We start from the raw sequence: 288,358 nt of genomic DNA on the forward strand, positions 1-288,358 counted from the left end.
TCTCACACACACACTCTCTCACACACTCACACACTCTCTCTCTCTCACTCACACACACACACACACACACACACACACACACACACACACACACACACACACTCTCTCTCTCTCTCTCTCTCTCTCTTTCCCTCTCTCACACATGCTCTCTCTCTCTCTCTAACACACACACACACACACTCAGAAATATTGCTAAGATAAGAAATTTAATGTCACTACGTGATGCGGAAAAACTAGTTCATGCTTTCGTTACCTCCAGGTTGGATTATTATAATGCCTTACTGTCTGGATGTTCCAATAAGTGCATAAACAAGCTCCAGTTAGTTCAAAATGCAGCAGCAAGAGTCCTTACTAGAACTAGAAAATATGACCACATCACCCCTGTCTTATCTACACTTCACTGGCTCCCAATCAAATTTCATATTGATTATAAAATACTACTATTGACCTTTAAAGCACTAAATGGTCTCGCACCACAGTGCCTGAGTGAACTTCTGGTCCTCTATGACCCTCCACGCCTACTTAGATCAAAAGGTGCAGGCTATCTGCTGGTACCTCATATAGTGAAGGCTACATCAGGGGGCAGAGCCTTTTCTTACAAAGCCCCACAGTTATGGAACAGCCTTCCAAGTAGTGTTCGGGAATCAGACACAGTCTCAGTGTTTAAGTCTCGGCTGAAAACATATCTGTTTAGTCAAGCCTTTTGTTAATGGTGTTTATGAGGTAAAGGAGTAGATCTACAGTAGAGGGTCCTCAGACATAGAGTGCTTTGGTAAACTGGGATGTATGGATGCTGTCAATCCCCACTCGCTTGCTCACTCGAGTTTGTTGACGGTGTAGTGGCTGCTGCTTTGTGTCCCGGGGCTCCCTCATGCCTGTGTTACCTTCTGGCTCTCCCCTTTTAGTTATGCTGTCATAGTTAGCTGCCGGAGTCCCTGCTTGTACTCAGTGCAATATGTATACTGTTCCTACTTATTCAGGTGACACTGGGCATACCTAACAACCTGTGTTTTCTCTCCCCCCCAAAAAAAAAAAAAAAACCTGTCCCTCTGAGTTACATGTCAGTCCTGGGATCGAGATGCTGACCTCTTCTGCTCCTCAGACCTGCCTGATCCATCCTGATGCCCTGTGTCTGGTTGGAGTCTCATCGCATCGCTCCTGTGGAGGACGGCCCCATGAGGACAGTTGAAAGTTGCACTTGGAAGACGCTCTGGACTCTTGCAGTAATGCTTTTATGGCTGAGGACTACAGTTGACTTGCTAACTTTAGGACTGCAGTTGTCCTGAACAGTTTTGCACTCAAGTTTCCATCAATGAAGAGTTTATAACATCAATGAAACTGAATTAATGTTAAAACTGTTAATGTTATAGTCATGTTGTCTGTTCTTGCCTAAATGAGGATGGGTTCCCTTTTGAGTCTGGTTCCTCTCGAGGTTTCTTCCTCATGTCGTCTGAGGGAGTTTTTCCTTGCCACCGTCGCCACAGGCTTGCTCATTGGGGATAGATTAGGGATAAAATTAGCTCATGTTTTAAGTCGTTCAAATTCTGTAAAGCTGCTTTGCGACAATGTTTATTGTTAAAAGCACTATACAAATAAACTTGACTTGACACACTCTCACACACACACTCTCACGCTCTCTCTCTCTCTCTCTCTCACACACACACTCTCACGCTCTCTCACACACACACACTCTCACACACACACACTCTCTCACACACACACTCACTCTCACACACACACACTCTCTCACGCTCTCTCTCTCTCTCTCACACACACACTCTCACACACACACACTCTCTCACATGCACTCTCTCTCTCACACACACACTCACTCTCACACACTCTCTCACACATGCACTCTCTCTCTCTCTCACACACACACACACACACACTCTCTCTCTCACACACACACGTTCTCTGTCTTGCTCTCTGAAACGCGCGTGCTCCTCTCTCTCTCCCTCCCTCTCTCTCTCTGTGTGATGAGTTTGTCGGTGTTGCAGCTGTGATGTGTTGACAGTATGAGATTCGCCTCGTTTATGTGTCTGTGTATTATTAGGAGTTTGTTGTTTTTAACCCCACTGTGGGGAACTTTCTGTAAACCCGGCCAACTCTGAGCTCTTCCGGCACAGAGGCGCGCGCAGCTCACTCCAAGCGCTCGGACCCCGGAGCGGCTCCAGTCTCTCTCCATCTCTCTCCCTATACTCTCTCTCCATCTCTCTCCATATACTCTCCCCATCTCTCTCCATATACTCTCTCTCCGTCTCTCTCCATATACTCTCTCTCCATCTCTCTCCATATACTCTCTCTCCATCTCTCTCCATATACTCTCCCCATCTCTCTCCATATACTCTCTCTCCGTCTCTCTCCATATACTCTCTCTCCGTCTCTCCCTATACTCTCTCTCTCCATCTCTCTCCCTATACTCTCTCTCCATCTCTCTCCATATACTCTCTCTCCGTCTCTCTCTCTCTCTCTCTCTCCATCTCTCTCCCTATACTCTCTCTCCATCTCTCTCCCTATACTCTCTCTCCATCTCTCTCCATATACTCTCTCTCCGTCTCTCCCTATACTCTCTCTCTCCATCTCTCTCCCTATACTCTCTCTCCGTCTTTCTCTCTCCATCTCTCTCCAGTCTCTCTCCCGCTCCACTCTCTCTCTCCCTCTTTCCGTCTTTCTCTCTCCAGTCTCTCTTTCCGTCTCTCTCTCTCTCTCTCTCTCTCTCCGTCTCTCTCTCTCCAGTCGGTGCCGTGATTATATCCGAGCGGAACATATATATGATCCGGGATTCGATTAGAGCTCTCCGGTAAAGGCGCAGATGGACCTGACGGGCTTCTACTTCATGCAGCTGCTGTTCTCAGGTGAGCGACTCCAGCGCTTCTCTCACTATAACGGCGAGGGCAAGAAAGTCCAGCTCAGCTCCTCTCTCTCTCACACACACACACACAGGAGAGTTGGTGGTGTTTACTCATGTGATGGCGAGCTGCACCACAAATGTTAATATCAGCACAAATATCCTCTCGCAAATGAGATTTAAACGTGCCACAGAGATTAAGGGGCTAATTTATTAGTAAACAAGTTTTGTGACAGACAGACAGACACACAGACAGACAGACAGACTGCCTGTACATGGATCACTCAATGACAATAATAATCATGAGTTTAGATAGATAGATAGATAGATAGATAGATAGATAGATAGATAGATAGATTATAACAGCAATAATAATAATAATAATAATAATTTTAGTTGATGGACAGATAGCTATAACAGATAGATAGAGTCGACCATAGAATTATTGGCACCCTTAATGATTTCTGATCTGATTATAGCCTATAGGGAAGAAGTTTTGTGACACGGCTTTGTGTTACAAATGATTGATATATAGATAGAAGGGGTGAATAATCATAACATAATCAACAACAAAAACAACAATAATAATATTTTTAGTTGATGGACAGATAGCTATAATAGTTAGATAGAGACAATCACAGAATTATTGGCACCCTTAATGATTTCTGTTCTTATTATAGCCTATAGGAAGGAAGTTTTGTGTCACAGCTTTGTTAGATCGATAGATAGATAGATAGATAGATAGATAGATAGATAGATAGATAGATAGATAGATAGAAGGGGTGAATAATCATAACAACATAATAATCAGCACCAACAGCACCACCACCACCACCACTAATAATAATAATAATAATAATAATAAGGTGCATTGATGAAATGACTACATAGATATATTTGACTCCAGAATTATTGGCACCCAATGAATTCCATATTCAGTGTGTAATGTATTGTGGTTATGCACACAGAGATACTCTGTAGTTTTCACACATATTTCAGCACAGCTTTTTTTTTTTTTGTTCCCAGAACAAGTCTCTTTAGCAGTGCATTTTGTTCCACCACAGTTGATTTTCTGTGATGTATAACATGGCTGGAGACACGTGTCGAGACTTGAACCCTCCTCCATGTAGAACATCACAAGCTCATTTATATTCTTGGGTTTGTGCATGTTCACTCCACAGCATTTCGCTAGAGTTAATTGAAAATGAGCACCCGAGATGGTCATTGCAAAGCATTGATTTGGTGTTCCTGTGTTGATTTCAGTGCATGTTTGGGCTCATTTTCTTGTTGAAAGATGTGTGGTGGTATTCATCTCCTCACAGAAATAAGAAGGGTTTTGGGGGAAAACATCAGTATGATGACATCAGTCCTAACAAGAGCCCCTGTCCACAAAGTATACAAAATAGCTTCAGAGCATTGTGATATTTTGCAATAAGCTTGTCATTGTTTATTTTTTATTTTTTGGGTAATTGTGCTGTTTCTGGCAATCTTCAAGACTTTTGCAACTTCTTATTATGGTACTATTGTGTTTAAGGGTATTTTTAATGACCGGTGTATTTTCTTAAATATTAATTTACCAAACGTATGCAGGTCAAACACCACCTGTTATTCTTATGTTGAAGGCTGTTTAGTTTTTCAATCAATCAATCAATCAATCAATCAATCAATCAATCAATCAATCAATCAATCAATCAATCAATCAGTAATTAATTTTCTATTATGCTTATTCTTTGTGGGTCATGGTGTAGCTGGAGCCAGTCCCAGCTGACATTAGGTGAGAGGTGGGGTTCATGCTGGACAAATTGCCAGTCTATCGCAGGACTAACACAGAGCGACGGACAAACATTCACACTTACACAATGTAGAATAGCCAATTGACCTAATCAACCAATCTTTAGACTGTAGGAGGAAACCAGAGCACCCAGATGAAACCCATGCAGACACGAGGAGAACATGCACACTCCCACAGAAAGGCCCCGTCGACCAGCAGGTTCGAACCCAGAACCCAGATTTTACATATGCAACCTCATATTTAATGGAAGGTAAAAATGTTTTTTATGGACACTGAGAAAAATGATGTTAACCCAGGGTGACAGTGTGTTTGCATTTATTTAAAATAATACTAAAATTACAAAAATGCTAAAAAAAAATATGACTTTGGTTTTAATTAATTTAGTCACACATGTCTATAATAAAAAGTACTAACACTTAGAAATTGTATGAAAAGTTTACTTTCTATAATTTTGCCATTTCTTTGTAAGGGTGCTAATAATTTTGTATATCTTTTAAATGACATTATTCTAGTTTTTCTTTTTCTCTTTCAATTCTTTTAGCCTCTCTGATTTACTAGCAAATTCATTAACTAGTTCAATGACAGTAATAGTAATACTAATAATGAGTCAAGACAAATAGATAGATAGATAGATAGATAGATAGATAGATAGATAGATAGATAGATAGATAGATAGATAGATAGATAGATAGATAGTTGTTGAAGTTAGTGAAAAGTTTGTCTTTGGCTTCCCCATACATAGATGCCATAAAAAACATATTAAAACCATACATCACATTTTATAGCAAATCAGGAGTCAAGCAGCAAAACAATAGTGTCCTCAGTATTCAAATATCTTACCTATAGCTATTTAACACCTGGACAATGTGGTGAACAAAGAGACTTTTATATATGTCCCTTCTGGTCCTTGGAATGCAAAAATGTTATCCAGATGGGAGCGGCTCAATCTCCAAGGGGCTGAGTGGAATCTTAAAGAATGCACATTGCTTCCCTGTGCATATTAACAAACAAACAAACAAACAAACACTCAGCTGTTTCTGATCATCTTTATTATAAGGGGAAACTTTGTCACTGTGGTAATAATGTCCAAAAATAGATCATGGATATACCCTTGAGTAGATAGTGGATGTCCAATAAACACATTTGCTCATATATTAGACAAAGTGAGTGTTAATTGGGTAAGGGTACAGTGTCTTGCAAAAGTATTCATCCCCCTTGGTGTTTGTCCTGCTTTGTTGCATTCCAAGCTGGAATTAAAATTGATTTTTGGGGGGTTGGCCAAATTTGATTTACGCAACATGCCTACCACTTTAAAGGTGCAGTTTTTTTATTTTTATTGTGATACAAATGATAATTAAGATGAAAAAACAGAAATCTGGACTGTGCATAGGTATTCACCCCCAAGTGTCACATGATCTGTCACATGATGTCTGTATAAATCAACCTGTTCTGGAAGGACCCTGACTCTGCAACACTACTAAGCAAGCAACATGAGAGCCAAGGAGCCTCCAAACAGGTCAGAGACAAAGTTGTAGAGAAGTATAGATCAGGGTTGGGTTATAAAAAATATCCCAAACTTTGAATATCCCAGGGAGCTCAATTAAATCCATTATAGCAAAATGGAAAGAATACGGCACCATTAAATCCATTATAGCAAAATGGAAAGAATATGGCACCACTACAAACCTGACAAGAGAAGGCCGCCCACCAAAACTCACAGACCGGGCAAGGAGGGCATTAATCTGAGCGCAAAAAAATACACCAAAGATAACACTGAAGGAGCTGCAAAGATCCACAGCTTTAAGCTGTACACTCCACAGAGTGTGGCTTTATGGAAGAGTGGCCAGAAAAAAAGCCATTGCTCAAAGAAGAAAAAAAGAAAACACGTTTGGAGTTTGACCAACAGCATGTGGCAGACTCCCTAAACACATGGAAGAAGGTTCTCTGGTCAGATGAAACTAAAATTGCACTTTTTGGCCATCATGGGAAATGCCATGTGTGACGCAAACCCAACAACCTGAGAACACCATTCCTACAGTGAAGCATGGTGGTGGCAGCATCATGCTGTGGGGATATTTTTCATCTGCAGGAATGGGAAAGCTGGTCAGGACTGAAGGAAAGATGGATGGCACTAAATACAGGGCAATTCTGGAGGAAAACCTGTTTGAGTCAGCCAGAGGTTTGAGACTGGGATGAAGGTTCACGTTCCAGCAGAACAACGACCCAAAACATACTGCTAAAGCTACACTGGAGTGGTTTAAAGGGAAACATTTAAATGCCTTGGAATGGCCTAGTCAAAGTCCAGACCTCAAGCCAACTGAGAACCTGAAGATTGCTATACACCAACGCAACCCATCTAACTTGAAGGAGTTGGAGCAGTTTTGCCTTGAGGAATGGGCAAAAATCCCAGTGGCTAGATGTGCTAAGCTAATAGAGACATACACCAAGAGACTTGCGACTATAATTGCAGCAAAAGGTGGCTCTACAAAATATTGACTTTGGGTGTGTGTGAATACCTATGCACGCTCCAGATTTCTGTTTTTTGATCTTAATTATTGTTTGTGTCACAATAAAAAAAATGCACCTTTAAAGTGTAAATCAAATGGTGCTAACCCCCCAAAAATCCATTTTAATTCTAGCTTGTAGTGCAACTAAACAGGACAAACCCCAAGGGGGGTAAATACTTTTGCAAAACACTGTATGTCTAATCAGATTTTAGTCTTTTGGCTTTTTAGGTAGTGCTACTCGGTTTTGTTCACATTCATCAATCTATATATTTATGATAATCCAGTTGTTCAGAAAAATCTTTGTCCTATAGAGCTTTTAAATTTACACATAAGGAAACTCAGTAATGTGAACCATGGACATTTTAAATCACAACTAGCAAAGAGTTACTGCTTGACTTGTGAGATTGTGTACAATATTCCATTGTTTTATTGTTCCCCTTAACTATCACAGTATCGCAGTGGCTTTGGAAGGGTGTAGTCTGTGGTGATGCTTAAGAAGCAAAAAAAGGGGACGTGGCCAGACATATGTAACACAGTGTAATTCTGTGAACATGTTACATCATCCATCCATCATCCATCCATCCATCCATCCATCCATCCATCCATCCATCCATCCATCCATCCATTATCTGTAGCCGCTTATCCTGTTCTACAGGGTCACAGGCAAGCTGGAGCCTATCCCAGCTGACTATGGGCGAGAGGCGGGGTACACCCTGGACAAGTCGCCAGGTCATCACAGGGCTGACACATAGACACAGACAACCATTCACACTCACATTCACACCTACGGTCAATTTAGAGTCACCAGTTAACCTAACCTGCATGTCTTTGGACTGTGGGGGAAACCGGAGCACCCGGAGGAAACCCACGCGGACACGGGGAGAACATGCAAACTTCACACAGAAAGGCCCTCGCCGGCCGCTGGGCTCGAACCCAGAACCTTCTTGCTGTGAGGCGACAGTGCTAACCACTACACCACCGTGCCGCCCCCATGTTACATCATTACAGTTAAAAAAAAAAAAAGTTTACAAGTTGGCTGCAATTTTTCATTTAGTCTGTTTTTGTTTTGATTATTTAGCGATTAACAAGGTCTGGAGTGCTTGCAAAATGAAAAGTGGGACTAGCTAATAACCTGATGAGTTATTAGCCCTAACTTAGCTCATTATAACATTCTAATAATCTCATTGTCTCTAGCTGCTTTATCCTGTTCTACAGGGTCGCAGGCAAGCTGGAGCCTATCCCAGCTGACTACGGGCGAAAGGCGGGGTACACCCTGGACAAGTTGCCAGGTCATCACAGGGCTGACACATAGACACAGACAACCATTCACACTCACATTCACACCTACGGTCAATTAAGGCCCTGTCCACACGGCAACGGATTCAGGTGACTCCGATACAATTGCTTATCGTTTAGGCCTGGCGTCCACACGGCACCGGCGTTTTGGGTGCCCAAAACGCAATCTTTTTGAGAACGGGTTCCAGAGTGGAAAGATCTGGCAACGTTGCCGTTGTGAAGTCGTCTGGATGAGTAGAACGGATTTGTTTACGATGACGTCACAACCACATGACTGTGAGTGCTTCACGCCGGGTAGAAGTGTAACGAACTCGATGCGAGTTGCCAACAAATCCTATAACTTGGCTCATGAAATGCGCTTACAAAATATTTTCACTGTGAATATTTATTGTGTAATGGTGCAAAGTGAGAGAGAGAGAGTGAGAGACTCTGCCCTTAGGGCAGAGTCAATCCCGCCAGCAAAAATAGGGAAAAAAAGGAGCGATCTCACCTCTTCAGATGTTGGTTTAACTCCTACAATACATTCCTCAAAAAGGGCGTAGAAGAGCAAATTAATCCATCAACGTGTAGCATTCAATTTATTCTGGACCATTAAAGACGCCGCCTTCCGCGTAGAATCATACGTCATCCTCGCTGCCATATTGGATAGGTCAAAGCGGAGAATAAAGATTCATGTGCTGCGTTTAACTGTACCAACAGGTTTACCGTCCAAACGAGATCACATGGGATTACCTTTCACAGGTGAGACTGGAAAAATACTTTTCATTGTATTTGGTCATTATAATGTAATTTTACCAGGGCTTTGAACCAGAATTTTTTTCCTATTGGTTCGTTCCGAACAGAAACGGAATTTTAACGTTTCCGGTTTTGGGTTCCACCATTAAATAGACGTTCCCGAACCGGTTAGAACAAAAAAATTTCGTTCCCGGAACGGTTAATTACGTTCCCTGACAGCGGTTTAACAAATGGCTATAAAGTTATGTCTCTGTCTCATCCAGCTTAAGCCAAATGTAGGCTAATTCTATTACAACCTTCATTAAATAAGACAAGCAATAATTCAAAACAATTATTATTTCAAATGTTGGCGATTTGGATTCTCAGTATGTCTTCCCATCTACACAAACAGAAAAAGTACCAAAAATGAAAGAGAATTCGTTTAGTGTGTTACCAAAGGCTAGTCAGGCCCTATAGAGGGCTACCGCATGACGTCACCGCGCTGCGAGATTTTGTTAGGCGCCATATTGGAAGACCAAGTACACATCTATGCAAGTACATACATACATAAAACAAACTACACCTGAAGTGTAGCCAGGGCCGGTTCTGCCCTAATCTGGACCCGGGTGCAACATCGCGCAACGGGGAGAACATGCAAACTTCACACAGAAAGGCCCTCGCCGGCCGCTGGGCTCGAACCCAGAACCTTCTTGCTGTGAGGCGACAGCGCTAACCACTACACCACTGTGCCACCCCATTCTAATAATAATAATAATAATAATAATAAAATTTAAGTAGCCCTGATATACAACACATGGCTTCATTTTCTCCAGTTTAATCCCCCGTTCACATTTTGCAAGTGAAGACATTCACAGCTTTATTTGTGTGGCAGCACGGACAAGGAAAGCTGAGACGCACCAGAGACAGATGTTTTGTTGCTCTGCTCTGAAGTCAGACAGCAGGTTATTAAGGTTTGTACAGGGTACCAAAACGGCTAAAAAGGATACATATCACAAAATACAACACAGTTGATGTTTTTGTCGATCTTAAAGCTGCAGTCAGCATGTTTTCTGACAGACGTTTAAGTCGTCTTGATAGCTATTGTGATAGCTGGAATCTCTTGGTGATTCACTGATGCTATCATCCAAACTTACTTCAATACTCTGTCCAGTGTTGTGTATATGGGCCATTTTCAAAAAATTGTACCAATTATGGTAAAGAAATGAAAAAAAATTGTCACTCTTTCTTTCTATAAATGTACAAAAAGATTGCCTATTGATTAAAATCAAGTCCTACTAATCAGCAAAGCTAGATTCCTATTATTTTTATAAAAAAAATAAATTTTTCTGAAATTGTGGCTTTCTTTACCATTACCATACCAAAAAAGCTTTTATTATATTTCATCTGGTACACAATGACTTAAAATATTTTAAATTCAATTCTATTTGCCTAGAGAAAAACAGACATTTATGCATGATTTTCTCTTTACCGTTACCAAAGTTTCTTTACTGTTACTAGGAATGGTAACGGTAAAGAAAGTATATGGTAACGGTAAAGAGGTGTCTCATTCTCTTACAACACAGCATGGCCGTTATGCTTTCAAATAATTGCTCATATTTCATCACTTGAACTTAATCAACAACTACAAATAGTTTCTATTTGATCACTGATGTCTATAAGATGATATGTGCATCACGGTAAAGAAAGTATATTTGTGTGACATGAGTAATTAATGAAATGTTTTGCTCACCTTTTAGCCTCCACTGCCTCAAAAAAATTCAAAATGGAGTCCCAACATCCTGGCACTTCAGGATGTCGAACAGCTCCCTCTTTAGCAAGCACTAGGAACTAATTATTTTCAAAAATGTTTTTGGGTAACGGTAAAGAAACTAAAGTAACACAATATTTTTTGAATTTATAAAAAAAAAATCAGATAATGTACTCAATACTTTTGTTTAAACACCTAATTAGTTATTTTTGTGAAAAATAAAATTTACTCCTGAGTAAGTTCAAGAATGTAAGATATATTTATGAATAATTAGTTTTTGCATTGGTAACGGTAAAGAAAAATTCTAACATAAATCACTCTTATTTTTCTTATTAAATAAGATAAAAACTTCAGTATGAAAATTTAGAGAGGTTTTTATTGTCTATGCAGTTATGTGAATCATTTTTCAATTAAACCCCTCTGTTCTGATGAGAAACTGAAAAATAAGTGAAGACTTCTTCTTTACCGTAATAGGTACATTCTTTTGAAAATGGCCCATATACTGTAGGTGACGCTGTCAAGTTTAAATGCTTATTTATTCCAATTGCATATATGAATTTAGTGAACATTTTAAGATTATTGACTTGAAAGAAAGCAAATCTATAAATGAAGACAAATAAGATGTGCTGTTCTGATAGAACAAAAGTAATGGCGCCCTATAAATGGAGGAAGTGTTAATTGTGTCTATGACAGCTGACGCAGTGCACTGGCTCAGCTGGTTTATAGTAAGATTTAGTTCACATCATGCTTAAGAGGCACTCTTTCACTCTTGGTAGTGAAAAGTAATCATTTTGTCGTTCTCTCTGTCAGATCTCTGTGATTTTTAGTTTTTATAGCCTTTTGTGGGCATCACTGAATATGAATGAGTAGCGCCGTGAATGTGCTTGCTGATTTACAGGTCATTTGCATTTATCAACATGCAAACAAAACACAGGTACAATGAAAACAACTTTTAAATCTGGTGGGAATTTTTAGTTTGAGTTGGTCGATGAAAACACACACCTTTCCACATATCTTTACTAAATTATTGATAAATGAGGCCCATCTACTTCTAGAGTGATCCAAAGACTGACCTGTATAATCTGAATTGAATGGGTATGTGATTTAGGTGTGTGTGTGTGTGTGTGTGTGTTCACATTCAGTGGGGGTTTTGGAGAATGTATAGACTATAGTAATTGTGTGTGCACACAGTTGGGGCCTATAGACCTGTATGGCTTATCAAGGTACTGCAAAGCCTCCAGTAATTGCATCCTAACATTAACATAATTTGTGATTTAAAATATGCAGAAAAAGCCTTGGAGCATTTTGTTCTCAAATGTATTTAATTAATTAATTAATTTCATGGAGCCAGGGTCATTTAATTAAAGACTACTGAATGATAAAGAATAAATAAACTATAAAAAGAATAAATGATATTCATTAAAAAAAACTATAGTCGACTTTCATGACCATGTTACTGTTGACAATAAAAATCCTATAATGCACACAAATCCTTGTAAAATCTTATCTAAAACCCACCATGCTCTAAGACTGAACCTGATTGTTGACCTTTACCAGATTTTACATGACACCTCAGGAGATTACACTTTATTTCCATCATCAAACTCAGACTGTCCATTTGCCAGCAGCGACTGATTTGAACTGCAATTAATCAGCATGCTCTGAAATAATACAAAGGCAAATCAGCTGGAAACAAATTTTGAAATAGATGTTGGAGAAATCAACCAAGAAGTATAACAATGGCCGAAGCATGACGATCTGATTATCTGCTCTAAAGGCCATTTCTTTGTGGGAAAACTCTCTCTCTCTTTAATTTCTCACATTTTTTTTTTACATCTGAATTCACACAATCACCTTTCATTCTTTTGTTACCTGTATGGAAAACTATCCTCTATGCATTCTGTGACAGGATAGATTTTTAGATAAGATAACCTTTAATTATACCCATCTACTACAAAACTATATAAGTTAGAGCATTTAAAAAAAAAAATACCAAAGCACTGTTGAATTCCCGGGCGGCATGGTGGTGTAGTGGTTAGCACTGTCGCCTCACAGTAAGAAGGTCCTGGGTTAGCGGCCGGTGAGGGCCTTTCTGTGTGGAGTTTGCATGTTCTCTGCGTTAGTTTCCTCCGGGTGCTCCGGTTTCCCCCACAGTCCAGAGACACGCAAGTTAGGTTAATTAGTGGCTCTAAATTGACCGTAGGTGTGAATGTGAGTGTGAATGGTTGTTTGTCTCTGTGTGTCAGCCCTGCAATGACCTGGCGACTTGTCCAGGGTGTACCCCCCTCTCGCCCATAGTCAACTGGGATAAGCTCCAGCTTGGCTGCGACCCTGCACAGGATAAATGGCTACAGATAATGGATGGATGTTGAATTCCCAAATCAGATTGGTAAGAGTTTTCTATAATGGCAGCTCTGACAGTTGTTCATCCATCCTCTATAACCATTTATCCTGTGCAGGGTCGCGGGCAAGCTGGAACCTATCTCAGCTGACTATGGGTGAGATTCAAACAGTCAATCTGGTGACTTGTACACCCTGGACAAGTTGCCAGGTTATCGCAGGGCTGACACATAGAGACAAACAACCATTCACACTCACATTCACACCTACAGCTAATTTAGAGCCACCAATTAACCTAACCTGTATGTCTTTGGACTGTGGGGGAATTCGGAGCACCTGAAGGAAACCCATGCGGACACGGGGAGAACATGCAAACTCCACACAGAAAGGCCCCTGTCGGTCACTGGACTCAAACTCAGAACCTTCTTGCTGTGAGGCGACAGTGCTAACCAGTACACCACCTCTGACAGTTGTGCTGGTTATAATAAGTCAAGTGAAGTCCCTTTATTTCTACAACACATTTAAAAACAACAGGAGTTGACCCAAAGCGCTTTACAGTTGAAGAAAATGCAATTCAATAAATAAAAGGCAAAAATAAAAAATGGAAGGTGAGACTAAAGATATAAAACCAAATAGAATCAGAAAAAAATCAAACAAAAGATTGTAAAATCGATCATGAAATCGTAAGATCAACTCAGAAAATCAAAATAGCATATAAAACCAATAAAATCATAAAATTAATCTGCAGTATGATCTCATCTCATCTCATTATCTCTAGCCGCTTTATCCTGTTCTACAGGGTCGCAGGCAAGCTGGAGCCTATCCCAGCTGACTACGGGCGAAAGGCGGGGTACACCCTGGACAAGTCGCCAGGTCATCACAGGGCTGACACATAGACACAGACAACCATTCACACCTACGGTCAATTTAGAGTCACCAGTTAACCTAACCTGCATGTCTTTGGACTGTGGGGGAAACCGGAGCACCCGGAGGAAACCCACGCGGACACGGGGAGAACATGCAAATTCCTCACAGAAAGGCCCTCGCCGGCCACGGGGCTCGAACCCGGACCTTCTTGCTGTGAGGCGACAGCGCTAACCACTACACCACCGTGTCGCCTAAATAAGAAATAATAAATAAATTATACACAGTTTAAAAACACAAACTAAAATTATGGTTAAGAGTGAACTTAACAAAAAAAAAAACCTTGGAGGAACCTCAGACTGAATTAAAAGCAAGAGAAAAAAGATGGGTCTTTAAGTAAACTTCAGTCGAGAAAAAAAAACGAGAGTATGTTGATAGAATGACTGTTTATAGCTGTTATAAAGTACCATAATAAGAACTAATGTAGACTTTTCACAACATGAAACATCACTATAAATGTATAAAAGTATGATACGTCATTTATTGATCAACTTAAAAGTATAATCATTAGCAAATCACTGTCGTCTAAGAAGAATACAACACTTCAGAATGTGCTGTTGTAGGAAAATAATCAACATCAGAGACACTGATTGTTTTTCTATAACTTCATGCCCTAATTATTTCTTTCTTTATATGATATTTAATATGGAACAGTTATGACAGTATGGAAAAAATGAAGAGATCTACTTAATCAAGAACCTTTATATGTTCATGGTGGTACATTTACTGTATTTCTGTGAGCATGAGCCAAGTCAAGTGAAATGTATTCATATAACACATTTAAAAACAACATTCACTGAAGAAACTGCTGTACAGGGGTAGCTAAGTCAAGGATATGACGCTTTAACCTTGGACTGCCCAACAAGATAATGCTCAAGCCCCGCTGTTTTGCTTTTTCTACCTCAGGTTCTGAACTTCACCTGAATGTAGCCTGTTGTCTGGAGCGTCTCTAAGTGCATATGTAGTCAGTGAATCCGTGCATGGAGGAAAGATCATTTTAAATGCATTCTTCATCCTTAACAACATCGATAGAGACTCAGTATAATTAGCCTTGCAAGTTGATGCTGAGGCAGGAAGTATTAAACACAGGAATGCCAATAACTGTGAATCTGTGTAATATATCTTAGTAGTGAATTATTCATTTCCACTGTCTTATTCGCTCCTTATTTTCATTAATGGTATAAATAAAAAATGGTTCTTATAATATCCTAGGCTTCCTGCTATGGTCTGAAATTGCACCCCTGAGTAAGGTATGTCCCTCAGCAGTGATGCAAAGATTTTGTGAAGTGTTTGGTCATGGTTCTTTCGTGAATCTCAATGAAGGCACAAAAAGGATTTCCTTGGATAGGTTTCAAACACCGATGTGAATTTGCTCGTCATTGTGTGAGATGAAAATCCACAAATCTCTGCATGTCACTGGGGTATTAAGTTGTACTCATGTACAAGTTCAACATTTACATTTTATCTTAACATGGCAGACATCCTTGGTTCTGATATTTATCAGTTTGTCAAGTGCATTCGATCGATATATATATATATATATATATATATATATATATATATATATATATATATATATAATCGATAGTATGGCTGGTATAGACCTTGGACCACTCAGTTCAATGACATTTGCAATCAATCCTGAACTCAGTACTAAATGGGTTGAACTAAACAGAGAAAACCAAAGAAAGAGCTTATGTGAAGCTCGTTTTCGCTCAGCCCAGCTTGAGCGGTTGGATTAAAGTTAATGCCTACCTAATATAGGATTTAATTCAATTTGTCTTGAGGTAATTCCATTGTCAGTAGAGAAGACAGACAGGCAGCCACTTCCCCTCCAATTAGCTGAGCCAGGAGTCGATTTGTGCTCAAGGAACCTGTGAAGTAGAAACTCTATCAATGTCCATTATCCAAAGGAATGACTGTCACATGTTAATTCGGACTTTGTTATTTCATTATTGTTATTGACATCAGAACTACGCTAACATTGATTGCTTTTTCCAGCTTCTTACAGCAGTGTAGCCTGCAGCGTATATCACACTGTAATTGATAGTTCATTAGTAAGAGGAAGAGTCACCGTTGGATGACAATTAGGAAAGTGTGAGTTCTTGCTGTAGGATAAATGCATTCATTTAAAAACAACAAACAACAACAAAAAGCAGACCATGTTTGACTGTGACTTCTAATACTTATTTACTCTTCCTGAAATATGTCGTAGATGACAAGATTTAGTACAGTAGTACATAACAGTTATTTATTTAGAAAGTTTTTGCTGTAGCATATACAGCACCAATCAAAGGTTTGAACACACCTAGTCATTTTCTGTATTTTGACTACTAACCCCATTTCCAGGAACAAAAATGAGATATTTTCAAAAAGGCAATAAAAACAAGAAAATGTGATTTGTTAATTCATGTGAACCTTTATTTAACTGACAAAAATACAAAGAAAATATTTTCAGTAGTTTTACTGACCAACTGAATTGTTTTTTGTAAATATAAATGAAGTTAGAATTCGATGCCTGCAGCACACTCAAAAAAAAAAAAAGAAGTCGGGGCATTATTACGATTGTATTACATCAGCGTTTCTCAACCTTTTTTCAGTCATGGCACCCTTCAGAAGTATGCAAATTCTCAAAGCACCCCCATATAAAATATACGCAATCACACTGACCATATGCTGACCCTGGCAGTGACGTTGTGACATGGGAAAGGGGGCCGTGAGACAAATTTTGATGATGCATGAGGCGGCGATGATCTGCAGTAGTGTAACTATCGTTTTTTGGGATTTTAATTCATTTTATTTATTTCAATGTTAGAATATATAATTTTTTAATGGCACCCCTAATGAAGCCAGACGGCACCCCAGGGTGCCGCGGCACCCCGGTTGAGATAGGCTGTATTACATTACCTTTCCTTTTAATAACACTTTTAAATAGTATGGGCTCTGACGATACTAATTGCTGCAGTTTTGCTATTGGAATTTTTGTCCATTCTTGCTTGATACAAGACTTCAACAGTCCGTGGTCACCGTTATCTGATTCTCCTTTTCATGATGCGCCATGCATTCTCAATAGGACACAGATCTGAACTGGTAGCAGGCCAATCAAGCACACGCACTCTATGTCTATGAAGCCACACTGTTGTAGCCTGTGCAGAATGAGGCCTGGCATTGTCCTGCTGAAATAAGCATGGACTTCCTGGGAAGAGACGTTGCCTTGATGAATATGTCTCTCTAAAATCCAAATATATGCCCCAATATATCAATGGTACCTTCACACACATGCAACTCACCCATGATGTGGGTACTGATGCACACCCATACCATCAGAGATGCTGGATTTTGCACCTTTCTCTGATAACAAACTGGATGGCCATGCTCACCTTTGGCACTGAGAACTTGACATCCAGTTTTCCCGAAAACAAGCTGAAATGTGGACTCATCTGACTAGAGCACATGTTTCCACTGTCTTTTGGTACATCTGAGATGAGTTCGGGTAAAAAAAAAATCAGCGGCATTTCTGCATGGAATTGATGAATGGCTTCCTCCTTGTGCAATATAGTTTCAGGTTGCATTTCTGGATGCAGCAGTGGACTGTGTTAAAGGAGAACTGAAGTCATTTTTAAACTTGCTTTATTTCTTAATTAACGTGTTATTCAATTACATTTTCGGTTTTAGTAACCTTATATTGTGACTCGTATTGGCAACTAATTGCAATTAAATATTATACTTATCGGCCTATTCGGTTTTTAGCCATGTTGAATTTAGTTCGTTTGGTCCACGGCAGGCGTTGCTTATCCGCACGATTTCGAGACTTGTGCGAGACTTCAAACGTGAAGTGTCAGCCAGGTGTCAGTGCCGTCATTTTGAAAATTGTTTACATACCGTACATTTATTCCACCAAATGAACTATTTCCAAAGAAAATGCTGCACAAAAACGAGTTTAAATGATGATTACTGCCTACTTTTTTCAAACTTTCCTGATTGCTATCAAAACAAACAAAACTTCCGGCTTGATTGCATCAGCATTCGAAGGAGGGTGCGCGCGTCTTTTAACAACGTTGGCAGATGTTGGTCACTTTGATTTCCGCTGTACATTTTACTTCCATCCTACGATGTCTTGCACAGATCTCAACGAATCTCGTTTACCGCCATTGCTTTGACATATGGACTGATATATTACAGAGCATATTTCAAACACTCATAACTTGCTATAGCAGTGACAAAATAGCCATCCAAAATGCATTCCTATATTTAATAAAATGAGATAAATAGAATTTTGATGATAAAAAATTTGCCTTCCGTTCTCCTTTAAGTGACAACAGTTTTCTAAAAGTACTCCCGAGCCCATGTGGCTATATTTGCCACATTAGCATGATGGTTTCTCAGGCAGTGCTGTTTGAGGGCTCGAAGGTCATGCACATTCAGCAGTGGTTTCCGACCTCACCCTTTACGCACTGAGATGTCTCCAAATTCCCTGAATCTTTCCACAATATTATGTGATCTTGAAAGACCTAAAATCTAACATTGAGAAATGTTCTTTTTGAATTGAATAAGAATTATCTCATGAAGTTTGGCCCAAAGGAGTGAGCCACAACACATCCTTACTTGCAAAGACTGAGCCTTTGGTGCTGCTCCTTTTATACCCGATCATGTTACCAATTAACCTGCTTATTGTGGAATCTTCCAAAATGGTGTTACTTGAATATCCTATGAACTTTTTATCTTATTTTGCCTCTGTCCTAACTTTTTTTTTGAGTGTATTGCAGGCATCAGATTCTAACTTCATTTATATTTACAAAATACAATTAAGTTGGTCAGGAAATCTTTTCTTTGTATTTTTGTTAGTTAAATAAAGGTTCACATGAATTAACACATCAGAGATTTTTGTTTTCATTGCATTTTGGAAAATATCCCAACTTTTCTGAAAATGGGGTTTGTATTTTCTACATTATAGAACAATACTGAAGACATCAAAACTATGAAATAACATATGGAACATATATGGAATTAAATGGTAAATAAAAAATGTGAAAAAATAAAACGTGTTTCATATTTTAAATTCTTCAAAGTACCCAGCGTTTACTGTGATGACACTTTGCACACTATTGGCATTATCTTAAAGCATATACGCAAAGCCATGGCCTCACTTTTGTTTATAAATGCCTTAAGACCTCAAGAATGGCACAGGAATAGTTTTAAGCATCAACGATAAATCTAATATAGTAATTTCTATGATTAAAGTAATTCATACAGGTAGCGGTCTGAGTGAATGACCTTGAGATCCGTGACGTCACAGCAGGAAGTCTATCAGTCTCACCACCATTTGCGCTATACTAAAACACGGAGCTGACTGCAACTCCGATCCTCCATTTTGAGCTAATTTATTGCCATGCCACGTAGATGTGTTGCTGCACCCGCCAGCAACTTGACAGAAGGTGGGTTTACGTTGCATTCATGGCCAAAGAATGTTCAGACTGCAAAGATTTGGACGCGTTTTGCGAGAAGTTCACGGGCACATTGGGTGCCTCTGAAGTGGTCTCTCCTCTGCTCTGCACACTTTACTGAAGACTCGTACGAAACCTCTGATCTGTTGAGGGGCGTTGGCTATAAGCCCGTATTGAAAGAGGGTGCAGTACCAACAATTAAAGAAAAAGAAAACTACAAGAAAAGGAAAGTTATTAATTAATTAATTAATTAATTAATTAATTTAAAAAGCAAAGTTCAGTTGCACGAGTCCTCCCGGAGTGAACTAAGGGCTGTTGCTAAAACCCGGGATGGAACAGGACGTGACATATCGCTCGGTCGGTGACCTCCATGCGGTTGTTGCTAAAACTGGTGACGTCCCGTTCCGTACCAGCTTCATGAGGTAGTCACCTGGAATGCTTTTCAGTTAACGGATGTGCCTCATCAAAAGTTAATTAGTGAACAAGTTTCTTGCCTTCTTAATGCGTTTGCGATCAAACAGGAAATAGGAAATAATAAAAATGCAGTAAATAGCTCTATTCTGTAACTGTATAACTGTAGTAATCCATATTATGTCAAAAACTGCTCAACTAAGTCAAGAGAAATGGCATCCATCATTACATTATGACATGAAGTGTCTTTTAATTAATAAAAATAAAGAAAAAAACATTGAATTAGAAGGTGTGTCCAAACATTTGGCTGGTACTGTTTGTCCAGTAACCGATTTATGTTATATATTTACAAACTTATGCAGACTAAAATGAACAGATTAGGTTAAAAATGTAGGGGTAGGTGGGGCTTCTTTCAGTTTAATTGGAATGAAATCTTTAAATGTGACTTTTCCTTTTCACTTTTAGAGGTAACGAAATTGTAAAATGATAGAACTTTACTTCTATTTGAGACACAAACATATTTCAGTTCAGGAAAATCTATAGTTTTAATAACTGGATGTACACTATATGGCCAAAAGTTTGTGAACATCTGACCATTTCACCCATGTGGAGCCTTCTCCAAACTGTTACCACAAAGGTTGTATAGAACACACAATTGTACAGAATGTCTTTGGATGCTGTAGCATTACAATTTCCCTTTACTGGAACTAAGGCTATGTTTACATTAGACCGTATCTGTCTCGTTTTCTTCGCGGATGCACTGTCTGTTTACATTAAACCCCCTGGAAACGCCAGGAAACGGGAATCCGCCAGCGTCCACGTATTCAATCCAGATCGTGTCAGCTCCGGTGCTGTGTAAACATTCAGAATACACGAATACGCTGTGCTGAGCTCTAGCTGGCATCTCATTGGACAACGTCACTGTGACATCCACCTTCCTGATTCGCTGGCATTGGTCATGTGACGCGACTGCTGAAAAACGGCGCGGACTTCCGCCTTGTATCACCTTTCATTAAAGAGTATAAAAGTATGAAAATACTGCAAATACTGATGCAAATACTGCCCATTGTGTAGTTATGATTGTCTTTAGGCTTGCTATCCTTCCACTTGCAAGTAGTAAGTGATATGCGCTGGGATCACACACACAGCGGCTCAGTCCTGAATCGTGGCTTGTTCACTTCACTCGCGTGCTCTGTGAGCTGCGCAGGGCCGGAGTGCGCACCCTCCAGAGGGCACTCGCTGTTCAGAGCGGAGTGATTTGGAGCGCAGGATGCCTGCGGAGCCGAGCGTATCCGTGTATTAGGCTTGCCATCCTTCTACTTGCAAGTGGTGAGCCTTGCGCGGCTTGCCATCCTTCTACTTGCAAGTGGTGAGCCTTGCGCATGCCTTAAATGCACTGGGATCATGTTACGCGCCGTCTAAAGTCATGTGATTAGCGTATCCGCGTATTGGCATTGCTGTGTGCACGGCTAACGGTTTTAGTGTAAACGCGAATCGTTTTAAGAACGTTAATCTGATGATCCGCTGATTCGACGTAATGTAAACGTAGCCTAAGAGGCCCGAACCTGTTCCAGCATGACAGTGCCCCTGTGCACAAAGTGAGCTCCATAAAGACATGGTTTGCTAAGGTTGGAGTCGAAGAACTCAAGTGTCCTGAACAGATCCTGACCTCAATCCCACTGAACACATTTGGGATGAACTGGAACACCAACTGCACCCCAGACTTCCTCACACAACATTAGTGCCTGATATCACGAAAGTTCTTATGGCCGAATAAGCACAAATCCCCACAAGCACTCCCCAGAATCTAGTGGAAAGCCTTCCCAGATGAGTGGATGCTATTAAAACAGCAAAGAAGGGGAATTAATCTGAAATGGGATGTTCAGAAGCATGTATGAGTGTAATGGTCAGGTGACCACAAACATTTGGCCATATAGTGTCGCAGAAAATGTCAGAAATTTGACAATGCGAAGGGTTTTTCCAGACTGCCACACATTTATTAACTTTATATTTTTGACAGTCTTTTAATATAGTTGTATGCTCAGTGTTGGTAAATAGCTCTATACAGTGTCTTGCAAAAGTATTCATTCCCCTTGGTGTTTATCCTGGTTTTTTTTACATTACAAGCTGGAATTAAAATGGATTTTTGGAGGGTTAGCACCATTTGACTTACACAACATGCCTACCACATTAAAGGTGCATTTTTTTATTGTGACACAAACAGTAATTATGATGAAAAAAACAGAAATCTGGAGTGTGCATAGGTATTCACCCCCTTTCGTATGAAACCCCTAAATAAGAGCTGCTCCAACCAATTCACTTCATAAGTCACACAATTAGTTGAGTAAGAGCCACCTGTGTGCAATTAAAGTGTCACATGATCTGTCACATGATGTCTGTATAAATCAACCTGTTCTGGAAGGACCCCGACTCTGCAACACTACTAAGCAAGCAACATGAAAACCAAGGAGCCTCCAAACAGGTCAGAGACAAAGTTGTTCAGAAGTATAGATCAGGGTTGGGTGATAAAAAATATCCCAAACTTTGAATATCCCAGGGAGCACCATTAAATCCATTATAGCAAAATGGAAAGAATATGGCACCACTACAAACCTGACAAGAGAAGGCCGCCCACCAAAACTCACAGACCGGGCAAGGAGGGCATTAATCAGAGATGCAACAAAGACACCAAAGATACATACATGTCAACCTATACGGAATGTCTGTATTTTATATGGATTTGATTCAATAAACGTAGTATACGGGCGTACAAATAAAGTTATACGGATTCTTTAAAAAAACCTTCAATATTTATTTAGAGCTATAATCAATTCCCACGATGATAAAAGAGCGCATAACATTTACAAACGTACTGTACACCACAGAAAGCACAAACAGCCAGTAAGGAGTCTTATGAAATCACGCGTTATCTTGTGGTAGCGAGACTTCGTTCCACTTTTGATCATGCGCACACCGCATTGCGAGAATCCCGCCAACCGGGAAGTAACATTTTGTTTGAAACGCGTACTTCCACCTGAGCGACTTTCACTAGCGACTGAAAAGATTCTGAATGGGCACTCCGGCAAGATCAACACAGACACTTGCTGTGACATGCAGCCTAGTGAGGTATTGGTGCAGAATGCTAAAAAAAGCTGTCATGGAGTACAATTCAGAACATTAGAGTGACACTTTGTGTTTTTGTCAAACATTGGAGCTTTGTATTCATTCTGAGAGTTTATTGTTATTAATATTGAATAAAAAGTAACTTGGATATATCATTGATAATTATCATTTAAATTTTAGGTAAATTATTTTAATTTGCATCTTATAAGGATTTTATAATGGAAATACGGATTTTGGAGGTTGGTTATACAGGTTTGATTGACCAAAGGTTGACATGTATGAAGATAACACTGAAAAAGCTGCAAAGATCCACAGCGGAGATGGGAGTATCTGTCCATAGGACCGCTTTAAGCCGTACACTCCACAGAGTGGGGCTTTATGGAAGAGTGGCCAGAAAAAAGTCATTACTTAAGAAAACACGTTTGGAGTTTGCCCAACAGCATGTGGCAGACTCCCTAGACACATGGAAGAAGATTCTCTGGTCAAATGAGACTAAAGTTGAACTTTTTGGCCATCATGGGAAACCCCATGTGTGGCACAAACCCAACACCCTGAGAACACCATTCCTACAGTGAAGCATGCTGGTGGCAGCATCATGCTGTGGGGATGTTTTTCATCTGCAGGGACAGGAAAGCTGGTCAGGACTGAAAGAAAGATGGATGGCACTAAATATAGGGCAATTCTGGAGGAAAACCTGTTTGAGTCAGCCAGAGGTTTGAGACTGGGATGAAGGTTCATGTTTCAGCAGGACAATGATCCTAAACATACTGCTAAAGCTACACTGGAGTGGTTTAAAGGGAAACATTTAAATGTCTTGGAATGGCCTAATCAAAGCCCAGATCTCAGTCCAGCTGAGAATCTGTGGCATAACTTGAAGACTGCTGTACACCAATGCAACCCATCTAACTTAAAGGAGTTGGAGCAGTTTTACCTTAAGGAATGGGCAAAAATCCCAGTGGCTAGATGTGCTAAGCTAAAGGCCCGGTCCCACTGCACTTACGGATGCAAGGAGGATGTAAAACGTAAAAAAATCTTTGCCATCCGTTGGAAAACGCTATGCATCCGTTGTGTACTCATTGCATACGTGCTTCATACGCTCTATCCATCGAGCATCCGTCCACTGTGATTTCATCCGCGCAAAAAGTTTTGAGCTGCACAAAACTTTTAGAACGGATGAACTTTCCGCCGTGTACGATGTAAATCCGCGACATATACGAGCAACAAACGTTCTATGTCCGTTATCATCCGTTAAACGTCTGCTGTATCCTCTCTGCATCCTCTGGGCATCCTCGCAACTCACATCCGCTGCAGCTGAAAACGGAAAGAGGGAGGAAAGATAAGGTACATGAAACGTCTATTCATCGTTAGTAGCACGGAAATAGAAAGGATGTAAGCGTATGCATCTCGTATATAAAGTATTCAAAACGGACAAAGCGTTTATATCGGGGATGTATCTCGTATATTTAGGATGTCTGGAGTATGTCTAGAGTATGTAGAAGGACACCTAGCGGACAATCGATATTTTGTATAAAAAGGGGGAGAAAATCATCTAGTAGTAGAGATGTATCGATGTAGCCGCCAGCACGTCTTTCCGCTTTATGCTGACGGCGTGCGTGCTGCATCCCTTTATTTCCGCGGAGCAGACGCAATTCATACCCCCCGCATGCGCAGTGAACGGTCTGCATCCGATATACATCCGCGCAACATCCCCTTTGTTTCCGTTAGGCGTACGTGATGCATTCCCTTCATCTGCTATGCATCCGCTCTTTCTGCTATGCGTCATCTTCTCAGTTATCACCGGTAACCCCTTCGGAGCGGTCATCCACTTCCATCCGCTTTCATCCGCTAGGCTTCCTATGAACATGCGTTTAACATCCCCGCTATATACTACCCACGTCCGTTCTTTTCCGTTCTGTTTTCGCAAATTTTCGCCAATTTTGTCCATTTCTGGAGCGGATGAAAACGGATAGAGCCACCCCCGAAATTTTGCTCGTCCGCTGTGTCCTTTTTGCATACGTTTTGTGTCCATCGGCCAGTGGGACTGGGCCTTAATAGAGACATACCCCAAGAGACTTGCAGCCGTAATTGCAGCAAAAGATGGCTCTAAAGAGTGTTGACTTTGGGGGCGTGAATACCTATGAAAACCCTAGATTTCTGTTTTTTGATCTTCATTATTGTTTGTGTCATGATTAAAAAAAAACAAAAAAAAACAATTTGCACCTTTAAAGTGTTAGGCATGTTGTGTAAGTCAAATGGTGCTAACGCTCCAAAAATCATTTTAATTCCAGCTTGTAATGCGACAAAACAGAACAAACACCAGGGGGAATGAATACTTTTGCAAGACACTGCCTGTTCATTATACTTCTGTTATGATTATAAATGCGCTGAAATGTAATGATGTATACTTAACATGTACAAGGGTTGTAAGCAGCTGTCTAGCTGTACTCAAAAATTGGAAATGTAGTCTGCATTTGAGTTGAGTTTTTCTCACCCAATACAGCATTTCCACAGTGGTTACACACCAGATCCGTGCTAGAGAATTCACAGCTGGGAAACACAGTCCGTTCATTGATTTTATCTGCATGACAAATGTGCAGTGGAACTCATCATGACAGACCTCCAAACACCACATGATATAAAACTAAATGCACTCACGTAAAGTGGGCCTTTCTTGGTTTCTAATTATTTGTCAACCTGCTATAGTTCATCATAGTCACACCATGGGCATTTCATCTTAAACAGCTAGTCTAACTTTAAGATGAATGTGAGTGTGTTGAATATTAATGGTACCCTCTGCAAGGATATGACATGATCCTTGGCGAGATCCAGGGACCCTTTTTTCCCCCCATCAAATGAGTGATAAGAAGACAATCCCTTTTTTCCCCCCATCAAATGAGTGATAAGAAGACAATCCCAGGTGAGATTTATGACAAAAGAATAAAAGGATTTTGCAGAAATTTCTCTTTCATTGATGGCCTAGCAGGACTTATCTGTATTATTAAAAAATCTTGGAATCAAAGTGAGAGAACGGGTCGTTGTCTTTTATAATACGACTATAAAGGAGTCATTGTCCTCACATTTTCTACAGTGGATGGTGGATTGAGATCGGTATCTGCAGCTTAGAGCAATAGTGAGACAGATAGACAGAGGAAGAGAGAACAGTGTCGGTGAGTGTTTTCTGGCTCTTTCTGGAAGGAAAGTGAAACAGAGATCATTAATAATGAAGGGTGTATTAGATGTGACGTTCTTCAAATGGCACATCTATTAGAGTCTGTTGGGAAACTATAACATGGATAAGCTATCCACATGGATCAAAGCTTAGAACCTATGAATGTAAAACATTTATTATGCACAATATAGGTTATCATTATGTTGTCATTTTTGAGCTGTATCGTTTTTTCTTCCCTTTTTCTTTATGGGATTAATTGTGCTTGAAAAATAGACTCACGTAGCATCATGAATCTTGATTTATTTATTTGTGTGTGTGTGCGTGCGTGCTTAACTTTCAGAGTTCACTTTTGATTGAGACCGGGGAACTGATGTATCTTAACGGTGGGGAGTACGTTCAGATGTAATAGAATTTGATCGTATTGTTTGCACTGACAGAGAGGTGTATTAAAAACCGTAGGGAACTGATGCGCACTAACGTGTACTGCGTAGCTCACAAGGGTCTTTAAAAATGTTCCTGATGTTTAATTATAGATGCCTTAAACCTTGCTGTTGAGCAGGCTCTTTGCCATCCAACTAATGCCAGTCAGTTTGATGGCTTTGACCTTTCATCCTGACATTATTCAGTACTGCACACAATCATCTGCCTACAATATTAAACTATAATAGCTCCAAACAGTACATAATGTAGGGACTTAGATGGAGTCACAGTTGAGAAACCTAAGAGGCCTTGGCCAGGATTAATCTTGGTGACAGGTCATTTAAAATGTTCGCTGTGCAGCGGACTGGAAATTACAGCTACAGACTGAAACGGTGCTTTCAAAAGTGCCGGCATTTGGTTGGGATGAAAGCCAGGCCTTTTCCCAGTAGTTGAGAAGTACAGGGGATGCCTTCAGGATTTGAAAGCTGTGGTGTCCTTGGAGAGCAAAAAAGAGGTCCATTAATTGATTGACTGCTGATAGTTTAAAAAAAAAAACAATAAAAAAAGCGTCTGTATGTGCAAGCTGGTAAATAATGTGTGATGTCTGGGATAACCTTTCAAAAAGTGGCATTTTTATATTTTTGAATATTACAAAGTTCTGAAAGCTATTTTTCCTGAGCTGAGATATGTTTCTCTTTTGCACGTACAGCATCTCGACCATAGTTCGAGCAGTTTATAATCTGGTTACCTCCCAGAAGGGAAAAGGGAGAAAATCCCATTTAAAGATTTCAGTCCAGTTCCACTAATTGACACCAACACAGTTATTAATATACAATAAATACAATACTGTTTATTCTATTCACCAGGGACGGATCCAGACCGATGCAACTGATGCATGTGCCTCGGTCAGAAATATATGTGCACCACTTGGCATTGATCATGGGGCGTTTTTTTACTTTACCGCTAGCTGGCTACATGGGCTATAGCCACGCTCAACCAGCAGACCAGTTGTTCAGGATCTGACCACCTGTGGTAAGCAGCGATGCTTACCTGTACTAATTACCTGTATTCTCACAATGCTTTGTATAGCATGACCTGAGACAAAGAATCTAGGTCAAACCAATAAAATGCTCCAGAAAGAGGTCGAAATTCAAAATTCGCTGCTAATAATGGGCGGCGTCACGGTTGTAGTGAGCCATGCCTGGGCTGTTTCGAAAGTTCTCAGGAAGAGAGAGAGAGATGCCTGTAATGTTTGGCAGGGCGAGGACTTTCGGTGGCCGAATTATGAATTTTTAAATCCCTGCGTGCGTGCGTGGCTGGAGCCAGGTCTCATATTAAAGTTTTTGGGGTGAATAGTGGGCCGCACCGCAGTTGTAGCTGCCCTCTTCGGAAAGGGCTCGGCGTGCTCTATGCCCCCGTGAAAATCCAGAGCTATCTGGTAAAATTAGCAAAAATTTTTCTGCAAATGTGCATCTGTCAGATTCTTTGGCTGGCTCCGTCCCTGATTCACATTCACTGGATATGAGCAATCGCATGCTCTGATTGGCTACTCTACTACTAGGATATTAGCTCATATACCATGAGTAGAGAAAAACAAAATGGCGGAGTGTGTTGCTGAACCAACCGAGGATGAAATAAAAACTCTACTCGAAAACAAAACCTCAAAAAATACAAAAAAGCAACAAAATATGGAATAAAAAAGTATTTGATGGTAAGAATGTTTTTTTTCAAGAATTATTATTATGGCATTTTTCACAAATCGCTACTGTCATTTCGCCGGTTTGTTTACATTCTAAGCGGAAATGATTTTGTCGGGCGTTTTGTATAAAGTTTTTATTGATTGAATTTTCTAAAAATAAAAACGCTCTGTTTCTCAAAATCCAGTGAATGTGGATAGAATAAAACAGTTATAACACTCAATCTTATCGTACATGGCTTATAGCAGGGCTTTTCAAAGTGTGGGGCGCGCCCCCCCTAGGGGGCGCCAGAGTTCTTCAGGGGGGGCGCAATGTGAGAGACAAAATGGATCGATTTTTAGTACCTAAAGCTACAGGGAGTGAGGAGACAGCCAAGCAAAAAAACAGAGCCTCCAGGATGTTGCGATTTGCAACTTCAGCACAAATTCAACCAATCCCTGCGAATTCAGGGCGGTGTTGCAATTATATCCAATCACCGCAACTTTCCCACAAATTTGACCAATCGTTGGCGTCGTCTTGAGGTGACATCGACAAACTACCTTCCGCCTTACTTCCGGATGTCTATGTTCAAGAGAAGCAGCATGCGCGCAGTGTTGCCAGATTGGCGGTTTCAAGTGCATTTTGGCGGGTTTTGAATATATTTTGGACTGGAAAACGTCAGCAGTATCTGGCAACATTGCATGATATGCGAGTCGGTGTTTATATAGGCTTAAATTCTGTTACTGAAAGTATGCTATGTTTACAGTGAAGGACTGTGTGCACTTTATTTTTTTTTTTACTTAAAGAAATTAATGGATGCCAACATTTTTGCCAAAATGGTATTTTATTTTCCATTGTTTAGACAGCTTCAGCATCATACTGTGAGATTCTGTTCAAATTGTTTTTTTTTTCTTCTATGAAGCCTGAGCCATTTATTTTATTAGTTTATAATTATTGTTTAATTTAGTCTTCAGGAGAGACTGCCTGTACACAGTACTAGTATTAATAGTTTTTTTTTCTTACATGAAAGCTGAGGCATTTATATTATATTTTAAGGTAACTTCATGTTGTGCTGTGAGGTTCTCTGCACTTTAACTTTTGCACCAACAGGTGCATTTGGATAAGTAAAGCCTATTTTTCTGCATTTTTGTAGTCCTGGTAATCTTTTATATTGGTAAAGTTGTTTATAGGACCATTTCTCAGTGTCTTTGTTTTTTTAATCAATAGTTTTCACTAATAACTTAATATTTAACATATCACTCAATTTTAATCACAAAAAGAGAAAATCGCAACAATTTCTCGCAACTTTCACTTCCTCCCGCAATGTAATCGCAATAAAAACCTAAACACCGCAACTTTCATCGCAATTTTTTTGGAAACCCCTGCAACATCAGACATTTTAGCCCACAACAATCACAAAAAAGGCCCGCGGAATCCTGGGGGACTGGAAAAAGAAGGAAGTATGACCACGATTATTTAAAGTTTGGATTTTCATGGACTGGATCTGAAGATGCTCCACTGCCACAGTGTGTCTGCCAAGAGGTGCTAGCTAACGATGCTATGAGATGTTTAAAATGTGTAAAACAAGATGTTTTAAAAAGCACAGATGTTTAAAATGTGAAAAAGAAAAAAATAATGTGTACAACAACCTTTTTTTTTTAAAATACGAATGGAACATTAAGTATAGCAACAACATAAATTGTAAGGGGGGGCGCTGTTGTTTATTTGCTCTCCGAGGGGGGGCTGACTCTCCCACACTTTGAAAACCCCTGGCTTATAGCTAACTCGGTGCTACGCGCCTCATCGGCTATCAGCTCATGTACAACTCGAGTTTGTGGAATAACTGTTAAATGTAATAAATACAATAGATGCATAATAAATACGACCATTTATAGAAGCCTTTATTCATATTCTACACACTAACAGGATATTCAGAAACCCTGCCCATCCAGTAGTCATTCGATGTTTAATAATAATAATAATAATAATAATAATAATAATAATAATAATAATATCCTTTATCCTTCATTTAAAAGAAGGTAAATACAGTTTATAGATTATCACAACTTATTATAATATTGATTTTCCAGGACATATTTTAAGTCCTCTATAACTCAGATGCCATCTCTATATTTTTTCCTTGGTTGAATACTAAAACAAACACCTGTCCTACTCTACACAGCACCTCATCTGTTTATGAAAAGCTTTAGTGACACATTATCAAAAATTAGAAGGAGAATGACTGATCACTTCGATCATCAGCATCATCCACATCAGTCTCACTCGTCTCTGCTGCTGAAGCAAATGTCAGTCATGACATATGACAGACTGGAGACTGGATACCTGCTGTTGCTCTTCACATGACTGATAATTGTTTGTCTTTTACATCCATGCCAAAATAATCACCAATTATCTCAGTGAGTGTTGTTCTGTTGGCTAAAGTTCCCATTTAAAAAAAAAAAAATTGGCATTCAAACATAAGTTGTCAGTTGCCATCTCCACAGCGTGAGCAATGGTGCGTGTACATCATGCGTAATTTTACAGCTGGTATTTATACACATGTATCTAGCAAGCTAGCAATTAAAACATCTTTAAAGGCAGACGGCATGTTTTTACAGTGACATTGGTTAAACCGTTTGCTTATCGAGACAAGATTAGACAGGATAAAAAGAATAAACATTTCTACAACATAGATACATTTCTCTTTTCTTAAAGCAGAGGTATCAAATTATGTTGTAGGCACACAATTTTGGCTAAGTTTTTGACACTTTGGACAAAAAACACAATTCCACAGTATGTGTTAGCATGATGAACGATTATATATTTCCTCACAATCCTTTAGGCGCTGTTTCACAATCATGGTTGTCTTTTTGAATAACACCAACTAACTCCTGCAACTCGATCCAGTATATACAGTATATGCCGGAGTTTCTTCAGCCTTATTTTACAGGGACACACTTATAGCCCGACCTACAGCGCTAATGTCTATTATAAGTTCTTAAAAATGCATTTGTAAGAATCAAATGTGGCTCAGTTTTGACCTTGTGGTCATTTAATATAATTAATGTAATAATAATATTATTACACTTAGATTTTACTGGTTAAATTCAGAATTGCATTTTTTTTAGCACTAGCTAGTTTTTACTTTGGGATGTATACAGTACTTTCATTCATAATAGAAAGATATTTAAGTGGAAGTTATTATTATTATTATTATTATTATTATTATTATTATTATTATTTTGTAAACTCAGTGCCTCTGACAGGATCCTTTGTCCATCAAAAATGAAATCACTCGCCATATGATGAGGTTGTAAATAATTTTTGAAAAAAAATATTTGTCTCTTTTGGAGCAGAATACTCTGTTGTTGCTCAGTAAAAAAAAAGGACTTGAAACAGATGCGAGACACGTTTGCAGCGGAGCTTCACATGTGGTTGAAATGTGAGTTTGTCAAAACGTGTCCTCTCCGGAAAACCACAAGGATTGTCATCACTTCAGTTGTTGTTACATGCAGTTACCACCATGTACAAACATCGCTGCATAGTACTTGAAAACGTATACGTAAAATCACATCCATTTCAACAGGTTTTCACTTTGTATCCCTTACTCTTGTGGACTATAAGAAAGTGGGTCAGTTTTAGAAATACACTATTGTGGCAGTGAGGGCGTGGTCAAGCGTCGGCTGTGAAGGGCGAGGAGTCAGGTTGAACCAGCAGGTAATGTGTGATGAGGTATACCTGTGTCTAATTACCGCCTGTCTATTAAAGGTAGACTACCTTTCAGATTTTTCAAGTGTAGGTCATAAAAATAATTTTCCCTGACACCGAATTATTTTTGTTTAGTGAACCGAACGCTACTGAATTCAAATCACAGACTTCCAATTTTATTAGGTGTTTTTAAATAGAGCAATTAATGACTTTAGAGCCATGTGGCCCTAAATTCTCTGTTATTTTTTCCTGCTTCACCATGACCCAATTCAAGATACTACAACCCCGATTCCAAAAAAGTTGGGACAAAATACAAATTGTAAATAAAAACGAAATACAATGATGTGGAAGTTTCAAAATTCCATATTTTATTCAGAATAGAACATAGATGACATATCAAATGTTTAAACTGAGAAAATGTATCATTTAAAGAGAAAAATTAGGTGATTTTAAATTTCATGACAACAACACATCTCAAAAAAGTTGGGACAAGGCCATGTTTACCACTGTGAGACATCCCCTTTTCTCTTTACAACAGTCTGTAAACGTCTGGGGACTGAGGAGACAAGTTGCTCAAGTTTAGGGATAGGAATGTTAACCCATTCTTGTCTAATGTAGGATTCTAGTTGCTCAACTGTCTTAGGTCTTTTTTGTCGTATCTTCTGTTTTATGATGCGCCAAATGTTTTCTATGGGTGAAAGATCTGGACTGCAGGCTGGCCAGTTCAGTACCCGGACCCTTCTTCTACGCAGCCATGATGCTGTAATTGATGCAGTATGTGGTTTGGCATTGTCATGTTGGAAAATGCAAGGTCTTCCCTGAAAGAGACGTCGTCTGGATGGGAGCATATGTTGCTCTAGAACCTGGATATACCTTTCAGCATTGATGGTGTCTTTCCAGATGTGTAAGCTGCCCATGCCACACGCACTAATGCAACCCCATACCATCAGAGATGCAGGCTTCTGAACTGAGCGGTGATAACAACTTGGGTCGTCCTTCTCTTTAGTCCGAACGACACGGCATCCCTGATTTCCATAAAGAACTTCAAATTTTGATTCGTCTGACCACAGAACAGTTTTCCACTTTGCCACAGTCCATTTTAAATGAGCCTTGGCCCAGAGAAGACGTCTGCGCTTCTGGATCATGTTTAGATACGGCTTCTTCTTTGAACTATAGAGTTTTAGCTGGCAACGGCGGATGGCACGGTGAATTGTGTTCACAGATGATGTTCTCTGGAAATATTCCTGAGCCCATTTTGTGATTTCCAATACAGAAGCATGCCTGTATGTGATGCAGTGCCGTCTAAGGGCCCGAAGATCACGGGGACCCAGTATGGTTTTCCGGCCTTGACCCTTATGCACAGAGATTCTTCCAGATTCTCTGAATCTTTTGATGATATTATGCACTGTAGATTATGATATATTCAAACTCTTTGCAATTTTACACTGTCGAACTCCTTTCTGATATTGCTCCACTATTTGTTGGCGGAGAATTAGGGGGATTGGCGATTCTCTTCCCATCTTTACTTCTGAGAGCCGCTGCCACTCCAAGATGCTCTTTTTATACCCAGTCATGTTAATGACCTATTGCCAATTGACCTAATGAGTTGCAATTTGGTTCTCCAGCTGTTCCTTTTTTGTATCTTTAACTTTTCCAGCCTCTTATTGCCCCGTCCCAACTTTTTTGAGATGTGTTGCTGAGCATGAAATTTCAAATGAGCCAATATTTGGCATGAAATTTCAAAATGTCTCACTTTCGACATTTGATATGTTGTCTATGTTCTATTGTGAATACAATATCAGTTTTTGAGATTTGTAAATTATTGCATTCCATTTTTATTTACAATTTGTACTTTGTCCCAACTTTTTTGGAATCGGGGTTGTATATCATGCATCATGTGGTGGGCTTTCCCTGTTTTTGCAAGGCACTGTGGGGTACAAGTTTGAAGCCGGAGAGAAAAATGGAAGACGTGAGTGTGCGAATGAAACGTGAAAGACCGACTGCAGTAACAGAAAGTGAAAAGAAAAGACGTTATGTTACGGTATATACGAAGCAAAGGAAACACAGGACCAAACTAATAAATATTAGCAGTCAGCGAACACCTTGGTGTGATCAGCTGTTTGTTTAGTGACAGAATGATGTAACTATCAGTGTACAGTCAAAGGTAAACCTGTAGATGGCAGTAATGCAACACTGGATGCCAGCTGCCGTAAAACCCAAAAGAAGAAGAAAAAGAAGCAGGTAAACCTGCGCATGCACACATGGACTTCCTCTGTCTGCTTGATTGCGTGAAGCGAGCGATTTCATGCACATTATTTGCTCGGGAATCCTCTCAAATTAAATAACTTCCCAGTAGGGCTGCACGATATATCGTAAAAAAACTGCGATCTCGGTTCACACCTACATGCGATTCACTTTTTGATTAGAGACGATTCTTCTGTTTTTTTCTCATCACGAGCCGCGTCACACTTTAGTTTCCCTCTGTGCTCCCGTAAAGTCCACTGTAGTTGCTTTCTCCCTCAACCATTCCTAAATGCACCTGCACGTCATGTGGTTGCGCGTAGCAGCAGGCTTTCTCCCTAAACCAATCATGAATGGACCTGCACGTCACGTGATTCAGCAGCAAGCAAGGCAGAAAGAGGTACTTGTTTTTTCGAAACACAGCAGCATGAGTGAGTGAAGAGATATGCGAAGTCTGCATGAGGAAAATGGAGGATGATGAAAACCCAGGTGTTAGCGAAGAGAGCCAGGCAAGTCGTCCAACACAGTTTGGCAAGGAAATATTTAAGCATTCCCGCCACAAGCTCACCCTCTGAGCGGCTGTTCAGTACAGGGGGGGACATCGTGACTTGTCTCCGGTCATCACTGAAGCCTCAAAATGTTGACAGACTTGTGTTCTTGGCAAAGAATCTTTGAGCCAATTATGCAGGGCCATGTCCAGGTCCATATTCAGCCCTTTGTGCTTTATGTTAAAAATCACATACATTTTTTGCACTTAACGAATGGCCAACTTAATAGTTCTGAATAGTTTTTTCCCCCTTTTGTCAGAATTGTTGGTTATGGTTCAGTCAGTGGGTCTTCTCTGTTTTTATTACAGTGTTCTGGCTAACACAACGTGTGTAAATGCCTGTTGTAGGTGAACTTCCTAGAGTTCATTGCAGTTCATTTTAGAAGTAATTGGGTCTTCTCTGCGTTTTTTATTTTATTTTATTTTTTATTTTATTGGTGTTCTGGCTAACAGAATGTGTTCATCTGTTCTAGGTGAACTTCATGGAGGTTATAGCCATGGACATTGTGCACATTGCACATAACTGCCTTGACCGTATTAGTCGTGCTGTATTTTACTTTAAATATTTTTGGTATGCAGATTGAATAGTAAATTGATTTTGAATTTGAGATTTGAGTTGAATAAAGATTTAAGTTTGTTTAAAAAAAAAATCGTGCAGAGAATCGTGATATCAATTCTTATCAAGAAAATCGTGATACACATTTTTCCAGAATCGTGCAGCCCTACTTCCCAGCCACAGAACGACCTGATATTTTGTGAGATATTACAGAAATAAACATATATCACAATAACCAAATTTCAGAGGGAACTAAATTTCAGCGATTTTATGAAATCAAAAGGCCGTCTTGCTTTAACATCTGCCTCTGTATGTCTTTCAGACAGCCAGGAATGAGAGAGAGAGCTGTGTTCCCCAGCGTGTGTGCTGTCTGTGTGTGCGTGTGTATAGTTTAGCAGTCACTGAAAAGTGTGGTTAAAAATAAAAGAGCCCATCTTGAATTGCAGCATCTGGCTCCGGTTCCTCATTTCCAGCCTTCAAAGTTGATACACTGGTGCTGAAACCTGGGAGCTGTGCCTCTTTGCAATATCTGAGCATGCAGTGTTGCGAAGGCGCGCTTCTGCGTTATCTCCCAGGTCAGGATTCTGAAAGAAATCCTGACTGATCAAGGCACTACTTTTATGTCCCTGCGTAAATTGTACGAATTATTGGGATTAAACTGATTTGTACTAGTGTTTATCATCTGCAAACGGATGGGCTGTTTGAACGATTTAACCAAACACGTGCTGGAAAACACAGCTCTCTCTCTCTCTCGTTCCTGACTCTCTGAAAAACACACAGAGACACACATTAATAGACAGCCAGTAATTAGACACAGGTGTACCTCGTCACACATTACCTGCTGGTTCAACCTGACTCCTCGCCGTTCACAGCTGACGCTCGACGACACCCTCGATGCCGCAACTATCCTTGACTTGCAAGTGATGTCAAAGCCAAATAGAAACCCGGATGTCGACCATGTTGGTGGAGATACAAATGCGGGGTCAAGCGACATTCCATACAAAACATAGTCACGCGTGTGCAACTCTCTGCTTTTCCACTGCTTTAAGCGTTCTTTTAGCTCTGCCATATCTTTGTGCTGTATTTAATTGTGGTCACAACAGTACTCGTGACCGTAGCACGTTCCGATTTTTTAGAATTCCGTCCGTGATCCGGAAAGAGGGCGAGGAAACTCTGAGGCTTAGTACGGAGAGTAGACGAGCACAGCTGAACAACATCGGCAGGGCTGATCTAACAGGGACTAAAACCAAAACAGCTCATGTTTGCAGTAATCATTTTATCTCATGTGAGATTCAAAAGCTTTCTCGATAATATCATGGAAGAATTTTATTTCGTGTTGCCAGAATTTTGCTATAAAATGAGCGTTCTCTTGTCATTGTTCACTTGGTCGTTGTTATAATTTTAACACGTGTATTACCATTTCGCTTCTAGGAGCGCCAGCAAAATGATATCCAGACTGGGCACCTACTAGAACACGGGCTATGTTTCGTCCAAGGTTGGACTGGATTCTTCGGCAGCCAAACCAGATAGAATGATAGACTGCGATATCTGGGTACTCGATGGTCGGTAGAAGCGTCTTATATTCTGAAAAGTCTGACTTTTTTAAATAATATGGCTCCAAACCACACATACCGTATCTGTCTTTTCTTTGTATCAAATCTTCACTCGAGTATTCAAATCGTGGTAATACTGAGAAAAACAGCATTGTTTACAGACACGCTTTCAGCAGCTGCCGTCCTAGTTGCTTTGTACATATATCCACCATCATGGCGGACGCTCATGACGTAGGACATTTTGATACGTGGTTGCAAGTCATCTATATTGTCTTCTCACCACAAGTAACACGCCCAGTATATGACCTGTAGCTCTGAAATTCTGTGCAGTTACGTAATTTCCATCTCAAAAGTCATTTCTGGCAGCAGAGAAACACAAAAATCTGAGGTTTGATTTTTGGGCTATTGTGGACCTGGAAAGCATACCTGATTACAAAACGAGGATATTTGGGATTATGCATCATTCCAAGGATCATGTTTTTCAAGGTGGTGAAAAAGTAGACTTTTATGTCGTAAATCCTGAACGTTGCCTGTAATGAACCCTTGTCTGTGAAGTTTACAGTAAATGGCAGGACCTCGGGGTATTTAAGCTCTTAAATTAGGTGTCAGACTAGAAGCAGTCAGTTTCACTGTCAGATGTACTCAGGGGTCAGTCTTCACTTCAGCTGCCTATTTTCGCACTCAGTCAGCCAGGGTTTGGGCCGTTGGTCGACTCTTTGGCTTTTTGCTGCCCTTTTGAAGAGTTACTATTTCCCAGAATCATCCTGACGCATCTTCTTGCTCTATCAACTCATGCTGGAGCTGATCACCAGTTCATCTTTAACTAAGTTATTCAGGATAACGATGTTGTATTTTTCACCTGTTTGTTAAAGAAACAGAGTCATGTCTGATAGAAAGCACTTTCCTCTCTCGTTATTTTCGAGTGAAAGAGTGTGTGCGTGGAAACAAACTCTAACGGTGATATGAAATGACTGAGCATAAGAGCGTGAGAGTGAGTGTGAATGAGAGGCACGGAGAGAAAATAAACTAATAGAAAACACTAAGTGGATGCCACTAGTAAAGCAGTGATGGATGCGCCTGTCTGATTTCATTGTGCTTACAGCACGGCGTGTATGACATCCAGGATAAACGAGCTCCTCACACTGAACAGGTATTATATCTGTACGATATGCACATATTATTTCTGTTGGTTTTTTTTTTTCATTTTTTTATCATCATCACTTCCTTTAATACATACCAATACAGGTTCAATATCTTTGGCATTTAATTACAGCCGCCTATTCAAATGTTTGCTCATATTCTCAGGAAGGTAAATTTCACAGCACTTGCAGAATCAAATGCTGTTTTATCAGCCGGTGCAGGCTGCAGGATATATACACGGCCGTATGTGTTGCTAGCGGATTAAGCCGAGTGAAGGCTAAAGTCTGAGACTGAAGCTGTTTCTTCACTTTTATGGATGGACTTTTAATGAAACAAATCAATAAAGCCAGTCGTCCCCTGTGATAAACTCTGCCTGGAAATGCTTTAGTCTCAGTGGTTTTTGACAGCTGAGCCGACCTCTGGGACTCCCATACCCTTGGAGAGCCTGAAAATTGGTCCTACTAACATAATTTAACTCCTATAACCCATGGCAGCAAAATATCTCTCAACACAGAAAAACAAAACATCTACATAATCAATGTGTACATAGGAAGTAGACTTGTATCTTGTTGTTTTTCTTATTCAGTACAGCTTTATTTATTTCCAAAAGAAAGGCAGAATTAGTGTACAATTTCCCACCAATGCCGAGAAAAAACAAAATGTTTAATATTATATTCATGTATAGGGGAGAGCGGGGTAAGATGAGCCACTTTTTACATTTTTCATCATAACTACATGTTAAAGCCATTTTTGCTTCCAGTCTACACACCATACCAAATTTCAAAGTGTACTGTTACTATCTGAGCAAAACATAATTGATAAGCTCTTATGGTTAGAGTGATATTACCTCTTGAAAAAAAAATGTCAAGTGGCTCAACTTACCCCATGCACGGGGTAAGATGAGCCACTGTGTGGGGTAAATTGAGCCAACACAAAACATGTTAGGTTAACAAAGTAAACAACTTTTATTATTAGAAATGCAATCAGTGAATCAAGTCAAGTCAATCAAGTGGGGGATAGGGCCGTTGCATAGAGAAGGGGGGATGAAGAGAGAGGTGATAGAACGAGATGGGATAGGGAGGGATAGATAGATGGATAGAGAGAGAGATATGCGTAGATAGATAGAAAGAGGGATGGTTAGAGAGGGAATGAGAGATATACTATATTATAGAAATTACTAAAACAGTAGAACAGTGCCAAAAAATCTTATTTCTTTCAGTAGGTTAAAACATTGCTAAAACATGCAGCAATCATTCCATCAATCATTTCAGCATTATTCAATGTTCCAAGCGTTCAAATTGCAAGGGAACACCATTTGCCTCTCCCTCCGTGCTGTCCCACCAACAGTAAAGGGGCGGGGCAATTTTTTCACAATATCCTGTCTTGACAGGACAGCCTCATCTTTCTCTTTGAAGACAAAGGTTGGCTTTCTTGCAGAGCCATGGCATGACCGGCTTCTTTTGAGAAATCTTGCCTCTATTTCGAAGACATCCAATTTGATTATCTGGCCAATGAAGAAATGCACTTTCTTCTTCCCCGTGAATTTTGCCACAACATAATCCCCCACATCTAACAACTGGTCTTCCTCATCTGATGTCATATATATATGTTGTTGTCATATATGACCAGTAAATGTGAAAACTTAAGTGTCATCCATATTGGGTAAGCTCAGCCACCAATGGGGTAAGTTGAGCCAGTGGCTCAACTTGCCCCACATCTAATGGCTCGTCTTACCCCGTGGCCACCATTTTGTAGAAAAATACTAATAAAGGGGATTAGGCTAATCAAAATTATTTTTATTAGCATTCATATCATAGCTTAGAAAGCCACTAACTTAACCCTAATGTGTCTAAATATTATTCTACTTTTGTCTTCTCTAAATCATCTTCACTGTGGACAAACATGGAATTGACTTAGAAAGCACAAAAACACATTTTTATAAATATCCCCCTCACCTAGTTTGACATGTGGTGCTCCTCTCCACAAGTGTAAGTAAATGGTCCCGCCCCCCTTTGAATGTGGTCACATGGTCACATTTGTTTACTGTTTCTTAGAAACAGGGGGTGGCTCATCTTACCCTCTGGCTCATCTTACCCCGCTCTCCCCTAATATTAATTTATTCAGAGCAATCACGCGCTCTGATTGGATATTCTACTACTAGGCTATCCGCTAATACTGTATTGCTGGGTTTCACGTGACGTCACATCCGCCTCATGAGTTATTCAAAACTTTAGCTGGTGGTCTACCAAAGCTCAGTTGACAAAGTGTTTGTACGGAGAAGGTTCATTGCTCGCATGAAAAATGCCTTACGCTTGCATTGTTTTAGGTTGTTCGAATTGATCAAACCATGAAACTGATAAAAGCTTCTTCATGAGTCCCTGTGAACTAATAAAAAGGGTGTACGAACACAGGATTTCACAAAAAGATGTAGAGAAAGGTGGCTTTTGAACCTCTCACTGAAATCGAAGGGAGCCGAGTCGAAGCATGCTCGAGTTTGCAGTGATCACTTCATGAAATGTTTGTATTTCCCTCTCAGCTATGGCCTTAGTGTTTTCCAAGTACGTTTCTTGCTGTGTGTCGTTATTTTACGGTACTTTTTTTAGTCACAAAGTGCTAAAGTCCCCAGCTGTTTCTTTGTTTACTCCTCACAAAGTCCATATGCATGAAGGTCGCGACAAAATTGTTACCCAGTCATACAGTTACAATGCGCTGTGATCACTTCTCCATCTTGTTTAACTAAGATCCAGGTCTTTAAAGGGGTTTCTGATGATCTTTGTGAATGATTTACCTGAGAGATAAGAGTAAACAAGTGAGAATCAAGCCAACTGTTGTTTGTTTACACTTCAACTTGCAGCGCTTCGTTGTAAAGACGCGAAAGAAAAGCTTAAAAAAGATACTTACACAGGCAAAAACAATACAGGATTCATTTGGCAGCAACTTGATACCGAGGTCCTTTACCCAGCCACATACAAAAAAGCTGTAAGCCTCCATACTCTTCCACGCTTTCATCTGTTTTGCGGTGTAGAAGGACGTCTGCAACATCAGATAGTTCGAGATGTCGGGGAACTCGACTGAAGGGTAGTTTTCAAGATCGTATGGCAAATCCTTCTTTCCCAGACTGTAGGGGTCGATTCCATTGCACATAGCGATCTTCTGAATATATCTAAAGTGAGCAGTGGCTTTTATAGATTACGAGCGTACTCTGATACATTATCGCTAGTTGTTTGCACTACGGCAGCCGTTTAGACCACCAGCTATTTCACTTACGGTAAAGCCGCTAAGAAATGTCACATGACTGAAACCCAACAATACCGTGAGTAGAGAAAAACAAAATGGCGGAGCATGTTGCTGAACCAACCAAGGACGAAATAAAAAGTCTACTCGAAAACAAAACTGCACAAAATAAAGTGCAATAAAATATGGAATAAAAGTATTTGATGGTAAGAACGTACCTTTTTTATTTTTCAAGAATTATTATTATAGCATTTTTCACCAATTGCTCCTGTCATTTCACTGGTTTGTTTACATTCTAAGTGAAAATGATTTTGTCGGACATTTTGTATGAAGTTTTCATTTACCAAATTTGCAAAAAATAAAAATAAAAATGCTCTCTTTCTCAAAATCCAGTGAATGTGGATAGAATAAAACTGTTATTCCACTCAATCTCATTGCACGTGGCTTATAGCCAACTCAATTTCATGGAATAACTTAAATATGTATTAAATGTATGATACGCAAGAAGTTCATAAGGTACACATATCTCATACCTCTTACACTGGCAGATTTGCCATAAAAATATACACTCAGTGACTACTGAACGCCTTCCCATTTATGCGGGTCTGTAATCAGCCAATCATGGAGCAGCAGCACAATGTGGAAAATTATAGAGAGACACAATTTTAACAGCTTTAGTTAAGGTTCACGTCAAACATCAGAATGAGGAAAGTGTGATCTCTGTGACTTCATACCAGATGGACTGGTTTGAGTATTTTTGAAACTGCTAAACTCCTGCGATTTTCACACTCAACAGTCTTTCAAGTTTATACAGAATGGTGCAAAAAACAAAAAGCATCCAGTGAGAGGCATTCTGAGGGCCGAAATGACTTCTTGATGAGAAAGGTCAGACTGACAGGAAGTCTACAGTAACTCCAATAACAACTGGAGTTGTTATTAGAGTTACTGTACTGTACCTTTTTGTTGTGTACTCACAACTGATGTGAGCAAAAAAGCATCACAGAACACATGACATGCCAGAATGCAGAACACGTTGACGAGCAGCAACAGCAGAAGACCACATCAGGTTCCACTTGTCAGTCAAGTACAAGAATCTGACTCTACAAGGGGTTAAGGTTCACTGAACTGAACAGTAGAAGATTGGACAAAGACCAGGTGATGTTTTTCCAATCTGTCCCTAGTGGACTCGGATTCCAGTTTTTATCTGCCAGGAATATGTACGTTTTACATAATACATTACAGTGCAGCACAAAAACTGATATACAAGGTTTTTCAAAAAATTTGATATTATTTGAGATGTATAAATATCCTAGAAACTACATAGTCTAGGTAAATGAAACTGAACAAGCTTAATCTCATCTCATCTCATTATCTGTAGCCGCTTTATCCTGTTCTACAGGGTCGCAGGCAAGCTGGAGCCTATCCCAGCTGACTACGGGCGAAAGGCGGGGTACACCCTGGACAAGTCGCCAGGTCATCACAGGGCTGACACATAGACACAGACAGCCATTCACACTCACATTCACACCTACGCTCAATTTAGAGTCACCAGTTAACCTAACCTGCATGTCTTTGGACTGTGGGGGAAAACGGAGCACCCGGAGGAAACCCACGCGGACACGGGGAGAACATGCAAACTCCACACAGAAAGGCCCTCGCCGGCCACGGGGCTCGAACCTGGACCTTCTTGCTGTGAGGCGACAGAGCTAACCACTACACCACCGTGCCGCCTGAACAAGCTTAATGTTCAGCAATATTAGATTTATTCTTCAAAATTTGAATGAGAAATTCAAAGGTATGTGGATTCCATTAACGATTTTTGTGCCATGTCCAAATCTGCATTGCAGTACATGGTCAAGTAATCTTTATCATGAATAGTTTTGAATATATGTTATGGAAATGAACATTGCTCTTAGAAGTCAAAATCTATTTTTAATGTAAAAATTTGAAAAATACTTTCTTTTTTCAAAACTCCAAAATAGCAAAACACCAGTACACATGTTGCTTGATATGTATACAAAGTTTCATGAAGATATCTTCAGTAGTTTTAAAGATATGGCCTGGAAACGAAAATGTGACTGGACGGACAGCCGGCCGGAACCCATTTCTATATCCTCTGCCAAACTTTGTTTGGGCGGGGGATAAATATCCTATGGAAGTATATAAAAAGGAGTTATGATCAAAACCTAATAAGAAAACTATTTACAAATGTTATCATCAAACTTACCAGAACTAGGTGTGCAGCCAACTCTTAAAATAATGCAGCTTTAAGTTACGTTTAAAAATGGATACTGATAGAGACTTGAACATTGCCTCAGGGAGTGAGATCCAGGCAGAGACCCCTCTAGAAAGAAAGGAGCTCTGTGCCTTGGCAGTACGACACTTGGGGATATTCAGATTGTTCATGGTGGTGTAGTGGTTAGCACTGTTGCCTCACAGCAAGAAGGTTCTGGGTTCGAGCCCAGTGGCTGACAGGGGCCTTTCTGTGTGGAGTTTGCATGTTCTCGCTGTGTCTGTGTGGGTTTCCTCCGGTGCTCTGGTTTCCTCCACAGTCCAAAGACATGCAGGTTAGGCTAATTGGTGGCTCTAAAATTGACTGTGAGTGTGAATGGTTGTTTGTCTCTATGTGTCAGCCCTCTGACTTGTCCAAGGTGTACCCTGCTTCTCACCCATCGTCAGCTGGGAGAGGCTCCAGCTTGCCTGCCACCCTGCACGGGATAAGTGGTTATGGATAATGGATGGATGAACAGATTGTTACTATTCCTAGTATTATGCTGATGTATACTGGAGCATTTCCAGAACAAGCTAGTAAGATAATTGGGGCAAGATTATTCATGCATTTATACATAAGTACAGTGTCTCTTATGGTTAATAAATTAGACACATGCAAAAGCTTCAGTTCCTTATGAATCGGTGTTACCGTATGTGATCATATTTGCATTGCCCAAATAGAAATTGGACAGCAAAATTCTGGACTAGCTGTAATTGATGAACATTTGAATTGCTTGTACCTGAGCAGACAGTAGAACAGTTAAAAAAGCTTAGTAAAAATATAAGCGTTAAAGGAGAACTGAAGTCATTTTTAAACTTGCTTTATTTCTTAATTAACGTGTTATTCAATTATATTTTCAGTTTTAGTAACCTGATATTGTGACTCGTATTGGCAACTAATTGCAATTAAATATTATACTTATCGGCCTATTCGGTTTTTAGCCATGTTGAATTTAGTTCATTTGGTCCATGGCAGGCGTCACTTATACACGTGATCTTCACGCGACTTGTGCGAGACTTTGAAACGTGAAGCGTCAGCCAGGTGTCAGTGCCGCCATTTTGAAAATTTTTCCGAACGAAATATTGCACAAAAACGAGTTTAAAGGACAATTACTGTCTACTTTTTTCAAACTTTACTGATTGCTATCAAAACAAACAAAACTTCCGGCTTGATTACCTCAGCATTCGAAAGAGGGCGCGTGCGTCTTTTGACAATGTTGGCAGATGTTGGTCACTTTGATTTCCGCTGTACGTTTTACTTCCGTCGTATGATGTCTCGCACAGGTCTCAACGAATCTCGTTAACGGCCATTGCTTTGATATACGGACTGAGATATTACAGAGCATATTTCAAACACTCATAACTTGCTATAGCAGTGACCCTATCAAATATGCATTCCTATATTTACTAAAATGAGTTAAATCGAATTTTGGTAATAAAAAATTTGCCTTTAGTTCTCCTTTAATGACTGTAAAGAGTGTCTGTCAGTCAAAAAGGTGACGGATCCAACTTATCCTTACTAGTTTGCTTATTAGATCTGCAGCTAGAGTCCTGATATGTTCGTCGGACAACAAGTTTTTATCAACTATCACGCCGAGGTCTCTGACTGAGTGAATGATGGGTAGCTCCTTCCCCAGGAACGTAATGGGTAGGATAGGCAACTGACTGAACATCTTGCTTGATCCAAACACACAGAACTTGTTCTTGTCAGATCAGACATGATGAAAAGAGGATGGCTACATAAAGTCACCCCTCTTACAGATGAAAGTTTTCACTTGTTTTCCATAGCCATAGCCTGTCATACTTTTGAGGTAAATTTAGTTGCCACTGATTAGGCTAGGTAATTGGACTTCCATGACTTCCATAACATAGAATTAGGCAAGCATTGGAGTTTTCACTTTCCTGGCAGGCTAGCTAATGAATTTATGATTCCTCCACCTGATAAATTTCGAGACACAAACTGACACAAACCACTAAAAACAACCTAAAACTGAACACAATCATTACCTCAGAGAGAAAAAAAAACCATCATCACATACTCAACATTTAAAGTTGTACACGATAATGTGAGCAAACGACACAAACTGGCACACTTCACTGCTAAGTACAAACAAATTCTAGCTTTGTAGCTCATGTTAACTTCCTGTATAGATTTTGGATGTTTAGTTAGCTAGGTAAAGCTACCATGACAAAGCTAACTAGGTACCTATGTAACATCAGTAATACCCTGATAACAATGTATACGTTTAGTATGTCTCTATTTTTTCTGAACGCTATTAGCGAAATATTTAAAAGTTGATGTCGTTGAACAATATACAAAATGCAGAGGCTATGCTCGACAATATTGCTTTATTATTAGCTCATCCGGGCGGCACGGTGGTGTAGTGGTTAGCACTGTCGCCTCACAGCAAGAAGGTCCTGGGTTCGAGCCCCGGGGCTGGCGAGGGCCTTTCTGTGTGGAGTTTGCATGTTCTCCCCGTGTCCGCATGGGTTTCCTCCGGGTGCTCCGGTTTTCCCCACAGTCCAAAGACATGCAGGTTAGGTTAACTGGTGACTCTAAATTGACCATAGGTGTGAATGTGAGTGTGAATGGTTGTCTGTGTCTATGTGTCAGCCCTGTGATGACCTGGCGACTTGTCCAGGGTGTACCCCGCCTTTCGCCCGTAGTCAGCTGGGATAGGCTCCAGCTTGCCTGCGACCCTGTAGAAGGATAAAGCGGCTAGAGATAATGAGATGAGATGAGATTAGCTCATCCAGCTGACAGGTGACAAACTCATGCCATCATGTGTTGTCTGTCCATCATCCGGCGTCGTCCACATTTCATGAAAATTGATTTTTCTCTTTCAATTCTTCGCCGATTTTCATTCTTTTTGGCAGGAAGGTAGGTATGTCTGGGGTGCATATAGCTTCTACACAAATTTGCATAATTGCAATTAATAATGAAGATATGGCGTAATTAAGCCCTAACGAGCAGTTTCCGCACAAATCGCTTCTTCGCCCTCAATTCTTCGCCGATTTTTATTCTTTCTGGCATGAAGGTAGGGGTACCTAGAGTGCATATAACTTCTACCCATATTTGCTTAATTACAATTATTCATGAAGTTATGGACTAATTAAGCCTTAATGAGCAGCTCAACAAAAATCGCTTCTTCTCGGTCAATTCCTCGCCATTTTGGATTGTTTCTGGCAAATAGGTTGGCATTTCTAGGGTATATGTCACTTCTATATATAGCTTGTAGATAGTGTATATAGCTTGCAAAATTTATTGCGCAAGGTGGCCCACTTTACATTGTTCCTTCTGGAGTAGACGGGCCGGAGTGAGCTACCCCCTCATTGACAGTCTTCTTCTTCTTCTTAAATATGAGCTTCGTTATCAGTGTTTTAACCACAAACATCTTTGTAATATCTTCAAAATCTGGACACACAATGATTTTTTTTAAAGCTATATGGCTAAAAGATTAGCTGGCCTTGAATGACCCCCAAACTGACATCGGTTATTACATCACATCACATCACATCACATCGACCTCTAATGATGAGAATGAATAATAAAAGCATAACTGTGACGTTTCTTTAAAACCTCAAAGGCACTTTTCATATCATGATGCAATTCAGTGGGGGCGAGTGACACTCCAGTCTAATTCATGCTCAGCTGAAATGTTAAAATTAGTAAAGATGAGATGATGGTGAAACAAGGGTTTGGGGTGCAAGCTGATTTTCCAGTGTACCAAGAAACAAACCATTACCGGAGCAGTAGACAGGAACCGGCTGGAGGGCACCTGTCTCACGGAGGCACTGTGGATTTACAGCTGCTGCTCTGCTGGAGAGAGCCTGCCACCTCTTGTGATTAATTATTGCATGCAGTAGCAAAAAGAAGTGCACTACTTGCTAATGCAATGCACACAGTGCTTGTTTTCAATTCCCACTTATTTAATTTTATGACATCTGTGAGTGAATATTTATTTGCCATTTCCTTATCCTGGCTGTGTCCTTGAGGACTTTCTATCAAAGCCAATTAATACATTCTCACAAGCCGTAGTGAGACAGCAGTTTGTCTTAAAACACACACAATGTGCTATGAGACAGTATTAATATGAAATATATAGCAAACATACCGCTGAGTGGAAAAGTTTGCATACCCTTATGGGAAAAAAAAGGAAGACAAAGTTGCAGATGTTTCTTAATTATGACAAGTAACAAGAGTAATCAAATAGTGTATGTTAAGGTATAAATAGAAACAACAACAACAACAATGGTCTCAGTTTAAATGTCTGCATTTTCCTGTATAGACTTTCTTGAATAAGTTGTATTTTGCATCATATGAGCAGCATTTGAATCCTCTCAGTAGTAGTATTCGCACCACAGCCAGCCCCCCCCGAACATTGTTTTATATCGCTGTTCTAACTCTACCAGATTGCTTGGCAAATCTTCACCATTCTTCTTGACATATCCGTTATAACCTGCCAGATGTCTTCTGTCTTTGGAAGAACAGGAGATTCATGACAAGACTTCCTTTCTCAAAATATTTTTTTCTGTTGGGTTTGCATTATGCATCAGATTCTTCTCTTCTTTGAGAACATAGCTCGATATCGTTACTTGTTATATCACTTTGAAATTGTGCATCTTTATAGCTGAAATTGAAATGGAGAGGTACTGTATAGTTTTGTCTGGGGACATGGTGTTCATTTATTTATTTGTTTGTTTGTTTGTTTGTTTGTTTATTACTTGAAAATGAAAATAGAAAACCATGAAACACAATAAAACAGGATATATATTTTTAAAGTCTACAGTGGTGCTTGAAAGTTTGTGAACCCTTTAGAATTTTCTATATTTCTGCATAAATATGACCTAAAACATCATCAGATTTTCACACAAGTACTAAAAGTAGATAAAGAGAACCCAGTTAAATAAATGAGACAAAAATATTATACTTGGTCATTTATTTATTGAGGAAAATGATCCAATATTACATATCTGTGAGTGGCAAAAGTATGTGAACCTTTGCTTTCAGTATCTGGCATGACCCCCTTGTGCAGCAATAGCTGCAACTGAATGTTTCCGGTAACTGTTGATCAGTCCTGCACACCGGCTTGGAGGAATTTTAGACCATTCCTCCGTACAGAACAACTTCAACTCTGGGATGTTGGTGGGTTTCCTCACATGAACTGCTCGCTTCAGGTCCTTCCACAACATTTCGATGGGATTAAGGTCAGGACTTTGACTTGGCCATTCCAAAGCATTAACTTTATTCTTCTTTAACCATTCTTTGGTAGAATGACTTGTGTGCTTAGGGTCATTGTCTTGTTGCATGACCCACCTTCTCTTGAGATTCAGTTCATGGACAGATGTCCTGACATTTTCCTTTAGAATTCACTGGTATAATTCAGAATTCATTGTTCCATCAATGATGGTAAGCCGTCCTGGCCCAGATGCAGCAAAACAGACCCAGATCATGATACTACCACCACCATGTTTCACAGATGGGATAAGGTTCTAATGCTGGAATGCTGTGTTTTCTTTTCTCCAAACATAACGCTTCTCATTTAAACCAAAAAGTTCTATTTTGGTCTCATCCGTCCACAAAACACTTTTCCTGAGCAGCAGTGTTCTTTTTGGAGAGCAGTGGCTTTCTCCTTGCAACCCTGCCATGCACACCATTGTTGTTTAGTGTTCTCCTGATGATGGACTCATGAACATTAACATTATCCAATGTGAGAGAGGCCTTCAGTTGCTTAGAAGTTACCCTGGGGTCCTTTGTGACCTTGCCAACTATTACACGCCTTGCTCTTGGAGTGATCTTTGTTGGTTGACCACTCCTGGGGAGGGTAACAATAGTCTTGAATTTCCTCCATTTGTACACAATCTGTCTGACTGTGGATTGGTGGAGTCCAAACTCTTTAGAGATGGTTTTGTAACCTTTTCCAGCCTGAATAGCATCAACAATGCTTTTTCTGAGGTCCTCAGAAATCTCCTTTTTTCGTGCCATGATACACTTCCACAAACATGTGTTGTGAAGATCAGACTTTGATAGATCCCTGTTCTTTAAATAAAACAGGGTGCCCACTCACACCTGATTTTCATCCCATTGATTGAAAACACCTGACTCTAATTTCACCTTCAAATTAACTGCTAATCCTAGAGATTCACATACTTTTGCTACTCACAGATATATAATATTGGATCATTTTCCTCAATAAATAAATGACCAAGGATAATATTTTTTTATCTCATTTGTTTAACTGGGTACTCTTTATCTACTTTTAGGCCTTGTGTGAAAATCTGATGTTTTAAGTCATATTTATGCAGAAATATAGACAATTCTAAAGGGTTCACAAACTTTCAAGCACCACTGTAAGTCTAGAAATCAAATATTCCTTCATTTCATTTTATCACCTATCCATTATGGGTCAGGGGTGAGCTGGAGCCAATCCCACTGACATTGGGCGAGAGGCGGGGTACACCCAGGCTGGGTTGCCAGTCTATCACGGGGCAAACTCAGAGAGACAGACAGCCATTCACACTCACATTCACAACTATGGGCAGTTTACAGGAGGTACTTAACCTAATCTGCATGCCTCTGGAGCACCTAGAGGAAACCCACACAGGCACCAGGAGAACATGCTTTCTCCAAACAGAAAGGCCCTGGACGAGTGGCAGGTTTGAACTGTTTGCTGTGAGGTGACAGTGCAACCACCGCACCACCGTGCAGCCCAAATCAAATATTCATGAATCCAAATTTGAAAACTTCCCTCTGCAGCATACTTTTGCCTAAACAGAGTGCACCTGGAAATACTCCAGGCTATTTTACATCCTGTTTCTCTGGTTGGATGTGTACTCTGGAACCTTCTTCTGTTTTTTTTTTCTTTTTTAATCAAGGATAGCATAAAGATAGGATCAGTATGTACAGAAATTCATTCGGGGTAATTAACATGTTCTTAAATTGCATCATCTGGAAAATACTACTGAATTTCTTCAGCCCAAGTGTTATCTTTCTTTATCTATTTCTCTCATGTTGTATTTAAAAAGCATGCATATTTTTTAGCAGTACATCAGGGACTACCAGTAGTCTTTCATCTAACCTTTTGCTATTACTAGCTACCTAGTAATTGCTGATACACATCAGGTACATTCAAGATTATTCATTTATTATACCCCCCGCAAACAAAGTGTGTGTGTGGGGGGGAATAGGAATCACCCTGTCCATCCATCTGTCCGTCTGTCCATGTGTCTTGTAAGCACAACTCCTTCTAAATGGTTTGATGGATTTTCATGAAACTTTACACACTTGCAGTGTACCACCTGAAGATGTGCATGAAGGAAAACAGTCCCCGTCTGATGTTTCAAAGGGGAGATAATTCAACTTATTCCCTTACATATGGCAATATATGATGACAGGCCCATAAGCGGGGGGGGGGGGGGGGAGTGGTATTCTATTGCTGGGTTTCACGTGACATCACATCCACCTCATTAGTTATTCAAAACTTTAGCTGGTGGTCTACCAAAGCTCAGTTGACAAAGCGTTTGTACGGAGAAGGTGCATTGCTCGCATAAAAAAATACCTTACGCTTGTGTTGTTTTAGGTTGTTTGAATCAATCAGACCGTGAAACTGATCAAAATTTCTTCATGAGTCCCCATGAACTAATAAAAAAGGGTGAATGAACACAGGATTTCACAAAAAGATGTCAAGAAAGGTGGCTTTTGAACCTCTCACTGAAATCAAAGGGAACCGAGTCGAAGCATGCTCGAGTTTGCAGCTATGTCCTTCGTGTTTTCCAAGTACTTTTCTAGCTGTGTGTTGTTATTTTACTGTACTTTTTTTAGTCACGAAGCGCTAAAGTCCCCAGCTGTTTCTTTGTTTCCTACTCGAGTCATACAAAGTCCATATGCATGAAGGTTGTGACAAAATTTTTACCGAGTCATACAGTTACAATGCGCCATGATCACTTCTCCGTCTTGTTTAACTAAGATCCAGGTCTTTAAAGGGGTTTCTGATGATCTTTGTGAATGATTTACCTGAGAGATAAGAGCCAACACAAGTGAGAATCAAGCCAACTGTTGTTTGTTTACACTTCAACTTACAGCGCTTCGTTGTACAATTTCCCACCAATGCCGAGAAAAAACAAAATGTTTAATATTATGTTCATGTATAATATTAATTTATTCAGAGCAATTGATTGGATTGGATATTCTACTACTAGGCTATCCAATAATATTGCTGGGTTTCATGTGACGTCACATCCGCCTCATTAGTTATTCAAAACTTTAGCTGATGGTCTACCAAAGCTCAGTTGACAAAGCGTTTGTACGGAGAAGGTTCATTGCTCGCATGAAAAATGCCGTATGTTTGCATTGTTTTAGGTTGTTCGAATTGATCAAACCATGAAACTGATAAAAGTTTATTCATGAGTCCCTGTGAACTAATAAAAAGGGTGAACGAACACAGGATTTCACAAAAAGATGTAGAGAAAGGTGGCTTTTGACCCTCTCACTGAAATTGAAGGGAGCCGAGTCGAAACATGCTCGAGTTTGCAGTGATCACTTCGTGAAAGGTTTGTATCTCCCTCTCAGCTATGTCCTTAGTGTTTTCCAAGTACGTTTCTTGCTGTGTGTCGTTAAAGTCAGGGCTTTGAACCAGAATTTTTACCCTATTGGTTCGTTCCGAACAGAAACGGAATTTTAACGTTTCCGGTTTTGGGTTCCACCATTAAATAGACGTTCCCGAACCGGTTAGAACAAAAAAATTTCGTTCCCGGAACGGTTAATTACGTTCCCTGTCAGCAGTTTAACAAATGGCTATAAAGTTATGTCTCTGTCTCATCCAGCTTAAGCCAAATGTAGGCTAATTCTATTACAACCTTCATTAAATAAGACAAGAAATAATTCAAAACAATTATTATTTCAAATGTTGGCGATTTGGATTCTCAGTATGTCTTCCCATCTACACAAACAGAAAAAGTGCCAAAAATGAAAGATAATTCGTTTAGTGTGTTACCAAAGGCTAGTCTAAGGTTGTTATCGCCGGGGTGGTTGTCAATGTTTTGCCTTCTCAGCCTATAAAATGCCGTCAGAGGCTTAGCGCAAAATATAGCCTCTGACAACCAAAGTCCAGTTCCTGGCCTTCACGTGGCTGAACTGTTAAAAACCAACAGGAGAAGGGGCGCAAGGCGGGTCACTGGCGCCTTAAAACCAGTTGTTCCTGTTCCTTTAGAGTTTAATGTCATCTACTCATCTCCTATAACGCCTAATTTCTAGATAACCCTTAGAACCCAGTTCCTGGTTGCTGTAGATCCAGGTTGGTGGTAGGAAGGGCATCCAGCCGTAAAAATTTTGCTTCAATTCAAGTCATGGAGGTTCACAGTAGTAGTTTAGAAGTAGACGGGACTCCTGGATGTACCAGGAGTGTCGTGAACGGTAGGGTGGGTGTTATGCGTGGGCAACACCAGATCGACATCCTGCGACCACGCAAGAAACGCAAGAAATGTCAGAAATTTCGACTTGCGACTTTGGATAGTGAGTGAGTCTAGTCAGGCCCTATAGAGGGCTACCGCATGACGTCACCGCGCCGCGAGATTTTGTTAGGCGCCATATTGGAAGAGCAAGTACACATCTATGCAAATACATACATACATAAAACAAACTACACCTGAAATGTAGCCAGGGCCGGTTCTGCCCTAATCTGGACCCGGGTGCAACATCGCGCAACCCCCCCCAAAAAAAAAAAAAAAAAACACCAGTCTAAACCAGTCTAAATCAGGACAACCATCACATAACTATAACTATAAACATTTTATATCAACTATTTTAACTAAATGGGCTATAATAAATAAGCCTGCAGGCAGCCACGGCGGGCTGCCTCAGAAAAGTAACCATTCAATGACACAACTGAAAGCCTGCAGCCACGGCGGGCTGCCTTAAAAAGTAACCATTTGTCCTACCTTAAAACTCGTTTTGCATTTTCTGCCTCCTTTTTTGTATTTTCAACCCTCCGTTTATTTTCTTTCCTTTTCTGAAAACCCGATTTGTGTCCAGACATTTTGTTCTGCTACCAACGAACTAACTCGTCAGGTCTTGTCTCTCGAGTCCGCGATGATTCCCGTGGGAAGGGCAACAACTGATACATTTTTACAAACAGCCAATAGGGAGGTTGCATCGTTCAGGCTCTTCTTTGCTCAGACACTCAGTAATGCACTTACTCACTTATTATCACGTGGAGACGTGCTAGTAGTCCACCTTCCCGCTCTCTCCATTCAGTCAGCGAACGTCACACAGGAAGTGAACCCCAGCGGGTCATAGAAACTTGTAGGCTACGGAAACTCTGAGGAACGAAATAAAAACCGGTATTAACCGGTTACCATTATTTTTAATAAGCGTTTCTGTTCCGGAACATAAAAAATAATAAAGTTTCTGGTTTCGTTTCTGTTCCATGTGAAATAGAAAAAGTTCCCGGTTTTCGTTTTCGTTCCTTGAACCGGTTCAAAGCCCTGGCTAAAGTCCCCATCTGTTTCTTTGTTTACTCCTCACAAAGTCCATATGCATGAAGGTCGCGACAAATCAGTCATACAGTTACAATGCGCCGTGATCACTTCTCTGTCTTGTTTAACTAAGATCCAGGTCTTTAAAGGGGTTTCTGATGATCTTTGTGAATGATTTACCTGAGAGATAAGAGCCAACACAAGTGAGAATCAAGCCAACTGTTGTTTGTTTACACTTCAACTTGCAGCACTTCGTTGTAAAGACGCAAAAGAAAAGCTTAAAAAAATACTTACACGGGCAAAAACAATACAGGATTCATTCGGCGGCGACTTGATACCGAGGTCCTTTACCCAGCCACATACAAAAAAGTTGTAAGCCTCCATACTCTTTCACTCTTTCATCTGTTTTGCGGTGTAGAAGGATGTCTGTAACACCAGATAGTTCGAGATGTCGGGGAACTCGACTGAAGGGTAGTTTTCGAGATTGTGTAACAAGTCCTTTTTTCCCCAGACTGTAGGGGTCGATTCCATTGCACATAGCGATCTTCTGAATATATCTAAAGTGAGCAGTGGCTTCTAGATTACAAGCATACTCCGATAAGTTATTGCTAGCTCTTTGCACTACGGCAGCTGTTTAGACCACCAGCTATTTCACTTCTGGTAAAACCGCTAAGAAAAGTCACGTGACTGAAACCCAGCAATAGTGAGTTTACTCACAGTTCTAGTTTTATCCTTAAAATTATTCTGAAATGATGAAAAACAAGTGAAGGAAAAATATGAGAGCTTTTTGTAATATTTATTCCTTTAAAACCAAAAATGTTTTTGTTTCCTGTGTTCATTAAAAATGAATACAAATACAACATACATGACCAATTTCTGTTTTTCAACTCGAACGTATTGAATATATTCTATTTCATTGTCAGTTTTTCTATTATTGAGTGGCTCCAAACCCAGCAGCAGGTATTTAATTTTTTTTTTAAGCTCTAATGATCTAACACACAATGTGCTCAGTGCTATCTTATTAGTAAGTAAATGTACTGCTGAATGTGAAATTCATCATTTGGGCCTCTAACTCTCGCTTGGCTTGTTAGAGCCATGTGAATTGAATGGAGGGAATGTCAGTAAGCATTTGACAGCTTCCTGTGAAGAGTGCTTAAAAAGGCAAGGCCCCGTGCCAAGTACCTTCCCCTGGAGAGAGATCACTCTATGTTAGGCATGTTTACGCTCCTTCTCAAACAACGTCAAGGGGAATTAGCCCAGGTCTGAAGTTAAACATCTGAATAAAAGCGTGCATCTTAAAGGAACACCAGCCTTGCTGACCTTCATGGTAATTAACATTGAACAGCATTCACTACTGATACATTAATAACCACAATCGTGAGAACATGAATGTTACATTAGACTTTCATTAGATTGTCCCTGAAGTCTGTCCCAGCTTCCATGCTCATCAGCTGGGTAATTGGTTGTTAATTAGCATAATTATAGTGTATATAAGGGCTGATAAACACTAATCAGGGGTGTGTTTACTGTTGAGTACCCACAGAATTTCTGTACCTGAGTACTTTAACCTATCAGGGTGTGAATTTGGCATTGGTCTTCTTCCCAGTGGCGCACTTGCTTGTAAATATTTGTAGCCAGGGTTCTGTATCTATTGACTGGAGCAATTCTTTCCATACGTTCAGTTCATGTTTGTCTTTTTACACTAATTTCCACCTGGGAGTCTGAAGGTTAACATGCTTTGCTTGAGATAAGCGAAGCCAACAACTTCATCTACTCAGAGCAGCTGGACATGCTTCAAGGAAAGCCCATCCATCCATCCATCCATCCATCCATTATCTGTAGCTGCTTATCCTGTCCTACAGGGTCACAGGCGAGCTGGAGCCTATCCCAGCTGACTATGGGCGAGAGGCGAAGTACACCCTGGACAAGTCGCCAGGTCATCACAGGGCTGACACAAAGAGACAAACAACCATTCACACTCACATTCACACCTATGTAATTTAGAGTCACCAGTTAACCTAACCTGCATGTCTTTGGACTGTGGGGAAACCGGAGCACCCGGAGGAAACCCATACGGACATGGGGAGAACATGCAAACTCCACACAGAAAGGCCCTCGTCGGCCGCTGGGCTCGAACCCAGAACCTTGCTGTGCGGCGACAGTGCTTACCACTACACCACCGTGCCACCCCTACAAGGAAAGCATTAAAGAAAAAAAAAATCAGTGACTTGCATACTTTATAATCTTTATAATTTACAGTGACATTCAAATATCTGTGGGCAGCACGGTGGTGTAGTGGTTAGCGCTGTCGCCTCACAGCAAGAAGGTCCTGGGTTCGAGCCCCGGGGCCGGAGAGGGCCTTTCTGTGTGGAGTTTGCATGTTCTCCCTGTGTCCGCGTGGGTTTCCTCCGGGTGCTCCGGTTTCCCCCAAAGACATGCAGGTTAGGTTAACTGGTGACTCTAAATTGACCGTGAGTGTGAATGGTTGTCTGTGTCTATGTGTCAGCCCTGTGATGACCTGGTGACTTGTCCAGGGTGTACCCCGCCTTTCGCCCGTAGTCAGCTGGGATAGGCTCCAGCTTGCCTGCGACCCTGTAGAAGGATAAAGCGGCTCGAGATAATAAGATGAGATTCAAATATCTTTCATCAACATGTCAGTCTTTTTTTTTAACTTTTAAACACATGCCATGCCAAAATGCCATTAAACTATCTGCTGCTAGTACTATGAATGAATGGGATTAAGCCCTTGCCTCCTCTCACAAGTCTCTGCTATACCTTGGAACAACTGCACATATATCTGCATTACATTATAGAATTCTGAGTCCATCATCTGTTGTCTTCACTATTTCTATGATGGATTTCTCATTAATATGACATTGAATATCATTGCAAAATGGTGAGTTAGACAAGAAGCTCTTGCCCTTTTTTTCTTAACAGCTGGGACTGTCATCAATTATATGGGAGCACTGAATTTTTTTTTTTACTCCTCTTACATACCACTGTGCTAGCGATGTACCCCGTGACATCAGAGAAGTGCAAAAGTTATCATAGACATAACAAAAAATAGCACCAACCAACAAATTAGCACCTGACTTGCAAAGCACATCACACATATTTCAATACAAACATAATTATGTTTTTTTTTTCTTTCATGGTGGAGTTTTCCAGCCCTTTACTGTGTACATGTGTGCATGAACTACAGCGCCTTGCAAAAGTAATCATCCCCCTTGGTGTTTGTCCTGTTTTGTCGCATTACAAGCTGGAATTAAAATGGATTTTGGGGGCTTAGCACCATTTGATTTACACAACATGCCTAACACTTTAGAGGTGCAAATTGTTGTTTTATTGTGACACAAACAATAATTAAGATGAAAAAACAGAAATCTGGAGTGTGCGTAGGTATTCACCCCCCAGTCAATACTGTATAGAGCCACCTTTTGCTGAAGTTACAGCTGCAAGTCTCTTGGGGTATGTCTCTATTAGCTTAGCACATCTAGCCACTGGGATTTTTACCCATTTCTCAAGGCAAAACTGCTCCAACTCCTTCAAGTTAGATGGGTTGCGTTGGTATACAGCAATCTTCAAGTTATGCCACAAATTCTCAATTGGATTGAGGTCTGGACTTTGACTAGGCCATTCCAAGATATTTAAATGTTTCCCTTTAAACCACCCCAGTGTAGCTTTAGCAGTATGTTTAGGGTCATTGTCCCATGGAATATGAATCTTCGTCCCAGTCTCAAACCTCTGGCCGACTCAAACAGGTTTTCCTCCAGAATTGCCCTGTATTTAGTGGCATCCATCTTTCCTTTAGTCCTGACCAGCTTTCCTGTCCCTGCAGATGAAAAACATCCCCACAGCATGATGCTGCCACCAGCATGCTTCACTGTAGGAATGGTGTTCTCAGGGTGTTGGATTTGTGCCCCACATAGCATTTCCCATGATGGCCAAAAAGTGCAATTTTGGTCTCATTTGACCAGAGAATCTTCTTCCATGTGTTTGGGGAGTCTGCCACATGCTGTTAGGCAAACTCCAAACATGTTTTCTTAAGCAATGACTTTTTTCTGGCCACGCTTCCATAAAGCCCTGCTCTGTGGAGTATATGGCTTAAAGTGGTCCTTTGGACAGATATTCCCATCTCCGCTGTGGATCGTTGCAGCTCCTTCAGTGTTATCTTTGGTGTCTTTGTTGCATCTCTGATTAATGCCCTCCTTGCCCAGTCTGTGAGTTTTGGTGGGCGGCCTTCTCTTGTCAGGTTTGTAGTGGTGCCATATTCTTTCCATTTTGCTATAATGGATTTAATGGCGCTCCCTGGGATATTCAAAGTTTGGGATATTTTTTATAACCCAACCCTGATCTATACTTCTCCACAACTTTGTCTCTGACCTGTTTGGAGTGCTCCTTGGTTTCCATGTTGCTTACTTAGTAGCGGAGCACCATACCTAAGAAAAAATGGTAAACCCATCGAGTCGATTTTTTGTGGTTTGTCCGTGTACGTGTACATGTACCACCACTCATACACACTGTCTAGTGGTCATTACCAGTCATACACACCGCCTAGGGCGGCACGGTGGTGTAGTGGTTAGCGCTGTTGCCTCACAGCAAGAAGGTCCTGGGTTCGAGCCCCGGGGTCGGCGAGGGCCTTTCTGTGCGGAGTTTGCATGTTCTCCCCGTGTCCGCGTGGGTTTCCTCCGGGTGCTCCGGTTTCCCCCACAGTCCAAAGACATGCAGGTTAGGTTAGAGCAATTCCAGCGTTATGGACGTGACACTTGAACTCAAAATGGCAACAAATGACCCAGTGCATGTTTTATTGTCTCCCAGTATTTAAACAGGTGTTGCATATTTTAAGGCTGTACCATACTGGAGAAGTGATAGAACAAGAACAATTCCCATAGTACATCTAGGGAATGCCAGAAAATGCCAATAAAAGATGCGTTATGGATGTGACAGAAAAAGTATCACTTTTCTTGGGTGACTGTACATTTTTATCAAACTCTGTGAAATTGTAAACCTAATGTCGAAATGGAGATATCCATTTGATAGAGGGGTCCAAGGTGAATATTAAAAAATCTTTGTTTAAAATATTTTGTATTTCATGCAGAGTTTCGGAAGGAAAAGTCAGCGTTATGGATGTGACGAAATTCCGTTACGGATGTGACGCGTCTGAAATAGACATGGCATATGTTTAGAAAATAAGCAATTTAACCACCATAACCCTTTGAAAAACTCTCTAAATATCAGCTAAAACTATCAAAGTTCTTAAATAATATTTAGGATGGCTATTGTTTTGCTGTTTTGTGGATTTTAGCATACATTTCTGTGGCTTGTGGCAATAATATAGAATTGTACATGATCAAAGTTGATTTTAGCTTGGGGTTTACATTATAAGAAAGAAAGACTGACAGTGACACATTAGGTTGGTTACAAATTGGTTCAACTTATTCACATCTGTAAAATACAGGCCTAGGTGATATCTCTGAGTGGTTTTGATGTATTACATGTTGCTTTATTTTTGCATGGTGAGGTTGACATTTACATGGAATTGCCCGTTAACTGGTGACTCTAAATTGAGCGTAGGTGTGAATGTGAGTGTGAATGGTTGTCTGTGTCTATGTGTCAGCCCTGTGATGACCTGGCGACTTGTCCAGGGTGTACCCCGCCTTTCGCCCGTAGTCAGCTGGGATAGGCTCCAGCTTGCCTGCGACCCTGTAGAAGGATAAAGCGGCTAGAGATAATGAGATGAGATGAGATGAGACACACCGCCTAGTGGTCAGTATTGGTAATTACCAGTCATACACACCGCCTAGTGGCCAGTGTTCGTAATTACCAGTCATACACACTGTCTCGTGGCCAGTGTTCCTAATTACCAGTCATACACACTGCCTAGTGGCCAGTGTTCATAATTACCAGTCATACACACCGCCTAGTGGTCAGTATTAGTAATTACCAGTCATACACACCGCCTAGTGGTCAGTGTTAGTAATTACCAGTCATACACACCGCCTAGTGGCCAGTGTTAGTAATTACCAGTCATACACACCGCCTAGTGGTCAGTATTAGTAATTACCAGTCATACACACCGCCTAGTGGCCAGTGTTAGTAATTACCAGCCATACACACTGCCTAGTGGCCAGTGCTAGCCAGTAAAGAAATAAAACAAAAGAGACTGGCTATGATATAAGAAAATTCCACTACCCAGAAACAGATGGGAGCTCCGCTTTTAGGCAGTGCCTAAATCTATATATTAGTGTTCCAGAGTCCAGGTCCTTCCAGAACAGATTGAGTTAAACAGACATCATTTGACAGATCATGTGACACTTTGATTGCACACAGGTGGATCTTAATCAACTTATTATGTGACTTATGATTGGAGTGGAATACACTCCCCACCCATCCTTTTTTCAGTCTGACTTGATATTTTACCAGCAGGTGAGTTTCCTGGAGAAATGCCACATCACATCTTAAGTACTTAAGATGATTAAATATCCTGCCTCTTTTAACAGGCCCATTTGGGCCCTTCACATTCCAACTAATGAATCGTATAGCGGCCATCTTCGCATCAATACCATTCACCATGTTTAACGAAATAAAGTAAAATGAGAAAAGGGAGGTAAGTAATAAAAAAAAATCCCAAACTTTGAATATCCCAGGGAGCACCATTAAATCCATTATAGCAAAATGGAAAAAAGGTAAAACAATGGTCATGTTAGAGTGCACAGTTTGGTTAATTTCTTCTCTTAAGCTAACAAAGGCAAGTAAATGATGCAAAAACATGGTGGTGTCCCTTTCCCTAACCCTATCCAAGAACAAAAACAAAACTAGAACTAAGCTTATACTTGTTGCTCTCTCTGAGGCAAGCTGCAGGCTAAACACCGTTTCAAATAACTTCTGGTAACACATTTTCTCAATACTTCTGCCCATGAAGGCTCTCAGTTCCTGTGATAAGCTATATTAAAATTTCTTAACACCAAAGTGGAAACAAAAATGAGATGGTTGAGCAGCACAATAACTATCAAACAAGTGGGCACACATATGTACGAAAACATACATAACCTTAACTTTAAAAGGCAGCAAAAATGGTTTGTATAGAGAAAAAAACCCATATATAATTCAGTATAATAATTGTTAGTCCGGCAATAACGACACTGAATGTCCATTCTTTGGGTCCACAGACCATATGTTGACATCTATGACGAAAATGTGAACTTACACGTCGTTGAGCTCTGATGATTAATCAAGTCCAAACCGTGACATATAGCCCTATTCTTTACCGAATCTCTGATCAAAGAACATTTGGGTTTCATCAGGTGAGTCGAAGGTGATCACGTCGTCTCCACACATCACTCGCAGTTGGGCTGGGTAGAGCAGGTGGAACCTAACGTTTTTCTGATACAAGGCTCGCTTGATGGCATTAAACGCGGCTCTCTTTTTAGCGAGTGTTGTGCTAACATCCTGATAGAGCCTAATAATGGCACCTTGGTATTTGATCTCGTGAGTCCTGGCCCAGCGCAGTGCAGCTTCTTTCTGTTGGAACCTGGAGAAGCAGACCAGGAGTGTGTGGGGGGATGATCTCTGGCCGGCTCTAGAGGTCGGGGTTCGGTGGGCTCTCTCCAGTGCAGGCGGCGTGGAAAAAACATTGGGGCCCATCGTTTCCATCAAAACATCCAACATGAACTTTAGGGGATCTTTGCCATCTTCACTGCCTTTGGGGATGTTCAATATGTGGAGATTAAATCTCCGTGAGCAGTTCTCGAGGTCGTCGCACCGGTCCAGCAGTGACTGGTTCTGGCTCTGGAGCGTCCTAATGGCGGACTCCGCTACTGTTAGCCGTTCAAAATTATCACCAGCTACAGACTCGATGGAGGTGAGATGCTTGTGGAATGAGGTCACTGTTGACTGTAGTGAGTCCAGTGACTCTTGTATTGGTTTAATGGCATCTTGAATCAGGGTGGAAACATCTTCCTTGAGTGAGGTTCTCTGTTTAGCGAACTCAGTAGACAGTTGATCCATAGCCACCACCGCCGCTGCAGGTTTTTCGGGTGATACAGGAGCTCTTGCTGGTGTCGGAGGGTTGTTGTTAGCAAAGGATGCTAGCTTAACCGCAGCGCGTGTGGCCGGAGTTTGTACGTCAACTGGTTTTGTGTGTTTAGACATACTCAACGCTGAACAATTAGTTGAACTAACTTCAGCAGTTAAAACTATGTCGAAATTCGTGCAGAAAATTTGTGCAAAAAGGTTGGGTTACAAAAAGTGAACCGGGAGCCTTCATACTGTACGTATGTGCATCCTCTCCCTACATGTCACAACCGGAAGTCTCCTAATTATGTGACTTATGAAGTGAATTGTTTGGACCACCTCTTATTTAGGGGTTTCATACGAAAGAAGGTGAATACCTATACACAGTCCTGGTTTCTGGTTTTTTTTCATCTTAATTATTGTTTGTGTGGTGGCACGGTGGTTTAGTGGTTAGCGCTGTCGCCTCACAGCAAGAAGGTCCGGGTTTGAGCCCCGTGGCTGGCGAGGGCCTTTCTGTGTGGAGTTTGCATGTTCTGCCCATGTCCGCATGGGTTTCCTCCGGGTGCTCCGGTTTCCCCCACAGTCCAAAGACATGCAGGTTAGGTTAACTGGTGACTCTAAATTGACTGTAGGTGTGAATGTGAGTGTGAATGGTTGTCTGTGTCTATGTGTCAGCCCTGTGATGACCTGGCGACTTGTCCAGGGTGTACCCCGCCTTTCGCCCGTAGTCAGCTGGGATAGGCTCCAGCTCGCCTGCGACCCTGTAGAACAGGATAAAAGCGGCTAGAGATAATGAGATGAGATGAATGAAGTTGTAGGCATGTTGTATCAGTCAAATGGTGCTAACCCCCCAGAAAAAATCCATTTTAATTCCAGCTTATGATGCAAAACAGGACAAACACCAAGGGGATGAATACTTTTTCAAGACACTGTGACTAAAATGGCTAGATGACTGGGTCTGAGCATCTCCAAAATGGCACATCTTGTGGGGTGTTCCTGGTATGCAGTGGTTAGTACCTACCAAAAGTGGTCCAAGGAAGGACAACCGATGAACCGGCGACAGGGTCATGGGTGTCGAAGGCTCACTGATTCGCACGGGGCACTAAGGCTAGTCCATATGGTCCAATCCCACAGAAGAGCTACTCTAGCACAAACTGCTGAAAAAGTTAATGCGGACACCTTCCTGTTTTAGCCAGCATTAACTTTTTCGGCAGTTTGTGCTATAGTAGCTCTTCTGTGGGATTGGACCATATGGGCACCATGCGAATCTATGAGCCTTCAACACCCTTGACCCTGTTACCGGTTCACTGGTTGTCCTTCCTTGGACCACTTTTGGTAGGTACTAACCACTGCATACCAGGAACACCCCACAAGATGTTCACAAGAAGACATTTTGGAGATGCTCAGACCCAGTCATCTAGCCATCACAATTTGGCCCTTGTCAAAGTCACTCAGATCCTTACGCTTGCCCATTTTTCCTGCTTCCAACTCATCAACTTTGAGAACTGACTGTTCTCGTGCTGCCTAAGGCTGCTGGGCCATAGAAGGTTCACGCTGCACGCTGCATGCTGCACGCTACACGCTACACGTTCACGTGAAGAACCGGACCCTGGGCCATTAAACTTCATGCTTGGATGTTCACGTGTTGCGTCTGTTCTACTTTGACCGAGTAACCAACAATACGGACTCTTCGGATGACGACGATTGCCTCATTCTGCTTTTACTGAGACAGAGGAAGAGAAAAAGGAACAGAATTTGGAGCCGAGAACACTTCCTTCTGAGAGAAACCCGTGGTGAATTTCACCGAACATTCTATAATCTGCTTGACAATCCCGATGAAGAACTATTTTTCAATTATACCATTCAATTATATTTTTTCTGAAGTTTTCCCCTGAAAGTTATCTCCCTAGACCCGTTCTGATTGGCTGGCGCGGCGGTGACCGCATGCATTGACTGGAATTTCCATCTTCACGCCTAGAAAAAAGTGTGCATGTTCATTTCACGCTTCACGCGTGAAGTGTGCAGCGTGCAGCGTGCAACGTGAACGCCGTTCTATGGCCCAGAGCAAGTCATGCTACGTTTGTCCACTTTTCTTTACACGCGTGTAGCGTGTAGTGTGCAGCATGCAGCGTGCAGCGTGAACCTTCTATGGCCCAGCTGCCTAATATATCCCACCCCTTGACAGGTGCCATTGTAATGAGACAATCAATGTAATTCACTTCACCTGTCAGTGGTCATAATGTTATGACTGATCAGTGTATACTCTTTGAATAAAGGCTTCATCCTTTACAAACCTATTCTCTTAGGGGGAAAAAAAAGAGTAAATCCTGAAAGATTCTTTGGCTTGTCTCCCCAGTGGGCCCATAAGATTCTATACAGAACCCTACAACAAACAGATTTCCTCTGAGGAAATAGTTTCATGTAAAACTCCTTCAGGAAACTACACTATTATAATACACTAAGTTAAATCGAAGCCCTTAAAGGATCTTCAGCTTGTCCCTGTAGGGGATTCCAGTAAGGTTCTATAATAACATCATAATAAATGGGTTTCTTTTCAGAGAGGATAATAAATTAGACTTTTTTAGGAAACAACACTCTTTAAAAAGGTGAAATGTACAATACAACCCCAAGTGGGTCTTTAGGATGGTATATCTAGAGAAACACATGATGATTCTATTTAAAAACCTGCAACAACTTGAGCAGTCAGCTAAGTACAACAGATAAAAAGATGGAGAAAGGGGTAGTACCAGAATATGTGTGAGGATAGAAGTGAGCTAGATTTGTAACTAGATCAACACAGTCAACTATCTAACCTCATCTCATCTCATCTCATCTCATGATCTCTAGCCGCTTTATCCTGTTCTACAGGGTTGCAGGGAAGCTGGAGCCTATCCCAGCTGACTACGGGCGAAAGGCGGGGTACACCCTGGACAAGTCACCAGGTTATCGCAGGGCTGACACAGAGACAAACAATCATTCACACTCACATTCACACCTACGGTCAATTTAGAGTCACCAGTTAATCTAACCTGCATGTCTTTGGACTGTGGGGGAAACCGGAGCACCCGGAGGAAACCCACGCGGACACGGGGAGAACATGCAAACTCCACACAGAAAGGCCACGGGGCTCGAACCCAGACCTTCTTGCTGTGAGGCGACAGCACTAACCACTACACCACCGTGCCGCCCTACAGGTATATTATATATATAAACAGGTAATAAACTAGCCAAGACTTAATTTTGAGTCCTTTTCTTATACTGCATTAGCATAATTTTTGTGCAGAAATGCAAACAAATTGACCGAGAAGTCACATTAGACCATGACATTATACTATAGTCTAGTATAGCATACACTTGTACACCTCGGCTGTGCTCATGGAAAATGACATCATGCACGATGGAGTTATGGCGGCCTCCCGGACAAAAACTCGTCTCGTTTATTTTCATCACTTTTGTGGTTATATCCTTAAGAACAAATTCAACATGCAGCTTTTTTTTTTTTATAAAGTACTGACATAAAGACCGACTTTTAGCTCAATTTGTTTATTTGTGAGATATTTTCTTTAAAATTTGAAGGTGTGCTTAATATGTTCAGTTTGTTTGGTACAACACTGGCTTTATGACACTGTTACTTATAGTCGTTGAACATTTTTTTCATGCCTAACATTTAGTGTATGATGCATTTGCGTATAGTATGAGTGTTAAAAAGTCAGTTGGCTGGGATACATGCCTATAGCATGGATGAGTAAAATTGACTGTACTTGGCTCATTGCATCATGAAAGCACTGCTGTTTTTCCCCTCTAAGAAGACTTTGTTTTATCTCTTTATGGGCCTTACATTTTCCTCTTTTCACTTCTGCTTATGGAGCGTAGCATATCCTTTTCGTCATTTAGAGGCTCTTGTTTCTATCTTTAGCAGGCTATAATTCATGCTGACTGGTTATTGGTTGACTTTGCTGCATTTTGTTTGGTCTGTTATTTTTCAGCTTCCCTGAATGTGTTTGGTATTTGTAGCATGTTGTAGAAAAGGGTACAGGCTGCATCCTTTTATACTCCTCCAGGCTGGGATTCGGCCATACGTGTATTGTGACCAACTAAATCATTGTTATAAGTACTAGCGTGGAATGCATCTATTGCCAGAAGCAATAGCCCAGGCAACAACAATTGCTTTCTAATAAATATTTTATGCTGTATGATGGACTAGAGTTGCATCCAGGCTGTAATCCTGCCTTTTCCCAGAATTCCAAGGACAGGCTTCAGATCTAACGCAACACTGACAAGGAAAGTGGTTAGTGAAGATGAATGAATGCTCTGCTACCTAGATTTTTTTTTTTTTTTACTTTGCCTCCCTAATTATAGTACTCTTATAGGACTTTGTACTCTAGTAATCAAAGGTTTGGATGCACTATGAGCGGCATGGAAGGACTTCGTTCAATAATTATTATTGATGACTATTTTAGAATAATAACAAGAAGACAGAGTCATCTATATCCCCTCCCTATATACCAACTATATACCAAGTTTCAAGATATTATTTGTCACATTTTTCAAGTTCTGCTGTAGGAAACCAACCCTACCTCTTTACACTGACCTCAGCAGCCCATGGCATAAGTCCACCAGAACTTTGGTCCAGGTGAGATAAAAATTTAAATTTCTCACATTTCTTAGTATCAAAAGGCACATATACATTACTTAATTAACACATGTACCAACCTTCAAGACCATACCACACATAGTTTTCAAGTTCTGTTCAGGAAACAAAACCTACCCCTAAGACTAACCTGAGAGACTAAGCCTGAAATTGTTTCCATGGAAACATGAAAAATTAAAATTTCTCACATTTCCTAGGATCAAAAGGCACATCTACATCACCTTGTTAACATGTATACCAAGTTTCAAATCTGTATCATGAATAGTTTTGGATATATGCTACGGAAATGAACATTGCTCTTAGAAATCAAAATCTATTTTTCATGTAAAAATTTGAAAAATACTTTTTTTTCAAAACTCCAAAATAGCAAAAGGCACCAGTACACATGTTGCTTGATATGTATACAAAGTTTCATGAAGATATCTTCAGTAGTGGGCGGCACGGTGGTGTAGTGGTTAGCGCTGTCGCCTCACAGCAAGAAGGTCTGGGTTCGAGCCCCGTGGCCGGCAAGGGCCTTTCTGTGTGGAGTTTGCATGTTCTCCCCATGTCCGTGTGGGTTTCCTCTGGGTGCTCCGGTTTCCCCCACAGTCCAAAGACATGCAGGTTAGGTTAACTGGTGACTCTAAATTGACCATAGGTGTGAGTGTGAATGGTTGTCTGTGTCAGCCCTGTGATGACCTGGCGACTTGTCCAGGGTGTACCCCGCCTTTCGCCCGTAGTCAGCTGGGATAGGCTCCAGCTTGCCTGCGACCCTGTAGAACAGGATAAAGCGGCTAGAGATAATGAGATGAGATGAGATCTTCAGTAGTTTTAAAGATATGTCCCAGAAACGAAAACATGACCGGATGGACAGCCAGACAGACGGAACATGTTTCTACAGTGGTGCTTGAATGTTAGTGAGCTCTTTAGAATTTTCTATATTTCTGCATAAATATGACCTAAAACACCATCAGATTTTCACACAAGTCCTAAAAGTAGATGAAGAGAACCCAGTTAAACAAATGAGACAAAGATTATATACTTGGCCATTTATTTATTGAGGAAAATGATCCAATATTACATATCTGTGAGTGGCAAAAGTATGTGAACCTCTAGGATTAGCAGTTAATTTGAAGGTGAAATTAGAGTCAGGTGTTTTCAATCAATGGGATGAAAATCAGGTGTGAGTGGGCACCGTTTTATTTAAAGAACAGGGATCTATCAAAGTCTGATCTTCACAACATGTTTTGGAAGTGTATCATGGCACAAACACAGGAGATTTCTGAGGACCTCAGAAAAAGCGTTGTTGATGCTCATCAGGCTGGAAAAGGTTACAAAACCATCTCTAAAGAGTTTGGACTTCACCAATCCACAGTCAGACAGATTGTGTACAAATGGAGGAAATTCAAAACCATTGTTACCCTCACCAGGAGTGGTCGACCAACAAAGATCATTCCAAGAGCAAGGCGTGTAATAGTCGGCAAGGTCACAAAGGACCCCAGGGTAACTTCTAAGCAACTGAAGGCCTCTCTCACATTAGCTAATGCTAATGTTCATTAGTCCACCATCAAGAGAACACTGAACAACAATGGTGTGCATGGCAGGGTTGCAAGGAGAAAGTCACTGCTCTCCAAAAAGAACATTGCTACTCATCTGCAGTTTGCTAAAAATCACGTGGACAAGCCAGAAGGCTATTGGAAAAATGTTTTGTGGACGGAAGAGACCAAAATAGAACTTTTTGGTTTAAATGAGAAGCGTTATATTTGGAGAAAGGAAAACACTGCATTTCAGCATAAGAACCTTATCCCATCTGTGAAACATGGTGGTGGTAGTATCATGGTTTGGGCCTGTTTTGCTGCATCTGGGCCAGGATGGCTTGCCATCATTGATGGAACAATGAATTCTGAATTATACCAGCGAATTCTAAAGGAAAATTTCAGGACATTTGTCCATAAACTGAATCTCAAGAGAAGGTGGGTCATGCAGGAAGACAATGACCCTAAGCACACAAATTGTTCTACCAAAGAATGGTTAAAGAAGAATAAAGTTAATGTTATGGAATGGCCAAGTCAGAGTCTTGACCTGAATCCAATCGAAATGTTGTGGAAGGACCTGAAGCGAGCAGTTCATGTGAGGAAACCCACCAACATCCCAGAGTTGAAGCTGTTCTGTACAGAGGAATGGGCTAAAATTCCTCCAAGCCGGTGTGCAGGACTGATCAACAGTTACCGGAAACGTTTAGTTGCAGTTATTGCTGCACAAGGGGGTCACACCAGATACTGAAAGCAAAGGTTCACCTACTTTTGCCACTCACAGATATGGAATATTGGATAATTTTCCTCAATAAATAAATGACCAAGTATAATATTTTTGTCTCCTTTGTTTAACTGTTCTCTTTATCTACTTTTAGGACTTGTGTGAAAATCCGACGATGTTTTAGGTCATATTTATGCAGAAATATAGAAAATTCTAAAGGGTTCACAAACTTTCAAGCACCACTGTATATCCCACGCCAAACTTTGTTTGGGCGGGGGATAATTATAAAATGAGACCGTCAATGACGGCATATCTCACTCCAGCCCCGTCTAGTCCAGAAGGAATGATCTAAATTGGGCCATCATGCGCAATAAATGTTGTAAGCTATATACACTATATACAAGCTATATATAGAAGCGATATACACCCGAGGAATACCGACCTATTTGCCAGAAAGAATCCAAAACGATGAGGAATTGACCGAAAAGAAGCGATTTTTGTTGAACTGCTTATTAAGACTTAATTAGTCCATAACTTCATGAATAATTGTAATAAAGCAAATTTGGGAATAAGTTATACGCACCCTAGGTTTCCCTACCTTCATGCCAGAAATGAAGAATTGAGAGGAGTGATTTGTGTGGAAACTGCTCGTTAGGGCTTAATTACTCCATATCTTCATTATTAATTGCAATTATGCAAATTTGGGTAGAAGCTATATGCACCCCAGGCAGACCTAGCTTCCTGCCAAAAAGAATAAAAATCAGTGAAGAATTGAGAGAGGAGAAGCCATTTTCGTGAAAAGTGGATGACGCCGGATGGACGACGGACGATGGACAGGCGATAGACAACATATAATGGCATAAGCTCATCACCTGTTGGCCGGATGAGCTAATAATTATGAAGACATTACCACTTTGGAATTGTGCAATGACCAAGAAAAGTATTAAACAAACAACTAATTAAATACATTTGGATTCAGAAATTACTTCACCCATGGACATTAACTTCACTAATAAAATTTGAAACGAATTTCAACCATAAGCTTTCATCAAAATGTCTTTACGGCAATAAAAATATATCTAGTGTGTCCAAACATCTGGCTGGTAGTATACATTAACAATGCATTCAGTCATACATCCATATACTTGTCAGCCGTTTTAATTATAGAAGCTGTTTTTGAAAATTACTGATGCACCTTCAAGTTGAAAGAGATTCAACTATTTTTTAAATAACTTTTTTTCAGTGATATGAAATGTTTCTGAAACCACATCTCTTGCTTCTTGGTATAATGAGTCTGTGTGTCCTTAGTTTCCCTGGACTCAGTTCCCAGTGTGACTGCATAGTCGACTGTGATTTAGCAAATATCTGTGTACAACTTGCAAACATCAGTGGTGGCCTATCACATTTCAGCAGGTCATAGTAAGCACAGAAGTCAAACAAATAGCAATTAATGAAAACACTCCAGCGTGACCAATCCTGGTCTCTTTTAACAGCAAATCTATATCCGAATCTTGAAGACCGTAGCAGTTTGATGTATTTACTTTCTTTTTTAATGGACTAATGAGACTGGTTTGTTCATTTACCTACCATCTAAAAACCAATTGCTGACACTCAGTGTGGTAATTATCTGTGCAGAAAATGCATGATTGCCTAAATGAAGACCAAATAATGTTTTGGTCCTTTTAATTCTCACAGTCAGTGTTTTGTCTTTGCTTTCAGAAGGACCAGCGTGACAGTTTTTCCACTAAATGCTCTTGCCCATCAGAAATAAAGAAATCATTATTAATGGATTCTGTTAACATTTGCTATCGTGTGTGTGTGCTTTCGGTGTTTCAAAATGTTCATTTTTTTTTTAAGGCAAAGTTTGAAGCTATTAGAGCAATACTTGAAAAGATTAAATACAGGAAGCCTTGCGTGAAATAAGAATTACTATATACTACATATGACAGTTATGTCACTTTTAGAAATTTAGCTACCAGAGAAATCGTGAGGGTTTCTCTTGACGTCTGTCACGTCTCCTCTGGTAAACTCCACAGAACTACTCCATAATGGGAAACAAGTGGTAGAACACAATAATAACAAGTGTTGCCAGGCAAAACAAACCTTGCCCGGTAGCACTTATGATGAATATGAAGGAAGATATCACAAAAAAACGCTTTTGACCTTTTTGGTAACCTTGGCCTTGATTTTGACCTTGTGTGTGAATAGACTTGGCCAATAAATATGGTTCTGATTCTGTTTCTCTGCTGCTCTTAGCCAATCAGAGCACACTGTACTGCTTACTGCTGTCAGCCAATTAGAACACACCGTACTGTATGATTGTTACACTCTTACATTTTTACAGCACGATGACATAGTGGCTACCACCTCTATATGAAGCAGTAGTCACAAAAACCTTGACCTTGACCGGATGACCCCCAAAATGTTGGAGGTTCTATTTGAGACCAATGCCCATCTATTCTGAAAGTTTCATGAAGATTGGTCCAGCTGTTTTCCCATAACATCATTAACAAAAAAACTAACAGACAAACAAAGAAACCTGACCGAAAACAATACCTCGCCCCCTAGCGAACTCCATCCCGGGGCGAGGTAATTAGATAGCTACATTAGTGAACTTGACACAATCAGGGTTGCAGTGATTTTTGTTTCACTTTGAAAAAGTGCTTCTCTCCGGCTCTAGATAAAGTATGTTGCATTGTCTTCACTATACCTGAATCCATTATTGTCAGTGATGGGAAGGACAGGAAATGATAGTGGCTGATCATCAAGAACAATCCTTCCATCCATCCATCCATCCATCCATCGTGGCATATCACTACAGTGACGCGGCCACTCTGACAGCTTCAGCCATCAAAGTGTCTAAGGAACATTACAGTAGTGGTTTCCCCATTGCCTTCTACTGGATTATTATAGTGGTTTTCTCCTATCGATCATTCACACATGCACTCACACCTATGGACAATTTAGAGTAGCCAGTTAACCTGGCTGTAGGTCTTTGGACTATGGGGGAAACCAGAGCACCCAAAGGAAACCCATGCAGACAACATACAAACTCCACAGAGAAAGGCCCCTGTCAGCCACTGGGTCCAAACCCAGAACCTTCTTGCTGTGAAGCAACAGTGCTAACCACTTGCACCACCATGTCACCATCAAGAACAATACACCCCTGATATTTCCACTCACCTAGCTAGCTTTTGCGCCAGAGTTTGTTGCTTTTTGGTTGGGTTTTATGTTTAAGAGGTTTTATTAGGGTACATGTATTATAGGAAGAAAATAAAAGTATCAAGTATCCTCTTGATACTTTTGCAGAGCACAGCTTGCAGTCTGTTGTCTGAAACCTCTAAAATAGGGATGTATCAATACTGATGTTGATATTGGGTATCTATCTAATTCCATGCTTATAAAATAGTATGTAACTCAAAGGGCACACGGTAAAGTGTATGCCTCTGCCAAGCCGCAAGTTATCAAAATCAAATAACTTGAACCTAATGCCGCTTTTCCACTACAAACGCGTCTGAGCCGTGCCGTGCCGAGTCGAGCTGAGTCGAGCTGAGCGGGGCTGTTGGAGTTGCATTTCGACTACAACCGCGCTGAACCGTGCTGGCTGGAAGTGGGTGGACACATTGGGTGGAGTTAGTGAAAGTGGGTGGACGTCACGTGATGTCGTTAAGCAGCGCAAACAGTGACATCAGTGACAGTGGCGGAACAAGTCAGAGCCGGGCCGGGGGCGGGGCAAATGACCGGGCCCTTTATTAAAGCTTATCATAACATCATTTTAGGCTACAAAATGTCCGCAACTGCGGTGTTTACCAATTTCAACACTACCGGGTGCAACTATATGTTATTTAGTACATCAAGTCCTTCAAACGAACATGTAACTCAGAAACAAAAAACATTAGGATACTGTACATGGCTCATAATAAAACATCAATAGCCTATACTGCGCACATTATTTGAAGGGTATACGAATGAGCGCTCAGAGTGGTGACAGGAAGAGTCAGAAAATAAAGGAGGGCGGTGCAAACCTCACTGAATGCACTGTGTTTACCAATTTCAACACTACGGGGTGCAACTATGTTATTTTGTACATTAAGTCCTTCAAACGAACATGTAACTCAGAAACAAAAAAACATTAGGCGACATACTGTACATGGCTCATAATAAAACATCAATAGCCTACTGCGCGCATTATTTGAAGGGCATACGACGAGCCTTGCGCTCCGCAAACTCGTCCACGATGCTCTGTATGTCACTGATTCAGTGATCTTTTAAGCGGTAGTCTCACGACCCGGATAGTAAACAATAAACATGGAGGACATGGAGTCGTTAGTGTTGCTGGTCTTGGTGCTGTGGCTTGTTGTCACCGACAACGCCAACAGATACTGGCAAGAGCGTATAGATGAGGCGAGGCGCATAAGGCTTCAGAAATTCTCGTAATTCGTAATTCTTCTCCTTCCGGGTTTGCGGTGTTTACAGATCCCAGCGCGCTCGCGGGGCGTGTGTGGGCATGTGAGGACACGCCTCCTCACCAATCAGTGCACAGGGGAGTGTCTGCTCACGCCCCCAACCTCACTCGGCACGGCTTGGCTCGCTTCAGCCCCACTCCAAAACGGTGCGAGTTTTAGGGGCTAAGCAGGGCTGAAACGAGCTGAGTCGTGCTGGTTTTTGGTAGTCGAAACGCGAGCCGTGTCGGGCTGAAGTGAGCTGAAGCGAGCTGAAGTGAGCTGAAAAAGGGTAGTGGAAAAGGGCCATAAGATAATATTAAAGCTGTCCACCAAATTTCATCCAGATTTGTTCATTACTTTTTGTGCTGCGTTGTGAACAGACAAAAGAAAATCCTGGATCCACATATTGATTTGCATCAAAATCTAATCAATTGGTTCTTGGTCCATGGCTCACCTTTCCTCAAAATTTCATCAAAATCCCTTCAATACCTTCTGAGTTATTTTGGGAACAAACAAACAAACAAACAAATGGAGGCAAAAACAAAAATATAAAAATATAGAAAACATAAACTGTAAAAAACAGTGTGTAAGATATTAAATGCCATGATACCACAATCAGATACGATGTGATTCTATGTGACTATGTGATTGCAATTATTAATCAAAATACATCTAGATCATTATTACCTGTTAATATCCTTCTTTAGCATGGCAATGTACGCTAGGCTTACACTGCATAATATCGTATCACACTGCACCAATATTGGACTGAAAGCATTTTTATGACTATTATTAGCTATGAGTAAATGAACACAGTGTTGGACAGATATCCAGTATTATTCTATCCACATTCACTGGATATGAGCAATTGTGTGCTCTGATTGGCTACTCTACTACTAGGATATCAGCTCATATACCATGAGTAGAGAAAAACAAAATGTTGGCTTTATCAAGTATTTAAAAGAAACACAAATAGCCATAAACATATAGTTTTTTCCCCAATATCTCCTGTTCCACACTCCAGCCCAGTCAGTGCCAGTAATGCACCTTTAAGTTGGTTTGCCAATCACCAAAAAACCCTAAAAAAGAAGAACAACAAAATGGCATAGCGTGTTGCTGAGCCAACCGAGGATAAAATAAAAACTCTACTCGAAAACAAAACCCCAAAAAATACAAAAAAAAGCAACAAAATATGGAATAAAAGTATTTGATGGTAAGAACATATCTTTTTTTATTTTTCAAGAATTATTATTACAGCATTTTTCACAAATTGCTCCTGTCATTTCGCCGGTTTGTTTACATTCTAAGCGGAAATTATTTTGTCGGAAGTTTTGCATAAAGTTTTTATTTATCTAATTTGCAAAAAATAAAAATGCTCTGTTTCTCAAAATCCAGTGAATGTGGATAGAATAAAACAGTTATTCCACTCAATCTCATTGTACACGGCTTATAGCCAACTTGGTGCTACATGCCTCGTCGGCTATCAGCTCATGTACGACTCAACTTCGTGGAATAACTGTTATCTTTAGAGCTGTGTAAAGTTAGAGAGAAGCAGAGAGTTTACAGAACACCTACACTGAAAGTATGGAGGAGGAATTTTAAAATTTTATCTCAAACTCTGTACCAACTGTAGCGGTAGAGGAACACTAGCAGCACCATATGTTTCAACACATTTATATATGTTTTTGTTGATTCAGATGAATAGGCTACAGCTGTTGGATGCTACCTTCCTATGCAGGAGTGCAGAGGCATAGCTGTCCCGTGCCATGCAATGCTTACACTTCAACATAGATTTGCTTGGGTCAAAGAGCAACATATGGTATGTGGTTGCTACCACAACCCACAGTCTTTATAGTTGTCCCTGTGAAAACTGGAGATGCAGGTTTGTTTTTTATTCAAACTTTTAAGACCTGTAACTAGATAAGAAGGGTGGCACGGTGGTGCAGTGGTTCGCACTGTCATTTCACAGCAAGCAGGTTCTAGGTTCGAGCCTCACAGCTGACAGGGACCTTTCTGTGTGGAGTTTGCATGTTCTCCCCATGTCTGCATGGGTTTGCTCTGGTTTCCCCAAAGTCATGTGGTTAGGTTAACTAGCTACTCTAAATTGCCCATAGGTGTGAACTGTTGAAAGGAAAAAAAAATCCCTCTATAATAATCCATTAGAAGGCAACATAAAAGCACTACTGTAATCCTTCCTTTGAAACTTTTATGGCTGGAAGAAAAGCCATCAGAGCAGCCATGCCACTGTAGTGATGTCGATAAGAATTTTAGACAGAGATGAGACTTTAGAAATGCACAACTTGTATGCAGGCGTCTATACACATACACAGATTGGGCTGAGCAAACAACAACAGTCTGTTAAAACAAACTAGACACAGATGATGCTGATAATAAAAGTGTGTGTTTGAGCTTGAGCCAGTGAGGATTCTGCGACAAGGATAAGTCCATTGTCTCCTCCAGCATGGAGACCTTCTGGCCAGCACAGCCATGCTTCCTAAAAAGTGACAAACTGTTTCTATTAGAGTCCTGTCTCTCTGGGAGCATCCAATTCTTAAATAAAGGCCAGGGGTTGGAGGTGACACGAGAGCTGGAGCGGGAGAGTACAGACAGGGGGTCATATTTTATTTGGCTGCTACTAGCTCACAAGCAAGACAGGATGATAATGCCTGCCTTTCTGCCTCACACACCAACCATTTATCCACCAATGGATTTTTCCATTAGGCAAGAGAAAAGGAACAAAAATTCCCATTAAGAATATAGAGCAATGGCAGCTCATTTACCAGTGACATTTGTGCAGAGCTATAAGCACCCTGGAAACCTCATTAAAGTACAGGCTACGAGATATGTTAAAATATGCTTTGAGGTGTTTTAATATGAGAGCTTAGTGAATTTTACTAGCTACTCTGGTTAAATTTTATGAGCATATTTCATATTTCATAAGTAAACTTTGTGTTATTTGAAATTAACTGTCTCTCTAAATCATTCCCATATGCCAAGAAATACCATAACTACTGAAATGAATCCATTAGCCCCAGACCTCAATTATTCAGTCAGTAAATACATGTCCATCCATCCTTCCGTCCATCGCTTGATTCATCCATCTGCCCATTCATCCATCCAGTCATCTATCCATTTGTCTGTCCATCCATCCATCCATCCATCCATCTCTTTATCTGTTCATCCATTCAACTAGATATTCATCCATCTAGCCATCTATTTATGCATTTGGTCATCTCTCCAACATCACCCATTTGTCCATTAATTTATCCATCCATTCATCAGTTCTTCTGCACACCAATTTATCCATCCATCCATCCATCCATCCATCCATCCATTACTTCATTCATCCATCTGTCCATTTGCCTGTCCCACTATCCATCCATCCATCTGTCCATCCATTAAACTAGCTATTCATCCATCCAGCCAGCCATCTATTTAAGTATTTATTCATCTCTCCATCACCCATTTTTTCATTCATTTATCCATTCATTCATCAGTTTTTCTGCACACCAATTTATCCATCCATCCATCCATCCATCCATCCATCCATCCATCCATTACTTCATTCATCCATCTGTCCATTTGCCTGTCCCACTATCCATCCATCCATCTGTCCATCCATTAAACTAGCTATTCATCCATCCAGCCAGCCATCTATTTAAGTATTTATTCATCTCTCCATCACCCATTTTTTCATTCATTTATCCATTCATTCATCAGTTTTTCTGCACACCAATTTATCCATCCATCCATCCATCCATCCATCCATCCATCCATCCATTACTTCATTCATCCATCTGTCCATTCATCCATCCATTTGTCTGCCCCACCATCCATCCATCCATCCATCCATCCATCCATCCATCCATCCATCCATCCATGTATTATCTGTCCATCCATTAAACTAGCTATTCATCCATCCAGCCATCCATCTATTTAAGCATTTGTTCATCTCTCCAGCATTACCCATTTGTTCATTCATTTATTTATTCATTCATTCATCAATTCCTCTGCACACCAATTTATCCGTCCATTCATTTATTCATTCATTCATTACTTCATTCATCCATGTCCATTCATCCATCCAGTCATCTATCCATTTGTCTGTCCCATTATCCATCCATCCATGCATCCATCCATTACTCCATCCATCTATTTATCTTTCCATCCATTCAACTAGCTATCCATCCATTCACCTATTTATGCATTTGTTTATCTCTCCAACATCACCCATTTGTTCATTCATTTATCTATCCATTCATCAATTCCTCTGCACACCAATTTATTCATCCATCCAGACAGCCATGCATACATTCATTCATCCAATTCAACAGTTAATCAAGATTTGGCTTGTATTTTTACATGATACCATACAGTACATTTTTATTTGAGTGATTAATAATAATTTATGCAACAGGTTCTAAAACCGAGTTCTGTCTCAATGCACATGAAAGTCACCATGAGCTTTTTCTCTCAATGATCCTGAAGTCTGGTTTTATACTGAACACTGTCATGAGCTGGGAGGCTGCCAGACTTCACTTGCAAAATAGAGTGATACTTACACATATGTTCTGTTTGCCGATTTACATGGTTATTATCTTCACAAGGAGCACTGCAGCTGGCTTTTTATCATGGGGAATGTGACACTTGTATGACATACTTCAGGAAAAGCAGGAGAAAGTGAGCATGAACATTGTGAAGATATACTTTAAATCTCTCTCTCTCTCTCTCTCTCTCTCTCTCTCTCTCTCTCTCTCTCTCTCTCACACACACACACACACACACACACACACACACACACACACACACACACGTGGAGACTGTCCTTACAGTGACCTTCATCAATCAATTCAAAGCAGATCTCAGAATGAGCTGGGTGAGTGGGCGACAAAGTAATGAGAGCAGATTCAAAAGAATGCTCTACCTCCAGGTACTATTCAATTATCCTTCATCTCTTTCTTTGGTGCAAAACAAACCCCAGTCTTTGTTTGAAACGATTCTGCTAAACAATTTGTCAGACGGCTGAATGAGTGTTTTCAGATGTTTTACTGCAACCTTGACAAAAATGTAGTGTTTTAGTCCATTTGTGTCATAATCAAACCTTTTGAGATGATGATTATAGCCTTAGTAATAATGAGACTTGGCATTCTTAATTGTGTTCATCTAGACTGACTGACCAGTGAGTGCAGTTTGAAAGTTGGCAGTCTGGCCTTTCTGGCTTTCCAAAAAGAACAGCTTGCCATGTGCATGTGGAATAGGTTATGACAGGAAATACAGGTATTGCCCTTCACAAACTCCTCATCATGTGTTTACAGCAGTGGGATGTGAACTTCAAAGGACAGAGATTTCTAAAGTCTTTGCAAACAAATTAAAGAAGAAGCATAAAGGAATTCAGATAAAGGAATGTGAATCATGGAAGTTATTCTTTGGTTTTTTAAATGGTTCATTAGATGGAATAATTGGAACAGGCTACCTGTCCCAAGTTTTCAGATGACTGGTACTGCTTCTTCTATAGCATTTCTATTCTGTGCAAAAGTCTTAGGCACATGCAAAGAAATGCTGTAGAGCAAAGATGGCTTCAAAATCATGAAATTAAACATTTCTAAATAAAAAAAATACTGTAAATAGCAGTAAACAGTAATAAATGATACAAAGTCAGAACTTGGTGTGATGAACCTTTGCTTTTAAAAATAGTAGTCGAAGGCACAATAGGAGCTGTAGGTTTTACGGAGCATCTTGCAGAACCAGATGCAGCTTTTCTGGACACTTTGTCACACTTGCGTCTTATTTTTGCAGCAAAACTCAACAAGTTGTTTTTTTTTTTGGTCTAAAAAGTGGCCTCTTATGTAATATGCTGCTTTCTACTGACATACATACATTTTTCTGTAGCATTTAATTTTATACTGATAAACTAATGCTTGGAAGTCTAATTTTTTTGTATTGGCTTGATAATGTACAAGCTGTAAAAAAAAAAAATCTATAACAATGTTTGCACTAAAAAAAGGGTGACTTTTTCACAGTATATGAAACAACCTATCCATCCATCCATTATCTGTAGCCGCTTATCCTATGCAGGGTCGTGGGCAAGCTGGAGCCTATCCCAGCTGACTATAGGCGAGAGGCAGGGTACACCCTGGACAAGTCACTAGATCATCACAGGGCTGACACATTGACACAAACAACCATTCACACTCACATTCACACCTACGGTCAATTTAGAGCCACTAATTAGTCTAACCTGCATGTCTTTGGACTGTGGGGGAAACCGGAGCACCCGGAGGAAACCCACGCAGACACGGAGAGAACATGCAAACTCCACACAGAAAGGCCCCTATTGGCCGCCGGGCTCGAACCCAAGACCTTCTTGCTGTGAGGCATCAGTGCTAACCACTGCACCACCTGAAACAATTTATTAAATCATTAATTACAGTAACCTTATATGTTGACCTTATACTCTGACCACAGATTATCAGTTTTAGATCTTTAAAAACACAAAACGAACAAACAAAAACACTTACAAGTATTTCATTGGACTGAATCAAGTACATACAAAAATACTGTCGAAGAACCGACAAATAATTAAAGAAAATAGTTCAGTAACTTTAGTTGTCAACATTAACTAGTTTGACTTCTAGAGCAGATTCTGTATCGAGGCTTAACCAATCACTTGCATATATGTACATTATGTAGCTGAAATCAGGTGACTAGTTACAAGGCGAGAGCTATTAAGTCAGAAAAGGGAGACTTCCTGGACTTTTTTTTATTTTTATTAGCCCTCTCTGGTCTGATTAGTGAACTGGCGAAATGTTAGTCATGCTAGTTGCTTATCCAGCATACTTTATTTAATAATAATGATTTCCAAAGACATCTATGATTTTTACTTTATAATTAAACGAGACCGTCAATGATGGCGTAGCTCACTCCGGCTCTGTCTAGTCCAGAAGGAACGATCTAAAGTGGGTCACCTTGCACAATAAATGTTGCAACCTATATTCACTATATACAAGCTATATGTAGAAATGATATACATACACCCTAGGAATACCGTCCTATTTGCCAGAAAGAATCCAAAATGGTGAGGAATTGACCAAGAAGAAGCGATTTTTGTTGAACTGATCATTAAAGCTTAATTATTCCATAACTTCATGAATAATTGTAATTCAGCAAATCTGAGTAGAAGTTATATGCACCCTAGGTACCCCATCTTCATGCCAGAAAGAATCAAAATCGGTGAAGAATTGAGAGAGAAGAAGCAATTTGTGTAGAAACTGCTCATTAGGGCTTAATTACTCCATATCTTCATTATTAATTACAATTATGCAAATTTGGGTAGAAGCCGTATGCAACCCAGGCAGACCTACCTTCCTGCCAAAAAGAATAAAAATCAGTGAAGAATTGAGAGAGAAGAAGCGATTTTCATGAAACGTGGATGACGCCGGACGGACGCCGGACAATACATGATGGCATAAGCTCATCACCTATCGGCCGGATGAGCTAATAATGAAAAAAAAACCAAGTATTTATTAGTCAGTTATTTGTATCTTCATCAACAACCCGAGTCCAGTTATTCTTGTTGTTATAATCAAATTCATACAGGTCTTTGCAGTCTGGGTTTGTCTTAAATTCATCCAGGATCCCACAGTCCCAGATATGCTGATTGGGTCAGTATGATTGAGAACCAGTGCAGCCACACCTGGTCATCCAGATGTGTGCTGTTAATTCATCGCCAGTTGCTGATGTGTGGGCAGAGGATGTCTGGATACAAACCAGACTGGTGCAAAAATGATTCCAGTGCAAGTTTGTCTACCTTGAAGGCAGGACAGCATGACCCACTCAAATTCCAATCCCACGTGCAGTGTTAGGACTTTAGAAACTAGCAATATGAGATTGTGGGATGTTGGATAGTAATTTAGGACATACACACTAACTCATCTTGACCCAGCTGATGGAGAAGGCCTAGATGAACTCCTTAAATCCATCATCAGCTTGACTTATAAGCTTCAATGACATGACGAAGGTTCTAATAATGGAAAACTTTGAGATCTGATTTGAAATAAAAGGTCACATACAGAACTGTGCAAAAGTCTTTGACACCCTAATTTTTTTTTCCATACAAACTTTGTTATAGATTTCTATTTTATGACTTCTACATTATCAAGTCAGTACAAAAACAGTTTAGAGTTCCAAACGTTCATTTTCCAGCGCAAAGTTAAACGTTACAGAAAAAAAATGTTTGTATTTGAGCAGCATATTACGCAAGAGATCACTTTTCAGATTAAAAAAGAAAACATAATGAAGGCTGCTGGGTTTTGGTGTAAAATTAAGAAGCAAGTGTGACGGTCAAAGTGTCCAGAAGAACTGTGGCTGGTTCTGCAAGATGCTCAGTAAAACCTACAGCTCATTTCCTTACAAAACTGCACTCATTGTACCTGAGACTACTATTTATTTTTTTAAACAAAGGGTCGTCTCACACCAAATATTGACTTTGTTTCATTTATTATGGCTTATTGATTACTGTTTATAGTATTTTTTATGCTTGGCTCACACATTGGCGTTTCAGCTTTGTATATGTACGGCATATCAGGATACGTGGCAATAAGAAAGGAACGTCACAGCATCGCCAGCTTATGTAGCTAATACTTTAGGATGCGTAACATGATCTCCTTGTACGCCAGGGTGTGGCGTATTTTTAAGTCCGCACTTAAAAATCCGTAGTACGTACGTAGCAGCTTTGATATGTCACACATATGTCATGTTTATGCCATAAAAATGAAAGCTACGCAGCAGTGATGCAGCAGGAACGTTACTCAAACATCTATTACACTGTGTGAACGCTTTAGTTGACATGTGTCTGATGAAGGTGGCTCTGGGGCTGGCTGGGTGGATGCGGCTGATGTGTTCCCTCTTGCCTTGCCCTTTTTGGGTCCTGACTTCTTCGCTGGCATAATGCTTTCTTGACTGTGATGAATGACAATGAACGCAGCATGGGGCCCCCTTTTATACCCACCTGTGAATGCTGCAGATATGCCGCAGGTATCCAGCAGCAACGTCACATGTAAGAATGAAACGCCATGCCAACAAAAGCAATGAAACAGTTACGCCGTGGCAACGCATCATACGCCATGCATATGCCTCAGTACACCATAACTTTATGGCCCTTGAACCCCATACAAACCCCAGATACGCCATAGAATCGCCATAGAAACATCACACATATGCCGTGTACATCACAGGACTTTAATTTTGGACAAAATACGCCTCATTTATTGGCGTTTGATCCACACGCTGCTTACGTGGCAAGATACGAGATGGTGTGATAGTAGCCTTAATGTCGAAACATTTCATTTTGTTATTTTAAGCCATTTTTGGTCTACAATATTTCTTTACATGTGCCTAAGACTTTTGCACAGCACTGTAGGTCCTATAGACTGTTATCAGTGCAAGAATACTCAATTATTGTTCAGCATATTGATTCGCTTGGCTTTACATCACTGAGGCAGTAAGTTTAAGATTTTCTGAATGTGGAAGTCTAGGGTTTTCTTTTGTTATTTCTCTAGTTTTCTCAAGTGACCCTGATGTTTTTTACCTTAATGTGACACAGATCTGATGTTTTCGGAGCTTTGTGGGTAAAAAAATCTGATCTTTTGAAATCAGATTTGAGTTACTTTCATATGTGGATATGTAAATCGGATATGTATCCAATTCATGGCCAGACAACATGACTGAGAACAGTCAGGTCGGAATTCATGTGTTTTTTTTGCCTATACTCATGTGCTGAGCTCTGTCTTCATCATCCAGCACTGGCAGAACAGCAAACGAACAATGGAGGAGATCTACAATAGCTGCGAAAACAGCAAAAGCTAGCCATCTGGCTTTTTTTCACCTTCTTGACCTGATCATGTACAACTGACAAACTGTTTGCGGTCCTCCAGAACAAAATGTGATGCATACCTTGGCTACTGGGACGTCCATTTCGTCAGTTTTAATACCATGAGTCATCTCACAAATATGTTTTTTGTTGTTGGTGATGCAGATGACTCATGCAAAACCCTATCAATGTGTGCATACATGCCGTTTCAGAGGAAAGATGCATTCGCATTACAGTTAGATCCAGGTCACTTGTAATTATGAATGCGTACCTTCAAGATCGGCAAATCCGATCTGAGCAAAAAATTAGAATTGAACAATGAGGCTTGTAATGTGAATGTAGCCATTCATTTTGTCCTGAAATTCCAAACACAAACTTTTTTTTCACTTTTTCACCCCACTTGCCCATCCTTTCTCATATATTGTTGTAAGAGAATTATAACTCGCTCTCTTTTGCCATTATTTTCTCAGGTGTCTGGTGATCTTATCTTTACATTTTGAATTAGGAATGCTCAAGGCAGTGATAATGTAATAACCTATCACCTCCTCTCTCTCTCTCCCTCTCTCTCTCCTCACACATCATGCTTGTTTTCTCATAGCCATAAATAACCCAATACCTCATACCTGGAATACTCCTGATCCAATAAATCACGTACATGGTCAACTTTTTCATGAACAGCCATAGCCTTCTGGAGCCTTAACCCCATATTTATATCACTGATTCGATCAATAAGATCTTAAAATAGAGTAGAAATTTATTTTTATATTGTTCCTTACTAAACAGACTCACAAAGCAGCTTGAAACTTCAACTTAATCTCTTAGACTAACATTAGAAAGCACAAACTCAATGGGATGGATCTTAAAGGTCTCACTGCATCGTTTTTTCATTAATTGTGCGGTGGTCTCTAGTATGAATGAATGCCCTGTGAGCTGGTTTTGGTGAAAAAAATGCTGTGGTTCTCCTGTTTCAGGCTGTTCTAGTTTGGTGGAGGAGTGGGTGGTGGGAGAACGACAGGATTTCAGCTCTTACTCATTAATATTCATGACATGTAAACGTGTTACCTCTGATTGGCTAACAGCAATCAGTAAACGTGTTACCTCTGATTGGCTAACAGCACTGTGACGCTACCTCCAGTGGGTCAGAACAAGCGGATGTGGGTGTCTTTGTAAAAACTGTTTTGATTGGTTATTATGGTCTCGACATCAATGTTTTGACCAATAACAATGTAGATAACACGAATTTTACATCACATTTAATGAGATGTAAATGAGACTAAAGATGGCGACTTACAAATAATGTGTAAACATCATTGGAGTTAATAAAGTTTGAACAGCATGAAGGAACATACCCCAACCCCCCGAAATTAATAAAAAAAATTCTCAACGGATTTGGCATAATATAAAAAGGTGGGTGGTAAAAGAGAGCAACTGGACTTGCTTGAAGATTCTTGAAGACGTTTCACCTCTCATCCGAAAGGCTTCTTCAGTTCTGTCTGACTAGTAGGGAGTATCAGGTATTTATCCTCTCATGGATGAAAAGCTCATCTAAGGTGTTGTTGAGTCATCCTGTTGGTGTGGGTCATTGGGGGCTGGATGTGAACGGCCTCGAGAGTCGTTAGGGTGATCAATGGATTGCCCGTTAAGGTGATCAATGGAATGCTGATTCTCTCTGTCCTCTTGTGAGTCACTGAAAACAGCTGGGTTTTGGTGTGCATTCAGGCCCTGTCCACACGGCAACGGATTCAGGTGACTCCGATACAATTGCTTATCATTTAGGCCTGGCGTCCACACGGCACCGGCGTTTTGGGTGCCCAAAACACAATCTTTTTGAGAACGGGTTCCAGAGTGGAAAGATCTGGCAACGTTGCCATTGTGAAGTCGTCTGGATGAGTAGAACGGATTTGTTTACGATGACGTCACAACCACATGACTGTGAGTGCTTCATGCCGGGTAGAAGTGTAACGAACTCGATGCGAGTTGTCAACAAATCCTATAACTTGGTTCATGAAACACGCTTACAAAATATTTTCACCGTGAATATTTATTGTGTAATGGTGCAAAGTGAGAGAGAGAGAGAGAGAGAGAGACTCTGCCCTTAGGGCAGAGTCAATCCCGCCAGCAAAAATAGGGAAAAAAAGGAGCGATCTCACCTCTTCAGATGTTGGTTTAAGTCCGACAATACATTCCTCAAAAAGGGCGTAGAAGAGCAAATTAATCCATCACCGTGTAGCATTCAATTTATTCTGGACCATTAAAGACGCCGCCTTCCGCGTAGAATCATACGTCATCCTCGCCGCCATATTGGATAGGTTAAAGCGGAGAATAAAGATTCCTGTGCTGCATTTAACTGTACCAACAGGTTTACCGTCCAAATGAGATCACATGGGATTACCTTTCACAGGTGAGAAACAACAAATTAATCCATCAACTTGTAGCATTAAATTTATTCCGGACCATTAAAGACGCCGCCTTCCGCGTAGAATCATACGTCATCCTCTCCGCCATATTGGATAGGTCAAAGTGGAGAATAAAGATTAGCTGCGTTTAACTGTACCAACAGGTTTGCCATCCAAACGAGATCACATGGGATTACCTTTCACAGGTGAGACTGGAAAAATACTTTTCATTGTATTTGGTCATTATAATGTAATTTTACGAACAGATTTTCCTGACTTTGTGGCTAATATGAAGTCTCACGCATAATAGTTTATGCGCATGCGTCCTTACTTCTTCTATTGTTCTGGTGTCTCCGAAGGGACCGTCTTACAGCGCCCCTAGAGGTGTGGCATGTGTATTGCATCGTTTTCAGCAAGCATTGTGTTGCCATATGGACCTGATATTTTACTGATCGTTGCCCATTTGGACGCGATATATTTTTAAATAACATCTCGTTGCCGTTGTCGTGTGGATGTAGCCTCAGTTGTCTGGGAAGTGTGCCAAGGACTGCATTGTAGGTGGCTGATAAATGATGTCTTAGACCCCCACCTCTGTTCAGTGATGGCCGTTTCAGATTGACAAAAATGGCTTCTTTAACTCCTCGCTCATACCAACGATCCTCTCTGGCTAAAATGCGTACGTTGCAATCCTGAAATGAGTGTCCTTTGTTGTTAAGATGAAGGTAGACAGCAGAGTCCTGGCCTGAGGAACTGGCTGTCCTGTGTTGAGCCATACGCCTGTGAAGCGGTTGTTTTATTTCCCCAATATACAAGTCTGTGCATTCCTCACTGCACTGAATTGCATACACTACATTGTCCTGTTTGTGTCTGGCTATTCTGTCCTTAGGGTGGACCAGTTTCTGCTTCAGGGTGTTACTGGGTCTGAAATGTACCAGAATGTTGTGTTTGTAGAAGATCCTCCTGAGTTTCTTAGATAGACCAGAAATGTAGGGAATGACAATGTTCTTGCGTTTGTTCCTGTTATCCTCCTTGTCCGTTATGTTCCTTTTTCTGCTCTTGAAGAAAGACCAGTTGGGATACCCGCAGTTCTGAAGTGCTTTCTTGATGTGATTCTGCTCCTTCTCTTTTCCCTCTACCATTGTAGGGATGTTCTGAGCCCTGTGTTGCAAGGTTCTAATGACCCCCAATTTGTGTTCCAGTGGGTGGTGAGAGTCAAAGAGTAGGTACTGGTCTGTGTGTGTGGGTTTCCGGTAGACCTCGATGCTAAGACTTCTGTCTTGTCTAATGTGTATATCACAATCCAAGATGGCTAGATTATTCCCACTGACGTCCTCCCGACTGAAATTGATGTTGATATCCACTGCATTGATGTGCTTAGAGAAGGCTTCCACTTCATGGGTTTTGATTTTAACCCAGGTGTCATCCACATATCTGAACCAGTGGCTGGGAGCAACTCCTGAAAAAGTGGTCAAAGCTTTATGTTCCACTTCCTCCATGTAAAGATTGGCCACAATAGGGGACACCAGTGAGCCCATGGCACATCCATGCTTCTGTCTGTAGAAACTTTCATTAAACTGGAAATAAGTGGTAGTCAGGCAGAGGTCAAGCAGGGTGCAAATCTGGTCCATGGTGAGGTTCGTTCTATCCAGTAAGGTGTTGTCTTGAAGGAGTCGTTTTCTAACAGATTCGACTGCTTCTGTGGTGGGAATGCAGGTGAAAAGAGAAGTGACATCATAAGAAATCATGGTTTCATCTAAGTCTAGTTTGAGGTCTGCAACTTTAGTAGCAAAATCTTGGGAGTTTTTGACGTGATGTAGCGTATTCCCAACAAGAGGAGCCAGGATGGTGGCTAGGTGTTTGGCAATGTTATAGGTGACAGAGTTTATACTGCTGATGATAGGTCTGAGTGGAGCTCCTTCCTTGTGAATCTTGGGGAGTCCATATATGAGAGGAACGGCTTCCCCAGGGTACAATCTGTAGTACAGAGATCAGTTGATGGCTTGGTCCTTTTCTAGTTGTTGCAGGCAGCTAACAACTTTCTTTTTGTAACAACTGGTGGGGTCCCGCCTTAAGGTTTCATAGGTGGTTGTTTCGCTGAGGAGACTGGTCATCTTTGAGTGGTGCCAGTTCCTCAGGCCAGGACTCTGCTGTCTACCTTCATCTTAACAACAAAGGACACTCATTTCAGGATTGCAACGTACGCATTTTAGCCAGAGAGGATCGCTGGTATGAGCGAGGAGTTAAAGAAGCCATTTTTGTCAACCTGGAATGGCCATCACTGCAGTCCTTGGCACACTTCCCAGACAACTGAATGCACACCAAAACCCAGCTGTTTTCAGTGACTCACAAGAGGACAGAGAGAATCAGCATTCCATTGATCACCTTAACGGGCAATCCATTGATCACCCTAACGACTCTCGAGGCCATTCACATCCAGTCCCCAATGACCCACACCAACAGGATGACTCAACGACACCTTAGATGAGCTTTTCATCCATGAGAGGATAAATACCTGATACTCCCTACTAGTCAGACAGAACTGAAGAAGCCTTTCGGATGAGAGGTGAAACGTCTTCAAGAATCTTCAAGCAAGTCCAGTTGCTCTCTTTTACCACCCACAGTTACTATGACCTGGATGACTGAGAATCTTCACAGACAATATAAAAAGGTCGTGTTTTACTCAGAAAAAGCGGAAATCCGCCAAAAAGCGGAAAACTCTCATCCCTGCCTAGCTTGTGACCATGTCATGCATGCTAACGTGGAGAATATGAACATGCTATTTTGTAACAAAAACCTTCGGACAAAAAGTTCATGTTTTACTTACAGCTTGTGAGCTGGTGGTCGATTGTCTTGACGGTACAGATCCAGGTATTAAAAACAACCTCGAAGCAAAACCACTACTGAAGGCACCGAAGTTTGAAAAGTCACTGTGGTTGAAATGATCAGAACACAGTACTATCGTTGCATTATACTTCGCTGGTGGTGTTCCAAAGATAAATTCCAACCATTTCTTCTTCACCTCTTCTATCTTGCAACGTTGCTCCGCTTAGGTTTTGTTTCTGTCGGTGGCTCCAGCCTGACTTTGGATGCTCGTAACTCGGGCAGGGGAGGTCCCAGCCTCCCCAAACTTGGCAGCCAGAGACCGCTCCCCTCTCCCCAACGAACCAGCACTGCCAGGGCGGGCTAGCCCCGCGCCTCGGGATGTAATTTGCCCCGAGGCGAGCCGCGGCGCTCCGCTTAGGTTTCGTTTCTATCGGCGGCTCCAGCCCGACTTTGAACGCTCGTAACTCGCGCAGGGGAGGTCCCAGCCTCCCCAAACATGCAACGTTGATGTGTTACTGCCACAAATAACACAGGCACGAACTTGTTCAGCCATGTTTTCAACTTGCTGTTAGGTCCTCTTCGTTAGCTACTGACGAGATGGGCTCTGCTATCTCTCCTTGCGCTGAAATCCAAACTTTCTTCCCATGGGCGGTCGCAAGCCAAGGTGGGCGAGGCCATGAATACTAATTTTTGAAGTGAGGTAAGTTCGTATGGCTTTTTCAGACTCGCTTGTTTTTCCGACTATTTTCTTTCATAAGCTAATACAGGGAATGGGAGTAGAATTACATTTTCACATGCAGCATGCATATGCAATTCAGAGTGAACTATGATATTTCAAAAAGAGCCAGTATTAAATGTTTTTGTTGGAAGGGCACCTTTAAAGCCCGGCGCACATGGGTGACTTCTCGCCACAAGCATATTGCGATTTTTGGATGCAAGTTTCCTCTCTTGGGTAGCTGCATGTGTGTGTTATCTGCGACCAGTGGAGGGGGATGCAAGTCACATGGAAATCATGTGACTACTTCGCGGGAGGGGATTGGCTTAACCTTTGGAGGTGATCGCTTCGTTATTGCAAAGACACGCACATGCGACGATATCTCTGCAACAAGTCAGTGACTGGCGATTTTTTGTCCCAGAATATCAAGCATGTTTGATACCTTCGATCTGTCACAAGCAACAAAAAATCGCTGTTGCAAATATCCGCACATGAAACAATTTTTCACTTGCATCAATAAGTTGCACGACCAAGCGACGGAAAATCACCTGTGTGCGCCGGGCTTAAAGTGCATATCACAGGTAAATTCAGGAACAAGATCAATGTAGTTCTCCTATTTTATATTAAACTTTGGTCAAATATCTGTCACATTTTGCATTTTGTGGAATTTTTTATCTTGCGCAATACCAGAAAAATTCAGTTGAAATCAAGCCATTTGAGGCGAATTGGTCCGCCTCTGAAAAAATTTGGCATTTGAATTTCCCGGCAAACATTGATTTTCGCCTGTGATGACCTGGCGACTTGTCCAGGGTGTACCCCGCCTTTCGCCCATAGTCAGCTGGGATAGGCTCCAGCTTGCCTGCGACCCTGTAGAAGGATAAAGCGGCTAGAGATAATGAGATGAGATGAACATTGATTTTCGTGACATCGCATGCAGGACACCACCTTCTGAATCCTATGTCAGCGCTGGTTTGTTTATGAGAAAACGACCTGGTGTTTTTCTGCAAATTTCTTCAACGTTATCGCGTAATTATTAAAATGGTTAACAGATGTATCGTAGGAGGGTGTAGCAACACCAATCTTGATGGGATTAGTACTCATCGTTTTCCAAAAGACCAAACAATGAGAGAGAAATGGGAGCACTTGGTCTACACAGGCTGTGCACTGAAACCATGCAAAGCTCGCACAGCCTGCTGGCGCTTCCGCAGGTAATGTCACGAATCTGGCTCCAGACTCCCTTGGGATTTTTCCAGACACGTTTTGTTATTTTTTTCTGCTGTAGACAGATGGCCTTGTGCAAAATTATCCTTCTGGATGAGTGTGTAAAGGGACATATTTCATATAAATAAAACAAAATTGGTACAGGATATGCACTTTAAGAGAGAGGAACCAAGGCTTATCAGTGTGTGCCCATCCTCCTTTATACAGCACATTGAGCTATTTTTATTTCACATGATGTAGGGATTCTGGTTTTTATGGTGTATAAGTTAATGGCGAGGTAACTTTGCATGTGAGATAGGAGCAGGATCTCAGGATGGAAGGAGGAGCTTGTAGACCTTGTAGACTGTAGGATTGAAAGAGGAATTTTTACAGTGCTCATCAAATTGATTGGCACCCCATGTAAACATGAGTAAAAAGGGTTAGAAAAATCCACCTTTTGGTGAAACCGCTTCATCTCACACTGAAAAATGAGAAAAATCCAATCTTTAATTGAAATTAATTTATTCAGAGAAAAACAAATCCCTCACAAAGAAATAATCTTAAAAAAAGGCCACTATTATTAGCACCCCTGCATTTACTGTAATACTTTGTACAATCTCCCTTTGCCAGTAAATCAGCACGGAGTCTCTCCGATAACATTTTATAAGGTCGGAGATACAGAGCAGGGCACCTGAGACCGTTCCTCTTTACACAATCTCTCCAGGTCATCCAGGGTCCTTGACCCTCTCTTGTGCTCTTTCCTCTTCAGCTCAGCCCACAGGTTTTCAATGGGGTTCAGGTCAGGGAACTAAGATAGCCAGGGCAGAAGCTTGAGTCTGTGGCAGGTAAACATTTTTGTGTAGATTTGGACATATGCTTCAGATCATTGTCCTGCTGGAAGATCCACTGACGACCCAGTTTTAGTTTCCTGTCAGATATTGCATGCTGTCAAATTAAATGAATGAAACCCACTAGAAGGAAATAGAATACATGTTTTATTCCATCAAAAAAAGTGTCCTGTATGTATAATAATAAAATAATATTGGCTGGCATTGAGTGGTCTATCAGATATATTCCATTCAGCTAGCATGATATTGAATGAGTTGATGATGAGTTCAATATCATGCTAGGTGAATGGAATATATCTGATACACCATGAAAAAAAGCCAGCCAATAATATTATTATACATACTCTCTTCATATCAGCATTCTCAAAGGCCAGCACTAGCTTACCCGCAACTCGGTGCTGTTAGCGTGGCAGTCCAGTTACTTTCCAGCTGGTGTAGCAGTAGATACATTAGATAGAACTTTATTGATCCCTTTGGGTGGGTTCCCTCAGGGAAATAAAAAAATTAGTGAAGGCCAGTGCTATCTTACCTGCAACTTGGTGCTGTTAGCGCGGCAGTCCAGTTACCTTCCAGCCAGCATAGCAGTAGTGTTAGTGAAGGCTGATGTTATCTTACCTGCAACTCGGTGCTGTTAGCATGGCAGTCCAGTTACTTTCCAGCCGGCGTAGCAGTAGCGTTAGCGAAGGCCGATGCTATCTTACCCGCGACTTGGTGCTGTTAGTGCGGCAGTCCAGTTAGCTTCTAGCTGGTATAGTGTTAGCACAGGCTAATGCTAGTGCAGTCAAGCCAATTATTATTTATTATTATTATTATTATTATTATTATTATTATTATTATTTTCCTTGTGTAATTTACTTAGTTACTTTTAAAATCAACATTGACAACTACACAAAACAGAGTGACCTGGCAGCCAAAATTCTCTCAAAATCTTCTGCTTTTAACAACGCAAACCTCGCGGCCATGTTTGTTTATGAACTGGCACAGTCACTTACTAGTGTGGAAGTTTTACATCTCTGATGTGTCCCTTTTCCAATTTTTTGATGTCTTTTGGTATGTTTTTCTCTTGTAAATATGCATGAAGAATATCTAATGAAGTTTTGGTAGCCTTTCGGTTGTTCAGTGCGTCTTTAGATTCAGTTTTCAGTTTATTTATTTAGTGCTTAAACCTAGCACTGGATTAGCCTCGTAATCATCTCTCTTTCCCGGCCGACAAAGAAATGATTGTGCACATGTGCAGCAGAAACGTTTTGTCATTGGATCTTTGCATGAGCTCCGATGTGTGACGTTGTGTTGTCTTGACAACGTGCAATATTATAACAATATTGCACGCTCATTCTCCATTGCGGAGAGTGGCATAATACATGCAGGATAAGTGATATGATAATATTACATGCCATCAATAAACCCACTAAAAGAGAATAGAATACATGTTTTTATTCCATGGAAAAAGTGTTCTGTATGTACTGGTACAACCCCGATTCCAAAAAAGTTGGGACAAAGTACAAATTGTAAATAAAAACGGAATGCAATAATTTACAAATCTCAGAAACTGATATTGTATTCACAATAGAACATAGACAACATATCAAATGTCGAAAGTGAGATATTTTGAAATTTCATGCCAAATATTGGCTCATTTGAAATTTCATGACAGCAACACATCTCAAAAAAGTTGGGACAGGGGCAATAAGAGGCTGGAAAAGTTAAAGGTACAAAAAAGGAACAGCTGGAGGACCAAATTGCAACTCATTAGGTCAATTGGCAATAGGTCATTAACATGACTGGGTATAAAAAGAGCATCTTGGAGTGGCAGCAGCTCTCAGAAGTAAAGATGGGAAGAGGATCACCAATCCCCCTAATTCTGCGCCGACAAATAGTGGAGCAATATCGGAAAGGAGTTCGACAGTGTAAAATTGCAAAGAGTTTGAACATATCATCATCTACAGTGCATAATATCATCAAAAGATTCAGAGAATCTGGAAGAATCTCTGTGCGTAAGGGTCAAGGCCGGAAAACCATACTGGGTGCCCGTGATCTTCGGGCCCTTAGACGGCACTGCATCACATACAGGCATGCTTCTGTATTGGAAATCACAAAATGGGCTCAGGAATATTTCCAGAGAACATTATCTGTGAACACAATTCACCGTGCCATCCGCCGTTGCCAGCTAAAACTCTATAGTTCAAAGAAGAAGCCGTATCTAAACATGATCCAGAAGCGCAGACGTCTTCTCTGGGCCAAGGTTCATTTAAAATGGACTGTGGCAAAGTGGAAAACTGTTCTGTGGTCAGACGAATCAAAATTTGAAGTTCTTTATGGAAATCAGGGACGCCGTGTCATTCGGACAAAAGAGGAGAAGGATGACCCAAGTTGTTATCAGCGCTCAGTTCAGAAGCCTGCATCTCTGATGGTATGGGGTTGTATTAGTGCGTGTGGCATGGGCAGCTTACACATCTGGAAAGACACCATCGATGCTGAAAGGTATATCCAGGTTCTAGAGCAACATATGCTCCCATCCAGAGGACGTCTCTTTCAGGGAAGACCTTGCATTTTCCAACATGACAATGCCAAACCACATACTGCATCAATTACAGCAGCATGGCTGCGTAGAAGAAGGGTCCGGGTACTGAACTGGCCAGCCTGCAGTCCAGATCTTTCACCCATAGAAAACATTTGGCGCATCATAAAACGGAAGATACAACAAAAAAGACCTAAGACAGTTGAGCAACTAGAATCCTACATTAGACAAGAATGGGTTAACATTCCTATCCCTAAACTTGAACAACTTGTCTCCTCAGTCCCCAGACGTTTACAGACTGTTGTAAAGAGAAAAGGGGATGTCTCACAGTGGTAAACATGGCCTTGTCCCAACTTTTTTGAGATGTGCTGTTGTCATGAAATTTTAAATCACCTAATTTTTCACTTTAAATGATACATTTTCTCAGTTTAAACATTTGATATGTCATCTATGTTCTTTTCTGAATAAAATATGGAATTTTGAAACTTCCACATCATTGCATTCCGTTTTTATTTACAATTTGTACTTTGTCCCAACTTTTTTGGAATCGGGGTTGTGGCTGAACAACAACAAAAAAAAACTGTTGACAATCATGATCTAATGCTTTTCCTACAAGAAAGAAAGAAAGAAAGAAAGAAAGAAAGAAAGAAAGAAAGAAAGAACACTTTCAAGAAGACAGCTTTCGTTTCTTTTAACATATTAAAAGGGCCTTAATGGGTTTGTGTGATAAAATCAGGTGGTGGCAGATTCAGCATTCACTCTGATGGCCTATCGCACTCACCCTCAACATCAACTTACAAAAGCAAGTTATCTCCAGATATGTACTGAGTGACAGCAGGGCAGCAGCAGTGTCTGTTGCTTCAGAAGAGTAGCAATTAACTTATCAGCATATTGCCCTTCACTGTGTGTGAGAATGAGAAGCAGCATGACTCATGCGCTTGCTGCCAAACAAAGCGACACATCATTAGCGTCAGATAGTTTTAATGAGTAACTGTGCGGGTTGGAGGCAAACTTTACGCAGAGGGTATTTTCAGAATGATGCGAATGTGTGAAGCATGAGAATCCATTAGCTACTTTACAAACAGGTCATAAGCCAAGTCATTACTATAAAATAATGCAGCAACGCAAATAGCAAGCATGAACATCAAACACAGGTAGTTCATATCACAGAAAATTCTACCAATTAGACAGGTACAGTTATGGTCAGAAGTTTACATACAGTGACATGAATGTCATCTTGGATATGAATCTCATGGCAATATTTGGGCTTTCAGTGTTTTCTCTGAACTGTTCTTTTTCTGTGGCAGAATGATTGTACAGCATACATCTTTAATTAAACAAAAGAAAACACTTGAATTTGGTGCACAAGTTTTAATTTTCTTTGGGTTTTCTGAAATCAACACAGGGTCAAAAATATACATACAGCACACCTAATATTTAGGTAAAATGTCTCTTCACAAGATTCACCTTGACATTTTTGTTTACCATGAACAAGCTTCTGGCAGAATTCTGGTTGGATATTTCACGACTCTTCATGGTAGAAGTGGTAGAGTTCTATTAATTTTTTTTTCTTGGCATGGACTTGACTTATAAGCACGGTACATATATTTTCAATCGGGTTGAAGTCAGGACTTGTTTTAAACTTCATGTTAGCCTGCTTTATCCTCTACAACCAGCTCTGATGTGTGTTTGGGTTAATTGTCCTGTTGTAACTCACAAGTCCCAAGTCGTGTTCAAGTTTCTGATGGTTTACGCTGAAGAATTCTGAGGTAGTCCTCCTTTTTCATCATTCCATCCACTTTGTGCAATGAACCAGTTCCATTGGCAGCAAAACAGCCCCAGAGCATGATCCTACCACCACCACCAGCTGGTACAGTGTCCCTCTGTACATGGTGGTCATTGTGGCCAAACAACTCAATCTTTGTCTCATCAGACCATACAGCTATCCTCCAGAAGGCTTTTTCTTTGTCTGTGTGGTCAGTTTCAAACTTTAGTTAAGCTTGAAGGTGTCAATTTTGGTGCAGGGGTTATTTCTTGGATAGCAGCCTCTTAGTCCATGGTGATCTGAACTGTAGACAGTGATCCATCAGCTTCCAGTCCATGGCAGGGCTGTGCCATGGTGGTTCCCAGGTTGTTCCTGACCATCCAAACCAATTTCCTTTCAGCTGAGGGTGACAGTTTGGGTTTTCTTGAAGCAAAGTGGCTTGGCAAAGTGACTACACCTCACTATAACTTGGATATAATTGTTTGAACTGATCTTGGAATTTGCAGTTGTTTAGAAATGGCTCCAAGAGACATTCTGGAGTTGTGTATATCTGCGATCCTCTTTCTCAGATCTGTACTGAGCTCCTTGGACTTTCCCATTTTACTGTGTGTTGGTCAATCCAATGAATGCTGTAAACAAACCCATTTTATGAAGGCACAGAGAAGCTACCAGCTGTAGTTAATCATAATCACTAACAGGAAGTTATTAAGAGACTTCGGCCTTGGTAAGATAAGAGGCATTTTGGAAGTTTCAGCACCTCTGAATTGATAATCTAAGTAAGCATATGTACATTTTTGACCCTGTATGTATAATTTTGACCCTGTGTTGATTTCAGAAAACCCAAAGAAAATTAATACGTGTGCACCAAATTCTAGTGTTTTTTTTATTAAAGATGTATGCTTACAATCATTCTGCCACAGAAAAAGAACAGTTCAAAGAAATTACTGAAAGCCCAAATATTGCCATGAGATTCATATCCAAGATGGCATTCATGTCACTGTATGTAAACGTCTGACCACATCTGCATGTATTACTACTACGAACTAAACTACACGTGGCAACAGGATTTGCCTCTTTATACAAAATGTCTGGCATGCACTACATGGGCAGACCTGTAACTACTGTCAATATGATTGCATCGCTGCTAGCCATATGCCCCAGTGGGTCATATCCTGATGAAAGGGGTCAGCCCTGTCATGATAAATGATGAACATGAGAACATTATCCATCACAGAGGTCTCCTAGGGTAGCCTGGTGATCTGCCACATTTGGATTACTTGCATTCTTCAGAGTTTATCACAACTCTTCACAGCCAAAGGTCAAGCAGATAATCAGGAATCAGAGAAGCTGCCAGACCTCAACAGTGGACACACAGAGTAGTTTAATAATGTAGTTTAGAAGGTTTGGTACTGTATGATGTTTACTTTCAAGTTGGTTGGTCCAGATAGCTGCTGGTGTCTCAGGGACCACTTGTGACTGCAGGCTCATTGGTTATCTTCTTTTAGTTTTGTGCTGCACTAGTTAGGCCTTTCAAAACATTAAAAGAAACTATGCATATGTCAGTATAGCTTCGTTTCTCAGACTTCTCCTATTCTGAGTGCCACACTGCTTCTATTCTGAAGTTCTATAAAGATAGCATAAGGTTTACGTCAAGTTTCCCTAGGTAACATGGGAAACATTTGATTGATTTTTTAAATATAATAAATTATAATATGAACAAATATAAGCCAAATACTCAGCATGTGCATTAAATGTTCATACTATCAAGGAGTGAAATGAAAGCAACAATGACTGACAACTTAATGAACAAGTCTGCACTGACTAATTAGTAAAATTCAGAACTAGGATCCAAAGCAAGTTCTGATATTTATGAAGACCAGACTTCAATAAACATTTTTCATTCAATAAGATTCATCATTATACAACCCCTATTCCAAAAAAGTTGGGACAAAGTACAAATTGTAAATAAAAACGGAATGCAATGATGTGGAAGTTTCAAAATTCCATATTTTATTCAGAATAGAACATAGATGACATATCAAATGTTTAAAGTGAGAAAATGTATCATTTAAAGAGAAAAATTAGGTGATTTAAAATTTCATGACAGCAACACATCTCAAAAAAGTTGGGACAAGGCCATGTTTACCACTGTGAGACATCCCCTTTTCTCTTTACAACAGTCTGTAAACGTCTGGGGACTGAGGAGACAAGTTGCTCAAGTTTAGGGATAGGAATGTTAACCCATTCTTGTCTAATGTAGGATTCTAGTTGCTCAACTGTCTTAGGTCTTTTTTGTCGTATCTTCCGTTTTATGATGCGCCAAATGTTTTCTATGGGTGAAAGATCTGGACTGCAGGCTGGCCAGTTCAGTACCCGGGCCCTTCTTCTACGCAGCCATGATGCTGTAATTGATGCAGTATGTGGTTTGCATTGTCATGTTGGAAAATGCAAGGTCTTCCCTGAAAGAGACGTCATCTGGATGGGAGCATATGTTGCTCTAGAACCTGGATATACCTTTCAGCATTGATGGTGTCTTTCCAGATGTGTAAGCTGCCCATGTCACACGCACTAATGCAACCCCATACCATCAGAGATGCAGGCTTCTGAACTGAGCGCTGATAACAACTTGGGTCGTCCTTCTCCTCTTTAGTCCGAATGACACGGCGTCCCTGATTTCCATAAAGAACTTCAAATTTTGATTCGTCTGACCACAGAACAGTTTTCCACAGTCCATTTTAAATGAGCCTTGGCCCAGAGAAGACGCCTGCGCTTCTGGATCATGTTTAGATACGGCTTCTTCTTTGAACTATAGAGTTTTAGTTGGCAACGGCGGATGGCACGGTGAATTGTGTTCACAGATAATGTTCTCTGGAAATATTCCTGAGCCCATTTTGTGGTTTCCAATACAGAAGCATGCCTGTATGTGATGCAGTGCCATCTAAGGGCCCGAAGATCACGGGCACCCAGTATGGTTTTCCGGCCTTGACCCTTACACACAGAGATTCTTCCAGATTCTCTGAATCCTGATGATATTATGCACTGTAGATGATGATATGTTCAAACTCTTTGCAATTTTACACTGTCGAACATCTTTCTGATATTGCTCCACTATTTGTCGGCGCAGAATTAGGGGGATTGGCGATCCTCTTCCCATCTTTACTTCTGAGAGCCGCTGCCACTCCAAGATGCTCTTTTTATACCCAGTCATGTTAATGACCTATTGCCAATTGACCTAATGAGTTGCAATTTGGTCCTCCAGCTGTTCCTTTTTTGTACCTTTAACTTTTCCAGCCTCTTATTGCCCCTGTCCCAACTTTTTTGAGATGTGTTGCTGTCATGAAATTTCAAATGAGCCAATATTTGGCATGAAATTTCAAAATGTCTCACTTTCGACATTTGATCTGTTGTCTATGTTCTATTGTGAATACAATATCAGTTTTTGAGATTTGTAAATTATTGCATTCCGTTTTTATTTACAATTTGTACTTTGTCCCAACTTTCTTGGAATCGGGGTTGTAAATTATGAGCATGTTTTTGTCATAGTGTCAGAATGATCAGAATGGCTTCAACCACAATTATATGTGGACTAGATATTTCTTGGTTGACTGCATTTCTTGTGTGTATAATGTGTGCTTGAGCGATAGCTTCTCTTATCAAAAAGAAGTATACTTCAAGTTAATTTTATTAAGTATACTTACAGTGGTGCTTGAAAGTATGTGAACCCTTTAGAATTTTCTATATTTCTGCATAAATATGACCTAAAACATCATCAGATTTTCACACAAGTCCTAAAAGTAGATAAAGAGAACCCAGTTAAACAAATGAGACAAAAATATTATACTTGGTCATTTATTTATTGAGGAAAATGATCCAATATTACATATCTGTGAGTGGCAAAAGTATGTGAACCTTTGCTTTCAGTATCTGGTGTGACCCCCTTGTGCAGCAATAACTGCAACTAAACGTTTCCGGTAACTGTTGATCAGTCCTGCACACCGGCTTGGAGGAATTTTAGCCCATTCCTCCGTACAGAACAGCTTCAACTCTGGGATGTTGGTGGGTTTCCTCACATGAACTGCACACTTCAGGTCCTTCCACAACATTTCAATTGGATTAAAGTCAGGACTTTGACTTGGCCATTCCAAAACATGAACTTTATTCTTCTTTAACCATTCTTTGGTAGAATGACTTGTGTGCTTAGGGTTGTTGTCTTGATGCATGACCCACCTTCTCTTGAGATTCAGTTCATGGACAGATATCCTGATATTTTCCTTTAGAATTTGCCGGTATAATTCAGAATTCATTGTTCCATCAATGATGGCAAGCCGTCCTGGCCCAGATGCAGCAAAACAGGCCCAAACCATGATACTACCACCACTATGTTTCATAGATGGGATAACGTTCTTATGCTGGAATGCAGTGTTTTCCTTTCTCCAAACATAACGCTTCTCATTTAAACCAAAACATTCTATTTTGGTCTCATCCATCCATAAAACATTTTTCCAGTAGCCTTCTGGCTTGTCTACATGATCTTTAGCAAACTGCAGATGAGCAGCAATGTTCTTTTTGGAGAGCAGTGGCTTTCTCCTTGCAACCCTGCCATACACACCATTGTTGTTCAGTGTTCTCCTGATGGTGGACTCATGAACATTAACATTAGCCAATGTGAGAGAGGCCTTCAGTTGCTTAGAAGTTACCCTGGGGTCTTTTGTGATCTCGCCGGCTATTACACACCTTGCTCTTGGAGTGATCTTTGTTGGTCGACCACTCCTGGGGAGGGTAACAATGGTCTTGAATTTCCTCCGTTTATACACAATCTGTCTGACTGCAGATTGGTGGAGTCCAGACTCTTTAGAGATGGTTTTGTAACCTTTTCCAGCCTGATGAGCATCAACAACGCTTTTTCTGAGGTCCTCAGAAATCTCCTTTGTTCGTGCCATGATACACTTCCACAAACATGTGTTGTGAAGATCAGACTTTGATAGATCCCTATTCTTTAAATAAAACAGGGTGCCCACTCACACCTGATTGTCATCCCATTGATTGAAAACAGCTGACTCTAATTTCACCTTCAAATTAACTGCTAATCCTAGAGGTTCACATACTTTTGCCACCCACAGATATGTAATATTGGATCATTTTCCTCAGTAAATAAATGACCAAGTATAATATTTTTGTCTCATTTGTTTAACTGGGTTCTCTTAATCTACTTTTAGGACTTGTGTGAAAATCTGATGATGTTTTAGGTCATATTTATGCAGAAATATAGACAATTCTAAAGGGTTCACAAACTTTCAAGCACCACTGTAAGTAAAATTAAAGTATATTTCCTTAAAGGAGATACACAGAACCATGGCCTCACTTTTTGTTATAAATGCCTTGAGACCTCAAGAATGGCATAGGAATAGTTTTAAGCATTAACAATAAATCTAATATCGTAATTTTTATGATTAAAGTGATTCATATAGGTAGGGGTCTGAGTGAATGACCTTGACATTCGTAACGTCACAGCAGGAAGTCTATTGGTCTCATCACCATTTGCGCTATACTAAAAGACAGAGCTGACTGCAACTCCGATCCTCCATTTTGAGCTAATTTATCGCCATGCCACATAGATGTGTTGCTGGCAGGTGCAGTAACAGGACAGAAGGTGGATTTCCGTTGCATTCATGGCCCAAGAATATTCAAACTGCAAAGATTTGGACGCGTTTTGCAAGAAGTTCACGGACACATTGGGCGCCTACGAAGTGGTCTTTCCTCTGCTCTGCACATTTTACTAAAGATTTATACGAGACCTCTGATCTGTTGAGAAGCATTGGCTATAAGCCCGTATTGAAAGAGGGTGTAGTACCAACAATTAAACGAAAAGAAAACTACAAGAAAAGGAAAGTAAGTTCAGTTGCACCAGTTCTCCCAGAGTGTGAGCCGAGGGTTGTTGCTAAAACCTGGGACGGAACGGGACATATTATTGCTTGGGCAGTGACCTCCCTGTGGTTGTTGCTATAACCGGTGATGTCCCGTTCTGTCCCGTGTTTTAGTAATTGCCTGAGCCAAGCAGTAATGGCGGAGTACTCAGTATGGAGAAAATGGAGAATGAGTGGAGCAGCCGTCTGATTTCTGTGCTGGATACGCTTGCCTCAGCAGCAATATCTCGCCCTTACATGGAAGAAGCGAATGAACAGAGAACTGAACGAACAACTGAAAGTCAGATTGTTTCAAAGCAATCGGCCACAAGAAGCGAGAACACAGACGGGTAAGATGCGACCCTCATTTGGATACAAAACAACAAAAACAACAACACTCGTTTTTTACCTGCATTTAGATTAATACATGTAACTTGTATTGTGTATTTAAGTTACTGGTATAAGATTATTTAATTTGCTTCAGAATGTGATTGTCTCAGTTCATCTGATTATTTAATTAGCCTTTTATGTTTTATCAGTGAAAATGCATGCATGTACATGTATGTTGCATAAATTATAACACCTATCCTGTTTTAATGAGAGTCAACCCACAATCAATGAAATCAAATCAGTCTTAGTTGAGCAAGTCGGTAACGGTATTTCTTACTTTCACCATAAATTTTTATTTATATGACTTTGGTCTATAGCTGTAAAAGGCCTCGGCCTTAAAACCGGTTATCGCAATGACATCACGCACTCGGGCCTGGCTGGCTCAGTGGGGCAGCTCGAATGCCAACTTTGCAGTCAATTCTAACTCTCAAAAATATATATTTTTTATTCCCATTTATGCAGCATACAAGAGTCAAGGATGGAGATACTATCCACTCAGAAATTTATTTAAAAATAAAGGTTCTGCGTATCTCCTTTAAGTATACTTTTGTGTACCAAGTATACTGATATCAATGTACTTACAGTATACTTGTAAGTAAACTAATCTAATACTTCTTGGGAATAAATTAGCACACTTTTAGTTTATAAAAAGTATACTTTAAGTCTAAGAGAAGTAAACTCTGAGTATACAACTAGTATTTTTTATTTTGTACTGCAAGTAAACCACAAGTAAACTTATATACTAATAGTTGTAATAGTTCTATACTTGTAGTCCACTCTTTAGTTTACAAAAGCGTACTTCATCGTATACTGGAAATATATTATGAGTTTACTTGTTTTATACTTCAAGTCCACTTTTTAGTTTACTCAAGTATACTTTGTAGTATACTGGAAATATACTATTGGTTTACTCGTTACACACTTTTAGTCCACTTTTTAGTTTATAAAAGTATACTTTATAGCATATTGGAAATATACTATTAGTTACTGGTTATATACATCTAGTCCACTTTTTAGTTTTGAAGTATACTGCAATTACCCTTCTAGGTATACTATTAGTTTTCTAGCCCGAACCCTTACCTCATGCACACTACCAGTAGACAACTTAAGTGTTTTGCACCCTATGTTACAATGAACTTATAAAGATAAGAATTCACAAAATAACAACAGATACTCAGGATTAAGAACATATTCATTTTCTTTAAAAATCAAAATTGAAGCAACATTGTATTAAATGCCAAAGTATAAAAACATGGCAATGACCACTGAAACTGACATCCAAGCTCTAAAGAAAATTCAAAAATTCAGATGTATTTCAGTGATGGCGTATAATGACAGCCAGTATGCTTCAAGTCTGTCACAATGTTCTCACCTTTGTTTTCAAATTTGTTGGCAAATAAAATAAGAGAAATGTTTATCTGTCTCTTTGTGGGTTAATAACACTATGTACATAAAATATAAGTTTAAGTTCCAACATTGTTTACTCTTAAGCTATTCCACCCCAGTGCTGACCACAAACTTATGGTACATGTAGGTTTAAAAGATGGCATTTAAAACATGCTGCCGTTTATCACAAAGAAGCAAATATGTGTGAAAAAGAAGTATTTTATCAGCTACTGTCAAAAGGATAAGCACAACTACAGGGCAAGTACACTTAACATAAGGCACAAATATTTTAATACTTTATTACACTTTTGTTAAGTATATCTTGACCAAAAGTATAAGTATAAGCTTAATATACTTAGACCTTTCTATATACTTTTCAGTATAAGCCAAGTATACTTATCTCATCTCATTATCTCTAGCCGCTTTATCCTGTTCTACAGGGTCGGAGGCAAGCTGGAGCCTATCCCAGCTGACTACAGGCAAAAGGCGGGGTACACCCTGGACAAGTCGCCAGGTCATCACAGGGCTGACACATAGACACAGACTCACATTCACACCTACGGTCAATTTAGAGTCACCAGTTAACTTAACCTGCATGTCTTTGGACTGTGGGGGAAACCGGAGCACCCGGAGGAAACCCATGTGGACACGAGGAGAACATGCAAACTCCACACAGAAAGGTCCTTGCCGGCCACAGGGCTCGAACCCGGATCTTCTTGCTGTGAGGCGACAGCGCTAACCACTACACCACCATGCCGCCCTAGATATACTTATGTATAACTTTATTAAATATATCTCTGATAAGTAAATAAAAAGTAAACTGAAAGCATACTCTCTTATTTTTAGTTTAAAAGAAGTATACTAGAAGCACACTTGAATAAATTTCTTCTTTGTAAGGGTTGCCATATTTTGCACTTTAATCAATTCCACTTCCTAATACTTAGTTGGATCTCGATGTATTTATACAGATGCTGCTCGAATCTGGCCACAAAGCACTTCAGCTTTGCAGAGAGCAGATGTTTTTGTAATGTAAACCCCATCCACATTTCCTGTATTCATCGTGGTTTATGTAAGCTGACAGTATAGATACAGACTCTGTCCTTCTGAAACAGTGTCTTGTTCTATCTTCCTACATTATTTATGTATTCATTTATTTATTTTTTGAGGATATGTGGCTGGGATACATGCTTAGCTACTACCTAATAGTTTGGCTAAATAGCTGGAATGTAGCCTTTTGTTTTCTAAGGTGCCGAATTGCTTGTGGCTAATTGTGAACTTGCTGCATGTCTGTGCCTTTGTGTGTGTGTGTGGCTCTTCCAGGTCAATAAATAATAAAATGTGCTATGCCTTAAGATGGTAGCTGCTCAGAAGACTATGCCTGTGATTGCTGTCCTCCTCTTTTTATTGCGAATAGGGAATTTGGCAACTTGCCACAGGCTCTCGGCTTGCATCGATGCAATCTTTTCTGAACCCTACTGTTTCGTCAGAGCCTCTGAGGTGACCTGCAGTACATGTGAACTTGGATGCTCACCTCTGTCAAAATGTCCAGTCATAAATAATTCCAACAGACCGCATTGATTTTTTTAGACTTGGTTTAACACATATTACTCCATTCCACATTGACTTAGCTTTAAACGAGTTGGAAATGTAAGTATTACTGGAATATCCCTGGGATTTTATTCCCATCTAAATCCGTCACGTCAGTAATTTTTATGGACTGTGCAATCACATGTCTGGAAAGATTATGCTGTATTTTACCTTCTATAAAATGGCTTTGGGTGATATATATCCCATCCTATTTCTATGTTAGTAAAAAGTCACTCCAGTAAGTGCTCTCTTTTATTATCTCCCACTCAAACCAAAACGAAACCAAGCACTGACTGAGTATTAAAGCAGAATAATAAAATATAGACATTTAAAATGTCTTCCAGGAGGATTTAGAAAAGTTCCTAGAATAGTTATAGCCTACCAAAGGGGAACCGTCAGGGCCTTCTAGGCCTTCAGAGAAGGCCCAAACATATCAGCATTTCAAATATTATATTTAATTTCTTTAATTTCTTTCATAATTTCATTATAATTATTCTCTTCTAATTCTAATTTGGCCTCATTTTCTACCAAATTTGCTTCAGAAATTAAAGCGTTACTGTCCTGTCCTGAAAACATTAAAATAGTTATCCAAGGAGATTTTTTTGTTTGTTGTGTCTAGGCTGAGAAGAGTCTAGAGCTGGCTCACTCATTGGCTGGGACTTCATTATCAGGACAGAAGGCCATGGCAGTGTATGTTTAAGTAAGAAGTGACAGATGAATTTTGATTTATAGTGACAGGGACCAAAAATTTATCGCCCTAGGCCTTCTTGAAGGTCAACGCAAGCTTAACCGCTAGTTGGCACCGTCAGCGCAGCAGTGAAGTCACCTTCCAGCTGGTGTAGCGTTCATCAGTAGTGTTAGCGAATGCTAATAAAGCGGTCAATCCAGTGCTATGGAGAGCAAGTAGCACAGACTAACGACCGAGAAACTAAGATTTCTGTCTCCAGACTCTTCTTCCATGCACGCTCGCTACAGTATTTTTCACTCAGACTTAAGTATTCATTTCCCTGTGTAATTTACTGAGTTACTTTTAAAATCAACATCAACAACTACACACAATGGAGCAACCTGGAAGCCTGATACTAATCCCTTGCAAAATCCTTTGGCCCTGTTGCTTTTTTGCTGTCTGGCTAAGGTTTGGCTGAGCTCATGTCCCAGCTCTAAGCATAATGGTTAGCCTGCATACATGTTATGGCCCTGAGACCTACTCATGATCAAGTGTCACATGTGCAGATGTGTGTAACAAGCGTTACATTACAAAACAATGACATCTAAGCAAGTGTAAATATCTTAAATATGAGCAAGACTATCGAATATTTATTATTGACTCATGGATTAGCTTTTTCTAGAAATAAATGCTTAAAGTAAGAAAAAATAGAACTAATAGAACAATTCATGCTATTAAAAAGTCAAGGTTTATTAATCATGTATGTGGTTTATGGTAATCTCATCATCAGAAATATTGGATGGATTTGAGTATTCAAGATATATTAATTTGCTAAGATGTCAGTTTTTTGCACTATATATAATTAAAAAAAACCCCTCAGTTTGTATTAAAATGAGATGTACTGTATGTCGTTTATATGGGTATTTTTTCATGTGGTGAGCATGTGTACATTATGAAGACACTCTCATTTCTGTCATTTACAGAGGTTTCTTACCCAAAGCAAATCAATCAGAATTACTGTAGATGTCCTCTAACAGACATACACTCACCAGCCACTTTATTAGGAACACCATACACCTATCTAATCAGCCAATCCCTTGACAGCGGCACAGTGCATAAAATCATGGAGATCAATAGCTTCAGTTAACGTTCACAATGTTCAAATATCAGAATGGGGAAAATTGTGATCTCAAAGTGTGACTTTCACTGTGGCATGGGTGTTGGTTTGAGCCAGATGGACTGATTTGAGTATTTCAGAAAGTGCTGATCTCCTGGGGTTTTCACACACAACAGTCTCTAGAGTTTACACAGAATGGTGCAGAAAACAAAAAACATTGACTGAGCGACAGTTCTGTGGGTGGAAACAGATTGGTTCGAGCTGCCAGGAAGGATATAGTAACTCATATAATCACTCTTTACAACTATGGTGAGCAGAAAAGCATCTCAACAGCAGAAGCCCACAGTGGGTTCCACTCCTGCCAACCAAGAACAGGAATCTTAGAATCAAGAACAAGTTCCTGTTAAAGTGGCCGGTGAATGTATATCATTAAAACGTATCCCATCCGAATCAGACTTTATTCTGAGTTGCAATATATTTTCAGATGCTGTCTTGATTGTGATGTATTCTGTTGTTCACTTTAACCTGCCCCACATTCCCAAGCAACACTATGAAGCAATATGTGCAGGTATTTGTAAATGTGCACTGAAGCTTCCTTTCTGAGCTGCCATGAAGCCTATCAGATTGAGGATGCCCTTAAGGAAATCACAGGTTATACCAGACGGTGTTTCATACAGAAATGTTTGTCTTTGCGTCACTCCCCAGTGGCGAGCAGGCTGTGCATTTGTTATGAGGAGCTGCATGCCCGCATGCCTCCGTGAAAGATTATAGACGCGACATGCTTCTACCTTTAGTGACGGTTACTGATAAATCACAATAAATAGCAATCTGCGTGGAATAAACAGCAATTCGTGAGCAGATTGTGTGGATTCAGGGAAGCCAGGGTGTTCTTTGCATAGTGGCAGATCCATTAACCCATGTTTTAGTGTGATGTGCGATGATGATATTCATACAGTGTGTGAGTTGATACTTTTTGACAGCAGAATTCATGACCATTGTAGATTGTTTACCACTGATACCCTGACTCACAAAGGAGCCAGTCTTTCAGAATGGAGACTTGAGTTGGTTTTCCGCTTCATAGTTCATGAAGGGAATCATTCCTGTGTGCACAGCTTTGAACAAAACACCTGGCTTCATAACAAGGGACAAAAACATTATTAGTTTTGCATTTCGCTTTCTTGCTTAACATTCATGAGGCACTGTTGACACTGGCTTACATCCTGTTTGGTTGGGCATACTTTTTGAATATTAGATGCATTCCATGAGAAATATTTTGGTTTTAGATTCTGGGCCTGGATATGCATTTCATATTTTTTTTCTCTCTTCTGTTACAAACCCAAAGGCATACAGAATCAGAGACCATCTAAAGTAGTTGCAAGTGGAGGCTGATTGTTTTAATGATATCTCAGAGGGCAAGCCAGGTGGGTGGAAATAAAGTAAAACTTTCTCAGTGTGTGGAACAGCTGATAAAATATCCATTATTTTTCATCCTTAAACTGAGGAAGAGGAAAAGAAGGACACATTTCCCCTGACACTGACTTTTGCAAATAACTTTTCTATCAAAACATTGTACAAGCAAACCTGTCTTTGCTTTGGGCTATATCTGTAGTGTACAAAGTGTTTGATGTCTTACATACAGATTAGTCGAGCTGGGATTAGTACATTTTGGAAACAAAGCGAAATGTTTTTTTCTGTGTCAAATTTCCGAGAGCAATCTATTTGCCTTTGAAGTCAGTAAGTAGTTTTTTTGTGCCAAAATGGCTAATTGTGTCTAGGCTGCCTGAAACTTCATTTCACTTTCTCAGAGTTTTCCAACTTGCTTTTTGGCTCATCTCCAATTTAATGTTAAAATCTGAGCCTGAAGCCCGTGACATTTTTACTTTTTTTTTTGACCGATAGAATCAAAGAACATGAACGCAACTAGCATTGTGACTGAATATGTAAAATAAAAGTAAGTGTTCAAAGGTAAGTAAAAAAAGACACCTGTAATGTCCATCTGCCTTCCATCTGTTCGTTGTATGAAATAAATTATTATTAGGTATTAATTCCCCATCGATTTGATACAATGAAGACTTTAGGAATGTAGCTGGCTTGAAGCAACAGTATACCGTGATGTTAGTATTGCAAAGTTCCATCTGGGTTAAGGATGAATAAGAGATAAATCCTTATAGTATTCAGGTCACAGTTTCTGAAGTTTGCATGATACTGAAACTCACAACCCAAACTCTTCCAATAACTATGTACATTATTCATTCTTATCACTAGTTTTTACTTTTTAATCCTTTTATTACCTTTGAAAGTTTTACCAGAAGCACAAACCAAAGTGCTCGAAATGCAGCCTTTTGTTTTTTAAGTGTATAATCATAGGCTGTTCTTGCACTTGCATTTTTTTTTACCAGCTCCAAAGCCATTTGGCCTGAGAGCTCTGTACATTTCGTGACATCTCAAAGCTGTTTTTGATTCTGGGAGCAGAGACACAATCCTTCATCCTCTTGAAAATGGTGGCCTATGGTTCCCTTAAACAGAACATGGTTGCCATCCACATCAGGTGTGGAAGCTATCCGCTCTCAGCTCTGCATGCCAAGTAATGTGATTACAAGACAGATACCACCCGGTGAGGGTGAAGGCTAACACATGCTTCATTTGAGAGACGTGAAACCAGCCAACCAGATCTTTCTGAACTCATGATACACCACAGGGCAGCATAACACATTCAGAAAAAAGTGCTATTGTGTCCTCTTCTGCATACCGGAACTCAGAGATGAACAGAATTGGCTTGTTGTTGATGTTCTGATTGACAGGGAAAAGATTAATGCCATCCATTACACCAAGAGAGCACAGACAGTTTTACTCTTTTCACTCCAGCCACGGATGGTGTATGGCATCATGGGACTTCAAACTCATCTTTGGAAAACAGGGTGTTGCCATTTCATGGTGAGAGCGCTTACATTTAAAGCATCATAAAAACGTGTACCTGGATGACTGAGTATCTTCACAGATATACATCTTATACCAGCTTGCATGGCTAAAGCTCTTCTGATACACGAACAGTTCATTATTTGTAGGTATTCTTGCGTAGTCACGTGCCATGCATATAAATGATCTTTGCCACTGTTCTTTGCCACTTGAGTGTTAGTTCCCTAAGAAAAATAATTTGAAAAAGCAAACCTAGAGCCTATTGTTTTGCAAACCTGTGTGCAAAATATGGACTTAAGCAATTGAGCCATGGTTTGAGAGGAATTCTGTGTGTACACAAACCTGTACCTGTACATTACGAGCCCCTCTGACAAACAAGCCCAGAGTCAGTCCTGGGTGCCAACTCAAGTATTTGCATCAAGTGAGCAAACAGCAAAAAGAACTCATAAGAATTCTCAATTTAACTTAAAAAAAAGAGTGAACTCTCATAGAAAAAGGTTCTTCAATGGTTTTCTGTCTAGTTTGGGGTTCTTAACTTCCTAAAGTGGCTCGACTTATCCTCGATAAGCTGAACATTCCATGAGAACCCATAGTCTGAGGAAAAAAGGTGCTTCCAGGGTTCAAGGACAAGGGTTTCCTAAAGTGGTTTTACTTGAAACCATCTCTGATAGCTACAGTGTCCTCTACGATTATTAGTCCCCTTGTAAAGATTCATAAAAAGGATTTGAAAAATCTACCTTTTAGTGAAGTAGCTTCATCTCACACTGAAAAAATGAGAAAAATCCAACCTTTTAATAAATCAATTCAGAGAAAACCAAATCCCTCATTAAGAAATAATTATGTTCAACAAAAACACATGTGCCACCATTATTGGCACCCCTGGACTTTATAGTGAACCCAATGTGACTGAAGCATGTTTCCCGTTTAAATTGTACATTTTTGAGTTGATCGGAGTGTGTAGGAAATTTCAAGCTGTAATCCATGACTTCCTGATTAACTGGGGGACAAATATGAGGTGACAAAGAGGCCAAATTCACTTAGTCATCCATCAACATGGGAAAGATAAGAGAACACACAAACCAAATGAGGGAGAAGTGTGTTGACTTTCATAAGTCAGGGAATGGTTATTAAAAAAATAGTTACTCAACTGAAAATAACCATTTCTACTGTTGGGGCAAGAATAAAAAAAAGTGGACACCAACTAGAACTGTTACAAACTTGAAAAGAAGAGGACTCGAGTTTATTTTGCCCCCACGTACAGTGAGGAGGAGGGTCAGAGAGGCAAAAAATCCCCAAGGATCACTATTGGTGAATTACAAGAAAAAGTAAAATCTTGGGGTTTCCAAATCTCTAAACCCCCCCATCTGTCATGCTCCGCCCCAAACTTCCACTCCGGAGATTTATTATCTCCCAGTTCAGCACTAATCCGGATCCGGGATGGGACTTTCATCTTGCCGGCATTCACTTCCTGGTTTGCTGTGCTGTGTATTAAAAGGCCGTTCTCAAAAGGGGACCTCGCTTGAATGTCTCATTGGTTTTTCACGTTGTCTCTGCGCCATTATTGCTTCTTAGATTTTTGCTCTCTGTTTTGCCTGTTTCTTGTCACAGTTTTTTGCACTACGTTTTTGTCTTTTTTCATGTTTGTTGTGTTATGTTTTTGTCTCAAGTTTTTTGTCTGGACTATTTTTTATGCTAGCGTTTTTTGTCCTTGCCTGCCTAATTTTTTTTTGTCCCTAGTTTTTTTCTGGATTATTTTTGGTTTATTTTTTACTCCTATTAAATCTTTTTTTATTATTGGATTTACTGGTCTGTGTTCTGCTCTTGGATCCTACTCACCACATCTCCCCACCCTTAACAGTACATTCTGGCCAACATGGATCCAGCAGAACTGAACCATCTGAGAATGGCTATGCAGCAGCAAGGAGCCCTCCTCGGGACCCACCAACAGGAACTCAACCAGATCACCCAGAACCTGGCCACCCTGTCCAACTCACTCAACCTTCTAGCCACACAACTCCAGCACTCCCAAGCTGTGTCTACCCCTGCCCAGCCGCCTCCTTCACCTCCCGCCACCGCCGCTCGCCATGAACTGAGACTTCCTTCGCCTCAGCCCTACAGCGGGGAACCAGGTACCTGCAGATCTTTTCTGTCTCAGTGTTCACTGATCTTGGAGCTACAACCTATGGCTTTCTCCACAAAACGCTCCCGGGTAGCTTATGTCATCACGTTCCTCACTGGTAAGGCCGGGGAATGGGGAACAGCGGTCTGGCACGCCGATGCGTCCTTTTATTCCAGCTTCAAGGAGTTCTCTGAGGAAATGAGGCGAACATTCGACCACTCTCTGTCCGGTCGCGAAGCGGCTAGGGAGCTCATGGAGCTGCGGCAGAGGCCCCGATCTACCTCGGACTATGCCATCGAGTTTTGGACGTTGGTGGCATCATGCGACTGGAACGAGAGTTCCCAAGTTGATGCGTTCCTACATGGCTTGTCTGGCATCATCAAGGATGAAATGGTATCTCAGAAACTGCCGTCGGACCTCGCCACTCTCATGGACCTCACCAATTGTATCGACGCTCAGGTCCTACAATGGAGGAGAGAGAAGAGCCGCCTCAGCTTCAACTTCTCTCCACTTCCCGCCTCGTCCGTTGAACCCATGCAGATAGATCGGTTATGGGTGTCAGCCGAGGAACGACTGTGCTGGTGGAACATGGGGGCCTGCTTCTACTGCGGTCAGCAAGGACCCATCTGCCAAGCCTGCCTGATAAAAAGGACGAGCCCACCAGTTAATCAAGGGGCCCTGGTGGGCAATGCCTGGAACCAGTCCCCTGCTGACCAACCGTTGCTCCCCGTTATCACGCACAACAACCAGCATCACCATCTTCAGGCACTCGTCGACTCTGGGGCGGACAGGAACCTGCTCCGCCACCACCAAGGATCTCAGAATCCCGTTACTCGCCCTCGAGGTCCCTCTCATCGTCCTGACACTCAATGGCACTGGCTTGACCACCATCACTCACCTCACCACTCCACTCACCCTAAGGATTTCAGGCAATCACTCCGAAATGATACAACTTCACGTCATGAACAACCCTCACGTTCCCGTTATTCTTGGACTACCCTGGTTGATGCAGCACAACCCCCACTTAAACTGGACTGACCACACCATCTTAAGCTGGAGTCCTTCCTGCCTGGCCTCCTGCCTGAACTCCACCCTGCCTCCCACCAAACCACCACAGCCCTCAGCCAGTGAGTTTCCCTACCTCTCTCACGTGCCTCCAGAATATTTGGACCTCAAACCAGTTTTTAGTAAAACCCGAGCAGTGTCCCTCCCTCCTCACAGGCCTTATGATTGTGGGAGCTACCTCCTGCCCAGGACGGTGCCACCCAAGGGACGTCTCTACTCTCTCTCACCCGCCCAACGACAGGCCATGGAAAAGTACATTACGTACATCACGGAGTCACTGGCAGCTGGGATCATCAGCCTTTCCTCCTCTCCAGCAGGGGCAGGGCTCTTCATCAAAAAGGACAAGTCACTCCGTCCCTGCATTGACTGTCGAGGTCTCAATGCCATCATGGTCAAGAACTGCTACCCACTACCGCTCATGACCACAGCCTTTGAACTACTCCAGGGAGCTAAGGTGTTTACTAAACTGGACTTGCGCAATGCCTATTACCTAGTTAGGATCAGGGAAGGGGATGAGTGGGAGATGGCCTTCAACACCACCACAGGCCACTATGAGTACCTCATAGTCCCTTTCGGCCTGACTAACACGCCCACGGTATTCCAGGTGTTAGTTAACGAAGTCTTGAGAGACTTTCTTAACACCTTTGTCTTCGTTTACCTGGACAACATCTTGATTTTCTCTCGCTCCCTGGAGGAACATCGGGGTCACGTCCAGCAGGTTCTTTAATGCCTGCTAGAGAACAAGCTGTTAATTAAGGCGGAGAAGAGCGAGTTCCACCAAGGCTCTGTCTCATTCCTAGGGTTCATCATCTCTACAGCAAAAATCCAGATGGACCCCCTCAAGCTGGAGGCAGTCGCTGACTGGCCCACCCCATCTTCGAGACAAGAGTTCCAGCGCTTCCTGGGGTTTGCCAACTTCTACAGGTGCTTCATCTGCGACTTCAGCATGGTGGCCGGACCTCTCTCAGCCCTGACCTCAACCAAAACCAAGTTCAAGTGGGGGGAGGAAGCAGATAAAGCCTTTACCAGGCTCAAGCACAGGTTTACCACAGCACCCATTCTCACCATACCCAATCCAACCAAGCAGTTTATTGTTGAGGTCGATGCTTCCGAGTCAGGGGTCAGAGCTATACTGTCCCAGAGGGCCAGTGACGACAAGGTCCACCCATGCTCCTTCTCCCACCGGTTATCCCCAGCCGAATGGAATTACAACATCGGTGACTGGGAACTACTGGCTGTTAAACTAGCCTTGGAGGAGTGGAGGCACTGGCTCAAAGGGTCGGAGCTCCGCTTCCTAGTCTGGACCGACCATAAGAATCTGGAGTACCTCAAGTCCGCCAAATGCCTTAATTCCTGTCAAGCCCGTTGGTCTCTCTTCTTCTCCTGGTTCAACTTCATGCTCTCCTACCACCCAGGCTCCAAGAACAGCAAACCCAACACCCTGTCCAGGATGCTCTCTTCCCACCAAGAGGAATCCAAGCTGCCCGAGACCATCCTTCCTCCATGCTGCCTGGTGGGAGCAACCATTCTAGAGGTTGAGACACTCGTGCAGAAGGCCTTGGAGCAGGACCCCAGTGAAGGTAACCCCAACAACACTCCTCCTAACCATCTGTTTGTTCCCTGTCCTGTGCAAACCCAGGTGCTGCAGTAGGGTCATGGCTCCAAGCTGGCCTGTCATCTGGGAGCTGCCCAAACCCTGGCACTCATCCAGCAGCGCTTTTGGTGGCCATCCATCAAGGATGATGTCCAGGAGTTCGTGGCAGCCTGCAACACATGCTTCCGGAACAAGACAGCCAATTGACCCCCTGCCGGCTTGCTAAGGCCCCTCCCGACTCCACATCAACCTTAGTTTCACACTGCCCTGGACTTTGTCACAGGACTCCCCAACTCAGGTGGCAACACATGCATCCTCACTGTCATTGACCGTTTTTCTAAGATGGTCCATTTCATTCCTCTGCCCAAGCTCCTCTCAGCCAAAGAGACCACAGAACTACTCGTCCACCACGTTGTCCGCCTACATGACCAACATTGTTTCTGACCGGGGTCCTCAGTTCACTGCACAGTTCTGGAGAGCCTTCTGCAAACTCATCAGGGCCACCTGTAGTCTCTCCTCAGGCTTCCGCCCACAGACCAACGGCCAGGCAGAATGGGCGAACCTGGCTTTGGAGGTTGCACTCAGGTGCATGGCATCCAGGGATGCCAGTTCTTGGAGAAAGTACCTACCCTGGATCGAATATGCCCATAACATTCTCCCTTCCTCTGCCACAGGCCTCTCTCCGTTCCAGTGCTCACTAGATTACCAACCACCACTGTTCCCCAGCCAAGAGGAGGAGGTCACTGTACCCTCCTCCCAGATTTTTATACGCCACTGCAGGAGGACGTGGGGATTGGCCCAGAGAAGACTCATTTGCTCCAAGAGGCAGGCTGACAAACGTCGCTCCAAGGCACCGACCTACCGAGTAGGTCAACGAGTTATGCTCTCCACCTGCCACTTAGGACCATCTCTCGCAAGCTAGCACCCAGGTCCCTTGGACCCTTCCTCATCAAGAAGGTAATCAACCCATGTTCTGTTAGACTGGCATTACCACTCACCATGTGACATGTTCACCCCATCTTTCATGTATCTCAGCTTAAACCTCTGGTCTCCAGTCCTTTGTTTTTCAGCCTTGTGATAACCTGGTGACTTGTTCAGGATGTACCCCGCCTCTCACCCATAGTCAGCTGGGATAGGCTCCAGCTTGCCTGCGACCCTGTAGAACAGGATAAGTGGCTACAGATAATGGATGGATGGATTTGTTTTTCTCAGAATAAATTTAGTTCAATTAAAGGTTGGATTTTTCTCATTTTTTCATTGAAGCGACTTCACCAAAAGGTGGATTGTCTTCTAACCATTTTTAGTAATCTTTACAAGGGGTGGCAATAATCTGTACAATAAATATTCCCTTTTAAGGTTTTAGAATATCAGAAGTTCTAGTGTGGAAAACTGATGAACTTTTTGTCCTTGTCTCTTGACTTCCTGAAGAGGATCTACTGAAATCACAATGTTGCAGCATCTTTGGAAAATCTGAGCAGAAAAAAGGTTCTTCCAGAGGGCCACATCAAAGGACCCTAGTGACTTCTCTAACCATTTTTCTCTCATTGCGTTTTCTAAGAGTGTTTCAATTCTATGAGATTATGGATGACTTGTGTCGAAGTGTTGAACCATCACATCATTGCATCGCAGTACTGTTGACGTGGCTCTGTGGACTCATGTTATTTTCATTAAATTCTGATCTTTCCATCAGCATGATACAAAAGGATTCTGAATTCATCTGACAATGAAATGCTTTTACAGTCTTAAATTATTTCATGCCTGACTTGGTCTTCTGCAGTTTTGTCTTTGAGGCAGTTTTTTTTTTCACTCCACTGATCCACAAGTTTTTTTGTGTAGACAGGGTTTTTGTCTTTTCATCTCCAGTGTCTATAGTTCATTGTTTTTTGGCTTTTTGTGTAATTCTAGACGAACCCTTGAAATGATTATGTGAAAGATTTGGGAGATGCAAACTTAATGACCAAACTCATTAAGGATGGAAAAAGGTCACCAGTTCGATTTCCTGGACCAGCAGGAATGGCTGAAGTGCCCTTGGGCAAGGCACCTAACCCCCAACTGCTCCCTGGGCTGCTCTGGGTATGTTGTACATTGCTCTAGATAAGAGCATCTGCTAAATGCCAGTAATGCAATGTTGGGTCCATTTTGTCCAACTCTGAATTGAAAACAAACTAACTGATGCTAGAAATGCTTGTCAACTTTATCTTTGCCACACACACCGCTATGATTACACAGTGTGACATCCCTGTCTAGTTTTGAGCTCCAATGGGCTAATATACTCTAGCCCATTTTGGTGACATTTCTGTAAGACATCACCAGTAGGAATGTTAGGCCCTGGTCATGTGACAACTCGTGATGGGTTTGCGAATACTTGATGAAAAATTGCTAGCATTGCCACTAATCGTGTGATGCATGGCGAATGTTCACTGAGCTTCACGAGTTGTTTTTTGGTGTTTCCACCTCATGAGTGACCAAAAACTTTGTGAAAAGTTTCAATGCGTGCATTGAAATTTGGTGGCGATGTTTTCGCCAGCAAACAAAGTGGTGAATATTCAGATGTGTTTGGGAATACTTCCCAAAACTCGGGGAACCTTCGCCAAGCCTCTTGAGTTGTATTTGTCACAAATCCATATCCCTGATGCTCGCAGGAGCCTCATCAACACAGTGGCTCAGCAGAGCCTAATCTTTGCTGAGACATGAAAATTGTGTTTCCATTCGGAGATCATTCGCTGAGGTTCGTAATTGGTTGGGCAAAGGGTTCATGAATATTCAGCAAATGTTTGGTTAGACGACGCATTTGTGATCACTGATTGGTTAGCGCTGATGTCACGCATTGTTGAAATCTGTTGAGCAAGGCATCTGTGATCATTCTCCTGCCAGATGCCGATACATACAAAACCCTTAAGCACGCCTCCTTAGAAAAATGCTAGGTCTCTTAGAAAGAAGTGACCACAACTTTTAGCTCACCTGTGTGAAGTACACATCACCATCCATCACTATCAAAAATGCCTCATTTTCATCGATAGCCCACTGCAAAGCATCGTGAGCCATAGTGTGACCATAGCTGTATGGATTCAGTCGCAGGTGTAATGAACATGAACAAAGTAGATTATTTACTCTATCATTATTTTTCTTCTAAAATATGTTTGGAGGAGAAACTGAAAGTTGAGAGACTGAACACACATTGTCTCATCAAAGTACAAATTACACAAAAGGATAGATGGGGAAAAATTATATATATGGGCAATTCCATGTAAATGTCAACCTCACCATGCAAAAATAAAGCAACATGTAATACATCAAAACCACTCCCAGAGATCTCACCCAGGCCTGTATTTTACAGATGTGAATAAGTTGAACCAGTTTGTAACCAACCTAATATGTCACTGTCAGTCTTTCTTTCTTATAATTTAAAACCCAAGCTAAAATCAACTTTGATCATGTGCAATTCTATATTATTGCCACAAGCCACAGAAATGTATGCTAAAATCCACAAAACAGCAAAACAATAGCCATCCTAAATATTATTTAAGAACTTTGATAGTTTTAGCTGATATTTAGAGAGTTTTTCAAAGGGTTATGGTGGTTAAATTGCTGATTTTCTAAACATATGCCATGTCTATTTCAGACGCGTCACATCCATAACGGAATTTCATCACATCCATAACGCTGACTTTTCCTTCCGAAACTCTGCATGAAATACAAAATATTTTAAACAAAGATTTTTTAATATTCACCTTGGACCCCTCTATCAAATGGATATCTCCATTTCGACATTAGGTTTACAATTTCACAGAGTTTGATAAAAATGTACAGTCACCCAAGAAAAGTGATACTTTTTCTGTCACATCCATAACGCATCTTTTATTGGCATTTTCTGGCATGCCCTAGATGTACTATGGGAATTGTTCTTGTTCTATCACTTCTCCAGTATGGTACAGCCTTAAAATATGCAACACCTGTTTAAATACTGGGAGACAATAAAACATGCACTGGGTCATTTGTTGCCATTTTGAGTTCAAGTGTCACGTCCATAACGCTGGAATTGCTCATATATTTTACTTTTTTTTTTTGCATTTACCTAACACTCAATGTTTCTTTTGTCATGTTTAATAAGAATAAAATATAGTATCTTGCTTTATCTGGCCTCCACTGTGGACATTTTTTTTTTATTACAATTCAAATGCTTTTGTACAATTGATTTACATATAAAATAACTACATCATGAAGAATTAAAGCCCCTCCTTCACAGATGAGTGAAAATATTGAATAAATTTCCTCTTTTTGATTGCTTGGGTTAAAAATGCCAAATTATGATGACTGAATTGATTATTCACTTAAATATGAATAATATGATACCCAAAATGTATTTGATATGGCGAAATAGGACACAATGGAAAAATCAAGAACACAACGGAAAGATGAGAATAACGGCAGTGGTAAAAGAACAGCGACTGTACCAGCTGAAGGTCACATGGGTCTCTGCTGCGGCGTGTGAGCAACGGGACATCACTACCGCACTGGATGGAGTGCGAGGCGGGGCAAAATGACTGGCTGTAGATTCTATCAAAAGTTTGATCTAAATTGACCATGGTTGCAAAATATTGGCCAAAAATATGCAAACACTACGAAATATGAAAGCAAGATGAAAAATAAACATTCTATTGCCTTATACTGCAAGACTAAAACAAAAACTGTCAAAACTCACCTTTTCAGTGATAACGTCCGAACAGATCACCCGCGTAACAGAAAGACCGCAAATGGAAGCACGATCAACTTCTAATTGTTGGAGTGGAAAATTCCATTCTACACGTGCAAATTGTTAATGTGTGTCCTTCCCCGCACACAAATAACATGCTACGGTAAAAAATAGACCACAACTCATTTTATAGCCCAGAAATTCATACAAGACCAGCTACCATTGTAACATATTCTGTAAGAAACATATTCTATACCTAACTTTCAGCTTTCGTTTTAAAAAACAAAATAGCAGATTTATAACTAAATTTTTATATGGTGTAGTGATTTTAAGTTACTACTTTTGGTGAGGTAGTGACCTTGACCTTGAGGCTTTCCGTTTAGAACAAAACACAATCATATTGGTTTTGGGTATGTGGAAAATGGAGTTACAACGGTGATGAAATATTCTGCATGATGTTTATTACGGTTATGATTATTCTGTGAGCGCACCAATCCTTAGGTGTATAAAGTTACAACTTAAAATACAATTAGTGATAACTGTAGACTTTTCAGTGGACTACAACCTCTTTAAGGGAGTGCGATGTAGTCAACCGTTTATCATCTCCCAGATCAAGCCGCCATTTTTCCACAAATTTGCAGAATTTTTGCTAAATTCTGAATATTCACATCAAAGATTTAGTTTTATTTGTATTATTTCTTTCATCATTTTATTTCAAATTAAAACCAACATCACCATTCAAAACCGTATAGTTTATTGACTGAGTATATTTAGTGGGGTACCCCCACAGTACCCAGTTTCTGAGACAGACCCATATATATGTGTGTGTGTGTGTGTGTGTGTGTGTGTGTGTGTGTGTGTGTGCAGTACAGTGCAAAAGTCTAAGGTACATGTAAAGAAATGTTGTCGACCAAAAATGGCTTAAAAAATAATGAAATGAAATGTTTCAACATTAAAAATACTTTAAACAGCAATAAGCCATAATAAATGAAACAAAGTCGATATTTGGTGTGAGATGACCCTTTGCTTAAAAAAAATAGTAGTCTCAGGTACAATGAGTGCAGTTTTATAAGGAAATGAGCTGTAGGTTTTACTGAGCATCTTACAGAACCAGCCACAGTTCTTCTGGACACTTTGTCACACTCGCTGCTTAATTTTGTACCAAAACCCAGTAGCCTTCATTATGTTTTCTTTTTTTAATCTGAAAAGTGCTCTCTTGTGTAATATGCTGCTCAGATACAAACATTCTTTTTTCTGTAACATTTAATTTTGTGCTGGAAAACAAATGTTTGGACTCTAAACTGTTTTTGTACTGACTTGATAATGTAGAAGTCATAAAATAGAAATATATAACAAAGTTTGTATGGAAAAAAAATAGGGTGCCTAAGACTTTTGCATAGTACTGTATATTATTCACTCCCCCCCCCCCCCCCCCCAAAAAAAAAAAAAAAGAAAAAAAAACATTAATTACCACCAGCTGCCACTAAACTTAACTTATTGAAGAGTGTACTTAATTGCTGGGTTTCAGTCACATGACTTTTCTTAGCGGTTTTACCGGAAGTGAAATAACTGGTGGTCTAAACAGCTGCTGTAGTGCAAACAACTAGCGATAACTTATCAGAGTATGCTTGTAATCTAGAAGCCACTGCTCACTTTAGATATTTTCCGAAGATTGCTATGTGCAATAGAATCGACCCCTACAGTCTGGGAAAGAAGGATTTGTCATACGATCTCGAAAACTACCCTTCAGTCGAGTTTCCCGACATCTCGAACTATCTGGTGTTACAGACGTCCTTCTACACCGCAAAACAGATGAAAGCGTGGAAGAGTATGGAGGCTTACAACTTTTTTGTATGTGTCTGGGTAAAGGACCTCGGTATCAAGTCGCTGCCAAATGAATCCTGTATTGTTTTTGCCTGTGTAAGTAGGTTTTTTTTAAGCTTTTCATTCGCATCTTTACAACGAAGTGCTGCAAGTTGAAGTGTAAACAAACAACAGTTGGCTTGATTCTCACTTGTGTTGGCTCTTATCTCTCAGGTAAATCATTCACAAAGATCATCAGAAACCCCTTTAAAGACCTGGATCTTAGTTAAACAAGATGGAGAAGTGATCACGGCACATTGTAACTGTATGGCTGGGGAAGAATTTAGTCGCGACCTTCATGTATATGGACTTTGTGAGGAGTAAACATAGAAACAGCTGGGGACTTTAGCGCTTCGTGACGAAAAAAAGTACCGTAAAATAACAACACATACAGGTAGCAAGAAAAGTACTTGGAAAACACTAAGGACATAGCTGAGAGGGAGATACAAACCTTTCACCAAGTGATCACTGCAAACTTGAGCATGCTTCAACTTGGCTCCCTTCAATATCAGTGAGAGGTTCAAAAGTCACCTTTCTCGACATCTTTTTGTGAAATCCTGTGTTCGTTCACCCTTTTTTATTCGTTCATGGGGAATCCTGAAGAAACTTTTATCAGTTTCATGGTTTGATTGATCTGAACAACCTAAAACAATGCAAGCATAAGGCATTTTTCATGCGAGCAATGCACCTTCTCCGTACAAACGCTTTGTCAACTGAGCTTTGGTAGACCACCAGCTAAAGTTCTGAATAGCTAATGAGGCAGATGTGACGTCACATGAAACCCAGCACTAAACTGATTTTATCACTATTCTATTCTAATGACTTTGTAAAAATATTTTCAGTGCATATTTTGTATTAATCCATTTTCTAAGCTTTTAAAATAAAGTTATCAAGCAACAAACTGCATTCACTTTTATTCCATAATTTCTTCACCATAACACACACACACACATGGCCACACTACTTAAAGATTCTGGTCAGGCTTTGGTTTCGAAAGAAGTGTAAATCTTTGCAGCATTATAAAGCAGGGTGCAGTAGATCAAGTCCTGCAAACAGTAAAATAAGAAACATGAGATTAGCTACTTGCTGAAGATAATAAATCTGCCACCAGTCACTGTAGAGCAACATCACTGTATTTCCCTTGCAGGAATTTTTCTATGGAGGTATAAAGGCATTTTGCTGGTGTCATCCTAGCAGAGTTCATTAACTTTCATATCCAGCCTGATCCTTTCCAAAGTGGGCTATGAAGCCCATGCATTTGGGTAACTGATCAACTAATCGGTGCTTGATTTATGTGCTAGGATAAGCAAGGATTTAACACAGGCTCAGAAGGCATTGATTACTGACATGGCTAATTGGCTAAACCCACCGGTCTACTGAGACAGGCTTATTGGAGATGTCAAATCAGGCACTTCATTTGCATTCATGATGTACAGCGTCCATTCTGGCTCCTGCCAATGCAGCATAAACTGACATGAATTGCAGTGGAGATGGGGCTGAGGTTTCAGTCTGCCTTCTCAATCTTTGGACTGACCATCTGTCCTTGCTAGAGGTTTGCTAATCAGAGGCAAGGGTAAATTTATAATTGCTCATCCAGATGTTCAAGAGAGATAGGAAAACACACACACACATGTTTTTTTGGATATCTTGGTACACTTGGTGAAAAACAGTGAACAAAGCCAGCAGCAGCACAGACTTGTCATTTGCCCAGCAGTGAAAGATGTGAAAGATGTCTTTCTCTTTTTCCTCATCTTCACTTTATTTCTCAAAATGAATTGCATTAGGCGGCACGGTGGTGTAGCGGTTAGCGCTGTCGCCTCACAGCAAGAAGGTCCTGGGTTCGAGCCCCGGGGCCGGCGAGGGCCTTTCTGTGCGGAGTTTGCATGTTCTCCCCGTGTCCGCGTGGGTTTCCTCCGGGTGCTCCGGTTTCCCCCACAGTCCAAAGACATGCAGGTTAGGTTAACTGGTGACTCTAAATTGACCGTAGGTGTGAATGTGAGTGTGAATGGTTGTCTGTGTCTATGTGTCAGCCCTGTGATGACCTGGCGACTTGTCCAGGGTGTACCCCGCCTTTCGCCCGTAGTCAGCTGGGATAGGCTCCAGCTTGCCTGCGACCCTGTAGAAGGATAAAGCGGCTAGAGATAATGAATGAATGAATGAATGAATGAATTGCATTAAAGGGTGCCAAGAGGACTTTTGCTGATTTGAAGTAAAAATCTTTAACATTAAGACACCCACATAGTCTTGAAAATTGCGCCATTTATCCAACCACAGATTCCGTGACTTTTTGCAGCTTCTGATCTGCAACACAGTTGGTAGTTTGAGATCAATACAATTCTAATAGAGAAAGTTTTCATGGCAGATTTCATGACTAAGCTAAAAGCATTTCTGGGTCTGTTTAATTATGCTGCAACAACATATGCAAATTTAAAGAGCTCTCATGCAGAAGGGCTGTGATTGACATGCTTCTGTTGGTGGAAGGGAAAATAGATAACAGCACGATATGAACGCTCTGGCTTTTTTTTTTTGCCTGGTTTATTTTTTGACATGTTTATCCACTGACATCAAGCTTGTTTATGTAAGATGACCATGGGCATCATGAAATCGTCTGAACAGTCCACAATGCAGTCTAGTGACAAATTCAGCCCAGGCATTACTCGATCAGGGAGCTGACTCATAGGGGATATTAGATAAAGTCGACAATGTTACAGAAAGCTGATTACAATATAAAAATGTATTATATTGTATTATACAATATATTCTGCCAATCAAGCATTTTTTGAGTGCTTGCTGTTCCTTAGGTTTTATTCCAGTTTAATCACTATTATTTCCACAGACCAAATAAAATGAAACAGGATTAAAAAAAAATATGGACATTAAACAAGGGAAAGTAAATTTTTGTAGAACTTATTAACCTCCTGATAGGCCTTGAAATGAGTGCTTTATTAAAAACAACTTTCGCATCCCTAATATCTAGCCACTCCTGAACCAGAGACAATGTTAGAAGCGTCTTACCTGGGCTCAGGAGTGAAAGAACTGGACTGTTGCTCAGTGGTCCAAAGTCTTCTTTTCAGATGAAAGTAAATTTTGCAGTTCATTTGGAAATCAAGGTCCGAGAGTCTGGAGGAAGAGTGGAGAGACAGAATCCAAGGTGTTTGAAGTCCACTGAGCAACAGTCCAGTTCTTTCTCTCTTTAGCTCAGGTAAGACACTTCTGATGTCTCTGGTTCAGGAGAGGCTTGATATTAGGAATGTGACAGTTGTAACTCCTTTCCTGAAGATGTCTGTGTGTGTGATGGCTCTTGATACACTGACAGCAGTCTCAGTCCACTTCTTGTGAAGCTCTCCCAAGTTCCTGAATTGACTTTTCTTGACAATCCTGTCAAGGCTGCGGTCATCCCTTTTGCTGGTGCAGCTTTTCCAGGCAGCCTTTTCAGCAATGACCTTCTGTGGCTTTTTGTGGAGGGTATCGATGATCATCTTCTGGACAACTGTCAAGTCAGTAGTCTTCCCCATGATTGTGGTTGCGTATACTGAACTAGACCAAGAGATACACGGCATTTATGGCGTTTTACTCAAACTCTAAGTTAAATATTCTAATAATTTGAGACACTGAATTTCTGATTTCCATGAACTGTAAGCCATAATCATCAAAATTAAAACAAAAATGCCTTGAAATATTTCACATTATGTGTAATGAATATAGAATGTATGAAGAATTTTTGAATTAAATTATGACAAAATGAACTTTTTCGCGGTATTCCAATATTTTCAGATGCAAAAAAATATATATATAAACATGGTTGTGTGAAGATATGAAATTTATCTTCAAGCGGTGAATCTATTCACGAGTGAGTGAATGTAATGTTCTTTTTGGAAGAAGAAGAAGAAGCCTTTATTTGTTACATGCACACTCAAGTACAATGAAATACATCCTCTGTATTTAACCCATCCGAAGCAGTGAACACACACATGCACACACACACATGCAAGCAATGAGCCCACACACATACCCACAGCAGTGGGCAGCTATGCTACAGAGCCTGGGGAGCAGTTGGGGGTTAGGTTCAGCCCAAGGCTACACCATGTTAACCTAACCGCATGTCTTTGGACTGTGGGGGAAACCGGAGCACCCGGAGGAGACCCATGCAGACACGGGGAGAACATGCAAACTCCACACAGAAAGGCCCCTATCGGTCATTGGGCTTGAACCCAGAACCTTCTTGCTGTGAGGCGACAGTGCTAACCACTATACCACTATGCCGCCCATATTATATGGACACATCCAAAAAAAAAAAAACCCCACAAAACAAACTGCAACTCCATCAAAAGAATTTTAATGATGAACCGGTTCACCATTTTGACAACATGCATCCAGTCAGCAGGAAAACACTGAGTGTGACATCATCGGAGTGAAATATTGGAAAATATGTCACTCAGATCTGGGATGTTTTTCATATGAAAAATGCGAGATAAACTATATATCTTCAAGCCAATGTGTGATTTTGTTTTTGTTATATAGATAGATTTACAAAAAAGTCCCCAAATTTATCAAAGCAATTCATCAATTTCTTGATGAGTGACGTATCGAGATTTGTCACGGTTTTGAATCCCCATGTCCCCGATATAGCTCGTATGAAAAATACGAGTGGTGTATTTCCCAGTAAAACACTCGTCTCTCTCTCTCTCTCTCTCTCTCTCTGACATATCATGTCAAATTTGATGAAGATCAGTTGAGAAATGGTGATGTTAACCCAATACAAACAAAAATCCAAACATCCACCACCCAGGGGCCCACCGGCGACCCCCGGGACCCAAATATGAAATTTCTGAGTTCTGCTAAATCTCCTGTGCCTACGTGCCAAGTTTAATGAACATCTGTCGAGAGTTTGTGTTGATAAATGTAATGTGAAAGGCATTGAGGGAGAGGGTGGTTGGATGTTGTGCCCCCCAGGGACCTCCCTGGGGGCTGTACATGAATTTTGTTTATATCTGCAAAATTCTGGGTCATCCCTGGACCTACTTGCCAAATTTGGTGAAAATCCGTCAACAAATGGCAACGTTAGGTCAAGACAAGCAAACAAACTTGCTATCTATCTATCTATCTATCTATCTATCTATCTATCTATCTATCTATCTATCTATCTATCTATCTATATGAGTGATTCCACGCTTATGGGTACTGAAATGGGGACATGAACTTATTTTTAAAAATTCACCTAAAACCATTTCTTTTTTTACCATCAGGTCACAAAACATGTAATCTTTAATGAATGATATGTTAAAAGATAACTTTAATTTTCTGAGACGTAATAAAAACATATTTATATGCCAAAGTCAGAACGTAACAGAAGTGTTGTGGACATGTATATTCTCAATTTTAACAATGTAGAATTACTTTTTGAAACATAGGAAGGTGATGTTTTAGCAAATATAATTAATAAACGTGTAGTAGAATAAACATACACATTCTTTCAATAAGATTAACATGGTATATAGCTAGATTGTAATTAATTTGTAACAGACGCGAGATGGACAATCGTAACAGAAGTAATGTAACAGACATCATTTTGGAATTCATAGGCTTGACTTTGGCATATAAATATGTTTTTATTACATCTCAGAAAATTAAAGTTATCTTTTAACATATCATTCATTAAAGATTACATGTTTTGTGACCTGATGGTAAAAAAAGAAATGGTTTTAGGTGAATTTTTAAAAATAAGTTCATGTCCCCATTTCAGTACCCATAAGCGTGGAATCACACACATTATTTTTTATATATATATATATATATATATAGAGAGAGAGAGAGAGAGAGGGGCGGCACGGTGGTGTAGTGGTTAGCGCTGTCGCCTCACAGCAAGAAGGTCCTGGGTTCGAGCCCCGTGGCTGGTGAGGGCCTTTCTGTGCGGAGTTTGCATGTTCTCCCCGTGTCCGCGTGGGTTCCCTCCGGGTGCTCTGGTTTCCCCCACAGTCCAAAGACATGCAGGTTAGGTTAACTGGTGACTCTAAATTGACCGTAGGTGTGAATGTGAGTGTGAATGGTTGTCTGTGTCTATGTGTCAGCCCTGTGATGACCTGGCGACTTGTCCAGGGTGTACCCCGCCTTTCGCCCGTAGTCAGCTGGGATAGGCTCCAGCTTGCCTGCGACCCTGTAGAAGGATAAAGCGGCTAGAGATAATGAGATGAGATATATATATAAAAAACACTTGTGACTTGTGTTGTATTTTTTCAGTTCAGACACATTCATTGTGGTAGTGTTTCAAGAACCTCAGAGAATGTCACGGCATTTATTATTAACATTTATTTCTGACCGAAAGTTGCTTTAATTCTTTGCCAGTATCTTGCATCAAGAACAGGAGAGTCAAACCACTCTGTAAAGTCTTCCCTAGCACATCCCAAAGACTAAAGGTTAAGGTCAGCACTCTATGGTCACCAATTCATGTGTGAAAATGATTCCTCCCTGTACCACTCTTTCACAATTTGAGCCCAAAGTTTTGCTGGTCTAACTAGCAAACAGCTAGTTAAAGCTATATGAAAGGAAGTAAAGAATCATAGAATGATAGTGTGGCAGCGGGGGCGTGGTCAAGTGCCGGTCTGTGACAGGAGGGCGGAGTAAGGGAAGGTAAGTGGCAGAATCCCTACACCTGATGGCAATTAACCTGTGTTTGTGTGTCTTCCCAGTGACAGCGCCCTATTTAGGGAGGGAGAGCAGAGAGCAGAGGAGCTCTTCCCGGAACCAGATGCCGAGTGTGTGTGTGTCTGTAAAATTTAAAACATAGTTGTTAGACTGAAAAGTGTGACAATAAAACGGTGTATCAACCTGATCTCTGTCCTGCCATCCTCTGTGCTCCACTCATTCATATCGAACTGCTACAGTGGTGCTGAAACCCGGACGTCATACTGGAGCACCGGCCGATCAGCCCCATGGAGTCCTCCCCGTTCGCCGACCTGGTCCACGCCCTCGCCACGGCCCAGCAAAGCCAGCACCAGGCGCTCGTCACCCTCCGAAAGGAACAAGAGCGACGCTTCGAGGCCCTGGTGCTGGCCCAGCAAGAAGACCGAGAGGTGTTCCGGCACCTCCTCGCGTCGGCGGGGTCCACCAGCGCTCCTACCACGGGCCCATCTCCCCTCACTGTCACCAAGATGGGCCCGCAGGATGACCCCGAGGCTTTCATCACGCTCTTCGAGCAAGTCGCAGAAGCCTCGGAGTGGCCGATAGAGCAGCGCGCGGCGCGCCTCCTCCCCCTGCTAACGGGAGAGGCACAGCTGGCCGCGCTACAGCTCCCCGCCGACCGCCGGCTGGCCTACGTGGACCTCCGCCGGGCCACCCTCCAGCGCGTGGGGCGCACCCCAGAGCAGCAGTGCCAGCGCTTCCGCGCGTTGCGCTTGGAGGAAGTCACTGGCCATTTGCGTTTGGCCAGCAGCTCTGGGACGCCTGCTGGCGGTGGTTGAGGGCCGACAACCGCGACGCTGAGGGGATCATCGATCAGGTGGTGCTGGAGCAATTCATCGCTCGCTTGCCAGCAGGAATTGCGGAGTGGGTCCAGTGCCACCGCCCGGCGTCGCTGGATCAGGCAGTCGAGCTGCCGGAGGACCATTTGGCAGCTGTTCTGGTGGCAGGACAGCAGACGGCGTCTTCTCTTCTCTTCTCTCTCTCTCCCCCTCCTCCTGTGTCCCGTCCTTGCCCCATTCCCCCACCGCGGAGGCGGGGGCCAGCATCACCCCAGCCGGCCCGCCGCACCCGTGGTGCCCTCCCGTTTCTCCCTTCTGTGTCTGTCTCTCCCCCCCCCCAGGCGAGTGAGCCCCAGAACACCAGTGCAGAGGGAAAGCCCGGGCCGGTTTGCTGGCACTGCAGGGAGCCGGGCCACCTTCAACAGCAGTGCACGGTGATGGAAGTGGGCGCGGTGGTTCGGATCCCCGAGGTGCCAGAGGCCGCCCTCGATCGGGCCGGAGCATATCGCATATCGGTGAGTATTCAAGGGGATACATATCAGGCTGTAGCTTTCCCTAGGTGTGGGTGGAGCACAGAGGACGGCAGGACAGAGATCAGGGTTGTAACTCGGCTTTATTGCCAACTTTTCAGTCTTAACCACTACGAGTTACTTTAGCAGACACACACACACACACACACACACTCCGTGTCTGGTTCCAGGGAGAGCTCTCTCTCTGCTCTCGCTCTCCCTCCTCATATAGGGCGCAGTCACTGGGAAGACACACAAACAGGTTAATTGCTCTCAGGTGAAGTGATTCTGCCACTTACCTTCCCTGACTCCGCCCTCCTGTCACAGACCGGTGCTTGACCACGCCCCCGCTGCCACATACCCCCACCGCCCGAATCAGGCCGGGCAGCCGTCCGGCCCGCAGCCGACTCCCCCCCCCCTTGACGGGAGAGGAAGTCCGCCACGACCATCTGCGCCCCCGGCCTGTGGACCACCTTGAAATTAAAGGGTTGGAGCGCCAGATACCAACGGGTGATCCGCGCGTTGGCATCTTTCATGCGGTGGAGCCACTGGAGGGGCGCGTGGTCTGAACAGAGGGTGAAAGAGTGCCCCAGCAGGTAGTACCGGAGGGCGACGACCGCCCATTTGATCACCAGGCACTCCTTTTCAATCGTGCTGTAGCGCCCGTCACGCACTGACAGCTTCCGGCTGATGTACAGGACCGGGCGATCCTCCCCCTCCACCTGCTGGGACAAAACGGCCCCCAGCCCTCTGTCCGACGCATCCGTCTGTAACATAAAAGGGAGAGAGAAGTCAGGGGAGTGTAAAAGTGGCCCCCCACACAGTGCAGCCTTTACCTCCGAGAAAGCCCGCTGGCACTGCTCCGTCCACTGGACCGGATCTGGCGCCCCCTTTTTAGTGAGGTCAGTCAGCGGGCTGGTGACGTCTGAATAATTAGGTATAAACCTACGATAGTAGCCAGCCAGCCCCAGGAACTGTCTCACCCCCTTTTTGGTCTTGGGCCTCGGGCAGGCCGCAATCGCTGCTGTCTTATTAATTTGGGGACGCACCTGCCCGTTGCCCAAGTGGAAGCCCAGATACCGTACTTCCACCCGCCCAATCGCACACTTCTTTGGGTTGGCAGTGAGTCCCGCCCGTCTCAGCGACCTAAGGACTGCCCTCAGGTGTTGCAGGTGCCGCTGCCAGTCGTTACTATAAATGATAATGTCGTCCAGGTATGCGGCCGCATAGGTGGCGTGGGGCCGGAGGACCCGGTCCATCAGCCGCTGAAACGTAGCGGGCGCCCCAAACAGCCCAAACGGAAGTGTGACGAACTGGTGTAAGCCGAACGGTGTGGAAAAGGCCGTTTTCTCCCGGGATAATGGAGTCAAGGGGATCTGCCAATATCCCTTCGTTAAATCCAGTGTCGAGTAGAAGCGAGCCGTGCCTAGTCGATCGAGCAGCTCATCAATACGAGGCATTGGGTACACGTCGAATTTAGACACCGCGTTGACTTTTCTATAGTCCACACAGAACCGGACCGAGCCATCGGCCTTGGGAACCAAGACCACCGGGCTGCTCCAGTCACTGTGGGACTCCTCGACGATGCCCATTTCGAGCATGGCCTGAAGTTCTTCCCGAACCACCTTTTTTTTGTGTTCGGGTAGTCTATAAGGGCGGCTACGCACTACCACCCCCGGGGGTGTCTCTATGTGGTGTTCTATGAGGTTAGTGTGACCGGGCAGGGGCGAGAACACATCCGAAAACTCGGCCTGCAACTGGGCGACCTCCATGAGTTGGGTCAGGGAGAGGTGGTCTCCACAGGGGACCGGAGAGGTACGTGATGCCAAATTCCCTTTTTGAACCTCCGGCCCCAGCTCCGCCTTCTCCGGAACTACCGACACCAACGCCACAGGGACCTCCTCGTTCCAGAGTTTGAGCAGATTGAGGTGGTAAATCTGTAGCGCCCCACCCCTGTCTGTTCGCCTCACCTCATAGTCGACGTCCCCGACTCGCCGTGTGACCTCAAAGGGTCCTTGCCACTTGGCGATTAATTTGGAGCTCGACGTGGGCAAGAGTACGAGTACTTTATCTCCCGGTGTGAACTCTCTAAGGCGCGTACCCTTGTTGTACAGGCGGGCTTGCCGTTCCTGGGCCTGCCGCAAATTCTCCTGAGTTAGGTGGGTGAGCATGTGGAGTTTTGCGCGCAGGTCCATAACGTACTGAATTTCATTCTTACTTTGTGAAGGTCCCTCCTCCCAATTTTCCCGCAGCACGTCCAGGATGCCGCGCGGCTTACGCCCATATAATAATTCGAACGGGGAGAACCCCGTGGAGGCTTGAGGGACCTCTCGCACTGAGAACAGCAAGGGTTTGAGCCACTTATCCCAATTACGTGCGTCCTCACTTACGAATTTCTTAATGATATTTTTGAGGGTGCGGTTGAACCGTTCTACTAAACCGTCCGTTTGTGGGTGATATACACTGGTGCGGATCGGCTTAATCCCCAATAACCCATACAGTTCGCGTAGTGTTCGTGACATAAACGTAGTGCCTTGATCAGTCAGAATCTCTTTCGGGATTCCAACTCGGGAGATGACGCGGAAGAGCGCCTCTGCAATACTGCGTGCTGAGATATTGTGCAGAGGCACTGCTTCCGGGTATCGCGTTGCATAATCCACTAGAACCTCGTGCTGACCGATCTAATGGCCCGACGAGATCCATCCCAATTCTTTCAAACGGGGTCTCGATTAACGGTAGAGGGCGCAATGGCGCTTTTGGAATGGCCGCTGGGTTTACTAACTGGCATTCGCGGCATGCCGTACACCACCTACGGACATCGCCGCGAATCCCCGGCCAATAGAATCGGGCCATTATTCGGGCTAGTGTTTTATCCTGCCCTAAGTGTCCAGCCATGGGATTAAAGTGAGCCGCCTGGAATACCAATTCCCGGCGGCTCTTTGGAATCAAAAGCTGCGTGACTCGCTCTTTAGTTTGAGTGTCCTGCGTCACTCGGTATAACCTATCCTTCATAATCGCGAAGTAGGGGAAGGACGGGGTGGCGTTCGGCGGGAGCGTTTGACCATCGATTACTCTCACTTGGTCAAACGCATGCCGCAGAGTCTCGTCTCGCGACTGCTCCAGTGGGAAATCCGCGAGGGATTCCCCAATAGAGAGAGGAGGAGCCGGTGGCTCCTCACCCTGACGCGGAGATGACGTAGATGGCTCTGCGACAGCTGCTCCCGCCAAAACGACACCGGGACCTCCCCCTGTCAACTGGCAGGACCCACTCTCTACTAGGCGCGTCATTAAACCCCGAAATCCCGGCCAATCAGTCCCCAAAATTAACGAGTGGGTAAGGCGAGGATTAACCGCCGCCTTCACTATAAATTTTTCCCCTCTGAAAATAATGTGGACCGACACCAAAGGGTAGCGGTGAACATCCCCGTGCACACATAACACCTTCACCCCTTGTGCTCCCCCCAATGCCTCGTTTTGAACCAGGCTTTGGCGAATTGAGGTCTGATTACAACCAGAATCCACCAACGCCTGATATGTAGCCCCTTGGATACTCACCGGTATGCGATACGCTCCGGCCCGATCGAGGGCGGCCTCTGGCACGTCGGGGATCCGAACCACCGCGCCCACTTCCATTGCTGTGCACTGCTGTTGAAGGTGGTCCGGTTCCCCGCAGCGCCAGCAAACCGGCCCGGGCTTCCCCTCTGCACCGGTGATCTGGGGCTCACTCACCTGAGGTGGGGGAGAGACAGACACAGAAGGGAGAAATGGGAGGGCACCGCGGGTGCGGCGGGCTGGCAGGGGTGGCGCCGGCCCCCGCCTCCGCGGTGGGGGAATGGGGCGAGGACGGGACACAGGAGGAGGGGGAAGAGAGAGAGAGAGAAGAGGAGAGAAGAGATGTCGACATCTGCTGTCCTGCCGCCGAGACAGCCGCCAGATGATCCTCCGCCAGCTCGACTGCCTGATCCAGCGACGCCGGGCGGTGGCACTGGACCCACTCCACGGCTCCTGCTGGTAAGCGGGCGATGAACTGTTCCAGTACCACCTGATCGACGATTCCCTCGGCGTCGCGATCTTCGGCCCTCAGCCACCGCCAGCAGGCGTCCTGGAGCTGCTGGCCGAACGCGAACGGGCTGCCGACTTCCTCCATCCGCAGCACGCGGAAGCGCTGGCGCTGCTGCTCCGGCGTGCGCCCCACGCGCTGAAGGACAGCCCGGCGAAGGTCGGCGTAGGCCAGCCGGCGATCGGCGGGGAGCTGTAGTGCAGCCAGCTGCGCCTCTCCCGTCAGGAGGGGGAGAAGGCGTGCCGCGCGCTGCTCCATCGGCCACCCCGAGGCTTCGGCGACCTGCTCGAACAATGTGAAGAAAGCCTCGGGGTCATCCTGCGGGCCCATCTTAGTTAAGGTGAGGGGAGACGGGCCCGCGGCCGGAGCGCTGGTGGGCCCCGTCGACGCGAGGAGACGCCGGAACGCCTTGCAATCTTCTTGCTGGGCCAGCACCAGGGCATCGAAGCGCCGCTCTTGTTCCTTTCGGAGTGTGACAAGCGCCTGGTGCTGGCTTTGCTGAGCCGTGGCGAGGGCGTGGACCAGGTCGGTGAACGGGGAGGATTCCATGGGGCTGCTGGGTTGGTGCTCCATTTCCCGGGTTTCGGCACCACTGTCGCTTTCCCTAGGTGTGGGTGGAGCACAGAGGACGGCAGGACAGAGATCAGGGTTGTAACTCGGCTTTATTGCCAACTTTTCAGTCTTAACCACTACGAGTTACTTTAGCAGACACACACACACACACTCCGTGTCTGGTTCCAGGGAGAGCTCTCTCTCTGCTCTCGTTCTCCCTCCTCATATAGGGCGCAGTCACTGGGAAGACACACAAACAGGTTAATTGCTCTCAGGTGAAGTGATTCTGCCACTTACCTTCCCTGACTCCGCCCTCCTGTCACAGACCGGTGCTTGACCACGCCCCCGCTGCCACACAGGCGTTGGTGGATTCTGGCTGTAATCAGACCTCAATTCATCAAAGCCTAGTGCAAAACGAGGCATTGGGGGGAGCACAGGGGGATGTTCACAGCTACCCTTTAGTGTCGGTCCACATTTTTTTCAGAGGGGAAAAAGTTATAGTGCAGGCGGCGGTTAATCCTTGCCTTACCCACTCTTTAATTTTGGGGACTGATTGGCCGGGATTTCAGGATTCAATGACACACTTAGTCAAGAGTGGGTCCTGCCATTTAACGGGGGGAGGTCCCGGTGTCGCTTTGGCGGAAGCAGCTGTCACAGAGCCGTCTACGTCATCTCCGCGTCAGAGTGAGGAGCCGCTGGCCCCTCCTCTCTCTCTTGGGGAATCCCCCGCAGATTTCCCATTAGAGCAATCACGAGACGAGACTCTGCGACATGCGTTTGACCAAGTCAGAGTAATCGATGGTCAAACGCTCCAGCCGAACGCCACCCTGTCCTTCCCCTACTTCGCGATTATGAAGGATAGGTTATACCGAGTGACGCAGGACACTCAAACTAAAGAGCAAGTCACGCAGCTTTTAATTCCGAAGAGCCGCCGGGAATTGGTATTCCAGGTGGCTCACTTTAATCCCATAGCTGGACACTTAGGGCAGGATAAGACACTAGCCCGAATAATGGCCCGATTCTATAGACCCTTTTCAGTCACGTGACCTAGTGTGCTCCGGAACCTCGGACGTTGGCTCCGGCAGCTATTTACACTGGATCCAGTGTAAATAGCTGCCAGATCATAATTACAGTAAACTAGAATGGAATGTTAACAGCAATGTAATGCCTTTTCTGGCTAATTTTATTCGTCTTACCTCCAACAAAGTGGTCACTATACAAGCGTTGGTATGCCGCTATCCATCTTCTCCGTCAGTCAGCATCTACTTGTATCCAATAAAATGATAACCCTTGCCTTGTTTGTTGATGGTTACTACATCCAGGTGCACAACAATATAGTGGCATGATGGAAGTCTTGCTGAAAATAAACACTTTCTTTGCTGCCGTTCCTCAATGTTGGCTGTGGTAAACTACTGGTAGTACATGTCCAAAATGGCGGCCGCGTTTGTCGTGACGTCACGTTCAAAGGGTCCATTGGCCGGGGATTCGCGGCGATGTTCGTAGGTGGTGTATGGCATGCCGCGAATGCCAGTTAGTAAATCCAGTGGCCATTCCAAAAGCGCCTTTGCCCCCTCTTCCATTGATTGAGACCCCATTTGAGAGAATTGGGATGGATCTCGTCGGGCCATTAGATCAGTCAGCACGGGGGTACCGCTTTATATTAGTTCTGGTGGACTATGCAACGCGATACCCGGAAGCAGTGCCTCTGCGCAATATCTCAGCACGCAGTATTGCAGAGGCACTCTTCCGCGTCATCTCCTGAGTCGGAATCCCGAAAGAGATTCTGACTGATCAAGGCACTACATTTATGTCACGGACACTGCGCGAACTGTATGGGTTATTGGGGATTAAGCCGATCTGCACCAGTGTGTATCACCCACAAATGGACGGTTTAGTGGAACGGTTCAATTGCACCCTCAAGAATATCATTAAAAAATTCATAAGTGAGGACGCACGTAATTGGGATAAGTGGCTCAAGCCCTTGTTGTTCTCAGTGCGAGAGGTCCCCCAAGCCTCCACGGGGTTCTCCCCGTTCGAATTATTATTTGGGCGTAAGCCGCGCGGCATCCTAGACGTGCTGTGGGAAAATTGGGAGGAGGGACCTTTACAAAGTAAGAACGAAATTCAATACGTTATGGACCTGCGCGCAAAACTCCACACGCTCACCCATCTAACCCAGGAGAATTTGCGGCAGGCCCAGGAACGGCAAGCCCGCCTGTACAACAAGGGTACGCGCCTTAGGGAGTTCACACCGGGGGATAAAGTACTCTTACTGTTGCCCACATCGAGCTCCAAACTGATCGCCAAGTAGCAAGGACCCTTTGAGGTCACACGGCGAGTCGGGGACGTCGACTACGAGATGAGGCGAACGGACAGGGGTGGGGCGCTACAAATTTACCACCTCAATCTGCTTAAACTCTGGAATGTGGAGGTCCCCGTGTCGGTGGTTCCGGAGAAGGCGGAGCTGGGGCCGGAGGTTCAAAAAGGGGCATTGACATCACGTACCCTGCCGGTCCCCTGTGGAGACCACCTCTCCCCGACCCAACTCACGGAGGTCGCCCAGTTGCAGACCGAGTTTTCGGATGTGTTCTTGCCCCTGCCCGGTCGGACTAACCTCATAGAGCACCACATAGAGACGCCCCCGGGGGTAGTAGTGCGTAGCCGCCCTTACAGACTACCTGAACACAAAAAAAGGTGGTTCGGGAAGAACTTCAGACCATGCTCGAAATGGGCATCATCGAGGAGTCCCACAGTGACTGGAGCAGCCCGGTGGTCTTGGTACCCAAGGCCGACAGGTCGGTCCGGTTCTGTGTGGACTATAGAAAAGTCAACGCGGTGTCTAAATTCGATGCATACCCAACGCCTCGTATTGATGAGTTGCTCGATCGACTTGGCACTGCTCGCTTTTATTCGACACTGGATTTGATGAAGGAATATTGGCAGATCCCCTTGACTCCACTATCCCGAGAAAAAATGGCCTTTTCCACACCGTTTGGTTTACACCAATTCGTCACCCTTCCGTTTGGGCTGTTTGGGGCGTCCGCTACGTTTCAGCGGCTGATGGACAGAGTCCTCCGCCCCCACGCCACTTATGTGGCCGCTTATTAAGATGATATCATCTATAGTAATGACTGGTCGAGGCACCTTGAACATCTGAGGGCCGTCCTTAGGTCGCTGAGGCGAGCGGGGCTCACAGCCAACCCAAAGAAGTGTGCAATTGCGTGGGTGGAAGTACGGTATTTGGGCTTCCACTTGGGCAACGGGCAGGTGCGTCCCCAAATTAATAAGACGGCAGCGATTGCGGCCTGCCCGAGGCCCAAGACCAAAAGGGGGGTGAGACAGTTCCTGGGGCTGGCTGGCTACTATCGTAGGTTTATACCTAATTATTCGGACATCACCAGCCCTCTGACTGATCTCACTAAAAAAGGGGCACCAGATCCGGTCCAGTGGACGGAGCAATGCCAGCGTTTTTTTCTGAGGTAAAGGCTGCACTGTGTGGGGGGCCACTTTTACACTCCCCTGACTTTTCTCTCCCCTTTGTGTTGCAGACCAATGCATTGGACAGAGGGCTGGGGGCAGTTTTGTCCCAGGAGGTGGAGGGGGAGGACCGCCCCGTCCTATACATCAGTAGGAAGCTGTCAGTGCGTGAGGGGTGCTACAGCACCATTGAAAAAGAGTGTCTGGTGATCAAGTGGGCGGTCCTCACCCTCCGTTACTACCTGCTGGGGCGCCCTTTCACCCTCTGTTCGGACCACGCGCCCCTCCAGTGGCTCCACCACATGAAGGATGCCAATGCGCGGATCACCCGTTGGTATCTGGCACTCCAACCCTTCAATTTTAAGGTGGTCCACAGGCCGGGGGCGCAGATGGTCGTGGCGGACTTCCTCTCCAGTCAAGGCGGGGGGGGGAGTCAGCTGCGGGCCGGACGGCCGCCCGGCCTGAGTCGGGCGATGGGGGTATGTGGCAGCGGGGGCATGGTCAAGCGCCGGTCTGTGACAGGAGGGCGGAGTCAGGGAAGGTAAGTGGCAGAATCACTACACCTGATGGCAATTAACCTGTGTTTGTGTGTGTCTTCCCAGTGACAGCGCCCTATTTAGGGAGGGAGAGCAGAGAGCAGAGGAGCTCTTCCCGGAACCAGACGCCGAGTGTGTGTGTGTCTGTAAAATTTAAAACATAGTTGTTAGACTGAAAAGTGTGACAATAAAATGGTGTATCAACCTGATCTCTGTCCTGCCGTCCTCTGTGCTCCACTCATTCATATCGAACTGCTACAGATAGGTCACTGACTTGTTGAATGTGAAACTTTCCACATCAATACACTTGAATACCCTGGCCTTGTTATTGTTGGTTTGGAAGATTTGATTTAATCTGTAATTCGACATGACACACTTGGTATTATTTCTGCTTTCAGTTTGTCATTGACCCGGTCGATATTTGTGAAATCCTTGGCCAGGGTGTCAACTCTATTTTTTAATTAATAGAGGAATACAGTCTTTTTATATGAAATGTGCATTATTATTATTATTATTATTATTATTAATGGAAGTTATTCTGTTATGCGATACTTGCTCTAATTACTCAGTTAACTCTGTCCACTTGTACCATATTGTTTTGGGGAGAGTATCGCTTTTTTTTTTTTAATTATTATTTATTTATTTATTTATTTTTTTAGCACAGTTTGACAAAGGGTGGAAGCTGTTTTCAAAGTCCTGGAGCAATACAGTTGAAAAACGTGGTCTAGGGTTTGTTTCTACGTAACTGTGATCTTTATTGTGACACTTTTCAGTCATCCACAAACTCCCAGCCACACAGACACGCACACACATCAGTTGTCTAGTTGGGGAGAGAGCTCTCTTCCTCTGTTCTCTCTCTCCTTTTATAGGGCGTGGTCACTGGGGAAGACGCACAAACACAGGTTAACTAACGTCAGGTGTAGTGATTCTGCCACTTACCTTCCCTTAATCTAATATAGTAATTAAATTGATATACAATTAAATATACAATCTAACATACAATTAAAATGATTCATATAGGTAGCGGTCTGAGTGAATGACCTTGACACCTGTGACATCACAGCAGGCAGTCTGTCGATCTCATCTCCATTTTCGCTATACTAAAACACAGAGCTACTGTAACTGCAACTTCAATCCTCCATTTTGAGCTAATTTATTGCCATGCCACATAGATGTGTTGCTGGCGGATGCAGCAACATGACAGAAGGTGGATTTATGTTGCATTCATGGCCCAAGAATGTTCAAACTCACTTCCAATTGAGTGCACACTGGCGCATTTGCTGCCGCTGCTCACCAGCCCTTATTTGTTAATTTTATTGAATATATGGACTTTGCAGTAGATATTTTACCTTCGGCAAACACGGCGCTGTTGGTTTTATACCTTGGCTCCCCGATCAAAACAACCTTGTTGCAATAGTTTAAGGTGGGTGGAGCACAGAAGCACGGCAGGCCAGAACTGAGTTCTCATAAACTCTTTTATTTTAGCTTTTCAGCTGTTACTTTCCACTCTCCCAATCACACGCGCGCACACACACACAAGCATTCTGGTTGGGGAGAGAGCTCCCTTCCTCTGCTCTCCCTCTCCTCTTATAGGGCGCAGTCAATGGGGAAGACACACAAACACAGGTTAATTCCCATCAGGTGCAGTGATTCTGCCACTTACCTTCCCTGACTCCGCCCTCCATTCACAGACCGCTGCTTGACCACACCCCTGCTGCCACATACCCCCACCACCCGACTCAGTCCGGGGAGCCATCCGGCCTGCAGCCGACCCCCCCCCCCCCCCCCCCCCTTGACAGGAGAGGAAGTCTGCCACGACCATCTGTGCCCCCGGCCTGTGGATCACCTTGAACTTAAACGGCTGGAGTGCCAGATACCAACGGGTGATCCGCGCGTTGGCATCCTTCATGAGGTGGAGCCACTGGAGGGGCGCGTGGTCCGAACAGAGGGTGAAAGGGCGCCCCAGCAGGTAGTAGTGGAGGGCGAGGACTGCCCACTTGATGGCAAGGCATTCTTTCTCTATAGTGCTATAGTGGCCCTCCCGCACCAACAGCTTTCTGCTGATGTACAGCACGGGATGATCCTCCCCCTCCACCTCCTGGGACAAAACAGCCCCCAGCCCCCTGTCCGACACGTCCGTCTGCAAAACAAAGGGGAGAGTGAAGTCAGGGTAGTGTAACAGTGGCCCCCCACACAGTGCAGCCTTTACCTCCGAGAAAGCCCGCTGGCATTGCTCCATCCACTGGACCGGATCTGGTGCCCCCTTTTTAGTGAGATCAGTCAGCGGGCTGGTGACGTCCGAATAATTAGGTATAAACCTACGATAGTAGCCAGCCAGCCCCAGGAACTGTCTCACCCCCTTTTTGGTCTTGGGCCTCAGGCAGGCCGCAATTGCTGCTGTCTTATTAATTTGGGGACGCACCTGGCCATTGCCCAAGTGGAAGCCCAGATACCGTACTTCCACCCACCCAATCGCACACTTCTTTGAGTTGGCTGTGAGCCCCGCTCACCTCAGCGACCTAAGGATGGCCCTTAGATGTTGCAAATGCCACTGCCAGTCATTACTATAGATTATAATGTCATCCAGGTATGTGGCCGCGTAGGTGGCATGGGGCGGAGGACCCTATCCATAAGCCGCTGGAACGTAGCGGGCGCCCCAAACAGCTCAAAAGGAAGTGTGACAAACTGGTGTAAGCCAAAAGGTGTGGAAAAGGCCGTTTTTTCTCGGGATAATGGAGTCAAGGGGATCTGCCAATATCCCTTTGTCAAGTCCAGTGTTGTATAAAACCGAGCTGTGCCTAGTCGATCAAGCAACTCATCAATACGAGGCATTGGGTACGCATCAAATTTAGACACCATGTTGACTTTTCTATAGTCCACACAGAATTGGACTGACCCATCGGCCTTGGGACCCGACCACCGGGCTGCTCCAGTCACTGTGGGACTCCTCGATGATGCCCATGTCGAGCATGGCCTCGAGTTCTTCCCGAACCACCTTTTTCTTGTTTTCGGGCAGCCTGTAAGGGCGGCTGTGCACTACCACCCCCAGGAGCGCCTCAATGTGGTGTTCTATGAGGCAGGTTCAGCCGGGCAGGGGTGAGAACACGTCCGAAAATTCGGCTTGCAACTGGGCAACCTCCGTGAGTTGGGTCGAGGAGAGGTGGTCTCCACAGGGGACCGGAGTGGTAGTCAATGTTCCCTTTTGAACCTCCTGCCCCAGCTCCGCCTTCTCTGGAACCAACGACACCAATGCCATGGGGACCTCCTCGTTCCAAAGTTTTAGCGGATTGAGGTGGCAAATCTGTAATGCCCCACCCCAGTCCGTTCGCCTCCACTCATAGTCGACGTCCCCGACTCGCAGTGTGACCTCAAAGGGTCCTTGCCACTTGGCGATCAATTTGGAGCTCGACGTGGGCAACAGCACGAGTACTTTATCTCCCAGTGCGAACTCCCTAAGTCCCTGTCGTACAGGCGGACTTGCCGTTCTTGGGCCTGCCACAAATTCTCCTCGGTTAGGTGTGCAAGTGTGTGGAGTTTTGCGTGCAGGTCTATAACGTATTGGATTTTGTTTTTGCTCGTTGAAGGTCCCTCCTCCCAATTTTCCCACAGAACATCTAGAATGCCCCGCGGTTTACGCCCATATAATAATTAGAACGGGGAGAACCCCGTGGAGGCTTGTGGGACCTCTCGCACTGCGAATAACAGGGGTTCGAGCCATTTCTCCCAGTTGCGTGCGTCCTCACTTACGAAATTTTTAATTATATTTTTGAGGGTGCGATTAAACCATTCAACTAAGCCATCCGTTTGTGGGTGATAAACGCTGGTGCGGATCGGCTTAATGCCCAGTAACCCATACAGTTCGCGTAGTGTGATTGACATATAAACGTAGTGCCTTGATCAGTCAGAATCTCTTTGGGGATTCCGACTCGGGAGATGACGTGGAAGAGCGCTTCCGCAATACTATGTGCTGAGATATTGCGAAGAGGCATTGCTTCCGGGTATCACGTTGCATAGTCCACCAGAACTAAAATAAAGCGATACCCTCGTGTTGACCGATCTAATGGCCTGATGAGATCCATCCCAATTCTTTTGAATGGGGTCTCGATTAATGGTAGAGGGCGCAAAGGCGCTTTTGGAATGGCCACTGGATTTACTAACTGGCATTCGCGGCACGCTGTACACCACCTACGGACATCGCCGTGAATCCCTGGCCAATAGAACTGGGCTAGTGTCTTATCCTGCCCTAAGTGTCCAGCCATGGAATTAAAGTGAGCCGCCTGGAATACCACTTCCTGGCGGCTTTTTGGGATCAAAAGTTGCGTAATCGTTTCCTTAGTCTGAATGTCCTGTGTCACTCGGTATAATCTATCCTTCATAATGGAGAAATAGGGGAAGGACGGGGTGGCGTTTGGCTGGAGCGTTTGACCATTGATTACTGTCACTTGGTCAAACGCATGCCGCAGAGTCTTGTCTTGCAACTGCTCTAACGGGAAACCCGCGAGGGATTCCCCGAGAGAGGGAGGAGGAGCCTGCTTCTCCTCACTCCGACACGGAGATGACGTAGACGGCTCTGTGACAGCTGCTCCCGCCAATGCCACACCGGGACCTCCCCCTGCTAAACTACGGCAGGAGCCACTCTTCACTAAATGACTTATTAACTCCCAAAATCCCGGCCAATCAGTCCCCAAAATTATCGAGTGGTTAAGGTGAGGATTAACCGCGGCCTTTACACTAAATTTTTCCCCTCGAAATAGAACGTGGACCGACACTAAAGGGTAGTTGTGAACATCCCCATGCACACACAACACCTTCACCAATTGTGCTCCCCCCAATGCCTCGTCTTGCACCAGGCTTTGGTGAATTGAGGTCTGATTACAGCCAGAGTCCACCAAAGCCTGATATGTATCCCCTTGGACACTCACCAGTATGCGATACACTCCGGCCCGATCGAGGGCGGTTCCTGGTGCGTCGGGGATCCGGACCACTGCGCCCACCTCCCTGGCCAAGCACTGATGCTGGAGGTGCCCCGGCTCCTCGCAGTGCCAGCAAACTGGCCCGGGCTCTCTCTCTGCATCGGCGCTCTGGGGCTCACTCACCTGAGGGGGAGGGAGAGACAGACACAGAAGCGGGAAACGGGAGGGCACCGCGGGTGCGGCGGGCTGGCTGGGGTGGAGCCGGCCCCCACCTTTGCAGTGGGGGAACGGGGCGAGGACGAGACACAGAAGGGGAGGGGGAGAGAGAGGAGAAGAGGAGATCTGCGATCCTGCCGTGGTAACAGCCACCAAATGATCCTCCGCCAACTTGATGGCCTGATCCAGCAACGCTGGGCAATGGCACTGGACCCACTCCGCAGTCCCTTTAGGAAGTCGGGTGATGAACTGCTCCAGTGCTGCCAGATCAATGATTCCCTTGGTGTCACGGTTGTCAGCCTTCAGCCACCACCGGTAGGCATCCCAGAGTTGCTGGCCAAATGCGAGCGGGCAGCCGACCTCCTCGAGGCATAGAGCGCGGAAGCACTGGCGTTGTTCTGGGTTGTGCCCCACACGCTGGAGGACGGCCCAGCGCAGGTCCGCGTAGACCAGCCGGCTGTCGGCGGGGAGCTGTAGCGCGGCCAGCTGCGCCTTGCCTGTTAGCAGGGGGAGGAGGAGCACCGTGCGCTGTTCCACCGGCCAGCCCCAGGCCTCTGCTGCTTGCTCGAAGAGCGCTAGGAAGGCCTCGGGGTCGTCGTGCGGGCCCATCTTCGTTAGGGTGTGGTGGGGAGGGCCCGCGGTGGTGGAGGTGGTGGACCCTGCCGACGCGAGGAGGTGCCAGAACGCCTGACGATCTTCCTGTTGCGCCAGCACCAGGGCCTCGAACCTTTGCGCTTGCTCCTTTCAGAGGGCGACCAGCACCTGGTGCTGGCTCTGTTGGGCTGTGGCGAGGGCGTGGATCAGGTCTGCGAAGGGGAAGGACTCCATGGGGCTGTTCTTCTCTGTGCTCCTGTCCCGGGTTTCGGCACCACTGTTGTACTTAGAGCGGGTGGGTGGAGCACAGAAATACGGCAGGCCAGAACTGAGTTACAAAAACTCTTTATTGTGACACTTTTCAGTCGTCCACAAACTCCCAGCCACACAGACACGCACACACACATCAGTTGTCTGGTTGGGGAGAGAGCTCCCTTCCTCTGCTCTCTCTCTCTCCTTTTATAGGGCGTGGTCACTGGGGAAGGCACACAAACACAGGTTAACTAACGTCAGGTGTAGTGATTCTGCCACTTACCTTCCCTGACTCTGCCCTCCATTCACAGACCGACGCTTGACCACGCCCCCGCTGCCACAACTCTGTATCATGTGTGGAAGCTATCCACTGTTGGCACTGCATGCTGAGTAACATGATTGCTTCAACTTGTCATGGTGCTTCCTGTTTCAAGTTTTGTGGGGATATGGTTGTTATACTGATATATGGAATGAAGGTGGTCTTCAGATGCAAATGGACACAACTCAGGAACTTCATGGTTCAGGTATTTGCACTGAGAATGTAGCAATGAATGAATGATACAAAAAATAGCCAAAATGCACATCTTGTGATGGCCAAAAATCTTCTTCTGAAATTGGCTCATTGTTTACATGTATTCCTGCATGCATCCAAAAACTGCTGTTATTCATCGCTTGAATGAAAGGAAAACGAGACCGTCAATGATGGCGTAACTCACTCCAGCCCCGTCTAGTCCAGAAGGAACAATCTAAAATGGCCCACCTTGTGCAATAAATGTTGCAAGCTATATACACTATATACAAGCTACATATAAAAGTGATATACACCCTAGGAATACCAACCCATTTGCCAGAAAGAATCCAAAATGGCGAGGTATTGACCGAGAAGAAGCGATTTTTTTTTAACTGCTCATTAAGGCTTAATTAGTCCATAACTTCATTAATAATTGTAATTAAGCAAATGTGGGTAGAAGTTATATCCACCCTAGATACCCCTACCTTCATGCCAGGAAGAATCAAAATCGGTGAAGAATTGAGAGAGAAGAAGCAATTTATGTGGAAACTGCTCGTTAGGGCTTAATTACTCCATATCTTCATTATTAATTGCAGTTAATCAAATTTGTGTAGAAGCTATATACACCCCAGGCAGACCTACCTTCCTGCCAAATTGAATAAAAATCAGTGAAGAATTGAGAGAGAAGAAGCGATTTTCGTGAAATGTGGATGACGCCGGATGGACGCCGGACAACACACGATGGCATAAACTCATCGCCTGTCGGCCGGATGAATGTATAATACAGGGGTTTTCAAAGTGTGGGAGAGTCAGCCCCCCCTCAGAGAGCAAATAAACAACAGTGCCCCCCCCTTACAATTTTTGTTGTTGCTATACTTAATGTTCCATTCGTATTTTTAAAAAATGGTTGTTGTACACAATTTTATTTTTTTCTTTTTCACATTTTAAACATCTGTGCTTTTTAAAACATCGTTTTACACATTTTAAACATCTCATAGCATCGTTAGCTAGCACCTCTTGGCAGACAACACACTGTGGGAGTGGAGCATCTTCAGATCCAGTCCATGAAAATCCAAACTTTAAATAATCGTGGTCATACTTCCTTCTTTTTTCAGTCCCCCCAGGATTTTGTGGGCCTTTTTTGTGATTGTTGCGGGCTAAAATGTCTGATGTTGCGGGGGGTTTCCAAAAAATTGCGATGAAAGTTGGTGTTTTTTAGGTTTTTGTTGTGATTACATTGCGGGAGGAAGTGAAAGTTGCGAGAAATTGTTGCGATTTTCTCTTTTTGTGATTAAAATTGAGTGATATGTTAAATATTAAGTTATTACTGAAAAACTATTGATTAAAAAAACACAAAGACACTGAGAAATAGTCATATAAACAACTTTACCAATATAAAAGATTACCAGGACTACAAAAATGCAGAAAAATAGGCTTTACTTATCCAAATGCACCTGTTGGTTCAAAAGTTAAAGTGCATAGAACCTCACAGCACAACATGAAGTTACCTTAAAATATAATATAAATGCCTCAGCTTTCATGTAAGAAAAAAACCTATTAATACTAGTACTGTGTGCAGGCAGTCTCTCCTGAAGACTAAATTAAACAATAATTATAAACTAATAAAATAAATGGCTCAGGCTTCATAGAAGAAAAAAACAATTTGAACAGAATCTCACAGTATGATGCTGAAGCTGCCTAAACAATGGAAAATAAAATATCATTTTGGCAAAAATGTTGGCATCCATTAATTTCTTGTATTAAGTTAAAAAATAATGTAAAGTGCACACAGTCCTTCACTGTAAACATAACACACTTTCAGTAACAGAATTTAAGCCTACATAAAACACTGACTCGCACATGCAGTGTTGCCAGATACTGCTGACGTTTTCCAGTCCAAAATATGTTAAAACCTGCCAAAATGCACTTGAAACCGCCCAATCTGGCAACACTGCATGCATGCTGCTTCTCTTGAACATATACACGGAGGTAAGGCGGAAGGTAGTTTGTCGACGTCACCTCAAGACGACGCCAACGTTTGGTCAAATTTGTGGGAAAATTGCGGTGATTGGATATAATTGCAACACCGCCCTGAATTCGCGGGGATTGGTTGAATTTGCGTTGAAGTTGCAAATCGCAACATCCTGGAGGCTCTGTTTTTTTGCTTGGCCCAGACTCTGTCTCCTCACTCACTGTAGCTTTAGGTACTAAAAATCGATCCATTTTGTCTCTGGTAAAGGCTAGCTGAAGTTCGCTAAATGTCCGCAATAGTAACTTATTCTGGTTTATTTTTCCTCACGTTGCGCCCCCCTGAAGAACTCTGGCGCCCCCCCCCCCCCCCCAGGGGAGGCACGCCCCACACTTTGAAAAGCCCTGGTATAATAAATAAACTGATGTAGATTTAATGCCTTTCATTTTACAAAGCTGCATGTATAAACACGATATGAAATTGCAAAAACAATTTTTCTATGTGAAAGTTGGCCTGTGATTATAGGCCCCTCCACCAAATGACCCAGACTTGGTTCTGGGTACAAACTTAAGAATAAGTCCAAGTAGTCCATGAGCCAGTAGGGTTGATGGGTATCATCTAAGGTGAATAAGTTTTATGGCAATTTTCTGGTATTTTAGAACATAAGCAGCAGAGGTGGACAGTAATGAAATACATTTACTTGAGTACTGTACTTAAGTACACTTTTTGAGTATCTGTACTTTGAGTATTTTTTTAGAAACTTATGACTTTAACTTCACTACATTTGAAAGGCAAATATCGTACTTTTCATTCCACTACATTTCTATCAAGGTCCTCGTTACTATGAAGCAGCTTTGAAAGTGGATGCTTTTTTCTTTTCTTTTTGAAAACGTGATTGTTTTTTTTTTTGCAGGTGACACTGAGACAGCCTATCAGTAATCACTAGGGTAACATAACATCCATAGACTGGATAAAATCAAGTTCAGTGATTTCTCAGCAGCATGATTTGAACACGATCAGTTGATGGCAGAATAGAAGGAGGTGGTTCTTCTGGGGAATGCACGCACCCGTGGCCCATGAACCCATGTTTCAGTTTTCTGAAAGGATTAAAGATTCGTTTTGTTTTAAATGTTTGCTTTGTTTGCCAAAAACGAACCACATCACGTCCTACAAAAACTCGCCGTCCAACCTGCGGAAGCATATTGAGGGATGTAAACATTTTATTCCAAGAGAAAGCTTGCAACGAAGTTGTATGTGCTTTTAGAGCTAGCGATAACATTCCAATAGCTATCCAGTCTGGTTAGTCAAATGACTTTCTATGGATTTGCCCACCAAGTTTCCATCTCCTTGTCCACGGCTAACGTTTACACATAGCTAGTTAACTTGGACAGCATGTAAAAATGGAGTTACAGTAACATGAATAACGTTAATTTATTTGAAGTCCTTTCAGAAATTTGTTTTAGGATAATCTTGCCAAATAATGTAGAAATCTTTCTTTTCTAGTAGCATTAGCTACCCAATATGATTTCGAGTTTGAAAAGAATTTGCTAGCATGTCAGGTGGAGTTTCACTAACTAGCTAGCTTAACATTAAACCACCATGATGCACAGCATGTGTTCATTTTGTGAATTCACATTTCTGTCTTTGGTAACGGCGTTAGGTTTTATAAGCGTTGTGGCAATAATACAATGATGCGTTGACAGAAAATGTACTTTTAATACTTAAGTATTTTTAAAAGCGAGTACTTCAGTACTTTAGCTTAAGTAAAAATTTGACTGGACAACTTTCACTTGTATCGGAGTAACATTTGACCAGTGGAATCTGTACTTTGACTTAAGTAATGAAGTTGGGTACTTTGTCCACTTCTGATAAGCAATGAGAAAACACATGATAGCAACGATTTGATGGTAGCTTGTGGATACCAGCGCTCTTTAAAGTATGGCTCAGACATGGAAATGAGGCTGAAGCTGATTTGACAAATCTATCTATGTGTGTGTGTGTGTGTGTGTGTGTGTGTGTGTGTGTGTGTGTCTTTTGTCCACCAACATTTACAAAACACCAACTACCAGCAACATTTAACAAAAATAGAATATTTCTTACTATGTCTCGTTCAATTCATTGGTCACGTGAACAGAGCCTTCAAAAAGGGTTGCTACTACTATGTAACACTGAAGTGTCAGATTTCAAAATGAGACATTTCAAACTTTATTTATTTAACTTTATCTTTTTATTGTTTTTGACATTGTCTCTGATTCTTCTTTAGGGCCCGTTTACACGAGGACGCTGTTGGGTAAAAACGACTAAATATTTTATCGGAAGTGCCTTTCGTCTACACGGGGACGGTGTTTCCGAGGCTGAAAAACGGAAAAAATTGAAAACGCCTTCCAGAGTGGATAAGTTAAAAACAGTCCCCGTTGCATATCCGTCTAAACTACCCAATACGCGAAACTCTGCTCGGATCTGCTCACGTCGGGTACGCATTTATGTCATACATATGACATATACTGTACATGCCAGCCCGGGAAGTAAGAAAGTAAGTAAAAAAGTAAGAGCATGTCTGATTACATCGATCCAACGGACCTTCAAGCTGCTCTGGCAGCTTTAATAAACGTCCAGGAGTCCTTCGAACATCTATACCGAATCTGCACATATACCATTAATGAACAGAGGCGGGTATAGCATGCTCTTACTTTTTTACTTACTTTCTTACTTACCATAGCCAGAGTAGTCAAAGTTTTCGCGGCGCAGATGTGCAGATCGGACAAGACGGAAGACGTTGCGCATGTGTGCAGACATAGCGGAGGTCTTTCACAGGACCACCTAGCCGCCTGGCATGCACATCCAATTGAATTCCACACATTTATGCGTCACCGTATAGACGCAGATTTCCTCCTTGAAAATGGTCGTGTAGACGCGGAAAAAAGTGAGAACGAAAACGGACTTTTGCGTTTTTGTTTCAGACCGTCCCCATGTAAAGTGGGCCTTAGTGTAGATATAAATCAAATTATTAAAACAAATGGGTCACGTGATCTACATCCTTTATTTATCCTTTCAATAATTAATAGAAACTGATCGCACTATAGGTATTCTGTTTAAACTGAAACTAAATGAAAGTGTGTGTTATTCTTGGCATGTACGAGCCTGGGGCGGCACGGTGGTGTAGTGGTTAGCGCTGTCGCCTCACAGCAAGAAGGTCCTGGGTTCGAGCCCCGGGGCCGGCGAGGGCCTTTCTGTGCGGAGTTTGCATGTTCTCCCCGTGTCCGCGTGGGTTTCCTCCGGGTGCTCCGGTTTCCCCCACAGTCCAAAGACATGCAGGTTAGGTTAACTGGTGACTCTAAATTGACTGTAGGTGTGAATGTGAGTGTGAATGGTTGTCTGTGTCTATGTGTCAGCCCTGTGATGACCTGGCGACTTGTCCAGGGTGTACCCCGCCTTTCGCCCGTAGTCAGCTGGGATAGGCTCCAGCTTGCCTGCGACCCTGTAGAAGGATAAAGCGGCTAGAGATAATGAGATGAGATGAGATGAGATGTACGAGCCTGTGTAAACTATATTCTAATAGTTTTTCTCACTGTCCACTCCGTGCTCATCATCTTCGTCAGTGCTTTGAATCTCCTGAAGAGAAGCTTGGTTCTCACCTTCTGCAAGTCTGCACATATCAGGACATCTTAGTCCATTTGCAATACAGACACAGTTAGGGGAGATGCATTTCCTAGTGCAGTTGCATGCTAGGAGTTCAAGGATGGCCTCTGGTGCTGGTTTTAAATCCATCCAGTCTACGACTAATTTGGCAACACCATCTTCATGCTCAGTCTTCCATCCCCATCCAAAAGGACTTGGCACCTGTGGGTCTTGCTGCAGACACCGTTTCCAGTTAATGTACTCAAACACATCAAACACATGATGCCAACCTTATAAGTATAATAATGCCTTTAAAATTTATTTTATTCCTTGTAAAAAGCATTTATTGTTGGTTATACTTGTACTTTAAATAAAGGGTCTGGCATGTTTCAGCTGAGGAAGAGGGGTGCAGATAAACCCCGCTATTATGCAGGAGCTACCACCAATCCATTGCTATCATGGATTTTACAACTCTACTATAGCATGGCTTTTCAAAAAACATCATGAAACATATGTGTCAGATAACGGAATCCAGGGACACGTCCGCCCGGGGGCATTTTGAGTTATTGACAGATTCAGAAAGTACAGTTTCTAAGCTTTCCAATGATGCCTTCCATGTGGAGATCTGACAATATTTGAAGAATGTGTGGCCTTTTGAAAGTGTATACCTCTTAAAACACTTTCCGTTACATGCAAAAATAACCACACAGCCTTAGATTAATAAACTTACCCCATCAGAAAGAGAAACATCGCCTTGCACACATCAATGCCTCCAATGGAAAGTAGTCCTAGAACGGTCCGTGTATCATCCGATCATTCAAGTATTCCATTCAATCTGGAAAACGAGGTTGCGTTTTTTTTTGCTAGAAATGGTTATCTCTGATGTAAATACCATGTGTCTGTTTGCTTCGCGGTGTGTCAGCTCCTCTGCGCTCTGTTTAGCTTGCTCATTCCATAGTGAAATTACATGCCTGTATGCAGCTTAAGTAGCCACGAGCTCAGCTCGTATCATACAGCTGATTCGCGAAAAAAAAACCAAAAGACTTAAATCATCATGTGAATGGCCCATATGGTAATTTACCCACACCCCCCAGCAGGCTACAGTCCTGACAAAAACGAGACAATTTGCAACAAAAAATGTATGCTTTTCCAACAAAACAATCTATTATCTGAAATACTGATTGCATTCTTCAAGATCTCAACTTGCATATGATGGAAAAAAACAAAAATCACAAATTTCGAAAAAAAATGCTTCTTTTGCGATTATCTCAGATTCGTTTCGGCCGACATGTGTCCCTGGATTCGGTGAGGGGTCACATATTCACCTCAGATGATACTATCATCCATCCATCTTTCCACCGACTAGTGGCCTAGTGGTAGCGTGTCCGCCTCTCGATCGGGAGATCGTGAGTTCTATTCACGGTCGGGTCATACCAAAGACCATCAAAAATGGTACCTACTGCCATCTGGCAAGGCACGCTGCAATACAGATGTGCATGGGGAGTTAAACTCTCGTGGTTACCAGAGGACTAGCCCCCCACTGTAACCCTAGCTATGTAATAGGCGAGAGGCTGAGGGCTATGGAAACGGAGATCGGCGCCGCCCGATGCGCCACATACAGAGTTGGGCCTGGTTAGTACTTGAGTGGGAGACTGCCTAGGAATACCAGGTACTGTAAGGCGTGGGAAGGAGGATCCATCTATCAATCCATCATCTGTAGCCGCTTATCCTGTGCAGGGTCGTGGGCAAGCTGGAGCCTCTCCCAGCTGACTATGGGCAAGAGGTGGGGTACACCCTGGACAAGTCTCCAGGTCATCACAAGGTTAACACATTCACACCTACGGTCAATTTAGAGCCACCAATTAACTGAACCTGCACGTCTTTGGACTATAGGGGAAACTGGAGCACCTGGAGGAAACCCACGCAGACACAGGGAGAACATGCAAGCTCCACACAGAAAGGCCCCCATCGGCTGCTGGGCTCAAACCCAGGACCTTCTTGCTGTGAGGTGACAGTGTTAATCACTACACCACCATGCCACCTTCAGATGGTACCCATCCATCCATCTATCCATCTTCTACCACTTATCCGGATCGCAGGGGTAGCAGCCTAAGCAGAGCAGCCCAGACTTCCCTCTCCCTGGCCACCTCCACCAGCTCTTCTGGGGGAATACCAAGGCCTTCCCAGGCCAGCCGAGAGATGTAATCTCTCCAGCGTGTCCTGGGTCTGCCCCAAGGTCTCCTCCTAGTGGGGCATGCCCAGAAAACCTCCCTTGGGAGGCGTCCAGGGGGCATCCTAACAAGGTGCCCAAACCACCTCAACTAACTCCTTTCGATGTGGAGCAGTGGTTCTACTCTGAGTCTCTCCCGAATGACCAAGCTTCTCACCCTGTCTCTAAGGGAGAGCCTAGCCACCCTGCAGAGAAAACTCACTTCTACCGCTTGTATCCGCGATCTCATTCTTTCAGTCACTACCCATAACTCGTGACCATAGGTGAGAGTAGGAATGTAGATGGACCAGTAAATTGAGAGCTTTACCTTTTGGCTCAGCTCTCACTTTACCACTACAGACCGGTTTAGCATCCGCATCACCGCTGATGCTGCCCCAATCCGTCTGTCCAACTCCCGCTCCACCTTACCCTCACTCGTGAACACAACCCTGAGATACTTAAACTCCTCCTCTTTAGGTAGCAACTCCCCCCTGACCTGGAGTAGGCACTCCACCCATTTCCGGCTGAGCACCATGGCCTGGAGATGCTGATCCTCATCCCAGCTGCTTCACACTGTCTCAGATGATACTGAAAGCCCAAATTTTGCAGTCTGGCTCATGGACTAAAGTGAGAAAAGACTCAATCAAAAATGCCTCAATTAATATCATGACACATTAAAGAAAGTAAACCCAAGGTCTGATTGTGAAACGCTTAACAAAGAAAGTGCCTACTTCCTTATTGAAATTCTGCTCCATGCACATTTTCATTAATTAAAATAACACTCAAATAAACAGAAGGATTCATGTAAAAAATTAATAATTGCAATCCAGATAACAAAAGGGTTGAACTTATTCACATGCCTCCATGTGGAAGATGGGGAATAGGGAAGCTTAAGGATCTAAATAATGCATTGCCTCATTGTGTTTCGTTTGATCGAAGTCTTGCTCGCCAGCTTTGTATCAAACACATTTATCCCTCCCTTAATTCCGTTCAGCTGCTGATGCAGAACAGTGCTCAAGCGCAATACAATGTCCCAGTTTGCCTTCTGTCATTTCCACATACTCACATGTGTGTAGTCATGCTAGATAAGCATGTGCTGCCTCTGCACAAATGCCTGCACATGCCTACATACTTGACAGAGGCTCCGTGACTTTACTCAATATATGTGATTATGAGCCTTCCTTGATGTGCCATGTCTGAAAATAGTGAGTTATCAGTGAACAGTGAAGCAAACTGTCTTTTTTTTCAGGATGCAAATATATCTGTGTTCAGAAGTGCACATGTGCATTAACATGCTTAAAATAACACCCATTTTGTCATTCTGTTTGAACTTTTTCCCAGAGTTCGAAATTTGTGAGGTGAACGACTGTGGTCTTGCCTGTAGTTATTTAGTATTTTCTGCCTTACTCTTGGAAGAAGCTGTTGTCTTGCAATTTGAATTAAACATCATTAAAATGCATTAAAACAGGTTCTCTTTTGCGGAGAGGTTTATTAAATGATGAAAATTGCAAGAAAACACTTACTTTACTCATACAAATGTGGAACTATGCTCAGAAATTTACATCTCACCCATCTGTGCAGGATGAGGAAAAAACTTCATATAACTGACTTTTACTTATTTTATTTTTAATTTTTTTATTTTTAACAGTGTTCTGGGGAGACCAAGAAAATAATTTCTTTTTTTATTATTTATTTATTTTTAAAATTAACACAGTGTAGCCGAGAGATATAACCTCAAATCAGGAAAAGTTGGGATAGCATGGAAAATGCAAATAAAAAAAGAAGGCAGTGATTTCTAAATTTATTTTGTCTTGTATTTCATTACAAGTATGAACCCATGATATTTCATGTTTTGTCTGGTCAACTTCATTTCATTTGTTATATACATCCATTCCTGTGTTTCAGGCCAGTAACATATTCCTAAAAAAGTTGGGATGAGGGGAATTTAGAGCTAGTGATAATGGAAAACCAATTAAATTATGATGTGATGTGAAACAGGTGATGTCAACAGGTGATTGTAATCATGATTTTGTATAAAATCAGTATCCAGGAAAGGCCTAGTCAGACTTTGAGGGGCAAATATGTGCTAAGAATCTCCAGTTTGTCAACAAATGTATAAGAAAATAACTGAAATGTTTAAAAACAATGTTCCTCAAAGAAAGATAGGAAGGGATTTTGATGGTTCACCCTCTACAGGGCATAATCTCAATAAACGATTCAAGGAATTTTGGTGCATAAAGGGAAAGGGCTCAAGCCTAATCTGAACGCCCGTGATATCTGATCCCTCAGACAGCACTGCATCAAGAACCGTCATTCATCTTTTGCTGATATAAACACATGGGCTCGGGATTACTTTGGCAAACCTTTGTCAAGCACTACAATACTGAGTTACATCCACAAATGCAAGTTAAAACTTTACTGTGCAAAAAGGAAGCCTTATGTTAACTGTGTCCAGAAGCACTGTCGACTTCTCTGGGCTCAGAGGCATCTGGGATGGACCATCACACAGTGGAAATGTACTGTGGTCAGATGAATCAGTATTCCAGCCCATCCAGACTTTTACCAGCAACAAGTCCAAAAGCCAGGGTCTGTCATAGTATGGGATTGTGTCAGTGCCCTTGGCAAAGGTAACTTACACTTCTGTGATGGCAGCGTTAATGCAGAAAAGTATATTGAGATTCTGGAGCAACATATGCTGCCTTCAAGACGACATCTTTTCCAGGGATATTTCAACAACACAATGCAAAACCACATTCTGCACAAAGGCATGGCTGTGGAAGAAGAGGGAGCCTGTCCCCTCTGTCCCCAATAGAGAATGTGTGGTGAATTTTGAAACCAAAAATGTGACAACAATGATCCCGTACTATTGCACATCTTAAGACCTGTTTGCAGGAAGAATGGGACAAAATATTACCTGAAACACTTCATCACTTGGTGTCTTCAATCCCTAAACATCTTTTAGATGTTGTGAGAAGGAATGGCAACATTATAAAGTAGTAAATGCTTTACTATCCCAACTTTTTTTTAAACGTCTTACAAGAATTAAAATTGAAAAGTACAAAATTCATGACGTAAAACATCAAATAATGTGCTGTTGTATTGTTTTGAGTGCAATACAGATCAAATATTATTTACAAATCATTGTTTTCAGTTTCAATTTCAACATACCCTCCCAACTTTTTCTGATTTGAGGTTGTACTAAATTGAGGTCACTGAATGATAATGCATACACAATTTGCTTTCTTCATGCTCTCAAGTTGCTATTTAAGGTTCCCAAATTAATAAAATTGTGCCTACCTTTTTGGTTCATTTATGTGCTCCTCTAAAGACACCATGCCCATGGAGTGCTGTGGTAGGTTCCTGGGAGCAGTGTGCATAATAATGAAATGAATGGAGGAGGCAAGTGTTCTCAGAATTTCACCAGAGCACATCACAATGAAAAAGTATGCATAACATTACTTAAAGAATTTCTATCGATAGCGGAAACCTATAAACTACACCTGAGTAGTAGCCCAGCATTAGGAAGTGACTGATTAATTTATCCTTTTGAATAAATCATGGGCAATCTCTTTTTAGAGGGGAGCACAAATTAGCCAAAGTATGGGAATAATATGCCTTAACAATATTATAGATCTCATCTCATTATCTCTAGCCGCTTTATCCTGTTCTACAGGGTCGCAGGCAAGCTGGAGCCTATCCCAGCTGACTACGGGCGAAAGGCAGGGTACACCCTGGACAAGTCGCCAGGTCATCACAGGGCTAATATTATAGATCTCATCTCATCTCATTATCTCTAGCCACTTTATCCTGTTCTACAGGGTCGCAGGCAAGCTGGAGCCTATCCCAGCTGACTACGGGCGAAAGGCGGGGTACACCCTGGACAAGTCGCCAGGTCATCACAGGGCTAATATTATAGATTTTGATTTTAATTTTACAAGTAACTATGGTATACATAATTATGATACACCCCTCCGTCAGGATTTACACTTGTCACGAGCACATATGAACTGGGGCAAACAGCGTTTTATATTTCATGCGGCCACTGACTGGAATAATTTAGACATTACTGTCAAACAGGCATCTACATGGATTAAAGCAAAAAAAAAAAAATCATCTGACTGAAAAAAAAGCTCCATGTCGTTGGCCCCTACCACATCAGCGATGCGTCAAATTTTAAACGCCGTGTTGTCCATTATCCCCTAGGCCCCTACTTATAGTACATTTACATAATTTTAACAATGACTAAAGCTAAGGCAAGACTTGACCATTGTCATTACTGGCTATAAATGATGAAACATCAAGTTTTCAGCGCAAAGTGCAAATTTATTTCAACAATTTCAAAAAGTGCAAGTGCAGTTGAACTTGAACCATGCTTTCAAAAGAGTGGAACAGAAAGAATTTGCAAGAAAAGTAAAGTGAAAGTTCACTTTTTCTGCTTCTTCGCAGTAAAGCCAAAGGCATCTAGTTTTTTGCCATTGCTTCCATAGACTTTTTTATGGCAAACTACACAAAAGCACACACCTGCTATTTTCATCTTTTTGCACCATGAACTAAATGGCTTGCCATTATCGCCCATTTCATTTCGCCAAGCCCATCTCCACTTATTCTTTACCATTTTGTCGATGTCTGACACATCTGTGCCTTCATTTAAAAGAAGCGCGTCCATGCTGGCAAAACCGAAAGTAATTTGACGAGCTCTAGTGATGGAAATCGAAGGGCCTATATCCGGTGGCCTTATTGAGGTATTTCACCCATGTGACCAAGTCATGTGATGCTGCCATTTTGGACGGCACGGCTCGAATCAGTTTGAATGCGAGGAAGGCAACAAACGAAAAACAAAAGAAAAAGGAGCGAGATGCAGAAAACACCTTCACTATCCAGCGACATAGGGCATTTACAGAGTGAGCAGAGGGAGAGGTATTTGCAAAAATTGAGGTTAGCAGGCTTAGAGAACGACGTTTACCTGCTTCCACCAGGATTGTTCACTGACCCATCGCCATACACAGGTTTGGGCGATTAGAATAGAATATTATTTTCCTTTTGATGAATAAAGTTTATAAATACTACTTATATCATGTCATAGCCGGAGCGCGCTAGCAAGCTCCCCCGGCGCACTAGCGAGCTCGCTGGCACACCGGGGGAGCTCGCTAGCGCGCCGGGGGAGCTCGCTAGCGCGCTCGGGTGCCGGAGCTCCCCGGGCGCGCCAGCGAGCTCCCCCGGCGCGCCAGCGAGCTCCCCCGGCGCGCCAGCGAGCTCCCCCGGCGCGCCAGCGAGCTCCCCCGGCGCGCCAGCAAGCTCCCCCGGCGCGCCAGCGAGCGGCTAGCGAGCTCCCCGGCGCGCTAGCGAGCTCTGGCTATGACATGATATAAGTAGTATTTATAAACTTTATTCATCAAAAGGAAAATAATACATGACAAACAGGAGAACAAAATGTCTGCTACATGCAACCCTAGACAAATTAACACTGCCTTGTTTCACTGCTCAGATGGGTTAACAAACACTGACCCATTTACTTTTTGCTATATATTTTATCAAAATTGCGTTGACTGATAAACTAACCTGAAATTAAATGATCATTGCAAAGTCTGGAGTACTCTGTTGGCTCCCAATCCTGTCTTTTCACAGCTGCAATCCATTTGGCCCTCTTGTCTGGGTCAGTAGGAAACCGGTAAAAGGAGCGTCCTGCACACTGTCCCTGTCCGTTGTGGCAGCCCACAGCACAACAAGCAAACACCATGGTTATTTATAGAGTGCTTACTGACAAATTAATCTATTCTAGGTGTCTGTAACACGTTTTTTTCCAAGCTGGTTCTCCCTCTCTGTCTGCAGCGTTAGTATGTAGCTTGCCGTCCAAAATGGCGGACACCGGGGCGTCATGTGACCCTGTGACGTCAGGTGAAATACCTCAATACGCAGTACTCGAGTTGGGGGGGGATAGCATCCCCCTTCTGAAATAAAAATCCCAAATCATTCCCCTTATAAAACGGCCATCCCCCCCATCACATCCCTTGTGCCATTTTACCGATTAATGTGGAAATTAGCCTACTATTATTTTAACAAATATTACTACCATTTCAACATTAGAGGCTTTGCGCAGTGATAGCCTACATGTAGCCGGATAAAAAAAGACGCATATTTATTTATTCGGTTGCACCTCTCATTCACACCTATACGGAGGTTTCAGTCACTGAAAACAGCTACTTTTGCAAACTCTGGGCAGAGTGGAGATTTCTGAAAACTCCATCTTCAGACACTCGTGTAAATCGGGAAAACGAAGCAACAGTGGGCGAGAGGGCACGCGCGAATATAATGAGTCATAGGTGTGAATCTTTCACCGAATGCCAATTGTCCCGGTTCTTCATGAAATCGCACGCGCACGCACAAATTCATTAGGTTAACTTTCAAATCACTGTTCTTGTGCACTTGCGACACCGGAGCCACTTTCCTGAATTTTGAGCTTCGGAGTATTCGCTTCTTTATCTATTTAATCAATGAATTTATTTGTCACATACATTAAATTACTAATGTAAAACATTAGTAGCCTATTTAAGCAATAGCTGTTTTCTCCACTGTTTTCCGACCTTTTGTGCTTAGTGAATGAGACACTTCATTACACTCCACTGACCGACTTCCAATTCCGGACTTTTTTGAAAATGTAAAATATAGGCCTACGAGATGTTTTTTTGGGACTTAATTTGCGTTGCTCCTTCACTATTAATTTCTGAGACTGACGAGGCACTAAATACTGTGGAATTATTTTCTCCTGACTATGAAGTTTGGCATCTTAAACAAGTGCCGGGAAATCTTGCAGCCCGACTCTGCAGCCTCCAATGTTTAAGCGAACTGCTGAAACCATAATGTTTAAAGATTAAATCGTAGGCTAATCAAACCAAAGAAAAACACAGCCTTTCCAGAATGTTGTCTGCCGAAGCCTGTTTAACCTACAAAAGGCTTAATAGCATAGGTCTCGCTGCGGCTTCAACTTTTTCACCTGATCACCTTTCAATAGGCAAATATCATTATTATTACTACTACAAAAGGCCTAGTATTAGTAGTAGACAAGTAACCTAGTTGCCTAGTAGTTGGACAGCCAAATAGTTTCATCAGTGGCCTACGCCGAGCCTCCCTGGGACTAGACAGTAGCGGAGGCTGTATTTATTTATTTAGGCCTATCTAGTGCAACAACTTATTCCTTTACATATACTCAAACACAGCACAAGAAAGGGTTCAACAACAGGCAATCACAGCAGCTTGGTGAAGTTCTAAATCACATCGGTGTCAGACCTATGGGCCTACCCCCCCCCCTTTTTTTTTCCCTCGGATCTGCATCACTCTCATTATTGACCTTTAGCACTCCCAGTTGACGGAAATCCGTCGTAGCGACGGAAAACTTTAATCCATGCATCTAGGGTGGGATGGTGGTGTAGTGGTTAGCACTGTCGCCTCACAGCAAGAAGGTTCTGGGTTTAAGGCCAGTGGTTGACAGGGGTCTCCCCATGTTTGTGTGGGTTTCCTCCGGGTGCTCCAGTTAGGTTAACATGGTGCTGTGGTTAGGTTAACATGGGGTGGCCTTGAGTTGAAGCGCCCTTGAGCAAGGCACCTAACCCCCAACTGTTCCCTGGGCACTGTAGTGTGGCTGCCCACTGCTGTGGGCACATGTGTGTGCTCATTGCTCACTTGTGTGTGTTCACTGCTTCAGATGGGTTTAATACAGAGGACGAATTTCACTGTGCATGTGACAAATAAAGGCTTCTTCTTCTTTTAGCCTTAATGATTTCAAATTGTTTCAAAGGTGAACTTAATTTTCTCATATTTTTTACATTATTAAGAAACATTTCGCTCTTAGTTTTTGTTTGTATAAAAACTATTGTATTGTTCATATTATTTGTTTATTAGAGAGCTATAATTCTGTATTGTCAGGATGCAGGTACTTACGGATGTATGTGCAGGGAGAGCAAACTGGAAAAAAAGCCAAAACACGAAACTAGAATCAAGGTCGTGGGACAGGCGAGGGTCGATCTATCGGAAGACGGGGCAATGCGGACAGGGCTAGAGAATAACGAGAAAGATATGAGAGCAAGGGATGAAAACACAGTAAAGCAGGAAGTAGAATAAAGGTTTGGTATGACAGGAAAGAACACTGAACGATACTTTGCATTGAGTGAGAGTGGGAGAGGTGTTTATATAGCAGGGGCTGATAAGCCAGGAAATGAGGGACAGGTGTATTTAATAAGCAGGTGATAGAGGGCGCTGTGGTTCGTGGGTGTTGTAGTTCTGAACAGCCATGTTTGTAGTTGGGTTCGGACTGGTGCTCTTGCCAGGATTACTGACATATATGTGCAGGACCTCTCTGAAAAACACCATGGTGATGAGAGCCTCCTGCATAAACATTGTTGTTTTATATATATGAGCAGGGGTTAAATTGGGATTGGTTATGTGGGGGGGCTCTGCCTCGTACCCGCCCCTGCCCCCGCCGCCCTGCCCCAATACACTTTTTGGAAAATAACCCTCTAATTTGATAACCATATCATATTGCACAGAGATATACACCTTATCTGTGTGTTGTAGGCCTATGTGTGTCTTGTAGTGCCCCCCTACACATTATGGCAGTTTGAATGTAGATTGGTTGGCCAATGTAACAGATTGTACAGGTTGTTGTACATTGGTTTGAAGGAAATGATTAGTGGGGGGTCTGGGGGTCCTCCCCCAAAAGTTTTTTATTATCATACATGTTATTTGCTGAATTCTGGTGCATTTTAATAAGTTGTTAGCTGACTTTACAGAGGTAGGTTGAGCAATATAATGTTAAATCTTGTCACATGCCTACAGGTGAAAAATGTGAAGGAGAAATGTTTAGTGAGAAAATTTGAAGGCTTGCACAATCTTAAACCAAAACAGTTGATTTATTTTGGAGGATAAATGTTAAATATGCCAAAACACTGTCAGTCAAATTGTCAATCAAATATATTCATGCAGTGAATGCAGCCAAATACAAACAACACTATAACATTGGAAGTATTTATTATTATTGTTATTATTATGTATTCAATTATTTATTTGGCATGTGGTGCTTTTTGTATTGTCTAGAACATACATAAGATGAGCATATTATAGCAGCAAAATAGAAGCACAATCATTTGAATGCAGCAAAAGTTTTGCTGCATTCAAATGATTGTGCTTCTATTTTGCTGCTATAATATGCTCATCTTATGTATGTTCTAGACAATACAAAAAGCACCACATGCCAAATAAATAATTGAATACATAATAATAACAATAATAATTACACTAATAATACACATATTAACAATAAATAATAATAAATTAAATATTAACAATAAATAATAAAACACTAATAATATTAACAATACAGTGAACATAATCATCATATTTTTATTATTAAAAACAAAATATCAAATAATACTGAAGAGGGGAAAAAATAATACTGATCTAAATATGTTGTGTTTTTATTTTTAGACAGTATGTGTTTTGCTAAACACATACTGTCTAAAAATAAAAACACAACATATTTAGATCAGTATTATTTTTTCCCCTCTTCAGTATTATTTGATGTTTTTATCAACAGTTAATTAAGGCTAGAGCACAAGACGAGTGTTTTGTTTATGTTTGCCAAAGGTAGCTAACTTGAGGCAACGTTAGGCTCAACTTTTGGTCAATCTCAGGAGCTAACTTTAGCTGACATCTCCCCCTTCCCCCTGGCTAATTTCTGTCGATAACTGGGGACTATGGAAATTGAATTCGCCAAATGCACAGACAGTTCGTTCAAGCACCTCTGATGGATTAGGATCGTATGCAGGTAAAAGGGGAGATGGTGTACGGAGAAAATTATAAACAAGTCACAACGCTGAAACACAAACCCAAAAACCCGCAAACCACGACTTCTGATTTTTTTTTAAGCGAGCTCACAAAAAAAGAAACCCCAAAGTCGCTTATAAAAAGCGGAATTGGCAACCCACGCAGTGTTCCAGAAACCAGAATCTCTGATCGCAAGTTCTGTTCTAAATAGCTTTAACAGATTGTCTTGTTAACAGGAAAACTATGATCTATCTCATAAAAGTCATGGGTTTACTGATTAATAAAACGATATTTAATTATTCAGAACTGAAAATCGTGAAAAGGGTTTGTTGCTTTTGATGTGTGCGTGATCATATGCCATCCGCTCCGAGCTTATGTGCCGGGGCTCAGCCCCGGACAGCCCCGGCCCAATTTAACCCCTGTATATGAGTGATTCCACGCTTATGGGTACTGAAATGGGGACATGAACTTATTTTTAAAAATTCACCTAAAACCATTTATTTTTTTACCATCAGGTCACAAAACATGTAATCTTTAATGAATGATATGTTAAAAGATAACTTTAATTTTCTGAGATGTAATAAAAACATATTTATATGCCAAAGTCAAGCCTATGAGTTCCAAAATGATGTCTGTTACATTACTTCTGTTACGATTGTCCATCTCGCGTCTGTTACAAATTAATTACAATCTAGCTATATACCATGTTAATCTTATTGAAAGAATGTTTATGTTTATTCTACTACACATGTTTATTAATTATATTTGCTAAAACATCACCTTCCTATGTTTCAAAAAGTAATCCTACATTGTTAAAATTGAGAATATATATGTCCACAACACTTCTGTTACATTCTGACTTTGGCATATAAATATGTTTTTATTACATCTCAGAAAATTAAAGTTATCTTTTAACATATCATTCATTAAAGATTACATGTTTTGTGACCTGATGGTAAAAAAAGAAATGGTTTTAGGTGAATTTTTAAAAATAAGTTCATGTCCCCATTTCAGTACCCATAAGCGTGGAATCACTCATATATATATATATATATATATATATATATATATATATATATATATATATATATATATATAGAGAGAGAGAGAGAGAGAGAGAGAGAGAGAGAGAGAGATACACAACCCCGATTCCAAAAAAGCTGGGACAAAGTACAAATTGTAAATAAAAACGGAATGCAATAATTTACAAATCTCAAAAAGTGATTGTATTCACAATAGAACATAGACAACATATGTCGAAAGTGAGACATTTTGAAATTTCATGCCAAATATTGGCTCATTTGAAATTTCATGACAGCAACACATCTCAAAAAAGTTGGGACGGGGCAATAAGAGGCTGGAAAAGTTAAAGGTACAAAAAAGGAACAGCTGAAGGACCAAATTGCAACTCATTAGGTCAATTGGCAATAGGTCATTAACATGACTGGGTATAAAAAGAGCATCTTGGAGTGGCAGCGGCTCTCAGAAGTAAAGATGGGAAGAGGATCACCAGTCCCCCTAATTCTGCACCGACAAATAGTGGAGCAATATCAGAAAGGAGTTCGACAGTATAAAATTGCAAAGAGTTTGAACATATCATCATCTACAGTGCATAATATCATCAAAAGATTCAGAGAATCTGGAAGAATCTCTGTGCGTAAGGGTCAAGGCCGGAAAACCATACTGGGTACCCGTGATCTTCGGGCCCTTAGACAGCACTGCATCACATACAGGCATGCTTCTGTATTAGAAATCACAAAATGGGCTCAGGAATATTTCCAGAGAACATTATCTGTGAACACAATTCACCGTGCCATCCGCCGTTGCCAGCTAAAACTCTATAGTTCAAAGAAGAAGCCGTATCTAAACATGATCCAGAAGTGCAGACGTCTTCTCTGGGCCAAGGCTCATTTAAAATGGACTGTGGCAAAGTGGAAAACTGTTCTGTGGTCAGACGAATCAAAATTTGAAGTTCTTTATGGTAATCAGTGACGCCGTGTCATTCGGACTAAAGAGGAGAAGGACGACCCAAGTTGTAATCAGCGCTCAGTTCAGAAGCCTGCATCTCTGATGGTATGGGGTTGCATTAGTGCGTGTAGCATGGGCAGCTTACACATCTGGAAAGACACCATCAATGCTGAAAGGTATCTCCAGGTTCTAGAGCAACATATGCTCCCATCCAGACGACGTTTCTTTCAGGGAAGACCTTGCATTTTCCAACATGACAATGCCAAACCACATACTGCGTCAATTACAGCATTATGGCTGCGTAGAAGAAGGGTCTGGGTACTGAACTGGCCAGCCTGCAGTCCAGATCTTTCACCCATAGAAAACATTTGGCGCATCATAAAACGGAAGATACGACAAAAAAGACCTAAGACAGTTGAGCAACTAGAATCCTACATTAGACAAGAATGGGTTAACATTCCTATCCCTAAACTTGAGCAACTTGTCTCCTCAGTCCCCAGACATTTAAAGACTGTTGTAAAGAGAAAAGAGGATGTCTCACAGTGGTAAACATAGCCTTGTCCCAACTTTTTTGAGATGTGTTGTTGTCATGAAATTTAAAATCACCTAATTTTTCTCTTTAAATGATACATTTTCTCAGTTTAAACATTTGATATGTCATCTATGTTCTATTCTGAATAAAATATGGAATTTTGAAACTTCCACATCATTGCATTCCGTTTTTATTTACAATTTGTACTTTATCCCAACTTTTTTGGAATCGGAGTTGTGTATATATAAGTTAATACAAAAACTCGAAATGGGGCGGCACGGTGGTGTAGTCGTTTCCACTGTCACCTCACAGCAAGAAGGTCCTGGGTTTGAGCCCAGCGGCTGGCGAGGAACTTTCTGTGTGGAGTTCGCATGTTCTCTGTGGGTTTCCTCCAGGTGCTCCTGTTTCCCCCACAGTCCAAAGACATGCAGGTTAAAGGAACAGTCCACCGTACTTCCATAATGAAATATGTTCTTCTCTGAATTGAGACGAGCTGATCCGTACCTCTCCGAGCTTTGCACGACCTCCCAGTCAGTCAGACGCACTGTTACTCCTGTTAGCAATGTAGCTAGGCTCAGCATGGCCAATGGTATTTTTTGGGGCTGTAGTTAGATGCGACCAAACTCTTCCACGTTTTTCCTGTTTACATAGGTTTATATGACCAGTGACATGAAACAAAGTTTAGTTACACAAATTGAAACATGGCGATTTTCTATGCTATGGAAAGTCCGCACTATAATGACAGGCGTACTAACACCTTCTGCGCGCTTCGACAGCGCATTGATACCTGCACTCGGAAGGTATCAATGCGCTGTCGAAGCACGCAGAAGGTGTTAGTACGCCTGTCATTATAGTGCGGACTTTCCATAGCATAGAAAATCGCCACTTTTCAATTTGTGTAACTGAACTTTGTTTCATGTCACTGGTCATATAAACCTATGTAAACAGGAAAAACGTGGAAGAGTTTGGTCGCATCTAACTACAGCCCCCAAAAATACCATTGGCCATGCTGAGCCTAGCTACATTGCTAACAGGAGTAACAGCGCGTCTGACTGACTGGGAGGTTGCACAAAGCTCGGAGAGGTACGGATCAGCTCGTCTCAATTCAGAGAAGAACATATTTCATTATGGAAGTACGGTGGACTGTTCCTTTAAGCCTAGGTCACAACCGGACATACGATTTTTTGGCTGTGTGATTTTTGGCATTTCCCAAATCGCTGCGTTTTTTTGTTCGTGGAGAAAGACACACGTTGGCCGTAAGTTTGTCTTGCAACCTGAAAAAAACCGTAAGCGCCTGTAGAGTTTGTTTGACATGACAAAGAACCTCTGCGGCCAGTCTACGGCTCGAAAATCAGCACGTCACACGCGCGCCCTCCTTGCGTTTCTTGCATTTTTTGCACGTAGACCGGCCATAGGAGCATGTACGGCCGGTTGTGGCCTAGGCTTTAGGCTAATTGGCAGCTCTAAATTGACCGTAGGTGTGAATGTGAGTGTGAATGGTTGTTTGTCTCTGTGTCAGCCCTGCGATAACCTGGCGACTTGTCCAGGGTGTACTCAGCCTCTCGCCCATAGTCAATTGGGATAGGCTCAAGCTGGCCTGCGTCCTTGTAGAACAGGATAAGCGGCTACAGATGATGGATGGATGGATGGATGGAAAAACTCGAAATGAGTTGAAAGTAAATCATATGCATGTGTTACAATTTCATATCCTTTTCACTCATGGCCAAGTTAAACTATACAGTGCACACAATTTAGTACTAATTAAAAAGAAAACTCTTTTGGGGGGCCTCCCCAGAGGTCATTGGAAAAAAAAAATCAGTATTTGCATTTTTATGCAGAGAAAAGATTTTTGCCTCACAGCAGCTTTAATAACTTACAGTGAATATAAAAAGTGTACACACCCTGTTAAAATTATAGGTTTTTCTAATGTAAAAAAAATGAGACCACAATAAATAATTTCAAAACTTTTCCCACCTTTAATGTGACCTATGACCTGTACAATTCAATTGAAAAACAAACAAATCTGTTTGGGGGAAAAACATAAAAAATTAAAAAAATTAAAAAACATACAATAAGCTGGTTTCAGAAGTGTGCACATCCTTAAACTAATACTTTGTTGAAGCACCTTTTGATTTAATTACAGCATTCAGTCTTTTTGGGTCGGAGTCTATCAGCCTGCCACATCTAGACTTGGCAATATTTGCCCACTCTTCCTTGCAAAAGCGCTCCAAATCTGTCAGATTGCGAGGGCATCTCTTGTGCACAGCACTCTTCAGGTCACCCCACAGATTTTCAATTGAATTTTGGTCTGGGCTCTGGCTGGGCCATTCCAAAACTTTAAATTTTCTTCTGGTGAAACCATGCTTTTGTTGATTTCAATGTACGCTTGGGGTCATTGTCGTGCTGAAAGATGAAATTCCTCTTCATCTTCAGCTTTCTAGCAGACACCTGAAGGTTTTGGGCCAAAATTAACTGGTATTTAGAACTGTTCATAATTCTCTCCACCTTGACTAAAGCCCCTGTTCCAGCTGAAGAAAAACAACCCCAAAACATGATGCTGCCACCACCATGCTTCACTGTCGGTATGGTGTTCTTTTGGTGATGTGCAGTGTTGTTTTTGCACCAAACATACCTTTTGGAATTGTGGCCAAAAAGTTCAACCTTGGTTTCTTCAGATCATCACACATTTTCCCACATGCTTTTGGGAGAGTTGATGTATTTTTTTACAAAATTTAGCCGGGCCTGGATGTTTTTCTTTGACCCTACCTCATAGTCCAGACATATGGAGAATACAGGAGATTGTTGTCACATGTAGTACACAACCAGTACTTGCCAGAAATTCTTGCAGCTCTTTCAGTGTTGCTGTAGGCCTCTTGGCAGCCTCCCTGACCAGTTTTCATCTTGTCTTTTTATCAATTTTGGAGGGACGTCCAGTTCTCAATAATGTTACTATTGTCCCATATTTTCTTCACTTCTTGATGACTGTCTTCACTGTGCTCCATGGTATATCTAACGCTGTGGAAATATTTTTGTCCCCTTCTCCTGACTGATACCTTTCAACAATGAGATCCCTTTGCTGCTTTGTAAGCTCTCTGTGAACCCTGGCTTTTGCTGGAGGATGCAACTGAGTAAATGTCTGAACTTTATTTGGGGTTAATCAGAGTCATTTTAATTGATGGCAGATGTGAACCCAAAAAGACTGAATGCTGTAATTAAATCAAAAGGTGCTTCAACAAAGTATTAGTTTAAGGGTGTGCACACTTATGCAACCAGCTTATTGTATGTTTTTTTTTTTAATGTTTTCCCCCCTAACAGATTTGTTTGTTTTTCAATTGAATTGTACAGGTTATAGGCCACATTTAAAGGTGGGAAAAGTTTTGAAATTATTTACCGTGGTCTCAGGTTTTTGTGATGTAAAAAAAATCATTTTAACAGGGTGTGTACACTTTTTATATCCACTGTACATGTTGAACCATGGCTTCGTTCAGCACATTCCTTCTTTTAAGATCTGAAACAATTCTGCACTGATGCTCTTATGTGTGTATGTTACAGCCCTGCAGGTGATATTATGTGTAGGAAGAGACTGCCTCCTGGCTGGGGACTCATGCTCCAGTGATGAGACATGCAGCCCGCGCCTCAGGACCCTGCGTCAGTGTGTGGCCGGAGACGGCAGCATGAAGCTGGGCCCCGGTGCACGCAGCCAGTGTGCCAATGCTGTGTCTGCTCTGCTGTCCAGCCCGCTGCATGGCTGTCAGTGCCGCCGTGGTATGAAGAGAGAGAAAAACTGCCTGAGTATATACTGGAGTCTCTACCAGTCTGGCATACATGGTGAGATGCTCTTTATTGCCACTGATTTCTACAGGAGCACTTAGTAGGGAAAAAAATCATATTGCTTTCCCCTAAATAAATAAGTACACAAGTCACAGAATGATAGGTAACTTCCAGTGTAATGATCTTAACAAATTAATATAAAACATAAAAGCAGAAACAATGCATATAAAGTTTAATTGTTATACATCAAAGAAGTAAGACAATGCCTGGCTATCAACTCAAATGCCACCAGTGTGATATTTATATTATGGACGTTCACTGCAAAGTATGTTTTGTAATGTTTTTAGCTAGAAATCACAATGATGCCATGTGAAAATAGACATATTTTTGTTTAAAATACCCACTTCAGGGTCTGTGCACTGCCAGGGTCTGGTGTAAAGGCCACTTTTATTAACATGGCAACATGCTGGATGTGGATACGAAAGAGCTGGAAATTGTACGATACAAAATGGAATTTTAATAATAATCTGACATTTTAAGTTAATAGATATTTAACAGTTATTCCATGAAATCAAGTCATACATGAGCTGATAGCCGACGAGGCGCGTAGCACCGAGTTGGCTATAAGCCATGTACAATGAGATTGAGACCCCGTCCACACGTAGCCGGGTATCTGCTAAATCGAAGATATTTTTCTACGTTTTGGCCTGTCATCCACATGAAAACACATCAAAAACGAATATTTAAAAAAACTCCGGGCAAAGTGAAGATTTTTGAAAACTCTGTGTATGCCTTTTCGTGTAGACAGAGATAACCGGAGGTTTGCGTTTTAGAACGTCACAATCTGCGCCAAAAAAATGACAACAAATCTGCCCTGACGTCAAACGTGCGACCTTTGTTTACTGCAGAAGCCAGATTAAGCATGGACTTAAGCTAGCCGCACACTATGGCGATCCACGCGGTACCGAACCGACCCATTTCAGAGCCGACTCCCGACAGGGCACGCACATATCCCCCGACTGTTGACGAGTGCAGTCGCGATTGAAGCGACACGTGACAACTTAATAGCTTTGTGATTGGCTATTGGATATCGTTACTGTTAAATCCAACACTTGAAGATGCTACAGGCTGAATTACAAATGACACAACATGGAATATGTAGCGCACTATCTAGGCTGCATGAGCTATTATTTTCAACCTTAAATAGTGCACTTATATAGGGGAGTTAAAGCGATTTGGAATTCAGCCACACAACTTGAGCAGAGTGGCTTTCCAGCCCACTGTGTCTATGGATAAAGCTTCAGTCTATGGAATTACAGTATATACCTGCATTAGGTGCTACCAACACGTATTTCTCGCGCTAGAAATTGTGTTTAATGATGTCACGTGTTATATGCGAAAGATATGATTGGCTATTGCTAGCGACTCTCGCCGATCAGTCTGGCTCCCGATTAGTTTTTCGAATCGGCTGTGAGATGAGTCTGTACCAATCGAAAACTAGTCTTTACGCCTGACTCGCGACTTCAGTTGGCTCGGTACGCTGAAAATCGGCGTAGTGTGCGGCTAGCTAAAGAGTAATGGATCGGAGTAGTGCCTTGAAAGTGTTAATTATTGTGCAGGTGCTATTTACATGTTTAATTTTAGAAGCCCAACTACTGCTCCAAGAGCACAGGCGATGTGATTAGGGGGTAGGATTTGGGGAAATAATGCCATCTACAGGTTTGGAATGCTTATGAATGTGATTGAAAACGCAGATGTTCGGTTATGTGTGGAAGGGATTTTTTTCGAAGACGAGGTGGTGTGGATAAAACATTTTTATAAACGGAGGGGGGGGAAATGTTCGGTTTTAAAAATACCCGGCTACGTGTGTACATGGCATGAGTGGAATAACTGTTTTATTCTATCCACATTCACCGGATTTTGAGAAACAGAGCATTTTTATTTTTATTTTTTGCAAATTCGATAAATAAAAACTTTATACAAAACATCTGACAAAATCATTTCTGCTTAGAATGTAAACAAACCGGTGAAATGACAGTAGAAATTTGTGAAAATGCTATAATAATAATAATTCTTGAAAGATAAAAAAATATATGTTTTGACAATCAAATACTTTTATTCCATATTTTGTTGCTTTTTGTATTTTTGGGGGGTTTTGTTTTTGAGTAAAGTTTTTATTTCGTCCTCGGTTGGTTCAGCAACATGTTCCGCCATTTTGTTTTTCTCTTCTCATGGTATATGAGCTGATATCCTAGTAATAGAGTAGCCAATCAGAGCACATGATTGCTCATATCCAGTAAATGTGGATAGAATAATATAAAATATTCCATAAATCAAGTGTATATGCCTAAAACTGCTCTATTTGGCCAAAAATATGTGGACACCTGACCATATGTGATTCTTCTACAAACTGATACCACAGAGTTGGAAGCACATAATTGGTGTAGAATGCATTTGTATGCTGTAACATTACAAATTTCCTTCACTGGAACTAAAGGGCCCAAACCTGTTCCAGCATGACAATGCCCTGATGCACAGTCTTGCCCTACTTTGCCAGCTATAGACTGCATGAAGTATGAGGTATGAAGTATTGTATTGGCTTATAGTGGACTTTGCTTATACTGGCGTATACTGGTCTTACTAGATGATAAGGTCTGGGGATGAGTCCAAAACATGCAGGGGTTATAGTGGTTTCTTGACATCTAATAACATAGAGGACCAGATCAAGTAGGGTTGCCACCTGTGTCTGACAAAAATCCTGGACATTTCGACCATCCAATTGACCTTTTTGCTTGTAAGCAATGGCGCCCTTCGCACATCTAACCCAAGACAAAAATTGCCCTTCTACGCCGAAATTGTATTGCTCTAATTAGTAAAAATTACGCTTTTGCTAGTTATTTGTTTAGTTAATTGCTTTACATAATATAGCAGGTCTTCATTATTTTGGTTTATTTCCAACAGTTTTTGGTTGGGGTGGCACGGTGGTGTAGTGGTTAGCGCTGTCGCCTCACAGCAAGAAGGTCCGGGTTTGAGCCCCGTGGCCGGCGAGGGCCTTTCTGTGTGGAGTTTGCATGTTGTGTCCGTGTGGGTTTCCTCTGGGTGCTCCGGTTTCCCCCACAGTCCAAAGACATGCAGGTTAGGTTAACTGGTGACTCTAAATTGACCGTAGGTGTGAATGTGAGTGTGAATGGTTGTCTGTGTCTATGGCCGAATCCCATTTCACCCCTTGGACCAACCCCTTGGCCCTTCCCCTCCATTTTGCGCGTTCACGTGAAGGGGTAGGGGTATCCCAATCCCAGTTAACGCGGAGGGGTAGGGGAAGGGGTAGGGCTTCTGTACCCCTCCAAACGGAGATTTTCCTGGAGCTGACTCCGAACGAAGGGGTTTGAGTGATTTCCCACAATGCCATGCGGATTTCAGCGAGATTTCATGCGGATTTCAGAAAGATGGCGGTTCCCGTGGCGAAAGATTGTCATAAATGTATTTTCTCCATTATTTACGTGTTTTAAGTTGTTATCCAGAGGAAACACGCCGCTTGATTCGCTTTCGAGCTGAGAATGAGCAGCGATTTCTGAAATTCAAGCTGCTGCTAAAAAGCTTTGGGAGTGAGTATTGTTTTCGGTTGCTTTACTGCGTACGTTTTGTTCTGTTATTCTCGCTTTTATTGTTTACATGAATGTTCTGACACCTCATTCTGTCGGATGTGGTGCACGAAGCGCCAAAGATATCCCATTCAGTGGTGTTAGTTAACAAATCACACCCTGCCAGCAGAGATTTCTGCCTCTGGCTCTGACTGTAGCGGCTGGTCGCAGCCAATGACGCATTTGGTCGCGTTTTGCTAACGTAAACGCTGACGGAGGTACGCGATGACGTATGCGATCGTTGAAGGGCTATCCCAATACGTAAGGGTTGAATTTCAAGCCCTATCCCTTGTAGCTCAGTTTCAAGGGGAAGGGCCAAGGGGAAGGGGGAGGGGAAGGGGTAGAAATTAGAATTGGGATTGGGCCTTAGTGTCAGCCCTGTGATGACCTGGCGACTTGTCCAGGGTGAACCCCGCCTTTTGCCCGTAGTCAGCTGGGATAGGCTCCAGCTTGCCTGCGACCCTGTAGAAGGATAAAGCGGCTAGAGATAATGAGATGAGTTTTTGGTTATGGACACCTGGGGGCAGTAGTGGGCACAGGTAAAAGGGGAATACATACGTAATTAAGGTCTGTTTGTTTGCTTATGTGGAATAAAAATAATCTAATTTTTCATTGTATCTAAGAATACCTGAATGTAACAATGTAAGGTGTAGTGTCCAACAGCTTACCTGATTGCTTAGAGTGTGGTGTGTGCTTTGCTTGTGCTTGCCTGTGCCTCTGCTGCTTGCTGCTCTTGGCTAAACAAATACATAGGAGGACATGTAACTGATATAACTGGGCACATACAGTACATACAGGAGTAGGCAGATAAGACTATTTGGATTTCATTTAATTCACCAAAACCTTACCTAATCTTCCATTTATATTTGGTGTTTTTCTTTGCTGCTGCTATGAGTCCTGGCTGATTTTCAATGAATGTCTTGAACTCAGTACAGGACAACTGAAAGTTTAGCCTGACTTGAAGCTCAGCCTTCACCATTGCAACAGAGAGTCTGTTTCTTTTATCAGTCCAAGCATCCTGCATTGCCCCTTTTCCACCAAAGCAGTTCCAGGGATGGTTCGGGGCCAGTGCTTAGTTTGGAACCGGGTTTTCTGTTTCCACTGACAAAGAACTGGCTCTGGGCCAGAAAAACCGGTTCCAGGCTAGCACCAACTCTCTGCTGGGCCAGAGGAAAGAACCGCTTACGTCAGCGAGGGGCGGAGTTGTTAAGACCAACAACAATAACAAGACCGCGAAAGATCGCCATTTTTAAGCGACGAGAAGCAGCAGCTGTACAAACGCGAAGTCATTTATTATTATTATTGTTGTTGTTGCTTCGATATTCGCGCCAAGGTTTATGTAAACGTAGCGCCGTAACTGACGTCTACAGCGACGTAAGTGACGTATACAGCGCCGTAAGTGACGTATACAACGATGTAATGATGTATGCAGCGACGTAATGACGTGGCTCCGCTTAGCACGGCAAGTTATGGAAAAGCAAACTGGTTCTCAGCTGGCTCGCAAGTTGAAATACACATTTTGCCCATCATGTACAAAAAACCGGGACATTCAGTGTCCCGGATTTTTTTTTTTTTTTCCGGGACAGACCATGAAAATCCGGGACAATCAGGAAAAACCGGGACAGGTGGCAACACTAAGATCAAGTCATCTTTATTTAAAAAACAAAACAAAAAAAACCCATAGGGGTTCATAGAGGCATGACAGGGGATGGAAGTGCCAATGTCAAATGAAGTTAAATCATGATTGATTCAAATTGAATTAAACTCAGCATCTTACTCAATTAAATGTAGAAGTTGGTTGTCCAAATTATGCTTGAGTTTTAAAAATATCCACACTTCAATGTAAATAAAAGTGCAAATTAAATATTAGAAAGGCATGTTGTTGTTTATTTTCAACAGAAATTCTTCAGGTTGGAAATTCAACTCAGTTCATATGAAAAGTTACAAATGTTAAGTTTTTTGAAGAGGAAGTTCTTGTCCAATGATTAGTTGGTGTTGATACAAATTGGTATGCATCTGATTGGATGATTGAAATATCTTTATTAATAATGATAAAATGCACAGCAACATAAGTGATTGGATTAGTAGCTGGGCACAAGAAAAAAAGTCATGACTTTTTGTTGCAGGCAGCATTTGGAAAAACTAAATATACCAACAAAAAAAGGGTGAAAGTATTTTTCACCGATATTCATGTAAAGTACTGTAATCCACTAACATCCATTATCTGTAGCCACTTATCCTGTTCTACAGGGTCACAGGTAAATTGGACTATGGGCAAGAGGTAGGGTACACCCTGGACAAGTCGCCGGATTATCACAGGGCTGACACACAGAGACAAACAACCATTCACACTCACACCTATGGTCAATTTATAGCCACCAGTTATGTCTGCATGTCTTTGGGGGAAACCGGAGCACCCAGAGGAAACCTACGCAGACACGGGGAGAACATGCAAACTCCACACAGAAAGGCCCTCATTGGTCACCGGGCTCGAACCCAGGACCTTCTTGCTGTGAGGCAACAGTGCTAACCACCACACCACCGTGCCGCCCTCCACTAATATGAGTAATGTTATGTATGAAACTACTGAAAGTAGAGTAATAAGCACAATTACTTTATACGAGCATAATTACTATAATGAAATTTGAAGATATTTCTATAATGCAACATGATATGTTTCATGATATTTAGGTTTGTAACAAATTTGCCACAACAACAAAATAGGGTTATTGATGTTGTATTTAAAAAAAAATACCTACAATATCTCAAAAAAGTGTATTGTGACATAATTTATCGCGGTGTCAATACAATTGTATCACCAAGCCTTATTGGTTGTTGTCTAGCGAGCTAAATCTTAATTCAGGTCTAGCATTTTCATGCTTGTCATAGCTATCTATCATTATAGATAGATAGATAGATAGATAGATAGATAGATAGATAGATAGATAGATAGATAGATAGATAGATAGATATGACAAACATGAAAATGCTAGGCTTGAAGTAAGATTTAGTGTTCTTGCAACGATTAAAACAAAGCCCGAACTTTTGGGTGGCCATGCTGCTCCAAAGGCACATGGGAGAAGAGTACGAGGTGGGGGTTTCACTCCTCTGGCCTCTCCCAGAACATTTTGAAAAGGGACCCCATTTGGTGGCATCTGGGGACTCCCTAAAGTGAATGACGCATGAAATGGAATGACGAATGACAGCTAGTGATTTGAACAATAAATGGTCCCTTGTCATTCAGATTCTTATAAATGGAATAACGATTGAAATGTAGGTGGAATGACATGCTTTCAGCTCATGAAATGGAATGACATTGTTTCTAAGTGGAATGACATACTTTTAGGTTATGTTATCAGTGATATCACCTTTTACAAATGGAATGACAGCATTTCCAGGTGGAATGACATACTTTAAGCTAATGTTATCAGTGATATCCCCTTTTACAAATGGAATGACAGTGTTTTTAGGTGGAATGACATACTTTGAGGCAATGTTATCAGTGATATCACCTATAACCTAACCCTAGCCCTAGAAACAATGTCATTCCATTTGTTAATTTGATATCACTGATAACATTGCCTCAAAGTATGTCATTCCACCTAGAAACCTTATCATTCCATTTGTAAAAGGTGATATCACTGACAACATTAGCTCAAAGTAAGTCAATACATATAGAAACCCTGTCATTCCATTTGTAAAAGCTGATATCCCACCAAGCACCCACTTATCTTATCCTAGGGAGGTCTAAAACTAAAGATTTCAATCGTTATTCCATTTGTAAGAATCTGAATGACAAGGGACCATTTATTGTTCAAATTTACTACCTGTCATTCGTCATTCCATTTCATGCGTCATTCACTTTAGGGGGTCCTGGCATCTGGTAACTTTTAGGAGCATTTTATGGTGGTACTGACACTGTCACTTGTTACTGTTAACATGGTTGAAAAGGTTGCTACAACAAGTGGAGGTCTGTGATGCTGTGGTTTGCAGCATGGGTTTCACATGAGCAATTGTAATGTGGCTGTAACAAACCAGACACTCGTGGATTATGAATGAACTCAAGGTTTTAATGAGCACAATGGAAAAAGACGAAGTACAAAAGCCAGGACAGGTCAATACCGAGAGATCCAAAACAGTGACGAGGGCTAGACAAATCGTGGTCAGGAAACGGGCAATAGTCCAAGAACCGGGAATCAGAAACACACAGGCAATTGAAACACAAGGTCTAGGCAAATCGTAATTGGAAAACAGGCGAGGATCGAGAAACCGGGAAGCAAAAGAAATGAGCAAACAAACAAACACAAGGGTTAGGCGAAGGGGGAAGAAACCGGAAGGCAAAAAGGGTCATACACAGGAATACAATCAGAATGATAATGCTCAGTAGGCTCACGAAATGTAAATGCTGTGCGATGAACAAAACAAACAAAGGGGTATAAATACAAACGGAAACAAAAAGGTACAGGTGATGGTGATTAGAACTTGGGGGAGCCACTCCTAGGAAGTGGCTCTGGGTTGGCTGACGGAGTGCACGTGGTAGTGACTGGTGTGTGAGGGAGATTGTGGGAAGTGGTGTCCTGAGTGTTGGGTGAGCCCGGGAGCGTGGCAGCAATAAATAAAGTCATCATCTGACAACAATGTAGTATATAATAATGCTGTTTTATTACCACTGCCAGAACATCATTGTGCACCATGTGAATGGCAGCAAGTCTAGGTAGCTCTGTGTCTGGTGCGTCTTCTTCGTCTTTTGTTTTACTTTTTCTATTGTGTTGCTCTTTGGATTATACACTTTTTGGAGTGTTTTTATATTTTATCCTATGGATATGGAGGCATCGCATCGCTCTGGTGCTGAACTTGGATATACAAGGAGTAAACTACTGGCACTTTGCAAAGCTGGCGGCGGGGAGGTCTATGCTGATGTCCCTGAGGAATTGTGGTGTTTCCGTGGATGTAGAGCTGGAGTTAAAGTTAGGGCGAGGCAACGTGAGAAGAAGTGGAGATACAAGCCCGCAATCCCTTCTATAGTTATGGGGAATGTTAACTCACTTGCTAATAAGACGGATGAACTGGCTGCCATGGTAAGGAATCATAAACTTTACAGAGAGTGTAGCCTGATTTGCCTTACTGAGACGTGGCTCACAAGCTGTAATCCCACGGCTAATGTTGAGCTACCGGGGTTCAATGTTGTCCGGTTGGACAGAGATAACAAACTTTCTGGCAAGAAGAAGGGTGGGGGACTGGTGGTGTATATTAACAACAGATGGTGCAATCCCGGTCACGTTACAGTGAAAGTGACTGTATGTAGTAAGGATGTGGAGATACTTGCGGTTAGCCTCCGTCCTTATTATTTACCTAGAGAACTGTCCCACGTTATTGTCGTCTGTGTGTACATACCGCCACGAGCCCTTCCTGATTCAGCGTGTGACGCTATTCACTCTATGATAGCTGGGCTTCAAACTCAACATGCAGATGCTTTTTTTGCGATCTCTGGTGATTTTAATCATGTCACCTTAGACTCCACCCTCACTAATTTTTACCAGTTTGTTGACTGCCGTACTAGAAAAAATAGAACAATTGATATCTTGTATTCAAACGTGAGGGATGCATACAGTGCTACCTCCCTTCCCCCGTTGGGTAGGTCAGACCACAACCTCATTTATCTTCAGCCACTGTATAAGCCTCTAGTTCAGAGGCTTCCCATTGGCACACGCACCTTCAGGAAGTGGACACCAGAGGCAGAAGAGGCCTTGAGGGACTGCTTTGAGTCCACAGACTGGAGTGTGCTATTGGATGCTGTGGATATAGAAGAAGCCTCACATTGTATAATGGGCTACCTGAACTTCTGCATGAACATAGTTGTTCCCATTACATCTGTGCGCTGTTTTCCTAATAACAAGCCCTGGGTGACTAGCGACGTCAAAAACCTCCTCAATAATAAGAAGAAAGCATTTAAGAACGGTGATGTGACAGAACTGAAGGGCGTGCAGAAGGAGCTGAAAGAATATCTATAAGAATAAGGTTGAGAGCAAACCACAGGAGAACAACATGAAAGAGGTTTGGCGGGGAGTGCGCAACATTACGGGCTGTGGGGGTAAGAGCAGTAAGGCTGAAGGTGTTATGGTTAAAGCCAACCAGCTGAACCATTTTTTTTAATCGATTCCAAAGCTCTGCTGCTGCTGTCCCTGCCACCTCCAACTCATCCCCTCCTCTTGTATCTAAAGACTCTGCCCCCCCCCCCCCCCCCCCCCGTACTCTGCTTTTAAACTCGGCACCCCCCCTCCCCGCATGCTCTACTTTTAGCACTGAGCAAGTCAGTAGAGAACTCAGAAGGCTCAAGTCCAGGGCTGCGGGTCCGGACGGAGTCTGCTCTAGACTGCTCAGAAGCTGTGCGGTCGAATTGGGGGAACCACTTCAGTACCTCTTCAATTTTAGCCTGCAACAGGGTAAGGTACCCTTACTATGGAAAACGTCATGCCTGGTTCCAGTTCCCAGAAAGGAACTTAATGATCACAGGCCTGTTGCCCTTACATCACACTTGATAAAGACATTTGAACGGCTGCTGCTCCACCTTTTAAGACTCCAGGCTTGCCATGCGCTGGACTCGCTACAGTTCGCTTACCAGGTGAATGTTGGAGTGGAGGATGCTGTTCTGTATCTGCTACATAGAGTCTACTCTCACTTGGACAAAGGAGGCTGTGCTGTGAGAATCATGTTTTTTGATTTCTCCAGTGCCTTCAATACCATCCAGCCCCTCTTCTTGAGGGATAAATTGCTGCAGATGGGAGTGGACACTTGCCTGGTGTCTTGGATCACAGATTACCTCACCGAACAGCCCCAATTTGTTAGGCTGGGGGACCTTACATCTGAGATTGTGGTCAGTAGCACAGGGGCGCCACAGGGAACTGTTCTTTCTCCTGTACTGTTCACCCTATACACCACTGACTTCAAGTACAACTCTGAGTCATGCCACTTGCAGAAATTCTCTGACGACACTGCTATTGTGGGGTGTATTAAGGATGGTCAGGAAGGTGAGTACAGGAGCCTTGTGGATGACATTGTGGGATGGTGTAGGACCAACCAGCTGCTGCTGAACACCACCAAAACTAAGGAAATGGTGATGGACATCAGGAGGCCTGTTTCTTCCCTGTTGCCTGTCACTATTGATGGGGTGACTGTGGAGATTGTAAGTACTTACAAGTACCTGAGGGTACACCTTGACAAACTGGACTGGTCTGCCAACACTGATGCACTTTATAAGAAAGGGTAGAGTCGGCTTTTTTCCTTAGGAAGCTGGGGTCTTTTAATGTCTGCAGCAAGCTCCTGCTTATGTTCTACCAGTCTGTCATGGCCAGTGTCCTTTTCTATGCTGTGGTATGTTTGGGAGGTAGTATTAGGAGAAGGGATGCTGGACGACTGGACAGGCTGGTGAGAAAAGCTGGCTCTGTGGTGGGTATGGAGCTAGAGACTCTGTCAACAGTTGCTGACAAAAGGACGCTGAGCAGACAGCTTGCTATTATGGACAATGAAAGCCACCCCCTACACACCATCTTCTCCAAACAGAGGAGCAGAGAAGTATGGTGAGCAGCAGGCTCCTTTCCCTATTGTACCTTACAAAACAAACAGGTTGCTGAGCTCTTTTGTACCTAGGGCCATTCAGCTTTTTAATGGCATATTGAGAGGAAGGACTGTTTTTGATTTTAGTGGTTAAATTTGTTTTGCTGCTATACTGTATCTCTACAATGGTTGAGTATGTTGCACAATTTTATTTTTAACTTGTGGCTTTTAAACATGTTTTTTTTTTACATGCTAAATTTATTTTTTTATTTTTTATTGTTTTCTTTTTATATTCTGTGGTGCAGGAATTGTTTGCTTGTTTTTATATCCTTGGGATATGGATGTGTGTGTTAATTTTATTTAGTTTGTGTGCCTTTGTGTGTGTTGTTATGTGTATATGGTACTTGGACACCTCAATTTCCCTTGGGATTATTAAAGTCTGTCTGTCTGTCTGTCTGTCTGTCTGTCTGTCTGTCTGTCTATCTATCTATCTATCTATCTATCTATCTATCTATCTATCAGTAACCTAATAACACCCCCTGCAGACTGCATTTACTGCACAAATGCCACAATCTTGAGTAGTACCTTTATACTAAGGCCTACTTAATACTTCAAGCACCATTAAGCACCTTAACAAAAGCACCTTAGAATAAACAACATGTTTGAGCAATAATATTGCTAATAGTACACACATGGATGGTGTAAACCATAAAGGATGGTTCCTTGAAACAAGCACTAAGTCGGGAGTAATTATACAACACTTGGAGGTGGTTGAACAGATCTACTGTGTCAACAACGTCTTCGGTTTCACTTCTTTCCTCTTCTCTTTCTGGCTCTTCTGTCCTACTCTCATTTAGCTGTTAAAATACAAATCTATTGGGTGCGGAGCCCCATTCGTGCCTCTTTTCGGCATGATTGAAATGTGGAGATGTATACCCACCACATAAAAACCATAAACCACGATCTCACCCACGCACTGAAGCATCATGGTCCCAGTGCAGCAGCAAAGTGATTGAGAGCATTTGTTGTAATTGGGGATTTCCTCTGGGTATTTCCGGTCTGCCTGACTGCATCATGGCAGCAAACTGGCCCAAAAGACTGATTTTCCTTCAAAATTAGCCCCAAACATCGCGAGGTAGGAATCTGATGTGCTTTGTCAGAGAGTGTTGGAGCAAAAAAATAGTATGTCGGCAAATTTAAAGCATGTCAATCCGACACGCAAAAACACTCTGGGGAGAACGATGGATGGATGGATGGATGGATGGATGGATAGATAGATAGATAGATAGATAGATAGATAGATAGATAGATAGATAGATAGATAGATAGATAGATAACTTTAGTGTCATTCACGTGCACATTCAAAATGCACATTTGAACGAAATTTCGTTCCACTGGCTTACATCAATATAACTGCCGCATATGATTATTGCAAATAATCCGGTAACCAAAAATACCAACTTTACAAGTAAATACTTCAAAAAAACTTAAATAAAATATTATTCTATAGAATAGAATATACTGACCATGCTAGATATATTAAATAGATTGCACAATAAAGAATTTATAGCAGCATGTAAGATATTGCACATAGTCCACATAGTGAGGTTCTTACAATTTTCTATATTTCTACATAAATATGACCTAAAACATCATCAGATTTTCACACAAGTCCTAAAAGTAGATAAAGAGAACCCAGTTAAACAAATGAGACAAAACTATTATACTTGGTCTTTAATTTATTGAGGAAAATGATCCAATATTACATATCTGTGAGTGACAAAAGTATGTGAACCTCTAGGATTAACAGTTAATTTGAAGGTGAAATTAGAGTCAGGTGTTTTCAATCAATGGGATGACAAATCAGGTGTGAGTGGGCACCCTGTTTTATTTAAAGAATAGGGATATATCAAAGTCTGATCTTCAGAAGACACATTTGTGGAAGTGTATCATGGCATGAGCAAAGGAGATTTCTGAGGGCCTCAGAAAAAGCGTTGTTGATACTCATCAGGGTGGAAAAGGTTACAAAACCATCTCTAAAGAGTTTGGACTCCACCAATCCACAGTCAGACAGATTGTGTATAAATGAAGGAAATCCAAGACCATTGTTACCCTCCCCAGGAGTGGTCGACCAACAAAGATCACTCCAAGAGCAAGGCGTGTAATAGTCGGCGAGGTCACAAAGGACCCCAGGGTAACTTCTAAGCAACTGAAGGCCTCTCTCACACTGGCTAATATTAATGTTCATGAGTCCACCATCAGGAGAACACAGAACAACAATGGTGTGCATGGCAGGGTTGCAAGGAGAAAGCCACTGCTCTCGAAAAAGAACATTGCTGCTCATCTGCAGTTTGTTAAAGATCACGTGGACAAGCCAGAAGGCTATTGGAAAAATGTTTTGTGGATAGATGAGACCAAAATAGAACTTTTTGGTTTAAATGAGAACCGTTATGTTTGGAGAAAGGAAAACACTGCATTCCAGCATAAGAACCTTATCCCATCTGTGAAACATGGTGGGGGTAGTATCATGGTTTGGGCCTGTTTTGCTGCATCTGGGCCAGGACGGCTTGCCATTATTGATGGAACAATGAATTCTGAATTATACCAGTGAATTCTAAAGGAAAATGTCAGGACATCTGTCCATGAACTGAATCTCAAGAGAAGGTAGGTCATGCAATAAGACAACGACCCTAAGCACACAAGTCGTTCTACCAAAGAATGATTAAAGAAGAATAAAGTTAATGTTTTGGAATGGCCAAGTCAAAGTCCTGACCTTAATCTAATTGAAATGTTGTGGAAGGACCTGAAGTGAGCAGTTCATGTGAGGAAACCCACCAACATCCCAGAGTTGAAGCTGTTCTGTACGGAGGAATGGGCTAAGATTCCTCCAAGCCGGTGTGCAGGACTAATCAACAGTTATCAGAAACGTTTAGTTGCAGTTAATCCTGCACAAGGGGGTCACACCAGATACTTAAAGCAAAGGTTCACCTACTTTTGCCACTCACAGATATGTAATATTGGAATATTTTCCTCAATAAATAAATGACCAAGTATAATATTTTTGTCTCATTTGTTTAACTGGGTTCTCTTTATCTACTTTTAGGACTTGTGTAAAAATCTGATGATGTTTTAGGCAGGGCTTTGAACCGGTTCAAGGAACGAAAACGAAAACCGGGAACTTTTTCTATTTCACATGGAACAGAAACGAAACCAGAAACTTTATTATTTTTTATGTTCCGGAACAGAAACGCTTATTAAAAATAATGGTAACCGGTTAATACCGGTTTTTATTTCGTTCCTCAAAGTTTCCGTAGCCTACAAATAAAAAAAGTCATTCTTCTCCTGCGCAAGTTTCTATGACCTGCTGGGGTTCACTTCCTGTGTGAAGTTCGCTGACTGAATGGAGAGAGCGGGAAGGTGGACTACTATCACGTCTCAACGTGATAATAAGTGAGTAAGTGCATTACTGAGTGTTTGAGCAAAGAAGAGCCTGAACGTTGCAACCTCCCTATTGGCTGTTTGTAAAAATGTATCAATTGTTGCCCTTCCCACGGGAATCATCGCGGGTTCGAGAGACGAGACCTGACGAGTTAGTTCGTTGGTAGCAGAACAAAATGTCTGGACACAAATCGGGTTTTCAGAAAAGGAAAGAAAATAAACGGAGGGTCGAAAATACAAAAAAGGAGGCAGAAAATGCAAAACGAGTTAAGGTAGGACAAATGGTTACTTTTCTGAGGCAGCCCGCCATGGCTGCAGGCTTTCAGTTGTGTCATTGAATGGTTACTTTTCTGAGGCAGCCCGCCGTGGCTGCCTGCTGGCTTATTTATTATAGCCCATTTAGTTAAAATAGTTGATATAAAATGTTTATAGTTATAGTTATGTGATGGTTGTCCTGATTTAGACTGTTTTTTTTGGGGGGGGGGGTTGCGCGATGCTGCACCCGGGTCCAGATTAGGGCAGAACCGGTCCTGGCTACATTTCAGGTGTAGTTTGTTTTATGTATGTATGTACTTGCATAGATGTGTACTTGGTCTTCCAATATGGTGCTTAACAAAATCTCGCTGCGCGGTGACGTCATGCGGTAACCCTCTATAGGGCCTGACTAGCCTTTGGTAACACACTAAACGAATTATCTTTCATTTTTGGCACTTTTTCTGTTTGTGTAGATGGGAAGACATACTGAGAATCCAAATCGCCAACATTTGAAATAATTGTTTTGAATTATTTCTTGTCTTATTTAATGAAGGTTGTAATAGAATTAGCCTACATTTGGCTTAAGCTGGATGAGACAGAGACATAATTTTAATAGCCATTTGTTAAACCGCTGCTGACAGGGAACGTAATTAACCGTTCCGGGAACGAAATTTTTTTGTTCTAACCGGTTCGGGAACGTCTATTTAATGGTGGAACCCAAAACCGGAAACGTTAAAATTCCATTTCTGTTCGGAACGAACCAATAGGAAAAAAATTCTGGTTCAAAGCCCTGGTTTTAGGTCATATTTATGCAGAAATATAGAAAATTCTAAAGGGTTCACAAACTTTCAAGAACCACTGTGTGTGTGTAAATATATATATATATATATATATATATATATATATATATATATATATATATATATATATAAAATCTCATCTCTAGCCGCTTTATCCTGTTCTACAGGGTCGCAGGCAAGCTGGAGCCTATCCCAGCTGACTACGGGCGAAAGGCGGGGTACACCCTGGACAAGTCGCCAGGTCATCACAGGGCTGACACATATGGCACTTTTCCACTACCCTTTTTCAGCTCACTTCAGCTCGCTTCAGCTCACTTCAGCCCGACACGGCTCGCGTTTCGACTACCAAAAAACAGCACGACTCGGCTCAGCCCTGCTTAGCCCCTAAAACTCGCACCGTTTTGGAGTAGGGCTGAAGCGAGCCAAACCGTGCCGAGTGAGGCTAGGGGCGTGAGCAGACACTCCCCTGTGCAGTGATTGGTGAGGAGGAGTGTCCTCACATGCCCACACACGCCCCGCGAGCACGCTGGGATCTGTAAACACTGTAAACCCGGAAGAAGGAGAATTACGAGAATTTCTGAAGCCTTATGCGCCTCGCCTCATCTATACGCTCTTGCCAATATCTGCTGGCGTTGTCGGTGACAACAAGCCACAGAACCAAGACCAGCAACACTAACGACTCCATGTCCTCCATGTTTATTGTTTACTATTCGGGTCGTGAGACTACTGCTTAAAAGCTCACTGATGTCACTGTTTGCGCTGCTTAACGACATCACGTGACGTCCACCCACTTTCGCTAACTCCATCCAATGTGTCCACCCACTTCCAGCCAGCATGGTTCAGCACGGTTGTAGTCGAAATGCAACTCCAACAGCCCCACTCAGCTCGACTCAGCCCGACTCAGCACGGCACGGCTCAGCCCGACTCAGCCGCGTTTGTAGTGGAAAAGCGGCAATAGACACAGACAACCATTCACACCTACGGTCAATTTAGAGTCACCAGTTAACCTAACCTGCATGTCTTTGGACTGTAGGGGAAACCGGAGCACCCGGAGGAAACCCACGCGGACATGGGGAGAACATGCAAACTCCGCACAGAAAGGCCCTCGCCGGACACGGGGCTCAAACCCGGACCTTCTTGCTGTGAGGCGACAGCGCTAACCACTACCTAAGCACGTGCTAACCACGTGCCGCCCATATATATATATACATACATACATATATATATATTTGTATAGTCGAGGATTAGTTAGAGTTCTGTTGTACTCACCATTCTGAAGATTTTAACTGCCTTTCTTTAACTTTCGGGTAAATAAACTACATAAACTAGGCCTACTTGACCTCCTTATTCCTATTTTATTATTCATTTATTCACCTTCAAGCATATTATTCAGTAAATACTATAAATGATTCAGTAAGTACAGCCCTGGACCTGCCCTGGACCTGACATGTCCTAGGAGTTTAAGGGGTTAAACTGCTGCATTTTTCTAAATGGTGCTTAAATATCAAGTGCTATCTATCATGTCTTTTTTAGGGCTGAACCTGGTGGAGAGCTATCCATATGAGACAGTGGAAAAAGGATATGATTATGTCCGTCTCGCCTCTATCACGGCAGGTAAGCTTATATTCTTTCATTAGACCATGTACTTTTAACCTTCCATTATTATAGGAGGAGGTAATATGGTTGCAAAATTGAGAGCAAAGGCACTTGAACTCTTTTTTTAATACAAACAAACATTCATTTATTCCTGTACTTACTTGTCCCTGTTTGCTTCCCTTTGAGGTTTGCAGTCAAGTTCCTTGTGTATTATTTATACCACTCCATAACTACAGAGTGTGAAAAGAAAATGAGTATTGACGTTTTTCTTGACTTACATTTGGATCAGTAAACAAAAGGGTGAGCGTGTCAGCCTTACTGCATTGACGAGAAGTGCTTTATGTTTGCTCAGAAATTGAGTAAAACAAAAATGCATCCTCGACAAATGAGTATTTCATCAGGATACCAATGTTTCTGGCTGACAGCAACATCCACAATAACTGCATATGAATTCTGTAAAGTATTAAAAGCATTCAGTAGGCTTGACAAGAAAATATGCTTGCACTACTGCAAGTACGGCTTCAAAAGAAGTTCAACCCAGACCATGCCCAGTCCTTCATTCTCCTTGTATGAAAACAGATTGTACCAGGTAATTACAAGCTGTAGAATTTACATTTATTCATTGGGCAGATAATTTTCCCACTTTAACCTACATATAAGGCAGGAGGAAGATTAGTTTGCTCAGGGTTAGAAGAGAAATGGGTTTGACGTCGAAATCTGCTATTACTCAAACATAAAGCTCTATAAGAAAATGTGTGGGAAGTGATAATAATCAGAGCCCTAAAAGCAGATCGACACATTGACTACCATCAGAAAGTGGAAATAATTTTGAGATGTAAAATTGGTGCTAGGCAGGAGAACTTGGGCAATTACTGAAGCTGGGCAGAAAAGATACGGGTTGCTAGTGTCACTACTTTTACAAAGTAGAAGTATAAGGCTCGTATTTTCATTTAGTGGTACATTATACAATATATTCTTGGTAATTTTATGACTATTTTAGTAGGTGTGCTGCAGTGAAAACTAGTGTCACTACTTTTACAGAGTAGAAGTATAAGGCTTGTATTTATTTTGGTGGTGCATTATACAGTATATTCTTGGTAATTTTGTGACTATTTTCTTAGGTGTGCTACAGTGATATCCACCCAAATCCTTATGCTAAAAAATAGCCTCAATGAGGCTGGAGCTCATACCAGCCATTGTTGTTGTGTGTGGGTTTGAAATCCAATCAGTCCTCTGGGAGGGGTAGCAATTTTTGTGAAATTACATATGACCCCTGTGAAGCTGCATCCATGGCAAGTGGTACCACCTGGCGAACAACTCTTGTTGGAATATGTCTTTAGAGTCTTCTGGGTGAGTTTCAGTGAAAACATCCTAGCAGTTTACGAGCAGTAGTGTTTGGCGTGATGAGTCATCCAAAATTTTCAAACGTCCATGAAATGTTAAATATAACAGGTGGTGCCACCATCTTGATAATTTTTATCCATACCATCCTGGGGAACATTCCATATGAGTTGGATCAAAATCTGATCACTCCTGTTGGAGGGGTAGCAATTTTCGTGAAATTGCACATGACCCCTCTGGAGCCTCATCCATGGTAGGGGGCGCGCCACCTGGTGAACAGTTCTTGTTGGAATATGTCTTTAAAGACTTGTGGGTGAGTTTCAGTGAAAATGTCCCAGCAGTTTATGAAGAACAGTGTTTAATGTGACAAGTCACCCAAAAATTTCAGACACCCATAAAATCATAAATGTGACAGGTGGCGCCACCATCTTGTCAACTTTTATGCACATCCACCTGGGGAACATTGTTTGTGAGTTTGATTGAAATCCGATCAATCCTGTAGGAGGAGTAGCAATTTTTGTAAATTGTGGAAGGATGATGATGGACAACAATGGACGGACAATGCGTGATTGCGTAAGCTCATCTGGTCTGGCCTATGGCTGGATGGGCTAAAAATGGATAGATTTCTGTTATCGGTTTTGCATCAGTATGTTAGTGGTAGAAATGTCTAAACCAGGGGTCGGCAACCTTTTTGCCATCTCATCTCATTATCTCTAGCCGCTTTATCCTGTTCTACAGGGTCGCAGGCAAGCTGGAGCCTATCCCAGCTGACTACGGGCGAAAGGCGGGGTACACCCTGGATAAGTCGCCAGGTCATCACAGGGCTGACACATAGACACAGACAACCATTCACACTCACATTCACACCTACGGTCAATTTAGAGTCACCAGTTAACCTAACCTGCATGTCTTTGGACTGTGGGGGAAACCGGAGCACCCGGAGGAAACCCACGCGGACACGGGGAGAACATGCAAACTCCACACAGAAAGGCCCTTGTTGGCCACGGGGCTCGAACCCGGACCTTCTTGCTGTGAGGTGACAGCGCTAACCACTATGCCACCGTGCCGCCCCCTTTTTGCCATGTAGTGCCAATTAGAAATTTTCTTGTTAGTTAGTGTGCCATTCAAATAGGTGTTGTTAACTATGTGTAATTAGACACCACACATTTTAGACAGATATGGATATTTAATGCATTGAGCAAATGTAAAACACCATCGCACTTGTTTTATGCCATTAACCTCACACACTTTAACCCACTTTATGCCAGTTGTTTGCTGCACCCTTACATTTTCTGCCATTTCACCAATTCGTCGCTCAACAGTTCTGGCTGATACGGGCATGTCTTTTATTCTTGATTTTATTGTCTCTTTATTTGGCAGCCCCTCAAAAAGACTATCCGAGCTGGAGAGAAAGACCTCCTTAAAGGTCTCATTGCATCATTTTTTCATTAATTGTGCGGTGGTCTCTAGTATGAATGAATGCCCTGTGAGCCGGTTTTGGTGAAAAAAAATGCTGTGATTCTCCTGTTTCAGGCTGTTCTAGTTTGGTGGAGGAGTGGGTGGCGGGAGAACGACAGGATTTCAGCTCTTACTCATTAATATTCATGACATGTAAACGTGTTACCTCTGATTGGCTAACAGCAATCAGTAAACGTGTTACCTCTGATTGGCTAACAGCACTGTGACGCTACCTCCAGTGGGTCAGAACAAGCGGATGTGGGTATCTTTGTAAAAACTATTTTGATTGGCTATTCTGGTCTCAACATCGATGTTTTGACCAATAACAATGTAGATAACACAAATTTTACATCACATTCAAAGAGATTTAAACGAGACTAAAGATGGCGACTTACAAATAATGTTTAAACATCGTTGGAGTTAATAAAGTTTGAACAGCATGAAGGAACATACCCCAACCCCCCGAAATTAATAAAAAAAATTCTCAACGGATTTGGCATAATATAAAAAGGTCATTTATTACTCAGAAAAAGTGGAAATCCACTGAAAAGCAGAAAACTCTCATCCCTGCCTAGCTTGTGACCATGTCATGCATGCTAACATGGAGAATATGAACATACTATTTTGTAACAAAAACCTTCGAACAAAAAGTTCATGTTTTACTTACAGCTTGTGAGCTGGTGGTCGATCGTCTTGACTACAGATCCAAGTCTTAAAAACAACCTCGAAGCAAAACCACTACTGAAGGCACCGAAGTTTGAAAAGTCACTGTGGTTGAAATGATCAGAACACAGTACTAACGCTGCATTATACTTCGCTGGTGGTGTTCCAAAGATAAATTCCAACCGTTTCTTCTTCACCTCTTCTATCTTGCAACGTTGCTCCGCTTAGGTTTCGTTTCTGTCGGTGGCTCTAGCCCGACTTTGGACGCTCGTAACTCGGGCAGGGGAGGTCCCAGCCTCCCCAAATTGGCAGCAAGCGACCGCTGCCCTCTCCCCAACGAACCAGCACTGCCAGGGCGGGCTAGCCCCGCGCCTCAGGACGTAATTCGCCCAAGGCGAGCCGTGGTGCTCCGCTTAGGTTTTGTTTCTGTCGGCGGCTCCAGCCTGACTTTGAACGCTCATAACTCGCACAGGGGAGGTCCCAGTCTCCCCAAACATGCAACGTTGATGTGTTACTGCCACAAATAGCACAGGCACGAACTTGTTCAGCCATGTTTTCAATTTGTTGTTAGGTCCTCTTCTTTAGCTACTGACGAGATGGGCTCTGCTATCTCTCCTCGCGCTTAAATCCGAACTTTCTTCCCATGGGCGGTCGCAAGCCAAGGTGGGCGAGGCCATGAATACTAATTTTTGAAGTGGCGCAAGTACATAGGGCTTTTTCAGATTCGCTCATTTTTCCGACTATTTTCTTTCATAAGCTAATACAGGGAATGGGAGTAGAATTACATTTGAACACATTTTGGGCTGGAAAACGTCAGCAGTATCTGGCAACACTGGGAGGGGGTGCTATATTGTTGCATAGTCATGCTAAAAGAGCAGGCTCGCCATGCAACAGCCAATGACAGTTCAAGATGACGTTTGAATATGTTTAATGTGTTGAATAATTAGGTTTGTGTATCATCGTCAGTGTGCCACTGGAAATTCCTCGGCGTGCCAGTTGTGGCACGCGTGCCTAGGGCTGCCGACCCCTGGTCTAAACATTAAAAAATTATTTCATTCGTACACTTTTTTTTGTGTGAGAATCTCTTGAGTTTAATGTTTAAATCAGCTAATTCCTAATCTCTTTGATTGCAATAATTTTGGAAATGACTTAGTAATGTCCAGAGGTTCATTATTTACAGTTTCGCTCTCCCATTTACTATATTGATCCCATTGCTACAGCAATTTAGGAAGTACCTGAAAACTACACTTTTCTGCTTTTTCACTGAAAGCAGAGATCAGACCAAATGAGTATAAAATTCACCCAGTGTAAAAGCCAGTTCACTGAAGGGGAAACAATGCAGGACATTGAAGAAGCATTTGCAGTTCCCTTAGATTTGTGCTGTCTGGGTGAACTTCTCTCTTGTGAGCAAATAGAAAACTAAAGGGCAGGTATTTTGTATTTATGTGTCAATAAACAGATCAATAAATAATAAAAGTGCAGGGTAATGTGCCGTGTCGTCATTTAATATGCTCTTTTAGTACATATATACTTCATAATTTCCCTTTTTCATGAGATATTTTGTATTACATTTCTGCAAATATCAATTTAACCCATAAATGCTTTTATTATTGATTATGGGGCAGTCATAGCCTAAAGGTTGGAGAAGTGGGTTTGGGGCTAAACCCACTTTGGGTTGCTGATTCGAGTTCCTGAACTGACAGGAAAAAATGTGCTGGGGGGGGTGAAAGAACAGCGTTTTCACCTCCCTCTACATCCATGGCTGAGGTGCTCTTGAGCAAGGCACCTACCTAAGTGGCTACCTATTGCTCTGGGTGTGTTCTTGGTAGCAATGCTTGAAAACCTAGATTTTTTTTATATTAATTATATATTTCATCTGTAATGATGCATTGACTGTCTGATCCATGTTTAATAGCCACAATTGAGTTGTTGGTTCTTATTATCTCATCTCATCTCATTATCTCTAGCCGCTTTATCCTGTTCTACAGGGTCGCAGGCAAGCTGGAGCCTATCCCAGCTGACTACGGGCGAAAGGCGGGGTACACCCTGGACAAGTCGCCAGGTCATCACAGGGCTGACACATAGACACAGACAACCATTCACACTCACATTCACACCTACGGTCAATTTAGAGTCACCAGTTAACCTAACCTGCATGTCTTTGGACTGTGGGGGAAACCGGAGCACCCGGAGGAAACCCACACGGACACGGGGAGGACATGCAAACTCCGCACAGAAAGGCCCTCGCCGGCCACGGGGCTCAAACCCAGGACCTTCTTGCTGTGAGGTGACAGCACTAACCACTACACCACCGTGCCGCCCTGGTTCTTATTAGTCACAAATAAAAAATCAGCCAGTTTGTAGTTTCGTTAGTAGGAGGTGAAGTAGATTATTTATGTTGACATAAGGCCCTGGTCACACTATTGGTCCCACTCCAAAAAAATGTCATGTCTAAGCTCCTATTATATCATGTTAGATATTTATCATCAAAAGCACAACATGTCCTAATAGTGTTCATATAGGACTAGCTTGGGTAGCATCATGATTTTTTTTCTGATCTATTTCCAGGTGACCACAGTCACCCAGAGCCTCCCATTTGGCCATACGCCATGTTGCATGTAGATATAGGACCGGATAGGTACTGTTCCTGGTTTTTGCCTGTTTGGCACAGCCTCTAACCTTCTTGTTAGTTGGACTACTAACAGTTGATAATTTAAATATATCGTAAGATTCAAGCTGCGTGTTGAATGTCAGTCTCACCAGATGCAATGCAAACCCATGGTTCCGTATGTGACATTTTCTGTAAACAACTTTAAGTTATTTCTAGTAGGCTGCTGTGTCCCAACAAGTAAGAACTGGAGTCGTTCAAAATGCTCTCTGAGAAGGCGGATTCTTAATAAATAGGTGTAATACACAGACCTCTGAAACACTGAGGATCTTAAAGCATGTATGCAAGCCATGGCCTTACTTTTATTTATAAATGCCTTGAGACCTCAAGAATGGCACAGGAATAGTTTTAAGTGTTAACAATAAATCTAAAATAGTAATTTTTACGATTAAAGTGATATATATAGGTAGCGGTCTGAGTGAATGGCCTTGACGTCCATAACGTCACAGCAGGAAGTCTGTCGGTCTCATTGCTATTTCCACTATACTAAAACACAGAGCTGACTGCAAATCCGATCCTCCATTTTGAGCTAATTTATTGCCATGCCACATAGAGCTAATTTATTGCCATGCCACGTTGCTGGTGGGTGGAGTAACAAGACAGAAGGTGGATTTACGTTGCATTCATGGCCCAAGAATGTTCAAACTGCAAAGATTTGGATGCATTTTGTGAGAAGTTCACAGGCACATTGGGTGCCTACGAAGTGGTCCCTCCTCTGCTCTGCACATTTTACTGAAGACTCGTACGAGACCTCTGATCTGTTGAGGAGCATTGGCTATAAGCCTGCATTGAAAGAGGGTGCAGTATCAATAATGAAAAGAAAAGAAAACAAGAAAAGGAAATTATTTATCTCATCTCATCTCATTATCTCTAGCCGCTTTATCCTTCTACAGGGTCGCAGGCAAGCTGGAGCCTATCCCAGCTGACTACGGGCGAAGAAATTATTTATTTATTTATTTATTTATTTATTTATTTTAAAAAGGAAAGTTCAGTTGCACCAGTCCTCCCGGAGTGAGCCGAGGGTGGTTGCTAAAACCTGGGATGGAACGGGACATGACATATGGCTCGGGCAGTGATCTCCCTGCTGTTGTTGCTAAAACTGGTGACGTCCCATTCTGTCCCGAGTTTTAGTAATTGCCTGAGCCGAGCAGTAATGGTGGAGTACTCCGTATGGACAAAATAGAGAATGAGTGGACCAGCCGTCTAATTTCTAAACTGGATATTGCTGCCATCTCGCCCTTATGTGGAAAAAGTGAATGAACGGAGAACTGAATGAACAACTGAAAGTCAGATTGTTTCAAAACAATCGCCCACAAGATAGGCCTTCAAGAAGCGAGAACACAAACGGGTAAGCTCCAACTCTCATTTGGATAGAAAACAACAAAAACTCATTGTTTACCTGCATTTAGACTAATACATGTAACTTGTATTGTGTGTTTAAGTTACCAGTATAAGATTATTTAATTTGCTTCAGAATGTGATTGTCTCAGTTCATCTGATTATTTAATTCGCCTTTTACGTTTTATCAGTGAAAATGCATGCATGTACATGTATGTTGCATAAGTTATAACACCTATCCTGTTTTAATGAAAGTCAACCCACAATCAATGAAGTCAAATCAGTCTTAGTTGAGCAAGTCGGTAACGGTATTTCTTACTTTTCACCATAAATTTTTATTTATATGACTTTGGTCTATAGCTGTCAAAGTCCTCGGCCTTAAAACCGGTTACTGCAATGGCATCATGCACTCAGGGCTGGCTGACTCAGCGGGGCAGCTTGAATGCCAACTTTGTGGTCGATTTTAACTCTCAAGAATATATATTTTTTATTCCTATTTATGCAGCATACAAAAGTCAAGGATGGAGATACTATCCACTCAGAAATGTATTTAAAAATGAAGGTTCTGCGTATCTCCTTTAAGATGTGTCATCTGGCCAAAGTTTATTCGATTATTTTCCGTAAACATTTACATCACATACGGAATTTCAATTGCCTCTGTAATCGGTGTTCCAATTTAACTGAAGTTTTCAAGTTTTGCCACAAAGAAAGTTTGCTTACCTTGCTTGGATCATCGACAAGCCGAGGTAAAGTGAATTTTAAAAACATCGAGTTTACACCCCCTTCTTATTTGAAGCAGAAGAGCCTTCTTGTTGCTTCATTCAGATGCCTGAATAATGTCTCATTAAAGTGCATATTCTGGACCAATTTCGTGTTTTTTTTATATGAAAGAATGTCCCTTTACACACTCATCCAGAAGGGTAATTTTGCACACGGCCATCTGTCTACAGCAGAAAAAAATAAAATAACAAAATGCATCTGGAAAAATCCCAAGGGAGTCTGGAGCCAGATTCGTGACGTCACCTGCGGAAGCGCCAGCAGGCTGCGCAAGCTTTGCATGGTTTAAGTGCACAGCCTGTGTAGACCAAGCGCTCCCATTTCTCTCTCATTGTCCGGTCTTTTGGAAAATGATGAGTACTAATCCCATCAAGATTGGTGTTGCTGCGCCCTCCTACGATACATCTGTTAACCATTTTAATAATTATGCAATAACATTGAAGAAATTTACAGAAAACCACCAGGTCATTTTCTCATAAACTAACCAGCGCTGACGTAGGATTCAGAGGGAGGTGTCCTGCAGATGACGTCACAGAAATCGATGTTTGCCGGGAAATTCAAATGCCAAGTTTTTTCAGAGGCGGACCAATTCGCCTCAAATGGCTTGATTTCAACTGAATTTTTCTGGTATTGCACAGGGTAAAAAAATAGCAGAAAATGCAGAATGTTACAGATATTTGACCAAAGTTTAATATAAAATAGGAGAATTACACTGATCTTGCTCCTGAATTTACCCGTGATATGCACTTTAAGCTCTCACTCCCTGTGATTTGTTAATTTTAGGGTATTAGGAAATCAGAAAGTGTAGTACTGGGGACATACAAGGATGTTTCAATTTTACCCGTGTGCAACATAATTGGAACCAATAGCATGACCAGGGCCATAACAGTTTCAACCCTTGAATGTTTGAAATCAGGAAAATTTTGAGGTCATGTTTTTGCACTTACGGTAGAAGTAACACAAGTGCAGTTTTATATGATGGGTAGATTTGAAAATCTCATTTCACTGGCAGATTTTTGAATGCCAAACTCACTGTTGTGCTTTTCCATCACTGCCATTGCAAATGCTTGCATTTCTAACTACAAAACCAGGAATGAACACAAATAACCAAACTGTCTTTTACCCAACAAAATTAGCAAGTGCAGGCATAAAAAGAGTGTTTTACAGCTTCTAAATGAAGCAATTCTACTAGACTCTTCGATGTAATGCACTTTTCATCTTACACATAACCCATAGGGTTCTTATATGTTACCCAAAAGGATCTTGCAATCTGCAGATGTTTAGAAATGGCTCCAACAGAAATTCCCGAGTTGTGTAAATCACTGATCCTCTTTCTCAGATCTGCACTGAGCTCTTTGGACTTTCCCATTGTACTTTGTATTGGCCAATCCACAGTGGTGCATTGGTTAGCACTTTTGCCACATACAGTGGTGCTTGAAAGTTTGTGAACCCTTTAGAATTTTCTGTATCAAGAAGGTTCTGGATTCAACCCTTGTGGCTGACTAGGGTCTTTCTGTGTTCTCCCATGCCAGCATGGGTTTTCTCCCAGTACTTTAGGCTACATCCACACGACAACGGCAATGAGATTTAAAAAAAAAAATATATCGCGTCCACACGAGCAACGGATCAGTAAAATATCAGGTTCATATGGCAACGCAACGCTTGCTGAAAACGATGCAATACACATGCCACACCTCTAGGTGCGCTGTAAGACGGTCCCATCGGAGACACCACAACAATTGTAGTAAGGACGCATGCGCATAAACTATTATGCGTGAGACTTCATATTAGCCACAAAGTCAGAAAAATCTGTTCGTAAAATTACGTTATAATGACCAAATACAATGAAAAGTATTTTTCCAGTCTCATCTGTGAAAGGTAATCCCGTTTGTGATCTTGTTTGGATGGTAAACCTGTTAGTACAGTTAAACGCAGCACATGAATGAGGCATCTTTATTCTCCGCTTTGACCTATCCAATATGGCGGCGAGGATGACGTATGATTCTACACGGAAGGCGGCGTCTTTAATGGTCCGGAATAAATTGAATGCTACACGTTGATGGATTAATTTGTTCTTCTACGCCCTTTTTGAGGAATGTATTGTAGGACTTAAACCAACATCTGAAGAGGTGAGATCGCTCCTTTTTTTCCCCCTATTTTTGCTGGCGGGATTGACTCTGCCCTAAGGGCTATTCTCTCACTCTCTCTCTCTCTCTCTCTCTCTCTCTCTCTCTTTGCACCATTACACAATAAATATTCACAGTGAAAATATTTTGTAAGCGCGTTTCATGAACCAAGTTATAGGATTTGTTGACAACTCGCATCGAGTTCGTTACACTTCTACCTGGCGTGACGCACATGTGGTTGTGACGTCATCGTAAACAAATCCGTTCTACTCATCCAGACGACTTCGCAACGGTGCCGTTGCCAGATCTTTCCACTCTGGAATCCGTTCTCAAAAGATTTCGTTTTGGGGCACCCAAAACGCCAGGCCGAAACAATAAACAATTTTATCAGATTCACCTGAATCCATTGCCGTGTGGACAGGGCCTTAGTCTGCTCAAAGACCTGCGAATTAGGTCAACTGGCTACTCTAAGGTGGTGTTCACATTAGACCGTATCCGTATTGTTGTCGTTGCGGATGCACTGTCCGTGCACATTAAAACACCGGGAAACGACTCCACAGGCAGAACAGTTTGAATCCGCCAGGGCCCACGTATTCAACCCAGTACGTATCTGATCTGGTGCTGTGTAAACATTGAGGAACGAGGATACGCAGTGCTGAGCTCTAGCTGACGTCATCATTGGACAACGTCACTGTGACATCCACCTTCCTGATTCGCTGGCGTTGGTCATGCCACGTTGGTCATGTGACGCGACTGCTGAAAAACCTTCTCCTCTTTAGTCCCAATGACACGGCGTCCCTGATTTCCATAAAGAACTTCAAATTTTGATTCTTATGCTCTCTCACTCTTTCACACTCTCTCGCTCGCTTGCTCTCTCTTTCTCTCTCTCTCCTCTCACACTCTCTTGCTCACTCTCTCTCACTCGCTCACTCAATCTCTCACACACTTTATGTGCTTGCAAGTGGTGAGTGACTTGCGCATGCCCGATATGCACTGGGGTCATGTGATGTGCCGTCTAATTAGTCATGTGATTAGCGTATCCGTGTATTGGCGTTGCTGTGTGCACGGGGAACGGTTTTGTTGCGGGCACAGAAATTCTGTGTGTGTACGCGAATCGTTTTAAAAACGTTAATCTGATGATCCGCAATAATGTAAACAGGGCCTAAATTGCCCATAGGTGTGACTGTGAGTATGAATGGTTGTTCGTCACTGTGTTAGCCTGGTGATAGATTTGTAATCTGTCCTGGATATACCTTGCTTCTCACCCAAAGACAGCTGAGATTGGCTCCAGCTTCCCCTATGACCCTGACAGATAAGTGAATAGACATGTACAGAATGGATGGATGAATGGATGTAACCCATAGGTTCTATCACAGTGAGACTCGACAAATAGAGCATAACAACAAAGCCTGTCTAGATTAAAATCACCCATAATTAGTGTTTTGGAAGCTCTTCAGAAGCTTATAAGAGCTGACAAGACCTCAATTATTGTTATTAATTAGCCAAGTTGCTGAGAGCTGAGATCTAGGGTGATGATATACACCTACAAGGACCCACTGAGAGATGTAATCATGTTTTACAATAATATTTAACAACTCAATTGATCTGCAAGCAAACTAAAAGTATTTTAAGACCTAAGAATATAACAATGTCTTGCATAAAGATCTAAGCATGCAGTTCACTGAGTATGACATTAATTTGTTCATTGTTTGTTTATTTGTTTTTTCCAACAATATAAATGCAAATTAAGTCTTTATTTAGAGGCATTTCCAAATTTCTGCCTGAAAAGCACTTTGTATTTTGAAGGACTTTTCTACTTGACTGCAGAGGAGATATTAGTGTCTGAGAAAATATCTGAAAAACAGTTTTGCCCAATTGTAGGCGCATTATATAGCAAAAAAATGGCTTTACGTTAAGATTCCTAACTTTATGTGCTGCATAATTTAACATGAACAAACTGTAAATTTCAGTGTCACCAAACCATAATGTTAACAAGGTAAGTTAACACACATTTTAATTGCTTTTTGTTTAAATGTTAACTCAATATTGCCTGCACTGACTGATGTTTATTCAATACCTGACTCCACATAAATTAGCAAAAAATAATTTACAGCATGTCTACAAATGTTGATAACTTGCTGAAGTCTGATCTCCAGGTGTTAAAAGTATAAATATTGGTACTTGTTATTCAACCATGCTTCTCAATTTTTCCAGTTAACAAGCACAAGCATGTTCATTAAGCTGAAAAGGTACACATTTTAGTCAGTGTGGCTGTAATTTTACTAACTAATGATAGAAACACTGATTGATGCTCATGCTGATTATTTAGTTTGTTTGGTTCATTGTTAAATAAAATGATTGATACAAGTGCATGTATGGTGTATAGTATCTTGCTGCTGGGCGGCACGGTGGTGTAGTGGTTAGCACTGTTCCCTCATAGCAAGAAGGTTCTGGGTTTGAGCCCAGAAGCCAACAAGGGGCTTTCTGTGTGGAGTCTGCATGTTCTCCTCATGTCTGCGTGGGTTTCCTCCAGGTGTTCCGGTTTCCCCCACAGTCCAAAGACATGCAGCTTCGACTAACTGGCTGCTCTAAATTGCCAATTGATCAAGCTTGGAGAGGGATGGGCTCTGCCAAGTTTAAATGCCCTAGACACACCAATGATGGACTGTTAAAATGTCATCAGTGGGGCCTCTACGGCCCTTGCTGGCTATGGGAAGAAGAAAAAGAAGAAGAATATTGATGCTGAAGTTCGTGTTAAATATTGTTAGATTAGAGAATGTTATGTATAGTATTACCCATTCAAAATTATTTCAAATGTAATCCTATATACAGCTTCAGTCAGAGATTTACATACATGGACATGAATGTCATGGCAGTGTTGAGCTTTGGATGATTGCTTTGAACTGTTGTTTTTTTGTGGCAGAATGATTGTACATACATCCATAATATGAAAAAAAACAACAATTTGGTGCACAAGTTTTAATTTATTTTTGTTTTTTTGAAAACAACAACAATAACAACAACACCACATGGTCCAAATTATACATAGAGGGTCAAGGGGGGGGATAATAATAATAATATATATATATATATATATATATATATATATATATATATATATATATATATATATATATGCATACATACAGTACACATACACACACAGCACACCCAGCACACCCAATATTTGGTTCAATGGCTCTTAGCAAGCTTCACCTTGACCAGACGCTTTTGGTTGCCATCAACGAGCTTCTGGCAGAATTCTGTTTGGATATTTGATGACTCTTCTTGGCAGAATTAGTAGAGTTCAATTAAATTTGTGTGTTTCTTGAAACAGACCCAACTTTAAAGCACAGCCCACACAGTCTCAATAGGATTGAGGTCAGGATTGTTTTAAGTTTAATATGTTAGCCTGCTTTATCCATCCCACAACCAGCTTTGATGTGTATTTGGGGTCACTGTAATTGTGTCCAAGTTTCTGATGGTTTGAGGTTAAGCTGAAGAATTCTGACATAGTCCTCCTTCATTATTCTATCCACTTTGTGCCAGTTCCACTGGCAACAAGACAGCCCCAGAGCATGATGTTGTCACCACCGTGCTTAACAATTGATCCAGTGTTCTCTGTACCTCTGGTAATTCTGGCCAAACAACTCAATCGTTGTCTCATGTGACCATAAAACTTTCTTCCAGAAGGCCTTTTCTTTGTCCATGTGGTCAGCTGCAAACATCAAGCTTTTGAAGGTGTCGATTTTGAAACAGAGGCTTCTTTCTTGGATGGTTGCCTCTCAGTCCATGGCAATGTAAAACTCTCACAAATTCCAGTTCAAGGCAGGATTGTGCCTTGGTGGTTAATGGGTTGTTTCTGACCATCTGAACTAATTTCCCCTCATCTGAAGGTGACACTTTGGGTCTTCTTCCAGCAAAGTGGCTTGACAAAGTGGCTACACCCCCTAATAGCTTGTACTTGTGTACAGTTGTTTGAACTGATGATGTTGGAATCTGCAGTTGTTTAGAAATGGCTCCAAGAGACATTCCTGAGTTGTGTAAATTTATGATCCTCTTTCTCAGATCTGCACTGAGCTCCTTGGACATTCCCATTGTACTGTGTGTTGGTCAGTCTGATGAATGCTGTAAACAAACCCTTTTTATGTTGGCACAGAGGAGCTACCCACTGTAGTCAGTCATGATCACCAACAGAGAGTTAAGAGGCCTTGGCCTTGTCAAGTTAAAGACATTTTGGAAGTTTCATACAATCATTCTGCCACAGAAAAAGAACAATTCAAAGAAATCACTGAAAGCCCAATATTGCCATGACATTCAGGTCCATAATAACATTCATGTCCATGTATGTAAACTTCTGACAACAACTGTGTATAAAAGTAGAAACATATAGATGTGAAAACTATCATATTTCTTTGGGTCTTAAAAACCCAGAGGCCCAGAATTTGCTAAAGATTTCGTCTCATCTCATTATCTCTAGCCGCTTTATCCTGTTCTACAGGGTCGCAAGCAAGCTGGAGCCTATCCCAGCTGACTATGGGTGAATGCTAAATATTTGCACATGTAAAAAAGTGCAAACTTGATAACAAGACTGATTTGATAAAAGCATATAAAAGCTTGCATCGTTCATATGACCATGCATGTGCAGCAGTTCAAAAAGATGCAGTCAACTGGCTTCATGTGCTCAGAGGAAGACCTTGATCTCCTTGGTTGGTTGGTGTCATGTGATATGGGAGGCCTGTTTGTTGAGTGGGAATTGGCCATGACTAAATTGGGGAGAAAATCAGGGAAAAATTAAAACATACAAAAGAAAAAAAGATTTATTATTCAAATATTTATTATCTTTTTTATGTGTTAAATATATATTTTTTCTGCTTTTGGCTCAGCCTATGGCTAAAGCCTATAGAGCCACCTGTCTGTATGTGTATGTTTAAGCCAAGAAGCCTTTATTTGGCACACGTACACTCAAGCACAGACTTAAGCACACAATGAAATTTAACCTCTGCATTTAACCCATCTGAAGCAGTGAACACTATGTGAGCAATGAGAGCTCACCCAGAGCAGCCAAGTTTGAGCGTGTTGAAGAATGCAATTGGCGAACCAGCTTCAGGTAGCGGGTGGTGTAGTGGTTAGCGCTGCCGCCTCACAGTAAGAAGGTCCGGGTTCGAGCCCCGTGGCCGGCGAGGGCCTTTTTGTGCGGAGTTTGCATGTTGTCCGCGTGGGTTTCCTCCGGGTGCTCCAGTTTTCCCCACAGTCCAAAAACATGCAGGTTAGGTTAACTGGTGACTCTAAATTGACTGTAGGTATGAATGGTTGTCTGTGTCTATGTGTCAGCCCTGTGATGACCTGGCAACTTGTCCAGGGTGTACCCTGCCTTTCGCCCGTAGTCAGCTGGGATAGGCTCCAGCTTGCCTGCAACCCTGTAGAACAGGATAAAGCGGCTAGAGATAATGAGATGAGATGAGCTTCAGGTAGCAATTCCACAGTCGTTGTGTGGCGCTGCTGCCTATTGACTATGTGTCACATTACATAACCTCAACTCATAATGCAATCCTCTGTGGCCAAGCGGTCTCGAGTGCTGTCCAAGAAAAGAACAGATTTTGCAATGTCGGTTTGAATCCTGGTGTTGACATATGTCTGAGCGCCCTACTTTTATTATTAGCTCTTCCGACCACAGACCATGCCGGACGAGCTTATGCGATCATACGTCGTCTGTTGTCCATCATCGTCTGTCCACAATTTACAAAAATCGCTACTCCTCCTACAGGATTGATCGGCTTTCGATCAAACTCACATACAATGTTCTCCAGGTGGGTGTGCATAAAATTTGTCAAGATGGTGGTGCCACCTATCATATTTATGATTTTATGGGAGTCTGAAATTTTTGGGTGACTTGTCACATTAAACGCTACTCTTCGATCGGATTTCAAACACACATAACAACAGTGGTCGGTATGAGCGACAACCTCACTGAGGCTATCCATCCATCCATCCATCCATTATCTGTAGCTGCTTATCCTGTCCTACAGGGTTGCAGGCAAGCTGGAGCCTATCCCAGCTGACTATGGGTGAGAGGCAGGGTACAGCCTGGACAAGTCGCCAGGTCATCGCAGGGCTGACACAGAGACACAGACAGCTCACTGAGGCTATTTTTTTTCTATTACTGTACCATAGCTTCTCTCCCCCAATCAGACAAAGGCTGAACTCAGACCTGTACATATCTCTAGTTTCAATAATGGAGTAAATGTGATTTTGAAAATGTAGTACGATTATGACATTTTTTGAATGTTCTGTAAATTATAGTTGATTAAATCACATAATATCGTAACGACACAGTCTATCAAATTTCAATTTGACAGCATGGAGAAACACATGCTAAGCTGGTTAGAAAAGCATACATTGAAAGGAAAAAGACAGAACAACAGACACCCTCTATTTCATCATTGTTTCACCAAAAAAGAAAGGTGATGGTGTTATTGTTAGCAGCGGTAGGAAGGATATTTTTCACTGTGGTTTTATTTAAATTATGGTGTGTGTGTTTGACTCCTAAAACCGTAGCTATATGCTGTGCTGTACATGATATGTATAGAATGAAACAGACCTAAAATGGCAAAAAAAATTAACGTCAATGTAATTTTAAAGGAATTTATGCTGTATGGTTGTAGGTTGTCCTGTGCAATTTTGGGATAAAACTCTGTGTGCTTCAGGATGGTGCATGTATCATTTGCGTATGTAGTTATGGGCCTGTGGTGAGTTTGTGTCCAGAGTCCTTGGTCATGATAAACCATCCATGGGGTCTATGTAAATAGAATAATTTAACCTTAGCAGTGCAATTCACTGCAACCTAAATGTTACTCTGGAGCTGGCGACTGCCTCCTGTGTAAATACCAGGAATGGGCAGCTATTATATGTGTAGAAGCCAGTTTTGTTTAAACAATCATTTTGAAATTGTACTTGCTTTAAATTGTGCAGTTATAGGACAATAGCCAGCAGAGGAGTGGTGAGATTGACTGCTGATCATGGAGTTACTGCTAACACCCCAAATGTTGAATTTTTTTCTGATTACAGCATGTTTTTTTCTCTTATAACAAAATAAGGATTTTTTAATTATCAAAGATTAATTAATTGATTGATTGATTAAGTAATTAAAGATTCATTGTAGTTCCATTATTGTTATGGAACATTTGTAAATCAAGTTAGTTCCTGTTATCACTTATGTTATATCAGCCATTATACTATCTGCATTCACTGGATATGAGCAATCACACGTTCTGATTGGCTACTCTACTACTAGGCTATTAGCTCATATACCATGCGTAGAGAAAAACAAAATGGTGATGCATGTTGCTGAACCAACCAAGGACAAAATGAAAACTCTAGTTGAAAACAAACCCCCCAAAAATAAAAAAGCAACAAAATATGGAATAAAAGTATTTGATGGTAAGAACATATATATTTTTTCAATTATTTTTCAAGAATTATTATTATTGCGGATGGCACGGTGGTGTAGTGGTTAGCACTGTCGCCTAACAGCAAGAAGGTCCTGGGTTCGGACCCAGCGGCTGGCGAGGGCCTTTCTGTGTGGAGTTTGCATGTTGTCTGTGTGGGTTTCCTCCGAATGCTCCGGTTTCCCCCACAGTCCAAAGACATGCAGGTTAGGCTAATTGGTGGCTCTACGGTAAATTGACTGTAGGTGTGAATGTGAATGGTTGTCTGTGTCTATGTGTTAGCCCTGCGATGACCTGGCGACTTGTCCAGGGTGTACCCCGCCTCTCACCCGTAGTCAGCTGGGATAGGCTCCAGCTTGCCTGCGACCCTGTAGGACAGGATAAGCGGCCAGAGATGATATGTGTTTTTCAAAATCCAGTGAATGTGGATAGAATAAAACAGTCATTCAACTCGATCTTGTCATACATGGCTTATAGCCAACTCAGCGCGATGTGCCTCGATGGCTATCAGCTCATTTGTGACTCGATTTCATAGAATAACTATTAAATATAGATATTTAGGCACTGTCGAAAAGTGGACCTCCTGATGAGTGTATGAGCAAAATATTTGCAAGGGCACCAAATCAACCTGAATAGAATAATAATATTACAGCATAACCATCAACATGTAGTGTCATGTATTTCGTGTCAATACATTGCTGCATGGTCTTGTGACAGTGCTACCAATAATGAGATATGCATCACAGTTATGATATATATTCATTCCTTTCTTTGACACCGCATGCAATGTGCTAGAAACAACACCACTGCATTTATTATGGTGTGACTCTGCTGGGTGCCTGGTGGACAGCAGTGAACCAGCCCTTTCACATTGCATCATTACTATATAGTTACCATCGAATATTAAACTTCATATGTCAAACAGTTGTCTGGTTACATCTGTCACCGCTGTACATTAGCAAGCGCACAGCACCATAAGGACTAATTACCATGCACATGTTCCTGATTTAAAGTGCAATCACAGTGCATACATATAAAGACTCTCAGTAACACACAGACTTGGCAAAAGCCGTGTAATTTGTATCACTTTTCTGGTTTTGACCCTGCTTGCATTTTTGGATTTTGAGTGCTTTTTATTGAAAGCATGTGAGGAAACAGATCCAAAATGTAGACAAAGGCAGAGTCGAATAACAGGACATCCTGTCTGTACCTCAATGCCTGTTATTCGACTCTGCCTTTGTCTACATTTTGGATCTGTTTCTTCATGTGCTTTCAATTAAACTCTTCCTGCTCTTACATCCATCTATCACTGTTACATGACAGAAACTGTCAACTGACCAACATGCTAGTGGACTAATAAAACTGTTTTAACTAGTTTTATATGAAACTCTTGTGAATATTTTTCCATAAAATGTGTGAGTATATAATCACACGTTATTTTTTAAAAAGTGCTGGATAAAAACTCATCTATCTTATGTAAATAAAGATACAGATTTCATTGGCCAGTGGTCAAGTGTTTATGAGAGACGTTGCCTTGCTCTTATGATCGGGTCCCCTGTGGTGGTATATGTTCGTTGTTCATAGATACATTCGTATGTAAGGACATTGTATGGTCAAACGCCATCAAAAATCAGGTCGATCCATGACCACATTCTCTTAAGTATGCGGCTCCACTCCACTATCAACGGTCATTCTCTCCCATCCTTTCTTTTTTCTCTCTCGAATTTAATAAAAAGTTAATTTAAAAATTTAATTTAATTTATTTTTTTAATTTATCCTTTATTTTAATTTATGAGATACAGTATCTCTTCTTCCAGGAAGTCCTGGCCAAGATGGCAGCAAATAAAATAAAAAGAGAGTAACATAAAAAGCTAAAATTAAAATGGTATATATATATATATATATATATATATATATATATATATATATATATATATATATATTTATATATATATATATATATATATATATATATATATATATATATATATATATACCATTAAATCTTTTGAAAGCATTTTTTAACACAGTGTCTTGCAAAAGTATTCACCCCCTGGTATTTTGCATTACATTACAAGCTGGAATTAAAATGGATTTTTGGAGGGTTAGCACCATTGAATTTACACAACATGCCTGACCACTTTAAAGGTGAAAATTGTTGTTTTATTGTGACACAAACAATAATTAAGATGAAAAAAACAGAAATCTGGAGTGTGCATAGATATTCACCCCCTTTCATATGAAACCCCTAAATAAGAGCTGGTCCAACCAATTCACTTCATAAGTCACATAATTAGTTGATTAAGATCCACCTGTGTGCAATCAAAGTGTCACATGATCTGTCACATGATGTCTGTATAAATCAACCTGTTCTGGAAGGACCCTGACTCTGCAACACTACTAAACAAGCAACATGAAAACCAAGGAGCCTCCAAACAGGTCAGAGAAAAAGTTGTGGAGAAGTATAGATCAGGGTTGGGTGATAAAAAATATCCCAAACTTTGAATATCCCAGGGAGCGCCATTAAATCCATTATAGCAAAATGGAAAGAATATGGCACCACTACAAACCTGACAAGAGAAGGCCGCCCACCAAAACTCACAGACCGGGCAAGGAGGGCATTAATCAGAGATGCAACAAAGACACCAAAGATAACACTGAAGGAGCTGCAAAGATCCACAGCGGAGATGGGAGTATCTGTCCATAGGACCACTTTAAGCTGTACACTCCACAGAGTGTGGCTTTATGGAAGAGTGGCCAGAAAAAAAGTAATTGATTAAGAAAACACATTTGGAGTTTGTCCAAGAGCATGTGGCAGACTCCCCACACACATGGAAGAAGATTCTCTCATCAGATGAGAAAAAATTGATCTTTTTGGCCATCATGGGAAATGCCATGTGTGGTGCAAACCCAACACCCTGAGAACACAATTCCTACAGTGAAGCATGGTGGTGGCAGCATCATGCTGTGGGGATATTTTTCATCTGCAGGGACAGGAAAGCTGGTCAGAACTGCAGGAAAGATAGAAACCATGAAATACAGGACAATTCTGGAGGAAAAACTGTTTGAGTCAGCTAGAAGTTTGAGACTGGGACGAAGGTTCACGGTCTAGCAGGACAATGACCCGAAACATGCTGCTAAAGCTACACTGGAGTGGTTTAAAGGGAAACATTTACATGTCTTGGAATGGCCTAGTCAAAGCCCAGATCTCAATCCAATTGAGAATTTGTGGTATAACTTGAAGATTGCTGTACACCAACACAACCCATCTAACTTGAAGGAGTTGGAGCAGTTTTGCCTTGAGGAATGGGCAAAAATCCCAGTGCTTAGATGTGCTAAGCTAATAGAGACATACCCCAAGAGACTTGCAGCTGTAATTGCAGCAAAAGGTGTCTCTACAAAGTATTGACTTTGGGTGGGTGAATACCTATGCACACTTCAGATTTCTGTTTTTTCAATGTAATTATTGTTTGTGTCACGATAAAACAACAATTTTCACCTTTAAATTGGTAGGCATGTTGTGTAAATCAAATGGTGGTAACCCTCCAAAAATCCATTTTAATTCCAGCTTGTAATGCGACAAAACAGGGCAAACACCAAGGGCAAATGACCTGGGGATGTATGCCTTTGCAAGACGCTGTGTGTGTGTGTGTGTATATATATATATATATATATATATATATATATATATATATATATATATATACACAGTGGTGCTTGAAAGTTTGTGAACCCTTTAGAATTTTCTATATTTAGAGAATATATTAGAGAAGCTATAAAACTGACCTTCCTTTGAGCAGATTGAGTTTCTGGAGCATCACATTTGTGGGGTCGATTAAATGCTCAAAATGGCCAGAAAAATGTCTTGACTATATTTTCTATTCATTTTACAACTTATGGTGGTAAATAAAAGTGTGACTTTTCATGGAAAACACTAAATTGTCTGGGTGACCCCAAACTTTTGAATGGTAGTGTATATAAGCACTAAGTCGGGGGTAATTATACAACACTTGCATACTTGCCAACTTTTCAGAATTCTCATGGAGGAGAAAAGTGCGTGAATGACATTTTCAATTAGATGAGGGTATGATGCGTGGTTGAAATGATAAAAACAGTGGATACCACTTAATTGCAAACCATATGAAATTTATACAGTTAAAGAGTTTTTGAATTACTGATATTGTTCTATCAATTACTATAGGTTATGGGATTCATGTATCAGGCATGAAATAGCTCAGAGTGAAAAATCTGAAATAATACTCGTCTTGAATTTTAATATAATAACAATGAAGGGGAAGTCTTAAGTCAGATTTTTATCTGAAAAATCTCCTGCCTGAATATTGTATACGTACAGAGACCCACAGAAAATAACACAAGTGATGCTTTAGAAGAATGCTTATAATTTCTTAAAATAGTCACAGTGATGAAAGTATTATTGTATTGCATCAAATGTATTTTCCTTCTGTAAGCTCATGTAAAAAATACAGTCTATAATATCTATATTGAACTATGAACTATAGTATCATATATAAATTAAATTTTAATAAGATTTGACCAAAATAGTAACAACTCAATTAAATAAATACTACACTGTCTTAGTACTACTAAAATGCATCTCTCTCACTAAACACTTTCCAATAGAATTTTTAAAAAGCACTAGAAATCCTATCAAAATCCTATCGGAATGCATCAAAGGAATTTGCTCATTTGCAAACTTTGAAAGTTTTCAAACAAAATTTAAAAATGGCACTATAAATACTACCATACTATCAACATATACTCCGCAAAGAAATTCACTTGAATGCAAAATTTTAGTACTACCAAAATACACTCACTAGTAATCTTTCACTTAAAACCTCAAAACTCTATCAAAATCAGTCACTTTCCAGGTAATTCACTTGTAAACTTTCACTTAAAACGTTCAAACATAAATTCCAAATAACACTAAGACACTCCCACACTATTCAAATGCACTCATCAAACAAATTCTCTGTCATGCAAAATTTCACTAAATGCTTTAGAAGTTGTATAGTTTGTTTCTGAAATGGTATGGAAGACTAGTTTAATTTCACATTCAAATGTCTATTATATTCTGATTTAAGGTATCTTTACCTTAAAATGTGTAACTGACTGGTCGAACATTTGCTTATCCATGGAAATTCATTCTCCCATGCAACCTGGTATTTGCATTCATATTTTTGCCATTTGGTATTGGGTTTAGTGGCCATGATGAATGATTGCTTGTAAAAAATGTCGGACAGCCTGAGTGAATCCTACATTACGGAAGTGACTGTCATTCTGTTCGTTGATTGGTTAAAAATCAGTTGACGTCAGCAGTGTTTCTCATACGATTCTGATTGGACATAATCAGGAGTATTTTTAACTTGGTTTTAGGGATTTCCCCAAACTGGGAGATTATCCAGTTTTTAACAAATACGATCGGGAGGCGGGAGACAGGGGCTACAATCGGGAGCCTCCTGCCGAAATCAGGAGGGTTGGCAAGTATGCACTTGGAGGTGGTTGAACAGATCTACTGTGTCAACAACGTCTTCAGTTTCACTTTTTTCCTCTTCTCTTTCTGGTTCTTCTGTCCTACTCTCATTTAGCTGTTAAAATACAAATCTGTTGGGCGCGGAGCGCCATTCGTGCCTCTTTTCGGTATGATTGAAATGTAGAGATGTATACCCACCACATAAAAACCATAAACCACGATCTCACCAGCACACTGAAGCATCATGGTCCCAGTGCAGCAGCAAAGTGATTGAGAGCGTTTGTTGTAATTGGGGATTTCCTCTGGGTATTTCCGGTCTGCCTGACTGCATCATGGCAGCAAACTGGCCCAAAAGACTGATTTTCCTTCAAAATTAGCCCCAAACATCGCGAGGTAGGAATCTGTCATGATTTTTCAGAGAGTGTTGGAGCAAAAAAATAGCGTGTCGGAAAATTTAAAGCGTGTTGGTCCCGACACACAAAAGCACTCTGGAGAGAGATAGATAGATAGATAGATAGATAGATAGATAGATAGATAGATAGATAGATAGATAGATAGATAGATAGATAGATAGATAGATAACTTTAGTGCCATTCACCTGCACATTCAAAATGCACATTTGAACGAAATTTCGTTCCACTGGCTTACATCAATATAACTGCTGCATATGATTATTGCAAATAATCCGGTAATTTTCTGTATTTCTGCATAAATATGACCTAAAACATCATCCGATTTTCACACAAGTCCTAAAAGTAGATAAAGAGAACCCAGTTAAACAAATGAGACAAAAATATTATACTTGATCATTTATTTATTGAGGAAAATGATCCAATATTACATATCTGTGAGTGGCAAAAGTATGTGAACCTCTAGGATTAGCAGTGAATTTGAAGGTGTCCGGTGTTTTCAATCAATGGGATGACAATCAGGTATGAGTAGGCACCCTGTTTTATTTAAAGAACAGGGCTCTATCAAAGTCTGATCTTCACAACACGTTTGTGGAAGTGTATCATGGCACGAACAAAGGAAATTTCTGAGGACCTCAGAAAAAGCATTGTTGATGCTCATCAGGCTGGAAAAGGTTACAAAACCATCTCTAAAAAGTTTGGACTCCACCAATCCACAGTCAGACAGATTGTGTACAAATGGAGGAAATTCAAGACCATTGTTACCCTCCCCAGGAGTGGTCGACCAACAAAGATCACTCCAAGAGCAAGGTGTGTAATAGTTGGCAAGATCACAAACGACCCCAGGATAACTTCGAAGCAACTGAAGGCCTCTCTCACATTGGCTAATGTTAATGTTCATGAGTCCACCATCAGGAGAACATTGAACAACAATGGTGTGCATGGCAAGGTTGCAAGGAGAAAGTCACTGCTCTCCAAAAAGAACATTGCTGCTCATCTGCAGTTTGCTAAAGATCATGTGGACAAGCCAGAAGGCTATTGGAAAAATGTTTTGTGGATGGATGAGATCAAAATAGAACTTTTTGGTTTAAATAAGAAGCATTATATTTGGAGAAAGGAAAATACTGCTTTCCATCATAAGAACCTTATCCCATCTGTGAAACATGGTGGTGGTAGTATCATGGTTTGGGCCTGTTTTTCTGCATCTGGGCCAGGACGACTTGCCATTATTGATGGAACTATGAATTCTGAATTATACCAGTGAATTCTAAAGGAATGTCAGGACATCTGTTCATGAACTGAATCTCAAGAGAAGGTAGGTCATGCAACAAGACAACGACCCTAAGCACACAAGTCGTTCTACCAAAGAATGGTTAAAGAAGAATAAAGTTAATGTTTTGGAATGGCCAAGTCAAAGTCCTGACCTTAATCCAATCGAAATGTTGTGGAAGGACCTGAAGCGAGCAGTTCATGTGAGGAAACCCACCAACATCCCAAAGTTGAAGCTGTTCTGTATGGAGGAATGGGCTAAAATTCCTCCAAGCCAGTGTGCAGGACTGATCAACAGTTACCGGAAACGTTTAGTTGCAGTTATTGCTGCACAAGGGGGTCACACCAGATACTGAAAGCAAAGGTTCACATACTTTTGCCACTCACAGATATGTAATATTGGATCATTTTCCTCAATAAATAAATGACCAAGTATAATATTTTTGCCTCATTTGTTTAACTGGGTTCTCTTTATCTACTTTTAGGACTTGTGTGAAAATCTGATGATGTTTTAGGTCATATTTATGCAGAAATATAGAAAATTCTAAAGGGTTCACAAACTTTCAAGCACCACTGTATATGCATCTTGTCATGGTTACAAGAAACCTGAAAGCACTCCTCTGTCCTTTTTCCCATGGTGGAAAATTTGCTGATTGTTACTGGAAACTTCTTTCATAAATATTAAATCAACTTCTCCTTCCAAAAAACTTTCACCATATCAACAATTTTATTTGTAATTCTTTCTTGATACATGTTCTTTAAAGAAGCTATTTAAATGTTTAATATTTTTGTTTCTTGTTATGCTTAGATTATGTGAAGCATGCACCCTGAGTTCTTTTGAAAGAGCTGTTACTATAGAAACAATTATGTATGAGAATTCATATAAACCTGTGATTTTCTTGTAGCCAGAGCTACTCTCAGAGCTGCTGTTTGAGAAAATGAATCAAGTCCCTTTGGCCAATCAGTTTTGATAATTCAGCAGCATGTACAGTAGTATCATTAAACACACACATGCACGTGCGCGTACACACACACACACACACACACACTTTACATTTCTCTGAATTATGTATCATTATCTTAATAAGATACGGATATTAAGACACTTCAGGGATGTGACATTCCTGCAGTAAATATATTACTGCCCACAGCATTGAAGAAGGTTTTGATATACTGTACATATCCCTTATGAACAGAGCACATTTGATTTTTGATGTGTGTCGGCGCGAGTTCTAGTTTCAGCGTTCTGGAAAGCCAATTATCATCAGCAAACTTATTTAACCTCCTAAGGCCCAAGCTGTTTTTTACATGGATTTTTATTTCTCTTTGCTATTTGGGCTTATTAGAACCTGATTAGAATAAAAACTAAGCATCATCTTTTGATAAGATGTACTTTTAGAGAAAAAGTATGTCCACATATGTGGATTCTTGTTCCGAATTTCTAAAAAGTGCTGTCCACGCATGTGACTGCTAAGCCCTAGGAGGTTAAATATAATTTCCTCCTCATATTTTGCATGTGACTTAATTTGCACAATTGTTCTTTATAAAGAACATGCAATGTACATGATCAGGACCTCATAGATACAGTAACTCAATCTTATAACACAGGAATATATTTCAGGAATTATATATTGTAAAGGGTGGCACGGTGGTGTAGTGGTTAGCGCTGTCGCCTCACAGCAAGAAGGTTCTGGGTTCGAGCCCCGTGGCCGGCGAGGGCCTTTCTGTGTGGAGTTTGCATGTTCTCCCCGTGCCCGCGTGGGTTTCCTCCGGGTGCTCCGGTTTCCCCCACAGTCCAAAGACATGCAGGTTAGGTTAACTGGTGACTCTAAATTGACCGTAGGTGTGAATGTGAGTGTGAATGGTTGTCTGTGTCTATGTATCAGCCCTGTGATGACCTGGCGACTTGTCCAGGGTGTACCCCGCCTTTCGCCCATAGTCAGCTGGGATAGGCTCCAGCTTGCCTGCGACCCTGTAGAAGGATAAAGCGGCTAGAGATAATGAGATGAGATGAGAATATATTGTAAAAGAGAAACGGGATTCTCCAGACATTACTGTCTTAATGTTGAGGATAAATAGCTCTGTAGTCTTCCATTGTTGGATACGTATAAGCTTGAGTCCTTGAAGTCTTAGTAGTGCTGGACTGCTGGTTTGTGATGTGTGTGATGTGTCTCAGGGCTGCAATAGGAATAGAGATTGAATATTGGCGTTATTATGGAATACATTTTATGCTTCATTCTGTAAATATATTTATGTGCCTCTGCTACCTTTCTGTATCTTTGAGTCTCCACAGATGCAGATAAAATGTGCAAGCTTAAATTTGTCTTTTTTTTATTTCACGGTCAGCTCTGCTTGTGTTCAGATATCTTTTTCCATTTCATTTAAGTACAGAATATAACACAGGCCACCGCTGAGAGGGAACACAGCCGGCCATCTCAAATATGGATTTGTGCTCCTTTCTTTCTTTCTTTCTTTCTTTCTTTCTTTCTTTCTTTCTTTCTTTCTTTAAAATTAAATTTCCTTTCGCTGCATTATCGTCCAAATTATCCTCCTCACTTTCATTCAATCCCATTGCGAAACTTATTTGTTGACTTACTTCACAGCCATGTTTCTCCGCATCTCTGCAAACACCAACAAAGCCACTTCCTTTGAATGATTCACATGCGCTTTTCCGCTTTTATTTTTTTTCCCCAGACCAAAAAATCCATCTGCCAATGGATTCTGAAAGAGCATGTAATGAAAGAGCAAGGCAGGCAGAGACAAGAGTGAATGATTGATTTTTTATTATTATTTTCATTTCCCTCGGGTTTTACTGACCTTAACTTATTTTCAGTTTTCCACTGAGATGTGGGAAACTTCCCCCGTTCCATTTTTTTTTCCCTCCAAAAATGTAACTAGACTCGAAAACCGAGTGCCTGAGTTTTGTGTCAACACAAACAGTGTAATGCTCCTTCTCTAACCTCTTGCAGACTCTGATCTGGGCCTTTCGACAGCAAACCGGTGCTTGGATGCTGCCAAAGCCTGCAATGTGGACGACCTGTGCCAGAGGCTGCGCACTGAATATGTTTCAGCGTGTATCAAGCCTTCAGGCAAATCGGGTCTGTGCAACCGTTCCCGCTGCAACAAGGCCCTGCGTCGTTTTTTTGACCGCGTGCCCCCTGAATACACACATGAGCTGCTGTTCTGTCCCTGCAGCGATATGGCGTGCTCGGAGAGACGACGCCAGACCATCGTGCCTGGCTGCTCATATGAGATGCCAGAAAAACCCAGCTGTCTGACGCAAATGAGGAGCTGCCGAGCTGACTACATCTGCAGGTCAGTATGTATGAGCCAAGTGTTGTGTAGGTGGGGGGGGATCAGTGTACTTGAACTGTGCTGAATAGTCAGGTAGGACCTTGAATTCTCAATAGGCCTCTAAAGAAAGTAGTAGACTTTGACTTTTTTTTTCCTTCATTTTTTTGCTTCATGCTTCTTAGTTTAACATTTAACTTGGTTAAATAAGCAAAAGCTGCTGGCGGGGGACAAACAAATCTCTCAGAAAGTTCAAAAGTTCCCATCTGGAGTTTGTTTAAGTTGAACAATCATACATTATACATAGCTCAGTGATGTGCATTATTAAAACATTGTATAGGGTTAAAATTATGGTTTATTGAGAGATGTTAGCAGTCCCATGCCCTGAAATCCAAGTCTCAGTTTGATAGTATTTCATAGGGATATTTCTGCTTCATTGATAATAAATTAATTGAAAAAAAAAATCCCATTTGTTAAACTGTTTTGTTTAAACTGTTCTCAATTTCCATCCCATGTTGACTGAAGTCATTCACATTCATGTTTATTAAGAACGTCAGCAAGAACAGCACAGTACACAAGGGAACACTGAACATTGTGACCAGATCAGCTGGCTGTCCTTCAAAATAAAATAAGTAAAAGATGGCTGGAGGTAATAAAATTATGGTATTTGTGGGTGGTTTAGTTGTGTGCAGTTAGATTTTTGACATCATAAGATGAATTACCTGAGCATTTTGTGACTTTATTAGGAACACCCATCCACCTGCTGTTTCACGCCGTTATCTAATCAGCCAATCAATGTATAAAATCATACAAATACAAATCAAGAGGGCGGCACGGTGGTGTAGTGGTTAGCGCTGTTGCCTCACAGCAAGAAGGTCCAGGTTCGAGCCCCGTGGCCGGCGAGGGCCTTTCTGTGTGGAGTTGCATGTTCTCCCCGTGTCCGCGTGGGTTTCCTCCGGGTGCTCCGGTTTCCCCCACAGTCCAAAGACATGCAGGTTAGGTTAACTGGTGACTCTAAATTGACCGTAGGTGTGAATGTGAGTGTGAATGGTTGTCTGTGTCTATGTGTCAGCCCTGTGATGACCTGGCGACTTGTTCAGGGTGTACCCCGCCTTTCGCCCGTAGTCAGCTGGGATAGGCTCCAGCTTGCCTGCGACCCTGTAGAACAGGATAAAGCGGCTAGAGGTAATGAGATGAGATGAGACAAATCAAGAGCTTCAGTTAATGTTCACAATGTTCAAACATCAGAATGGGAAAAATTGTGATCTCAAAGTGTGACTTTCACTGTGGCATGGGTGCTGGTTTGAGTCAGATGGACTGATTTGAGTATTTCAGAAAGTGCTGATCTCCTGGGGTTTTCACACACAACAGTCTCTAGAGTTTACACAGAATGGTGCAGAAAACAAAAAACACTGAGTGAGTGAGTGACAGTTCTGTGTGTGGAAACATCTTGTTGATAAGAGAGGTCAGAGGAAAATGGCCAGATTGGTTCGAGCTGCCAGGAAGGATATAGCAACTCATAGCAACTTGTTACAACCATGCTGATCAGAATAGCATCTCAGTATGCAACAGCAGAAGACCATATTGGGTTCCACTCCTGCACTGCTGGCTTACAAATAGACCAGTAAGTTTCAGTACCAGACACCGAATATGAGACAATAATTATCACAAAAAAAGTCACTGTTAGAAAAATAACTAGTGATGAATTGTCCAATGTACTGCAGTTCATTGGACAATTAATCACATCTGTACTGCTTTACTCTTTTGTTGTTGGATATTGATGAAAGAGCTTCTGACACAAAATACAACTAGAAAAGCACTCGGAGAGCGCAGACCTCCGCCAAGAATCCTTTAAAAAAATCCGGGATCCAGAAGGTGATCCGGATCACCGCCAAAATTTAATGGGTTGTTACTTGTGCCCAGTCACACCTCTGGAAAAAATTTCAGAGCAATCCGTTCATAACGTTTTCCGTAATGTTGCTAACAGACAAACCAACAAACAAACAAACCAACGCTACCAAAAACATAACCTCCTTGGCGGAGGTAATTATTACCCAGTGTTGCTCTAGATCTAGTCCAGAGATTCCATGGTTTATGACCTTGTCGTGGTGAAGGGGCTTGTGCATGCTGGTGAACCTTAGGGCTATGTCACTGGGAGCTTAACGATTCCAATATGGCTGCACTTGGGCCCCTTCACACCTGGTATTAACATGTGTCCTGAGTGAAGTGAATAGCTCCGATTACAAATGTGAAGGGTTACACATTGGGATCTCATAGGTCAGCCCGCATTCGTAGGTGGTCTGGGTAGCATACTGCCATATTCTTTTAGCAGTGTGTATGCACATGTGTCCTGGGCCACACTGAAGGACATCTGCTGTGTCAAGCAAAAATACTTACTCATTCCCATGACAACGGCATCGTATTAAAATGTGGCGACAGGCAACAAGAGTAACAGCAACAGGCTAAATGCTTTAAATGCTTAATTTAAATGCTTTAATTTCCAGCAGACTAGGCACCAGAGTTCATGCTAGACTTTCTTTGGTGGCCAGTATGGCCGTTAATGTTCCCAAATTCCAGCCATATAAAGCCCTGTAACTACTGCACATATGTTTTAAATAGCAGTATAAAGGCCTACGACCACAAGCTGGCCTAGTGGTTAGCTTGTCCGCCTCTCGACCGGGAGATCATGAGTTCTACTCGCGGTCAGGTCATACCAAAGACCATCATAAAAATGGTACCTACTGCCATCTGGCAAGGCACACAGCAATACAGTTGCGAGTAGGGAAGTCAAACTCTCGCAGTTACCAGAGGATTAGCCCCTAGCTGTACAGGTGAGAGGCTGAAGGCTGTGGAAACGGAGATCGGCGCCACACCCATGCACCTCAAAAAAGCTGGTTAGTACTGGGACAGGAGACTGCCTGGGAAGACCAGATCATGGTGTGGAAGGGACTTTGATAAAATCCTACATTTAAGCAGCAAAAAAACACACACACTACAATCCAATAAATGTATGTTATTAAAAATAATCAGTATGAATGTACACTTTGCTACACTTTGAAAACTGAACATAAAGGCAAGAACAATAAAATAAAACAGCCTTGTTCTTGTTAATTGAATAAAGTCATTAGCCTACATTAAATGTATAATTTTTTTTTTGCCTGTCACAGCTTCCATTTCTTTTCTACTTGACACTTTTCTGGAGTCTTCCTGGCCTTGGTTGCAGTACTTGCAACATCACTTTTTTAAAAGAAAAAAAAAAAACTGTCAGAGGGATGTCTGGTTTGACATTTCGGAGTTGTGCTAATATTCAGAGTTGAGCCAAATCAGAGAACTGTTGCTTGGAGTGCCGCAGTGTGCTAGAGGCTTTTGATCTCGCGCAACACTTAGTCACATGAAGAAACACTCAGTGAATTTCTCACTGTCATTACAGTGAAGGCAAAAGCAAACTTTTGCATCATATAAGTTTTTTATTCTATCCACACTCACTGGATATGAGCAATTTCTCGCTGGCTACTCTACTATTAGGATATCAGCTAAACAAACAAAACCCCAAAAAATAAAAAAGCAACAAAATATGGAATGAAATTATTTGATGGAAAGAACATGTCTTTTTTATTTTTTTCATTAATTATTACTATTGCATCTTTCACAAATTGCTACTGTCATTTTGCCGGTTTGTTACATTCTAAGCAGAAATGAGTTTTGTCAGATGTTTTGTATAAAGTTTTTGCTTATCAAATTTGCAAAAAATAAAAATGCTTTGTTTTGCAAAATACAGTGGATGTGGATAGAATAATAGCAGCTGCTCATGGAGGTTGTTCTTCTTGAGGATCCTCAGGAAGTACAGTCAGTGAAAAAGGCACAGCAGCGACTGTACTTCCTGAGGATCCTCAAGAAGAACAACCTCCACCAGCAGCTGCTAGTGACCTTCTACCGTTGCTCCATTGAGAGTGTGCTGGCATACTGCATTGCTACATGGTACACCACCAGCTCTGTGGCAGACAAGAAAGTCCTACAAAGAGTCATCGACTCTGCACAGAAGATCATTGGCTGCCCACTGCCCTCTCTAGAGCAACTCTACACCACCCTGGTGTCCATCTTAAAAGACCCTTCCCACTCTAGACACCAGCTTCTTGAACCACTGCCCTCTGGTAGACGGTTCAAGTCCATTGCATCACAGACAAATAGACTAAAGAATAGCTTTTACCTAAGTGTCATCGGTGAACTGAACAAAGCCAGTCACTTACACGGATGCCAGCGGTATGGACAGAAACAGGACTGAACGGTAATGCAAATTGTCTACACCTCTGCATGCCTACCTCTTACCTGAATAGTATATGTTTTTACAACCACATGCACCTTATTCTCTCGACCACCTAGATTTATTTATTTATATTGTTCCTGCTCAACTGCACCCTGTCAACATGGGCAAATGTGCAATTATCACGCCTAATTGTGCAATACGTTCACTTATTACTGTGCAATAACCCGCTGTATCATACAGTAGGTCACACCCTAGATACATAGAACTACTTTTTTAAGCAGTTCTTGAAAAGACATGTTTATCATTTTTTATTGACTTATCTATCTGTCTATCTTGTATAGATTTGTTTATCTTTTTACTTGAATGTTTATCTTGTACAGGTCTGACTTTTTTTTTCCCCTTAATACTAAGTGTTTGTGGACGGCACAGTGGTGTAGTGGTTAGCGCTGTCCCCTCACAGCAAGAAGGTCCGGGTTTGAGCCCCGTGGCCGGCGAGGGCCTTTCTGTGTGGAGTTTGCATGTTCTCCCCGTGTCCGCGTGGGTTTCCTCCGGGTGTTCCGGTTTCCCCCACAGTCCAAAGACATGCAGGTTAGGTTAACTGGTGACTCTAAATTGACCGTAGGTGTGAATGTGAGTGTGAATGGTTGTCTGTGTCTATGTGTCAGCCCTGTGATGACCTGGCGACTTGTCCAGGGTGTACCCCGCCTTTCGCCCATAGTCAGCTGGGATAGGCTCCAGCTTGCCTGCGACCCTGTAGAAGGATAAAGCAGCTAGAGATAATGAGATGAGACTAATGGCCCTTTTCCACTACCCTTTTTCAGCTCACTTCAGCTCGCTTCAGCTCACTTCAGCCCGACACGGATCGCGTTTCGACTACCAAAAACCAGCACGACTCAGCTCGCTTCAGCCCTGCTTAGCCCCTAAAACTCGCACGGTTTTGGAGTGGGGCTGAAGCGAGCCAAACCGTGCTGAGTGAGGCTGGGGGCGTGAGCAGACACTCCCCTGTGCACTGATTGGTGAGGAGGAGTGTCCTCACATGCCCACACACGCCCCGCGAGCACGCTGGGATCTGTAAACACCGCAAACCCGGAAGAAGAATAATTACGAATTACGAGAATTTCTGAAGCCTTATGCGCCTCGCCTCATCTATACGCTCTTGCCAGTATTTGTTGGCGTTGTCGGTGACAACAAGCCACAGCACCAAGACCAGCAACACTAACGACTCCATGTCCTCCATGTTTATTGTTTACTATTCGGGTCGTGAGACTACCGCTTAAAAGCTCACTGAATCAGTGACATACAGAGCATCGTGGACGAGTTCGCGGAGCGCAAGGCTCGTCGTATGCCCTTCAAATAATGCGCGCAGTAGGCTATTGATGTTTTATTATGAGCCATGTACAGTATGTCGCCTAATGTTTTTTTGTTTCTGAGTTACATGTTCGTTTGAAGGACTTAATGTACAAAATAACATAGTTGCACCCCGTAGTGATGAAATTGGTAAACACAGTGCATTCAGTGAGGTTTGCACCGCCCTCCTTTTATTTCTGACTCTTCCTGTCACCGTTGCAACCTCTGAGCGCTCATTCGTATGCCCTTCAAATAATGTGCGCAGTATAGGCTATTGATGTTTTATTATGAGCCATGTACAGTATCCTAATGTTTTTTGTTTCTGAGTTACATGTTCGTTTGAAGGACTTGATGTACTAAATACCATAGTTGCACCCGGTAGTGTTGAAATTGGTAAACACCGCAGTTGCGGACATTTTGTAGCCTAAAATGATGTTATGATAAGCTTTAATAAAGGGCCCGGTCATTTGCCCCGCCCCCGGCCCGGCTCTGACTTGTTCCGCCACTGTCACTGATGTCACTGTTTGCGCTGCTTAACGACATCACGTGACGTCCACCCACTTTCGCTAACTCCACCCAATGTGTCCACCCACTTCCAGCCAGCACGGTTCAGCGCGGTTGTAGTCGAAATGCAACTCCAACAGCCCCGCTCAGCTCGACTCGGCCCAACTCAGCACGGCACGGCTCAGCCGCGTTTGTAGTGGAAAAGCGGCATAAGTGTTTGTTTGAATACACGGACTGGATTGCGTGCTTCAGTTTGACTGTACTGTACGGTGCAGTGACACTAAAGGAGTCTTGAATCTTGAATAAAACAGTTATTCCACTCAATCTCGTTGTATATGGCTCATAGCCGACTCTGCGCTCTGCACCTCGTCCGTTATCAGCTCATGTACGACTCGATTTCATGGAATAACTTAAATATTAAATATTTAATATTAAATATTTAGTTGTCATGGTAACATATTTTATAGGACACACAATATTAGGCTATTTGATATGCTATTAATGAATTTATTTATTTGGCATTTTTCCCACCAGATGGACAAATCTCTGCTGGACAAATGCGGTGAAAATGCAGGCATATCCCAGCAAACATAAATGCTGCTAGACTCAGGACGTGCACTGCTTCCTCCACCAGTTAACACCTTCGGTCTTTGCAAACAGAAATGATGTCTGTGTTTATTTGCATATAGAGCAAGGAAGTGACATCTCAAGTGGTCACACGAGATGCATGTGGAGATCCAATAAATGCCAGTTCTGAACAAATATACTTAAAGCTGTCCTGATCACCCAGTGCACATGTTAATACCAGGCATGAACATGACCAAAGAGCAATCCTAATGATCATGGCATGAAACATGAAGGGTACAAAAAAGATAACGCATACCCTGACTGGATTCTGGTTACCAGGACTCACCCCCGGAGGCAAGTGCCTGGTGATGTGGCCACACATACAACCCAGAAATGGCAAAGTTGAGCCTGCAAGATGAAGGGTCGGGGTCAGGTGCAATGCCAGTCGGGTGGCAGGCGTATGATGGGCAGTCCAGTCTTAGATACAGTGTCTTGCAAAAGTATTCATCCCCCTTGGTGTTTGTCCTGTTTTGTTGCATTCCAAGCTGGAATTAAAATGGATTTTTGGAGGGTTAGCACCATTTGATTTATGCAACATGTGCATAGGTATTCACCCCCTTTCATATGAAACCCCGAAATAAGAGCTGGTCCAACCAATTCACGTCATCTCATCTCATTATCTCTAGCCGCTTTATCCTGTTCTACAGGGTCACAGGCAAGCTGGAGCCTATCCCAGCTGACTATGGGTGAAAGGCGGGGTACACCCTGGACAAGTCGCCAGGTCATCACAGGGCTGACACATAGACACAGACAACCATTCACACTCACATTCACACCTACAGTCAATTTAGAGTCACCAGTTAACCTAACCTGCATGTCTTTGGACTGTGGGGGAAACCGGATCACCCGGAGGAAACCCATGCGGACACAGGGAGAACATGCAAACTCCACACAGAAAGGCCCTCGTCGGCCACGGGGCTCGAACCCGGACCTTCTTGCTGTGAGGCAACAGCGCTAACCACTACACCACCGTGCCGCCCCAATTCACTTCATAACTCACATAATTAGTTGATTAAGATCCACCTGTGTGCAATCAAAGTGTCACATGATCTGTCACATGATCTGTCACATGATGTCTGTATAAATCAACCTGTTCTGGAAGGACCCTGACTCTGCAACACTACTAAACAAGCAACATGAAAACCAAGGAGCACTCCAAACAGGTCAGAGACAAAGTGGTGGAGAAGTATAGATCAGGGTTGGGTTATAAAAAATATCCCAAACTTCGAATATCCCAGGGAGCGCCATTAAATCCATTATAGCAAAATGGAAAGGACATGGCACCACTACAAACCTGACAAGAGAAGGCCGCCCACCAAAACTCACAGACCGGGCAAGGAGGGCATTAATCAGAGATGCAACAAAGACACCAAAGATAACACTGAAGGAGCTGCAAAGATCCACAGCGGAGATGGGAGTATCTGTCCATAGGACCACTTTAAACCGTGCACTCCACAGAGTGGGGCTTTGTGGAAGAGTGGCCAGAAAAAAGTCACTGCTTAAGAAAACATTTTTGGAGTTTGCCCAACAGCATGTGGCAGACTCCCCAAATGAGACTAAAATTGAACTGCGACTCAGTCCCTGTCGCAGCTGTGATTGCAACAAAAGGTGGCTCTACAAAGTACTGACTCTGGGGGGTGAATACCTATGCACACTCCAGATTTCTGTTTTTCATCTTAATTATTGTTTGTGTCACAATAAAACAACAGTTTGCTCCTTTAAAGTGGTAGGCATGTTGTGTAAATCAAATGGTGCTAGCGCTCCAAAAATCCATTTTAATTCCATTTTGTAATGGGACAAAACAGGACAAACACCGAAGGAGATGAATACTTTTGCAAGACACTGTAGAACTGCCCCTTTGCAAACTGGCTATGGGCTAAGGCTAGGGATGAAGAAGTCCAGTCTGACGTTCTCAGCCTGTTTTCACTGTGAGCTCACCAGGCAAAGTAGAAGGAAATAGATTATTAAATGTTCTCTACAAATAAAATAAAATTGAATTGAATTGAACTGAACTGAACTGAAGTTCATAAATGTAACCATGACCATATTGGTGCACCATGCTGTTTTGAAGTCAGCCGCTTCTCTGTGTCACTGATAATAATAATGCCAGGAGTGCTGCTCTGCATCGGCCAGCATGACGCCTGCAACTTTCATTATCTATCCTCTGTGTGTGTGTGTGTGTGTGTGTGTTCAGCCTCTATTAATGAAGATCCTGTGCTCTCTGGTTGTACTCCAGGTCCCGTTTGGCCCAGTTTCAGTATGACTGTCAGCCAGAGGAGCAGTCCTCCAGTGGCTGCAAGCACAGCAACTATGCTGCCTGTCTCGTAGCCTACACTGGCTTAATAGGTAGGTACAACAAGATGAAGGGAAGAGGTTCGATTTGATATGAGAGAGAGATGGGATGCTGCAGAGAAACAAAAAAAATGCTGTGGAGAAACAACAACAACAAAAATGAGCTATAGGAATAAAAAAGGACAAATAACAGACGGAGAAACTTTGGTGTGTATGTGTGTGTGTGTGTGTGTATATGAGAGGGACAGAGACAGAACATTTTATTAGACGATTGGATATGAGACCATCCAAATCTAGTGTGTGAAGTGCAGGAGTTGTTATTGCTCTCTGAAATACCTTTGATGGCAATTGGCTTGAAATGCACACTGTTTTATATCACCTCTGGAAACGAGCCTATTTTTTTCATGGCCTCTAAAACACAAACCTAGACAGTCTTAATGCATTTCAAAAGTGTTGCCACCAGTGCCTCATAGACCAACCACACCAATCTCACACACACACACACACACACACACACACACACACACACACACACACACACACACGGGTGGTTTATGAGTCTACCTGCAGTTTGAGAGCAAAGAAACACTTTTAATCTTTCATGAGGCATGCATTCAACATGAGTTCACAATCCGGCTTTTCATCTTGCCATATTATGTGCACAAAGATTGTGTATTTGTGTGTGTATTATGCAAAAGCAAATATGCAGGCTACAGAGACTACATTCAAACTGCAAAGTGCTCAGTCTTGATTTTCATCTGATTGGTTGTTTAGATTATCTTTCAAATTTGAATCCGACACTGGTCCTGAACAGGATTGTCCCTTGTTGTGTAAATCTCGAAATGTAACAAAATGTGATCACATTCAAGGGGGAAAGAATGAGGAGATAGAAAGAAGTGGAAGTTAACATTTCAAAAGTAAGAATATTCACACAAAAGAAGGCGTGAACAGTGTAGGTTTGTATATTTGTGTCATTTCTGCTACCACTCGTGTCACAAAGACACACATTAAATGCGGAATGTTAAATCGTTAGCTTTGTGATTATTTTTGACAGGTGAGATATCAACCTCCTTTACAGGCAATTTCACATCTTTTATCTATTGAGAATAAAATGTGAGCACAACTTTGGGGAAAGAACTGATAACTAAGTCAGGAATAAAACAAGATAGGATGTGCGATTTTCCTATAACAGGAAGTGTTTTATTCTTTATACCACAGCAGTTAGCTGAAGCTTTTTGAAGTAACCCTTTTTGAGGCTCATGGGAAATGAGCAGTGACAAACTGTTATTATTAGAGCTGGGACTTGAGCTCAGCCAAAATTTAGCCAGACACACCAAAAAAGCAACGGGGCAAAGGATTTTGCAAGGGATTAGCGGCAGGCTGCCAGGTCTCTCCGTTGTGTGTAGCTGTTGATGTTGATTTTAAAAGTAACTCAGTAAATTACACAGGGAAATGAATACTTAAGTCTGAGTGAAAAATACTGTAGTGAGCGTGTGTGGAAGAAGAGTCTGGAGACAGAAATCTTAGTTTCTCAGTCATTAGCCTGTGCTACTTGCTCTCGATAGCACTGGCTTGACCGCTTTATTAGCATTCGCTAACACTACTGATGAATGCTACACCGGCTGGAAGGTGATTTCACTGCTGCACTGACAGTGGCGACTCGCGGTTAAAGTGCATATCATGGGTAAATTCAGGAGCAAGATCAGTGTAATTCTCCTATTTTATATTAAACTTTGGTCAAATAACTGTAACATTCTGCATTCTCTGCAATTTTTTTACCTTGCGCAATACCAGAAAAATTCAGTTGAAATCAAGCCATTTGAGGCGAATTGGTCCGCCTCTGAAAAAACTTGCCATTTGGATTTCCCGGCAAACATTGATTTTCGTGACGTCATCTGCGGGATGCCTCCTTCTGAATCCTACGTCAGCGCTGGTTTATTTATGAGAAAATGACCTGGTGGTTTTCTGCAAATTTCTTCAATGTTATCGTGTAATCATTAAAATGGTTAACAGATGTATCGTAAGAGGGTGTAGCAATACCAATCTTGATGGGATTAGTACTCATCGTTTTCCAAAAGATCGGACAATGAGAGAGAAATGGGGAACGCTTGGTCTACACAGGCTGTGCACTGAAACCGTACAAAGCTCGCACAGCCTGCTGGCGCTTCTGCAGATAACGTCATGAATCTGGCTCCAGACTCCCTTGAGATTTTTCCAGACACGTTTTGTTATTTTATTTTTTTCTGCTGTAGACAGATGGCCTTGTGCAAAATTACCCTTCTGGATGAGTGTGTAAAGGGATATACTTTCATATAAAAAAAAACACGAAATTGGTCCAGAATATGCACTTTAAGCTCACGTTGGCCTTAGAAGGTTAAGGGCGATGAATTTTTGGTCCCTCCCACTAGAAATAAAAATCTGATTGGTTAATTCGTCTGTCACTTCCTGCATAAACATACACTGCCATGGCCTTCTGTCCCGGCAATGAAGTCCTAACCAATGAGTAAGCCAGCTCTAAACTCTTCTCAGCCTAGAGACAACAAAAAAACAAATCTCATTGGATAACTCAATTTTAATGTCTTCAAGACAGTAGCCCTTTCATTTCTGAAGCAAACTTGGTAGAAAATGAGGCCAAATTAGAAGAGAATAATTATAATGAAATTAGGAAAGAAATTAAATACAACATTTGAAATGCTGATATGTTTTGGCCTTCTCTGAGGGCCTAGAAGGCCCTGATGGTTCCCCTCTGGAAAAGAGGGACTGGGAGACTTTTATAGTCTTCTCTGAAAGACTATAAAAGACACACGCAAGTAAAATGCCAGGAATCAAACACAGGTGAAAACACACATGTCACCTGCCAGTTCTACCTGACTCCTCTCTGCCCCGCCGCTGCCACAATAACCATTTTTATTTATTAAATAATATCAGGTCTTTCATTGTAATGTTGTTCTACTTCTTTCTCAAAGCTGATTAAATGGTTCAAGTTGCTCCATTTGATATACACTTTTCATGTAAGTGTAACTGGTTGCATGCAAGTTTCACATACAAAGCCAATCAGAGTGAGGAAGCCATTTCTATGGTAACAGATGAACAACTCTAATTAAAGTCCAGGCACAAGACTCAACGCTCAAGAACAACTCTTCTCTCGAGATTAACGTAAGCATGTCTATCTTAGGGTAGTGGACACTGCAAAGCTTAATGAATAAGGAACTCTTGAGGCTCTATATAGAACCCTTGTAGAAAGCTTAACCATGCAAAAGAAGTCTTAATTAACCTGTTTCCCAAAGAGTGTCGCTGTGTGATAGTTTTACATGTACAGCCAGCCAAAGTGAGGAGTCTGTTTCTATGGTAGCACTCAATGACTTCAATCAACATTCATTATCCGAACAAGATTTCCCCCTCGATATCATTTCTCACCGGTGTGAAGTTATAAGAATCATGAGTTGGTTCACTGGATTTCATTCCCTCCTGACAGCTCCAGGGTCGACGTTCAGTCCTGAGCTTGTACTGCTAGCTGTGCCAAGTTTCACACGTTCTTCCCGTGCCTCCTTTGTGTTGTCTGGTTTCTTTCCAATGCTGAATGACAGGCCAGTTGGTGGATTGGTGACACTTGCCCTGCTGTGTGAATGTGTGTGTGGGTGTCTGGTCTCCTGTGATGGCTAACTGGCATCCCATCCAGCATGTATTCCCAACTCACCTCCAGTTTTCCAGGGATAGGATTCAAGCCCACCTCAACCTTGACCAGGAAAAAGTGCTAACAGAAAATAAATGAACACATGAATAGTAGTGCAGTGAGCAGCATGGTGGTGTAGTAGTTAGTACTGTCACTTCATAACAAGAAGGTTCCAGGTTCAAACCTCACAGCTGATGGGGGCCTTTCTATGTGGAGTTGGCATGTTCTCCCCGTGTCTGCATGGGTTTCCTCTGAGTGCTCCAGTTTCCTCCACAGTCCAGAGACATGCATATTAGGTACAATGGGGCCCCTATAATTGGCGCAAGCTGAAGTGGTTTCCCAGTCATTATGTTTAACAGTTATTCCACGAAATCAAGTTGTACATGAGCTGATAGCCGATGAGACACTGAGCACCGAGCCGGTTATAAGCCATGTACAATGAGATTGAATGGAGCAACTGTTTTATTCTATCCACATTCACTGGATTTTGACAAAGAGAGCACTTTTATTTTTATTTTTTGCAAGTTTTGTAAATAAAAACTTTATACAGAACATCCGCCAAAATCATTTACGCTTAGAATGTAAACAAACTGGCGAAAAGACAAGAGCAATTTGTGAAAAATGCGATAATAATAATTCTTGAAAAATAAAAAAAAGATACGTTCTTACCATCAAATACTTTTATTCCATACTTTGTTGCTTTTTTCTTTAGGGTTTTTTTGGCAACTGGCAAACCAACTTAAAGGTGCATTACCGCCACCGACTGGGCTGGAGTATGGAATAGGAGATATTGAGGAAAAAAAAACCTCACCTATATTCTTTTAGCTATTTCTGTTTCTTTTAAATACTTGATAACAATTTTGGGGGGTTTATTTTTGAGTAGAGTTTTTATTTCATCATCATTTGGTTCAGCAACACACTCCGCCATTTTGTTTTTCTCTGCTCATGGTATGAGCTTATATCCTAGTAGTAAAGTAGCCAATCAGAGCGCATGATTGCTCATATCCAAAGAATGTGGATAGAATATATATATATATATATATATATATATATATATATATATATATATATATATATATATATATATCGCTATGGCCAAAGCTAAATTAATAAATTGAATGTAATTTTTGTGGTTCACACCTTGATGAAAAGATCAGATTCGGGCCACTTTTGCCTGCAAATGAAGACTTCAATACTGCAAATACAAGCAAGTTTTTCAGCAGCAGTATACAGTGCATCATATGAAGCGTGATTTGGGTAATATGGGCAAATTCTGTCAGTTTATTTATAGTGATCTCAGAAATGACTGTCTGTCTAGAGAAACAACTTCTAAAAAAAATCTGTCTGGTGTGCAGGCAGTCCCATCACGCCAAATTACGCGGACAACACCACGTCCAACGTGGCGCCATGGTGCACGTGCTCAGCAAGTGGCAATCAGAGACAGCAATGCACAGAGTTTCTGGACTATTTCACCAACAACATCTGTCTCAGTAAGTCTCCCGTGCACTTTTCTGATTATTATACTCACTGAAGCCTGATATGTCTATATTACAATCACCAGTGATGCCACATGTGTTCACTGAGCTCATCAGAGTACTGCTGCACTCAATGATGTGAACTTATAACTGTCCAGTGACTTGTACTTTATCAGCATGGTTACATTTGTTTGTACATCATCAGTTGACATAAATGCATTTTAATTGCTTTTAGGACTGGATGTGTGCAGCTGCAATCTCGTGTCTCAGAAATGCACTGATGTGAAAAATATGTGCATTAGAAGAACAACCATATTGCATTCATAATTATGGCAGAATAACCTTGGTGCAAGTTTTTGCTTGCTTTAAAATCTCAAGTGTGTGGGCATTGTAATGCTGTATTTGTTTAATGAGCTGCTACAGTGGAGGGACTCTTTTCCTCTTTTGCTTTCTATAGTAGTGCTGAAAGATGTGATGGCTGCCATTGTATAACATGTACATGGATGAACACTTGTGCAGTTCAGAAAAGATTATCTCTGAAGTGAACACTTTTGAATGCTTCTAATTAGCAAGATTTGATGCTATGGTGGGATGTGTTGCAGGTGAGTGGGCAGCAGGAATGAGATTGGCTTTCAGCTTTTTGAAAAAAGCACTAGCTAATATTCATAAAACATTATAGCTTGAAGAAGGCAATGATTCATTGTAAGCATTTTAATAAACTCAAATAATGCCTCATAAACCTCTAATTACTAGTGCTATGAGTCATTCTGGTAGCACTTTCTGTGGAGACCACGTGCACTCTATAACAACACATTCATAATACAGTGAAGCGCATTCAAAAGGAAATACATGCATTGTTTTTGTAATTATTTCTGAAAAGGTATTACAGTCCACAGCAATATTTATTATGTCGTATAAAGTGTTAATGTATTAAAGGTAGTGTTTATCACACATTATAATCAGCAATAACAAAGAAACCCAAACCCACCTTCTTCAGCGCAGTATGTTTAGGCCTAGACACACAGACACCTGCTGAAATTATTTCTAAAGGAAGTGATTAGAATTTATATAGATTTCTTCTCTGAGTGTAAACTACTGGCTGATACAGTGCCTTCCATGATTATTTACCCCCCATGTAAAGATTAGTAAAAAGGGTAAGAAAAAAATCCAGCTATTGTTGAAGTTGCTTCATCTCACAAAGTGAGAAAAATCCAACCTTGTCCCTATGTCTAAAATCGCTCACTTGTTCACTACTCCCTACTCCCTATATAGGGAATTACTATATAGAGGACTATATAGTGAGCTCATTGGTAAAATGAAAAAAAAAAAAGACCACTTTCAGACACTACTTCATCGCACTGGTATTTACGCCATTACTGTCGCACAATTAAAACGTACCAGATCAGTCGGCTGGTGGGTTTTCAAAATAATAAATACATGCATGTATTTTTGTGATAAATCCATAATATACTGAGCGCATTTCCCACATTAATAAAAACAAAGTACCTGCATCTTTCAGGTTTTTTAAAATCAAGGCTGAATGCTTTTTTCTTCGCCGCTGCTTTTTATTAAATCAAATTTGAGACTTTTACTTTGATTTCTTTCAGTGCGACCACAATGCATGATGGGATATATTGCTTTGGTTAGTGACCATCGGTTGAACACTACTTTTCATGATGCATTGTGGGATACTTTGAGTGCACTATATAGGGTGTAAATAATCCTCACTAAGGTTACGGACAGCACTACAAAATGGCATCCCCACTATATAGTGCCCTATATAGTGAATAGGGAGCGATTCCGGAGACAGGGTTAGTCATCCATCAACATGGGAAAGATAAGAGAACACACAAACCAAATGAGGGAGAAGTGTGTTAACCTTCATAAGTCAGGGAATGCGTATGTAATGGTTCAGTGTTTGTGGGTGAAGCACAGAGGACGGCAGGACAGAGATCAGGTTTGACAGCATGTTTTATTACCATGCTTTTCAGCATAACAATTATGTGCACTTTTCAGACACACACACACACACTCGGCGTCTGGTTCAGCAAGAGCTCCTCTGCTCTCGCTGTCCCTCCTTAAGTAGGGCGTGGTCACTGGGAAGACACAAACACAGGTTAATTGCTCTCAGGTGTAGTGATTCTGCCACTCACCTTCCCTGACTCCGCCCTCCTGTCACAGACCAGCGCTTGACCACGCCCCCGCTGCCACATACCCCCACCGCCCGACTCAGGCCGGGCGGCCGTCCGGCCTGCAGCCGACTCCCCCCCCTTGGCGGGAGAGGAAGTCCGCCACGACCGTCTGCGCCCCCGGCCTGTGGACCACCTTGAAATTAAAGGGTTGATACCAACGGGTGATCCGCGCGTTGGCATCTTTCATGCGGTGGAGCCACTGGAGGGGCGCGTGGTCCGAACAGAGGGTGAAAGGGCGCCCCAGCAGGTAGTACCGGAGGGCGAGGACCGCCCACTTGATGGCCAGACACTCTTTCTCTATGGTGCTGTAGCGCCCCTCACGCACCGACAGCTTCCTGCTTATATACAGGACGGGGCAGTCCTCCCCCGCCACCTCCTGGGACAAAACCGCCCCCAGCCCTCTGTCCGACGCATCGGTCTGCAACATAAAGGGGAGAGAAAAATCAAGGGAGTGTAGAAGTGGCCCCCCACACAGTGCAGCCTTTACCTCTGAAAAAGCCCGCTGGCATTGCTCCATCCACTGGACCGGATCTGGTGCCCCCTTTTTAGTGAGATCAGTCAGCGGGCTGGTGACGTCCGAATAATTAGGTATAAACCTACGATAATAGCCAGCCAGCCCCAGGAACTGTCTCACCCCCTTTTTGGTCTTGGGCCTCGGGCAGGCCGCAATCGCTGCGGTCTTGTTAATTTGGGGACGCACCTGCCCGTTGCCCAAGTGGAAGCCCAGATACCGTACTTCCACCCGCCCAATCGCACACTTCTTTGGGTTGGCAGTGAGACCCGCTCGCCTCAGCGACCTAAGGACGGCCCTTAGGTGTTCTAAGTGCCTCAGCCAGTCATTACTATATATAATGATGTCATCAAGATAGGCGGCCGCATAGGTGGCGTGGGGGCGGAGGACCCGATCCATCAGCCGCTGAAACGTAGCGGGCGCCCCAAACAGCCCAAACGGAAGAGTGATGAATTGGTGTAACCCAAACGGTGTGGAAAAGGCCGTTTTTTCTCGGGATAGTGGAGTCAAGGGGATCTGCCAATATCCCTTTGTCAAATCCAGTGTCGAATAAAAGCGACCCGTGCCTAGTCGATCGAGCAGCTCGTCAATACGAGGCATTGGGTACGCGTCAAATTTAGACACCGCGTTGACTTTCCTATACTCCACACAGAACCGGACCGACCTGTCGGCCTTGGGTACCAAGACCACCGGGCTGCTCCAGTCACTGTTGGACTCCTCGACGATGCCCATTTCGAGCATGGTCTGAAGTTCTTCCCGAACCACCTTTTTTGTGTTCGGGTAGCCTGTAAGGGCGGCTACGCACTACCACCCCCGGGGGCATCTCGATGTGGTGCTCTATGAGGTTAGTGCGACCGGGCAGGGGCGAGAACACATCCGAAAACTCGGTCTGCAACTGGGCGACCTCCGTGACTTGGGTTGGGGAGAGGTGGTCTCCACAGGGGACCGGAGAGGTACGTGATGCCAATCTCCCTTTTTGAACCTCCGGCCCCAGCTCCGCCTTCTCCGGAACCACTGACACCAACGCCACGGGGACCTCCTCGTTCCAGAGTTTAAGCAGATTGAGGTGGTAAATCTGTAGCGCCCCACCCCTGTCCGTTCACCTCACCTCATAGTCGACGTCCCCGACTCGCCGTGTGACCTCAAAGGGTCCTTGCCACTTGGCGATCAATTTGGAGCTCGACGTGGGCAGCAGTACGAGTACTTTATCTCCCGGAGTGAACTCTCTAAGGCGCGCACCCTTGTTGTACAGGCGGGCTTGCCGTTCCTGGGCCTGCCGCAAATTCTCCTGAGTTAGGTGGGTGAGTGTGTGGAGTTTTGCGCGCAGGTCCATAACGTACTGAATTTCATTTTTGCTTTGTGAAGGTCCCTCCTCCCAATTTTCCCGCAGCACATCTAGGATGCCGCGCGGCTTACGCCCATATAATAATTCGAATGAGGAGAACCCCGTGGAGGCTTGGGGAACCTCTCGCACTGAGAACAGCAAGGGTTCGAGCCACTTATCCCAATTACGTGCATCCTCACTTACGAATTTTTTAATAATATTTTTGAGGGTGCGGTTGAACCGTTCTACTAAACCGTCCGTTTGTGGGTGATACACGCTGGTGCGGATCGGCTTAATCCCCAATAACCCATACAGTTTGCGCAGTGTCCGTGACATAAACGTAGTGCCTTGATCAGTCAGAATCTTTCAGGATTCCAACTCGGGAGATGACGCGGAAGAGTGCCTCTGCAATACTGCGTGCTGAGATATTGCGCACTGCTTCTGGGTATCGCGTTGCATAGTCCACCAGAACTAATATAAAGCGGTACCCTCGTGCTGACTGATCTAATGGCCTGACGAGATCCATCCCAATTCTTTCAAACGGGGTCTCGATTAATGGAAGAGGGCGCAAAGGCGCTTTTGGAATGGCTGCTGGATTTACTAACTGGCATTCGCGGCATGCCGTACACCACCTACGGACATCGCCGCGAATCCCCGGCCAATAGAATCGGGCCATTATTCGGGCTAGTGTTTTATCCTGCCCTAAGTGTCCAGCCATGGGATTAAAGTGAGCCGCCTGGAATACCAATTCCCGGCGGCTCTTCGGAATTAAAAGCTGCGTGACATGCTCTTTAGTTTGAGTGTCCTACGTCACTCGGTATAACCTATCCTTCATAATTGCGAAGTAGGGGAAGGACGGGGTGGCATTCGGCTGGAGCGTTTGACCATCGATTACTCTCACTTGGTCAAAAGCATGTCGCAGAGTCTCGTCTCACGATTGTTCTAATGGGAAATCCGCGAGGGATTCCCCAATAGAGAGAAGAGGAACCGGCAGCTCCTCACTCTGACGCGGAGATGACGTAGACGACTCTGCGACAGCTGCTCCCGCCAAAGCGGCACCGGGACCTCCCCCTGTTAAATGGCAGGACCCACTCTTTATTAGGCGTGTCATTAAACCCCGAAATCCCGGCCAATCAGTCACCAAAATTAGAGAGTGGGTAAGGCGGGGATTAACCGCCACCTTCACTATAAATTTTTCCCCTCTGAAAATAATGTGGACCGACACCAAAGGGTAGCTGTGAACATCCCTGTGCACACACAACACCTTCACCCCTTGTGCTCCCCCCAATGCCTCATTTTGAACCAGGCTTTGGCGAATTGAGGTCTGATTACAACCAGAATCCACCAACGCCTGATATGTAGCCCCTTGGATACTCACCGGTATGCGATACACTCCGGCCCGATCGAGGGCGGCCTCTGGCGCGTCGGGGATCCGAACCACCGCGCCCACTTCCGTTGCTGTGCACTGCTGTTGAAGGTGGCCCGGCTCCCCACAGCTCCAGCAAACTGGCCCGGGCTTTCCCTCTGCACCGGTGATCTGGGGCTCACTCACCTGAGGTGGGGGAGAGACAGACACAGAAGGGAGAAACGGGAGGGCACCGCGGGTGCAGCGGGCCGGCTGGGGTGGTGCCGGCCCCCGCCTCCGCGGAGGGGGAATGGGGCGAGGACGGGACACAGGAGGAGGGGGAGAGAGAGAGAAGAGGAGAGAAGAGAAGATGCCATCTGCTGTCCTGCCGCTGGGACAGCCGCCAAATGGTCCTCTGCCAGCTCGACTGCTTGATCCAGCGACGCCGGGCGGTGGCACCGGACCCACTCCGCAGTTCCTGCTGGCAAGCGAGCGACGAACTGTTCCAGCGCCACCTGGTCGAGGATTCCTTCGGCATCACGGTTGTTGGCCCTCAGCCACCTCCAGCAGGCGTCCCGGAGCTGCTGGCCAAACGCGAACGGCCGGCCGACTTCCTCCAAGTGCAGCGCGCGGAAGCGCTGGCACTGCTGTTCTGGAGTGTTCAGCTGTCGGTGGGGAGCTGTAGCGCGGCCAGCTGTGCTTCTCCCGTGAGCAGGGGGAGTAGGCGCGCCGCACGCTGCTCCATCGGCCACCCCGAGGCTTCGGTGACTTGCTCAAAGAGCGTGATGAACGCCTCGGGGTCGTCCTGCGGGCCCATCTTGGTGACGGTGAGGGGAGACGGGCCCGCGGTAGGAGCGCTGGTGGGCCCCGCCGATGCGAGGAGGTGCCGGAACGCCTGGCGATCTTCTTTTTGGGCCAACACCAGGGCCTCGAACTGCTCTTCTTGCTCCTTTCGGAGGGTGAGTAGCACCTGGTGCTGGCTTTGCTGGGCCGTGGCGAGGGCGTGGATCAGTTCAGCGAACGGGGAGGACTCCATGGGGCTGTGAGGCTGCTGTGCTCCAGGTCCCGGGTTTCAGCACCACTGTAACGGTTCAGTGTTCGTGGGTGGAGCACAGAGGACGGCAGGACAGAGATCAGGTTTGACAGCACGTTTTATTACCACGCTTTTCAGCATAACAATTATGTGCACTTTTCAGACACACACACACACACACACACACTCGGCGTCTGGTTCAGCAAGAGCTCCTCTGCTCTCGCTCTCCCTCCTTAAGTAGGGCGCGGTCACTGGGAAGACACAAACACAGGTTAATTGCTCTCAGGTGTAGTGATTCTGCCACTCACCTTCCCTGACTCCGCCCTCCTGTCACAGACCAGCGCTTGACCACGCCCCTGCTGCCACAGCGTATAAAAAGAGCTACTCGCCTGAAGATGTCAATTTCTACTGTTTAGGGCAATAATAAAAAAGTGGACACCAACTGGAACTGTTACAAATTTGGATGGAAGAGGGCCCAAGTTTATTTTGTCCCCATGTTCAGTGAGGAGGATGGTAAGAGAGAGAAAAAAAATCTTGGGGTTTCCAAGTCTCCAAAACCACCATCAGACTCCACCTCATGCCAACAGATTATTTGGAAGGTATATCTCCCCGAAACCCAAAAAAAAAAAGCATTTTCTGTCAGTTAACCCCAGACATAAGCGCCTGAAGTTTGTGAAACTCTACCACAACTTTGACTGGAACTGTGTTCTATGATCTGATGTCACAAAAATGGAGCTTTTCGGCAATAAACACTCGAGGTGGGTTTGGTGTAAAAAGAAGGATGGCTATAATGAAAAGAACCCGATCCCAACTGTAAAATATGGTCCAAGTTCTGTGATGTTTTGGGTCTGTTTTTCCTCCAACGGCCCTGGAAACCTTGTTAGAGTTCATGGCATCATGGACTCCATGAAATACCAGGACATTTTAAATCAGAATCTGTCTGCTTCTGCCAGGAAACTAAAACTGGGTCATCACTGGATCTTCCAACAGGACAATGATCTGAACCATATGTCCAAATCTACACAAAAATGTTTAGCTGACCACAGAACCAAGTTTCTGCCCTGATCATCTCAGTCCCCTGAGCCGAACCCCATTGAAAACCTGTGGGCTGAGCTGAAGAGGAGAGAGCACAAGAGAGGGCCGAGGGCCCTGGATGAGCTGGAGAGATTGTGTAAAGAGGAATGGGCTCAGATTGCCTGTTCTGTATCTCCAACCTTATAAAATGTTATAGGAGAGACTCAGGGCTGTTTTACTGGCAGAGGGAGGTTGTACAGAGTATTAAATGCAGGGGTACCGATAACAGTGGTATGTGTTTTTGTTGAAAATGATTATTTATTGATGAGGGATTTGCTTTTCTCTGAATAAATTTATTTAAATTAAAGGTTGGATTTTTCTCATTTTTTTTCAGTGTGAGATGAAGCGACTTCACCAAAAGGTGGATTTTTTCCCCCCAACCCTTTTTACTAAACTTGACAAGGGGGACAATAATTGCAGAGAGCACTGTATGTAGTAGTATAACCTAAATATAACAACTTAAAGTATAGACTGAAAATCAACAGCATTTCCAATATTTTATTTTTCACAATTCAAGGCGAAACTGTTTGTTATGTACAGATATCAAAGCAATACATTATACCTTTCTAAAAAATATCTCTCCTACTAGGATATCAGCTCATATACCGTGAGTAGAGAAAAACAAAATGGTGGACTGTGTTGCTGAACCAACTGAGGTTGAAATAAAAACTCTACTCGAAAACAAAACCTCAAAAAATACAAAAAAGGAACAAAATATGGAATACAAGTATTTGATTGTAAGAATGTGTCTTTTTTATTTTTATTATTTTTTGCAAATTCCATCAATAAAAACTTTATACAAAACGTCTGACAAAATAATTTCCACTTAGAATGTAAACAAACCGGCGCAATAACAGGAGCAATTTGTGAAAAATGCTATAATAATAATTATTGAACTAGATAGAACTCGACGCCAACGGCGTCGATGGGGATGCCTCTGTCTGGTAGACTACACGCCTTATAAAGTTGTGATTTGGGGATGGACATTTGGTCTCACAGTGACCTTGACCTTAGACCTTCTAACCTCAAAATTTAATCAGTTCATGTTTGTCCCAAAGCACACAAATGGTGAAAGTTTGGTGAAATTCCTTTCATTAGCCTTTGAGATATCGTATTCACAAGGTTTTGGGACACACGGACGCACACACGGACGGACGGACGCACGGACAGACGGACAACCCGAAAACATAATGCCTCCTGCACCTTAAGGTGGCGGAGGCATAAAAATGCTCTGTGTCTCAAAATCCAGTGAATGTGGATAGAATAAAACAGTTATTCCACTCAATCTCATCGTACATGGCTTATAGATAGTTTTCACTGACGTCACGGCATTCCGGGGAACGCCCCCCAGCTGCCATCTTGGAGGGCAAACAAAACGGACCATCGCCACTACTGGCTACGTTATCTCGGACGAATTTATGAAGTTATATAGTCAGTTTTCTAAAATAAAGATCAATGTCGGCAAAATCAAGCAAACAGAAGTATATAGATACATTAGATGACATCTCACGACAACGATATGCCGCCAAACTGGCCTTGATTGGGGGAATTGACCCCTACGAAGTGGACAAAGATGCATTTTCAAGTGACTATGCAGGGCTGCCAAAGCCTGAAACTGCCAAAGCCTGCTCCAAAGCCTGAAACTGACTTCATCAAACTTTAAAGGCTGTCTGATATATACAACTTTATATATTCACAGCGCGCCTTTTGGCGGATGCCGCCTGAATCGCGCAGATCCGGGGTTTTTTTTAGGGGGGGCGTTGGAGTGTCTGATTGTAATTTCAAAGTAAATTCTATATTAAAATTACTAAATAAGCAAATCCGTTACAGTCCATGAAACAGGAAGTATAAGGATGAGAAAAAAACAGTTTAAATCGGGAAGCTGCGCACATTTGCGCAGTCCTGCACACCGCTCGGGCTGCGCAAATGTGCGCAGCTTCCCGATTTAAACTGTTTTTTTCTTATCCTTATACTTCCTGTTTCATGGACTGTAACGGATTTGCTTATTTAGTAATTTTAATACAGAATTTACTTCGAAATTACAATCAGACACTCCAACGCCCCCCCTAAAAAAAAACCCGGATCTGCGCGATTCAGGCGGCATCCGCCAAAAGGCGTGCTGTTTGCATCCCAAACACAAATTAAATCATACAGAATAGACCTAAAATATTTTTCAAAAATGACCCTTGCATGAGTGAAGTGAGAAGTTTCAAATAGAAACGTGACAAACGAGCGATATTAAGTGTACATTACAATGTAAACGTACACTCAGCGGTTCCAGTTAGGCATTCTTCAGAGATTGTTCACATGATGTTTTGGTTTCCAAAAGCAAACTTAAACACAATTGATTGTTTATTTAAACAACTTACCACTTATAAAATGATCGGAGCAGACGTTGCTGTGTTTGGAAGGCTGATAATCCTTGCGGTTGATTCTCGCAAGCCATAGATTTCTCCTTTGTATGCTGAGTTTGTTTGCTTGCCCTCGTACTCCCGTACAGTGGGAATTCCATAAAAGCTCCGCTTGACGTCATCATCTGACCTATTACGACAGCCATGAATACAACAGGTGTGCACCATTGCTAGCTTTAAATAGTAGTAATGTAACTATAAATGTAAATAATATATAAATGAATGTAACTCGCGCGCTACAATGTGTGCTCAGTGACCCGTACGGTAAGCTTGCCCTCCAAGATGGCCGCCACCAGGGAATCCCCGACTCTGTGACGTCATGTGAAAACTATCTATAGACAACTCGACGCTACGCGCCTCGTCAGCTATCAGCTCATGTACAACTCGATTTCATGGAATAACTGTTAATTAACCATTTGTGATTAATTAACAATTCTAAAAACGTAGTACTTAGCTACATATAGCCTGTCCTTTTAATGATGGTTTTGAGCAAAACAGCCATCAATATACCTTTTTTATTTAAACATTAAAGGTTAAAGTTTAAGGTTAAGATGAACTGGTTACTTACAGTGTTTAAATGTTTCACTTGATAATGATCCTGTAAATGTTTATAATGTTTTATAGTTCTGAATAAATATTACAAATGCTAATGTATAATTATACACAAATTATTATGTCGTTGTAATTTCATTATGATGGCACACTGAATTGTGACATCTCCATTCTCAGGGAATTACTTAAAGGAACAACACATTATCAAATGAGGCATTATTAAGATAATGATTTATGAATATGGCCTTCATAGAGAGTATTAACAAGTCATGCTTTAATGCAGAGACCCAGTAGCTCCACATGAGCATGTTCATGCTCTACCAAACAACAAACACATGAAAAAAAAAAAAAAACCAACCTCAGCCCATCTGTCTTACATGGCTCACGTCCTCATGCATCATTCAGGAAGGAAGGATTTCTTTCCCCATGCTTTCATTCATGGAAATCTTCTTCGCTATTAATATTTTAAATGGCGCAAATGCATGCATTTGTCAATGTATCATGATGAGATGTATGAATCACTGGAGGATGTTTCGCTCGCTCTCACTCTCTGCTTCTCACTCGGCTTTTTTTCCTCTGCATTTCTCATTCTGTCCATTTCTCTTTCCGTGTTTCTCTTCTTATTTTGTAAGAGCTTATCATGATCAGAGACAGGCAAATGGCCAGGATCCATTGTAGCCAGTGTCTGAGGAGCACTTTCCCCCCTTTAGTCCTTCTCAGATTCAGCAGGCACTTTCTGTACTAATGCCCAGCTCTCTTCCTCTCCTCACTGTCACTCTCACACATATAGCAGACCAGCCTGGGTTTTTTTTTTTGGGGGGGGGATTATAAACCATGATTCATCTCTATTATTGATGCCGTGAGCCTGTTCAAACAGAGATGTCTCATGCAAACGAATTCTCCTGCCCCTCTCTGAAATGAGGGACGTGTGCGGAGGAGTTTGTGGATCCTGAGAGCCATTTAGCCGAGCCACTTGTGAGGGAGTTAATGAGAGGAAGTGGAGAGGCAGGTGCAGCTCAGGAACCTCTGAGGAATACTGAGTGCTCCACTTGCCTATTCGAGGCGGCCCGTCCTGCTGCCTCTCTCACCGCTCTGAATTCAAATAGCCACCTTATAAAAGAACCAGAAGTCTAACTAAAGCGGGACCAAGGACGTTACAGGGCAGTTTTCCATTCTAATTCCAAACAGTCTCTGACTCTCGACATGTTTGTGTGTTTTTTATATGAATAGGCAACGCTCTTCTGATGTTCGGGAATGGGATGGATCAGACGCCTACTCCCAGCCAAACAGATCGTCGAATCCCTGTGACGGACAGAGAAGCATGGAACAGTTCTTCTCGCTTTGTCTCCATGGATACAGAAGAGAACATTGTGAGCCCAACCATTTCCACACAGGTGAAGGTTAGGGAATGAAGAAGAAAGAAGACAGCACTTTGCTGCTGCTCTCTTACTGGCATGTCCGTAAAGCAAAAGAGTACGTTTCATTTCTGGAGATCTCAGAGATGCCGTGTATTGTGGAGTTTTGAAATTTCATTAAAGAAATTTAGTCGTGATATTGAAGTTTGCTCTTCTGATAGTGTAGGTTAAAGCACTTTCATGAAACTAATGTCAAATAACGCTTCACAGTACTGCTCAATAACTCAACTGTAACTATGCAAGAATTAATGAGTAGTTCTCTCTCCTGCAAAACTACACTCACCGGCCACTTTATTAGGAACACACAGCCACCTGCTGTTTTATTCAGTTATCTAATCAGCCGTTCCCTTGACAGCAGTGCAATGCATCAAATCATGCAGATACAAATCAAGACTGGGCGGCACGGTGGTGTAGTGGTTAACCCTGTCGCCTCACAGCAAGAAGGTCCTGGGTTCGAGCCCCGTGGCTGGCAAGGGCCTTTCTCTATGGGGTTTGCATGTTCTCCTCATGTCCACGTGGGTTTCCTCCAGGTGCTCCGGTTTCCCCCACAGTCCAAAGACATGCAGGTTAGGTTAACTGGTGACTCTAAATTGACCGTAGGTGTGAATGTGAGTGTGAATGGTTGTCTGTGTCTATGTGTCAGCCCTGTGATGACCCGGCGACTTGTCCAGGGTGTACCCCGCCTCTCGCCCATAGTCAGCTGGGATAGGCTCCAGCTTGCCCACGACCCTACACAGGATAAGCGGCTACAGATAATGGATGGATGTGTATATATATATATAAACTCAACTCCAGAATTATAAGCAGCTGAAAAAATTAGCAATGGATCTTCTGAGCTTAGTTGATTTTTTTATTATTATTTTTTTATTATTATTCTAATTTTTATTTATTTTATTTTTTTTCATAAACATTATTATATTTTTATTTTGCGCAACACTCGTTTCAAAATTACTGTCACCCCTTCTGGATAAAAATAACAGTATCTGTATCTAAAAGGTTAGAGACGTTTGTTTTAAGCTCTCTTATACACCTCTTCAATTCAGGCCACAGCTCCCCAATTGTGTTCGAATGTTGAGACTCATTATCTTGTGGACAAAGACAGCCTGGTTTGTGATAAAGTATCCTTAGCAGGAGTTGTGATGTTGTCAGTCAATGCAAGAGTTCCTGTACCATTCACCACAAAACAGTTCCACTATACCACTAATCCATATTGTGCACCAAGCTCATGGATCTGATTTATAGCAATTTTTCAGTTCCACACTGGATTTATTCAAACATTTGTTTGATTATTTGTTAACTGTGACCCTGATTGTGACTCATTGTCGCTTTTACTATTCATTCATTCATTCATTCATTCATCATCAGTAACCAATCTTGCTCAGGGTATCAGTTTATCCGGCCAAATCTCAGGAAGACTGGGTACACTGGGAGACTTTACCCCAGATGTGAGACCAGTCCATTGTACAGCTTTTACTGCTTGTGTATTTTTAAATATACATTACAGTTTTAGTGTTGGGAAGTCTTTGGCTCTCCTCGTGATAAGATAATGGATCACAAAGGGATCTTACACGTGTGTAACTTCATACGTATGTACAACCAACATTCAAACCAGCATCCATCCATTCATCTATTATCTGTAGCCGCTTATCCTGTGCAGGGTCGCAGGCAAGCTGGAGCCTATCCCAGCTGACTGTGGGCAAGAGGCGGGGTACACCCTGGACAAGTCACCAGGTCATCACAGGGCTGACACACACATACATTTACACTCACAATCACACCTACGGTCAATTTAGAGCCACCAATTAACCTAAACTGCATGTCTTTGGACTGTGGGGGAAACCGGAGCACCCTGAGGAAACCCATGCAGACACGGGGAGAACATGCAAACTCCACACAGAAAGGCCTTTCAACGGCCACTGGGCTTGAACCCAGGACCTTATTGCTGTGAGGCAACAGTGCTATCAAACCAACATTTAAAAAAATAATTATTATTTTATACTGATTATTAGCTCATCCAGCCAACAGGTGATGAGCTTATGCCATCACCTAAGGTAGGTCTGCCTGGGGTGCATATAGCTTCTACACAAATTTGCATAATTGCAATTAATAATGAAGATATGGAGTGATTAAGCCCTAACGAGCAGTTTCCACACAAATCGCTTCTTCTTTCTCAATTCTTCACTGATTTTGATTCTTTCTGGCATAAAGGTAGGGGTACCTAGGGCGCATATTACTTCTAACCAGATTTGCTTAATTATAATTATTAATGAAGTTATGGACTAATTAAGCCTTAATGAGCAGTTCAACAAAAATCACTTCTTGGTCAATTCCTCGCCATTTTGGATTCTTTCTGGCAAATAGGTCAATATTCCTAAGGTGTATATAGCTTCTGGCAGCACGGTGGTTTAGTGGTTAGCATTGTCGCCTCACAGCAAGAAGGTTCTGGGTTTGAGCCCCGTGGTCGATGGGGGCCTTTCTGTGTGGAGTTTGCATATTCTCCCCGTGTCTGTGTGGGTTTCCTCCGGGTGCTCCGGTTTCCCCCACAGTCCAAAGACATGCAGGTTGGGTTAATTGGTGACTCTAAATTGTCCATAGGTGTGAATATGAATGGTTGAGAGGAGAAAACCTCTATAATAATCCAGTAGAAGGCAACAGGAAACCACGACTGTAATGTTCCCTCGAGACTTTGATGGCTGAAGCCATCAGAGCAGCCACGTCAGTGTAGTGATATGCTAAAATGGATGGATATAGCTTGTATATCGTGTATATAGCTTGCAACATTTATTGCGCAAGGTGGCCCACTTTAGATTGTTCCTTCTGGAGTGAGCTATGCCATCACTGATGGTCTCGTTTAACACATACCATTGATTTGATAATAATATTTTGATGGCAATTGCATTTGAATTTATTTAAATATTTAAGGGTACCATTAAGTTTATCAAATATATTTATTGCTTGAGTGGAATTTTTGAATTATTGTGCATACTCATGTTGATTTTCAGTCATTTTATGATCTATCTATCTATCTATCTATCTATCTATCTATCTATCTATCTATCTATCTATCTATCTATCTATCTATCTATCTGTCTGTCTGTCTGTCTGTCTGTCTGTCTGTCTGTTCACTCTGTTATATGGTCAACTGATCTGTCTTTCAAACTGACATAGTAAACAACAGCAAAGAGAACATTTTGAAATATATGGTAATTTAGAGTTCATAGCTAATTCGTCTTTTATGGTTTATTTGTTTTTTAGGACACTGAAAGGGAGAGACTTTGGGGCGACTCCACCATTCCTTTCAACACACACCGTAACGCTGGCCAGGTGTCCACCCGTGAGTGTATGCCAGTACTCACTTGTCTGCTGCTCATCCTTCTGTTGAGCTGTGATCAGTAAAGTACTTGTGGGGAGCAGACACAGAGCCTGGGCCAAAGGACCAACAACAATGATATTTTTTTTAATCAAAACTCTGGGGGGAAAAAAAAACTGCCTCCAACAGCCTCCCCCCATGTTTCATTGTGCTATCTGTGTATTTCTGTGGAATGGTAGGATTTGGTGAGACATTTTATTAATGGACCTGATGCCTGATGTATGGTTAATCTAACTGGAAATCATCCTTGTACATATGTACATATCATTATGCACAGTCAATATCAGCATTTATTGTTTGTGAATAATTTCAGCTCCAAGACCGACAGTACATTTTCTCGGGAAGTTTATGAGTGTGGTGCCTGCAGCATTTGATAACCAAATTAATGTGCAATGCTCTAAACTAGGCTGAAATGTGTGGAGGAAAGAATCAAAGCTTCGTGTTTCTTTTCAATAGCTCCTCATGCATCACTTCAAGTGTTCAGATACGCCTGTGGAGGAAACAGGGATTTAATATAATTTTGTTCAAGTTGACTGAAGACGAAGACTAGGGCTGCCTCTGATCAATATTCGGATTGCAAACCCTTTGGGTGGAGGTAAACAAAAGACCTGTTGATGTTTAACCCGATATTTTGGATATACCTGTTTTTAGACCATTCCAAGATATTCTGTGTGTTTGTGTGTTCAGGACCATAAGCGCTTTCTTTTTGCCTGACTGAAGAACAAATATAAACCAAACATTTGTGATATCTGTTGCTTTAGTCTTGTGCAAGCACAATGGACCATTTGAGACAAAAACAGTAGATGATTCTACAATGTTATTTACCTTTGAGTTTACACTCAAATCCTGTGTAGTTTAATGCTTTATTTTTCAGACACAGCTGACAAAACTTTGATGTGTCAAATGAATTGTGTAAAACGAAAGAAAATACTAAAATGTCCAGGAGCACAGTAAGATAAGCAGTGCTGAAACAATTAAGCACATTTTCAGTGTATTGAATTAACACTGGTCAATTCATTATCTACAAGCAGTATTGATCACGTTCTTATAGCTATAATACATTTGAAAAAACTCAGCTTTGATTTGTATTTTGTGTGGATTTCTCTCCTGGCACAATATCTTTGGACCGTATTCAGAGTTATGTACACATAAGATGAAGCTAATACAGAAAAAGCGTACCTCAATACTCACATTTTAAATGTAACTAAAGTCTTAGAAGTTATATGAGACTTACACACATGCCCTAAAACAGAACCATGTTTTTGCAGTTTTGTTGATTTATTTATGAGATAGCAGCTTGGGCTGTTTATATATATATATATATATATATATATATATATATATATATATATATACACACACACACTGTATATATGCGCTAATGACGCTGCTCGTGTATCCCTCCATCCTGTGGGCCTTCAGAGGACCATTATGTCCCTTCAAATGGCCTATACACAGATGGGACTAACTGTCAATGTCTCGAAGACTCTTGCAGTCTTCATTGTTCCACAATGAGTCCCCAACAGCCATCACAATCGACAGTGCCGTACTGGAGAACACAAGCTCTTTCACGTGCCTTGGTAACACTCTCTCTGATGACGTCTCATTGAATGAAGAGATCACCTCCCATATCAGGCACACTTCTTCAGCATTTGGCCGCCTCCGTAAGCATGTTTTCACAAACCACAACCTCTGCATCTGCACGAAGATCGCGGTCTATTATGCAGTCTGCATCTCGACCCTTCTTTATGGATGTGAAACCTGGATGTTGTACAGGAAGCAAATCAAGTCCCTCAAATCCTTCCATATGTGTTTCCTCCAACGCATCCTTGGGAGGACAGGATCCCCACACAATGATCCTCAGCAAGGCTAACTCCACAACCATGGAGTCCATGATCCTCCATCATGTCCTCCGATGGACTGGACATGTCATCCGAATGGCCCCCAACCGAATGCCCCAGATAGTCCTCTGCAGAGAACTCACAGAAGGGACCCGCTTTCGTGGAAGACCTAAGAAGCATTGGAAGGACATCTTGAGGTGGTTCCTGCAATTGTGCAACATCCCTCCTGCTGACCTTGAGATTCTTGCCAAGGACCATGTGAACTGGAAGCAGACTGTGTCCCAGGGAGTCCACCACTTCGAGGAAGAACAGACCAGGCTGAGGGAGGAGAAACAGGCCCAGCAACGTCTTCGGCAATTCCTTCCCTCTTCTGGTCCCTTCACCTGTCGTCGTTGTCCCAGGATCTGCCAGTCCAGGATCAGGCTTCTTTCTCATGAGTGGGGGCGTGAGAGACGGCGACAGATGGCAACAACCCCAACAGCAACAGCAGCCAGACCTGGGAAGACAAAGAAGACAACGAAGAGGAGAACCTCGGCATTATCGAATATTGACGGACAGCCATAAGCAATAAGCAAGTGTGTGTGTGTGTGTGTGTGTGTGTACTTGAAAGTTTGTGAACCCTTTACAATTTTCTGTATTTCTGCATAAATATGACCTAAAACATCATCAGATTTTCACACAAGTCCTAAAAGTAGATAAAGAGAACCCAGTTAAACAAATGAGACAAAAATATTATATTTGGTCATTTATTTATTGAGGAAAATGATCCAATATTACATATCTGTGAGTGGCAAAAGTATGTGAACCTCTAGGACTAGCAGTTTATTTGAAGGTGAAATTAGAGTCAGGTGTTTTCAATCAATGGGATGACAATCAGGTGTGAGTGGGCACCCTGTTTTATTTAAAGAACAGGAATCTATCAAAGTCTGATCTTCACAACACATGCTTGTGGAAGTGTATCATGGCATGAACAAAGGAGATTTCTGAGGACCTCAGAAAAAGTGTTGTTGATGCTCATCAAGCTGGAAAAGGTTACAAACCCTTCTCTAAAGAGTTTGGACTCCACCAATCCAGAGCCAGACAGATTGTGTACAAATGGAGGAAATTCAAGACCATTGTTACCCTCCCCAGGAGTGGTCGACCAACAAAGATCACTCCAAGAGCAAGGGGTGTCATAGTCGGCGAGGTCACAAAGGACCCCAGGGTAACTTCTAAGCAACTGAAGGCCTTTCTAACATCGGCTAATGTTAATGTTCATGAGTCCACCATCAGGAGAACACTGAACAACAATGGTGTGCATGGCAGGGTTGCAAGGAGAAAGCCACTGCTCTCCAAAAAGAACATTGCTGCTCATCTGCAGTTTGTTAAAGATCACGTGGACAAGCCAGAAGGCTATTGGAAAAATGTTTTGTGGACGGATGAGACCAAAATAGAACTTTTTGGTTTAAATGAGAAGCGTTATGTTTGGAGAAAGGAAAACACTGCATTCCGGCATAAGAACCTTATCCCATCTGTGAAACATGGTGGTGGTAGTATCATGGTTTGGGCCTGTTTTGCTGCATCTGGGCCAGGACGGCTTGCCATCATTGATGGAACAATAAATTCTGAATTATACCAGCGAATTCTAAAGGAAAATGTCAGGACATCTGTCTATGAACTGAATCTCAAGAGAAGGTGGGTCATGCAGCAAGACAATGACCCTATACTCGTTCTCCCAAAGAATGGTTAAAGAAGAATAAAGTTAATGTTTTGGAATGGCCAAGTCAAAGTCCTGACCTTAATCCAATCAAAATGTTGTGGTGAGCAGTTCATGTGAGGAAACCCACCAACATCCCAGACTTGAAGCTGTTCTGTACGGAGGAATGGGCTAAAATTCCTCCAAGCCGGTGTGCAGGACTGATCAACAGTTACTGGAAACATTTAGGCCATGTACACACGTAGCCGGGTATTTTTAAAGCCAAACATTCCCCCCCCCCCCCCCCGTTTATAAAAATGTTTTATCCACACCACCTCGTCTTCGAAAAAAAATCCCTTCCACACATAACCGAACATCTGCGTTTTCAATCACATTCATAAGCATTCCAAACCTGTAGATGGCATTATTTCCCCAAACCTGTAGATGGCATTATTTCCCCAAATCCTACCCCCTAATCACATCAGAATAGCACCTGCATAATAATTAACGCTTTCAAGGCACTACTCCGATCCATTACTCTTTTGGCCCTTTTCCACTACCCTTTTTCAGCTCACTTCAGCTCGCTTCAGCTCACTTCAGCCCGACACAGCTAGCATTTTGACTACCTCAGAACAGCACGACTCAGCTCGCTTCAGCCCTGCTCAGCACCCAAAACTCGCACGGTTTTGGAGTGGGGCTGAAGCGAGCCAAACCGAGCCGAGTGGGGCTAGGGGCGTGAGGAGACACTCCCCTGTGCACTGATTGGTGAGGAGGCGTGTCCTCACATGCCCACACACGCCCCGCGAGCACGTTGGGATCTGTAAACACCATAAACCCGGAAGAAGAAGAATTACGAATTACGAGAATTTCTGAAGCCTTATGCGCCTCGCCTCATCTATACGCTCTTGCCAGTATCTGTTGGCATTGTCGGTGACAACAAGCCACAGCACCAAGACCAGCAACACTAACGACTCCATGTCCTCCATGTTTATTGTTTACTATCCGGGGCGTGAGACTACCGCTTAAAAGGTCACTGATGTCACTGTTTGCGCCGCCTAACGACATCAAGTGACGTCCACCCACTTTCGCTAACTCCACCCAATGTGTCCACCCACTTCCAGCCAGCACGGTTCAGCGCGGTTGTAGTTGAAATGCAACTCCAACAGCCCCACTCAGCTCGACTCAGCCCAACTCAGCACGGCACGGCTCAGCCCAACTCAGCCGCGTTGGTAGTGGAAAAGCGGCATTTGTCCATGCTTAATCTGGCTTCTGCAGTAAACAAAGGTCGCACGTTTGACGTCAGGGCAGATTTGTTGTCATTCTTTTGGCGCAGATTGTGACGTTCTAAAATGCAAAACTCCGGTTATCTCTGTCTACACGAAAAGGCATACACGGAGTTTTCAAAAATCTTCACTTTGCCCGGAGTTTTTTTAAATATTCGTTTTTGATGTGTTTTCATGTGGATGACAGGCCAAAACGTAGAAAAATATCTTCGATTTAGCAGATACCCAGCTACGTGTGGACAGGGTCTTAGTTGCAGTTATTGCTGCACAAGGGGGTCACACCAGACACTGAAAGCAAAAGTTCACATACTTTTGCCACTCACAGATATGTAATATTGGACAATTTCCACAATAAATAAATGACCAAGTATAATATTTTTGTCTCATATGTTTAACTGGGTTCTCTTTATCTACTTTTAGGACTTGTGTGAAAATCTGATGATGTTTTAGGTCATATTTATGCAGAAATATAGAAAATTCTAAAGGGTTCACAAACTTTCAAGTATATATATAAAACACACACACACAGTTAATCCACTCACTGTCTTGCCCTTATGAAGTCCATGGAAATGTTATTATCTCAAGTAACGAGACAAACAATATGGATAAAATTATGAACACAATTATTTAAATCATAGCATGCATGATTATCCTTCAAACTATAGGCAGGAGCGTGCACCGAATTAACGAAGACATTGGGATTTTTTTTTTATTATTATTAATTTCATCATCTTCTCCCTTGTCCAGCCCTTTGCCAGGTCGGGGTCCATGTGGACCCTATTGATCCACATGTAATATTTATTGGATCATAGTTTTACACCAAATGCTCTTCTTGCTGCAACCCTTTCATTTCTGGGCTTGGGAAACAGCCATTCACACCTATGGGCAATTTATAGGAGCAAGTTTACCTAACCGCATGTATTCGAACCATGGAGGAAACCCACACACACACACACGGGGAGAAGATGCAAACTCAACACAGAAAGATGATCAGCTGCTGGGCTCAAACCCAGAACCTTCTTGTTGTATGTCAGCAGTGCTAACCACTACATCATTGTGCTGCCATTTTATTATTATTAATTTGACAACTCAAAATTGTGGAGTAAAAGTTGGATAAAATAGCTTATATCTAGATAACACATTACAATTTTATTACCTTGATTTAGTATAATTTACAGAATATAATATTTTAAAATATGAATATTTTTCATGGCTTGTCCAGTCACTTGCTGCAACTGAAAACCTTTTTTTTTTTAACCCTTATGCAAGTGTCACGCTTTCTGCTGCTGTACTTCCAGTTCATTATGCAGAATATAAAAACCTGTGCTGGATCAAGTGCTACTTTATGAGCTGTTGAAAACTGAAGTGTGGAATTGATATTTATTTCAACGTTTACCATCTTCTCATTCATATAATCTAATTTTAATCTTTTTGCTTATTTATTTTTAATTTGACTCAATGTAGAACCCTTTGCCTGTCCCTCTGAAGGAACCCAGGTTCGATGTTGAACTTTATAACAGAGTTTTTCGCTCTCACCAAGTCAAAGCCTTTTTTGAAACCTAAGAACCCTTTACAATCCAAGCAACACTAAAATAAATATTGAAGAACTACCTTTTCTTAGAGCATGCATCTTCAGTTCACATTTTCTACCTCTCTGATTTACTTTATTTTCAAAACCTGGCAACATCAGAGATGTGAAAGGCACACTGTTAAAATGAACAATCTGAATGGGCCACCCAGAACATGAACTTCAGTACATTAATGGCATTTAGCAGATGCTCTTATCCACAGCGACATACAACATACCCAGGGTAGTAGTGGGTTAGGTGCCTTGCTGAAGGACACTTCAGCCAATCCTGCTGTGATCTTTTGATCTCAAAGCTGCTTCTCTAAATTTTAGTACCCTTCAGTACCTGTGTAACCCACAATTTGAATATGAGAAATCTATTGAATATTTGAATATATTTCCCTGTGTTAATACTGACACAATATTGATCTTAAGTCATGAACTCTGAATACGGCCCTTCATGTATAGAGTCACAACTCCCTTTGGGAGTCACAGTGTAAATGTGGACACTCATCTGTGATACTTAAGAAAACTTGAGGTGACTATTAGCACAGTAAGAGTGAGACTTGATCATATTCACAATTGGGGATGCGCCCTTTGGTTGGTCATATGGTACGTTGTGGAATTTTATTCTCAGTTGCTGCCAATAAAAGATGCTGGATCATTTAAAGCCTAATGTTTTCATTTTGGGGAAAAAGAAGAACAATAATGTGAAAACTGTGAAACCATTTGTCAAATGAGTATGACAATCTATCAAAAACAAGATGTTGAATAGCTGTTGTTAAGAGGGAGGGTTAGTCCCAGAAATAAAAGACCTGACACACATTCCCTATATGATGTGCATATTACTTGGAAATATCAGTCAGTTGTGGCAGGGGATCAGTTATTTGTATCTCAGCAGGGGAAAGCTTCAAAATGGAAATAATAAAAAGGTCAACCGAAATTAAAAACCCATTTGCACACGTTTGTTGGCACAGCATCCAGTAAAACACACTTGTACAAGCATTTGTTTTTGGTGGACTTCTTGGTTACTTCGTTGGTGTTTCGGTTGCTGTAGTGCTTTGTCCCAGTTTTCTGCTTGCAAAATAGTTCAATATTGTATGTAGCAGATATCCGCATGAAAAAATAAGTTCTGTCCAAAAAGGTTATTCACTTTGTCCCTCTGGGGAAAACCCGTTAAGGGTTCGATGAAAGTGACTAATGAACTCTCTTCTGTGTCACCAGATGGTGTCATCGACTATTTTGCATATTCTTTGAGTTTTTATGATAAGTTGTAGATCAAAACATGTTACATGAAGACAAATTTCCTGAAGACACTTCTGAAGAATAGAGTAGAATAAATTAAAATGGAATAGAGTACAACATAATAGACTGGAGTATAGTAGAATAGAATAGACCATGCACTGAGAGGCTCCAGTTGAAATTATGGATTCTCTTCAGTGACTGGCATAGTACTATTTTCTGAGGGGTGCAGCCCCATGCCAGTCACCGAAGAGAATCCATAATTACTGGAGCTGTTCAGTGCATGGTATATTTGCTTTATGTCCCTCATCATTGTTTCCGGTTGAGAGTATGCTGTGCGCGTTTTGGCTGCTGCTTCTCATCGGAGCTTTTTATTTTTCCCCCCTTTGTTTTTCTTTTTGTGATTGTATAATTTTTTGATGCTTGTTCTTTGTTTGGGTGTTTTGCCTGCCGTTTGTGGTGTAGCTCCAGACCCAGTTTTGGGTGTCGGTTCCCTTTGGGCCTTGGTCCCCTATGGGTGATGCCTGTGCACCTCGCTATGGATTGCAGTGAGATTGTTGCTCGTTTTAATATCGGGCTTGTCCAGCACTCTGTGTGGCGGTGCTTCTGTGCTTCCGAGTGATGTTGCCCGGTGGCATCATGGTGGCTGTGCAGGCAGTTTGGGACATACCAGCTCTCTGTGCAGCAGTGCTTCTGTGCTCACTTTGTGGATCCATGGCACGGTGTTCTGAGCGATTTTGCCAGGTGGCGTTGCGGCGGCTGTACAGACGGTTTGGGGACATACCTTTGTGCGCCTTTTGGTGGGACTGTGGGTAGCTAACCCACTGGAATTACATCCTGACTCTCTGTTGGTGGACTCTTTTTTTTTTTCTCTCTCTAATTGTAAAGCAACCTTGGGTGTGAGAAAGGTGCTATATAAATAATAATAATAATAATAATAATAATAATAATAATAATAATTATTATTATTATTATTATTATTATTATCAAAAAATTCCAAACTAAAGTTGTTAAGAATTAATCTCGGCATAAACTCACTGGAGGCAGCCATGTTTGTTGTTTATGTTGGAGCAACCTTCGACCTGTGCATGTGCAGTGTAGCATGCTATCGCCTGCCTCGCTAGGCATGATCATGAGATCTACACACACAGAAATGCTCGTGGAGCCACAGCTGTGACTCAAGTTGGTCACATAGGTTGAAATTGTGATGTTAGTTTATGGTATATCCAGGATATACCATGACTGACTCACACCATATCCATTTTTTTTTACATCATGAGATACATTACTTAATCAATAGTGGAACTATTTTACATCATGTGAGCCATCCTTGGCCAATCCCTGCATGGGCATTTTTTGATGAGGGATATAAAATAGAACATAATAGAATAGAGTACAATGGAAGAGAATCATCATATGGGTTTGATGTTACTTCATCCAACTGCACTACACCTCACCATGACTGCTTTCGAAACACTCTGACTGGACCTGAAACACACTGCATCTTGAAACTAATCCTCCCACCCGCCATCTGTGAGCTGTTTGCCTGTGAACCTGGTGTCACATCAACCAGTACACAGGTGAGTAATGACACATGTCTCCTTGCACATTCTGTCATTTCCATAACATTGACTTGGATTTGTTTCTGGTAAATCAAAAGGCTTTCTTAATGTAAAGACCTCACTCAATTTGCTCAACTCAATGCTGCCACAATCATAATGCACCTCATAAATGCAGCAGAAATCTCAGTTGAAATAAATAGAATACACAGTTTACTAAATACAGACAAGTCACGGAATATGGATTCACGGAAAATAAAAAAAAAAAATAATACAAAGTAGGGATGTTTTATTCATGGATATGCGATATTTTCTGTGAAATAGCAATAGTAATTTAAGAAATTAAACATATAAATGCAGGTAAGATATTTTAATTATGAACTTCAGAAGTTCAAAAATGTAATTGTTTTTGACTTCTTAATTTGTTTTAAGAAGTTGAAATTGAAATGGAAGACTTTGGTTTAATTCATTCAACATGTCTTCCATGCCTAAAATTACAATAAGATCCTGAAAAGCTGCAAAAAAAAAAAAAAGAACAAATCTTTTGCCTTCATACGAAACTGTTTGCAAATTTATTAGGGCATCTTTAATCGGCCTTTCTTCTGTTTTGTTTTTCTCTTTGAGGTCATGGATTTGACGGATATTCCGTGGCATGTTTGTGATTTCCACCTTCTTTTCTGTATCTACGGACTCTTTGTATAATTTATAGCACTTCAATTGGTCCATATTGCTTTTTACCATCTCCTCCATCTTTTTAATGAGAGAAGGCTTTGGTCTTATGGATATTTTTATTTGCTTTATGCTATTTCCATGTGCCTTCGGTTTAGATATAGATTAATCACTGATGGAATGTAACACTGCAATGTTCTTAATGTTTGGTGACCAGAGGACATAAACTTCTTTTCGACATTCTTTTCTACATCTTTGAGTGAAATATGTAAACTTCACCCCCTTTGGGCAAAAATGGTATTTCAGAGTTGTGTTCTCTGTATATTATTACCTTGCCCACAACAGAGTCGGCAGGGCGAGGTATTGTAATCAGTTTGTTTGTTTGTTTGTTTGTCTGTTAACAATCTAGCGTCTAGATGGTTGCACCAATTGACTTCACATTTTCAGGGTAGATGAGCAATGGTCTGTAGATTACCTGATTAAATTTTGGGGGTAATCAGGCCAATGTGAAGGTCACCGGAAAGGTCAACCTTTCGGTCAAAATAACATATTTTCCATTATAACTCAAAAACAGTTGCCGATTGATAGATGTTTACTATTATGAGCATATAGTAACTCCCATATGGCCTTTCATTTGGCACAATGATCTTTGACCTTGAGCGACCTTGAAAGGTCAAACTCAAGGTCATGGATTTTCAGAGGGCTGTAACTTGAAAACGGTTTCAAGTTTTATTTGTCACATATAATTACAAGCAATTACAGTGAAATTCTTATGTACCTTAGGTCGTTGCGAGTATAAAAATATATAGATAAGATAAATTAAAAACAATAGAAATAAAGGGGAAGAGGAAAAAACAAACAAAAAAAAACTCCTCAAACTATATTAATGAGTAGAAACATGACAGAGATGTAATAATTGTGTGGTTACGAGTCCTTAAAGTCCAAAGTGCAGTAGTGCATAGTAGTGTACCTTGTTATCATTATGAAGAGTTCAACAGTCTGATGGCCCGAGGGAAGAAGCTCCTTCTCATCCTCTCAGTGTTGGCCTTCAGCTGTTGGTAGCGTCTCCCTGAAGGCAGCAGGGAGAACAGTCTATTATTTGGGTGGCTGGGGTCGCTGGTGATCTTCCTGGCTCTATCCCTGCAGCAGTTGGAATAAATGTCCTGCAGATTAGGGAGGGTGGTCCTGATGGTTCTCTCAGCAGAATGAACCACCCTCCTGAGAGCCAGCTGGTCTCTCCTGGTGGTGCTTCCCATCCAGTTAGTGATGCTTCCACTCAGGACACTTTCAATAGTGCAGGAGTAAAAGTTCCTTAGTACCCTGAGTGGGAGTTTGAAGTCCTTCAGTCTCCTTAAGAAATAGAGGCGCTGGCGGCCTTTCTTAACCAGGGTGTTGGTATGACAGGACCAAGAGAGGTCCTGTGAGATGTGGACACCCAGGTTTTTGAAATTGTCCACTCTCTCTACCTGGGCCCCGTTGATGCAGATGGGTTGGAGGTCCCTCTGCTGCTTCCTGCTGAAGTCCACTATCAGCTCCTTCATTTTGCTGATGTTGAGTGTGAGGTTGTTCTCCTCACTCCAGTCCATAAGATATTTAATCTCAGTCCAGTAGGCAGACTCATTGTTATTGGAGATGAGGCCCACCACAGCTGTATCATCAGCAAACTTAGGCCCAATCCCAATTCTAATTTCTACCCCTACCCCTCCGCCTTCCCCTCCGCCTTCCCCTTGGCCCTTCCCCTTGAAACTGAGCTACAAGGGATAAGGCTTGAAATTCAACCCTTACGTATTGGGATAGCCCTTCAACGATCGCATACGTCATCGCGTACCTCCGTCAGCGTTTACGTTAGCAAAATGCGACCAAATGTGTCATTGGCTGCGACCAGCCGCTACAGTCAGAGCCAGAGGCAGAACCAGAAATCTCTGCTGGCAGGGTGTGATTTGTTAACTAACACCACTGAATGGGATATCTTTGGCGCTTCGTGCACCACATCCGACAGAATGAGGTGTCAGAACACTCATGTAAACAATAAAAGCGAGAATAACAGAACAAAACGTACGCAGTAAAGCAACCGAAAACAATACTCACTCCCAAAGCTTTTTAGCAGCAGCTTGGATTTCAGAAATCGCTGCTCATTCTCAGCTCGAAAGCGAATCAAGCGGCGTGTTTCCTCTGGATAACAACTTAAAACATGTAAATAATGGAGAAAATACATTTATGACAATCTTTCGCCGCGGGAACCGCCATCTTTCTGAAATCCGCATGAAATCTCGCTGAAATCCGCATGGCATTGTGGGAAGTCACTCAAACCCCTTCGTTCGGAGTCTGCTCCAGGAAAATCTCCGTTTGGAGGGGTACAGAAGCCCTACGCCTTCCCCTACCCCTCCGCGTTAACTGGGATTGGGATACCCCTACCCCTTCACGTGAACGCGCAAAATGGAGGGGAAGGGCCAAGGGGTTGGTCCAAGGGGTGAAATGGGATTCGGCCTTAATGATGGTGTTGGAGTCTGAAATGGCCATACAGTCATGAGTGGACAGGGAGTACAGCAAAGAGCTCAGAAAGCATCCTTGGGGGGAACCAGTGTTGAGGGTGAGGGGAGATGAAGTGTGGCAGCCTACACGTACCGCCTGTGGTCTGCCTGTAAGGAAGCTGTAGATCCATCGGCACAATGAGGGGTGCAGGCTGAGATCACACAGTTTTTGGACCAGCCTGGAGGGGATTATGGTGTTAAATGCTGAGCTGTAGTCAATGAACAGCAGTCTAGTGTAGGATCCCCTCTTGGTGTCCAGATGAGCCAAGGTGGTGTGAAGTAGGTGAGAAATGGCATCATCTGTGGATCTGCTGGAACGATAGGCAAACTGTAGCAGATCCAGGGTAGCAGGCAGGGAGGAGGTGATGAGGGGTTTGACTAGCCTTTCAAAACACTTCATCACCACAGATGTTAGGGCTATGGGGCAATAGTTGTTCAGGCAGCTGAGCTGCGGTTTCTTAGGCGCAGGAACTATAACAGACTGTTTGAAGCAGGTGGGGACAATGCACTGAGAAAGGGAGAGGTTGAATATTACCATGAAGACATGTTGATGTAGACAGATATTTACCAGTATCAACTTATAGGAAGTGCCATATGGACTTTCATTTGGCACCATGATCTTCGACCTTGAGTGGTCATGAAAGGTCAAACTCAAGGTCATGGGTTTTCAAAGGGCTATAACTTTAAAATGGTTCATGATAGCCAGATGTTTACCATTATCAACATATAAGAAGTCCCATATGGGCTTTCAGTTGCCGCCATGACCTTTGACCTTGAATGGCTATGAAATGTCAAATTCAAGGTCATGGATTTTCATGGGACTATAACTGGACAGCTGATGATTGAGAAATATTACCATTATCAACATATAGGTATAAAATAAGTGCTGCCGAGTGAGGTTTGTTTTGCCTGGCAACACTTGTTATTAGATGTTCTACATCTCTTATCGAAAGCCTTGTCTGCTGATTAGCAAGTATTGGCTTGACTTTATCTGGCGCTTCTACCTCCATCATGTACAACCCCGATTCCAAAAAAGTTGGGACAAAGTACAAATTGTAAATAAAAATGGAATGCAATGATGTGGAAGTTTCAAAATTCCATATTTTATTCAGAATAGAACATAGATGACATATCAAATGTTTAAACTGAGAAAATGTATCATTTAAAGAGAAAAATTAGGTGATTTTAAATTTCATGACAACACCACATCTCAAAAAAGTTGGGACAAGGCCATGTTTACCACTATGAGACATCCCCTTTTCTCTTTACAACAGTCTGTAAACGTCTGGGGAATGAGGAGACAAGTTGCTCAAGTTTAGGGATAGGAATGTTAACCCGTTCTTGTCTAATGTAGGATTCTAGTTGCTCAACTGACTTAGGTCTTTTTTGTTGTATCTTCTGTTTTATGATGCGCCAAATGTTTTCTATGGGTGAAAGACCTGGACTGCAGGCTGGCCAGTTCAGTACCCGGACCCTTCTTCTACGCAGCCATGATGCTGTAATTGATGCAGTATTTGGTTTGGCATTGTCATGTTGGAAAATGCAAGGTCTTCCCTGAAAGAGACGTCGTCTGGATGGGAGCATATGTTGCTCTAGGACCTGGATATACCTTTCAGCATTCATGATGTCTTTCCAGATGTGTAAGCTGCCCATGCCACACGCACTAATGCAACCCCATACCATCAGAGATGCAGGCTTCTGAACTGAGCGCTGATAACAACTTGGGTCATCCTTCTCCTCTTTAGTCCAAATGACACAGCGTCCCTGATTTCCATAAAGAACTTCAAATTTTGATTCGTCTGACCACAGAACAGTTTTCCACTTTGCCACAGTCCATTTTAAATGAGCCTTGGCCCAGAGAAGACGTCTGCGCTTCTGGATCATGTTTAGGTACGGCTTCTTCTTTGAACTGTAGAGTTTTAGCTGGCAATGACGGATGGCACGGTGAATTGTGTTCACAGATAATGTTCTCTGGAAATATTCCTGAGCCCATTTTGTGATTTCCAATACAGAAGCATGCCTGTATGTGATGCAGTGCTGCCTAAGGGCCCGAAGATCACGGGCACCCAGTATGGTTTTCCGGCCTTGACCCTTATGCACAGAGATTCTTCCAGATTCTCTGAATCTTTTGATGATATTATGCACTGTAGATGATGATATGTTCAAACTCTTTGCAATTTTACACTGATATTGCTCCACTATTTGTCGGCACAGAATTAGGGGGATTGGTGATCCTCTTCCCATCTTTACTTCTGAGAGCCACTGCCACTCCAAGATGCTCTTTTTATATCCAGTCATGTAAATGACGTATTGCCAATTGACCTAATGAGTTGCAATTTGGTCCTCCAGCTGTTCCTTTTTTGTACCTTTAACTTTTCCAGCCTCTTATTGCCCCTGTCCCAACTTTTTTGAGATATGTTGCTGTTATGAAATTTCAAATGAGCCAATATTTGGCATGAAATTTCAAAATGTCTCACTTTCAACATTTGATATGTTGTCTATGTTCTATTGTGAATACAATATCAGTTTTTGAGATTTGTAAATTATTGCATTCCGTTTTTATTTACAATTTGTACTTTGTCCCAACTTTTTTGGAATCGGGGTTGTAGCTACCATCGGCAGATAACGTCACCGTGGAGACAGTCTTTGTGGTGTCTGTGTCATTGTTCCGTAGACTTGTAGCAACATCTGTAAAATTAACCATCCATGATACATCATCCATATGAAATCGGTAACCAATCCGTAATATACTGAAACATCCGTGACCAATCCGTAAATTACTAGCATCCGTGATGCATCTGTATTAAAATTCATAACTACTCCCATATTTATTATATTTCAGTAATCCGTAGTCTGTGAACTATCCGTATTTTGTCAACCACCAATAGAATTTTCCATGGTGACATATTTTAAGTTTCTATTTCCTCATTCACTACCCAGCATTAATAAATGATTAATAGATGATCTGATGCATCTGATGTTGATCCCGAGACATTTGGAAGTTTCGAGGTAACACATTAAATTATCATTTAAAGCCTCTAATTCTTTTGTAGTTGTAGGCTACATGTCACAAAATTGGGGAAAGAGATTTTAAATGAGCATGTGGTTCCTGAGAAATTTAAAAAGATTGTACTTTTAATTTTGTTTGGTTGTGGGTTCTGGTCATCGAATCCAAGTTTTCCTATCCACAACCCTTGTAAGAAACCTCTCTTATCTTTCCTATGATAAATCTTTTGACCTTTCCTCCTTCTTGGCAGCTGTAGAGTCTAACCTCCTTTACTGACATCACTGATATACTCATCTGCTATACTCATTTATTCCTGCCATTTTCAGTGACCTTGTTCCTCTTAAGACTTGGCTGACCTAATCCACTCACAGCTCTCACATGTTAGACCAAATATCTATCTTATTAAATGTACAGGTAGGCATATTGGGTGCTTATGTACGAACACTGACCTTACTGACTTACTGCAAACATATATTTAAGTAAAGGGATGCTGTTCACTCCACTTATTTGTCCTCCATTATTAAAGGGGGTAGTGAAAAGTCCCCAAATCTCTTTGCTGCTTTTAATAAACTTCTTAATTCACATAAAGGAGTTATCCATATTTTTGACAACCAATTTTTTCCCACAATGATCAAATTAGTGTTCCAACTCACAATTTTCCTTTCCTGTTGTGCTCTGTTTCCTCTTACAGCAATAAGTCCTTTGAATCTTGCTCAGTCGATTTCAGTACCACTTAATTTATTATTTCAGATGTAACTGAAGACTTAGAGTCTTAACATATTGTTATGCAGATAAACACTCAAATTTATGTCCTGCATAATTAGGGTCTCTGTTTCCTCGGATCTTTGAATTTCACATTGACATTGATGGTGTTAATGTTATGCTGCCTATTTTAGGTTAATTACCAAAGGCTCTTTGCTTGTGCTTTGCAACATTACTTGACTTTGATCTCCGGAGAATATGCCAAAACCCTGACTTATTTTCTTAACTTTTTTTTTGTATATTTGGCATAAACCTTAATAAGTAGGTGTATACACCAAATGCTTGGTTAGGGTCACTAACGTTGAAAACTATCAGTTGCCATGTTTGGGTGAGCCTGTTCCCCCTGTCATCTCAGATTCCAGTTCTTGGCTTACAGGAGTGAAATCCACTGTCATCTTCTGTTATAGAGGCTTTGCACTGTCACGTGACCCCATAGCAACAGTAACTACACCACCATGACAGGGGGCAGGGTTGTAGTGCTTCATTCAGCTGAGTTGTTATTGATCGGTATGGAAAGGTTTTGCTGCATTTTTGGATGTGCAAATCATTTTGAATGAAACAAAGACATCAAGTTTTTTAATTTACCAAAAGTAATTCATCATCAGGGAGAAAAAAAAATTGGAGAGATTTCTAAATGTAGAATGGAAAAATGAGAAAAAAAAACATTCAGTGGGCTCAGTCAGTGCGTTTACATGCACATCCAAATCGAGCTACTGTCGGTAATCAAGCTAAGGGTCCCAGCAGGGGTGCCAGAGAAATCCAATCCTACATGCACACAAGGAACTTGAGCTATTGTATGAGGTACATTGTGCACCCGAGCCACAGGTGGCGCTACATGCCCCATCATGTTGGTACACTTCCGGTTGTCATCATGAAGAAGAGCTATTCAAGAGTATAAACAAAGTTCTCCTTGTTCCTCCTGACCTCTTCTGCTGCTCGCTACTACTACTGTTGTCATGCCGACCGAGGCTGTTGTGTTTCCCGCTTGTGGTCTCGTCACTCGTCACTTCCGGAAGGGGCAGTGCTGAAGTAAGTAGCTCGACTACATAGCTCGATAGGGTTTACATGCACGAAGTAGCTCAGCTACAATTGCATAATCTAGGTCGCATAGCTCGATTACGAGAAATCCAGTTCAGTTCGATTTCAGCCGAGCTAAGGTGTTTCCATGGCATTTAGAACTTCGATTTCAGTCGAGCTATAGCAGAAATTCAATTCAGCAGCATACAAAATGTGGGGGCATACAGGGTATACAGGTTAATCAGGGTTAGTATATATGAGAGTTTTTTTCTTTGTTGTTGTAAAGGCTTTACCCCGTTTAAAACAAAACAAAAAACAAACAACAAAGAAAAAAAACTCTCATATATACTAACCCTGATTAACTTGTATACCCTGTATGCCCCCACATTTTGTATGCTGCTGGATCTGTCCTTTTTTCAGTAGCTTTGTATAAACAATAACCGCTAAATGTAATGCAATGTTATGTAAGGTGATCGCCTAGGCATTCTCATTGTGAAAAGTTAGTCACATGTACATGGACTGGCATTTCATGTTGTATTTGTTCCTTTCTATTTGTTTTCTGTCTGTTCATATTCTTTTTGGGGGAGTAAAGTCAGTTTAAAAATGCCGTTAAATGCATAGGCCTATAGGCCAAGTTTAATGACCTTGAGGTCATCAGAGGTCATATGTCATTTTACAAATGAAAAATGAATTCAGCACCCAAACATTTAACAAACAAAGCCATTTGCTAACTTCATTAATCATTTTATTACATTTCATTCCTTAGAAAGCTGAGAAACTGGGTTCAGCTGAGACGTTTACAGGCCCAAAGTTCAATGACCTCTAGAGGTCAACAGAGGTCAGATAGAGCTCGGCATATTGCAGATTTGAATTCGGCACACCCAAATTGACAAAATAAGACTGTTTGCCGACTTTGTCTCAAAAAATGCCTTTGGGTGTCACAATTCTGGATTTTGGTACCAGTCTATTATGGGAAACACCTGATGCTGATTTGAGCACAATCAGCACGCACATGTGAGGACGCTGTTTTCACAGAGACTTTGCAAGTATCCTGCCAGGTACGCAGTGGTAGACAGGTCTAAGTGCAGGAAGATTGTTTATTAGCAGGCGTGATATTTACAAAAACAAAACACAAACAAAACCGAAAGCAGAGTGTAGCAGTTCTTATGTATGGGCGGAGCACAGAAGATGGCAGGACAGAGCTCAGGTTGACAACCTGCTTTATTTGCACTTTGCAGTCGCAAACACTCTCTCACACACACGCACACACATCAGCCGTCTGGTTCGGGAGAGCTCCCCTGCTCTCTGCTCTCCCTCCTTATATAGGGCACGGTCACTGGGAAGACACACAAACAGGTTAATTGCTCTCCTGTCACAGACCGGTGCTTGACCATGCCCCCACTGCCACATACCCCCACCGCCCGACTCAGGCCGAGCGGCCGTCCGGCCTGCAGCCAACTCCCCCCCCCCCTTGACGGGAGAGGAAGTCTGCCATGACCATCTGCGCCCCCGGCCTGTGGATCACCTTGAAATTAAAGGGTTGGAGTGCCAGATACCAACGGGTGAGCCGCGCGTTGGCATCCTTCATGTGGTGGAACCACTGGAGGGGCATGTGGTCTGAACAGAGGGTGAAAGGGCGCCCCAGCATAGTCCACCAGAACTAATATAAAGCAGTACCCTCGTGCCCAACGAGATCCATCCCAATTCTCTCAAACGGGGTCTCGATCAGTGGAAGAGGGCGCAAAGGCGCTTTTGGAATGGCCGCTGGATTTACTAACTGGCATTCGCGGCATGCCGTACGCCACCTACGAACATCGCCGTGAATCCCTGGCCAATAGAATCGGGCCATTATTCGGGCTAGTGTCTTGTCCTGCCCTAGGTGTCCAGCCATGGGATTAAAGTGAGCCGCCTGGAATACCAATTCCTGGCGGCTCTTTGGAATTAAAAGCTGCGTGATTTGCTCTTCATCTGAGTGTCCTGCGTCACTCGGTATAATCTATCCTTCATAATAGAGAAATAGGGGAAGGATGGGGTGGCATTCGGCTGGAGCGTTTGACCATCGATTACTCTCACTTGGTCAAACGCATGTCGCAGAGTCTCGTCTTGCGACTGCTCTAACAGGAAATCTGCGAGGGATTCCGCAAGAGAGAGAGGAGGAGCCGGCGGCTCCTCACTCTGACGCGGAGATGACGTAGACGGCTCTGTGACAGCTGCTCCCGCCAAAGTGACACCGGGACCTCCCCCTGCTAAATGGCAGGACCCACTCTCTACTAAGCGCGACAACAAACCCCGAAATCCCAGCCAATCAGTCCCCAAAATCAAAGAGTGGGTAAGGCGAGGATTAACCGCCGCCTTCACTATAAATTTTTCCCCTCGGAAAAAAATGTGGACTGACACCAAAGGGTAGCTGTGAACATCCCCGTGCACACACAACACCTTCACCCCCTGTGCTCCCCCCAATGCCTCGTTTTGAACCAGGCTTTGGTGAATTGAGGTCTGATTACAACCAGAATCCACCAACGCCTGATATGTATCCCCTTGGATACTCACCGGTATGCGATACGCTCCGGCCCGATCGAGGGCGGCTTCTGGCGCGTCGTTGATCCGAACCACCGCACCCACCTCCATTGCCGTGCACTGCTGTTGGAGGTGGCCCGGTTCCCCGCAGCGCCAGCACACCAGCCCGGGCTTCCTCTCTGCACCGGTGTTCTGGGGCTCACTCACCTGAGGGGGGGGAGAGACAGACACAGAAGGGAGAAACGGGAGGGCAATGCGGGTGCGGCGGGCTGGCTGAGGTGGTGCCGGCCCCTGCCTCCGCGGTGGGGGAATGGGGCGAGGACGGGACCCAGAAGGAGGGGGAGAAAGAGAGAGAGAAGAGGAGAGAAGAGAAGAGGCTGTCTGCTGTCCTGCCGCCGGAACAGCCGCCAAATGGTCCTCCGCCAGCTCGATGGCCTGATCCAGCGACGCCGGGCGGTGGCACTGGACCCACTCTGCGGTTCCTGTGGGCAAGTGCGCGATGAACTGCTCCAGCACCACCTGATCGACGATCTCCTCGGCGTCGTGGTTGTTGGCCCTCAGCCACCGCCAGCACGCGTCCTGGAGTTGCTGGCCAAACGCGAACGGGCGGCCGACTTCCTCCAAGTGCAGAGCGTGGAAGCGCTGGCGCTGTTGTTCAGGGGTGCGCCCCACATGCTGGAGGATGGCCCGGCGAAGGTCCGCGTAGGCCAGCCGGCGGTCGGCGGGGAGCTATAGCACGGCCAACTGCGCCTCCCCCGTTAGCAGGGGGAGGAGGCGTGCCGCGCGCTGATCCATCGGCCACCCCGAGGTCTCTGCGACTTGCTCAAAGAGCGTGATGAAAGCCTCGGGGTCATCCTGCGGGCCCATCTTTGTCAGGGTGGGGGGGGACGGGCCCGCGATGGAAGCGTCGATTGTCCCCGCCGACGCGAGGAGGTGCCGGAACGCCTGTCGGTCCTCTTGCTGGGCCAACACCAGGGCCTCGAAGTGCTGCTCCTGCTCCTTACGGAGTATGACGAGTGCCTGGTGCTGGCGTTGCTGGGCCGTGGCGAGGGCGTGGACCAGGTCGGCGAACGGGGAAGACTCCATGGGGCGGTTCGGTGTTCTGTGCTCCCGGTCCCGGGTTTCAGCACCACTGTAGCAGTTCTTATGTATGGGCGGAGCACAGAAGACGGCAGGACAGAGCTCAGGTTGACAATCTGCTTTATTTGCACTTTTTCAAACACTCTCTCACACACACGCACACACATCAGCCGTCTGGTTCGGGAGAGCTCCCCTGCTCTCTGCTCTCCCTCCTTATATAGGGCACGGTCACTGGGAAGACACACAAACAGGTTAATTGCTCTCAGGTGTAGTGATTCTGCCACTTACCTTCCCTGACTCCGCCCTCCTGTCACAGACCGGGCTTGACCACGCCCCCACTGCCACACAGAGTCATAAACATAGCTACAAACAAATGTGACAGAGATAATGATGATACTTCCTAAAGCCTCTGTGTCCTTATATGCACATGCTTATTGCGCTCAAATCAGTATTAGGTATTTTCCATAAAGACTGGGTTTCAAGCTTGTGCAGAATGCGCGCTGAAGGATCCCAGAATGTAAATGCACTTTTTAAGTCTAGGTGAAAGTTAGGCTGTGCCAAGCTGCTGTGTTGCTCATGTTCAGTTCACTGTATAAGAATGAGCACTGTGCTGCAGTTATTATTATTATTATTATTATTATTATTTTAATTCTTGCCTTCGTGGAAATGGAGTATACCATCGGGTTTTTGCCCTCTCTGTTTGACCCCAAGTCCTGTTGAATGTTTTTTCCCCCATTTTTACCTTCTATGTTTAGAAATTTCTCTAGGTTTTTTTCCCTCAATGATGAAATACTTTTCGTAAATTAAAAAATCTGTTGTCTTTGTTTCATTCAGAATGATTTGCACATCCTAAAATGCAGCAAAACCTTTCCATACTGATCAATAACAACTAACTCGGCTGAATGATGCACTACAATTATGCTCCCTGTCATGGTGGCATAGTTACTGTTGCTATGGTGATCACATGATGGTGCAAAGCCTCTATTGTAGCCAATCCCCTTTAAGCTTCTGCATATTATGCATTCTGAGATGCTTTTCTGCTCAGCATAGTTGTAAAGAGTGGTTTTTTGAGTTACTGTAACCTTCCTGTCAATTCAAACCAGTCTGGCCATTCTTCTCTGACTTTTCTCATCAGCAAGGCTTTTCTGCAGACAAAACTGCTGCTCTTTGGATGTTTTTGGTTTTTCACACCATTTTGTGTAAATTCTAGAGACTGATAAAAGCTCCCAGGAGATCAGCAGTTTCTGAAATACTCAAATCAGCTCATCTAATGCCAACAACTATGCTATGGTCAAAACACAGTGATCACATTTTGCTCCATGCTGATATGTGATGTGAAGATTAACTGAAACTCTTGACATGGATCTGCATGATTGTATGTATTGCACTTCTGACACATGATTGGCTGTATTGTGTTCCTCTTCAGGTAACTGCTGTGTATACTGATTTCTATAGGCAGTTTCGATCAGTTGTAATATAAACTCAACATCAGCTTGGGGATAGGAAAATCAATTACATCTATTTGCTGAGCTAAAAACAGTTTGTTTCAAAAAGAGCCCCTGGACAAAGGAGAAAAGGGCATGGTGCTATAATGTAGTACACACACACACACACACACACACACACACTACATTTCTCATCTTCTCATTTCCATCTCTTTCATTTAATTGATCTGCCCAGGAAGATCAAACCACCACATCATAATCCATCTAACTTCTGCATTGGATCCTTTATGAAAGGGTAATTGGTTGATAGATTTGTTGGAATGTGAATCATAATGCAATTTCCTTTCTATTTCTGATTGAGCTTTGAATAAAGGTGAGACATAAGGCCATGAGTTTACACACCTACTCCTTCAAATGTTTTTCAGTACCACTTTACAATAAGACTACCCTTATAAATGGTTTATAATTAGGCTATTTTTTAGGTTGTGAACGCTTTATAAATCATTAATAAACAATTATAAACAAGTTAGAACACAGTTTTCAGACGTTGATGTGGGCTTATTTGAAAGCTCAATTTACTGCTGCAGATTTTATCTATTGATTTTGTTAAAGCTCAGATCTTGCTAGTCGATTAGCTTACTTTATCTTGTCTCTTTATCATCATCATCATCGGCGATCACTCGTAACGAGTATGATTGTCCTCCTGACGGTGGGTCTGGTCACTTGTGGGTCGTCAGGTGGGAGTTGAGGCCAATCCTCGATCCACAGTCTCTATTGCAGTGGGGGCATATGTAGATTGTTGTCCTGGAGGTGGTGGTTTGGGTTTGAGGAGCCGTTTTGGTGGTGGTTCTCTCCTTCCTCAGTTGCCTTTTAGTTTCTGCGGCACGGTGGAGGTCCTCTTCTAGGTGTACTGTACCCTCATGGACCATCCTTCTCCACTCATCTCTTTTGAGGACAGCCTCCTCCCAGTTATTGAGATTGAAGTGACACTTTCTGAGGTGTATTTTGATCATGTCTTTGTACCACTTCTTCTGCCCTCCTTGGGTACACTTTCCTTCCTTTAGTTGGCCATACAGAATCTGTTTTGGAAGGCGGTAGTTGGGCATGCGTACTACATGACCTGTCCATCATAGCTGGTGCCTAGCGATAGTTGAGGTGATGCTGGCAATGTTGGCTTCCTTTAAGACACTGATATTAGTCCGTCTATCTTCCCAGCTGATCCTGAGAATCTTGTGTAGGCATCGCTGGTGATACTGCTCCAGGGCTTTCAGATGTCTACTGTAGGTAGTCCAGCTATCAGCTCCATAGAGCAGGGTGGGAAGAATGACGGCTTGATAGACCAGGAGTTTGGTTTTGGTCAGGATTTCGTGGTTGTCAAAGACCCTATCTCTCAGCCTAGCAAAAGCTGCACTGGCACACCCTATGCAGTGGTGGATTTCTGCATCAATGTCAGCTCTTGTGGATAGAAGACTGCCAAGATACATGAATGGGTCTACATTTTCCAGGGTGTTGTTGTCCACATGGATTGCTGGGTCCTTGGAGGGTGTGTCAGGGGCTGGTTGGTACAGTATCTGAGTTTTCCTGATGTTAATATCAAGTCCCAGGAGTTGGTAGACTCTGGCAAAGGCATCCATGATGCTTTGGAGGTCCGCTTCAGAAAGAGCCACTAGGGCATTATCGTCAGCATATTGGAGCTCCATGATGGAGGATGTGAGCACCTTACTTTTTGCCCTGAACCTGTTGATGTTGAAGAGCCCACTGTCTGTCCTGTATATGAACTTGAGACCCTCAGGTAGGTTTTGGCTGGTGAGGTGGAGGATGGTGGTGATGAAGATGGAGAAGAGGGTTGGTGCAATGATGCAGCCCTGCTTGACACCAGTGTGCACTTTGAAAGGGGCTGTTTCACAGCCACCATTTCCAACTACAGTTGCGGTCATGTCATCATGTAGTAGGGGCAAGATCTTCAGATACTTGTCTGGGCATCCGATCTTGGATAAAGCGCACCAGAGGGCAGGTCTGTTCACGGAATCAAAGTCCTTTGTAAGATCGATGAATGCCATGTACAGGGGTAGGTGTTGCTCTCGACATTTCTCCTGCAGCTGGCGAGCTGTGAAAATCATGTTGGAGGTTCCTCTGGCGGGGCGGAGGCCACACTGTGACTCTGGGAGGATCACTTCTGACAGTGGCAATAGTCGGTTGGCCAAAATATGGGCCATTACTTTGCCTGTGGTGGATAGGAGGGAGATGCCCCTGTAGTTGCCACAGTCCGCTTTATCTCCCTTCTTGAATATGGCGACAATCAGGGCGTCCCTGAGTTCGGCAGGGATTTTCTCCTCCTCCCAGATCTTAGAAAGGAGGCTGTGGATGTGACTGAGGAGTTTGGGCCCGCCTTGCTTGAGGATTTCTGCTGGAATCCCATCTGGTCCAGAGGCCTTGTTGTTACTCAATCTCCTGATGGCACCCAAGACCTCACTTTCAGTGGGAGGGTCATCCAAATGCTCCATGATGGGCCGCTGAGGAATTTGGTTGATGGTTTCTAAGTCAACTGTGGTGTTTCAGTTCAGGAGCTCCCGGAAGTGTTCTTCCCATCTGGAGCTGATCCCTTCCTCATCCTTCAGCAGGGTTTGCCCATCTTTGGAGTGGAGGGGATTGAGGCCTCGATAACTTGGGCCATACACAGCTTTGGTGGCTTTGAAGAAGCCCCTGGTGTCACCCGAGTCAGCAAGCCTCTGGATCTCCAAGGCCTTCTCTGTCCACCACTGGTTCTTTAACTCTCGCACCCTGCGCTGGACAAGTGCCTTTGCCTTGGAGTGGGCCTGTCTTTTAGCCTTACAATTGATGTCATTCTGCCAAGAACAAAAGGCTTTCCTTTTGGCATTGATTAGCTGTTCTATTTCGGTGTCATTGTCATCAAACCAGTCTTGATGTTTCCTGGTCTTGTAGCCAAGGGTGTCCAGGCAGGTCTCGAGTAAGATGGTCTTAAGGGTCTTCCAGTGTTCTTCCATGTCCTCAGGATATTCTTCAGGGAGTCATTCAAGTAGGGTCTTCTGGAGTTGTTGCACTCTTTCTGTATCCCCCAAGCTGTCGATGTTGAATTTAGGACGTGTGTGCTTCCTTTGGGTCCTCCTTTTCTGATGTAGCTGGATGTTCATTGTGGAGTGGATTAGGCGATGGTCTGTCCAACAATCATCCGCACAGGTCATGGCCCTGGTGATGTTAACATCCTTACGATCTCTAGCCCTGACAATCATATAGTCAATGAGATGCCAGCACTTTGATCGAGGGTGCATCCAGGAGGTTTTGAACCTGTTTCTCTGGCAGAAAAGGGTGTTTGTTATAACCAGCTCATGTTCAGCACACTTTGACAGTAGGAGGGTTCCATTGGAGTTGATATTTCCAACACCCTCTTTGCCTAGGGTGCCTTTCCAGAGCTTGTGATCCTTGCCAACCCTGGCATTGAAATCCCCGAGTAGGAGGATCTTGTCTTCCTTCAGGATATTCGATAGGACCTGGACAAGGGATGCATAGAAGGCCTCCTTGTCTTCATCCTGTGAGTCCAGGGTTGGTGCGTAAGCACTCACAGCAGTGGCCATCTGGTTGTTTGAGAGCCTCAGGCGCAGTGTCATGAGACGTTCATTGATGCCTACTGGAGATTCAGAGAGTTAGGAGATGAGGCGGTTCTTGATGGTAAATCCCACTCCGTGGATTCTGGCTTCATCAGCTGGCTTTCCCTTCCTGAAGAAGGTGTATCCACCTTTCTCCTCCTTCAGTTGCCCCTCATCGGCCAGGCGGGTTTCAGACAGGGCAGCAATATCGATGTTAAACCTTTTCAGCTCCCTAGCAATTATTGCAGATCTTCTTTCAGGGTGATCATTGGGGGCCCTGTCCATAAGAGTCCTCACATTCCAGGCTCCAATGTTTGTTTTTTGTTTTTGACCGCTATGAGGTGAACCCACTGGGTGCGGTATTCCAGCCAGGTTTGAGAGGCAGGCTATTTTTAGGGGACCTTTTCTAGTCCCTTCCCCATTGTGGGGTGAGCAGAGCGGATCCTCAATGGGGCTGCTCAGACGTGAGTGCTGCTACCGAGATGCTCTCTCTGCCTCAGTCCGAGAGCAAAATGACTGAATCAGACACCCACCGCCTATGTGCCAGTGCATGACTAGGAGCTCCCAGACTTCACTGTCCTGCTCCCGTTACCATTTCCTGATCGCCATAGGACTTGAAAAGGGGTTGGGTGTTGGGGGGGGGGTCAGGAGAATGCCTGTGCATGGAATCGTTTAGAGTGGGGAGACTGGTGCACTAGCAGCCACCACACTGTTCTTGGCAGAGAAAGAGCCAGACTCCAATGGCATGAAGATCAAGACAATCGGTGGCCTCTCTTTGCTGCAGCCTTCTTCCGCCTTTGTGACTGTTGTGGTGCACTTCTGCCACCTACCTCCGCCCACTCCGCTGTTGAAGGACTTGTTTGAGTTGCTCTTCGTCTGGAACCTCCCCTTCGACCTTACTGCCATGGGCACTGCATGAAAAGTGGGATTTCCGTCCCTGTAAATGCCTGCAAATCCTCGCAATTTTCAGCAGTTAACAGCAGTTTAACGGCCTGCGGCGTCCGCGTTTGCAGGCTGGAAAATTGTCGGGAGTGTACCACTGACGTAGGACTTGTGGGGTAGCCTATTTGCATATGAATAGCAGCAAAACCACGCGTACGGTCCGAGAATTGCCTGGCTTGCCTCGAATTTCCTCACTCAGTATTGGATGAAAACACTACTTTTAAACCAAAGAAATCACTCGTGATTGGTTGGCAGATGCCACTAGGCCTAGGCTATTGGTCACCCTGGGTCATCATAACCACAACATATATCTGTTGTGGTTATGATTAGCTATGATGCTGTATATTCATGTCATTGTTATCCTATCAATGACACACATTTATTGAGGAAGGAAAATTTGCAAGGAACGTTGTATCAAAAAAGAGCTTTATTTTCAAAATCAGAGTAAGTACAAGACGTTAAAAAATAAACAAAATGGCAGCATTCGGTCAAAGACAAACAGTAGTTGCCTATACATTCAGTGATAAATAGCCTAGTGCAAGAGAGATGTGCAGGATACAAAACTAAACAAAAGCAAATAAGCGCCGTATTTTAGTCCTACAGCTCCGTGAAGTGCATGCTTGCGGTCTCTGAGCTGTGGGGAGCAGGTGGCATCGGACCGACATGCAGTCATCTGTGGTGGGTTGCCCTGTACTTCAGATCTGCCTCAAGCCTTGATTGCAGCGTAGCACAGAGTTCGCTGAGCTCCGGGTTACGGGACGGCAGAGGCTTAACGATCCACCCAGACACCCCGTCCACCACCCCATCTTCCTCATCCGACATCAGGTCTACGGTAGCACACTGCCATACATCCATCTCGTCCATAGCAAGGACACCTCGTCTTGTGTCAAACAGCTGTAAAAACGATCGATAAAGAGAATAAGTACTGAGCAATGCACTGCGTATGGACACAACACATGAAAAACACTGAAAAAAAAGTCACATTGACCAAAACTGAAAAATCTTACCCTCTTTCTTCTGGAGCGACTATGAGCCGACTTCTTCATTGCTTCCGCCTGCAACGAAAGATCAGGCTGCTGGTACCTGTAGCTCCTGCATAAGGTTTCGTAATACGTCTTGCAGGCAGCTAGAAAAACAAATGAGAGTACGATTAACAACGTAGCAGTAGGCTAAGCTTAATAAGGGAAAGGAAGAAGGGAAGTGTAGACAGCAGAGAAAGGACAGTATAGGCTACCATAATATTTAGTGAAATAGTTGTTACTTACACACAATGTTGTCTTTGTCAGCATCATGAAGATTTGGATTTGTCGACAAAGCCCGCACTAAATAGCTTGTCACGGCTTCGTTATGAGGCGAAGTTAGTCTGTGAAAGCAAGATGGCTACAGTTAGGATCAGGCTAGGATCTGCATCTATTAACGTATCTCATACAGAATGAAAGCATATTCTTTAAATCTTACCCTTGCGCCGGCTCGTATTGCCTAGTGTTTGTCTCCGAGTTGTGAAGACGGCGTACTGTTTCCTGTGAAAAGAACAAAACAACGTTTTTAAGTCACTTGTCCCTGGCTACTTTTAGCTTGGGCTAGCTGCTATGTTTACTTTTAGGCTACAGTGGTGCTTGAAAGTTTGTGAACCCTTTAGAATTTTCTATATTTCTGCATGAATATGACCTAAAACATTATCAGATTTTCACACAAGTCCTAAAAGTAGATAAAGAGAACCCAGTAAAACAAATGAGACAAAAATATTATACTTGGTCATTTATTTATTGAGGAAAATGATCCAATATTACATATTTGTGAGTGGCAAAAGTATGTGAACCTTTGCTTTCAGTATCTGGTGTGACCCCCTTGTGCAGCAATAACTGCAACTAAATGTTTCTAGTAACTGTTGTTCAGTCCTGCACACCGGCTTGGAGGAATTTTAGCCCATTCCTCCGTACAGAACAGCTTCAACTCTGGGATGTTGGTGGGTTTCCTCACATGAACTGCTCGCTTCAAGTCCTTCCACAACATTTCAATTGGATTAAGGTCAGGACTTTGACTTGGCCATTCCAAAACATTAACTTTATTCATTCTTTGGTAGAATGACTTGTGTGCTTAGGGTCATTTTCTTGCTGCATGACTAACCTTCTCTTGAGATTCAGTTCATGGACAGATGTTCTGACATTTTCCTTTAGAATTTCCTGGTATAATTCAGAATTCATTGTTCCATCAATGATGGCAAGCCGTCCTGGCTCAGATGCAGCAAAACAGGCCCAAACCATGATACTACCACCACCATGTTTCACAGATGGGATAAGGTTCTTATGCTGGAATGCAGCATTTTCCTTTCTCCAAACATAACGCTTCTTATTTAAACCAAAAAGTTCTATTTTGGTCTCATCCGTCCACAAAACATTTTTCCAATAGCCTTCTGGCTTGTCTACGTGATCTTTAGCAAACTGCAGATGAGCAGCAATGTTCTTTTTGGAGAGCAGTGACTTTCTCCTTGCAACCCTGCCATGCACATCATTGTTGTTCAGTGTTCTCCTGATCGTGGACTCATGAACATTAACATTAGCCAATGTGAGAGAGGCCTTCAGTTGCTTAGAAGTTACCCTGGGGTCCTTTGTGACCTCGCCGACTATTACATGCCTTGCTCTTGGAGTGATCTTTGTTGGTCGACCACTCCTGGGGAGGGTAACAATGGTCTTCAATTTCCTCCATTTGTACACAATCTGTCTGACTGTGGATTGGTGGAGTCCAAACTCTTTAGAGATGGTTTTGTAACCTTTTCCAGCCTGATGAGCATCAACAACGCTTTTTCCGAGGTCCTCAGAAATCTTCTTTGTTCATGCCATGATACACTTCCACAAATGTGTGTTGTGAAGATCAGACTTTGATAGATCCCTGTTCTTTAAATAAAACAGGGTGCCCACTCACACCTGATTGTCATCCCATTGATTGAAAACACCTGACTCTAATTTCACCTTCAAATTAACTGCTAATCCTAGAGGTTCACATACTTTTGCCACTCACAGTTATGTAATATTGGATCATTTTCCTCAATAAATAAATGACCAAGTATAATATTTTTGTCTCATTTGTTTAACTGGGTTCTCTTAGTCTACTTTTAGGACTTGTGTGAAAATCTGATGATGTTTTAGGTCATCTTTATGCGGAAATATAGAAAATTCTAAAGGGTTCACAAACTTTCAAGCACCACTGTATTTAGCTTAGCTAGCAGACACCGGACAAATTCGTACCATAATCATGGGACTCTGCACCCGTCTTTTCTTTCTGGAGTTTGCGTTTTCCCCAAAGTTACGTCCCTCCAAAGAAGTCAATCTGTCTTCCACGGTGTTGAATCTGTCTTCCACAGTGTTGAATCTGTCGTCCATAGAGTTGAATCTGTCGGTTACGAACGTAGTCAGCTCTGCAATCTGACGAGACAACCCACTGAGAGCAGGCAGCAGTTTTCTCTCGTCGGTCTGCGGACTTCCTGACACAGGTCCATCGCGTCCAGGCACAGGAGGCACAGGAGTCGATGGAGAGTAGAACACGAGGCGCCGTCCAGCCATTGAAGATCACCAAGCAGCAAAAATCCAAGAAACCAAGAGAAAGTTCCGGAGCACATGAAAACTACCTGGTAAGCTACACCTGTTTATACTGTATGAGCCACGCCCATGACCGCCTGGTCCTGGTCCAATCACATGCAAGGTTATTGTTATACATGCTCGCATGTTTGTGATATAAGCCATTTTGGATATTTTTGAATATAGAAGTATGAAGTTCCTGCTTACTGACTGAATTAAACAATTCATTTATAAGTAATTTCAAGATTCCCCTGAAATAAACACAGAGGCCACAGATTAGGCTTCTTTTAACAGCAGTTTGAGATGCATATGATTTTTTTAAACTATAGTTTCACAATCTTTTCATACTCAAATGGTCATGTTAACGATGGCCTATTCACAGTGTTCGAACTATGCCAATATTTTCGGGGGGGTCCCTTTTTTTCCCTTGGGGGGGGTGCTTGCGCTTGCGCTTGTCTCAGAGCGCGGATCTCCAAACACATGAGAAGCCTATCTTACACACATATCACGCAGACTCCACACACGCATCGCGTCTGAAGTCATAATTCATCAGGGGAAATCGTGTCCGCATTGGCATGTTCAAAAAACAACCTCGCGTCAACAATGATACCAATGGGAACATTACCAATGGTAACAATGGGAAAATTCTGGGGACACAAACTAGTAGAAAGGAAGTGTGTTGGCACTGTTGGCACACTTCCTTTCTACTTTTATTTATTTTTTATTTTATTTCTCCTTTATTTTACCAGGAATGTCCCTTTGAGGTACATTATCTCTTCTTCCAGGGAGTCCTGGCCAAGGTGGCAGCAGTTAAGTTAATAAAAAATTACAACATATAGACGATAGAACACATAAACACATAGACCATAAACACATACAGTAGACATGCAATACACATACAGATATTATAAAAGAGTGGAAATAAAATAAACACAGACCAACAGGTTACACAAAAGACATTTCAGAAAAGAGACAAAAGAAGGAAAAAGATGTGTGTGTATATATATATATATATATATATATATATATATATATATATATATATGGGAGTGTGGGCTAAAAAGAAATTATGAAAAACACTGACACTGTTGTAAAAGAACTGAATTTAAAAGATTTTTAAAAACATTTAGGGAGGGTATAGAGTCCAGCTTTAAGATATTTTGTAGTGAGTTCTATTCAATTGGAGCATGTGAGGAAAAGGCAGATTTGCCAAGCTCTGTCCGTGTTATTGGAGATTGAAGGAGGAGTTTTACTGATGAGCGTGTACTGTAAGTATTAGTGCGGTGTGACAATAAATTACAAATGTACTGAGGAAGTTTACCTATTAAAGCCTTTGCAATGAATACAAGGCTGTGAAATTTCCTTCTAAGATGTAATGAAGTCCACCGCACCATACCATACAAATCACAGTGATGAGTTCTTGCTGCAGCACCAGTTACAAACCTCAAAGCAGAATGATAAACAATATCTAGTTTTTTCAGATAAGATGATGAAGCATGCATGTATACTATATCTCCATAATCTAACACTGACAGAAAAGTGCTCAGTACTAATCTTTTTCTAGCAGTGAAAGAGAAACATTTTTTTAAACAGTAATAAAAACCTAATTTAGGACGAAGTTTTTTCAGTATACTCTCTATATGAACTCCAAATGATAACTTGTCATCAAGCCAGATTCCAAGATATTTATAAGAGGTCAGCCTCTCAAGTTGAGTGCCGTCTAGTGTTGAAAGAGTATACTCAGGAGAAGAGCGTGCACGATCAAAAATCATGAACTTAGTTTTTTTAGCATTTAACACAAGTTTTAATTTGACAAGTTTCAACTGTAAGGAATTGAATGCATGTTGTAAAGAATCTACTGCTATTTTTAATGAGGCAGATGTATAAAGAATTGTATCATCCGCATAAAGGTGGGTTTTTGCTGGGTCTAAACCCATGCACGTATCATTTATATAGATAGAAAACAAGATGGGTCCCAAGATTGACCCCTGGGGCACACCATTTTTGACTGTAAGTAAAGTGGATTTACATTCTCCTATTGCAATACATTGAGTTCTCCCAGTTAAATAATTGGAGAACCAGTTTAAAACAGTGTTACTGAAGCCTATAGCCTGTAATCTATACAGAAGAAGACCATGATCAACAGTATCAAATGCTTTTGTTAAATCTATAAATAGTGCAGCACATGATTTTTTGTTGTCCAGAGCAGTAATTATATCATTTGTAACTGACATTACTGCCGTTATTGTACTATGACTCTGTCTAAAACCAGACTGATTGGGGGACAAAATATTATTATCAGACAAGAAAGTTTTAACTTGTTCGTTTACAATGGATTCAAATAATTTAGCAGTAACAGACAGCCTGGAGATAGGACGGTAATTGTCCAAACAGGAAGGATCACCTCCTTTTAATAATGGAAGAACAAATGCTGACTTCCAGGAGTTTGGAATTTCCCCACTGCATAAACTAAGGTTAAAGATAGTTGCAATAAACCCAGCAATTAAGCCTGCAGCCGTCTTTAAAAAATAAGGCTCAATCTGATCTGGCCCGGCAGATTTCTTACAATCCAGGTTCAACAAGGCTTTGTGCACCTGGACAGTGGAAATGAGTGAGGAATTAAAGGTTACAGGACTATAGAGATCTTGCATGTGACGTCACAGCCGATCCAGATTGTGACAGACGCCATCGTGTTGGTCAAACGCCATATTCCGCCTTCTACTTCTACTTCTGGTTCTACTTCTGCTTTTACTTCTACCTTTTCTTCTGGAAAACCCTACTATATACAATTCTACTACAACGGCTGCGGCTACAAGCTCTCCCTACCTGTGCACGGTTTTTATGTTTTTTGTGTGTATTTTTGCGTGTTGTTCGTCTGTACCAGACTTCAATATCCACTACAACCGTATGGACTTACTGGACATTGGTTTCCAGCAGAAAATGACAGTTTGTAGCGATTTCCATCGCATGCACAACATTCCGGACGAGAAAAAAAAAAACATTCCGGACGAGAAAAAAAAAAACATTCCGGACGAGACCAGATTGCGAGACCAGCGGGGTCTCCGTGGATTGTTATCGGAAGCAAAGCGAAGGAGGCAGCGCCGGGAGCCGAAGCAAAAGCGAGGCTACAGGCAGAGCCGGCCTGTTGACTAAGCTCAGAAAACAGCTACTCAAACCTCCACTGCCAAGCCTCTACCTCTCCAACGCCAGATCCATGTAAACAAGATGGACGATTTGGAATTACCTTATTCTATAATCGGCTGGTCAGTGCTATACTCAATACTTAAGTGACTTACCCATCCAGTGAGGATCATTTTCTTGCTTACAAGATGCCACATCTGAGTCGCTGACAAATCCTGAATTTCTGTAAAGAAAACTAGAGATTTATAAGCACGCAGTGCTTCACCACTGAACAGTGAGGGAAAGTTGATGAGGTAATCATACACGTCCGGGTATTCCGCTGGCAGTTCAAAATCCGGTTGTGAAAACTCTGTCCGGAAAGCCATAAGGGTCACAAATCTGTAGCTCGTTTATTTTAGACATATATCTAGTTATTTGTTCATTAGAAAAATGAGCCGTGTAGTCCGTCGGTTGAAATTGATCCATTCTGTACACGAGTGCAGCAGTATTCAGCTGTATTTTTGACCGACATGATGGCGGTTGTGTACTTTCCGGTCACGTGACTGCAAGATCTCTATTGACAGTGGAGATTTGACAGTCCCCATAAGTTCCAGTGAGACTAGATTGGGCCTGTACACCAGCATCAATGAAATGTTCATTAAAAGCATCTACTATGTTTTGTTCACCCTTTACATCATTTTGATTGATTTTTAGGCACTCGGGTAGAGTGGGTGGCGCCATATCACCAGCAGTTGATTTAACCAGTTTCCAAAATTTTTTAGGATCATTCAAATTCTTATCTATTAGATGAAGGTAGTATTCGCTTTTTGCATTTTTTATCAGTCTAGTACACTTGTTTCTCAGTGCTCTGTAATCTTCCCAGTGTTTAGTCTCATTACTTATTTTAGCTTTAACCCAGGCAGTGTCTCTTTCCCTGATAATATCTGCTATAGCATTATTGAACCATGGGTTATCTTTACCACTTATTCTAAACTTTCTCATAGGTGCATGCTTATTAATTAAGGACAGAAAAGTGTTTTTAAAAAAGTTCCAAGCACATTCAACATCCACCATTTCATAAACAAGATTTATGTCGCTATGAAATACATCATGAAGGAAGGCTTGCTCATCAAAACGTTTATAATTCCTTTTAAAAATAAACCGTGACTTGGTTTTAGGAAGTTTACAGCTTCTTACACATGCTACTGTACAGTGATCACTTACATCATTACAAAATATTCCAACAGCAGAATATTTATGTGGCGCATTTGTGAGAATGATGTCCAAAAAAGTGGACTTGTCCATACGCTTCGGGTTAAGCCGTGTCGGAGATTGTATCAGCTGCGTAAGATGCGCAACGTCGCAGATGTCCTTGAGTGCATTGGAAGATGGTGACAGCCAGTCCCAATTTAAATCCCCCAAGAGAATAAGTTCGCTGTCGGACAAGTTTTTTAAAGTGTCCAGGAGAAGAGTAGAGGCCTCAGGTAAGGCTGACGGTGGGCGATAACAGCCTACTACCACCAGCTCGGCGCCGCTGGGGAGATTTAATTTTAAGGCTGCTAATTCTAAGGATTTTGGTTTGCTGAGTGATTTGATGAGGGAACAGTTCAAGGTGTTTTTGACGAAGATTGCAACCCCCCCTCCTTTACTTACGCGATCTGATCTAAAAACATTATATCCCACGATGTGTATCATATCATTCGAGGTTGATGGTTTCAGCCAAGTTTCAGTCAGAACCATGATATTGCATTCAGTCAGCTTTGGCCACAGCCGAATAACGTCAATTTTACCAATTAAGCTGCGCACATTGGCATGAATAAAGCGTAATCCAGAACTATCTTTAAGTTCGACTGGGTTTTGAAGTTGTGTCAGCTCAGGGCCCGGGTTGGGGTGAATGTTACCTGAGAGGAGTAACAAGAAGATCATCCAAACAGTCCTTGTTGGATAGCGGTGTTGGCGGCTTGGTGGTAACCTCCGCCTGTATTTACAAGCAGCAGAGTTGAGACCAGGTGAACACATCTCTTGCAGTCCATGTCGTTGGTACGGGTTCTCGGTTGACCAACAGAGAGGCCCAGTAATCCAACGAGGTGATGTGAAGTTATGTTCATTATCCGAATATGACATGGTAGTTGCCTTTGGCAGAGTAATCCATAGGAAAACATTCGGCCCATTGTTAGACGCCGACTCCACTAATGGTCCAGCTAGTGCGAGAGCGCTCAGCAGATAAAGCAGCCCAGTAATCCACATAGTGCAAATTAAACACTAGCGTTTGCAGTCAAATAAAACAGTTGCACTGATTGCGTGCTAAAAGCGGTTCCAAAACAATCAACAAATGCGTTGACAAAACAAACTTGATAACAAAACACAGAGGCAGAGACAACGCTAAAACACCTGAGCTGCCATCTTGGATAGGTAGCTTATTTCATCCCTGTAGCCTAGTATACTAGTTTGTGTCCCCAACCTGGCAGCAGCAGTCGTTGTCATATCGGTTTATTTTATCTTTGATGTAAACACAACACTTCGGATATGCAAATGCTTCCCGTTACACACGATTGCTATGTCAATAAACATCATTTTGCCAATATTTTAGAGACCCCCCCCAACATTTCCCAAATCATGTTTTCAAGGGATCTCATGTCTGTTTCAGGGGATCTCGGATCCCCCGAGTACCCCCGTAGTTCGAACGGTGCCTATCACTCTGCCATGGACATATTCATGCACTGACTGTGGTCATTTGACTGGTCTCATACTAAAATGGTCATGCTAATCATGGCCTATTCACTCTGACATGGACATATTCATGCACTGAGTATGGTCGTTTGAGGTGTCGAATGTGGGCATTTGCATGCATTGTAATTTATTGCATGGATATGAATTTAAATGTGTTTTACATTTGCATAGGATGAGTATGTGACTGAAGAGGATGAAGAGGGGGAAAGCCTTGCTGAGGAGCAGAGTGAAGCCTGTCCAGACATACAAGATGGAGAGGGGCATGGAAGTGATCAGTCCAGAAGTGAAAAACCAGAAGACATTGATGAAACTTCTGGCCATGATGCTTTTGTCATGGCAATCAACCTTCAAGATTTCTGATAACGCCATCACATTGCTTCTTCTGTGCATCAAACAGTTTGTGTGGATACTTGGAAATGTTCTCTGTGTTAATTCCCTCACTGCCTTTTCCAGCAATATTCCAGCAATATACAGGTTTTGTACTGTTGCTATTATTGATAGACATATACCCTTGGCTGCTACTTTCACAGTACACTGTTGAAACACATTATTGAGGTTTTTCACTCACGTGACCAAGTCATGTGATGCATCGTTAGGCTGCCATTTTGGACGTCACGGCTTGAATCAGTTTGAATGCGAAGAAGGCGACAAACGAAAAACATAAAAGAAAAAGGAGCGAGATGCAGAAAACACCTTCACTATCCAGCGACGTAGGGCATTTACAGGGCGAGCAGAGGGAGAGGTATTTGCAAAAATTGAGGTTAGCAGGCTTAGAGAATGACGTTTACCTGCTTCCACCAGGATTATTCACTGACGTACGGAAGTACACGAAGCCCTTGTCTTTACCTGACTTCGGCCCACATGATCTGTATACCTATGTCATTAAAAACCCATCGCTATACACAGGTATTGATCTGAAAGCGTATAAGAGTTTGGATGCCTACACATATTTTGTGTCAGGCTGGGTAACATGCCTACATCAGTGGGTTGTCCCTGGAGCTGGTGGTCGCCATCTTATTACAGCTAAGGTTTGTTCACATTTTCATTTACTTTCGGTCCTCAGGATAAACAAAATGTTATTAAATGTCATTGAAATAACTTCTTAGTCTGTTGAGACATGGCCCGTTATAAATTTGCTGTTACCAGGCAATGACCAAGAACTGTATTATTAGGGTCGGTGTCTGTGTTGTAGCAGTGTACTAGCAGCTAGCTGTTAGCACTAGCTAATGTCAACAACATAGTAGCTATGTAGCAATGTTTACGTTCAGTCATTTCGATGACTGTTAAAACCTTTCAGTCTCAAGTTTTTCCTTTACTGTATTTACTAGTTTACTGTAATTATGATCCAGCAGCTATTTACACCAGATCCAGTGTAACTAGCTGCCGGAGCGCGCTCCGGCTTGCTCCCCCTCAAATTAAGCAGTGCGCTCCGGCTTGCTCCCGGAGCACTCCGGGAGCAAGCCGGAGCGCGCTGCTTAATTTGAGGGGGAGCAAGCCGGAGCGCGCTGCTTAATTTGAGGGGGAGCAAGCCGGAGCGCGCTCCGGAACCTCGGCCGGAGCACTCCGGGAGCAAGCCGGAGCGCGCTGCTTAATTTGAGGGGGAGCAAGCCGGAGCGCGCTGCTTAATTTGAGGGGGAGCAAGCCGGAGCGCGCTGCTTAATTTGAGGGGGAGCAAGCCGGAGCGCGCTCCGGAACCTCGGCCGGAGCACTCCGGGAGCAAGCCGGAGCGCGCTGCTTAATTTGAGGGGGAGCAAGCCGGAGCGCGCTGCTTAATTTGAGGGGGAGCAAGCCGGAGCACGCTGCTTAATTTGAGGGGGAGCAAGCCGGAGCGCGCTCCGGAACCTCGGCCGGAGCACTCCGGGAGCAAGCCGGAGCGCGCTGCTTAATTTGAGGGGGAGCAAGCCGGAGCGCGCTGCTTAATTTGAGGGGGAGCAAGCCGGAGCGCGCTGCTTAATTTGAGGGGGAGCAAGCCGGAGCGCGCTCCGGAACCTCGGCCGGAGCACTCCGGGAGCAAGCCGGAGCGCGCTGCTTAATTTGAGGGGGAGCAAGCCGGAGCGCGCTGCTTAATTTGAGGGGGAGCAAGCCGGAGCGCGCTCCGGAACCTCGGCCGGAGCACTCCGGGAGCAAGCCGGAGCGCGCTGCTTAATTTGAGGGGGAGCAAGCCGGAGCGCGCTGCTTAATTTGAGGGGGAGCAAGCCGGAGCGCGCTGCTTAATTTGAGGGGGAGCAAGCCGGAGCGCGCTCCGGAACCTCGGCCAGAGCACTCCGGGAGCAAGCCGGAGCGCGCTGCTTAATTTGAGGGGGAGCAAGCCGGAGCGCGCTCCGGAACCTCGGCCGGAGCACTCCGGGAGCAAGCCGGAGCGTGCTGCTTAATTTGAGGGGGAGCAAGCCGGAGCGCGCTCCGGAACCTCGGCCGGAGCACTCCGGGAGCAAGCCGGAGCGCGCTTCTTAATTTGAGGGGGAGCAAGCCGGAGCGCGCTCCGGAACCTCGGCCGGAGCACTCCGGGAGCAAGCCGGAGCGCGCTGCTTAATTTGAGGGGGAGCAAGCCGGAGCGCGCTCCGGAACCTCGGCCGGAGCACTCCGGGAGCAAGCCGGAGCGCGCTGCTTAATTTGAGGGGGAGCAAGCCGGAGCGCGCTCCGGAACCTCGGCCGGAGCACTCCGGGAGCAAGCCGGAGCGCGCTGCTTAATTTGAGGGGGAGCAAGCCGGAGCGCGCTCCGGAACCTCGGCCGGAGCACTCCGGGAGCAAGCCGGAGCGCGCTGCTTAATTTGAGGGGAGCAAGCCGGAGCGCGCTCCGGAACCTCGGCCGGAGCACTCCGGGAGCAAGCCGGAGCGCGCTGCTTAATTTGAGGGGAGCAAGCCGGAGCGCGCTCCGGAACCTCGGCCGGAGCACTCGGGGAGCAAGCCGGAGCGCGTTGCTTAATTTGAGGGGGAGCAAGCCGGAGCGCGCTCCGGAACCTCGGCCGGAGCACTCCGGGAGCAAGCCGGAGCGCGTTGCTTAATTTGAGGGGGAGCAAGCCGGAGCGCGCTCCGGAACCTTGGCCGGAGCACTCCTGGAGCAAGCCGGAGCGCGTTGCTTAATTTGAGGGGGAACAAGCCGGAGCGCGCTCCGGAACCTCGGCCGGAGCACTCCGGGAGCAAGCCGGAGCATGCTGCTTAATTTGAGGGGGAGCAAGCCGGAGCGCGCTCCGGAACCTTGGCCGGAGCACTCGGGGAGCAAGCCGGAGCGCGTTGCTTAATTTGAGGGGGAGCAAGCCGGAGCGCGCTCCGGAACCTCGGCCGGAGCACTCCGGGAGCAAGCCGGAGCGCGTTGCTTAATTTGAGGGGGAGCAAGCCGGAGCGCGCTCCGGAACCTTGGCCGGAGCACTCCTGGAGCAAGCCGGAGCGCGTTGCTTAATTTGAGGGGGAGCAAGCCGGAGCGCGCTCCGGAACCTCGGCCGGAGCACTCCGGGAGCAAGCCGGAGCATGCTGCTTAATTTGAGGGGGAGCAAGCCGGAGCGCGCTCCGGAACCTTGGCCGGAGCACTCCGGGAGCAAGCCGGAGCGCGCTCCGGCAGCTATTTACACTGAATCCGGTGTAAATACAGTGGTGCTTGAAAGTTTGTGAACCCTTTAGAATTTTCTATATTTCTGCATAAATATGACCTAAAACATCATCAGATTTTCACACAAGTCCTAAAAGTAGATAAAGAGAACCCAGTTAAACAAATGAGACAAAAATATTATACTTGGTCATTTATTTATTGAGGGAAATGATCCAATATTACATATCTGTGAGTGGCAAAAGTTTGTGAACCTCTAGGATTAGCAGTTAATTTGAAGGTGAAATTAGAGTCAGGTGTTTTCAATCAATGGGATGACAATCAGGTGTGAGTGGGCACCCTGTTTTATTTAAAGAACAGGGATCTATCAAAGTCTGATCTTCACAACACATTTGTGGAAGTGTATCATGGCATGAACAAAGGAGATTTCTGAGGACCTAAGAAAAAGTGTTGTTGATGCTCATCAGGCTGGAAAAGGTTACAAAACCATCTCTAAAGAGTTTGGACTCCACCAATCCACAGTCAGACAGATTGTGTACAAATGGAGGAAATTCAAGACCATTGTTACCCTCCCCAGGAGTGGTCGACCAACAAAGATCAATCCAAGAGCAAGGCATATAATCATCGGCGAGGCCACAAAGGACCCCAGGGTAACTTCTAAGCAACTGAAGGCCTCTCTCACATTGGCTAATGTTCATGTTTATGAGTCCACGATCAGGAGAACACTGAACAACAATGGTGTGCATGGCAGGGTTGCAAGGAGAAAGCTACTGCTCTCCAAAAAGAACATTGCTGCTCATTTGCAGTTTGCTCAAGATCACATGGACAATCCAGAAGGCTATTAGAAAAATGTTTTGTGGACGGATGAGACCAAAATAGAACTTTTTGGTTTAAATGAGAAGCTTTATGTTTGGAGAAAGGAAAACACTACATTCCAGCATAAGAACCTTATCCCATCTGTGAAACATGGTGGTGGTAGTATTGTGGTTTGGGCCTGTTTTGCTGCATCTGGGCCAGGACGGCTTGCCATCGTTGATGGAACAATGAATTCTGAATTATACCAGTGAATTCTAAAGGAAAATGTCAGGACATCTGTCCATGAACGGAATCTCAAGAGAAGGTGGGTCATGCAGCAAGACAACGACCCTAAGCACACAAATCATTCTACCAAAGAATGGTTAAAGAAGAATAAAGTTCATATTTCGGAATGGCCAAATCAAAGTCCTGACCTTAATCCAATCGAAATGTTGTGGAAGGACCTGAAGCGAGCAGTTCATGTGAGGAAACCCACCAACATCCCAGAGTTGAAGCTGTTCTGTATGGAGGAATGGGCTAAAATTCCTCCAAGCCGGTGTGCAGGACTGATCAACAGTTACCAGAAGCGTTTAGTTGCAGTTATTGCTGCACAAGGGGGTCACACCAGATACTGAAAGCAAAGGTTCACATACTTTTGCCGCTTACAGATATGTAATATTGGATCATTTTCCTCAATAAATAAATGACCAAATATAATATTTTTGTCTCATTTGTTTAACTGGGTTCTCTTTATCTACTTTTAGGGCTAGTGTGAAAATCCGATGATGTTTTAGGTCGTATTTATGCAGAAATATAGAAAATTCTAAAGGGTTCACAAACTTTCAAGCACCACTGTAGCTGCCGGATCATAATTACAGTAAACTAGTAAATACAGTAAAGGAAAAACTTGAGACTGAAAGGTTTTAACAGTCATCCAAATGACTGAACGTAAACATTGCTACAGTAACATACTAGCTACTATGTTGTTGACATTAGCTAGCTTGACCTTCAAAATGGCAGAGACCGGGGCGTCACGTGACCCTGTGACGTCAGGTGAAATACCTCAATTGTTGCATTCATGTCTTTGTTATTTTTAGTACTAGTAAAAGTTTTTTTTTATCTCACTGTGTACTATGTATGGCTGAAATGACAATAAACCTTCTTGACTTGACTTGTGTGCAGCAACTCAGTTTTAAAAAGCTTACAATTCTACAATTCTTACAATTAAGTTAATACCTTTTAGTAAAATGTTACCTGGGAACTCCCCCTGCTATCCTGATTTGCATTTGTATAGCCTTCCCTAGGCTTATGTTAGGGTTTTGCTGGGATTCGAACCTGGTTCGTTGGTGTGATAATCCAGCAAACCCCCACTAGGCCACCAGGGGGATGACTCAAATGCAGAGGCGTGAGGCGGAAGTAGAAAAAGAATCAAAAGGTTTATTTAAACTATATACACTATATACAGGGCAAAACAAAAGACAAAGAAAAACCAAAGAGTATAATCCAAAAGAAAAGCAAAGTGCAAAAATACAAAAGCTAAGAAGATCAAAAAACACAGTACAAAGGAAACTGGAGATAAACATAACAGCACAAAGACTCCGTGACAAGAGGACTGAACTCAGGGGTATAAATAGACAAACTAATTAAGGACACAGGTGAAGATAATTAGGCAATTAACACAAACACAAAACACAGGAACAGTGGCGGCCTCTAGAGGCCAAAATAAACACGACATGAAAAGGAAATAACAGCGGCCTCTAGAGGCCAAAACAGTCCTAGTCCTAACAGGACCCCCCCCTCTAGGAGCGTCTCCTGACGTTCCCAGGGCGATCCGGATGGGCCGAATGGAAGTCCCGACATAGTTCTTTATCAAGGACATCCCGAGCAGGAACCCAGCAGCGCTCCTCAGGACCATAGCCCTCCCAGTCCACCAGATATTGCAACCCGCCGCGGACCCGGCGGGAGTCAAGCAGGCGATTCACAGTGAACACAGTCTGCCCCTGGAAGATGCGGGGGGGTGGGGGGTTCCTAGGAGCAGGGGCATACGTAGATGTCAGTACGGGCCGTAACAGGGAAACATGGAAAGTGGGGTTGATCCTCAGAGTCCGGGGCAACTGGAGCCGGTAGGAGACAGGGTTCACCCTGCACACCACCTTGAAGGGGCCAATGTAGCGAGGAGCAAGCTTGCGGTTCTCCACCCGCAGTGGAAGGTCCTTAGTGGACAGCCAAACACGCTGCCCAGGGCGGAAAGCGTGTGCAGGTCTTCTATGGCGGTTGGCCTGAGTCTGGTTGGTTCTGGAGGTCTGTATGAGGGTCTTCCTGACCTTGCTCCAGGTCTTGCGACACCGTCTCACATATTGGTTGACCGAGGGCACCCCCGCGTCCTCCTCCTGGTCCGGGAACAGAGGTGGCTGGAACCCGAATTGGCACTGGAATGGCGACAGCTTGGTGGCCGATGACTGCAGGGTGTTGTGGGCGTACTCCGCCCATGGCAGCCAGGTGCTCCACGATGTCGGGTTATCCATAGCCAGGCCTCGCAGGGTGGTTTCCAGGTCCTGGTTGAGCCTCTCCGTCTGACCATTGGACTGTGGGTGAAACCCAGAGGAGAGGCTGGCAGTGGCTCCGATGACCTTGCAGAACCCGTGCCACACTCGGGAGGAGAACTGGGGCCCTCGGTCTGAGACGATGTCCTGTGGAAGACCAAAGACTCGGAAGACATGATTAAACAAAAGTTTCGCAGTTTCAAGAGCAGAGGGGAGTTTGCACAGTGGTATGAAGCGGCAGGCCTTGGAGAATCTGTCAACTAAGACCAAAATGACCGTGTTACCTTGTGACTCAGGGAGACCCGTGATAAAGTCGACTGCCACGTGGGACCAGGGACGCCGGGGAATGGTCAGAGGATGCAGGAGACCCTGGGGACGCTGTCGTGGGTTCTTGGTTCTGGTGCAAACCTCACAGGACAGGACAAATGACCTTACTTCCTTCTCCATGTTAGGCCACCAGAAGCGTCTTTTCAGGAAGTCCAGGGTCCTCCGAGCTCCCGGGTGGGCGGTGAGAGGGGAAGAGTGACCCCACTGGAGAACCTTGGCCCGGGCTTGATGTGGGACGTACAAGAGGCCTGGTGGCCCCGTCCCAGGACCGGGGTCCTGGCGTTGGGCTCGTCGGACAGCCTCCTCAATACCCCAGCGGACAGGGGCCACAATCCGGGACACAGGGATAATAGGCCCGACTTCATTCTCCCTGTTAGTGGCAGAGAACAGTCTGGACAGTGCGTCAGGTTTGGTGTTCTTGGAGCCGGGGCGGTATGAGAGGGTGAAGTCAAACCGACTGAAAAACAGGGCCCACCTAGCCTGTCGAGGGTTCAGTCTCTTGGCTTGCTGGAGGTACTCCAGGTTCTTGTGGTCAGTCCAAACCAGGAATGGATGTTGTGCTCCCTCCAGCCAGTGCCTCCACTCCTCAAGGGCCAGTTTGACCGCTAGCAGTTCTCGATCCCCCACATCGTACCGGGACTCAGCAGGACTCAGGCGGTGGGAGAAGTAAGCGCAGGGGTGCAGCTTTCCTTCCGAACGTTGAGAGAGCACCGCGCCGACACCACTGTCCGAGGCGTCCACCTCCACGATGAATGGTTGGGAGGTGTCCGGGAGAACCAGAATGGGTGCCGTGCAGAAGCGGTCCTTGAGGTCTTTGAACGCCTTTTCTGCCTGAGGAGACCAGCCATAAGATCCACCTGTCCCTTTGGTGAGGTCTGACATGGGTGCTGCCACAGAACTGAAGTTCCTGATGAACTTGCGGTAGAAGTTAGCGAATCCTAAGAACCGCTGAACCTCCTTAACGGACTTGGGAGTAGGCCAGTCCCGGACGGCCAGGGTCTTGGCAGGGTCCATTTGGAGTTGGCCTGTCCGTACAATAAATCCCAGAAAGGAGACCTCGGGAACATGAAATTCGCATTTCTGGGCCTTGGCGAACAGATTGTTCTGTAGCAGCCTCTGGAGAACCTGGCGGACATGGTGGCGGTGCTCCTGCACGGTCTTGGAAAAGATAAGGATGTCGTCGAGGTAGACAAAAACGTATAGGTTAATCATGTCCCTTAAGACGTCGTTGATTAGGGCCTGAAAAACAGCTGGTGCGTTGGTGAGTCCGAAGGGCATCACCTGGTATTCATAGTGCCCAGATGGGGTGTTAAAGGCAGTCTTCCACTCGTCTCCCTGTCGGATACGGATGAGGTGGTATGCGTTCCGTAGGTCCAACTTGGTGAAGACGGTGGCGCCTTGGAGCAGGTCGAAAGCTGTGGACATCAGCGGAAGGGGATATCGGTTGCGCACAGTGATCTTATTCAGGCCCCTGTAATCAATACATGGTCGGAGCCCCCCATCCTTCTTGCCGACAAAGAAGAAGCCGGCTCCAGCAGGTGAAGTGGAGGGTCGAATAAACCCAGAGACCAGGGCATCTTTGAGGTATTCCTCCATGGCCTTGCGTTCTGGCTGAGAGAGTGAAAACAGTCTGCCACGAGGAGGGGTAGTCCCAGGGAGCAAGTCGATGGCACAGTCGTAGGCCCGGTGCGGAGGAAGAACGGCGGCCCTGCTCTTGCTGAATACCTCCTTGAGATCCCAGTACTCTGTGGGAACTTGAGATAACTCGGTGAGATCAGGGGGCTCGGCAGGAGACACAGGAGAGCTAGAGAGCAGACAAGAGGCATGGCATGCAGGGCCCCATTCCACAACCTGGCTTGTAACCCAGTCTATGCGAGGGTTGTGGCGAGTAAGCCAAGGAAGGCCTAGAATAACTGGGAACTCAGGTGAAGGAATCAGGTGCAGGGATATTTCTTCCTTGTGACCTTGAGACTGGAGGAAAACTGGAGAAGTAACTTGGGTGACTCTTCCATCACCTAACGCTTGGCCATCGAGGGCAGACACAGACAGTGGGACTTCAAGAGGTGCAGTCGGAATATTGATGCTTTGGGCGAAGTGAATATCCATAAAGTTCCCAG

At 42.6% G+C, this 288,358-nt stretch overlaps 1 protein-coding gene across 1 annotated transcript; it reads left to right on the plus strand.

The window, feature by feature from the left end:
• The first annotated feature begins 2,768 nt into the window (after window positions 1-2,768).
• Window positions 2,769-243,142, plus strand: gfra4b (GDNF family receptor alpha 4b). Its single transcript, XM_060910537.1, has 8 exons — window positions 2,769-2,858; window positions 167,677-167,952; window positions 185,117-185,197; window positions 213,138-213,483; window positions 222,438-222,547; window positions 227,522-227,656; window positions 239,314-239,477; window positions 242,754-243,142. The coding sequence occupies exons 1-8, from the start codon at window positions 2,816-2,818 to the stop codon at window positions 242,892-242,894; spliced, it is 1,296 nt and encodes a 431-aa protein (XP_060766520.1). The 5' UTR covers window positions 2,769-2,815; the 3' UTR covers window positions 242,895-243,142.
• The last annotated feature ends 45,216 nt before the right edge of the window (window positions 243,143-288,358 follow it).

Source organism: Neoarius graeffei, chromosome 2 (genome assembly GCF_027579695.1).
Source record: "Neoarius graeffei isolate fNeoGra1 chromosome 2, fNeoGra1.pri, whole genome shotgun sequence".
Lineage (NCBI taxonomy): Eukaryota > Metazoa > Chordata > Actinopteri > Siluriformes > Ariidae > Neoarius > Neoarius graeffei.

Excerpts from the sequence above, each read along its gene's own strand:
- gfra4b (XM_060910537.1), top strand. The coding sequence starts at position 2,816 with ATGGACCTGACGGGCTTCTACTTCATGCAGCTGCTGTTCTCAG. Across the intron at positions 185,198-213,137 it reads TCTCGCCTCTATCACGGCAG|ACTCTGATCTGGGCCTTTCG; the intron begins GTAAGCTTATAT and ends AACCTCTTGCAG. Across the intron at positions 213,484-222,437 it reads CGAGCTGACTACATCTGCAG|GTCCCGTTTGGCCCAGTTTC; the intron begins GTCAGTATGTAT and ends GTTGTACTCCAG.